A 269652-nucleotide genomic window follows, 5' to 3' on the forward strand; every position below is an offset into this window, starting at 1 on the left:
CCCAGGCAGGTTCCATGGCCCATTGGCCTCAGTCCTGGAAAAACAAAGCCTGGGAAAGAGCACAAAAGAGCCAGGCTGCTCCCATTCGTAATTCAGGAGCAGAAATTCACATTCCCATAACCTTAACATTCAGTTTGGAGAAAAGCAGCTTGAACTGTGATCGGGAGGCTAGTCTGCCCGGCTTCAGGGTCTGTTAAGAATGTCTAGGTGGCCCTGTGTCTTGGCCTGGCCTAGGTCTCCACAGCTGCCCTCCCCAGTCCTGTACTCTATCTCCTAGGGCCTGTGGCCTTCCAGCACGAGGTTCTGGTCTTCCTGGATCAGCTCTTGCCTCTCCCCTGCACTAGCTGACTTGCTCTCCACCTTGCTAGTTTACTGGAGTTGGCTGCAGCTGGACCCCCAGACACCCCGAACAATCGGCAGTTCCCCCACACCTCCTTCCTGAAACCAGAAGAGAGGAAAAGACGGCTGGCAGAGGTCTTCCCTGCAGGTCATACACAAGAGGTGGATATTAAGTCTGACCCTGCTGCTAAGCTCCCTTATGGAGAGCAGGGGTTCGAGGGGAGGACACAGCCTGTGCTCAAAACCCAGGCTGCTGAAGTGGCTCTCAACCTGTGGGTCGAGACCCCTTTGCCAACCCTATCTCCAAAAAGTATATTACAATTCATGACCAGTAATATCACAGTTACAAGGTAGCAACAAAAATGATTTTATGGTTGAGAGCATAGCATGCAGAACTGTATTAAAGAACGGCAGCATTAGGAAGGTTGAGAATGGCTGATTTACTTGGAGGGTGTGGCTTACTGTCCTCCAGAGCCAGCAGGACTCCTGGGAGCAGTGGCTTGGCTGATGTAAGCCTTGTTTAGGATGGGCTGACCCACCTGGAAGCTGAATACTTGGGAATGAGCCCAGATAACCTTGACTCCACCCTGGCAGTTGCCTCCGCAGCCCACAGCCAATGCCCTCATCCCTGGCACCCTGACTGCTCCATCTCCGGCTACCCAGGTTACCTCAGCAAACAACCCCCAGAGGCCCTATGGCGTGAGTCAGAGCCTTGGGTCCCTTACGAGCTTTTGGTTCCCACACCCTGGAATCCAGGGTCCAAAAGCGCAGGTCTAGGTGCATCAAGTGAGCTACTGGCATCTGATGTTTGTCCTAACCACCGGAGTGAACTAGAAGGCAGGCTTTCGGAAGATTCTGAAGAGTCAGGCAAGTATGTTGGGCCAGTGTTTCTAAGGGATCATCCTGAGCTCAGCCTGCTGAAGAGAGCTGTCAACCAAACAGGCCCCCAGACTGAAACCCCACTCCTGGCATCAGAATCCCGGCAGTCTGCCTTGCCTTACCTTCCCGGAAGCTTTTCCAATATTCTGGGTCCACAGGACAATGCCTCCCCCCACCCCCATACCTCCCACCGGGGGCCTACAGCAGACCTGGCTGTGCTCCCGGGGAAGTCTGACAGGCAGAGCTGGGATGGGCCCAAAGAAATGTGTTACATGTCAGAGCCTGTGCCAGGATGAGGGGCCTCCGCCACTCTCCCAGTTGCCTGCCAGCGTGGGTTCCTCAACAGCCCCTCCCAGATAGGCACAATGGGGTGCATCCTCTCAGTCTCCGCCTACACCGGGGCTTGATTGAGCCTACGGCTTCGCCTCTGATGTTGCCCTTTTAAGAGCCCTCCCAATGGGGGCGGGGGACTGCAGGCAGAGTCTTGCAGAAACCTTGCAATGTGCAGCTCCCCCACCAAGGTGCCTGCAAAGACCTAGATCCCGGTTCTCAGGGCTCCCGGTTAGAGGCTGGGGTTCCCGTGGTCCTCGGAGGAGACCCCCTGTTCTGGAGGAATGGATCCTCTGTGGCTGTTCTAGCTGGCTGGTCTGAAAGCCCTGCGTTTCCGAGTCTCGAATCTAAGATTGGCCTCCACCCTCTCCTGCTACAGAAGCCTGCTGTCAGAAATAGTCTGGGAAATTACATTTGTTGAGGTGTAAATTGCTGATAAGAAGGTATGACCCTTAAGGGACACTTGTATTTTAAGTCCTGAAACTGAAGAACTAAGCTCGTTGAGAATAGCGTGCGCCCTTCCATCTTGTGTCAGAGAAAAACAATTTCTTTTACCCTTCCAAACCAGCCTTATTTCCTTGTGCTCAGGGTTTCATGCGCTTGTCTCCTGGGTCTTAACTCCTAAGCTAGCTCTCCTAAATTTCCCCTCTCACCTCTCATCGTCTCCTTTGCCCCCTCCCCAAATATTAGCCTGTTTACACTAACCCCCATATTCAGACAGCAGCCCATCTGGCTCCCTTTTCTCTCATATTATTAGGGGATTCCTGCAATTCTACTGCCTCATCAGTATCCCCAGCCCTCTGGTGTCTACCCAGTTATTGGGAATGCAGAATAGACAGAAGAAAGCTTGAATTGCAAAGGGAAGGGCTGAGTTGAGGCTGAGGAAGTAGCTTGGGAGAAACATGGCACCCAACTCCACGTGCTGTCTCCAGAAGCATCTGGTCTCCCTTGTCTTCCCGTATGTCTGGTCTTCAATAATGTGTGCGGCTCCCAAACATGCAGCCTGGGCCTCCCCGAGGGAGCCCTTACTGACTCCTTATCCCCACAATACATCCGTGCCCCAAACACCAGCTGTCACCCTTGACAGCTTCCTGCTCCATATCCCAGGCCAGTCTGCTTCACAGCCCCGCTGAGTTCTCGACAGGATTGCTGCTTCTCCCTGCCCTGCTGGCCCACAGACCACAGTCCTCCCCCAGGCACAGCCTCCAAGACTCACACGTGGAAGGAGAAGACCAGCTTCTGCAGTTGTCCTCTGACCTCTGAAAGCACACACCCTTTTCCACTCACATACAAAGTTATCAGCGAACATAGCCTGGCAACGGCAGCTGTCTCAGACTGGTTGGCCGGAATCAGTCTGATCTGTGAATTCTGCCTGTGCACTCCTCTCTATCTTCTCTGACAGCCCTAACAACTAAGTTACTGGAGGCATTGCTTTGGGGAGTTCCGCACAAGCCTCAGCCCCAGGCTGCATCTCATCTCTTCTGTGTACATATGACATCAGCAAATAAACCATCACTAACAAATATCTTTGGCACCATATTTGGAACCAGCCATGCCATCGTTAGTTGAGCCCTGTTGAAATTTGGGGCATCGGGCCTACTACCTCTAGGTGCAGCTGGCACTGAGAATGCAGTTTGTGGCTAAAGTGACACTCAGCTGCCTACCAGATGGACTTGTGCTATCCACCTATTGATTCATTCACTTATTCGTTTGATTCCTGTTTGAGTGTTCCTATGTGTTACATGCTGGTGCTAGGTATTTGGGGCGCATTCTCCCTGGTCCTGTGGATAACAGCTGTCAAGCAAGTAAATTGACAGGTACATGCCCTATGTAATTGCAAATTGCCATACATGAAGGAGGAGACATTTAAGACTCCTGTTCAGTAACTGGGAGGAGGCCCATGTATCCAGAACAGAGTGAGGAGTAGAGAGAGGCTAATCCACTTTAAATGGAGCTTTCCAGGTTAAAGATTTTGGGTTTCATCCCGTATGCAACAGAGCAGGGTTCTCAGCAGGAAAGTAGCATAAGTTCAAAATGCTGCTCTATGAAGGACATCATGATAAATCCTTTAAGGGCATGATGGCACACACCTTTAATCCCAGCACTTGGGAGGCAGAGGCAGATGGAACTCTGTGAGTTCAAGTCCATCTGGTCTACATAGTGAGTTCTGAAACAGCTGGGGCTATGTAGAGGGATCCAGTCTCCAAAACACAAGCAAAATCTAATAAATCTGGAGTGTCGCACCAAAACAAGAAAACTAGCATGGGCCCTTCAGACTATGTCATTAAAAAAAAAAAAGGGTAGGGAGGGGAGGGAACAAAAGGGAAAGTGGCATATGAGCTAGCAAGACGCCTCAGAGGGTAAAAAAGGCCAAGCAAACCTGGAAACCCTAGTTTGAGTTCCAGATCCCATGGTAGATGGAGAGAACCTGTTCCTGAAAGTTGACCTCTGACCTCCACAGGCACATCATGGCAGGCATGCACCCACACTCATGTAATACATTTTACATAACCAAACACACTGTAACAGTAAGTTAAAAGAGCAGCATTTGACTACGTCGCATGCACAAAAGTCTGGCTTGAAAGCAGAAACCTCAAGAGATAGGAGTTTGGCTTGGCTTGCAGATGAGGTCATTCTAGGAATTCTCGTTCATGTTCCTGGTTGTGGCTAGGGCAGAGCCCCTGTAGGTGAGCAGGGGAAGAGGAGAGAGGGCCCAGCCCTCTGGTACAGCCTGCTGAGGGGTCTAGAGTAGAGGTAGATACTCTGAAAGTTGTGAGAGCTAAAATAGTAGCAGCAGTTACTGTACCTAGGGAGAGAGTGTTTAGAGCATTTATAGCATCCTTTTTTCTTTGTTTGTTTGTGTTTGTTTTTGAGACATGACTCTTATGTACCCCAAGCTGGCTTTAAACTCCCTTTGCAGCGAAGGATGATCTTGAATTTTGGATCTTCCAAGGATGCTCTTGAACTTCTGAGTGATCTCCTCTCTCCTGAGCGCTGGGCCTGCAGGCTTGCACCACTGAGCCCAGTTCATGCAGTACTTGTGGATTGAGCCAGTGCTTAGGTATGCCAGGCAAGCATGCTACCAACTGAGCTACATTCCCAACTTTTTGGTGCATGTTTTGTTTGGTTTGTTTGTTTTAGAGACAGGGCCTCACTGTGTAGCCCTGGCTACCCTGGAACTTGCTGTGTAGACAGACCATGTTGACCTTGAACACAGTACTGTCATTAAAGGTAGGTGCCACCATACACATCGCCCCAACCTCTGGCCCTTACATTCTTTCCACCCTCTTTTCCGTAATGTTCCCCGAGCCTTGGGTGGTGGCAGGACCATATAGATGTCCCATTTAGGGCTCAACAGTTATTAATTCTTAGCAGTTTGGCCAGCTATGAGCCTCTGGAAGTTTCTCAAGAAACTTCTCTAGCCAAGGTTGAGAGCAGCACTACCCTACTGATATGAACACAAAAATTTAGAAAGCAGCTTGCCGGTGTGACCATGCCGAAAAACAACAGCTCTAGGTGCCCCCCTAGGGCCCGTGTCCTTCACAACCATGGGCTTTTGACCAGGTTTACAATACCTGCTACGAATTCCCTTGAGTGGAAGAGGCCTCAAATCCAATCAGAAACTGGTTGGTTACGCCTATAACTTCCATGCCACCCTTGTACCAGTGGGTATATCTTGCCTGGCTGGTCAGTGTTGTAGCCTTCGGGATTTATCCCCGAGTACGACCTCTGATGACTTTTCTCCCCCAGCGGCCTGTACAGCTCCGCATGGCACTATGAAAGCTAGCCAGCCGGGAAGACATTTCCAGCTCAGTTCCAGCTAGAATCCATCCTCTATGTCCTACAATTCAAGTGTGTTATGTCCTCAGCAGCAGGGCCTTTTTATTTGTTTGCTTTTTGTTTTGAGACAGATCTGACTATATAGGCTTGGCTGGCCCGGAACTCACAATGTAGACCAGGTTAGCCTCATAAAGACCTACCCGGGGGCTGGAGAGATGGCTCAGAGGTTAAGAACACTGCCTGTCCTTCCAAAGGTCCTGAGTTCATTCCCAGCAACCACATGGTGGATCATAACCATCTATAGTGAGATCTGGAGTGCTATATAAATAATAAACAAATCTTAAAAAAAACAAAAGAAGAAGATCTACCTGTCTCTGTCTCCCTCCTGTTAAAGGCGTGCACCAGCTGCAATAGAGTCTTACCATCTACTTCTGGTGGGCAGTCAAGAGCGATGGCCATCACTTGTGCTGTCTAGGCCTCCCTGTGGCCTTCCTGACCGACACTCCAAAGGGAGAGGTATAGCACACTGGCGCTGAAATTGTCATTTGCTAACACGTCTCTGAGTAGAAGCGTTGTCCACCCACGCACAGCAGTGTGTTCAAACTCCCCCGTAAAGCACACATACACATTTTCCTAATTAACTGACAGAGCAGCAGGTGTTCGTAAGGGTCTTCATAAGTCCTTTGTTTTGGTTAGCCCATGCCACTCCCTCTCCTCTCTTTTGTCCCCTCCCCATCTTCACTTAACCTTTTAACCCCAATATTCACCGACACCATTTTCATATACCAGATCGTTCTCAAGAACCTACATTTAATTTTTTTTTTTTATTATTTGCCTGGCGTGGTGGTGCATGTCTTTAATCCTAGCACTCAGGGAGGCAGAGACAGGCAGATCACTGTGAGTTCAAGGCCAGCCTGGTCTACAAAGCAAGTCCAGGACAGCTAAGGTTACAGAAAATCAATGTCTCAAAAAACAAACAAACAAAAAACAAAAAATATTATTTGTGTGTGTGTCTGTGTGTGTTGGGGTAGATTTGCCACAACACTTGTGAGGAGGCCAAAGAATTAATTTTGTAGAATTGGCCCTCTCTCCTACTTTTGTGTGTGTTCTAGGCATCAAACTTGGGTCTGCAGGCTTTCTCTGCAGTGAGCCAAACTGTCTCACCCTCCCCAGCTATTTGTTTGTTTGTTTGTCAGTTCATTTGTTTTTGAGGCAGAATTTCTTTTAGAGTTTTGGCTGTCCTGGAATTTACTCTGTAGACCAGGCTGGCCTCGAACCCAGAGATCAGCCTGCTTCATGTGCTGGGGTTAAAGCAGTGTGCCACCTGGCTTCTTTATTTCAGTGTGTAAATTAGTTACTTTTCTATTCCTGTGATAAAACACCATGGCCAAGGCAACTCCTAGAAGAAAAGGGTTTATTTGGGCTGATGTTTTCCGAGGGATAGAGTCTCTCACTATCAGCATGGCAGCAGGCTGCTGGAGCAGCAAGCTGAGAGCTCACTTTTTTTTTTTTTTTTTTTTTTTTTTTAAAACTGGGTCTGTCTATGGTTCTGGCTGTCCTGGCTCTTGATGTGTAGAACATGCTGGGCTTGAACTCCCAGAGGTTCTCCTGCCTCTGCCTCCTGAGTGCTAGGATTAAAGGTGTGCGCCATGCCCAGGCCAGGAAGCTTAAAACTCAAGCAGGGAACAGAGAGGATGAGAGCTCAAAATGACTGTAAGGTCTTAGAGCCCACCTCCAGTCACAAATTTCCTCCAACAAAGCTGAGCCTCCTAACGTCCCCAATAGTGCTGTCGATGGGAGCCAAGTACTCAAGTGCCAGCGAGGACATGCCATTCACATGCCACAAAGTGTGTGAGTGCGTGTGTGTGTGTGTGCGTGTTTAGCTTCCATTCCACGGGTTCCAGCTTTTCTAGTTACTGATTAGACCTGCCAGTTTCCACCTCCCCAGTGTTGTGGTTATAAGATAAACAGATGGACACTGAGTTGTGTCTTATGTGGGTCCTGGGGATGGAACTAAGGTCTTCATGCTTGCGATGCAAGCATTTTACCTACCTATCTTCATGTCCCGGTTGCTCCAGAAACATTCTGCCTAAGCCACACTTGAGCCACCTTAGCTCAGTGTACTTGACATAGGCCTGGAGACTAGTTTCCAATATAGTAACAATTTCCCAACACACCTCCTCCCTTTTGAATTAGGGTTTAGCTATCATGGGACTCTGATTCTCCCGCCTCAGCATCCTACTTGAGTCGACTATCCACAGTCGCTGGGATTGCAGGCATACAGTATATTCTCTTCGAAGTTTTACAGACTTCGACGGACCTGGGTAGGAGCAGGTGGGAGACCCAAAGTTTCTCATAGTGGAAGAGCGCCACCACGGAGCAGGCAGTCCTGCTAGATGGCTCAACACCAGGGCCATTCCTTTTTGAATCTCCCACAGATGCATGTAAGACTTGGAAATTTCCCTCCTGTTCTGGGAGGACAGAAAGAGCTGAGGAGGTGCGGGAAGAAGCAGCTGTCTGTCCCCCTAAGGGGTTGAGGCTAGGAGATGATTAAGAACTATTTGCCAAGTGTGTGGAGATGAAAGTGGGGTTCCTTACCCCCCCCCCAGCCTGTCTGGGGAGAAAGGCCACTTACTTGGAGGAAGATCTGGAGGCCTGAGCCTTCCCTGGCTGGTTTTTAGAACCATGGCCACATTCCAGAGTCGAAGTTGCTCTTTCCTCTACCCAGAAAGCTCATTTCAGTTGCACGGGGAGCCAGATGAATGACAGTTTCTCCATGCACTAGCTTGGGCCTTCATCAAAAAACGAGCCTCATTACCCAACCCCAATTCAAAGGATAATTAACAGACAGTATAATTTCCAGGCATCTGCACCACGTGGCTATTAAAGGAAGAGCAAAATGCCCACACAGTCTCTGGATCCTCCCAAACCGCAGAGTCTGAGGAAATCAGGAAAGGCAGAGCTCTGTGGAGACCCACTTATGCCACCCCTCTATGGAAAGTCCCTTTGTCCAGAGGAAGGAAGTTCATCTTGGGTCAGATTGTAGGTCATCCCAGCAGCAAGGAGTCCTTCTCCAACGCTGCCCACCCACCACTACCAGGAAAACAGTCTAACATGATCCTTCTGCCCAGCTTCTCTTACATTCCCCCGCAAAGAAAGAAAATCTGCCTTGTCATCTTTGGCATAACTGAGAGGCCACACGGGTGGTTCTCTGGTCTGGGGCAAAGGTGGGGAGTCCTTTACTGTAGCTAACTGCAAGTGACATTGTTGTGACCTGAGGGCAACATAGGGAGGGAGCTGCTGACCCAGTGCTCCTTAAAAGAGATTCCTCAGGACCCCGGAGTTCCACAGAATAGCCCAAGGATTCTTGGTTGGAGAGACAGGAGAATGGGCAAGACATACTTCATCCACTTTGTAGCTAAAGCCTTGGGTCAGAGAGCTAAGTCAACAGGCAAAAGCATTTTCTGTGTAAGCCTGACAATCCCTGAAACCCTCAGTGGAAGAAAAGAAGCAATTCTTGAAAGCTGTATCTGGTTATGGCACTCGCCTTTAATCCTCGGGGAGCAGAGGAAGGCTGATCTCTGCGAGTTCAAGGCCAGCCTGCTCTATATAACAAGTTCCAGGCCAGCCGAGGCTACACAGGGAGATTCTTCAAAAGAAAGAAAGAAGAAAGAAAACAAAAAAATGTAGACATCACTCACATATATAAAACAAATAATTGTAAGAAATTGAAAAACATTGTATGTACGTGGAATAAAAGAAGAAATTAATTAATTAATTAATTTTGAGACAGTGTCTCACTAGGCAGCCTTGGATGACCTTAAACTCACAGAAATCTACCTGCCTCTTCCTCCCCTGTGAGTGCTGTGATTAAAAATGTGTGCTACCATGGCCGGCTTTTTTTTTTTTTTTTTAATTTTTTGTGTGTAGGTGTATTTTGCCTGCATGTGTGTCTGTGCACTGTGACTGCAGCCCAGACCAGAGTTACAGCTGGCAATGAGCTGCCATGTGGCTGCTCCAAGCCACTAAGCCATCCCTCCAGCCCCTAAAAATTCTACTAACTAACCCAGCCCATCTGCTTAGCCCAGGACTAGAGACCGAATCTAGAGCCTGTAAAGCTAGGCAAACGCTGAGCTGTATCCCTACCCTGCCAAGCACACTGTTGTTTTGAGACAGGATCCCACACAGCTTCAAGCTGTAGCTAAGGATGCATTTTTCATTCCTGATCCACCTGCCTCTGCTTCCCAAGTCTTGTCTCACCAGATCCTTTTATGGTGTGTGTGTGTGTGTGTGTGTGTGTGTGTGTGTGTGTGCTCATGCGGGTGTCCACAAGAATTTGGGCCCAAATTCTTGTGTGAACCCTTCTCATAGGTAGCCTCATGGGTTCTTCATACTCCTTCCAAAAGAAGGTCCTGTGGTCCTGTTTCATTAAAGTTCAGTAGTTCTGTGCAATGGACAGGGCCGTTTGCTAGTCACAAAGCTGTGGGTTGAAGGAGGACAGCAGATCTGGGAGGGAGGAGGGTTAAGAAAAAGGCCACAGGCTGGAGAGATGGCTCAGAGGTTAAGAGCACTGTCTGCTCTTCCAGAGGTCCTGAGTTCAATTCCCAGCAACCACATGGTGGCTCACAACCATCTATAATAGGATCTGATGCCCTCCTCTGTAATTCAGGGATACATGCAAATAGAGTGCTCATATGTATAAATAAATACGTTTTAAAAAAAGAAAGAAAAAGGCCATAACACTCAGAGAGGTAGAGGCAGGCAGATCTCTGTGAGTTCAAGGCCAGCCTAGGCTACAAAGTGAGTCCAGAACAGCAAGGAAGGAAGGAAGGAAGGAAGGAAGGAAGGAAAAAAGAAAGAAAGAAAGGAAGGAAGGAAGGAAGGAAAAAAGAAAGAAAGAAAGGAAGGAAGGAAGAAAGAAAGAAAGGAAGAAAGAAAGAAAGGAAGAAAGAAAGAAAGAAAGAAAGAAAGAAGGAAAGAAAGAAAGAAGGAAAGAAAAAGAAGGCAGGCCAATTCTTCAGCCTAACTAGAAGTTGGTGGAGCCACAAGCCCTAAGGCCCAGGAAGCCTGGGTCCTCTGGAACCAGCTCACCCTGGCCCTAGGAATCTGGGGGTGTTAGCACATTTTCTGCTTTGGACCTTCTAGTTCACCCCCACTCCCCAACTGCCTAAGTGGTACCGAAGATGCATTCACGCTAAGTTTTAGGGGGTCGTTTTTGGTTTTCTTTTTCTTTTTCTTTCTTTCTTTCTTTTTTTTTTTTTTTTTGTCCAAAGCATCCAGTGAGATCCCAACTTCTGGCACCTGGCGGGGACTTTGTAGTGTTGAACAAAGTCCTTTTAGTTCTGTCTGACCCGGGACCTGTAGAACGAGGCAGCAGCGAGGGCTCTCAGGGACGGCAAGACTGGAAAGTTGCCTGTGTGTGTCCATCCTCCCCTGCAGGCGTTCAGAACAGTCTTGAAAGCAAGCGCACTAGCCATAGAACGCTACATGCTTACCCTTCCCTGTGTGGCTTCTGACTGTTCATTCCTCTTTAAACTGCGGTAGGGATCCAGTACTGGCCCAGACCGTGTCTGATGGATTGGGAAGAAAAATGCTACCAAGAGGCGGGAATCTTAAGAGTATCCGTGCAGAAGAGGGCGCCGGGTGGGACCCACCTCCTTCCGCGCTTTGGGCGTCGCCGCTTTAAGAGCGCGGCGGCGCGAGCAGGTCTATGGTAATGAGCTGCCGCCGCCACCGCGGCCGCTCTGCAGAGCTCGGCCGCCCGCCGGGGAGGCGAGGAGACGAGGCTCTGGGCCCGGGACCGCGGCTACCGGCAGCAGCCGCGGCAGGGACGCGGGGCGTGAGCGGGTGGCGCAGGGCGGGCATTGGCAGCCGGGCCCGGGCCGGAGCGCGCGGCCCCGCACACGCAGGTGGGCGTAGGGGGACATCGCGGGGCTCGGGGAGCGGGGACCCCGCCGAGCCGAGAGGTCCCCGCGGCCGCCGGGGGCAGGTGGCGAGCGCCCAGAGCGCAGGTGGAGGCGCGGCGTGAGCCCGCAGTGGTCGCGCTGACCCGGGAGCGGGCGGGCCTTGGAGAGCGGTGGGAGCCCGGCGTAGCGTGGGGCTCGGCGCGCGGCCCCGCGGAGCCAGCTGGGTGCAGGCCCTGCGGGACGTCCAGGTGGCCCCCGGGGACCGGCGCCCCGGCCCGGGCATGAGGCGCGGCGGGGCCGGCAAGAGCCGGAGGAAGAGCCGCCGCGGCTGTTGACCCGGCTGGCCGGGAGCGGGGAGAGATGCGGAGCCGGGCTGCCAGCGCCCCCCTCCCAACGCCGCCGCCGCCGCTGCTACTGCTGTGGCTGCTGCTGCTGCCGCCTTCGCCGCTACTGGGAGACCAAGTGGGGCCCTGTCGTTCCCTCGGGTCCGGGGGACGCGGCTCCTCTGGGGCCTGCGGCCCCGCGGGCTGGCTCTGCCCAGCCTCCGCTTCGAACCTCTGGCTCTACACCAGCCGCTGCAGAGATTCGGGGATTGAGCTGACTGGACACCTAGTGCCCCACCACGATGGCCTGAGGGTTTGGTGTCCGGAATCAGGGGCTCATATCCCTCTTCCGCCATCCTCTGAAGGCTGCCCCTGGAGCTGCCGTCTCCTGGGTATTGGAGGACACCTCTCTCCGCAAGGCAAGCTGACCCTGCCTCAAGAGCACCCTTGCTTAAAGGCCCCACGGCTCAGATGCCAGTCTTGCCAGCTGGCACAGGCCCCGGGGCTCAGGGCTGGGGAAGGCTCACCAGAGGAATCTTTGGGTGGGCGCAGGAAAAGGAATGTGAATACTGCTCCCCAGTTCCAGCCTCCCAGCTACCAGGCCACAGTGCCTGAGAACCAGCCAGCAGGTACCTCTGTTGCATCCCTAAGAGCCATCGATCCAGATGAGGGTGAGGCGGGTCGTCTTGAGTACACCATGGATGCCCTCTTCGACAGCCGCTCCAATCATTTCTTCTCCTTGGACCCGGTCACTGGTACAGTCACCACAGCCGAGGAGCTGGATCGTGAGACCAAGAGCACCCATGTCTTCAGGGTCACCGCACAGGATCACGGGATGCCGCGTCGGAGTGCCTTGGCCACACTTACCATCTTAGTGACTGACACCAACGATCATGACCCTGTGTTTGAGCAGCAAGAATACAAGGAGAGCCTCAGGGAGAACCTGGAGGTTGGCTATGAGGTGCTCACAGTCAGGGCCACCGACGGGGATGCCCCTCCTAACGCCAACATTCTGTACCGCCTGCTGGAGGGGGCTGGAGGCAGCCCCTCTGAAGTCTTTGAGATTGATCCTCGCTCTGGGGTGATCAGGACCCGTGGCCCTGTGGATCGGGAAGAGGTGGAATCCTACAAATTGACGGTGGAGGCCAGTGACCAGGGTCGGGACCCGGGCCCTCGGAGTTCCACGGCTGCTGTCTTCCTGTCGGTGGAAGACGACAATGACAATGCGCCCCAGTTTAGCGAGAAGCGCTACGTGGTTCAGGTGCGGGAGGATGTGACCCCAGGGGCCCCCGTTCTACGAGTCACAGCCTCGGATCGAGACAAGGGCAGCAACGCCCTGGTACACTATAGCATAATGAGTGGCAATGCTCGGGGACAGTTCTATCTGGATGCTCAGACTGGGGCCCTGGATGTGGTGAGCCCACTTGACTATGAGACAACCAAAGAATACACCCTACGGATCCGGGCTCAGGACGGTGGCCGGCCCCCACTTTCCAACGTCTCCGGTCTGGTGACAGTGCAAGTCCTGGACATCAATGATAACGCCCCCATCTTTGTCAGCACCCCTTTCCAGGCCACTGTCCTAGAGAGTGTCCCTTTAGGCTACCTAGTTCTGCACGTCCAGGCAATTGATGCCGATGCTGGGGACAATGCCCGCCTGGAATACAGCCTGGCAGGAGTCGGGCACGACTTCCCCTTCACCATTAACAACGGCACAGGCTGGATCTCCGTGGCCGCCGAGCTGGACCGGGAAGAGGTTGATTTCTACAGCTTCGGTGTAGAAGCCCGGGACCACGGCACCCCAGCCCTCACTGCCTCAGCCAGTGTCAGTGTGACCATCCTGGATGTCAATGACAACAACCCAGCCTTCACCCAACCGGAGTACACCGTGCGGCTGAACGAGGACGCGGCCGTGGGCACCAGCGTGGTGACGGTGTCCGCCGTGGACCGCGACGCTCACAGCGTGATCACCTACCAGATCACCAGCGGCAACACCCGCAACCGCTTCTCCATCACCAGCCAGAGTGGTGGGGGGCTGGTTTCCCTTGCCTTACCGCTGGACTACAAACTTGAGCGGCAATACGTGCTGGCGGTGACGGCCTCAGATGGCACGAGGCAGGACACGGCTCAGGTCGTGGTGAATGTCACGGACGCCAACACCCACCGTCCCGTCTTCCAGAGCTCCCACTACACGGTAAATGTTAACGAAGACCGACCGGCGGGCACCACGGTGGTACTGATCAGCGCCACGGACGAGGACACGGGGGAGAACGCCCGAATCACCTACTTCATGGAGGACAGCATTCCCCAGTTCCGGATTGACGCCGACACCGGGGCTGTCACCACCCAGGCTGAGCTGGACTATGAGGACCAGGTGTCTTACACCCTGGCCATCACTGCTCGGGACAACGGCATCCCCCAGAAGTCTGACACCACCTACCTGGAGATCCTGGTGAATGACGTAAATGACAACGCCCCCCAGTTCCTAAGAGATTCCTACCAGGGGAGCGTCTATGAGGATGTGCCACCGTTCACCAGCGTCCTGCAGATCTCGGCCACTGACCGTGACTCTGGTCTCAACGGCAGGGTTTTCTACACCTTCCAAGGGGGTGATGATGGAGATGGCGACTTCATTGTGGAGTCGACATCAGGCATCGTGCGGACACTGCGGAGGCTGGACCGTGAGAATGTGGCCCAGTACGTGTTGCGGGCATTCGCGGTGGACAAGGGGATGCCTCCAGCCCGCACACCCATGGAAGTGACGGTCACTGTGTTGGATGTGAATGACAATCCCCCCGTCTTTGAGCAGGATGAGTTTGACGTGTTTGTGGAAGAGAACAGCCCCATCGGGCTGGCCGTGGCCCGGGTCACAGCCACTGACCCAGATGAAGGGACCAACGCCCAGATCATGTACCAGATTGTGGAGGGCAATATCCCCGAGGTCTTTCAGCTGGACATCTTCTCGGGGGAGCTGACGGCCCTGGTAGATCTGGACTATGAGGACCGGCCTGAATATGTCCTTGTCATCCAGGCTACGTCTGCTCCCTTGGTGAGTAGGGCTACTGTCCATGTCCGCCTCCTTGACCGCAATGATAACCCACCAGTGCTGGGCAACTTTGAGATTCTTTTCAACAACTATGTCACCAACCGCTCAAGCAGCTTCCCCGGGGGTGCTATAGGCCGTGTGCCTGCCCATGACCCTGATATCTCAGACAGCCTGACATACAGCTTTGAGCGAGGAAACGAACTCAGCCTGGTCCTCCTTAATGCCTCCACCGGAGAGCTGAGGCTGAGCCGGGCACTGGACAACAACCGGCCCCTGGAAGCCATCATGAGTGTGCTGGTGTCAGGTAAGACAGATGCCCAGTGATGGCAGGGTGGGAATAGTCCTTGGGGGAGGCCTGGGCAGCCACTGGAGGTAGAGTGTCACCCAAGGAGGAGCTGGTGACTCAATTCTCTTACCCAGTGGATAGCTAAGAGGCTGAGAGATCAGAAATCGGCCTGAGAAGAAAGCCCAGGAATCCTGGCAGCTGGCACAGGCTCCGCCTGCTGCCCCTGGCTGGGCCGGGCTGCTTTGGTTGGCTGCCCCCTGCCTACCAGACTGTGACGCGGTGGGGGGAGTGTTGTGAGACTGCCCTGACTATGGCTGCCAAGAATTGTGAAAAAAGGGCGCGTGGAAGCCTGGAAGGCCAAAGGAGCTGGGGGAGGGGGAGGGCAGACCTTGGCTGGGAGAGACAGGCATGTTGGCCCCTCAGCACCCCTGTCTCGCCCTCATTAGGATGGCCCTGTGATCTCACACAGCCTTTGGCAGGTCAGAGGGCTACAGGGACACAGGGTTCCACCAAGGGGTCAGGACCCTGCTGTCCCCTTCTCTCTCCCTCCAGCCCTCAGTAGAGCTGCCGAATCGACTGACGAGGACTGTGTCTAGAGCATTCTTTCCCCTCCAGGCAGAAAGAGCCAGCCTTGGCTCCCCCTTCAGAGCTCCAGGCAGGAAGTAAAGCCAGAGCTCATTGTCTCTGTCCAAACAGACCCTACTGTCCTGAGGTCTTGGTTGGGGTCTGGCTTGGGGGAGGGGCTGCAATGAAGTCAGGGCAGATGGACCTTCTGGGCCCCTAGACTCCCTCTAGGCTGTTCTTGGGGCGCTAGGCCTTTCCTGCTGACCATGATGGCACAGTCTTAGGAAAACAGACATGGGGATCAGAGTGCATCAGGACTACTGACTGAGCTTTGAGGGCAGAGACTCGAGGGCCCTGATTTGGTGGGGAGAGAAGAGAATTCTAGGGGCGTGGGAGCCTGGCCAGAACCCAGACTGGGCATTCCTGCTGCTTGGTCAAGCGCTCAGCCTGCAGACTCCCCAGACAGCAGGTCTTGGGGAAGGAAAGAAAGACTGAGTGACAGTATCCCATCTTTTCTATCAGCTATGAGGGTGAGAAAGAAGCAAGGTGTGGGGGAGGCAGACCCAGTAGCCAAACACTTTCCTGAGTCTGGGAGTTGGGACTTGGGGTGAAGGAGGAAGGGACTGTGAATGATTTTTCCAGGGGTGAGCCCAGGCATCCCCCTGCAGGCCACCTTCACACATCAGGGAAGGGAAGATGACCTCAGCCCCTCTCCTGCTCATACTTCTGACTGGACAGATACTTCCTGGTCCCACCCCTTAGGTGGCTGTGAGGACCAGGGAGAATGAGCTCTCAAAGACCATGGGGTCAGGCTTTGAACCACCTGAAGCTTCAGTCTCCTCCTCCAGGAGGAGGAAGCCAGGGGCACCCTCATCTGTGCCTGGCACTAGAGGCAGAAGAAAGGCCTCTTCTTCCTGCCTTCCACCCACAGACCTCAGTATTGAATCTGGCTAGAGACCTAGGACAGCCCCTTTAGCCTGTGCTTCCTCGCCAGGGCACATAGCCTCAACTCTCAACCCTCTAGGGTAGAGGGAAAGGCTGGGGCGGCACCTAGGGCCACTATGGCTGGCCTTTCTCCCCTTGCCTTCCCTCCCCCATCAGCCCTGACCCTTAGAGTCAGTCACCAAGGCAACCCCAAAGTTCAGGAGGCTGGGTGAGGGGGACTGACGCCCACTGCCCCTTTGTCTTCCTTCTCTGGTTCTTTGTCTCTTCCTTCGCTCCCACCCTGCCCATGGGGACCCTCCTGCACTGCCTGTCTGTCACCTTTTCCCAAGCTCCTGTGTCTCTTTCCTTCTCCCCCTTTTCCTTCACTGTTGGCTCTTTTCCTGGGTCTTTGTTTTCCCCTGTTGGTCTCTGCCTTTAGATCTCTCTGTCTTCCCTTCACCCCTCTGGCTGCAGCTGCCCCAGCCTGGGCCTGATGGCTCCTGCAGCCCAAATGGTCCGGCTGGCTCCTTCTTCAGACACAGGAGAACCTGCGCAAGGCCTGCTCACCTCCCAGACAGCAGAGCCTCTGCCAGAAGTGGAAGGCCTGGGAGTCTGATTCTGGCATCTCTCCGGGTACAGCTGGCTGAGGCCTAGACCCAGGTGGTATTTCCTGGTTCAGAGCGTACCCCAGCTCTCTCTACTGACTAAAACAACTCAGGCGACTCCCCAGTCACTCCTCTTTCCAACCTGCCTTTGCACCTGAGGGGTGACCCAGGTCAAGGCAGGGAAGAAGGACAAAGAAGAAGGAGAAAGAGCAATGGGTTGGTTGCTGGGTTGGGGACAATAGTTGAGGGGCAGGTGGCCACAGATGGTGGGCCAGATGGGAAGCAACAGAAACACGAGGGGAGAGGGGCACAGCAGCCTGGGTTGGTGGAGGACAATGTGCAGGAGTGCCGGTTCCCAGGGCCAGGGGATAGTAAAGATTCTCTTGCTCATTGGTCCAGGAGCACTGTGTGTAGAGTCCTGTGTTGCTTTCTGTCTGGAGGAAACATCCCATCCAGAAAACACTGGGCTGGGACATCAGCTCCTGCTCCAGGCCTGGGCCTCTTCCTTCTGAAAGGAGGAGGCAAAGGACTCTGATCACCATGGAGACCTACAGGCAGGCTAGAGCGCTTGGAGGACTGTGGGCTCCTGTCTCAGTACCCCGGGCAGAGCAGGAGGTTCAGAGGTGAGCAGCAGCCATGGCACTAGGCTTGTTAGTAAGAGCAAGCAGATCACAGCAATGAGACCGGAGGGCTGGTAGGCAGGGGGCCCAGGGCACAGCTGAGATGGGTGCCCGCCTTCAGTATGCCCTGGCTCAACTAACCGCCCTAGGCAGCAGCCACCTGAAGTGTGACATATACAAAATACAGTCCCATATTTCTTTTCTACTTCTGCCCCAGCAACACTGCCTCCATACCTATACCACTTGGATGCCATATTTTGCATCTGATTGGAGCATCTGTTGCTGTGTTTCCTTCCTTTCCTTTCCTTCCTTCCTTCCTTCCTTCCTTCCTTCCTTCCTTCCTTCCTTCTTCCCTCCCTCCCTCCCTCCCTCCCTCCCTCCCTCCCTCCCTTCCTCCCTTCCTTCCTTCCTTCCTTCCTTCCTTTTTTCCTTTTCTTTCTTTCTTTTTTACTTTTTCAAAGCAGGGGTTCTCTGTGTAGGCCTGGCTGTCCTGGAACTTGCTCTGTAGACCAGGCTGGCCTCAGACTCAGAGATCTGCCTGCCTCTGCCTCCCAAGGGCTGGGATTAAAAGCGTGCTGGGCATGGTGCTGCACACCCGTAGTCCCAGCACTTGGGGAGGCAGAGGCAGGCAGATCTCTGTGAGTTCGAGGCCAAGCCTGGTCTACAAACCACCACCTGGATTGCTGCCGTGTTTTCAAGACACTTATGTCCAAAGGATTCTCATCAGCATCTTGGTTTTTACTGAGTACCCTCTGTGTGTAAGGCATTGTATTAAACAGGAACACTCCCTATAATCATCCCAACCCACTTCCCTGTCTCTTCGGCCCACTTTCCATTTTCAATCTCAACGAAGTCCATTCCCATGTGTCTACACGTTCAGTCAGGTGTGTGTGGCCTCTGAGCGGGGGTGCGGGGGTGGGGTGAGGCACCCGAGAATGTGTTAGCACTTAGCTGTTTATAAGTGAGTGTGCTGCCTGGGGGGATGGCAGTCAGACCTCTGGGTACAACTTGGTGAGCCAAGTTAGTGATGAGTAACCAAGGGGCCCTAGCGCTGGCAGAAGGACCAGCCCGGCCGGGGGTGGGGGGGGGCGGGGCTCAGTGTGGAAGCTGCCCGGGCTCTCATTTCTGCTCAGATTCCTCCCCCCAAGCTCGCCCTTTCTCCATCTTGGAGCAGTGGGTGGCGAGGCACTGGCTGAGGTGGCTCAGCTGGATTTCCTGGGGTGGGGTCCCCCAGGCTGCCCAGAGTTGGGTGGGAAGAAGGCTTTGTGTGAGGGGTGTTGCCATGGGGACAGCAGGCCTGCACGGAAGCAGTCTGGAGCTGAGCGTGAAGGGGGACTGGTGGCCCACTGACCCAATTCAACTTCCACTCCCAACCTGCTGCAGTATGAGGAGAGGCAGGCTTGTAGTGGGATGGAGATGTACAGAGGAGAAGGTGGGAGTCTCTTATGGTGCTCTGGGCCCTCTGCAAAAGTAAACGAAGCCAAAACACAGTTTTGGGGTATAGGAACCTAGAGACCGGTCTTGGGGGACACGGGGCATAAACATTGGAAGGCAGTTCATGCATCATGCCAAGGATATTGGTCGCTGGTTTTTCATGGCTCCCCTTCTGGTGCTAGCACACAAGGCCCACTCCCTCCTCTGCTCTAAGCCAGGGTCGGTGTCTTGGCCCTTCTGTTGCTTGCCCCATCTGCTGCGCCCACCCCAAGCCTGATGTCGATCCATGTTGCTTCTCTTCAGACGGTGTCCACAGCGTGACGGCCCAGTGCTCACTACGTGTCACCATCATCACAGACGAGATGCTCACACACAGCATCACACTGCGCTTGGAAGACATGTCCCCAGAGCGCTTCCTGTCACCACTGCTGGGACTCTTCATTCAGGCCGTGGCCGCCACATTGGCCACACCCCCAGACCACGTGGTGGTCTTCAATGTGCAGAGGGATACTGATGCCCCTGGCGGCCACATCCTCAACGTGAGCCTGTCAGTGGGCCAGCCCCCAGGGCCCGGGGGTGGGCCGCCTTTTCTGCCTTCAGAGGACCTGCAGGAGCGCCTGTACCTCAACCGCAGCCTGCTTACCGCCATCTCGGCGCAGCGCGTGCTGCCCTTCGACGACAACATCTGCCTTCGAGAGCCCTGCGAGAATTACATGCGCTGCGTGTCCGTGCTGCGCTTCGACTCCTCCGCGCCCTTCATCGCCTCTTCTTCCGTGCTCTTCCGGCCCATCCACCCGGTCGGGGGTCTGCGCTGTCGCTGCCCACCGGGCTTCACAGGCGACTACTGCGAGACCGAGGTGGACCTCTGTTACTCGAGGCCTTGTGGACCCCATGGGCGCTGCCGCAGCCGAGAGGGAGGCTACACCTGCCTGTGTCGCGACGGCTACACGGGTGAGCCTAAGGCAGGGACCGTGGGGGCGGCGCTGCAGGGCTGACGCTCTGGACCGAGCACAAAACAGGCGTAATGATGGGGCTGCCCCCGTTCCTTCTAAGAGCATGGAGGTGCACCGGGCGTTCTTAGATCCTGCTTGCTGTTTGACAGCTGCCTGCTTAGGAAGTCAGAATGAGGAGCCTTCTGCTCACTGTGGGAGCCCGCACACCCACACCCATGCTGGCCCATGCCGCCCGCACACACACCCACTAAGGCTGTGTAATTGAGGTCAGTCCTGCACCGGGGTTTGTGTCCCGGCCTCGCCACTAATAGCTGTGTGAACATGAACGAGTTACCTAGCTTCTCTTCCCACAGTATTTAAGAAGGAGATGACCGATTTATTTAGGTCAAAAGTTGCTTGTGAGGATTCATGTAAGTAATCTGAGGCGCAGAGAAAGCAGCTTGTGTGGTAAGGGCTGGCTTTTGTTTGAGGAAGTTCTGAGATGAGTGGCTTGATCCAGTTAAGAGGTGTTGCTGGCCCAGGACCAGGCATTCATAATGCTGAGTGAATCCGTTCATTAACTTGTAGCCAGACTTTCTCCACCCAGGAACTGGAGGAAGGCACTGAGAAGCTGGAGTTACGGGAGTTCCAGGACACCGTGCCTGGGTAGCCCTGAGCAGAACAGCTCCTTTTCTGCCTCCCTATTGGCCTTTGGCTGCAGGTCTCTTCACACCCTGCCCCACCCTGTAGGCCCTTCTGTGCCTCAGCTCCCTTGCTCTCTCTCCTTCCCAGACTCCCAGGCCTCATGTCCTCCAGCATCAGGCCCACTGGCTCTGCCAGTTAGCGTAGGCAGGCTCAGTGCCTCCTGCATCCTCCTGCTCAGAACTTGCCAGACTTGACTGTTGTGTGCTGCTGCTGGGAGGTGGGGGGAGACGGGAGGGGAGTCTTTGTCCAGGAGGATGGGGAAGGGGCCTTAGAGGAGGCGAACAACAGTTTCCATGGAAACAAGAGCCAGTCACTAGGCACAGGAACTGAGAACCTATCTCTAGCATCAGAATGGGGAGGGAGAGAAGGGAGTGGATTTTCCCATCTGATATCTGAGTTTTCACTCCTCTGATTCCTCATCCGTCCCGAGGCTCAGGGCCCCACTCTCTCAGCATTGTTCCAGCGCATAGGGATCCTCAGTTCACACCCCAAGGTTCTGTTCATAGGGAAGCCCGAGCTTGCTTCACACCATCGGCCCCAACCCATAATTCAAATAGAAGTGGGGACCTGTTCAGATCTCCAGGGAAGAAAGTTGATCCCTGTGCCTGACAGGAACAAAAGCACCGGTGGGAAAGGGGGAGGAAAAGGGCGGGGGCCGGCACAGCCCCTATGCTGTCCTTTAGGTCCTTCCTTTCTTGGCCTTAGCCTCTCCAGGGGCCAGGGCCTTGGGACCAGGGTTCCCAGGTGTGGGGAAGGGCTGAAGAGCGCCAAGCCGCTTGCAACAGCCTGTGTGGAGCTGCAGTGGGATTGGTGCGACGGGCCAATAAGAGCACCTTGAGGGGCTGGTATATTGTGAATTTCAGAGAAGAAAGCCACTCAGGGGGAAGTGAGACCTCACGGGAGAGTCTGGGAGGGGTCCCAGGAGAGATCACCAGGGAAGTGTTAGACTTTTCACCACCGGAGTCACCCAAGAGAAACCACTTAAACAAGGAAGGCTATTTTAGTCTCTTGGTCTCTGTGGTTTCAGTTCTAGTGGCTGGTCCCTTGCTATAAGTGAGTCAGGCAGAACATGGAGGTGCCAGGAGCTCGTGGCAGAGCAAAGCTGCTTGCCTAGGTGAGAAGGGGCCTGGGGCAAGGTGTGGCCGTTTATGGCATCTCCCCCAGTGACCCGCTTGCCCCAGCTAACCTCCTCCTCCTGATGTTTCCAATACATCCTCAAGTAGCTCCCCCAGCCAGGGCCAAGCCTTTACCATGTGAGCTCGGGGTTGGCGGGGAGTCACATGGAAACTATAATCAGGCAGGGGCCTTCAGGGGCTGTCTTCCCAGGGTCTCACCCTGCCCGTCCTTTATCCCCAGGCGAGCATTGCGAAGTCAGCGCCCGCTCGGGCCGTTGTACTCCCGGTGTCTGCAAGAATGGGGGCACCTGCGTCAACCTGCTGGTGGGAGGTTTCAAATGTGACTGCCCATCCGGGGACTTTGAGAAGCCCTTCTGCCAGGTGACCACACGCAGCTTCCCTGCCCGCTCCTTCATCACCTTCCGCGGCCTGCGCCAGCGTTTCCACTTCACCCTGGCCCTCTCGTGAGTGTCCAGGCCCTGGGGTTGCAGGGCCCTGTGAGAGTGTGGGGTGCCGCCTGTCCTGGTTTGTGGGGTAGCAGAACAATGGAAGTACTGGGAGCCGTGGCTGACAGAGCAGTTGGAGTGTGGCCAGCAGGCTGTCCTCACCATTGGGCTCTGCCTGGCGCTCTTCCCCTACCCTTGAGGATGGGGAGCCAAGATGCCAGGGTTCTTGTTTGGGTTCACTATCTGCCTTCTAACTCCGTAGCCTTAGCCAAAGTGTCAGCTTTGGTGTCGCTTAGGTGTCTGGGGTCCTGGCATACAAGCGGGTGCCCCCCATTGGCCCCATGACCAACCCCCCCATACAGGTTTGCTACCAAGGAGCGCAATGGGCTCCTGCTGTACAATGGGCGCTTCAATGAGAAGCATGACTTCGTGGCCCTCGAGGTGATACAGGAGCAGGTCCAGCTCACCTTCTCTGCAGGTGAGCCCAGTGCCTCATGTCCTTGCCCGTCTCCTAAGATCTTACATCTCCCAACCTCTGACTTCAAGCCACACACCACCTCTCCCAGTCAAACCTGGATCTGGCCTCCATCCCCACACATGCCCACTTCTCGGCCACTCCCAGTTCTCACCCTGTGACCCAGCTCGCCTGGTCCTTTCTCTAGGGGAATCCACCACCACTGTGTCTCCATTCGTGCCTGGAGGGGTCAGTGACGGCCAGTGGCACACAGTACAGCTGAAGTATTACAACAAGGTGGGTGTGGGAGAGCAACAGAGGAGGCTCCTCTGTTCTTGGCATCTGTGCTTGCCTAGCCCTGGTTGGTAGCGTGAGTGGTGGGGAAGGCAGGCCATGGCTCTCCCAGTGCCTGGGAAGAGGGAGGGATGTGCCATTTGCAGGCCATTTCCATCCCACTGGATGGTCCCTGATCGTGGGTATAGGCTTGTGGAGGGGTGAAACTTGGCGTCTGTGCTGGGCTCTTTGTCCACTGCCTCCCTTCTCTGATCCACAGCCACTGCTGGGCCAGACAGGGCTTCCTCAAGGCCCTTCTGAGCAGAAGGTTGCTGTGGTGACCGTGGATGGCTGTGACACTGGGGTGGCTCTGCGCTTCGGAGCTATGCTGGGCAACTACTCCTGTGCTGCCCAGGGCACCCAAGGAGGCAGCAAGAAGTAAGCAGGGAGTGAGGGCCAGAAGCTAGAGAGGAGGGTGGTGCAGGTCAAGGGAATGGGGCGCCGGAGCGGGAACCACTCAGATGAACCTCTCCCGTATACTGTTCAGTGTGGGGGACTTAGAGTCAGGCCTCGGTGGGCTGTGAGGGGAAGGGCTGTGAGCTGAGAGCACACCTACCTATATTGGGGTGCCTCTACTGTCTGGGCACTGTCCTACAGGACCTCTTGGCCTCCTTCCAGATACTCCCTTTCTTGGGCCTAGTGGCAGGGTACGGGGCGAGAGAAAAACCATAAACTTAAACTCATGTGTCTTTACATTTCCCTTTCTTCCCCTAGGTCCCTAGACCTGACAGGACCGCTTTTGCTGGGTGGGGTGCCAGATCTGCCTGAGAACTTCCCTGTTCGAATGAGACACTTTGTGGGCTGCATGAGGGACCTCCAGGTGGATAGCCGGCACATAGACATGGCCAACTTCATTGCCAACAACGGCACCGTGCCTGGTACGAGGAGCTGGGGGTAGGGGCAAGGCCGGAAACCAGTGTCAAGAGAAGTGGCTATGCATGGCATGGGAATGCCAGCCTGTGTGGTCTTTCAGTCGCTGCTGTTGGTTTTCAGAGCCCAGCCCAGGTGCCCTTGAGTCCCTCTCTCTCCATTCCAGGCTGCCCCACCAAGAAGAACGTGTGTGACAGCAACAGTTGCCATAACGGTGGCACCTGCGTGAACCAGTGGGATGCATTTAGCTGCGAGTGTCCTCTAGGCTTCGGGGGCAAGAGCTGTGCCCAGGGTAGGAGCGGAAGCTGCCAGAGTCTGGGGCCTGGGTGCTGTCAGTTGTCTGGGATCACTGGCAGGGCTGGGGCAGGCTCTGGGCAGGGCTCTGTGAGCTGGGCTGTGGGTGGAAAAGCGTGTCTGGGCAGAGTTAGGAGTAGGTAGGCAGGAGACAAAGGGCCTAGTCAGAGACAGGCCCTGGGCACAATGTAGGGCGGGCCGGGGACAGGTAACCACTCTGGAGGGCGGGGCAGCGAGGGGATTGGGTATGAGGGGAAGCAAGGCCCCATCTCTCACGGAGCCACCGCACTTCCTACCCCACCGCTCTGCCCTTCAGTCACTTTTCATCTGCCTTCTTAGAAATGGCCAATCCCCAGCGTTTCCTGGGCAGCAGCCTTGTGGCTTGGCATGGCCTCTCTCTGCCCATCTCTCAGCCCTGGCACCTCAGCCTGATGTTCCGCACACGCCAGGCAGACGGCGTCCTGCTGCAGGCCGTCACCAGGGGGCGCAGCACCATTACCCTGCAGGTGATGCAGTAGCACACGTGGGAGTGTGGCAAGCCATTGCTTGGCTGTGGCAGCAGGATCCTTCTGGGGGTTGGACTCAAGCGCTGAGCAGGGTTTTGGGGGAAGAGTTGGCTGGGGCCCTTCGGTAGGTCAGCACTGCCATCTATTGGTTATAAGGGGGAAAGACAGCCTCTCCTCTGGCCACAGCCAGGCAGTAGAATGGATGTGGTACTGAGGAAACAGGAGTGGAAGAAGAGCCCACTGAGGTGGTCTGCTCTTGTTCCCCCGCCTTCTTGTACAGCTTCGGGAAGGCCACGTAGCGCTAAGCGTGGAGGGCACAGGGATCCAGGCCTCATCTCTGCGTCTGGAGCCAGGCCGGGCTAATGACGGTGACTGGCATCATGCGCAGCTGGCACTGGGAGCCAGCGGGGGCCCTGGTCATGCCATCCTGTCCTTTGACTATGGGCAACAGAAGGCAGAGGGTAATCTCGGCCCTCGGCTGCACGGCCTGCACCTGAGCAATATTACAGTTGGGGGAGTGCCGGGGCCAGCCGGCGGTGTGGCCCGTGGCTTCCGGGGCTGTTTGCAGGTGACTCCCCTTCCCTGATCTCCCATCCCATCCCTCCCTGGAGCCCTGCTCCACCGAGGGCCAATGTCACCCTTATCCCTCAACCCCCCCCCCAGGGTGTGAGGGTAAGCGAGACACCCGAGGGCGTTAGCGCTCTGGAGCCCAGCCGTGGGGAGAGCATCAACGTGGAGCCGGGCTGCAGCTGGCCAGATCCCTGTGACTCCAACCCATGCCCTGCCAACAGCTACTGCAGCAATGATTGGGACAGCTACTCTTGCAGCTGTGATCCAGGTATGCTAAAGGATCCTCGGAGGCGGGGCCCCAGCCGGGGGTCACGCTCTGTCGCTGACACGTGACCCGGAGCCGGTCACGTGTCTGAGCCCTCGCCTTTTACACTTCAAGGGTACAGCCCTCCGGCTCGGTGCTCGCAGTGAAAGGAAGCAAATGAAGAGTGATTAGATGGCAGAGCTATGCCATAGAGGATGGGACTGAACCTTTCTGGTCCTTCTCACCCCAGGTTACTATGGTGACAACTGTACAAACGTGTGTGACCTGAACCCGTGTGAGCACCAGTCTGTGTGTACCCGGAAACCCAGTGCACCCCATGGCTACACCTGCGAGTGCTTACCGAACTACCTTGGGCCGTACTGTGAGACCAGGTAGGTAGGTCAGGGCTCACCCCTGGTGTCACTCCGAGCCCTCAGAGCTCAGCTGAGCTGCACCCGAGGCCGAAGGGACCAAGTGACGAGGGGCAGTGGCAGAGAGGGCTCATGCCTGCTTGGGGCTCTCTCCACAGGGTCGACCAACCTTGCCCCCGTGGCTGGTGGGGACACCCCACGTGTGGCCCGTGCAACTGTGATGTCGGCAAAGGCTTTGACCCAGACTGCAACAAGACAAGCGGCGAGTGCCACTGCAAGGTGACAGTCCCAAAGGAGCCCCCCCCCCCCCGCACCCCCGATGCTGTGGCACCCTGTCCCGTAACTTCTGGCCCTGAAGAGAAAGCAGAGGAGACGGGCCTTCCTCCAGAGAGCTTAGGGCCCTGTGCCTTTGCCATCTCACTGGCCATGGCAAGTGGTTGTTTGCACCTCATATCTGGGTGCAGGGGGACCTGAGGCCCCGGGCTGAGTCAGTGAGTCCTGAACTAGCTGTAAGGGCTGTCTGCAGCCTGTCCTGAATGCTTGGCTTCTCACTGATAAGTCCAACAATGAGACGTTACCAGCTGTTGAGAATGTTGGCCCAGGGTAGGGGGAGACTCTCCAGAGAGGCCACGGCTCGAAGGAACCACTCGCACCCAGGAAAGGAACCTTGGTCCGATGCCCCCTCCCCTTCCCTCCTAGGACAATCACTACCGGCCCCCTGGCAGCCCCACCTGCCTCTTGTGTGACTGTTACCCTACCGGTTCTTTGTCCCGAGTCTGTGACCCCGAGGATGGCCAGTGTCCGTGCAAGCCGGGTGTCATTGGGCGTCAGTGTGATCGCTGTGACAATCCTTTCGCTGAGGTCACCACCAATGGCTGTGAAGGTAGGGCTTCTGGGACAGGGAGGTTCCCTCCTGGATCTCTGCCGAGGGCTTGCATTCCAGGAGGCTGAGAGCGAGGCTGGCAGTGGGCTGGGGATGCTGAAGGAAGGTTGGGGGGCCTGGGCAGAGCTGCTCAGGTGACCATGTGCTCTTCTCCACAGTGAATTATGACAGCTGCCCGAGAGCCATAGAGGCTGGGATCTGGTGGCCTCGCACGCGCTTCGGGCTGCCTGCTGCTGCCCCCTGCCCCAAAGGCTCCTTCGGTGGGTTTTAAAGGACCCTCACTGTCAGAGGAATAGAGACGGCGAGCCCCAGTCCCCTCCCTCCCCCGCAGCGTGTAGCTCCAGGGGGGCCTCACGTCCAGGGCTTCTAGCTCCTAGAGACTCCAAGTCTCCACCTTCCTTCCCTCCCTCACCCCTCAACCTAGGCTGACTCAGAGCGCCTATAAGCCGAATGCAACTGTCGACAATCCTGCATGCACGGGGAACGGGGTTGGGGGAGGGGGCAGAGTGCTGGCGGTAGCTGGGCAGAGAGGGGTGGTGATATCTTGGTGGTCGGTGGCGGAGGTTACACAGCTCCCCCCACCCCTTTGTGCTAGTTTTGCAGCCGTTCTTTTGGCTCTAGAGTCCTGCACAGCCGTCTTCTTATTTTCTTACCGGCCGCCGGTCCCTGTGTGGCTCATGAGGCGCTCCGGGTGGATCTCGGGGCTTTTTCCCCTGTCTCCCTAAGCCCAGCCTCGACTTCTTTCCTCCAGGGACCGCTGTGCGCCACTGTGATGAGCACAGGGGATGGCTCCCCCCAAACCTCTTCAACTGCACCTCGGTCACCTTCTCAGAGCTAAAGGGCTTCGTAAGTCAATGCCTCACCTTCTCCTCCTTTTCACACCCCTGTCTTTGGAAATAGAACTTCCAAATCCCGGCTCCTGTCTCCCCTTAGCTCCTACCTGCAGAGGCCACCTCTTCCCCACCAACCTCTTGAGGCCCTTTTACTGCGATCCCCAAACCCCCAGCATCCTGTCTGACCCTCTGCCCTCCTGCCTCTCCATCCAGGCCGAGCGGCTGCAGCGGAATGAATCAGGCCTGGACTCAGGACGCTCCCAGCGGCTAGCCCTGCTCCTGCGCAATGCTACCCAGCACACCTCTGGCTACTTTGGCAGCGATGTCAAGGTGGCCTACCAGCTGGCCACTCGTCTGCTGGCTCATGAGAGCGCCCAGCGGGGCTTTGGGCTGTCCGCCACACAGGATGTGCATTTCACTGAGGTGGGGCTTGAAGTAGGCTTGGTGGGGCCCGGTGAGAGACCTTGCTCCTGGCAATCTTGGGGCACAGAGGGGGATCCCCCTCCGCTGTAAGGAGCCTCGCCCCTGGCACGAGGCCTCCATGACAACCTATAAGCTAGTGGCGCAACACAGGTGATTCAGAGTACCTGCCCCTGCCAGGATCGGGAGTCCAGTGCATGGCACAGGCAACTTGTACTGGGGCGTGGGCTGACCCAAAGCAGAGCCCTGCCTGTTATACCAAGAGCTGAGTTTTCTCAGGGAACCAGAAGGGCATGGGAGGGCACTCAGGATAGCTCTGATTTAGAGTGTAGAGGAAGGGTTAGGGGTAGAGTACCCGTGATGGGCGCGGGCAGTATGATACCAGGGGAGGCAGGGGGGACTGCTGAGGGAGGGACAGAGTGGGTGAGGCCAGGCCAGGCTGGAACTTGGTTCGAGGCTGACCACAAACACATGCCACTGTGACCGTACCCACCTCCAGAATCTGCTGAGGGTGGGCAGCGCCCTCCTGGATGCAGCCAACAAGAGGCACTGGGAGCTGATCCAGCAGACAGAGGGTGGCACCGCCTGGCTGCTGCAGCACTATGAGGCTTACGCCAGCGCCCTCGCCCAGAACATGCGGCACACCTACCTGAGCCCCTTCACCATCGTCACACCCAACATTGGTGAGGTGGCGCTGGGCTAGGGAGAGGTTTGTGGAGAGAGTCCCGCCCCCATTTCCAAAGGGGAGCCGTGCTCAGGGCCGGCCTGCCTCACTTGGTGAGTGACTTGCGACCATATTCCTTTCTAGTCATCTCTGTCGTGCGCCTGGATAAGGGGAACTTTGCCGGGACCAAGCTGCCCCGTTACGAGGCCCTACGTGGGGAGCGCCCCCCAGACCTCGAGACCACAGTCATTTTGCCAGAGTCTGTCTTCAGAGGTCAGCGGGGAACATGGCTGGGATAACGGCTTGGCACGGGGCACCCATACAGATGGCACAGAGGGCAGGGCCAGCTGAGCGAAGCAGCATTTACTTCCAGAGATACCGCCCATGGTGAGGCCTGCAGGCCCCGGCGAAGCCCAGGAGACCGAGGAGCTGGCGCGGCGGCAGCGGCGGCACCCAGAACTGAGTCAGGGAGAGGCAGTGGCCAGCGTCATCATCTACCACACGCTGGCCGGACTACTGCCCCACAACTATGACCCAGATAAGCGTAGCCTGAGGTAAGCGGCTAGGACAAGGCCTGGGAGGTTGGTGTCAGGCAGGTGGACGTGTGTGATATCTCCCGGGGATAAGGCTATCTCGAGGCTGCCTTGGTGACCGTGTACCTTTCTGTCCTCAGGGTCCCCAAGCGCCCCGTCATCAACACACCCGTGGTAAGCATCAGCGTCCATGATGAAGAGGAGCTCCTGCCCCGTGCTCTGGACAAGCCGGTCACAGTGCAGTTCCGGCTGCTGGAGACCGAGGAGCGGACCAAGCCCATCTGTGTCTTCTGGAACCACTCACTCCTGTGAGCTCGTACCGCCCTTCTCCCCGTGGCTTCGGACCCAGAGTCCAGCCTCCTGGCTGCCCACCCTACTGCCTCCCTGACCCTGTCTTCCTCTCGCAGGGTCAGCGGCACGGGCGGCTGGTCTGCCCGAGGCTGCGAAGTTGTCTTCCGTAACGAGAGCCACGTCAGCTGCCAGTGCAACCACATGACGAGCTTCGCAGTGCTTATGGATGTGTCCCGACGAGAGGTTGGGCTCACAGGGGTAGCCCGGCGCTGTGGGTGGGGACCAAGGACAGGGTGCTCAGGCCCCGCTCTCCCTTGACCCCCTGCCGCTCATCCCTCAGAATGGTGAGATCTTGCCACTGAAGACCCTGACATATGTGGCCCTTGGAGTGACCTTAGCTGCCCTGACGATCACCTTCCTCTTCCTCACTCTCCTTCGTGCCCTACGCTCCAACCAGCATGGCATCCGACGCAACCTCACAGCTGCCCTGGGCCTGGCCCAGCTGGTCTTTCTCCTGGGAATCAACCAGGCTGACCTCCCTGTAAGATACTTCCTCTCCCAGAGACCTTCCCAACATCCAGCCCCACCAAGGCTCCCTGGCTGACCCCTCTCTGGCCTGCTTCTATCCCTGCTCCCACAGCCATGAATTGATAAAGGGCCCAGTTCCCGGCCCTGGCCCACAGTTTGCTCTCTAGTTCTTTCCAAATGTCCCAGAATCCCAGATGTTCTTGCATATAGCCTGGGCTTCCTCAGAGGCAGCTCACGACACCAAACTTCTCCACTGCCTCCCTTCCTTCTCCGGGGGCGGGGGGCACTCCTTGTATTGACTATCTGGGCTCCTGATCAGTGTTCTGGCCTTCAGTTTGCTTGCACAGTCATTGCCATCCTGCTGCATTTCCTGTACCTCTGCACCTTCTCCTGGGCACTACTGGAGGCCTTACACCTGTACCGGGCCCTCACAGAGGTGCGAGACGTCAATGCCAGCCCCATGCGTTTCTACTACATGCTGGGCTGGGGCGTTCCTGCTTTCATCACAGGTATTCCTTTCCTCCTGGAGAGTCCCTGTCCCTAGGCCGCACGGGGTCCACCTTCATGCCAGGCACGCCAAACCCATAGCTCAGGCCCTGAGACTCCGTTCCCCCTATACTCACACAACCTGGTATTAGGTGGCAGGGGCTGGGCTTCCTCCTGGAGAGCGGGATGGGCAGACGGCCCTTCCATAGTTTCCATGCCCGGCTCTGGGAACCTTTGACTGAAGCCTTATTGCCCGTACCCTGAGCACCTTGCCCTGCTACTGTCTCTGGGTCCAGGTCTAGCTGTGGGCTTGGATCCTGAAGGCTACGGAAACCCCGACTTCTGCTGGCTCTCTATCTATGACACGCTCATCTGGAGTTTTGCCGGACCAGTGGCCTTTGCTGTTTCGGTAAGTGCTGGGAAGTGATTTGGGGTGAGCAGGGTGAGAGCGCTTTCCAGATCTCCTTTAGGGAGAGCTAAGGCTTTTGGGCCCCCTGGGCAGGGCAGAAACTGTGCTCCCTGGTCCTCTCATGCACCACCTCCCCATTGCACAGATGAGTGTCTTCCTGTACATCCTGGCGGCTCGAGCCTCCTGTACTGCCCAGCGGCAGGGCTTCGAGAAGAAAGGCCCCGTGTGAGTACTGGCAGGCGGTTGGGCACAGGGCAGGCACTGGTATAGAGGGCCTCGAGGCAGAACTCACGTACTGTCACGCCCTCCAGCTCAGGCCTCCGTTGCTCCTTCGCTGTCCTCCTGCTGCTGAGCGGCGCGTGGCTACTGGCACTGCTTTCCGTCAACAGCGACACTCTCCTCTTCCACTACCTCTTTGCTGCCTGCAATTGTGTCCAGGTACCTGGCCCCGCCCTAGTGAGCGGAAGGGAGCATGCCTGGAGCTGAGTGCGTCAACCTGAGCGTGCCAACCGTTGCTGTCTCTGCCTGCCAGGGCCCCTTCATCTTCCTTTCCTATGTGGTGCTCAGCAAGGAGGTCCGGAAAGCACTCAAGTTTGCCTGCAGCCGAAAGCCCAGTCCCGACCCTGCTCTGACCACCAAGTCTACCCTGACCTCGGTGAGGGAGCCTGGGTCTGAGCACAGGCGTGTCTTGATAGAAGGGGAAGCAGGCCCAAGGAACAAGTTTGTTCTCCGCACTTTTTGCCTGGGCACCCTTTTCCCCATCTCTGCACCTCTTCATGTTAGGAGGAAGGGGTGAAGGGGTGTGTGCGTAGCCCTGGGAGGAAATGATACCACAGGCGTGTAAGAGCTTTTGATGTGGGGCGGGAGATCAGTTGTCAGGTGGCACACCCTGTGTCTGAGAATTCCTCGTGAACTTTGATAAATTCCCCATCTCCCAGAAGAGTCTCAGGAGGCAGGTCCAAGTACCACATTTTACCAGCAATCCCTTCTACAAGTCCAGGGCATTTAGAGTGTTCAGCGCTACACAGCTATGGCTTAGCTGGGACCAACCACTGCTAGGCCCTAAGGGGAAGGCAACGTACAAGGGGCCTTCCCCTTGAAGCCCTGGGCAATAGGGGAGGTAGGGCTTGGGGCAAGTTCCTGGGACCCTTTGCTCTCTAGCCTGGGGCCAATCCCTCCCACTCAGCCACTCACTGACCTGTCTGTCTCCGGCCTAGTCCTATAACTGCCCCAGCCCCTACGCAGACGGGAGGCTGTACCAGCCTTACGGAGACTCAGCTGGCTCGTTGCACAGTGCCAGCCGCTCAGGCAAGAGCCAGCCCAGCTACATCCCCTTCTTACTGAGGTGAGCCCTGGAAACGGAAGAGCTGGGAAGGAGGGAAAGACTGTACGCTCGAACCAAGACCAGCCAGCTGCTAGGAACTGAGTGTCTCGGTCTGTGGCGGACAGGTCACACTTCAGATTAGAAGCAGTAGGGACCCAAGACGGGACCTGGGAATCTAACCAGAGAGGCCAGACTGACCCTACAGCCTGGTCTTGTCTTTCTAGGGAGGAGTCCACAATGAACCCTGGCCAGGGCCCCCCCGGCCTAGGGGACCCAGGTGGCCTATTCCTGGAAGGTCAAGAGCAGCAACACGGTGAGGACACAAGGCCCTGGCTGCCCAGCAGGGCAGGGGCCTGGCTTGTGCTGAGGGTGGGCTGGGGCAGGTGGGACAGTTGCGATCCCTCCCTGACCTCCCAGATCCCGACACGGACTCTGACAGTGACCTGTCCCTGGAAGATGACCAGAGTGGTTCCTATGCTTCTACCCACTCATCAGACAGCGAGGAAGAGGAGGAGGAGGCCGCCTTCCCTGGCGAGCAGGGCTGGGACAGCCTGCTGGGTCCTGGAGCTGAGAGACTGCCCCTGCACAGTACCCCCAAGGGTGGGCCAGCATCAGGGCTGCACCCTTTGGGGGGCCATGGAAGCCCAAGAGGCTAGAGCTTCTTGGAAAATAGAACTGGGGTGGTGGCTGTCTTAACTGTCTACCCTCTCTGGGACTCATAGACTCCCCTTTTCTTTTTCTTTTTTCTTTTTTTTCTTTTCTTTTTTTTTTGACAGATGGGGGTCCCGGGTCCGGCAAGGTCCCTTGGCCGGGAGACTTTGGGACCACAGCCAAGGAGAGTTGTGGTAGCGGGCCCCTTGAAGGGCGGCCACGGGAGAACGGAGAAGCCCTGCCTCGGGAAGGCTCTCTAGGACCCCTCCCAGGCCCTTCTACCCACCCCCACAGGGGTGAGTGAGGGGTCTCCCCCATCTGCTTCACTCTCGCTGGGGCTTCTGGGATGCCCGACCTTGCAGCTCATGGCCCCCACCTTCCTGTCTCCAGGCATCCTCAAGAAGAAGGGTCTGCCCACCATCAGCGAAAAGAGCAGCCTCCTAAGGCTGCCCCTGGAGCAGGGCACAGGCTCTTCTCGGGGCTCCTCAGCCAGCGAGGGCAGTCGGAATGGACCCCCTCCCCGCCTGCCACCACGCCAGAGTCTCCAGGAACAGCTAAACGGGGTCATGCCCATCGCCATGAGCATCAAGGCAGGCACGGTGGATGAGGACTCTTCGGGCTCCGAGTGAGTCGGGTTGGGTGGGAGGGACAGGGCATTACCCACAGAGGTCCTGGCTGGGCCCGATGGGCCTCTGAGCTTCACCAGGCCACTCTGGCACGTTGAGAGACAGATGGGCGAAGCGGAGTCCAGCTCCCTCATGTGCTCCGATCCCATGGTGCTCTGTTGGGGGCATACCAGACTTCCCGGGGGCTTCATGTGCGGCAGCCCGACCCGGGCAGCGTGAGAGGGCGGGAGCTGGGGCTGCTTTTCTGTTTCTTTCTCTGGTGAAAGCTGCTCACTGTCCCCTCTGTTGCTCCAGCTAACCCTCTGTCTGCCTTCTCTGCCACTCTCCTCTCCTGCCTCTCCAGATTTCTCTTCTTTAACTTCCTGCATTAACCCTGGGCCGGTGTTCCTTCATCCTGAAGCTCCCTTCCCTCCCCTGCTGCGCTCATGCCCCAATCCTGTCTTCTGCTTTATCCTGCCCTGCTCCCTACTGCCCGCCGCCGCCCCGCCCCGCCTGCCTGCCTGCCGGAAGCAGCAGCGATGAAACGTCCATCTGAGGAGCCTGGGCCTTGCACCTAAGGCCGCCTAGTGCCAAGTCCCTTCCCCACCTCCCCCTCACTGCACTTTGGACCCCTGGGGCCAACATCTCAAAGACAAAGTTTTTCAGAAGAAAAAAAAAAAAAAAGAGGAAAAAAGAATTAAAAAAAAAAAAAAAAAAGAGGAAAAAAAATTAAAAAAAAAAAGGATCTTCACTCTTCATGACTTCAGGGATTAATTTTTTTTTCTACGCTGGAAATGGACTCCCCCTTCCCTTCCCAAAGAGGATAGGGCCTCCCAGGACTTGCCCCAGCCTCTCTTCAGTGTCCCATCTGTTGTGCCTCTGGGAGGAGAGGGACTCTTGGGGGCCTGCCCCTCATTTGCCATCACCAAAAGGAAAGGACAAAGCCACATGAACCAGGGGCATGAGCCCCAGCGAGGCCACACCGGATAGGCCTCAGTTGGTGAGGGGTCAGGACAAAAAAAGGCACTTCCCCCCGGCCAATTCCACCTCTCCCCGGAACTGAAAAGCCCTGTCCGGCCAGGGGCAGAAGGACTCATCGCCCCTGGACCCCCAAATGCTGCATGAACCGTTTTAAGGGGAAGCCTGTGGCCCCATGTGGGGAATGGCTACCCCAGCCCCTCTCCTTTTCCTGGACTCTAGCCATGTGCTACAACCCAGGTGTTTGCTCAGTTTGCTGACCCCAAAGTGCTTCATTTCCCCGGCCCAACCTTCTCCTGGGGAGGGCCTGTCACCGTTGAGTTGCGCTTCTTTGCTGTGTGGGCACCAGGAGGAAGAGCAAGCACAGAGCTGGCTTGGTGGCCCCAAGGGGCCTCCAGCACAGGTTTCAAGTCTGGGTTCTGGTGTCCACTCACCGCCCCTACCCCCACATCAGACAAATGCCATTTTGTCTGACCTGCTGTGGCCTCTGAGACATGTTCTATTTTTAACCCCTTCCTGGAATTGGCTCTCTTCTTCAAAGAACCAGGTCCTGTTCCTCATTGTCCCCCTTACTTGATCCCCGCTCCCTGTGAAGAGAGAGTTAATATATATATTTTTTTATTTATTTGCTTCTTTTGTGTTGGGATGGGTTTGTGTCCGGTCCCGGGGGTTCTGATGTGGCCATCGCAGGCTGGGTGAGTACCTGGCAGCCCTGGATTTGGGGCCCTACCATCCTTCCTCCTGCTCCATTGCTCCCCTCAGTTCTCCCCAGCCGCCATTCATTTGAGTCGCAATTTCCTCTAAGCATGTATACCAGACTTGTCACTGACTTCCCTTCTAGAGCAGGTGGCTAGAACAAAGGCTCTGGGCAGAAAAGATGTTCCTGTCCCTCACTTGGAAGGCTGGCCTCTGGCTTCTCTGCCATGGATTCTCACCTGCCCTCTGTTCCCCCAGCCCTTTCCCTCAGCAATTCCTGTAAAGGGTTAAAAATTTAACTGGAATTTTTTTTTTTTAACTACTGATGACTTGACTTAAAAAAAAATACAAAGATGCTGGATGTTAACTTGATACTAACCATCAGATTGTACAGTTTGATTGTTGCTGTAAATATGGTAGAGTTTTGTTTTTGTTTTTGTTTCCCCCATACTACTGAATAAACTAGCTCTGTGCAGGTCCTGTGTTATTGTCACTGGCTTCTGTATAGTAAACTGGATTTTGGAAAACAGGATAGGTAGAGCCTTGAAGATCCCATGAAGACAGAGAGACTAAAGCCAAATCAGTATAGAGCCCCAAGCCCACCTCTTTGAAGGAAGATAAGGAGGGTGGGTAGCAGGGTATCTTTTTCCCCCTAGGATCTGGGACTAGGATGGCTGAAGAGGCTGCACAGCTCAGACTGGGTCTCAGCCGGAGGCCCAGACAGAAACAAGTTTTCTGGGGCAGGATTCCGTAGATAGGGAGGGACGAGGAATAGCAGATGAGCATTTGTGGGCTTTTGGAGGAGCAGGGGTGGAGACAAGAGCTTTTCTGTTTAGCCCTGGCTATCCTGGAACTCATTCTGTAGACCAGGCTAGCTTCAAACTTGAAGATTTGCCTGCCTCTGCCCCCCTAAATGCTGGGATTAAAGGTGTGTGCCACCACCATTCAACTCTTGTGGGCCATTTTTTTTGTTGTTCTATTGGGGAATGAAGCATATAGTCATTCTGGGAACACACATGCTTGGTAACATAACTTCCAAGCCCACATTTTGGTTTGTTAAAGGCCCATCCAACAAAATAGGACTGACCATGAGGCACAAACCCTGGAACCAGATGAAGGGGCCTCATTTGTCTGAGCCTTAGTTCCTCTGGCTCCAAAAATGAGGACAGCGGTAACAGCATCTGCCTAATTGAGCTTTTAGGAGGATTAAATAACTTAACACATGCAAAGTGCTTAAAACTGTTCACAGTGCATAGCAAGAGGCCAATGAGCACTGGCTCTCTTGCTTCTTGTGGAGTGGAAGCGGGGGTTGGGGGGTGGGGGGTGGACGCAGAGTACAGAGAGAGAGAATTAGAAACCCAGGCCAAGCGGAAGAAGGCAAGCAGGGAGCTGAACAAGAAGGGCGGCTGTGGAGGATAGGCACTACCCAACGGATGCCACTTCAGCAGGTTTGGCCTGTTGGGTGGAGGCAGAAACTCAAGACTGACCCAGTGTGGGACGGGAACGTGCCTTGCCGGCTCCGACCACCAGGTGGCAGCAGCGCAAGGGTGCGTGGCTGGCTTTGCTTTTTTTTCCCACCCACCCGAGCTTGGATCAAACCCACCCCCATTCCCACCCCCACTCCCGCCGGCGCCAAATAAAAACAAAACCCCTGGCATGGCACCTACTGCCCGTGCCGAGGTATGTGCTCTTCGGCTTGTTGCTACTGCAGATGCCAGTCAGAGCAGGAGGTTGTCAGCAACTCCTGTTCCTGAGTTCTGTGCCACCACACAGATGGAGGCCCAGACTGGAAAATAAGACAAGCCTCGAAGACCCCAGGAGATCAAAGGCGCTCAGCTACTGACTGGTTGGTAAGCTTGCCTTCTCCGTAGCCCACCCAGTTGAACACCCCCGTCTCATTAGCACAGAGCACTGGGCCAGGCTGTTTGAAGGAAGACGGGGTAGGCAGGAGGCTGGGAAACACACACCTGAGGCTTTTCTTGCCTCTTGCCAAATTTCCCCGGAACAAAGCACCAGGCATCTGTTCCTCCCTTCAGCACACCAGCTCTTAGGATTCCAGGGGCTGGAGAAGCTGGTGTTCCAGATCCAGGGGAAGGGCAATGTCCCGCTGTGTACAGGCCCTTCGTGCTTCTAAGCTGTGTTAACTGAACCTTAAGGTCAGCTGGGGAAGGGGAAAAGCTATGCAGGGCCCCTGAAGAGTGGATAGGGGAGAAAGAACGAAGGACCCTTCATGGGCATACAGGCACGGAAGGAACGAGTTGCAGGCCGTCTCTTCCTTTTGTTGCCTTCAGGGAAGTTTCTTCTTCATAAGGAATCGATTTAGTTCTCAGTAGGCTACAAAAACCTCAAGATCCTAAGCTGGACCTGTTAGAACCTTATCATGCTTTCAGCAAGTACCACCGTGTGCCCATCCCAAATGAGTTCAGTGGTCCACCACGTAGGCACAGTTGACATTTCTAAATTCTGATGCCAGCCGGGGAGCGGAGAGGGGCGGACAGGCCACCCCTAAGGATGGGAGGTAGGTACTAGCAGGAGTTCTGCCATCTTCTGCCCGAGGCACCCAGGGAAGGTGCAGGCCCCCAAAGGGCCTCTTTAATCCCCTAAGGGGCTCCACTGTCTTGTCAGAGACAATAGTCAAGTTTAAGATATGACTAACAACTCACTTAGCTCCTAGCGTAACAGCCTGGACACTGCGGATGAAACTGCAGTTAACTTTGATCTGGACCATTCAATGAACCTGCAGAAAGGAGGCCTGATCCCAGTTGAATGGCAACACGGGATCCAGCGAGACCCCTGCCTGAGGTCCATCCCAAGGCCTCTCTCGTTAGAATCGCATAGATGTTTACTTCAAATCTGTTAAAGTCTACGTTCAGATATACAGAAAAATACTTTTAAAAATTCATTTTATTTAAAGAAAAAAAAATGTAGTAAGCTTATTAAGTAAGATTGACCTGTGAAGGATTCACAGAATTCACAGGGACTAAGCTCTGCACAGCAGGTGCTCACTTAGCCTCTCCAGACAGGCCAGCATCTAGTGGAGGAAACAATTCAGGAAGACCTGTCCTAGAGGGTTGGGAGGCTGGCTGGTTCCGCAGGCACTCACGTGTAAACAGTCAGTGAACCCCGGTCTGGGCAGAAGGTCAAGCTTTCTAGGGCTGACCACAGGATGGAAGGAGACAGACAAGTCACTCTGCCTGCACTCCTCATTTTGAGAATTTCTCCACTGGCAGGTGACTCTGCTTCTCTCTTCTTCTTTCAGGCAGAGTGGGGGTGGGGGTGGGGTGGGGGTAGGGGTGGGATTTGACTCTCCTCGAGCTCAACCCACCCCATCCTCCATAGTCTCTATCAGAGATCAGCCCTGGAGGCAACTCTTCCTCCCATCTCTGGGCACGAATCTGTTGGAGTCAGGGACAGCTGGCGGAAGAGAGTCCAGTCTCTGATGGCTAAGATGGTAGTGGTTTACTCGTAGATGTTGCTTGCCGTCCTGACCTTACCTGGATTGACAGAAGGGTAACTGCTTTAGAATGCCCTTCCTCTCAGGTCCATCTGGTACCCAGCCAGGGTCACGCCCCTCAGGACAGGGAGGAGCAAGGCCTCTCTCCCCTCCCTTCCCCAGCACACACGGAGCTCTAGGAGGCTGAGCACAGGAGGCTGGATGCCCAGGGGATGAAGGCAGAGGGGCCAGTCTTACCTAGAAGGTCCCTGGACTGCAGCTTTCCTGAGGGGCTGCAGCCTGCCCCGAGCGGCACTGGTGGTTGGAAGATTTGCTCGATGGGAAACAGGAGCTTGGTGGGGATTAAAGAGATGAGTTAGCGCAGAGCTTAGCTGACCTTATCAAAAAGAAAGAGTAGGTGAAGGTATGTGCCTCCGCACCAGGGTAAAAGCAGGAGAAACATGGAAAGCGAGGCATTACCTCCTTGATCAGCTTTCCCACCTGAAAGTACTATTATACCTGTAGGAGGGTAAGATCAAGATGGGCCACGGCAGACATTCTACCTAATGTATTCTGTTTTGTTTTTGTTTCTCTAAGATGGGTCTCTCTATATAGCCAAGGTTGTCCTGGAACTCACTGTGTAGACCAGGCTGGCCTTGAACTCACAGAAATCTGCCTGCCTCTGCCTTCCAAGTGCTGGGCTTAAAGGCATGTGCCACCACGCCCAGCTCTAAATCTTATTTTATTTTTCTTTTGAGACATAGTTTTATATAGCGAAGGCTGGCCTTGAACTTCTGATTCTTCAGCGTCTACCTTCCAAGTGCTGAGACTACAGACAGGTGCCACACCACGCCTAGCCTGACCAAACGTCCACTCCTCCTCACCTCTGTGCCCCGCGGCACTTGGAAGCCCTTTCCGAGCCGAGAGAGAATCCGGAGGTAGTGCACTTTTGCCGGGCGGCGCGCTCCGACTGGCGGGTGGCATCCGGGTGGCAGGCCTGGGGATGGCTGAGGGGACGGGTAGTCGCTTGGAAGACCTGGCCACTGTTCCCTGTAGCCGGGGTGAACACTGAGAGCTGGCAGCTGGGGGCTGTGGAGCGAGGACTGGTCTGATAGGGACTGGTGGGCCTGTGGGGAGGAGGACAGGTGTCCTGGGCTCAGTGCCACGCCCTCTCTTCCCCATACCCGCCTCACCCACACCTTGGCTGCTGGGTCTCACTTGCTGTCGTCCTTGCACTGGGCCCAGCTTTCCGCCGGGATGGGAGGGTCGACTGTGCAAGAGGAGAGAGCCCTGGGCTTTTGGATGCAGCGAACAGATTGCATGTGGGCGATTCCTGAAACAGAGCAAGGAACAAAAAAAGGACCGGAATGGAGACAGTATGTGTTCTGCTGCCTCTAGGCATTAAGGAAAAGAGGTAGGAAGTAGGCCGCTGTCTGGAACCAGTGAGGAAGACATCAGCTACCAGCAAGATCTGTGACAGGTGCTTCCTTTCTTTTCTTTTATTCTTTCCCTTTGAGGCAAGGTTTTTCTGTGTAGCCCTGGCTGTCCTGGAGCTTGCTCTGTAGAGCAGGCTGGCCTCAAACCCAAGAGAGTCGCCAGCCTCCCGAGTGCTAGGATCAAAGGCACGAGCCACCGCCACCCGGCTGCTTTCCTTCTGTCTTTAAAGTCAGCTGATATTTGCTTCTTATGTGTCACAACATGCGTGTGGAAGTCAGAGGACAACTTGTGGGAGTCAGTTCTCAATCGTGTAGGCCACAGGGCTTGAACTCGGGTTCACCAGGCTTGCTGGAAAGTGCCTGTACTCCCTGAGTCATCTTGCCAGCCCATTAGGATGCTTTTGAAACCACGCAGCCCACGCTGGTCTCAGTACATAGCACCCCCTGAGACTGAGCTGAAATTCCTGATCTCCTTGGCTCTGCCTCCAGAGTCGGGGGATGACAAGTATGAATCTGTTCACTTATCTTTACCACATCCATTTATGTGATGCTGGGGATCAACACGAGGGCTCTGTTTACGCTGGGCAAACACTACCCACTGGGCTATACCTCCAACCCAATTTACCTAATCCTGACAATCCCAGGGGTGGAATAACTTCCTCCCTCTGACCAGTGAGCGCAACAACTCTAGTGTGTCTCCTGCACCTGCCCAGGTGCACACAGGAAATTCAGCCTCCCACACTCACCTTTTTTACACTGGAGGGCTTCTTTCCAGCCGGCACCCGAACAGCCCTGGCTGACCCCTTTTTATCACCGCTCCGGAGTCCAGTTAGGCTGCTTGGGGGTGGTGTGCTCCAAGAGCTCACAGTGGGCAGCAGGTCCCGGACAGGGCTGTCCTTCAGGACGAACGTCTCCCGCCGGGGGCTGGGCTTCCCTCTGGGGCTGGGCCTCGCGGGGCCTGCGGCTGCGCTGTCGCGGTCTTGCAGGGCACACTCCTCAAGCTGGGCTGCCAGGCGGTTGGCTTCATCGAGGATCTCCTCCAGCTTCTCTGGGCTGAGCGGGCCCAAGCTGAACCTCACAGCCTGAACAGCGGGAGCTACTGCGTTCGGGTTACTCCTGTGGGAGAGGCCCCTTCGAAGCGGTTTCTCGGGACTCACCGACACTGTGACGTCTTCCTCCTCGTGACTGAGAAAACAAGTATGGCACCATGCCGTGCAAACAGACAGCAGAAGGCATTCCTGGAGTAGAGTCAGGGGCAGTCCTAAACCCTGACTCCATTTTGGCTATGAGAACTGATATTGGTTCTGTGAGACCCAGTAAGCCTCTGGCATCTCCTATTTTCTTTTCAACTCCACTCCCCGTTTTCTGAGACAAGCGCTCAACCCTGCAGACCAGAATGATCTCAATTCAACCCCCAGCCCTTGCTCCACTCTGGTCTATCCTGGGGGGGGGAGGGGCATCTGCAAGGGCATGATTCGACATGCCCAAGCACATTAGGTGCCTTTCATTTCATTTCCCCCCAAATTTCACTCCAGCTGCTCCCTTCTCCTCGCCAGCATCGGGAGAAGCGTACTAAAGGCCTGGTTCCACGGGACTGCCAGCACCAGAGTGCACCAACCCCGGTTCTGGAGGCCAACAAGTTAGCAGTAAAGGCTTACAGCTAAAGAGGTATTGATGGGGGACGAGAAGGGCAAAGAGGCTGGTACCTGTCAGATGGGGACAGCCCTCCAAAGTCCAAGGTCTCATCCACGATGAACTTGACATCTGAAGGAATGAGAAGAAAAAAATACCAGCTATCAGTCCCTGGCAGGCTCTCGGGGCCTCCCTCCTCCCTCCATGGCTTCCTTACCTTCTTTCAGATCCTCCATGGCCAGCCAGAAGAAGCGAGATGCCCAGACCTGAGAGACAACACGCCTACCTCAGTATCTATCATCCCGCCTTTGGCCCCTACCTAGACTCCGGGTGCATTATCTGGGATGGTGGTGGAAAAGCAAGACCCCAGGAACAGCACGGGCCCCTGAAACTAATCCGTTATTTTAGGGAAAGCCTCGGAAAGCTCATGCCCCAACACCTGATGGGCAACAGGCCACTTGCGTCCTGGCCTCTCCTCAGACGGGCAGTCTGCGCCCTCCCTCCTTGTTATTATCCGGGATTTCCCTCCCCGCACCCCACGCCACCTTTCCACTCCCTCCACCCCCGCACCACACCCCCGCCACACCTCCAGCGCACGCTCTGTTTCCACTTCCCACCCCGCCTCACCGTCCACGCAGGATGCTTTTCTTCTGCTGCCTCTCAGTTCCCGGGAATAGGCTCCCGAGGGGCGGGGCTCCGTTCGAATTCCTTAGGCTCCACCCACTCCTGCTAGAGGCGCCCAGCGATTGGTGGGGGCGTGGGGGCGTGGCTGAGGCGGGAGCCGTCGGGGTTGTGCCTTGGTCCGCTGCGCAGTTCCTAAAGACTTAAGTCCCGGGGCTTCGGCAGGGTGGCGGGCGGAGCCGCGAGTGCGCACTCCCGTGCCGAGATCGCCTCCTCTGACTGCCCCCCAGAACCTGTGAGGAGCTGAGACAGGGGGAGAGCCGGCCAATCCATGAGGGCTTGGAGCCCCTCCTCTTCCTCCGCCCCACCTCCTGGATTCCAGACTCCAGACTGGGTTCAGGTCCTTGCTGGCTTGGTGAGGCCACCGAAGACACCATCTTTCCAGCCCTCGAGGCACGAGAATTCTTCATTTAGCACTTCTTGGAATTATCTGATTTTTTTTTTCTCCCTGCTTCGTCTTCCCAAAACGATGAGTTTGAACAGCTTTTTAAGAGTTTAAATAAATGATGAAGAAATTGTACTTCCAGGCACATAGTAAGAAAGACTTTGTTAAGAAAGCATTTCATAAGTGTCAAATTCATTAATAATAATAATAATAAAGGATCTCAAGGCAGCGCTCTTTAAGTGCAGAAAGATTACCTGCCACGAGCGGCCTTGTTCGTGTGAAGATTTCTGTTCCTGGCAAGATGTGTGGACTTGAATGGTTGGCTTGTGCAGTTCAGCAAACAGCAGAGGCTGAGGTCTGACTGATCCTCAGGGCGCAGTCCCTGTGCATATCCCAGCCCCTTCTACCCTAGGCCAGGCGGAAAGAAGCCTCTGCCATTGTGTGTGTTGTGCTCGCTCACACACTCTCACCATCTGTTTCTTTTCCCTTTAATTTTTTGGTTGGTTGTTTTCTGAGAGTCTATGGTAGCTCACGCTGGCCTTGAATTCACCACATAGCCAAGATTGATCTCAAAGTCCTGTTCCTCTCAGGTGCTGGGTTTAAAGGGCCGTGCCACCACACTGTAGAACCAGCTCTGAGCCAGACTGCAATTATCTTCAGGTGCTCCGTTGAGCCTGCTCCGGAAAGACCACCACCACAGCTGGGCTGCGAACTGCTCACCTCCCCTCACAGAAGAAAGAGGTGGGGCCGGAAGGTCATAGGACCCTCACCTGATTAGGCAGCCATCCCTCTCAACCAGTTGTATGCAGTTCTGTCCTAATTGCACGTGGTGGTTGGGTGGATGGGTGGGGTTAGGATTTAAGCAGGAAGAGGGGAGGGGAGGGTGTAGCTTCTAGCAGCCGTGGGGAAGTCGTCCTCTCTGCTGGAGTCAGGCCTTCCAGGGTGGCTGCTGTATAGTCTTCTGTACCTGTGACCCCCTCACCCATGACTCTGTAAGTTACCTATTAAGTTCATTATTTCCACTGGATAAACCTTGGTGGACTCCTGCTGTTGTTTGTCACTGGGACCTTAACAGAAGGGGTGGACATTGTTTATGTCTCCCCCAGAGAAGAAATGTTAGCAACAGCCACCAAGCCTGGCTGTCTCCCACAATCTCAAACAGGTGTTCCATGAGGACATTAGACTTGATAATTGTTTTCTCAGTTTTCCCAAGTCTGGTATGTAAGTAGTTGGGTTAATTTATGACAGGAGGTATCATCACGTGGAAGCTTAATTCTCACAGAACTCCAGTTGGGAAGGGCTGGAATAGACTCAGCCTCAATGTGAAAGTGGATCTCTTTGGTTTGAAGGAAAAAGCCCTTTGGATTCTTCTCAGCCAATGCAAGTCCCCTTTCCTCTCAAAAAAATGTGGCTTAATATCCCTCCACCGGAAGTATTTTCTCTTTTAAGCCCATGTTTCCAACCCAGACTCTCTGGGTGACGTAAATGAGAGAAAATACACGGGGAAGGCCTGCAGTCCAACCATGACTTGGCTTGTGAACTCAACTTTCTCATTTGGTAACATGAAGATTAAAAAAGAGAAATCACTTTGTTCAGTTCCTGATGAAGGCTATTTCTGCTCTCTCCCTTCCTCCCTTTCCCTCCCTCTCCCTCCCCTTCCCTCCCTTTCTCTCCCCTTCTTTCCCCTTCTTTTCCCTAACTCCCTTTTCCTCTCTCCTCCTCCCCTTCTTTTCCCTCCCTCTCTCGCTCCTTTCCTCCCTCTCTCTTATTTTCCTCCCTAACCTACTCCTGCCCTTGCTTTCTCTTGCTCAGTAGAGCTCTCACTAAGTTCTTGGAACCAGGGGCACCACAGGGACGGAAGGCAGCTTCAGGTACCAGTTGGGTCCCCTGAGCTTGTCTTTCTATTGACTTTCTCCAGGGTTCACTCTCGATGCTACTTATGTGCAATCTTAGATCAATGTACTTCTCTAAGGCCTCACAGGAAGGTGCTCACTGCAGCAAAGTTTTAATGCTGGGGGAACCAAGGCAGCTGCTGAAATCCAATGCCCTACCACTGAGCTCCAGTCCTCTGTTATGCAACACAGCAGCCTCAGTTCTCTGTTATGTAATATACCACTTAAGACAAAATGGCTTCGGAGCGGGGCATGGTAGCACATGTGTGCCATCCCAGCACTTAAATCAAGGTAGAAGAATTCTAAATTAAGACTTTCTCTCTTTTTCTGTGTGTGTGTGTAGGGGTGTTTATCGAGACAGGGTTTTTCTGTGTAACAGCCCTGGCTGTACTGGAACTCGCTCCGTAGACAAACTAACCTAGAACTCCCAGAGATCCACCAGCCTCTACCACCCAAGTGCCACCACCACCCTGGCTTGAGTCGAGGCTCTTTAAAAAACTATTTTTTTCGTCTTTATTTTATGTGTATGTGTAATTGCATGTATGTATGTGCACCGTGTGTGTGCCTGTTGCTGCAGAGGCCAGGAGAGGGCATTCGACCACCTGGAACTGTAGTTACTGATGGTTGTGTGCTGTCGTGTGGGTGTTGGGAACTGAACCCAGGCTCTCTGGAAGAGGGGCAAGTGCTCTTGACTGCTGAGCCATCTCTCCAGGCATGAGTTTGTGGCCTGTTAAGACCAAAGGAGCATAAAGGAATGGGAGGGACCATTGTCCTCTTTTACAGACTCCATCACAGAGTAGCTTCAACATATGACTTGTTGCGAGTATGCAAACAAACAGAAGCAAGAGAAACAGCATCCCAGGGCTCAGGTCTTGGGGCTCCGCCTTTAATTGTATGTAGGATTGTGCTGTGCTGCTTTGCAGTAGGTGTGCATCCTGTAATGCCAGCTTACAAAGGAAAGCCTGTGGGGGAGGATGGCAAATCGCCTTCATCATTTTCCAGCACCTCATGCTGTGTAGAATTGAATTCAGTCCTGTCGCAATCTGCCTGGGGTTGGCTGATAACATCAGAAACCTCTGTGGATGGGTTGGCGCTGTGGCTCACTTTGTAGAGTGCTTTCCTAGCTTTCATCTAGTCCTGAGTTCAGGGCCTAAGATCCCAGAAACTGGATAGCACAAGCCTGTAACCCCAGCACTCAGGAAGTGGAGGCAGGAGCAGCGGAAGTTCAAGGACATCCTTGGTTGACATACGGAGTTCAAGACCAGGCTGGAATAATACAGAAACCTGTCTCAAAAAGAAGTCAGTGCGAGGGACAGGGATGAACATGCTTGTCTAAGAGAATGTGCGGGGGTGAACTAGAATAGAAACAAAAGACGAATCTTAGGGTTCTGGAGTCAGCTAGACTTGCTGAAGGACGGCGACCTGCATAAGTTTTTCCTCTTGTAGAAAGGCTCAGAAAGAAGACATCTCAAGAACTGAGGAGCTACACATTTATTTAGTCAAGCCAGCTAATGCTCCTTGAGTACACAGTCTTGTCAGAGTCAGGCTCCCAGGGGGCCCTGAAAAGAGAAGGCGTGTCACAGCTATCGCAGGAGACAGAACACATCCCGCCTCTGGCTCTCTGGGTCCAGTGCTATAAATTCACTGCCCACCATGGTTTGCTTCTGAGCACTTCTTTTTGTGCTGGGAGACAGAAGGAACCAAGGATAAGTAAGATCAACACTGGATTGATAGAGAGGGCGGGGAAGGAGAAGGCTGTCTATAAGCCAGCTGGCAGAGAAAGCTCTCCTGAGGAGAGTTTGTGCAGCCCTTAGGGTTTTCATTTGCTATGTATCATTGATGAGCTTAAATAAATGGTTTGAGGGATCGAATTCGTGCTCAGTTGTCTTCATCAAGGAGCTGAAGGTCAGGGAATGTTGGGACCTAGGTCTCTCATTCTCTCCTTATCCATCAGTTTACACACAGCACTTTCTCCTGTGAACGACAGGGAATTTGAAGCAGCTACCACATTCTAGGTAGCGATCCAAGTGGCCGTTTGCCAGTGATGAGGCGCTTGGGAACCACACACCGAAATGTTAAATTATTGTTGACATTTAACAACAACAAGAAGATTTTCTTCTGTTGAACAGGAAGAAATGCATAAAAATAAAATATACGCAAGCACACACGCACGCACACAAAGAACATGAACAAGCTAATTTGTTTCTTAGCCTGCTTACGATACTGAGGTAGAGAGACTAGCAGACCTGTTTCTACCCACAGTGTGGTTCTGTGGTGGTGGAGACTCTGTTCTCTTTCTCCTACAGCCCCCACCCAGCTCTTCCCACAGAGCCCCCTGAGCAGGTAGAAGCTCAAATTCTCCAAGGATTATTAGGTTTCGTCCCTATCATGGACCTGAGTAGAAACACACAGGACTTGTAGACTTTAGCTACACCAGTTCCCTCTGCAGAGCTGATACTGTTAGGGTTAAAATAAAATAAAATAAAAGTCGGGTGGTGGTGGGATCATGCCTTTAATTCTGGCACTCAGAAGGCAGAGGCAGGTGGATCTCTGTGCATTCTAGGCCAGCTTGGTTTACAGAATTAGTTCCAGGACAGCCAAAGATACACAGTGAAACCCTGTCTCAGGAAGAAAAAGAAAGGAAAGGAAAGAAAGGAAGGAAAGAAAAAGTCCCCAGGGGCACATGATTGAGAGGCTCACATTCATCCCAAACTCAACAGCGTTTGCCACGAACATTAAATAATTCATTAAGGCACCATTTCCCCTCTTCCTTACCTTCCTCGGAGATCCTGTTTCCTTAGGACAGCCTTAATGAGGAGCTGTAAAAATGCAGACATTTCTCAACGTTAACGTTTCATAAATCTCTGGGAGACTGTCTCTTAGAGCATTGGGAACGGATGTCCTGCTTATGCTTTGGGGGTGTCCATAATGCTAGCTGAGGAGTCTACATGTAGAGAATGGGATCTATAAAGGCCACTCATTCCTGACTCATGCAACAAACGTTTGGCTACAGCCTTCTGTGTGTCAGCAACTAGCCTGGACACTGGGGACAAAGCTCTCAGCGAGCGTTGCTTATGGCTTACTTGGAAGACAAATCTATAAATATCTATATAGATAATTATAAAATAATGTGCTGGGATGATGTGATCATATTTATTGTACATAGTTATGAAATCCTGAAGGTTAGAGAAAAATAATAATTAAAAATAAAACAGTTCCCCCCCTAAGAAACCAATAATATTCTAGGTGCAGTGACAGAGATTCCAACAAGGTAGCAAGAAAGGATAAATGAATGGATGCCTTAGAGATGGGAGGGCATGCAGTACTACCTAAGCAAGCCAGTGGGGAAAGTAAAATAAAACCAATAACTTCCTCAGAATTCCTGGACAAAAGATCATGGTGCTAAAAAAAGGTGACTGGGCTCTTTGCCTTTGGAGAAGCATCTCCCCAGTGAGCCAACCCTGGTGAAGCAGTTACCCCCTCATACTTCCCTTAGGTGACAAAAGGGGCTCCTAGTGCATCTTAGGGGTGACAGTTACACTAGGGCCTGGGCAGTTGTGATGGTTAATTGTCATGTTCTCTTGACTAGATTTAGTAACCCAGGAGACACATGTCTAGGCATGTTTGTGACTGTGTTCCTAGAGGGTTTCAACTCGGGAGGGAAGACCCACCATCACCATGAGAGACACCATTCCATAGTTTGGGTGCCTAGGCTGAATAAAAGGGGGCAAACGGAAAGCGCCTGGTGAGCACTAGCGTTTCATTTCTCTCTGCCTCCTGGTGTGTCCAGATGTGAGGAAGCAGTTTCACGTTCCTCCTGCTGCTCCCCAGATCCGTGTCTGCCCTGTTGCCGTCTTCCCTGCCTTGACAGACTGTGCCTTCAAGCCACGAGCCCTTCCTCACGTTGCTTCTTGTTGGGTGTTTGGTCACTGTAACAGGTGACTGACCCAAAGGGAGGATCAGTCCCGGTTGGAGGGAGGAGATGGTCTGCCTAGAGACACTGATTCTCCTATCTTTACCTTTAACATCCACCCGACAGTCCACGGACGCCTCCCCCAGTGCATTGATGGCCTTGCAGGTGTAGATGCCTCCATCAAAGGGACTAGGCTTTCGGATTTCCAGGGAGCAGATCCCCAGGTGACTAAGGGCTCTGTACTTGGGGTTGCCTTGGAGATCCATCTTGTTCTTTAGCCAGACGATCTTGGGCTGGAAGATAAAGGGGGGTGAGGGGCAGCAGAGCAGGCCGCTGCACTCGGTGTCTGGGACTGCCTATAAGGTGTGTAGATGACGGCATTCTGCAAGGTTCCCTGCCCCTGATGTTGTTCCCCTTTCAATACCTGCTTCACCTGCTGGAGCCCCTTCTTGTGTGCCTGAACCCTAGACCACTCCCACAAATGTCCCTGACATGGGAGAAATTGCTCAAGGAGCCATCATCATGAGTTATGACTGGGCATTGAGGTCTACTTAAATTTTTTTTTTTTTTTTAAGAAATATTTTCCTTTTGAGATAGGGTCTGGCTATGTAGCCGTAGCTAACCTCACTGTGCAGACTAGGCTAGGCTGGCCTCAGACTCACAGAGCTCCACCTACCTCTGCATCTACAGTTCTGGGATTAAAGGTATGTGCCAGCACACCTCGCTGTGGGCTCCACATAAAAGATATTTTAAAAATAGTATTTGTGTGGGTGTAGAAATCAGAGGAAGATGTGCAGGTTCTTTCCTCTCGCCATAGAGGTCCCCAAGATGGAACTCAGGCTACTAGGCTTGGGGAGCAAGTGCCTTTACCGACGGAGCCATCTTGCCAGCTCAGGGTCTCTACTTTTTATGTGCACACAGTGATCTGTTCATAGTCTAGCCACACTGTTTGTGGGTGGTTTCTGCCTCCTTCTGTTTGGAAAGTGGCTTCCAAAGTGGCTCTATCACAGTTCTCTCCCAAGGTGTTATTTCCGCACAGCCCGACCTGTACCGGTAACACCCAGATTGCTTGGTAAAGGCAGTCGCTGGCGTGGAGAACAGAGACCGGACTGCAAGCAGAGCTGCGTGCATGTGCAGACCTCTGCGCGGACAAGGCGTGAGGGGTGAATAGAGAGAAGCCAGTGGGCGCCAGACACTTCTGCCAGAAGAACTGGCTGGAAGTGATCAGTCTTTGTACGTGAGGGCCATCTTGCATTCGTCCATCTTGAATTACAGACGCCCTGACAGTTCCTGGTATCAGATGTTCAATCAGAATGCCCTGTGACATAGCTCAGGCTAGGAGGGGATAGTAGCAGGAAGCAGCACAGCACACCCCCACCCCCAAACCCCCCCACTCACCCTGGGAGAGGCACTCACCCTGGGAGAGGCACGCACACAGCAGAAGAGTTGGGTGTCATAGCCGGTGATGGTAGTGCAGTCTGCCAGTGGCTGGGTGAACCTGGGGGCTTCGGAGAGGTCCCGCTGGGCAAACCCCTGGGTCTTGTAAACAGTAGCTGTGGGCACCAAGAGGAACCATGATAGGCTCCTGAGAGCCTCATCCAGCTTCACTTCCGTTTCTTCTAAGTCTTGTCAGCATGTGGTCTCGACTTCCTTACCCGCTTTCTGGATGTGGGCAAGGTCAGCTGTGACAGGGGCCGTTTCACTGAGCCCACACTGGTTCTCCGCAAAGACACGGAAGGCGTAGGAGTTCCCAACGATGAGGTTGGAGACGATGCAGCTGGTGCGGTGAAAATGCTCCAGTACTGTGAACCAGAGCTGTGGGGGGCCCAGGTGATGTCATGTGTGAGACCCCTGGGCTTTCTTTCTTTGTTTTTGTTTTTGTTTTTTTTTTTTTTTTCTTTTTTTTAAATCTCACCCCATGTGGAGCTGCCAGGATGCCTCCCTCCCTTCTTCCCAGCTGGGCCTCACCCCGGATTTTTTGTCGGCCTTCTGCACCGTGTATCCCAGGAGTGCTGTATTGCCCGTGTCTTGTGGAGGTGTCCATTCCAGAGTAGCACTGGAGCCCCAAACATCCACCAGCTTAATACTCTGAGGAGGGCCTGGCTTCTCTGGAAGGGCAAAGCCATGGGCACTGTGCAGCCCACATATGTTGATCTCACTTAGAGCATGACCCCGGCCCCTTTCTCTGTTCAGGTCCCTCCCATCACCTACCGACACGTCTGAGACTCTTAGGATAGCTCCTGTTTAGCCCAGAGATCCTAGAGACTACCTCTCCTATTCCTCAACCTTACCAATCACCAGGATATTGATGGTGGCAGTGGCTTGCAGCCCACCGAGCTGTACACAGAGTTGGTAGCATCCTGAATCGGCACGTTGGGCTTCTCTGATAAAAAGAATGGAGTCCTGCTCCCCATGCCGCACGCTCACACGGCTGTTGTCCAGGGCCGAGCCGTTGTGAGTCCAGGTGGTTTGAGGTTTGGGCTTGCCCTGAGTGGTGGGGGATAAGGCTTGAGCCCCAAGAGGCTCGGAGACACACACACACACACACACACACACACACACACACACACACACACACACCCTCCTGTTGCTGCAGTCAGTCTACACTCAGTTCCACAAGGTACCTTGACATGAGCTGTATACCTTGAGCTAGAGGGTTATTTTGGTAGACTCCTCTGGAGAGCTCCCTCCTTTAGTGCGGTTTCGAGAGTCACAGGGATGGCTTGGAGTCTTTCACCCTCTGAGGGTTTTGGTCATGGATATTCAGGGTAGCTGAGAGTAGCTGCCCAAGCTCCTAAGAACCCTTTAAAGCAGAGGGTTCCCAGACTGCAGGGCCTCCTCTCACGGGACACACCTGTCCTAGCCAAACCCAACCCTGGGAGTGTGGAATGGTGGTGACCTGGCCTCAGACTTCTGGTACTCTGGATCCTCTCGTTCAAGCCCAGAAAGACTGCCCCACTCCTAGTTCTGTTGCCAAGTTAGAAGCTTGAGCTGGTCTCGATGCAGGGCTGGTATGGTCACCTGGAAGGGGATGAGCAGGTTCACTGTCTCGCCAACTTTCCGGATGTAAGGCTGTCTCAGGGCCCGAGGTAGCAAGATCTTGGGATGCTCTGATGGATAGAAAGAGAGAGAACAGGAAAAGGATGCTTAGAAGAAGTGGGAACTGCCTCCGGTAGTATTCTGTGGGCAGCGGCCCAGGAGACCGTCAGTGCCCCTATCATAGGGAATGTTCCTAGGCCCTTCCACTGTGCTGGGGGTCAAACCCAGCTTTTTCAATCACTCTGGTGCTCTGCCATTAACACCACACCCCACCCCCACCCTTCCCACTGTTTGCTGGGATTTGGGGGCCAGTTGGCTGGAGCCACCCCGGGAAAGGTTGAAGTCTCTGGAAAGGACCAGGGGGCTGGGTGTGGTGCTGCCTGCCTACAATCACTCAACTAGGAAGTGAGGCAGGATGAGCTGCACAGTGAGACTTGTCTTAACAACCCTAGCCTCCCCAAGACTGGACTCCGAACTTGATACTTGTTCTGATTTGTAACTCTTGACCACTGGCTTTTCACTCACTTGAGTTTTGTTCCTTTCTGTGCACAGACCAGTTTTCACAGCTTGTCTTTCCAGTGATTTTTTTTTTTTTCTTTTCTTTCTGAGACAGGGTCTTTCCACATAGTCCTGGCTGCCCTGGAACTCACTCTGTTGACCAGGCTGGCCATGAATATGCCTGCTTCTGCCTCCCAAGCGCTAGGATCAAAGGTGTGCGCTACCATCCCCGGCTCTGTGTGACATTCTTTTCATCAGTAGTAGATCAGTTCACACAGGCAAAATCTGGGGAAGATTAGGGCCATTCCTTACTTGCCCTTGACCTCCAGGCACATTCCTGTAAGCACTGGGGGTTTGGATGTCCTTTGCTGCCTCTCAGGATGTAAGGGGAGGTGCTCTGAGCCTGCAGCGTTTGGAGCCTGAGTGTCCTGTTCCGGGAGATGCTGTGGGCTACCTTGGCTGTGGAAGTGTCATCCCACTGGGCACACTGGGGGACCATTTTCCTTCCTACCTTTGCAGGGCTGCTGTTGCTTCCTCTCTCGAAGGCAGTCTCCTGCCACTTTTTTATCTTAAGTAGAATGAGACGGCGCCTCAGTTCCCACCAACAACCCAAGACTTCCTGCCAAAGTGTGTTCCTAGCAGTTGAAGAAACTCCACCCCTGGTAACATTCCTGTGGCAAGCAGCATGAGCGCTTGACAGGACATTCTAAGCCTGCTGATAATACACATTTCCTTCGAGAGTACATTCCTGTGCGTTCACCCCAACACAAGTGTGTGTGCCTATAGACTGAACAGTTTAAATACATACGTTGTATAAAGCAACCCTTTCAATGAGGACAGTTAAGAGAATCTAGACAGAGACCCTCGCGGTGCTCTTCCGATGCCTCGGTTTGTAGCCCACCTCCCATTTTGGCCTCGAACCACTTGTCTCTGGGAGTGAATGTAAATACGCAGCACTTGCCGACCATCTCATTCACCTAGTTTCCTTAGCTCGTTTTTCCCACCTGGGTTGGACCTGGTTTGGTCTGTACCTTTGGAAACCGCACGCTAAGGGGACACGAGTGTTCTCAGTAAGAACTGGGCGCCCAAGCTGCGCATTGACCCCGCTCTGCCTGCCCTGTGCTGACCTTGGTGGGGTGAAAACAACAGAAGTGTTGTATGATACATTCCTTTCCCGTGGCCATTTTGGCAAGCAACCAAGGGCTTGGACACAGGCGGCGGGTGTGAGAATCTTTTTTTTTTTTTTTTTTTTTTTTTTTTTTAAGGAGGGAGGGAAGTAATTGAAAAGGAAGGTCAAAAAACCTCATCCTGTTCGCCTTGGTTGTCCGTTGTAGGGCAAAGGAATAGCCTTTCACACTTGCCAAGGAATGGGCTCCTCTGTCCCTGGGCTGTCTACAGAGTGTTGGAGTTAAAGGATCTTAGTGAGCACCCAGAAAAACAAGCCAGCTGCAGAGGGGGAGTCTCAGAGAGATGCCGATTCACTGATCTCTAGGCAAGGTGTGGAGTTGTGCCTGGCACCCAGGACTCCGGCCTCCCTCACTGGGGTCAGATGTCCAAAGGACCCATTTTCAAAGCATGCCAGAGTCAGGGACTGGTATGACCTCCAGTCACCCAGACGAAGAGGGGAAAGAAGGGACGCAGGAGGATAGGCTCAGGGACCAAGAAGAACCGAGTTGAAGGACAGGAGCCAGGCTTCATGCTGGGAGATGCGTTAACTGAGCCCTACCTCATTTGGGCATCAGCTTGAGAACAGGCCTGGCCTTGTGGTTGATGTCAGCTGATGTCTGTTGCCACCTGGCAGTCCTTACTTCTTACAGATATATCTTGGAAAATGTTAGTTTTCTTTCACCCACACTAGAGAGAAAATCAAAAGGAACCCAAGCTCAGATGCTGAGAAGATCTGAGGTCTCAAGGGAGTCCAATGAGGAGGCATCCAGAGGAGGGAGGCCGAGGTGGGCGGGGGCTCCCTCCCTAAGGAGCTCCCTGCTGCTCTTTCTTTAGAAGAATCCCTTGACAAGATGAAGTCACCAGGGCATCCCTGATTCTCAGAGAGTGAATGGATGAAGAGACTCCCCAGGGGAGAGCCACGAATGGCCGCGAGAGGGACCATATGCTGGTTGGTAGAGTGTCTGGCAGTCGGAGGTGCCCTGTCAGCATTGAGTTCTGTCACCTCCCAAATTCAACCTGGTCAGCAACCTGACCGCTTGCTCAGAATGCTTACGGAGGGGCTCCTGGGAGGCGTCTCTCTTCACACCTCCAGTCAAGGGAAGCGTAAATTGGACTGACCTTGGGGAGGCTTCCCCATCACACCCAAGGGCTTTTCCTCCTCAGATGTCAGGAAGCAACAGTGACTCAGAACCCAGGACTGAGCTTCAGTGGTGTTAGGCCAGGCCTGATGGATGACCACAGCTTTTGAAATTTCCTTTGAGAAGCACTGACTTCTGACCTGGGTGGTTCTTAACCTCCAATAAAATGTTAAGTCTCAAGAATGGCGCTTATTTCTGAGTCCCAAGATCTGGGTTATCCTACTATCTACTCCCGTTTTAATCTGCTGAAGTCCGTGGCCATTTTTTTTTCTATTCTCATAGGAAATAATTGGTCATATCCTCCCATAATTTCCCTCTACATGGCAAGAGAGACTCCAGTGATCTCCTTAGGTTGTATGGTCCGTTCACTGCTACTAACTGTGGCTTGGAGAGAGAGAGAAAAAGGCTGATGCACTGAAGAAAGATATATACAAATATGTGTGTATTCCCTAGAGAAACATTGATGGCTGTAGCCTTAAAGACGTGTTTGGTAGAGTGTGGTTGGAAAAGAGTAGGTAGACCTCAGAAGAACCTGCTTGTAGAGGAAAAAGGTGTCACCTCCCTCAAGACTATGAAAGCAAGAGTAGGAAAAGAAAAACGACATAGACACAGAAAATGGTTCTCTATGTTAGGTCCGCTAATCCCTTGTCTGTCTTGCTGTCGTGGCTAGTGGCTGTGACCTGGGCTCACAGCCTCTGTCTTAAACATTGCTCTACTCATAAGTCATGCTAACTTCAGTGTCTGTCCTTCCAGTCCCTACAGGTCCTTTCACAGCCTGGCTCACTGTATAAAGTGGGGTTTTGGCACCAGATTTTTGAAATGAGGGCATGATGGCTCTAAGTTATGGTTAAGGGAAAAGTCTTTATCATAGAAATGAGGGAGAGTTACAGCCAGAGGCATCCAGAAGAGTCCAAAGCAGGGAGAGAAAGTAGTGGAGTAAACATGACCAGCAAACTGGTCATGAGTGGAGAGAGGAGGACCAAGAGAGAAGGGGCCAAAGGTGAGGGGTCAAGAGAGAGCCAAGACAATGTGTGGCCGAATTGGAATGCTTATATCAAAATGAGAAGCTGGAGGAAGGGAGGCCTGTGAGCTGGTGTTAGGGTAGGGAGCAGAGTAGGAAGAGCTGAGAGGAGCCACAGGTACTGAGTGAGCCTGGAGGCCAGCAGACACTTTGATATGTTAAAAGGAATCACAGTTAGCCATTTGTCCTGAGTTTTCTTTTGGACCTGACACTCACCAATTCAAGGCCTGCTTCGGCCATTGGACCTGTGGGCACGCTCCAGACCCAGAAACGACAAACTTTCCATGATCTGACTTGGAAGTATCATACCCTTTCCACACCTCTGTAACAGAGACAGCTCCTTGACCACCAATTCTGATGTTACGTCTTCACAGTATAGTTATCTCTGAACATCAGCTGCTCCACCTTGAAGAGTTTCCAGTTCCCACTGCTGTAGGCCAGGTACTAACTCTCCCCAATGAAGTGTGAGTAGGAAGGTGGGAATTGCTTAGTGCCAGAGAAGCCAGAAGTTACCTCTCTGTGTCCCTGCCCCCAATTTCTGCTATCCTATGGACAGATGACCACAGGGCTCCTTAGGCTAAGCCCCCATAGGGAAAGCCAGTGTCCCTGAATTGCTTCGGAGGATTATCTACTTAATAGGGACACTTATTTTCAGTTCTATGGTAGTGATAAGAAGCTCAGCTGCTCTCCAGGTTTGCCTGTTTCGTCAGCTTGTACAGACTGTACAGCCTCTTTCTTTGGCCTCTCCTCCTGAATCCTGCCATATTGCAATTCTATCATGCCACTGAGATACGTTCCCCCATTTCTCTCCCTAGCACCCATCTCACGATGCCTACCCCTTTCTTCCCCACCAGCTTAGAGTCCATGGTCACGTGACACCCACTTTCTTGCATAATCGCCCAGATTCTTCATTCCTTCTTCATTTACATCCTCTTGGCAATGCCTAATCCCAGCTAAATAATCCCTCCACCCACACAGAGTCTGTGTGTGCACAGACAAGCATGTAGGGGAAAACAGAAAAACTGCTGACTTGACATCAGAATATGGGTATGAAATCCTTGAGATATGCGTGTATGAAATAAATGATGTATGTATGAGACATGACATCTTAGAAAGGGGACCCCATAGTCCCTCTCTCCCATGAAGTCCCTCAGCCCCTGAAAATCCAAATGTGAAGTGTGACTAGCAATGTGTCGATCATCTATTAAAATGAATTGGTTATTTAAGCAATCAATATGTTGATTTGACTATTATGATATTACTTCCGGATAGACCTTGATAATTTTTTTTTTTTTTTGAGAAAGGGACGCTTATGTAGGCCAGGCTGGTTTTGAACTCACAGAGATTCATCTGGCCCTGCCTACTAAGCACTACGTTAAAGGCATGTGCCCCCACACCCAGCAGGGCGTCCTCCTGGAACTGCCTCCCAGGTTCTGGCATTCAGGCACCACCACTCCCACTCCTGATGATCCTGACGTTTCCATCACACAGGCTGCACTCTCTCTGTCTGCTGTCCTCCTTTTCCACCATCAGAACGTGATCAGCACCCACTGTCTTTTCTTAACTCAGTAACCCCCCCCAAACCCTTAAAACCTACACTTGATCATGTCAGTTCTTATTTAAGATCCTGCACTGGCTGCCTTTCCATCCCAGAATCAATCCATCCTCCACAGGGCTTTGGCCTGGGAGCTCTCTGTTTCTTGGTGCCAGCACTGTCCCCTCCTCCCTTGCTGTGCTATAGCTGTGGTGGCCCAACCCTTCAGAAAGCACCTTCCTGTCTCAGGATCTATCTACAGGGTAAGCGGCCCACTTTCACATCCATTATATTCCTCCCCAAATTGTGCCATATTTGGAAAGCCTTTGCCCATCATCCTGTTGGGAACATGAGGCAACCTGCCTCCTATCCCCGGTACTTCTTCCCTGTGTTACTCTTGGTACTATCAGACCCATGTTGCACTTATTTATCTGTCTCTCTCCTGTTAGCATATACCTTGAAGGCATCATTTTAAGTAACTTTGGTTCTTTTTGTAACTGGCACCTAGGATGCCGTCTGGAATGTCAGAGGGAGGAAAGTAAGTATTTGTAAGGAAATGGAGGAAAGCCTGCCTCTGCCTGGAGATGAGATAAGCTTCTACGCCTAGAAGACAGTCGGAGGGAGGCAAGCGCACTGCCGTTGGGAACAGTTCTGTTGGAATTAGCAGTTGACTTTCTCTTCTCTGTCTCAAGGCTCATCTTCTCTAATTCGGGATTGCATCCCCTTCCCCAGCCTCCCCTTTGGCTCCTTCAGGTTTTGACTCCTGGGCACAGCACCTCTGTGGAGTGCTGAGGACAAATGGTGCCAATGCCAGCTGCGTTGCCCTGCTGATTTGGTCATGTAGTTGGACTGGAAGCCCATCATTGGTCAGTCGCAGATTGTTCTGATTGTGCCAATGAATTTCTGCCTGCTTGGCTTTCTCTGCTGTCTCTGCAGCACCCCTCAGGCCCCGCGCTCTCTGTGAGGAATGGGCGATCTTAGGGGGCAGACAGTCTTTGGAACTCTTAGAGAACTTAGAGGTCATCAGGTCCCATCCAGGCAACCTTCAAGATTTCTGGGTGGGCTTCAGAGGCCCTGTGAACTCCAGGAACGTTTCCTTGCCTTATCTTTCCAGAGCTGAGTGTCCATAGCTTTTATCAGGTTTCCCCAGGGGAGTCACAACCATCAAAGAGCTAGGGCATTGCTCAGGTTCAGCTCTGTCAGTTTACAGGAGAGAAAATGAAGGCTCAAGAAGGTGTCCTGACTCTTCTATGGTGGCAGCCTAGAGCTAAGACCTGAATTCACGTCATCGAGAAGCTAACAGATGCACACAGACTTTGCTCTGTGTCAAAGGATATCCTTATTGCCACCTACCTCTGTGTTGGGCCACTAGCTGTGATCTGAGGCCTGCAAGTACACAGAGTCGTTATACAGGAGGATGGGACTTCTGGCTGGACCTCGGGTCTGGAATTGCCAGAGGGAGCTGCCCGCAGCACCCCCGCCCCACCCCAGGATAGGTAAAACTTGGTTGAGATGGGCGCCACCCCCTTCGGAGTCTTGGAGTTGATGGTTCTGGCTCTCTGTCTCCTCTGCCTGTGATTTCTCTTCTTAGGGGAAGAAACTGGGTTTCTTTTCTCTGACGTTCCATTGTAGTCTGCTCATAATTCTTCTATAAACTCACCAATTCTACCCTTGACATTCAGACAGCTCCTAATAGGACCTTCTTCAGGGTAAGAAGTGGGCAGTTGTGCTTTTGGGTGGGCCCTATTTGGAGGCAGAACTTAGTTGTCATCTCTTTCTTGGAAATGTTCTAGCCCCTTCTAAAGTACATCAGATTACCTCAGCAGTCCTTCTAGCTGACCTTCTTGGGGGATGTTTAAAGTCAGTTTACAGAGAAGAAACTAAAACAGAGCAGTGAAATTGACTTGTTCAAGGTCATTGTGGTGCTAGAAGTCACTTCGGGAAAGGAGCCTGGGACTTTGCCTGCCAGTCTAGAATGTCTTTTTTTCCCTACCCCTTTTCTTCCCAGCTCATGGTTCCTCAGGTGTGGTTTTCAAATGTCCTGCAAATTCGGGGGTGGGGGTGGGGGTGTAATGCTGGAACTTTGTTGAGCTAAATGTTTAGCACAGCAACAGGGCAGTTAGAGACCATTACAAAGAAGGGAAGAGCCATTGTCCTGGGTCTGCAGACCCGCGCTCAGTGAAGACACGTCCATTTGGCCCCCAGCAGTTGCCCAGGTGATCTGGTGGCGGAGGGGTGGCACACTCAGCCAGGACAGTTAGCCCTGGGGTAGGTGACAGGGTGATGGTCCCTTCATGCAGAGAGCAGAAATGGAGTGCTTCTCTCTAAAAGCCTCCACTTCCAAAGAACTCTGAGTCCAGGAGGCCTCGGCCGGGTGAGCTAGCAGAGTGTTACGGTGGGTCCTGATGCTGTGGCATGACCCAGGCACAGGCTGGGTATCATGCCATCCAAGATACTCAAGTCTCCTTATAGCCATGGCTTTGGAACCATTCTTCTCCTACAGATGGCAGCTACCTTACCCCCTACCCCTACCCAACCCCGTTCCCTTTCTGGCTACAGCATACTGTGTCCTCCCAGGACTTGTGACTGTTTTTGGTGGTAAAAACACAGATCCTTGCTAGTCACTGTAATGCCACAAACACCATTCCCTGACTTTTCAGCTGAAGAACAAAATCACCACAGAGGCATTTGAGCAGCAAAGTCGCAATGTGAGAAGGAAGGTGAGGGCTCCCGTGAATATTTCTACATTATCCTAAGCAGCAGTTCCCTAAAGTTATTAAAGCCTGAGCACAGGGGGGTGGGGGGACCCCGGGGGACCCCCTAAGGCATATTCAGGGCAGTAGGAAGCGCTCCCCTCCCACACTACTGAGCATCCCCACCCTTAGGGATCACCACAGGTCACCTTCAATGGAGGGCAGTTGCTGCAGAGAGCGGCTGCCTGCCTCCTGCTGACTCGAAGCCTGGGGTCCTTCAGCCCGCACCGCTGGGTCTGCAGCTGCTTCCGCCTGCCGCTGGGAGCATGGGGCTCCCTCCAGCGCGGTGGCCGCCTCCATGCTAGGCTCCAGCTGAAGCTTTTCTTTGTTGCTAGTGAGGGAGGGGCTGAGCACCCGCTGTCCAGGCTGGTCTCCCTGGGGTCGAGGCCACAGGCTTATGTAAGTGGGCTGGCTTTTCCCCACCCATCTACTCCCACTGAAGAGAGAAGTAGGGGCCAGGGGAAGAGGAGGATCAGAGAGCAGCCCAGAATAGCCACAGGAGGGGGGCTGAGGTGGCCCTGTTATCTTGGGAGTGAGATGACACCCCTACAGCTTTAGGAGGGAGGGGAGGGCCTGAGCACAGTATTTGAGAGGGACTTCTGTCTTTGGTGGGAGGCCTCGGGCATCGCCTCTGCTGCTGACCTCCATTCATTCAACAGGGCCTAAGGTCCCAAGACCACTGAACTCTCAGGAACACCTTTACCTGGTCTCCGTACCTTGGCCCTCATGGGGCCCTCCCTTTGCTGTCTCAGCCCCAAGGACAGGGGAGGGTAGACACTCTGCTGGCTACACTTGAGCTCTGTCATCAGGTAGCTATGTGACTAATGACACCCCATAGTCTGTTCGCCCTTCTGTGTGTCCTGGACTTGTCTCCCCCTTCCCGTGTGTGTGTGCGTGCGTGTGTGTGTGTGTGTGTGGTGTTTGTGGATGTGTATATGGTGCATGTGTATATGTGGGGTGTATGTATATATTGTGTGTGTATATGATTGTGTATATGTGGTTTGTGTGTGTTTGTATATTTGTGGTGTGTGTGTGTGGTATATGTGTGTGCGTGTATATAGTGTGCACGTGCGTGTATACATATGTGTGTGTGTATGTATGTATTGGGGCTTGAACCAGGGCTAGCCAAGCCCTCTACTACAGAGCCCCTGAGTTCCCCACCCCCAGCCTGTCGTAAGTTGCGTTTCATTTGTGAGGTAGAGATAATAATAACCATAGGGTTGTTGTGAGGATTAAAAGAGGTAATCTCTGTAAAGTGCTTAGCAGAGTGGAGCTGACTAAGTGCTGGATAAATGCAAGCTATTTTTAGGTCAGACCGGCATTTCCCCCTTTGAAAGCTGTCAATGGCTCTCTTCCTCTGAGGTACAGCACAAATGAAGTGAGAGGCAGCCTGACAGGGAGGAGAGCTCCGCAGGGACAGGGACTTGTGACATCTGGCTGTACTCTTCAGCCACCAGCTGATGGCTGTGAATCTCAGCTCTCTGTAACTAGGATGCTGATGCCAGGACTGTGCGTGGGATTCAATAAAAATGCAGGTTCATGGCCAGCCCATAGTCAGTGTTAGCCACACCCAAGAGTCCCCAGCTGATTTCCAGGCTCATCCGGCCATTCTGCAGGCAATGTACCCTCTACCCAAATTATTTGGTTTCCTATCACATCCCCCTTTCCTAACTCAGGGGCCAGAAATCCTGTTCAGTTAAAATGTTTTCCCTTTATATTTTTGTGTCAGTGTTTTGCATGTATGTCTTTGTATCAGGTGTATTCCTGGTGCCAGTGAAGGCCAGAAGAGGATCTTCTGAGACTAAGTGAGCTGCCATGTGGGTGCTTGGAATCACATCCAGCTCTCTGAGAGGGCAGTCTGTGCTCTTAACTGCTGAGTCATGGTCAGAGGACAACTTTTTGGGAGTCAATTCTCTCCTTCCACCATGTGGGTCCCAGGGATTGGACTGTTTGCCCAGCTGGGTGCCAGGCACCTTTACACACTGAGCCATCTCATCACCACCATATTGTTTTTTGAGAGGTCTCCTACTGTGACCTGGGTCCCATTGATCAGGTTAGGCAGGCCAGTGAGTTCCAGGGATCTTCCTGTGTGTGCCTCCCGGGCACGGGGATTTTAGCATGGTTTGGAGATTGAACTCAAGTCCCGTCTGTGTGGTAGGCACTTACTGATTGTTTTTCTCCAGCTTAGGGGAACCCCTTTCTTATTCCATACTTAGCCAAGCCTCTAGCGATAGTCCCCCTCAGCCCTCTGCCCATCTAGAAAGTCCAATGCAGAGCCAAGATAGTGGAGCTCACTTGCAGTCCCAGAACTCAGTGGGTATGGTGGTTCATGCCTTTAATCCCAGCACTTGGGAAGGCAGAAGTGGTGAGTTTGAGGCCAGCCTAGTCTACAAATTGAGTTCAAGACAGCCAAGGCTACACAGGGAAACCCTGCCTGGAAAAACAAAACCAACAGACAGACAAGCAATCCTCTGGAGGTGGAGATAGGAGGATTACCCTCAATTTTAGGACAGCCTGGGCTACATAACAAGTATTAGGGCAGTCTGATTCTGGTGCAAAGAGTCTTAGAATATGTTAGAATCTCTTAAACAAGATTAAGTCAATTCTTGGGGTAAAAACTGCTAGAGGTAAAAACTCTTGTCCCCTTCAAAAACCCGGCACCTTCAGACCGAGATGTTGGAACACTGAATGGAAATAATGTTTCAAAACTGTGTCCTAGGGCACAGTGGATGGGGGGGGGGGGGGGAGGCAGGAAGCTCCCTCAGGCAACACTTGTGAGGAGGCTGAGACTGAAGGACTGTGAGAGGAGCAGGGAAGATGAGACATATGGGAAACTGCTACAGCTGACCTGCAAGCTTCATTTGACAAACCAGCTTCAGGGAGCACACAGTTCAGGAGTGTAACCAGAGGCTGCTGGATCCAGGAGCACGGAGACAGACACTGGAGAGAGTGTGTGTTCAGTTGCTACACTTCCAGAAGATGATGAGGGAGATGATCCTACCCACACTGTGGGAAGGGGCTCTTGACACGTGAGCGTAAGGATCAAGAAAATGAGTGAACAAAGAAATCAGAAAACTTAGAGGCCAGCAACCCGTTTCTTTGGGAGTCATTTTCTCATAAGTTGTCTATCATCTTCCCAGCTGGAAATGCCCAGTCTTGACTTTCAAGTTGATGCTTCTCTGGTTTTCTTGGAGTTTTGAGTTTTGAAGGTCAGAAAGGTAGAGACACTCCATTAACAAACTGTAGCTTACTCTTCTTAGTAGGTTAGGTACCAAAGTCCAGGCTGTTTTATTTCTAACCCAAGTATTGCAAATATACAGATTACCAATACAAAGTTAAACACATCCAGATTTATTTACACAATGCTAAAGAAAATTTGCGTTTTCTTTCCATTTTGTGGGATTTCATTATGGGTCTGGCTTTGCTGTGTAGCTGACACAGGTCTTTGAAACTTGATAATCCCACCTCGCATGCAATGCCGTGTCCCAGGTGGGTGGAGATCCGGAGGTTTCAGTGCACATGCAGTGGTGGTTGCAATCCTGCTTCACACTTTCCCAGGAAGGCGGCTGCCCCTCCCAGCCGGGGGAGGGGCCACATGCTCAGAAAAGGGAACAAAGGAGGAGAGGGGAGGACAACAGGCACATGGGGACCCTGAGCATTTCTGTGCATGAGGATAAGGAGAATGCAGCCCAAACCCTCCTCCCTGGAGGCTCAAACACAGGGAAGTGGCAGAACCGCCAGGGGACAGGAAGTCACCTGACCACAGCTGAGGGCATGCGGAGGATGAGGATGGCACTGAAAATTCGGGGCAACCAGTAAGTCATTAACATGTACACTATACAGTCTATACATGTGTATATGTACACACACACATATACATAAAGGTACAGATTAGCTTGTGTTATTCCATATAAACAGATGCGGAGAATGTACCAACGTGGAAAAGTGCACACAGCAAGTCCTTGAAGACAATTTCAAGTTAATGCTCCAGTTCTATTGTTACAACACATAGAACCAAGAAATCAACCTGCACCTGTGGTTTCAGTGACCCCATGGCAGCCTGCACCTGGCGGAGCGCTGGCCAACGAGACAGGAAATCTGGCACCTGCTGGCCGACTCTGGGCTTCCCTGTCACTACATCATATGGCAAATCTTAAACTTTGGTTTTGTTCCAAAAGACATTAAAGTTCATGTTACTTTCCCCCTCTGGTGTGAAGGTGATGGAAAATTGAGAAGCTGCATCCTGCTCTCCCTCAGCAATCCTGTGCATCCCTGCTGAATGTGGAGAGGGCTGTGCAGACAAGTGGCTGGGCCCTCCGCCAGTGTGCATAGGAGCAGGGCTGTTCAGAGCAGTGGAGGAACGAAAGACTCTACCCATCTGGTTTACTTGTAGTGCAATAAAATGAGTGACGCCATGCCAGACCTTCCGCTGGGGGGCCCACTGGAATGGCCCTGCACCCCTCAGGGCATCCTAGTATCCTGGCGAAGGGGTGACTGGCTAGTGTGTGCCCAGCCATGCTTTAAAGGAGCTGAGGGTGGTCAATGAAGAGAGGAGAGGCTAGGGGACCAGGCGTGGGCAGGCAGGGCACTAGAGGGAAGCCCGGGCATGGGTCTGCACGCCAGAATACCAGTTCGGAGGCAGTGAGCTCCAAGGCTCAGTGGTCAGAGCAGCCCTGCAGCTGCTCTCCCTCTGCAAGGGCCTGCGAGCAGTTTTGGGTTTAAAACTCAGGCCACTATGGACTTTCTAATATGTCTGAGCTACCTGGCAATGCTAAATTCTACTGCTCGTGTCTCTAGAATCAATCCCCTCTGCTGTCCCAGTGCTGAGGATAACGGTATGGTCACCAGTAATGATGATGCTCCCAGGCTGAGCAGGGCAAACCAAACCACAATTATTTTTCTTAGAGCTTGAACCTCTGGCTCAGGTTACACATTTGTGAGTATGACTGACTCTGAAAGCTATTGCAGGGGCAGTCCCCAAGCCTACAGAGCCAGCAAGCTAGGGGCAGAGACAAGGACTCACCCGCAGAGACTCAGGCCTGTGCTCCCCACAGTGGCCGTCCACCAAGGGAGAGGCGCGCTCCGGATTACATCGCTTTTTATTTCAGCCATGAAGCAAGAGAACAGAATGTGGTTTTCCAAAACGAAAACAGAAAGGCACCCAAATAACAGCTCTGAAAGATCTGCCACTGAGCCGTCCCTCAAAGCCAGCAAGTCACCTATCAGAAGCTCTGCCGCAAGTGTTCATCACCTTCCTGTGGGCCGCGTTTCAGAGCTCTGGAGACCTGGGCGGCCGACTCGACTTTGGCTCCTGAGCTCTATGGCAAGAACGGCACAGTGCTCCAAACAGAATGCAAGCGAAGTGATCCAAAAACTGCCAAGTTCTACAGAAATCCCAGAAACCGTTAGAGGCAGAGAGCTCTAGTCTTCGATGGTTAGAGATGAGTGTTAGCCACCTAGAGACTAGTGATGGTCACCACATTGGTTTATCTACCCACATCTACCTAGGGATGTGCTGGGAGCGACAGACGGTGGAAATGGGTCTTTCCCCTTTGGTGGGAGGTGAGGGTAGACAGGAACTTTGATAACTCATGAGATGGATATCTTTGGAATTATTTTCAATTTTAGAATCATTACAAAAATGAACAAGCTGAAAGACCAGGGCATTCTGGCTTTGACAGGTATTCATTCTCTTCACAGAGACAACTCCAACTTATTTTTCTAACTGAAGCTCCGTGTCTCAAGCTGCAAGTCAACATCTCTGAAACTCTCTCTCTCCACTTCCTCCCCCTCTTTCCCTGCTGCTGTTTGTTCCTTCTGGGGAGGAGAGGAGGCAGCCATCTGCTCATGCATTCTGACAAAAGTTAGTTTGGCACGTTTACTTTTCACTGACTTTTCTAGCCACAAAATGGAGTAACAGCAAAATGGCATCTACGGAGAAATGTCCCAATGGAAGGAACTGTGATCTGCACAGCAGGGTTAGGGAGACCGGCCACAGCGTCTTCCTGGACAGCCAATATCCAAGCTGTGTTAAACTAAATCAACACAGCTTTCCATTACCAGATGGCTGTCCCCAAATCCACCCATCATAATGTCCTCTCACCTATTTTTAATTTTTAAAAGTATCAGATAGACAAACTGCCTGACCACAAGGCATCATCTAGAAGTGTGCCTTCAGTGGGGTCAGCCAAAGGCTTCAGCTGACAAGTAACTCGGCAAAACTAGGGGAAGGGTGAGGAGGAGGGACTGGTAACCTAACTTTGATTTTCAGAAAGCCCACCAATCTGCAAACATTCCTGGTTCCGGTTCTGTGGACAGGAGCAACCTAGGAGGAAGTAATAAGCAGCCATGGCGACACTGGGCCCCTACCACTGGGGATGGGGGAAATGGAAGGCTGTGACTGTCCTGGAGCTGCACCGTGCACCCAACGAGCTCCAGGCAAGGGACTGTGGTGCCTGGGCGGGCTTCCAGGCCAAGCCTGCACCCTGCCCTAGAGCTGGTCCGCTGGCATACACACAAAGCACAGCGTGGAAGGGCCCAGCATCAGCCAGAGTTCTGGCTCTTGTAGGTGTTAGAGCTAGTCAATTCTGTTGCTCCCTCCTCCTCGCCACAAGTTAAGAATATTGCCCTGTAAGTTTTCCCGATTTAGTGTTTCGGAAGCACGTGGTTAAGTTAGTTGCCAAAGGGCAATTAACAAGGGTATTGCCTAATTAAGTGGGAAAGGAGAGCCACGGTGGCTTGCAGCCATGGCTGGGGGTGGGGTGGGCATGAGGAAGAGCAGCAGGGCTGGCACGCAGTGTTCTTTGAGCAGGGCTGTCCACAGATGGAGAAAAGCTGGCCAGGCGGTGCCAGTCACTTCCTTCTCTGAGGCTGCTTCCCATGACTGGCAGAGCACGGGGCCAGCACCAGGTATGCTGTGAGAGTTGAGCTGATGGAGTGGGCAGATGCCCTGGGCTGGGCAGCGGGCACAGCACACAGGAGTGGGGTCAGTGAAACAATCCCTTTGCATCCCATTTCATTCCCCTCAACAGACAAACAGACCAGCGGAAACCTAAAGCCCAAACGTTTAACAAAATACAGAACGTGAAACAAAAAGTTAAAGAATTGAAAATTTCCCCCCTCTTCTCAGAGCCCACTGTGAGATCAGCCAGGGCTCCCCACCCCCACCCTGCATTCTTTAGTGTAGGTCCTTTGGGCTTGGATGGAAGCAGCAGAAACAGAGCTGGGTCCGACGAAATGGGAAATTTATTTCCCCAAGTCAGAGCCTCAGGGCGTGTAGGAGGTACTGTGGCTCCGTCCACACTCGGTCCCAGCCCCTCTGAAGAGCTATTCCAGGAGGTCCTGCAAAGGAAGACAGGTGAGGCATTACTGACAACTTGAACTAGATTTACTTATTTTCATTTTTTATGTATAGGTGTTTGGCCTGAATGTATGTTCTTGTACCGTGTGCGCGCCTGGTGCCTCGGGAGTCCAGAAGAGGGCACTGGGTCCCCTGGAACCAGAGTTACAGAGAGTTGTGACCCTTTGTGTGTTTGAAGAGAATGGAACCTGGGTTCTCTGGAAGAGCAGCCAGTGCTCTTTTCCTTGAGCCATCTTTCCAGAGACTGTCTTGGTCTCTAGTAGAAAAACAATCCTTCTTAGGATTTAAATTTTTCACCAGGTGGCAGCGGTGGGCGCCTTTAATCCCAGCGCTGGAGAGGGAGAGGCAGGCTAATCTATTAGACCTAGTAGCTAGTTCTAGGAGGACAGCCAAGGCTACACAAACCCTGTCTCAAAAACAAAAACAAAACCAAAACCGGAAGACTTAAAATTTTGGATAGTTTCACAAGAAGAAAGCGTCTCACCTCATCTGAATCGTCGTGATAACCGCTTTTCGCGCGGGAGGCTGTGTCCAAAGCCTCCACTCCGTCAGCCTCTGCGTGCTGCTGGAGCACAGAGTATCTGTGCACCAGGAACCTGGGGGAGGGACCCTGGTTAGTTTCCCCAAGCCGAGAGGGGAGTGTTTCTCATAGCATGACGTCTCCTCAGTTTTCCAAGCTCATGGCCTCTCGGCATGCAGATATAAGATGCAAAATATGGACCTGAATCTTCAGGGTTAGCGCTTTAACTGCCCAGTTTCAGCTGAGAGAATTGGATCACATGGACTTGGGGGTGGCTCTTTGGTTTGCATTCAGAACCTGTGACCCGCTTCCACCTTCTTACCTTCCGCCACAGACATATTTCTTCACGATGAGCACTCCCGCTACAACTGTGACCAGCATCAGTCCCACGATGGCCAGGATAATAGGGACAGAATTCGACTTGGAATTCTTGATAAGTTAAAACACAAACAGAGATGCGGTTAGGCGTGCGTGGTCCGGGAGGCTGTTCATTCCTTTTTCTTTCTGGATTTATTATGTATCTATTGTTCTGGCTGCAGGCCAGAAGAGGGCACCAGACTCTTCTTCTAGGTGGTTGTGAGCCACCACGCGTTCGCTGGGAATTGAACTCAGAGCCTCTGGAAGGGCTCTTAGCCTCTGAGGCTGCTCGTTCCTACAGTGACCTACAGTCAACGCACTTAGCGAGGGTAGGTCTCCCCCTCCCAGATGCCGGGGGGTGGGGGGCAGGAGGATCTGAACGCCAGCTGCCCAGAAGGTGTGCTGCGGGATCTTCCGTGTCAAAGTCGCTGCAGGCGCCTCGGTAGCGGCCTCAAATCAAGGGTGTCCAACCTTTTGTCACTGTGGCATGGGGTGTTGCCATCTACAAAGTTCATGCTCCAGAACTGTTCAACTGAGTTGCCCAAAACAAACATTTGCATAAACAATCCACATTGTAAATAAGTTTACAATCTGTTGTTGGGCCTCCTTCATAGCTAGTCTTGGCTGTATGTAGCCCTGGCCAAGGGCTGGACACGCCTGGAAGATCACTGCAGTCACTGTGACTACTCCATGTCCCCTGTTTACAACTCCTGGAGCATAAGGGAGGAGCAGGCGGGAGGACTGTAAGGACAGGGGGCTGAATGGATCGATGACTAGGCTACCATCTTTGAAGATGTGTGTCAATGTTATTCCAGGCAGGCCTTTATCCACACTAGCGTCTGGCATGTCTCTACAGATAAGCCTTATCAGATGATTGTTTGCGTGTAACCTACCTGCTTCTGGTTAGGAGATAGGAAGTGTGTGTTTTCAGTGTATCCGAGAGGAGGCGGTGCTGGATTCTGGGACAAGCTGTGTCCCTGTGGGCGGGAGTCCTGTGCAATCACACACACACAAACACTCTGAGGACAGCCACCAGCAGTCCAGGGAAAGGGTGCAGAGGAGGAGGACCTGCCCCCCCTTACAAATACACACACCCACACACTCTTCCCTCATTGCCTTGAGTCCCACCCTGGCAGGGGAGAGGGTGCTGGACTGCTGGCCCCTCAGCCTTTCATGTTACGCATTCAGAAGACGGCCCCAGGTCACTGCTGGCTCTGGGCCCGCTACCAGGAGGCCTCCCTAGTTACCTCATCTCCGGGGCTCCCCCACAGACAGAGCAGCACCGCCCTTCCTAAGATCTGATCCGAGGCGGTCCATTATGACCGCACGTCAGATCTTTGTTTAACAACTTGGGATGAGTGGGCACAACAGGCCCTGCCTGCTGCGCAGGGCTCTCCTCCCTATGCCGAATCTCCAGTCCACGGCTTCTGTAGTCTTTTTGTTACTTTTCCCCACAGGCTTGTTTGTTTTTAAATACTTATTTTCATATCTAAGTTGTTTGTGCGTATGTGTGTGCCTCTGACTGTGTCTGAATCCAGAAGAGGGTGCCACATCCCTAGGAGCTGGAGGTACAGGCAGTTGTAAACTGCCTGACATGGGTGCTGGAAAGCAAACTGGGGTCCTCTGCAAGAGCACTGTTGACTGCTGAGCCATCTCTCTGGCCCCATTTGTTTGCTTTGGAGATAGTGTCTCGTGGAGCCCAGGGTTGACCTCAAACCCGATCCTCCTGCCTTAGCTCCCAAATGTTGGGGTCACAGGCATGCATCACCACTTGTGGATGTGTGGCTGGGGACTAAGGTCAGCAAATACTTCACCCGCTGAGCTGTAGTCCCCAGCCCTGTCCTTTCTAGTTTATAACCCCTGACTCACGTGATGAGCACACATGACAGCATGTGTATTCATGTGTAGCCCTCACTCACTGAGCACAACCCTTAAATCTTTTTTTCTGAATGACCCTGGGCCTCAGAAACTGTACAGCTCCATGCTTCTAAGACGTTTATAACTTTACATAATACCGTTTCCTCCCCCAGGCACACACCCACTCTTAGCAGGAGGGGCTTGTCACCCTGACAGCCTCCTGTGTAAAGCTCTGAGGAGCATCGTGGCCATCCATACTGGTTCCAAAGTGTACCTTTGATTTTTCCTGGCAGAATGTTGAAACCCCTCCGGTACCCAGAAACCAGATCTGTCTTCAACATACCTGCTTCTTGGGGTTCAAGAAATTGCTTGTGCATTTCTTTTTCAAGTCTTTTACTTCTCTGGCTGGATTCATTCCCCCCTGGCATCTGTCTCCTGGGATCTTCCGGTACCTGAGGGGCAGAGGAGCTCAGTCAGAGGCTGTGGCTGTGTTGGAGTCTGGGGGGAAGGCATGGAGTGGGTAGCCAGGCCTCCTGGCTGTAGCATGCCCGACCAGGACTGCTTTTCAGGAGTTGCAGCCGTCCTGTCTGGTAGGCTGTGAGGTGTATGGGACCCTGAAGAAGCAAGTTTGTGAAAGTCCTCCAAAATCTGTCCTCAGTGACAGCCGTGACAGAGGTGGGCTTGAACCCAAGCGACAGACAGGAAGTGGTCGTGATCCTAGATGCAGGCAGGCTGCCAGCAATGACCAGGAGCTGTTGTGAGCAAACTGGGCTCTGGGCTCACTTTAGGGAGGAGGACCTCTACAGAGCAGAGAAGAGCTACCCCAAGGGTAAGCTGAGCAACAGAGAGGACATAAGTGTCTGTATAGCGTGAATGTGCAAGAAACATCACGCCACACACACATATCACCACATATAGATGCCACACACCATACACGACATACACACGCCACACATAAACCCCCCACATACACTCACACACCACACATCACCGCATATGTACACCACATACACACAACACAAGACTACACAGACACACCACACACACTACATATATAAACCACACACACCACATACACATATACCATACATCAAACATAGCATGATAATTAGTTAGTGTGCAACAAGTATCACACTTACACTGCAAACACGCATACCTACCACATGTACACACCACCAACATACACAACCCACACATCATAGACACACATCACATACATACACCACACATCTCACACGCACACATGGTAAGTGTATTAGTTACTGTGCAAGAAGCATCACGTGTACCATACATACACCCCACCACACACACAGCACACACGCACGTTTAAACACCATACACACGCATCACATATACGTATCACATACGTGATAAATGTGTTAATGTGTAAGAAGCACCACACACACATGCATACTAAACATGCCATACATACACATACCGTACACACACACACACACACACGCACGCTAAAATAGAGAAGAAAAGGGAGAAAGTGAAGGAGGAGTGAGAAAAAGAGTTGGTTTTTGTTTTGTTTTTTCGTTTGTTTGTTTTAGCAGAGCACAAGGATGTATTCCTAGGCTCTTGCCTCTTTACAGAAAAGATGTGAAAACTGCAGAAAGTTCTTGCCTCCAGGAAACTGAGGAATCTGAGCCTCCAGCTTCCCTTGCTTCTAGCCTGTACCTTTAGCTGACTTTAAAGGCCCCGACTGTGGAGGGCACACAGCTGTTTCTCACCAGTTGAGTTGTCACTTCTGATGACCATCACAGTTGCCTGTGCTCATTTTCAGGGACTCACTATGTAGCTCTGGCTGTCCTAGGAACTCACTAGGTTGACCAGGCTGGCCTTGAACCCACAGAGATATGCCTGCCTCTGCCTCCCTGAGTGCTGGGATTACGGGCATGTGCCACCATATCAGCGTGGCCACTTTTGTTGAAAACATAGCTCAAATGACTTTTGACTGATCCTCCACAATTTAGTGGGCGACCTTTTAACACTAAAGGACCCCAACCCTCCATCTTCAGACTACGGAACACCATTTCTGTGCATGCGTCCGTTTTGTGAGGGGCCACGAAAATAAGCTCTGCCCACCACTGATTATCTCGCCTCTCATCACGTTTACTCATGCCTACTTAAGCCACTTCCGCCTTCTCTCCCCAGACAGGGTTTAGCCTAGCAGGGCTGGCTAGCCTAGAACTAGGTGTGGCCTGTGGAGAGCAGACTAGCGTGGAACTTAAGGTGTCTCTCCCACTTCTGTGGCCCGAGTCCTGGCCACAGGCACTACCACCCCCACCCCCCGTTTCATTCTGTTCTTTATCCCACAAATGTCCCTGAACCCTGACCTTAGGACTTCAGGCTTAAAACTTGTTCTCAGGTTTCAATAAACTTGGCCAACTCACCAGGAAGTCCTGTTTTGCAAATGCATTGTTTTGTTGACTGAAATGCTATGAGGTAGGCGAAATGGGCTTGGGCCCAGGGCCTGGAGGTGGGGGAGGCCACTGTCTGTGGGGATATCCTGTGTAGTTTCAGAGCCTGCACAAATTTAGCCTTTCTGTGTCTTGCTGTCAGCCATTTGTCTATCCCTTCAGACTGCACCCAAAACTGAGACCTGGAGAAAGTTCATTAACAAGTAGCACAAAAATGGGAGAGGGGAGTCCATCATGGAGGAGAGCTGCCTGAGGCTCCTGTGGAAGCCATTTGAAGACAAAAATTAATTAAAATGAAAAACTCAGTTTCCCGAAGTCAACAGCCCCATGAGGCCAATGGCTGCCATTTTGACCTAGCAGATGACAGAATATTAGCATCACAGAAGGTCTACAAGAAGGTGGAATACCATTCCTGTGAGGGGATAAGCTGGTTTGGCTCAGGGCGGTGAGGGGCTTGCCACGGGAGAGGCCACCTTACCCGTTTGTCGTCAGGTGCTCCTCCTTGCCGTACAGACAGAACTCCAATTCGTGCCCCTTCAGTTCCGGCTGCTCCACACACTCGGAGGCATTTTCTGGGCGGTAGTAGCCAAAGTCACTGCAAGAATCAACAAGGACATGTTTGACGTTGCTGCCTGCAAGCCAGCACGTGGCTAGTGGTCAGGTGGACAGCTGACATGCCCGTCGAGGCTGCTCCAACTGAGGTGACAGAGGTTGCTGGGAATGGGTGGGGGAGGGCTAGGCAGCCTTTGCCAGTCTACGCTAGAGTCTTAATTGTCTCCCAAAGGCCCCTGTGGTAAAGGCATGGTCCCAGTGTGCTGCTCTGGAGGCATTTACAGGAGGCATTTACAGTCCTTCTGGTGGAAGGACTGCAGGCACCCAGGGGCCCGGCCTCCTCTTCTGTCACTTTTTGGCCATAGGGTCCAATTTGCTCTGCTTCCCCACAGGCCCAGGGCAGCAGAGCCTGCTCAGGGCTTTTCTGACACAGCCTTTCCCTTTGTAAGTTGGTAATCTTGGGTATTTACTGAAGGGACTGGAAGAAAGCAGTCCCTTAGGACAAGCCACAGAGAAGGCTTTGCTGAGGAAGAAAGATGAACATCCTTAGTCCAGCTGACTTAGGAACAGGTGTATGTGCCCACACCCATGCCTGTGGGTATGAAGGTTAAAGGTCAATGCCAGGTGTCTTCCTCTATGACTCTCCTCCTTGTTTTTTGAGTCAGGTTCTCTCATTGAGCCTGAAGCTGACTACACAGGCATGCCAGAGAACTACAGATCTGCCTGTCTTTCCCTCATCCCTAACAGTGAGGTTACAGATATGTGCCACCAAACCTTGCTCTTTTTTAAAATACTTATTTATTTTTATGTGTATGAGTGCTCTATCTGCATGTACACCTGCAGAAGATGGCATCAGAGCCCATTATAGATGGTTGTTAGCTACCATGTGGTTGCTGGGGATTGAACTCAGGACCTCTGGAAGAGCGGACAGTGCTCTTAACTGCTGAGTCCTCTCTCCAGCTCCAAGCCTTGCTCTCTGGGTGCTGAGGGTCTGAATTCATATTCTCGAACATGTACAGCCAGCACTGAAGCCCCTGCTCCACTCCCTGCCGCGCCCTTCCGTCCCCTCCCACTTTCAGTAGTTCCGCTCATCCACCCTCCTATTTTCTCCCATGAAATTAGGTCCTGCCTCTTCTCCAGGGCTGATGCTCCATACAGCACCCATGTTTTAGTCCTGCTTTTCTGACCACCCTGGTCCTTACACCACGGAGAGGATGAGGAAGGACAGCCAAACTCCCCCACTTCCTCTCCTCAGCCTACACATGTCTGTCCCAGATCTCATTCCTTTATCTTTTTTTTATTGGGCAAATCTTCCCCTCCCTTTCTCCCTTCCCATCTCCCTCTCCTGGGACTGAACCCAGGGCCTGATGAATGCTTGGCAAGTCCTCTAATCCTGAGCTGCAGCCTGTCTCTAGCCGTATTTCTTTATTACTTTATTTGGCTCATTTAGAGCAAATAGCGCTGGGGACGTAACCCAGACCCTCACACATACTAGGCAAACATCTTATCACTAAACTACATCTCTAGCTCCTCATTCATGTTTTATTTCACGTATTTTGGCTTCAATGCTCTCTGTAGCCTTAGAAATGAATGTCTAAGGCCACAAGGCTCACTGGTCATCAAACCAGTATTTTTTCCTCTGTACCAATCCCTTTTTCCCCACCCTCTGAAAGGGAAATCTGGCTTGGATGTCCTCCACCTGGACTCCAACCCATATTTCTCTTTTTTAAAATGTAGCCCAGTAGGCCTGGGACTTGTTGTGCAGATTAGGCAGGCCTGGAGTTCCTGGGGATCTGCCTGTCTCTGTGGTCCAAGCGCTTCTCTCTTTATTGTGACTACCCTGACTTTTCACAGCCTTCTTTGGTGTGCTGCTGGGTGTGTAAGCTCACAGCAGGCCACTGGCTTCTACGAACCCTCCCTTCCTGGACACACATGGGCAAATGCCACCACTCATCAACACTCAGCTTGCTGCCACCTCCTCAACAAGGCCTCCTTCGATCCCTCTCCTTTCAGCCACAGGGGACGTCTCTCTTCCCCTACCACTTACTGTGTGTGTGTGAATCTGGTGAGGGAGAATGAAGGGGCTCTAGTGGTGCTTTCTTAGATGCTAAGGGCCAAGGGGGAGTTTCCCAGGTGAGGGGTCCTGCAGGCAATGAGGACAGACCTTCCTCACACAGGAAACAGTCTTACAACTAAATGCTCTGCAGGACCACAGCACATTAGGGGACAGCAGCAGCTCAGGGAAGAAAGCCACTCTGCCTCTGAGGTCCAGGGCAGGACAACCCTTCAGAGCAACCTCAGGCTTGACTGTCAGCCAAAGGTGAGCAGAGCAAGGACATGCTTCCTGTGGGAATGAAGATGCGGGGGAGCCACAGGGGTCAGACCTGCGTTCCCTTCAGACCTGCAGTTCAGGGGAATATGACTAGGGGCACAAGAGTATCTGTCCTCTTTGTCCAAGTGCTTTGGGATTCACTTTTACTCCTGTATCTGTTCCAAGCAGCAGGTTCTCGCCTGCAATACGAAGCACTTTTTATTTGCTCCAATTTTCCTCACTTAAGTGGCACCAGCCTCGGTTATGTCAACTAACCCCAGACCAATGAAGTAACTAGCTCTCCATCCCTGATGGACCTGAACTCTTGGGAGTCCATCCTGGTGGCCTCTGAGGCTCAGAAGGCATAGGCCCCTGAATGTACTGATGTCACTCTAGCCTCAGGACCAAACCAGCACCTTTCAGTCCTCCGTCTTGCAGATGATCCAAAGCCTAGTGCCTTCCAGGAGGCTGCCTGCAGAGCTTGGTTGCCTCCCTGCCCCAGAACCACTTTTCCTGTTGTTTGGGGCTCCTCGTTTTTGCAGACTGGCTCCCTCAGGCCCTTCCTCATTTAAAAATTTTTCCCAAGACAGGGTCTCATGCATCGCAGGCTATTATTATTCTTCGATGCTGGGGACCAGGCTCAGGGCTTTGTGTATGCTGGGCACATGCTCTACCACCCAAGGGACATGCCCAGACTGTCTTCCCACCATGTCCAAGTCCGTATCTCTGGGGTTGATCAGTGGCTGTGTCCAGTGACTACCTAATATGATAAAATAGTCTGCTAAATGTCAGTAGCGTTTCATCCCCTTTCTCTGCGCTTCACCTTTGTGGACAACAGGCAGGAGCGCTGTTCAATGGCGGAAAGGAATGTCAGTGTTTTTTTAGCTGGCTAAGACAACTATTTTTCACCTCCCCGAGTGCGGGACAGGGGCTGACAGAGGAGTCTGAGGAGTGCTGATACCAGAGGAAGTCCTCCAGGGAGCAGGGACAGACGGACGGCTGCTTGGTCACAACGTAGTCTCGACCATTCTGGCAGACGGATGACTTCCGCAGCCGTAGGAACTGTTCTTTATAGCCCAAAATGCAGCCATCTTTGTAATCCCCGGGGTCTGTGGAGTGTGCCAGCCATGTGGTATAGTCATCCTCGTCACCTAAAGGACAGACAGAATGTTCAGGAGTCGGCACAGCCCACAGCCCACCCACAGCAGAGAGGCAGCTGTCGGGCTAAGGGAAGGAGGAGGGGAGGGAAGGCAGGTGGGGCTGTCTGATTCAATCTATGGCTTCAGTTTGGAGCTGCAGACACAAAGTCACTTTAGTCTATCTAGAACCTGCTCCTCCTTATAGCAAAAGAAGACTCTCTCCACCTTGCCTGCTGTGGGGGGACTAGGAGAAAACCTTTGCTTTAAAGGGAGGCCATATAGGGAGTGCTAGAGTCTCCCCGAACCAAGAGGCTGCTGCCTGCCTTGATGGCCTGGGCCATCCATCCCTGGAGCTGTCAGAGACAGGTTTCCCATTCCGGGGCCCTTTGTTTAGGACAAGGCACTAACAAGAGCCCAGGTCTGATGTTATCACACACAGCTGGCTTAGAGCCGGCTGGTTCTCCAGCTGTGGACATCTGCCTCTGCTTTAGTGTCCCGGTCATCATCCCAGGAACTTACTCACGGGCTGATACCTAGGGTGTTGCCTAGGTTTTTATCTTTTGGGACTTGAAGACCAACATGCTGGGGCGTGGGTGCCTAACAAGTATTTTAATGGCCTTAAGCCTGAGAGCTGATGGAGAACTCCCTGTTGAGAGGTAAATTCACGTGCCAGCTCCTTCCACCGTCTTTACTGCATTTAGAAGACAAGGGCCCTCGGGTTTTAAATCACACTTAACTGTCTTAGAGAAATGTAAGTCCAGGCTGAGAGGCCTGCATCACAGGAGCCATGCATTTTAGCATGGAGCATGGGGCACCTTTCCTCCAGTGTTTTCTTTTAGTTCACATCTTCCTCCCTGAGACACTAGTGACACTTTATTTTTATGTGTTTTTTTTTTTTTTTTTTTTTTTTTTTTTTTTTTTTTTGGTGGGTTTGCTTGTGACACTGTGGGGGCACTATACACTGGCTATTTTCTTCATTTTCTTCTTGAAGTCCTTCACACCTGCCCAGTGACCATTCGAGGGTCTCAGGACTCACGTTTTAACTAAACCCTATGTGAAACTCCTCCCTACAGTGTTCAGAGTGACGGGACCAATGAGAGGTCCTTTCAAACACTTCCCTCCAAAGCTCCATTTCTACAGTCCCTCCGAATCTACAGAGGGGCAACCCCCCCCCAAGAAAAAAATGTCAAACACATACATGTACTTTTCTTACAAGCCAGGAGAATGGCTCGTAAAATGTGCAAAAGGTCCTTCCTGTCGCACAAAGCTACAGTGTCCCATGTGGCTGCTCCCCTAACCCCCTCCGCTCCGTGTCTGAATAGAGACTTGCTAAGGGTGTTAGCTTAGGAAAAAAAAAGCAAACTATCTCAGTAACCTTCTATGGCGCTTACATGTTGATGCAATGTTTTGGACATTTATAAATAATTCTACCATGAAGATGCAGTGCACTTATTTTATAATGTGGCTGATGGAATAATTTAAATTGCACAGTGCTAGCCCCAGGGTTGCGTCTCTGTCCCTTGCTGGACTGCCTGCACAGAGCATCCTCCAGTCCCCTTTCATATGCTTATGTGTGTGATTATCCTGGCTGAAAGGGATTCCTCTGAATGGGCTTCTTAGGAAAAGGAGTTTTCAGACTTCTGGTGGGAAATTCTCAAGGAGACACTCACAGTTCCGTTCGAGGATGTCTTTGAAATCCACTGTGTAGGACACCCACTGGCGGGTGATGAAGGACTCCGTGAAGCCCCAGATGCTGATGTTCATGGACCTGGCCCCAGGCTCCGAGGCGATCCCCGTGAAGTAGATGGGCTCCTGCGTGAATGCATAGCTTTGCCAGCACTGGCCTTCATCTGTGGAGAACCTGAAACCAGAGTTGGAGAAGGAGCATGACAGAGAGCCAGCAGGTACTGGGAGTATCAGGAAAGCAAACCTCAATGTCTGGTCTCCAACCAGAGGAAACCCTGTATTTAGAGGGTGACTTACTGTCTAACAACTACTATAATTTCCAATACCTCTAGTTAACAGGGTACAAGAAAGGGTTCGTTTATAGAACATAGAACACATGGGAGAAATTACCTCGTTCAAAGGAAAAAGAGTAGTGACCTAGGTAAGAATGAGTTTCTAAATTAATAAATTAATTCGAAGTGAATTGGAACTTAGATAGAATGGAAATACTTCACATTATTTTATAAATTTGTATCAGAGTACTTGGGCATTTCTACATTTTGGGGTGGCGATGGAAAAGATCAGTATTTTTCACTAGTAGTGGGGGGGGGTGTGCATGGCACAGAGCATGGAGGTGAGAGGACAATTAGCCAAGGTGGGAGGGGCTTTTTTCTTTCCACCATGTGCATTTTAGGTAATGGATCATCAGGCTTGGCAGCAAACACCTCTACCTGCCTAGTCATCTTGCTGGTCCAAGAAAAATAGTTTAAAATAAAATAAAATAAAACAAAATAAAATAAAATAAAATAAAATAAAATACATAGCTAGGAGGAGTCAGAGGGAAAGCAGTGTCGCCTAATCTGGTTTGATGCAAGCATCTTCCCTGTGAGAGTCTTAGCCAGAGTTCTGCAGAACCCAATAGTGTAAGTCAGGGTCCATGGCTCTCCCTGCAGTAAGCCCAGGGGCCTCCCCGTTGGGGCCCTCTACGAAGATAATGTGTTGGGGAGCTGAGAGCATGCATACTTAATCACATTGATAGGACGGTTGCTGTGCTCAATGGCCACAATGATGCCTCCGGAATCCAGGATGGTATAATAATGTGGTCCTTCCAGCATCTTTGCCCAGGAGTAACCCCCGTCATCAGAGATGTACACGTCTGGGACCATCACTGAGATGGCATCTCCCACACTGCCTGCAAAGTAATTGACCATTAGCAAACATTAGCAATGAAGCAGAGAGGATTTACTGATGAGAGAGAACTTTTGAGTGAATTTACCGTATATTTCACCAGGCCTATTATAGTAAAATGAAGGCCATCAAAGCTTGGGTGTTATTCCTGCCAATGAGAGTCTTAAAAACCCAAAGTGTCATAATCCTGGAAATTGTATCAAAGGACCATGTTCTAGTTATTTTTGGCTGCACATGTGACGTGACCTAGCGTTGTCTGAGGGAATCTCAAACTGAGCGACTGCCCTGGTTAGATTGGCCTATATCCGCATTTGTTGGAGATTGTGTTGTTTAATGATTGAGGCAACCCTTTAGGAAGGTAATTTTTTTTTAATTTATTTATGTACATGAGTGTTCTATCTGCATTTTCACCTGCCAGAAGACGGAATCAGTTCACATTATAGATGGTTGTGAGCCACCATGTGGTTGCTGGGGATTGAACTCATGACCTTTGGAAGAGCAGACAGTGCTCTTAACCACTGAGCCATTTCTCCAGCCCCTAGGAAGGTAATTTTGAGTTGTATAAGAAAAGTTAACTAAGTGTCAGCCTGTGAGAGTGGGAGCCACAGAATAAGCCAACAAACAGGCTCCTCCAACGTCTCTTAATGATGAACTGTGACCTGGAAGTATAAGATGAAATAAACCCTTTCCACCTCAGGTTGCATTTGGTTAGAATGGTTTGTCAGAGCAAAGGAAAAAAACAAAACACAAAAGCCACCTCCAGTGGCTCTTGTGGGGGAGGTGCTCAAAGGCAGCGCTGTCCCCCTGTGCTTGGGAGCTTCTGTCCGTAATGGTGAGATGACTTACCATGAGCGATGACTATGCCCACTGCATTGGGCTCTGACAGCGGGGCCATCGGAACATTTAGCTTCTGGGAGATGCTGTAAGAAGCATGAATATGAAGGCTGCACTGTGAAAAGAAACCAAAGCCCAGATTAAAACCAAAGGCAGGGTGTCCTTACTCATTTCACAGAGCCTCCCAATAAAACTTTGAATTTAACTCGAATCTCAGTGGGATGATGGAAGGAAGGAAGGAAGGAAGGAAGGATTTTACATGTGGTAAAATTCATTTCATAAACTATCCTATGTGGCTTTTTGGTATAGTCTTAAGCATATTCTCACTTAGCTTCTCATCTCGCAAAACTGAAACCATCATTTTAAAGTGACAATTCTCTACTTCTGTCTATTCTAGGGTCTCTCAAAGAAATGAAACCACAAAGAATTATAAAAAAAAAATTATCTTTTTGTAATGGGCTCATTTCACTTACAACAATATCTATCCTCGGGGTTGATCTATATTATATAGCATTTGTCAGAATTTTCTTCTTTATAAGGCTAAATAATATCTCGCTTTGTGTGGGGGTGGGGTAGAGAAGTGTACGTTATATTTTATTAGCCCGTTCAGTTATTGATGGGAGTTGTTTCCATTTCCTTGGCTGTTGTAAATACTGCTGTTCCATACATAGCTGGTACAACTATTTCAGTAAGGCTCTGTTCTCATTTTTTCCCTCCAGCTGGGGACTGAACCAAAAGTTTTACACCTATTAGGCAAGAACTCTATAGCTGAAATACATCCCTAATCCTTATTTAAAATTTTTATTTTATTCTTTTAAAGAAATTATTTTTTTAAGATTTATTTATTATTTATACAACATTCCGCCTGCACACCAGCTCTTCTTACTATAGATGGTTATGAGCCACCATGTGGGTGCCGGGGATTGAACTCAGGACCTTTGGAAGAACAGCTGGTGCTCTTAACCTCTGAGCCATCTCTCCAGCCCTAAAATTTTTATTTTGATATTAGGTCTTACTAAATCGCCTAGGCTGGCTGGCAATCCTCCTGCCTCAACCTCCCTAGAGGCTGGGGTGACAGACATGTGAGCCACACCCACGCTCAGTTCTTTTTGATAAGAACTCAGAAGTGGAAATGATGGACAGGTTAGTGTTCCACAGGGCACGGAAAAATCCTTAACAAAGACTAGCAACTGAACTCCACAGCACAGTGTCATTCCCCACGATCAAGCAGGAGTCCTCACTGGAATGGCAGGCTGGCCCAATGACATGCAAATCAGTTGATATGACACATCACAGAGGAGAATGAAGGATAAAAACATCTATCTCCATAGAAAGGTTTGCTAAGTGCAGACATGTTTGAGAAATAAAATCCAATATTTATTTGTGATGAAAATTCTCAGTGAATTAGGTTGTGAATGTATCTCCATGATAACAAAGGCTACAGGCAACATTATATTAAAACATTAAAAGTTGAATGCATTTCTCATATGACCAGATATAAGGCAAAAGTATCCCTACTTCTGTTCAGTACTGTGGTGGAAGTGTTGGCCAGGACAGTGACAATGACAATAATGTTTTCCCAAAACATAGAAGAAAGGGTTTGAAATGCTTGTCCCATACAGAATGGATGATGTTTAAGGAAAGAGACAGTAATCATGATTTGAACATTATACAATGTTTTGTTTAAATATGCAACATTTTTATGCTTTATGTATATCTTAGGAATAAATACTGATCTGAAAACAAGTTTTAAAAATGAATTGCTTAGCTAAGAATAAGCTCAATCAAGGATGTGAATGACTTGTGTGGAAAAGGACCCGCAGATGCAAACAAACAGGGAGGAATCTTATGTGTACGGAGAAGAAATTAATTCTGCAAAAGTGTCTGTGCTCCCCAAAGTAAGCTACAGACTTCACTATCAAAATCCTGTTGGAATGAGCTGGGGGCTGGGGCTGTAAAACTGGGAGTTTGAATTTCATCTAGACTACCAGAGCAAGACCATGTCTCAAAAAAAAAAAAAAAGACAAAAAATAAAAAATTTGATAGTATCTTTTCCAGGAAATGGTGAAAAAATCCTAAAATTTATCCGGAACCCTAGAAGACTGTGAATACCAAAGCAACTGAATAAAAAAGAATAAAGGTGAAGTAGCTCGCAGGGCCTGGCTTTCCCATATGCTATAAAGCTACAGTCATCCAAACAGCATGGTGTTTGGATGCCAAGGGAACACACAGGCCAAGGGAACAGGACACTCTAGACATAAATCCATGTACGCCCAATTCATATTTAACAAAGGAATCAAGAACACACGAGAAAATAACTCCAACAAATGCTGCTGAGGAAAGTGGCTATCCACATGCAAAAGAAGGACTTGCGTTCTGACTTCATACCATCCACAAAAATTCACTCTAAGTAGTTAGACTTGAATGTAAGCCTATAAGATAAGATACTAGCAGAAAACACAGGGGGAAGCTTGTTGGTATAGTCTGGGCAATAACTTTGGATATGACCCTAAGAACACACACGAAAAGCAAAAACGTACAAATGGAATCAGATTAAACCAAAATGCCTCTGCAAAGGAAACGCCCAGAAGTGTGAAATGACCATCTACAGAACAGACAGTGACCTGCAGACTACACACGGCACAAGGGGCTGTAGAGCAAATAGCAAATATCTAACTTAAAAATGGGTAAAGAACTGTGCAGCCATTCTTCTACGATGGCAAATAGCCAAGACATATTTGAAGAAGTGTTCAGCATCACTAAGCATCAGGGAAATGCACATAAAACCACGACGCATCATCACTACGCCCTTGTTAGAATGACGACTACCCAAAATACAAATAGTAACAAGTTTTGGTTAAAGTCACAGGAAAAGGGCAACCTTGTACTCTGTTGGGGAAATAGAATTGAAACTGTCACCATACAAAACATTGGTGTTCCCCCTAAAATTTAAAGATAGAACTGCCAGCAAGCGTCCTTACTGGTATTTAGCTAAAAGAGATGAAGCTGGAATCTCAAGGAGATATGTATAGTCTACATCCACTGTGGCTCAACCCGAGATACAGAACCAACCTCTGTATCTTTTTATTTCATGATCTGCTTATTTTTATTTTATTTGCATTGGTGTTTTGCCTGCATGTGTATGGGTGTGAGAGTGCTGGGTCCCCTGGAGCTGGAGGTAGAGACAGTTTTGATCTGCTGTATGTGGGTGCTAGGAATTGAAACTGAGTCCTCTGAAAGAGCAGCCAGTGCTCTTACCTGCTGAGACAGCTCTCTAGCCCCCAGTCTGTCTCTTGTGCTGGATGAATAGATAAAACAGTATATGCACAAGGGGATGTTGTTAGTCATTCTTGACAAAGGAGAGCCTGCTGTTTGAAACCACACGGATGAACTTAGGAGACGATATGCTAAATAAAATAAGCCAGGCACAAAAGCCAAATACCACACAATGCCACTTAACATAGAAGTGTTTTGTAGAGTGCTGGTGATCAGGAGGCAGGTGAGCGGGAGAGATGACAGCCAAAAGGTCCTAAGGTTTCAGTTATGTTGACGAGTAAGTTCTGGAGAGCACGTGAGCAGCATGGAGAGCGTCCTGTGAACTGTAACATACTTGAAATCTGCCAGGGGACCGATCTAAATGCTCACATCATACCCAATAAAAAGACAACCGAGTTACCTTGTTTTTTTTTTTTTTTTTTTTTTTGGTCTTTTTGTTATTTTGTCTTTTTTTTTTTTTCCAGAGCTGAGGACCGAACCCAGGGCCTTGCACTTGCTAGGCAAGCGCTCTACCACTGAGCTAAATTCCCAACCCCAAGACAACCGAGTTAACGGATGTGTGCATTAGTTAGCTTGACTGTGGCCACGCATTTTACATTCGCACAGCAAAATGTCATGCCGTGCACTATAAACATGTCATTTTAATTTGTAATTATGCCTCAATAAAGCTTAGGGTAAAAATCCACATATCAGAAAATAGGTGACTGCCTATTGGAGCTGGTGCCCTCCAAGAAGCTCAAGTGAGCCAGTGTGTAATGCCAGCACTTGGGAGGCAGAACTCACAGACATGAGTATCTCTGAGCTCAAGATCAGCCTGGTCTACATAAAGCCAGCCAGAGCTGTATGTAAGATCCTGTTTCAAAGACAACAACAAAACTCTCAAGTGGCCACAATAGTAAACAAAACGCTTGAAAGGCTAAACCAACTGTTAGTGGACTGAAGAATGGCGGATTCTAACTGGATGAGCGCTTAGGAGGCTACGACTACCACAGATTATAGATACCCAGGGTTTGGGGACACAGACATGACCTCTGCAAGGACAGACAGGCCACAGAGGAGGAACACACAGGGTGTGTGGGGAACAGCGAGCAGTGACAGCAAGGGCGAGGAGAGGGTGGAGAGAGCCCAGCAGAATGTCACCTTCATTCACCAGAGGTATAACCTTCACTTGGGCAAAGCAGAACCGAGAGAAGGTTGCCAAGGGAGAGGCAGAAGAACCAGAAGATGCTCTCCTGCCTTGGGTGGTGAGGTGGGCAGGGGCAGGGCAAGCCCAAGGCAGAGGGACAACGAAGGGAGAAGAAGATAGAGGCAGGTGCAGTAAAGCACGTACAAAGGGAGAGTGTGAGGCGGAGGTGTCCTTTAATTCGAGCTGTGTAGGGACCCCACCAAGCCTCCAGGCTAGAGAAGCGGAGCAGTGCAGTGCGGAGCAGGTCTGAGGGGAGCGTGCAGACAACCAGGTCCTGGCTGAACTAAGTTCTCCCAGGCTGTGCTGACCCACGCCTCTGCCGTGTTCTGAGCAGCTGCTCGCTGGCTCCCAAGGGCCTTCTAAAGGCTTCATTCCCGCCACGTAGACCCCCCCGCCAACAACCAGGACATCGGTCCATTCTGACTTCACTCAGAAATTTAATAAAGCAAATGGTTGGTACTTCATCTTGTTTTTCTTTAAAAAGACAAGTAACCAGTAATATCTTGACTTCTCCTTATACTTTCTACTTCACAAATTCTAAGCGACTTCATTATGTTCATTTCCAAGCCTTCTACCTTCCCCTGTGGGCCCTGACAGAGAATGGTATCTTATGTAAAAGCCTAGCACTGGTCAGAGCAGGGCAGACTGGCTGCTTTTCTGCACACACAGACGACGGGCGGCGCCAACAAACCTCGTTCTTGTTCTTTGCGGTAGCATCGCATTTGCTGTTCTCCGGCTTCTGCAGGTGCTCCCACCGTCCTCCCTGGTCAAAAGTGATCATGCTCTGAATAGAGTTATCTGAACAGGAAAAGAGTGACGTAAGGCCATCGCACTGGAGAGAGGGTGACGGAAGCCCAACCCACTGGAGGTCTCAGGCCACCACAATGGAATTCTCTCCTGAGAAACACCTCCGATTCATTTATTTTTCACATAAATGAATCTTCTATGTTCAGCACGTTTCCCTCCCTTTTCTTACCCCCTCCCGCTCCACTTTGTCTCTGGAGTCCCATGAGCTGTTCACGCCTTCCGAGGTGGTTCAGCACAGGCCTGAAAAGGGTGTAGTGCTGGAACAGAAAGCCCTAGCTACCTCCAGAGGCCATCTGGAACTGAATCTACTGAAAGACCCCAAAACTCTCCTCTGTCCTGGAGTTTGGACCTTGACCGCCCTCCTCCTCGCTGCTGCCCAGGCAGTCACAGCTTGGTTGCCAGGCTGAGATGAGGCCGATGAGGGGACGTGAGGTCACTGGGGCGGTGTCCTTGAAGGGCTATCAGGGTCCTAGTCCATTTTCCTCCCTACGTCTGAGGTGGTGTTTATTTCTACCATGATGCAGTGCCATAGACCCCAAAGCAGTGCGATAACCAGCCATGGGTGGATAAACTTTTGCAGCTGGGAGATGATGGTGTACGCCTTTAATCCCAGCACTTGGGAGGCAGAGGCAGGCAGATCTGTGAGTTGGAGTTCTATAGAGTGAGTTCCAGGACAGCCAAGCCAGGGAAACACAAACAAAAATTAAAAAAAAAATTTTTTTTTTGCTCTTTATAAACTGATTGTCTCAGGAATTCTAAATTCTATTTTAGTAAATGAAAGGCAACACATTTGATAAATATGATAAATATGAATAGGCTAAAGTCCATTTTCCTCCAATGTTCGAAAATCTGTCAAAGGCAGGGATCCTGATTTTTACTCAAAGACATGACTCCAAGCCTATTTTAGGGATTCTCAAGATTATTTATGTTTAACCCTGGATTAATGATTTTTTAAATTAATTAATTGATTGATTGATTTTTGGTTTTTTGAGACAGGATTGTTCTGTGTAACAGCCCTAGCTGTCCTGGAACGCTCTTTGTAGACCAAGTTGGCCTCCAACTCACAAAGATTCACCTGCCTCTGCCACCCAAGTGCCGGGATTAAAGGCATGTGCTAACACACCTGGCTGGATTAATAATTAATAATAGTGTTTGTTTTTCATCATCCAGTATCCTATCTGTCCTCGTTAGGGTTATTATTGCTGTAATGGAATGCTATGGCCAAAAGCATTGGTGAGAAAAAGGTTTGTTTGGCTTACACTTCCGCATCACTGTCCATCTCTGAAGACAGTCAGGACAGGAACTCAAACAGGCAGGAACCGGGAGGCGGGAGCTGATGTAGAGGGCATGGAGGGGTACTGCTTACTGGCTTGCTCCCCCTGGCTTTCTCAGTCTGCTTCCTTATTGAACCTAGGACCATATTCCCAGGGGTGGCACCGCCCACAGCGGGCTGCTCCTGCCCCCATCAATCACCAATCAAGAAAATGGCCTACAGGCTTGCCTACAGCCTGACCTTATGTATCAGTTTTTTCTTAATTGAAGTTCCCACTCCTCAGATGACATCACCTTGTATTAAGCTGACATAAAACTAGCTAGTACATAATTCTCTGATGTCCTTTCTTTTTTTAAAAAAAGATTTGATTGCACTCATTTAATTGTGTGTGTGTGTGCACGTGGTTGGAGGACAACTTTCAGGAATCGGTCCTCTCCTACCACGTAGATCGTAGGTATCAAACCTTGGTGGTCAGGCTCAGCAGCAAGCACTTCCACCCTCTGAGCCATCTTCCTGGCCCTCTTTTCTTACTGGCGTGCTCTCCATGGCCTGCCCGGCCACTAGGATGCCTCCTTCCTAAGGTCTGCTCCTTAATGACAGACTCTGTAGGTTTAAGTACAGAGATAATACGCTCTGAGGTTTCAAGGAACGTCAACCAGGAAGCAGATGAAGGGAAATTCAACAAACACTGACTGGGTGGCCAGGATGTAATACCACTGTAGGCCTCAGTGAACACCACCGATAGAAATCCTGTGGAGGGACTGGTGGGGTGACTCATTAGGATAAAGCTCCTGCTGCACATGCCTGAGGACCTGAGTTTGATCTCCAGAACCCACGGTGGAAGGAGAGACCAACTCCTGACAGTCATCCTCTGGTCTCCACCTGGGTACACTGGAATGTGTGTGTGTATGTGTGTGCACACACATATCATCACCAAACACACTCAGACACATCATCATCCATCACCACACATGTACACACACACACACACACACACACCCATCATCATCCATCACCACCGCACACATGCACACGACCGCACACATACACAGACACACACACAATCACTACCACCACCTCATAAGCAGCAAAAGCTTATGAGGTACACATTCCAGTGGGATGAAACGAACATCAGAGATAGTGAACAAGTGAAATTACACAGAATGCAAGTGAATTATACAGAATAAGTGCTGTGGAAAACCTCTGGACGTCTAAGGTGGATTGGAAATGTGTGAGAGGAAGGGAGCAGATCTGAATTTAACACGGGGGAATCTAGCCCATTGTCACTCGGTAAGTAACACAGGACCAAAGACTTGAAGAAGCGTTCAGCCCGGCAGACATCTGAGGAAATGGAGCTGCCTGGCAGATCTGTGATGGGTGAAGGTGTGTACCTGGTACATCTGAAGACTGGCAGGGGGGATAGTATGAGGGCCACAGAGCAAACGAGAGAGAAAGGTGATGAAGGTGAGGTCAGGGAGGGAAAGAAGAGCCAGGGCCACTTAGGACCTCATAGGCCATTGCAAGTTACTTACGGAAGAAAAGCCCTTACTTCCTGCCAAAATGTAGGCACACAGAGATGGTTTAAGGGTCTCTGTCCTTGGAAGTAATGTTTCCTTGGTTAGAGCCTTAGGTAAGGGGAGCCCAAGAGTAGAGCATAAAGTCTCCACAGGAAAACACATTAAGTTCAGGTTCCCTCCTCTAGGCCTACACCTCCAAACGCAGAAGACTCATGCTTTCCTCCCACTGCGGCTGCTCTGCTCTGCCCTACCTCTGGCAGCATAATTTCCTTACACAAGAAGCCACGACGTGAAAGGGTAGGCTTGTTGGCTAAGCAAGCACGTAACTGGGGGGAAGGACTGTCAGGTTCCCCCAAGACCTCACACCGTAGCCCACTCAGCGGAAGGAGCCAGAGCTTCGCCAAGCCTCACCTTCGGAGAGCTTGCTTGTTATGTAGACTCCACGGAGGGAGGTCACGTTGGTAAAGTCGGTCTCGCCACCTGTGGTGGTGTAGAGATGTCGGTCCAGAGACTTCGAGTAGACAATGCCTCGGTCGTCAGACGTGAAGATTGTGCCAAAGCCGGTATCTGACGTGAGCAAACAGACGAAAATACTGAGTCTTGGGAGGAAACAAAGAAACAATAACAATAGTGAAGACTTGACCACCTGGCCCAGCACGCTTGTTAATCGCCCTCAGACCTGGGTGTTAATCACAGTTTCACACTCAGAGTCTTTAAGTTTATCCTTAATTCTAGCACTCAACTTAGAGGCTGGAACACAGGACACATTGCATTTGCTGCCTGACATAATCAGAAAAGCTTTTCCCAAGTACGTATCTGCATTGTCTTTAGGTTCACCTTTCATACTCTTCTAAATCTTTGTACTTTAGAATACCTTTCAAACTGTCCTTGTTGAAGGATCCTTAAAAATATTCCAATATATCACAAACTGGTGGTTTTATATAAAACAAATCATTACTAGAAGAGCAAAATATAACAGAGACAAAATGCCAGCCCTAACTTTCTATCATTATGTTCACTAGGCATAAAATTGTTTTAATAAATGGCTTCAAGAGTCTAAACTGGGCAAAGTGGTATGTACTAGTGATCCCAATATCCAGGAGGTTAAGGAACTGAACACTGTCAGTTTAAAACCATCTGGACTATAAATGAGTCTGTTCCTGTCTCAAGAAAACATCAAACAAAATCATAAACAGTTTCTGACTATTTCCTATACTTACCTGCTCACAGACAGTTTGCAACTCAGTACCACTGAACAGGTGTCCCCCAGCTGCTCTGGGCAGCTGTGTTCTAAAGCAATCAGCCACCCTCACAGACTACTGCAGGCACAGGAACAAGTGCCCTTTTAAAGACACAGCACATTATCTCTAGAAGAGCAATAGACTTCTTGGGGTAAGAGGAAAAGCTCCACAGAAAAGCAAGCTCAGAGCAGTACCCAAACCTCTCCTCGTTCTAGGCTGGGCTAATGACGGCTCTTACCTCCAGGTTCATCTACGTGCATGAATACCATGTCATCGTTGGCTGCCAGGATAGAATAGAACTGCTCCTGTCCCACGGAAGGAAGCTGTGCCATGCTCCATGTGTCCCCTTGGTCTGTTGACACGTGGATCCTTCTTGTTGTATCCTAGAATCAATATGCCAATATCTACGCTGTTAATCTTCTGCCAAGACATCATGTCAAGGAACATGAAACGTTCTTAAAATAGTTATATCGATCATTTCCTCAGTGGGTGTAACTCCAACAGTGAGCTTTCTGCCAATTCTCTAAGCAATTTCTACTCCCCTCCACACAACGGAACAGTCCATTCTCTGCTGCCTTTCCTTCTGGTACGGTCCTCCCAATGGCTAGCATTCTAGCTCCTTCCAAAGAGCTAAGGATGTGACTGGGCGGTCACTAGGTTGGCTTCATACCATTTGCACATGCTTGCTTGAAATTCTCAAAATGATGACAACCACCTAAATGTTCAGTCTCTTTGAGACAGCCCTGGCTTTAGATAGTTAATCCAAAGAATTAGATAACTGATGGGCTAAAAGATGAAGATGATTCATGTTGGGAGACCACAGGAGAGTCAAGATGAGAAATGGGCCTAAGAAATTCTCTCCATAGCCATAATGAAGGAAACATACATGGGCTAGAAAAAGGCCAGAGAGTCCAAAATTCCTACAAGGACATTGGCCAGTGGGTATTTGATGAAAAGGGGGCCTGCTAAGAAGGCAATTAAATCATAGTCTCTGCTAGATTATTTAAAACAGCTACTAGAGATGCATAGGTGCAGCTCAGTGGCCGTGGATGTATATACTTCCCCATCTCCGGGTCCCTGTTTTAACCTCACTAGTCCCATGAAACTGATTCTATCAAGGGCACCAAAAACCCACTCTTCCAGCCCAGCAGATAATTCTGAGTTCAAGTAATGCAACATCTCACTTGAGTTTACCAAACTGACCACTGCTGCCTCTAGAAACACTTTGTTCACTTGAGTTTTTTAACAGCATGGTGTCCTGATTTCCCCTGCCATACCCCTTCCTCAGCCTGATTCTTCTTTTTCTTGCAGCCTTTAGTGGAGAGGTGCTTCAGGGCTTGCTCAGTCTTTTCTATACCTACTCATTCTTTAGGAGAATGCACCCTGTCACATGGCTTTAAATACTGTGTAATTTTGGGAGATTCATATGTATTCGAACACAGACTTGACATTTCCTCTTGGATATATAATAGGCATGTCATATCCAGCACACTGAATTCTTGGTTCTTTTCCCACAAATCTGTTCCTCCTGTAGCCTCTGCTACGGCAGAAAACAGCCATGTATCCAGTTGCTCCGGCCAAACACTTGGAAGTTTCTTGTGGTCTCTCTTTTTTTTTTTTTTTATCTCACAAGCGACATCTATGCCACCAGCTTGTGCAATCAGCAATATATTTAAACACATGCATAACAAGCTCACTGCCTCTCCCGTCAGTCATGTTAACAGCCTGGTTCCACTCCCACCACCTCTGCCCTTGAATACTTGACTTGGCTGTTCTTCTTGCTGCTTCCACCTCTGCCTTCTCTCGAGCACACCTACTCTGCTACAGTGGAAGCTAAACCATCATACAGCCTGTCTGAGGAATAAAAGCCCTTGTTGCTACAGCTTCCCACTGCATTCTGGCCTGCCTCCTCATGCTCCCCTGTGCTATCATCCACATGGCCACTCTCCTTGTCTTCAGGGGTCTGGGGGTCTGTCTCTTTCCTTGCTGATTCCATACTTGCTTTCGTCCCAGATAAGCCACACGGCTATGGCCTCCTCAGGTTCCCTAAGACCCCCAGACCCCTTCCCCCAGCATAAGATCTGGATAGTGCTGCCAGTTCCTGCTGCTCCCCACCCTCCATGCTGCTTGAATTCCTCCTCAACCAGCTTACTTGCTGGCTTTCTGACTTGCTGTGGTGGTTTGAATAGGAATGCCCCCCATAGGCTTTGTGTTTGAATGCCTGGCCTTTAGGGAGTGATGCTACTTGACAGGGATTAGGAGGTGTGGCCTTGCTTGAGGAAGTGTGTCATTGGGGGTGGACTTCGAGGTTTTCGGATGCTCAAGCCAGGCCAAGTGTCTTTCTTTCTTTCTTTCTTCCTGCTGCCAAGCCAGATGGAAAACTCTCAGCTCCTTCTCCAGCATGCCTGTGTGTTGCCACACTTCCCGCCATGATGATAATGGACTAAACTCCTGAACTGTAAGCCAGCCCCAATGAAATGTTTTCTTTAAGAGTTGCCGTGGTCATGGCGTCTCTTCACAGCAATCGAACAGACTAAGACACTTGCTTAGCAGGGGATTCCCTACTTGAATATGAGCTCAGAGAGAGGGATATGTATCTATTTATTCACTGCTTTCTCATGGTATCTAGACTAGTATCCAGCATGCAGTAGGCACTCAACTAGTACTATTTTTTTTTTTATGATTATGGAATAACATGCAAATGAACTGCTTTCTTGGCCCTCCAGATATTCATGTCTGAGTAAAGTTTACACTGGCCTACAAATCCCAAACAAAAACTAGTCACCGTTTTAAAAGGATAAAGCCCACAGTAGGCCCTGAGAGTGAATCTGCCTCTGTAGGCAAAAATCTCTCCAAAGCGTTTACTGTGATATTTAAAACCATAGGGCTGGTAATATGGCTCAGTGGATGAAAAGTGTTTGCCACCAAGCTTGATAGCATGGGTTTGATTCCTTGGCTCTATTTGGTGTATGGAAAGAATGGACTCCTGCAAACTGCCCCCCACATACATTGCGTGTGTGCCCCCACAAGTATATCACACACAGACAAAATAAACAAACGTGAAAATTTAAAACAATCTTCAAGACAAGAAATGCTATCAGGACCACTTAGTGAAAGACATCCACAGAGTATGTATGAGCAGAGACATCAGACCCCAATGAGGTAACTCCTCACCTTATCGGCCATCACAGAGGCAAAAAGGAAACGGCCCCCAAGACCAAACGAGTAGATTTTCACGCCAATGGTTTTGAAGGTTTTCCCCAAGTCGGATGTTCTCCACAATTCCAGGGCACCAAGATCAGCTTCTTAAACAAGACAAAATATCAATTAAAATTTCACTTACTGGTGAGTCTTGTTTACACAGTTCCTCTGGAACTGCTCTTATTACAATACAGGAAAAGCATTTCTAATTCCATGCGTGTTTGGTCAAGTGAGAGCATAGATGCAGCATGGCGTCATATACAGAGAATTTGCATTTGGCTTTCACTTATGTGAGGGTTTCTGGGTGTTTATGGCTCAAATGCAGTGTTGTGTAACCACAGTGACAATTTGTTCGTCCTCTCTTCACAGCACACTCTAACACAATTGCATTCTGTTCTAAATTGTCTTGTTTGAGTTTTTCATTTTTTGTTTCTCATCTAACACACGTTTTGTTCCATGAGGGCAAAAAACCCTAGGGTGTTTTGCTTTAACCTTAGACTAGTGTTTAGCCTACAGCAAGAACTCAGATATTTGTTGCATGACTAAAAGAAAGATTTTGCTTTCTACTTGGAACTTGTAGCGTGCACTGGGAGGACAATAGTTCAGCCAACATGAAAACAATCTGTCTTCTGCAGGACTTACTCTGCATGTCAGCTTCTTTTTGTTGATTTTATCTATACTGTTGTTATGGTTAGATAGGAAATGTCCCCCACATGCTCATGTGTTTAAATTTTTGATGCTGTTTGGGGAGTTGTGGACTCTTTGGGACCTTGCTCAGTGATTCTGATACAAGCTCTCTGCTTTCTGATGTATTAAGACATCAGTGGTTGTGAGCTCCTACCGCCATGCAGGGCTGATCAAGTTGCCATGCTCTCCTGGCCACTGTAGACTGTACCCCAGAAACTGCAAAGGAGAGTAAGCCTTCCTTATCCAAGTCATGCTGCAAACTCCCACTGCCAGGAACAGAGCTGTTTCAGCCAGCATGTCTTCTTCACCATGATGGACTGTAGCTTCTAAACTGTGAGCCAAAGTAATCTCTCTTTTCTTCAGTTGCTCTTGTCAGTGTTTTGTCAGTGTGGTGGTTTGAAAAAGCCCCCATACGCTCACATATTTGAATACACAGTCATCAAGGAAGTGGCACTACTTGAGAAGGATTAGGAGGTGTGGCCTTGTTGGAGGAAGTATGTCACTTAGGGGTGGGCTTTGAGGTTTCAGAAGCTCAAGCCAGGCTCAATGTCACTCTGCCTATGGATCTTGATGCAGAACCCTCAGCTACTTCTCCAGCACCAGAGTGCCTACACACCGCCACGCTCCCTGCCATGATGATAACGGACTGACTAAACCCCTGAAACTGTAAGGAAGCCCAATTAAATGCTTTCTTTTATAAGAGCTTCCATGGTCATGGTGTCTCTTCACAGCAATACAATGGTGACTAAGACAGTAAGTGATGAGAAAAGTACAGAAATTTGTTATCAAAGAGTGCAGTGTAGTGATGGCCTGACCATGTGACTTTCAGAACTGGATAGTCTGAGGAATGGGCAGGAGTTTGGAGCTATGGCATAGATAAGTACCAGAGCACTATAAGCACGGCTCAATGGCTCATTCCAGTAGGAGCTCATGAAGACCAGAATTCTGAGAGAAATGGAAATGTGAAGGCCAGACGTAAGATCTCTATTGGGAACTGGGTTAGCGAGCATTCATATTACATTCTGGTAAAGAATCTAGCTGCCAATTATTTGAAGTTCTGAGTGAGGCTCAGATGAAAACTAATGGACTAATTTATTTTGCGGGGATCTACAGGCAGCTTACTATTCAGATTGTGCAATTGCTGCTCCCTTTGTGTACCGTCAGGTTTATAGTGAGAATTCAAAGGGAACGGTGGAAATGGATGTGAAAAAATATTCAGTTTGCTGAAGAAAGGAACATGAGCACATTTAAAGTTGCAGGAAAGTCAGGCGAGACAAAGTGGTTGTAACTGTTAAAGAGCCTAGTGGTATCACTACAATGAAGCCAAACACTTTGGACAGTAGGAGAGGCGCCATGAGGGCAAGACCCCATCCAACAAAGGCTCTAGGGTCAAACCCACAAAGTCGTTTTCAAACTTTCTTTCAAAACATTAACATGAGCCTCCTGGCCAACCTGGAAAGAAAGCCAGGACCACCTGGTCCAGCTGCAGACAATTAGAGGTCACTGCAGCTGTTGTCCAAGGTGGGAAGGGTGGACACATCTCTAGACAGCTATAGGTTTTCAGCAGAGTCAAGAGTGATGCGTCATCAAGACTTGTTTCATAAGAGAGCCCACGCGGCCAGGCAGCGTGAGCTTGGTTGGAGTCTCTGTGGGAGACCTTTTGGGGCCAGTGCAGGAAGCTGTGAAGGTGAAGCATAAGCTGAAGCTGTAGATCCCGGGACGTTGGAAATGCTGGGAATACAGACATATACGGAAGAAGGCTGTCCCAAGAACGAGGACACACGTGCCACAGGAAACGAGAACGGTAGAGGAAGGGGCCACTCAAGGTCACTGGCACTCCAATGATGCCGCCATGATGCCCAGATACAGGCATGGAGCTACAGGGTCACTTCTCGGATGGGTTTGGTCCTTTGCCCTCGCCTCTCCATGCTGTCCTGCTGTTGCCCCCTTAGGAGTATATGTGCACCCTTGTACATTGGAAACATGCAACTTAAGTTTTGATTTATAAGGACTCACAGTAAAGAGACTGTCTTGGAAGATACGGGGTTTTTAAGCAGCGTTGGGACTGTTAAGGACAATGGTAACTTTTGATGTTGGACTGGATAGATTTTGCATTATACGATGACAGTCTGCCAACAATAGCCAGGGGTGGAATGTTACAGTCTAATCGTGAAGATGCTTGGATAGACTCAGATGCTTGGATACCTGACTGCAGGCGGTGATACTGTTCTGAGAGGTTGGGGAACCTTTAAGACTGTGGCCTGGTTTGCAGAAATGGGTTGCTCAGAGTTGGCCTTGCAGATGATCTGTTTCTCATTCTGACCTGAGCTCCCTCCCTCCTGACACACCAAGATGTGTACAAGTCAGAGGGCAGGAGCCCCTTGCCATGGACAAAGCTGCTGCAGCCACTGTGTCTTCTCTACCACAATGGACTGTGAGACAAAGTAACCTATCTTCCATTAAGTTGTGTTTGAAAGGTATTTGGTTGCAATAATTAGAAAAGTAACACACACAACTGCTAAAATGAACTAAATCATCTCCATATACAGCTATATTTTTATTGACCTGAGCATGATGAGGGAATTTTGCTGTACTTTCAAGATTTTCAAAGTAATTAACAGCTTTGAATTTTCTGTAGCTGCTGAATTTTTCAGGAGGATGAGAAAAATCTTTTGTTTCTATCACACACAACCCAAAATGTTCTAGCCTGAATAGGCAGCAGGACACTCCTTTTCTGGGACTACAATATACTTACTGCAGGAGCCATTCACATAGGTGGTAAAGAAGATGATGTTGTCTGATCCCCTATAAAGAGGCAAAGACAGGGATGAGAAATGGATTAAGGCTACTAAGAGACTATGTTAGCTAGTCACAAAGCCCCTGGCCTGTGTACCAAGCCCCATCTACTGGTGACAGCTGGCACTCTGCTCACTTTGTTTAGTCAGGTTTACAGTGGGAATTCAAAAGGAAAAGTGGAGAAGCCCTGATGGCCGCTGGTGGCGCACGCCTCAGCTGGGGCTCCTTTGTCTCCTGCAGCCGCCTACTTCACTGTGAGGGCTCTCCCAGTCACACGGATGTACTCACACCCCAGATCTGCCTCTGTGGTCACACCATTCCCTGCCAGCGAGATGCTCCTTTCTCGTGTCACTCCCTCACAGTCTTTCAGCACTAGCTTAAAAACGAGCCCTCCCAGGAGGCTATCCTTGTCACTCTAACTGGAGGCCTTTTTCTCCCTACAAAATTCTAGAGCAGTGGATTCTCAACAAGGGAAGTTCTGCCCCCTGGGGAACACTTGGAAGTCTCTGAAGACATTTTTGGTTTGCCACAGCTGGAGTGGAGGGAGGAGAAGGCAGGAGTCCTGGCATCTAGTGGGTGCATCTTGAGGTACGCAGAACAGCTCCTTCAGTCATGACCCGGCCAGCCCAATACGTCGTGGGTAATGAAGGTGAGAATCTCTGTTCCACTGGCCACGTGGCCCAGTGGATAAGACGCCAGCCTGTGAGAAGCCCTGTTCTGGAACACTGCATCCTACTGCACTGCTTGCCATCCATTGGCCACCTGGTCTGTTGCATAGTGTGTGCCTTCTTGCGCCCGCCACGCTGATTGGCATCTTCAGGCTGGTCGTTAGATTCTAGGCTTTCTTATCTCCCATCTGAATTTAGCTCAGTGCTTTTTTTATGACCTAAATAATTCAGTTCTTTCATCTCCAAGAGACAAACTAGGTCAGAGGTTGAATTATTTAAAATGAAACTTGGAAAGGCAGTTTGCGGGGAATGGGATCCAGACCCTGATAGCACCTATATAGATTACATCAGCCAGGGTCTGGGGTTTGGTTATACTTTTTCAGAACTTTGTAAATTCCTTGAGATCAGTGATCTCAAAGGTGAGTTACCTGCATCAGTAGCTTAGCCACCTTGAGTATAAAGCTAAGCAATTAAGTGTCTTACAAAAGTAAAATAACCAGGGCTGGAGGGATGACTTCACAGTTAAGAGCATTTGTTGCTCTTGCGGAGGACCTGGGTTCAATCCCCAGTACCCACATGATGGTTCACAATTATGTGCAACTTCTGTGCCAGAGAGTGTCATGCCTCTTCTGACCTCCATAGGTACCTCACTCACATGGTACACACAGGTAACCATAGGCAAAACTCCCGTGAGGGGAAAAAAAAAATTTAAGTTAAAAAAACCTTGTGTAAAGCTGGCATGATGGCACATACCTTTGATCCCAGCACTCAGAAGGCAGAGGCAGGTGGATCTCTGTGAGTTTGAGGCCGGCCTGGTTCATATAGCAAGTTCTAGGGCTACACTAGAGAGATCTCCTCTCAAAACAAAACACCGTATATACACAACAAAGAAGCCTTGCATAGGCAATGAACTATCATTAAAAAAAGCTTTTTATTATTTTAATGACTAAAACTATCACACCTTAAACATGATCTGCATATTTTAATTCTGTTAGAAGTGATATGTTGTTGGCTGTGGTGGCACATGCCTGTGATCCTAGCACTCGGGAGGCAGAGGCAGAGGCAGGTGGATTTCTGTGAATTCGAGGTCAGCCTGGTATACAGAGCAAGTCCAGGACAGCCAGGGATACACAGAGAAACCCTGTCTCAAAACAAAACAAACAAACAAACAACAAAAAAAACAAACAAAAAAAGTGATTTGTGAACTTAGTAACTATAAAACAAACTTCCTTCCTGTGCAGTCCTATCCAGTACCAACACCCCTGATTAAGACACAAAACATGAAATCAGATGTGGCACGTGCAGAGCTGACTCTAAAATCCTCATTTAATGAGAGCTTCTGGAAGAGGCCCACCTCATTGAAGTAGCACAGCCAGTATTTTAACTCATCTTGGTAGATGTATTTTAAATATGTATGATTTATTTTTTCTGGTTCCCTAAGTGGAATGCATTAAACTTTTAAGATTATGGGTCATCGTCATGAACATTAATCCTATCAAGCCAATGCAGTGTTCTCCCAGATGTTGCTCAAGTAAGTGTCCTTCCTTGATCCAGCACAGTAATTTTGTCCTGAGTTTTATCTGGTTTTGTTTTTTTTCCATGTCTTTCCTGCCTGCTTCCAGCTTTCAGGCTGTAATTCTAAAGCTGTTGTGTGCTTTCGGCTAACAGCACCACAGCTCATGTCAGGCAGCAATCTGCCATACACTGGGAAACCAGACTACTAGACTTGCTTAAATTTGTCACTGGAAAAGAAGAGACTGTGAACACGATTCTTAGCAAGCAGAGTGTGGGAGGGAGGTCTGAGCCCATTGATTCAATTCTTGCTTCGCCACCCTCCATATTCCACAAAAAAAGGCTCCTTTGACCAAGGGGTAACTGGAGCCCAGAGAGGGTGAACCTCTGACTAGTGACAGAGCCAGGCTGGGACAAAAGCAACTTCACTTGAGTCAGAGCTGCCTCTGCATGGTCTTTGGGTGGGCCCTGAGGGGCAGGGCATGCCGCCAACGGAAGAGAGTGTTTTCTTACTGCAAATGGTGGCGCTTGCGCAGTCTGGAAGCACTTTCAGCTCTTCCTGAGTTCGCACTATGTTTTACGCAACTAAATGGAGTGCTAGACGAGGAAGTGTGAGCCCAACTATACAGAAGTACCAAAGACCCCACGTTAAAGCTCCATTTTATGTCCCAATTGATGTCAGCAGCTACAGAGAAAAAGCTTTGTAGGCAGCAGTCATTGAGACAAAATCCTTTTCCAGCACAATTAGAAGCCCTTCCAGGGCCAGCTCTGTGTCCCAGCCCTCTCTCTATCCCCCATGGGACCCCGAAGAGCACTTGGCACATAGCAAGGACTTGCTATTTATTCATGTGACTTTTGGCAGCGCTTAGGTTTAGGGCTCTGCACAGATGGAGTCTCGTGTTACTCACCATTTGGCCAAACATACTGCTTTGTGGATTTCTTCCCATTTTTCCCCAAAATTCTTGGACACCCAGAGGCCATTCTGAAAGATTATAAATGACTTATCAAAATTCCGGCTTCATTCTGTGCAGCTGTTTATATGACCTTTAATAATTCACGTTCAACCAGTCAGTACGGAGGAAACAAACACTGGAGCTGCCTGACCGAAACACACACACACACACACATGCACATGCACCCATGTACACACACATGCATACGCACACACACGCACATGCACGCATACAGATATGCACGTGCTCACACTCACACATAGACATGCAAGCATACACACGTGCACACATACAAACACATGCATGTATGCACACATATTTCTTGGGCTCCTTCTGGTCTCGGATCGTATCAAGCACCCCGAATGCCAGGCACTGCACCAGGCGCTACATTCCCGCCTCTCAAGGATCTCACAGTTTAACAAGGGGCACAAGTGAGAAGAGCGCTCACTACCATATGGTGTTATGGACGTGGTCCAATGTAGAAGAGGGCTGTGGGGGCACACTGCACAGAGACAGTTGACTGAAGAATGCTGCACTGACTGAAATGATGAGTGGTTTCGTCACAAAGAGCCAGGGGGTGGGAGCGAAGCAAGGCAAAGGAAGATAAAGGCGGGAAGGGGACAAACATGGAGGAGTATGAAGATCAAAAAACATCAGTGGTGTGAAATCCCAAGGTGGGAAGATGAGGCGCTGATGTTCAGAGAGGTGAGGTGAGCTCAGGGGAGGCTGCCTTCCTGGCCAGGCCAAGGAACCCAGCTTTCATTGTTCGAGAGCTCTCAGCAGGACGGGGCTCTGAGAGGGGAGGCACAGCTTCACTTTTTTTTTTTTTAAGGTGACAACCATAGATGAGAATGGGAAAGAAGGATGCCAGAGGGTCCCAGCTAGAAGTGGGATGTGACGTGAGTAAGTATGACTTATTTCAGTAAGAGTTAATGATGCCCTTGAGGAATGGATCAGCCAGAAATGAAGCCAGAATAGAACAGATTTTTCTAATAGTTGCGTGTGCGTGTGTGTGTGTGTGTGTGTGTGTGTGTGTGTGTGTGTGTGTGTGAGTGAATAACATCAGGCTGGGGACTGGGGGGTGCACTGTGACATTTATTACTATAAATACTGTAGGAGCATGCCTGAGGCAAGAGCAGAGAAGCTCAGTTGGGACTGGGTTTGAGGCACCTCTGGGACACACACCTGGAGACAGCTGGGGTCAGCCAGACAGGAATCTGCTGGCCTATGGGGGAGCCGGAGCAAGAGGTAAGATTGGAGACTCTTTACATCCTAACTGAAAAGTGGAAAGAAGTGGCTGCTCAATGGAAGATGAACAGAAGGCAGGTAAGAGTAAGAGGGGTTAAGGAAGATACCAAGAAGTACTTTCTAGAAAGGTAGAGTGGCCAAAGAGGATCGGGTCAGAGAGCCAAGCAAAAAGAGGTTCTTAAAGGCGGGACTGGCTACTGCTTTGAAATGCAGCAATTAATAACATGCTGTCTGTCAATGTCAATTATATTGGCAACAGGAGCTCACTGAGCAGCCTCAGTGGGGGCAGGGCAGAGGTATCCTGTCAGCAGAAAGTGGCTGGGGCTCATCTTGGCAGAATGAGTCTTTGAGTCTATCCTCAGCTTTCTCTCCTCTGGTAACCACGGCAATCTTAGGAGGATGACAATTTACACTTGTTCTCTGTAGCGCAAGGGCGGTGACAGCAAACTGTTCTCCAGTTCATTATTCCAGCAGCAGACATTCGTTCATCAAAAAACATATGATGGCAATTACACATCATACATACCTAGAAGAGACGACCTACCCAAGTCACACCCAGACAGGGACGGAGTGTAAAACTACACATTTCATCGCAAGGAGACGTCGGGAAGAAGTCTACCGTGAGTGCACTAGAGGGTCCTTTAAAGTCAGTGTATTCTGACACTGTAAACAGGGACAGGCAAATTCGAGTGGACTTACTTCAGTGCTGAGAGCTAGCAGGTAATCAGAGTTCTGAGGGCTGTACATCATCTGAGTCAGAGGGTGGAAGGGGAGGTCCGTCTGCACGAAGTTTTTGGCGAAGTCTGACGACCTGAATACTCTTCCTCCTCCGCTTCCCCCAGAAACCTCTGCTGTTAGGATCACCTGGCCAGGGAGCGCAAAGGTCAGAGTTAGGGAGTAATACTGTGAAAGCCTGGGAAGAGAGAGAGAGAGAGAGAGAAAGAGAGAGAGAGAGAGGAGAGATAGAGAGTGACAGAGACAGACAGTGACATAGAGAGACAGAGAGAAGCATGCATGTGCATGCATTAGTTAAGGAAATTTTAGATCCAAAAGAAAGAGAAATGATAAAAGTATATCATTTTAGTATTATAAAAAAATCTTGAGTGGAGCCAATGCTTCATGCCTGTGGTGTGACTCTGGTTAGTTCTGAGATGGAGTTTCCCCAAAGATTACAATGTTGTAGGGAGGACATGTTGCAGCTCTAAGCACCACGTAAGTACGAAGGGTTTTGGTGCATCTTGGACATGAGCCATGAAAAAAAAAATCTGTGCTAAATCCTATTCTTTTATGATCAGTATCACTGTGTTTAATTTTACAGTACAGAAATATCAAACTAAAATGCTATCCTAGGTTCATTTCTGTTGCTGTGATAAAACACCCTGACCCAAACAAACAAACAAACAAAAAAACCAAAAACCAAAAACAAAAACAAAAGCAAGCAAACACGGTAGGGGAGAAAGGGCTTATTTGGCTCACAGTTCAGGTTCCAGTCTACCACTGTGTAAAAGTCAAGACAGTGTAGCTGCTCACATCCACAGTCAAGAGCAGAGAGTAAATGCATGTGTCTACGCACGCCTACTTGTGCTTGTTATCCTTTCCACACTTACACAGTGCATGATCCTCTGCCTAGGGAATTGTGCCCCTCACAGTGGGCTTCCCATACCAATGAATGCAATCAAGACAGTCCCCTACAGACATGCCCACAGGACAATCTGATAGAGACAATCTTTCATTGCGGCTCTTCCTGGGTGACAATGAAAACTAATCATCACAAATGCACTATTGTGGGGGGCTGGAAAGATGGCTCAGCAGTTAAGAGCACTGTCTGCTATTCCAGAGGTTCTGAGTTCAATTTCCGGCAACCACATGGTGGCTCACAACCATCTATAATGTGAACTGATTCCCTCTTCTGGCATGCAGGTGTACATGCAGATAGAGCCCTCATCTACATAAAATAAATAAAGCTTAAAAGCAAACAAGCACACATATATACAAACAAAATGCAGTACTGTGAACTGCTGGATCATTCCACACTAAAGTGTTTCAGGAGGCATGGAGTGCCAACTTCATATACAGGAATGAGTCTCACCTTTCCAGAGTTCTCAGGACCAATAGCCATGCCAAATTCCGTCCGAATGAAAGTATTATTGATGAGATTTGTAATGTCCTTAAAGTTCTTTCCATAATCCTCGCTGAGAGGGAGAAGGGGAAAAGAAGCATATTTAGAGTGTGGTGTGGAGACCCACCAGACTTCTGAGACTTTATCCCCCTTTCATGATTTTCGCAGTCAGAGTGGGGTTAGTCTTGGGAACATTTCACTTCCCTTACCAGTGACAAGTTTCAGGACAAGGGAGTGACTAAGGTTGAGCCAAAAAGAGAAGAGGGCCTTCCCTTGAGATTTTCTAGGAAACACATTTCCTCTCAGATGAGCCACTTGCTGAAACCAGTCAGCCTTCTTTTAGGCCGGTGCTTCTCAGTGGGGTGGTTATGCTCCGTGATCCCACTTGTGGAATATTTGGAGATAGTTTTGATGATCACAGTTTAAAAACCGTTTAGGCCAAGAGGTGGCTGACCATGTCACAGTGCACAGGGCAGGCTCACGAATGTTGAAGCACCACTGTTGAGAAGCCCCACAATATGGCATATGAATATAATACAAACAAAACAAAACAAAAAAAAAAACCCTCTTTCTTTTTCCCACAGTGAAAGGGAAACTGAGGTAATTCTGTAATCCCAGAAAATCATACATATAACACAGGATAGAATGGACCCTGAAACATGTTGTTTCCCTGTAGTTATGAGAATCAACAGTTTTCTTGTTACTCAAGCTAGTCTGAACTGGGCCTCTGCCAACTGTAGCCGAAGGGCTCCTAACTAACCCATAAACTTTCACTACTTATGGGAGAGCTGCTGATTAAGGAGTGGTGGTCTTGATGCTTCCTGTGGGGTTAGCATCCCCAGGCAGAAGTTTTCAACTCGTGTAGCATGAAAACCACAACCAGAGGAAGCAAATGACCAACTTCAACTCTTAGTTTCTTGAAGTTTTTCCCCAAATTCCATTCCAACAGAGCCTCTGGGAAGCATCTGAATCCATGTTTAGATTTTTGAGAAATAACGGAATCTTTTGGAGGAATAAGAACACAAACAATTGGTACCATCTGATAGGCCTGATACTATGCATAAACCCTCCTTAGATGACACAGAACACTAAAGATATTTATTAAATTTAAAGGCACTGGATCTGAAGCAGGATCTGGGCCGCTCCCAACCTCTGTCAGAGAAGCTTCTCTATGCAGTGGGCAGCAGTCGAGGCAGAATTACCTAAGTGGCCAAATGGCTGAGAAAAGACTTAGTGCTCAGCCCTAAGTGGGGAATCATTATCAAGTCCCCACCCTCTGCCGAGCTTGGGGAACAGCACAGGAAACATGGAGAGAGTGCAGAGGCTGGGAAGGACTGCTGTGGAATGCTGGCCCTGACATGGCAGTCATGCTCGTGAAGCCATGCCAGCCTAAACAAGATCAAGCTAGCCAAAACCCCGTACAGACGGGGGTGTGTGTGTGTGGTGTGGTGTAGATGGTCTACAGTCCTCGCCCTTCCCTGAGAAGCTACTGGCGGGTGGTCGATGCTGTGGAAGGGAGAAGCCTGTTTCCTTGTTGCTGTGACTACTTGTGAATTTCCCACTATTCCAGTGGACGGCCTCACACTCACAGGCAGCAATCATTGACATCACTGATTTATCAAAAAGCAAAACAGAAAAGGAAAAAGAAAAAGAAAAAGACTAAGTTAGTAGGGGTATGGCATTGGAAGGGATACAGGAGGAGCCGGAGAGAATAAATGGGGTGTGTGTGATCACTGCACGTATGTATGAAATAAGCAAAGAATAATAGATATATACATTTTCTGAATTATCTATCAGTGAAGACATTGCAAGCCAGTTTCCCAGGGCCAGAAGAAATCTGTGGTAATGTTCACATTTATTATATAATAAGAAACTACCCATTTGGGGAGAAACCTCAACAAATAATCACAAATGAAGGAACATGAGAATTGCAAAGAGCTGAGACCATTGTATGTGGCTCCTTTGTCTCACAAGAGGGGGTGCAAGGAGACAAGTTACCAAAAGCCCAGTAGCTAATTACAGCCATCAAAACTACAGTCTAATTCTTTTATTTCTTAGCCCTAAACTAGGGTCAACTTCTCATTATCTGTGAGGAGTCCTTTTTTTCTTACAACTTGGGAATCCTGATTTCTCTTGCCAGAGTCTCTACTTGGCAGTAGAAGCTAGAGGCACGGGGGACATGCCTATGTCTGCTTGCACAGTCTCTGAGGATGATAGGGTAATCCACATGTCTTAGAGTTACTAGGATGACTTCTACACACACACACAGCAATACACACACAGCGACACCCCCCCAACACATACCTACCAACATACACACACCAACACAAACACACACACACACCAACACATACACACACAACAACACAAACATATACACACCAACACATACACACATTCCTCACACACACTAGTACAAACACATACACACACAACCAACACACACACACATGAATACATACACTCTCTCACACACACATATACACACACACACATGCATACATACACACTCTCTCACACACACATATATACACACACACCATGCACAACACATACCCAATTGCTAGACAAATAAAGCAGGGAGTGGGCACCACCCACCAGCTTCCTCTCCTGCCCCAGCTCTGGCCTCGGAGTCCAGGACCTTTACTTATCTGCAGGCAGCCTGCAGGGGATGTGTACAAGCAGCAAGCAGCGCCCAGGCCTGCAGGGTGCTTGATTTATCTCTGGCTTACAAATCTTCCTTCTTTCATGACATCCCCAGGGAACCTTCACAAACCTGTTGGCACAACTGCCTGCTTTTTAAGAACTCAGTACAATGAGCATGCCCCTCCCCGCCAGAAGAAGGAGGCCACGTCAGTGAACAGCAACCACAAACCATCATGACAACCCTCTGCTACTTCAGCTGGCTAAGCTGAGGAAATGGACTACAGCTAACCTCTGGGAGTTAGGTAGGGTTCTGTCAGCATATTACGTGCATCAGCATGAACTGGAAATCAATAAAACATCCTGAAAAAAATCTTATTTTTCAAACTCCATATGACAATATAATTATAAATAGTAATCAAATGCTCGCTAACCGTGAGAACCCAGTAAAACCATCTGCTTTAGAAATGTGTCTTCTTAATAACAAGCTCACATATCAGACACATGTTCTGGTGACCAAAAACAAATGATCATCTTAGTCTATGTCTGTGGTGTGGACATGTGCACAAACTCCAGACATCACCACACACGACTGTGTATAGAACAGAAATTGTCTAAGTCACCTGGCTATTGTAATGGAGCACTGCATTCTGGAGGCCAAAAGCGCAAGATCAGGTCACTGGGAGAGTCCATGTTTGGTGAGGTCTAGTTCCTGCCATCTTTTATTTATTTGTTTTGTTTGTTTGTTTGTTTTTAAATTGGGGTCTTACTATGAAGCCAGGCTTGAACTCACTGTGTAACACATCTTCCTGCCCTAGTCTATCGGGTACTGATATTACAGGTGTAAGCCACATTTGGCTTTGAACCACGACCTTATCATTGTAATTTTGTAGGGCAGAAGGCTAGAGAGATCTCTGGGGTTTCTTTTAAATGACACTAATCCTGTCAGTAAGAGTCTTGCTCTCGTGTTCTAATCAGTTACCAACATAAGGTGCGTCCTCATACAGTTCAGGGGCCCCTGTTTAAGGAATGGTGCCACCCACAGTGGGCTGGAGCTTCTCCCATCAGTTAACCATCAAGAAGATCCTCCACGGGCAAACCTGATCTATACAACTCTGGGCATGATAGTACATGCTTTTAATTCTAGGGCTCAGGAGGCGGAGGAAGGCAAATCCCTGCAAGTTTGAGGCCAGCCTGTTCTACGTAATGAGTTCTAGGCCCGCCAGAGCTACAAAGTGAGACCTTCTCTCAAAATAAGTGAGTAAATAAATAGACTCTTCTCAGGTGCTTTAATTGTAGCAGGTTGACAAATTAAAATTACAGATACCATCTAAATCAGATATGGGTGAGACTCAAGGTCCAGTGAGTCTCAGCAAACTTCTAGTCATGAAATGAAACAAGCCAGGTGATTTCCAAGTATAATGGCTCTGGAGCTTTGCACACACAGCCCAGGCGGAAGGAGGTGGCCACTGAGCCTGTGATACTCTCCCCTCCTAGTTCAACCTGAGGAAGCAGCCTTGGTGGCCTCTGAGCTGTTTCTGAGCACATTCTTTCTGGTCTTGAGGAATGGTACACTTTAGCTGAATAACTCTAGGCCTAGCCTATGAAATTCAAGAGGCCTGGCAGCCCTCCTTTGTCCCTTTCCATCTCCTCCTCAAACTGAAAAGTGGTTTCCTGCTGGTGGTTAATCCTCTTCATCAAACAGCCTCTTGACCATCTCCTTCATGCTTACAATTTCCGGAGTATGGACGGACTGAGGATTTTCAGCTTAATCTTAATCCTTAAATTCTGCTTCTTTTCTTAACAATTCCGTCTTAAGCCATTTCTCTCCCTTTGCATCTTACTGTCCGTTGTTAGGAAGCCAAGCTGCAACGTCAACACCTTGCTTAGAAATGCGTCAGCTGTATTTCCAATTCCATCCTCCCTGGTAACTTCCGTCTTCTATATATCAATACATCATGAATGCAACTCAGCCAAGTTCTTTGCCATTGCATAAGACAGCTTTGTCTTTTCTCCCCTGTCCAGTGACATATGCTCCGTTTCTGTTTGAGACCTAATCATAGTGGCTTTTGCATCCATATTTTAACAATGTTCTGACATGGAATACAGAACATTGTACGGAGTACAGAGAATTCTCAGACATAAGCTCTCCTTATTTTCTTTCTGATTCCTCAATGGATTCATCTATAAAGTTGTACTCACAGCAATCCAGGCTTTCCCAGCATGCACCTCAAATGCTTTCAGGTTATCCAGTGTCTATTTCCTTTACTCATTTTTCTGTGATTAAGTCTACAGATCCTAACATGAAAGATGTAAGGCTGATGATGACTAATTAAAAAATAATTACAGTTTTATAGTTTCCACTAATTGGGAATGTTTATATAGTTGGCCTTCATTTCTCACACATTCTTTATTGCAAGCTGCCTATGAACTTAAACCTATTTGTAATTTCAAATTCAATACTCATGGTGCTTTTGTGCCTATTGGCAGACATTTGCAAGAAAAAAAATCCCAAAGCAAAAAACAGAACATAACAAACAAGAAAGAAAGACAGATAGACAGACAGACAGACAGAGAAAGAAAGAAAGATTTGTTTGCAACAGAAGTTAAACAGGGTGCTGTTTGGACAGAGAATAGAGGTCGTCGTAGAGTTCTTGCCTACATATTAAGTTCTTGCCTTACATATTAAGGCCCCTCCCCACCCCCAAAACCTCCAAACAAGACAATGATCTTCCTATGGTGTCCACGTTCACACTGTAAGATCCTTTCCATGGGGCCGGGGTGGTACAGCTCTGCACTTTTTGCTGGCAGCCTGCTGTTGCCCCCCGCCCCCACCGTGTGCAGCAGTGATGTATCGTTGTTCCTGAACACAGAGAAACTGAGATGTGCCTCCTTCAGGCAGCATGTGTGTTTGGTGAACTTCATCTGAGCAAGTGCTGTGCTACTCCTCAAATTTAATGAAGTGACAACACATATTAAATAAAGTGTTTTAAAATAGAAACACGGTGGAGCAGGGTTACATGTTGATCGGGCGGCAAATACTATGAAGAGAGATTTGCAGGAAACTCGCCATGTATTTCCTGTGGGGACAATAATTCAGCATCTGCTGACTCACCATTTGTTTTTGTTTGGTTTTGGCTCAAACCCACAGAGATCCGCCTGCCTCTGCTGCCTGAGTGGCATCAAAGGTGTGTGCCACCATGCTCAGTTGAGTCAGCATTTGTGACAATTTTATAAAACACAACTGTTACAAATAATCTGAACCAATTACACTGAGATTTTCAGTTTAAATATCAGGAGAATGTAGCTTATTAATATGTGCCAAAGAAATCATGGACCTGAAACTTTGTTTTTATTTTTAATATTTTATTGTGTTTTATAATTATTGGGAAATGTATGTGCTCTATGGAAAACATAAAAATTCGAACGGAAAAATAGTAAGGCACAGAAAACAAAACCATAGAACTGTAAAATAAGAGAAATTTGAGTATTTGAGACCTTTCATTTGCTCTGCTTGACAATTCTTGGGTATATGAAATCGAAGTGTGTTAAAGGCAACATGCCATTATCTAACGAACTTTCCATATTCATGTGTGTACACAGATGCACATATTCGTGCCTGCTGCTTGTCATGGTGTCCCACACCACGTAGCCCAGGCCGGCAATGAGCACACGATCCTTCCGCCTCTCTCTTCCCACCGTGGTGGAAACTAAACAGCCTGTTATTTAAAGGCTAGCACAGAAAACAGTTTCCTTGTCATCCACCACCTCTGACTCTCACGGTCTTTCCACTCCCTCGTCCACAATGATACCTGGACCTTAAGAGGAACACAGCTGTCCCATTTAGGGCTGAGCTCTCCACGGTCTTCTTCCTCGCACCCTGACCACTTTTAGTTCTCTGTATGGGTTGCTATCTACTGCAAAAGAAAGCATCGCGGACGGCTTTGCCATGTTTTGTGACTTAAGTATGTGCTATCTTTAGCAATGAGATCCTGCTGTAGAATTTTGGAGGGTGGCCAAGAATAATGACCAATAGCTGTAATTTTAGGCCTATATAACCTGTATGCTTTAGGACTCTTCTGTGGTAGGAGTTTTTCATGTGATTTTTTTAAAGAATATTTTTAGTGTTAGTTAACTCTTTGTAGTCCCTCTTCCACCTCCCACCCTGTGCCCCATCTCATCCTTCCTGCTCCAACTTTCCCCTTTCTATCACGGTGTTCTAGCCTCTCTCACCATGGCCCCTTACTAATTTCCTGACTTCTCTGGGTATTCCAAATGAAACAAACATCTCTGGAGATTCAAAGCGAACATTCACACATGGGATAAAACATGCAACATTTGTTTTTCTGGGTCCGGATTACCTCACTCAGGATAATTATTTTAGGCTCTAGCCGCCTACCTTCACATTTAATAATTTTATTTTTCTTAGTGGCTGGATACTATTCCTTTATGTAAATGCACCACGCTTTTATAGTCTATTCATCCATTGATGGACATACGGGCTGTTTCCATTTCCTGCCTGCTGTGACTAGAGCAGCAATGAGTGTGGACGAGAATGCCAGTTGTACGTATGAACTCACAGCAGTTGTAACACCATGCACAAGACCTGTGCAAGCCACTGAGAATTCTAGCGTAGGGGTAGAGGTTGTCATGAAGCCCCACACCTAGCTGAAGTAGCTGCTGAAAGAGAGGAAGTTAATTTTCTTTAAGAGTAGGTAGCTGATGCCACACACCCAAAACTAACTAGACGAGATGATTCTGTGTTGTTGGTCTTTTTTAATGAGAACACAAAGCTGGTGGGTATGGGATGTGTCATGATCTGGAAGGAATTGGAGGAGGGGAATGAATATGCTCAAAATACGATGTGTGGAATTCTCAAAGAATTAACAGAACTATTTTTGAAAGACTGGCACATGGGGCTGGAGATGTAAAACAGTGTTCTTCTAACTTATGATCTGCCCATTCCTTCAACAATTCCTTCCCTGGTATCCTTTCTCTCTGGAGGCAGCAGAGACAGTTCCCTTGTGTTCTGGTGTGCCTTCATGCCTAACTCCACCCAGCAGGAGGCACACATTTACCTATCCTATAATTTGCATCCCAAATGAAGCTCTCCTGAACAAAGGCAATTCGATAAACTATGCTCATCAAAGCTGTGAAACACAGAAGAGGCACTGGAGCGGATTCTGCAGGCTTTCATTTTGTGATTGGGCAATGGAAAGGCATTCAGGACCCTTTCTGAGTAGCCGGCCCCTCCCCTTTGCATTTCTGAAGTAACAGGTGCCCTTTGGCTGGCGTGCTAAACAAAGTCCTTTCAGGCCAGGCCAGCCCAGAGGCAACATCGCATATTCACAGTTTTCTCCTGAACTCTGAGAGAGGGGACAGAGTCTGATTTCACTTCACAGTGAGGAGAGAGAACGGATATTCAGAATGACTGGTAAAGACTACGGCAGCAACAGTGATGGGACTTGGAAGAAAAAGAGCCTTGGTAACATGACACCGTAATCACAGGCAAGCTGGGCTGCACTCTAGTAAGGGGTGTGTTAGCAAAGAGGAATTTTTTGGGCACAATCAGGCTTGAATCAGCCTGTGGTCAGTATTTAAACAGTGACTATGCCCCAGTAAGCACATTACTGAAAAGGAAAAGGATGGATGGGGTTCATTGCCACTGTCTGACTCAGGAGCTCATTAGCTCCAATTCCAGCCACATGGTTCACAAACATCGTAGTAAACAAAACAAACATAAACAAAAAAAAAAAAAGAATAGTAAGGCATAAAAGAAAAACTGGCTTGAAGCATTGTGCATGGAAGATATTCCAACATAGAAAGGGAGTAGCTTAATAAAAGTCTTCACAATATGAAACCATCAATAATCAGAGAAGAGCCTTCCATTTGTGACTGGAAATGAGCATCCCTGTGACACAAGCAGGGAGATGCATCCTGGAAACATTAGTTTCAGTCAAAAACTGGCTGCATTCTAACTAATCACCCAACAGTGTAAACCATGTCAGTCTGACAAAAATGAGGGTAACCAGCATAGGAGACCTGCCGCTATTACTGACAGCGGAGCTTCTGCCTTAACAGGAGTAACGGGGGAATCTGGGCACAATCACTTGTTACCAACCATCATGGAAGACTTCTCATTGACTTTGACAACTGAGGCAGTGACGACAGTAGCTGGCTATATGTCACCTGTGGCCACAAGTCAAGGTCACTCCATGCCAAGCATTACAGAGTCCTTACCTCCCAGCAACCCTGAGGTGAGCACTGCTGTTGTCCTCCTTTAACAGCTAATAGAAAGGGGCTTAGGAGGCCATGTGACTTGTCCAAGTTTATTCTATCTGTAAACGGCAGTGCAGAGATTCAACACCCCCAGCCTGCTTGCCAACTAAAACTTGGCAGCCCTTTGCTTTTCTAGGTTGCTTCCCAAGTCAATACAGAGAGATATAACGCTGACAGGGAAAATCAAGATAATGAATTGTAAATAAACTAAGATGACACTCGGCTGTAGTCAGCTGTTCTTCCTTTTAGAGTTTCCAAATGCTTTTACTACGATGATACCTCTAAGACAATGACAGATAACCAGTGAGGAAGGCCGTGCCGGGGAAGACTTCATTATAGCAATGATTGTTAAGTGCTAGAAACAGCTACTATGACCAATATACAAAGTTTTAAATAGAATTTTTCTTGCCCAAGCAGGAGACCCTTGGCCTATCTGTGGTTATTTAACTACTGTTCTAATCGCAGAAACAATGGTGCCTGCTGTGGGCTTTTTTAACAGTGTACTGACAGTCTATAAGAAGAGTATAAAAACTCACAGAAGCCAAAGCATCCATTCATCCATTCATCCATGCACCCGTCCATTCATCCATCCACCCATCCATGCATCCATCCATTCAATTAACAGTTATGCCTGCCTACTATGCTACTATGTGTTAGTAACCTAGCCACCAGCCCAAGCGTCCAGTTGATACAGTGCCCAGCCTTCATGGGGCTTTGGCAATTCTGAGATATGACTTCCTCTTGGCCTACAGGACTATTTGCTTATTTTTTAAAATGTGTTTATTTTTATTTTTTGTACTTTGGTGTTTGACATTGGCATGTATGTCTATGTGAGGGTGTTGGGTCCCCTGGAACAGGAGTTATAGAGAATTGTGAGCTGCCGTGTGGATGCTAGGACTTGAACCCAGGTCCTCTGGAAAAGCAGTCAGTGCTCTTAACTGCTGAGCCATCTCTTCAGCCCCAGTATTTGCTTATGTTAAGCCAACATTGCCATGCTGAATAGAAAGTTCTGGCTCCAGTCGCCTGGGCAGAAGTCAAAGATCACACCTATAGGGAGAGGGAAGTTGGTTGATGCATTTCAGAACCTCAGCATCAGTTCCCTGGCCCTGGGCCGAGACCTGCTGTGGAACAATCAAGTGAAGAATGATTGGGGCTCCCAAAGGCCTTCTGGCGCCTGTGGTGTTTCTGCTGCGGGGATTTTGTGATTCATTCAGGTTCCTTGGGCGGAGATGGGATAGATACACAGAGTGAAGAAGATAATCACTTACTCTACAGTATTAGCTGCTCTTTTTTTTTTTTTTTGTATTAGCTGCTCTTAATCCTCATGAGGAAAAGAGCCTACTATTCAGGCTGCAGAAGACACACGGATGTCATAGACCCGTGTTTCCACCCTTGCCACTAGCGTGAACTGTAGTAATGAGGTAGACTGAGGTAGGGTGATCTAAGAAACGCCTTCTTAAGCAGAAATGACCACCATCTTATATAAAAATTACCAGCTTAGACTCCAAAACATCAGGTACAGATTTGCTTAACAGAGATATTTAACATATAGGTATATATAGAAATAGAATATAGAGAGACAGAAAATCCACACTGCCTTCCTGACAGTAAGAATCCATGAGACTAACATGTGCACACATGCTTGTAGACTCTCCCGTTTGTCTTGTGTTATTCCACCCCTCTGGTAGGTCAAGCTCATCTTCAAGCTAAGCCCTTCCCACTTTTCTTTAGGTTGCTAAACTGTCATCCAAAAGTGGGCCGTGCATCAGTCTGCTGGAATTTTAAGATCAAAATGAACTGTTGAACTACTGTGACCAGAAAAGGTGGAACCTCCGACCCAGTGCATTGCGTAGCCAAATGTCCCTGAGATATGTTATCTCACCTTCTATAAAGCTTGGACTGTCCAAAACTCACAATTACCAGTGGCACTTGGAAAGTAGTCAGGACGAGAATAACCTGGAGGGGGACAAAAGCATTCTGTCGATAAGAAATGAAAGACACAGCAACCACACGCTGATAGATGATGATAATAAACTGTGCTGCAAAGACTGGTGACAGCCCTGCTTTCTAGAAATCTGTAGTGCATCGTATCTGAAAACTAGGAAGAACCAAAGAAGATGGGTTTGCGAGGATCTGACTCGTTGCTCACACTGGAAGCCGTGAGGCAGGGATGCTCAAGTACATAAGAAGGAAAGATGTCTCTAATTTGTATCTAAATAATCATAAAATACTCTCACTTTTTTTTTTTCTGCTCCCAGAGGTTAGCATGCTACCATGTCACATACCATGTCTGGGCATCTTCTCTTCCACGTTGCTAGTTCTGCATGGAATTCATTTTGTAAGTAATTATTTTTCTATGCAAAAACATACATGAGAAGAAGATTCTAGCTGGGTGCAGTGGTGCACGCCTGTAACCCCACCACTAGGGAACGAAGGTAGGAGGATCAGGAGTTAATTGGCCAGCTTAAGCCATGTTGTAAATTTAAGGCTATGCAGGTTACATGAGCCTGTGTCTCTCTGTGTGTAGTTAGAGTTACCAACTATCTTAGCTAAGTGAATAAATCATAGAAATTTAGGGCATTGGTCAAAATTGAGAAAAACTGAGATACAGTAAAGGAAATTCTATTAGAAGTTTAAAGGGTAATTGTAAGAAACAACCTGCTTCTGTGTGTATGTGTGGGGCTTATGTGTTTGCCCATGTTCATGCGTGTGTGCAGGCAACAGGTCAATGTGAGTATCTTCTTCCATTGCTCCTCACCTTGTTTCTTTGAGACAGGTTTTCTCACTGAACTGACAACGGCCTCACTAGATGACATGCCCTGGCCGGTGAGTTCCGATGGTCTTCCTGCCTCTGTCTCACCAGCGGGACATTACAGGCATGCGCTACCACACCCAGCCGTTCGTTTTTAATTTTATTTTAAATCATGTCTGAGTGTGTGCCTGTGGGGGGGTATTTGGACTTACATCCTCAGAGAACAGAGACACTGAACTTCCTGGAGCTGGAGTCACAGGCGGTTGTGAACCTGCTGGCGTGGGTGCTAGAACAGGGAGCAAGAACACTGTGTGTTCCTGACTGCTGGGATGTTCTCCAACCCACATGCCGCTTTTTACATGCGTGCTGGGGATCTGAGCTCACATCCTCATGTTTGCACAAGCACATTACTCACTGAGCATCTCCTCAGCCCTGACAACTTGCTTTCCAGAACCACAGCTGTGCTTGCATAGTTTTCTGGCATTGTTTCATGTACCTCACACTAATGCAGACATTAATGGGATACTATCCACCGAGCCACCACCCAACCCCGTTCCCTGATTAAGAAGGATAACAGCAGTTTCAAGACTGCTTTGGATGGTTCCCAGTTCTAAAGCAAAGCCACACAGACTACAATTTCCTGAAAGTCTGTCCTCAAAATACAGATTTTCTGTGACTACGGTTGCAGAGACTTTCAGAAAATAATGATATTTAGAGTGTAGACCCATCTCAGAGTACGTAATCTTGCTAGACTGAAGGGTTTGGAATATTACTTACCCCAGTGCTGTCTCCAACCCACGACAAGGACACTGAGCCACTGAGGTCATCGAAGACATGCTGTTAGGGAAAAGGAAGTGAAACTCATTTAGAAATGCTACCCACTCCCGCACAGTCCTTGGTTTCCTCAAATAATTCAGACCTTTATTATCTTCTTACATTTATTATTTTGAGGATGTCATTCATGAGGACTGTATTTACATAATTTCCATTTCATACTCCCCTCTCTGACTCCTCCTCACTCTCCCTGGATCCCTCTCAACTTCACGACCTCTTCTTTATCTTTAAATGTATGTGTGTGTGTGTGTATGAGAGAGAGAGAGAGAGAGAGAGAGAGAGAGAGAGAGAGTGTTTCCTACTAAATCCATTTATGTTGCTCAGTAACTGACCATGGAGTGCCCAACCCCAGCTGATGCATCTACAACACAACCCCCAAATCTGAGGCTCATAGAACATCATAGAAGAGGGAGCAGGAAGATGTAAAGAGCCAGAGGACAGGGGTATTTGCTACGAGACAGTATCCTCTATATGTGACAAGGAGCTGCACCATGAAATGCCATGTCCACCTGAACAGGACCTCCACAGTGACAACACTTGTTGAAATCCAAAATGGATAGGAGGTGTCTCACTAGGGCCCATCCCTAGAGGAAGAGCTACAGGCAACGGTGGCTACTAAAAAAGGGAGAATCAGTCTTCCCCAGGGATGAGCTCTCTGGTAGGTTAGCCAATCCTTTGTCACTCAGCTGTGTAATTAAACTCATAATTACAAGGGGCCAGCGATCCCCAGAATAAAATTTGGGAGAGACAGGATTTAGAGACTTCATCCAAATCACAGACGACTAAGAAACTTCCATTCTCTCACACAAAGTAAGCCAAGCAGATGATAATGTCACTGCACCAGATGGGTGATGGGGAAGTCTAATTGCTTTCTCCAACAGAACTAAATATAAAGACATAGCAAAGTATTCTTAAAACAAGAGCTCAGAGCCCACACTGACAGACGTTAATTATAACCCAATCGGCATAACTGAAGTTTCGCTAAGCAGTCTTTGCAGTACGGCTGGATAGTTAGAGGCTGGGTTCCCCTGCTTCCAGGCGGAACTGTTAAAATGATGGGAAGCAGGAGCAGGGAGTGAATGGCTTGGTGTTGTCTGTCTAGTCAACAACGGCAGATTAATAATAAGCCTTATAGCAGCTGCGAGGGGAATCGGGAAATGAAACAGGGGAAGGTATATTATATCTAAAATACAGAAAACATGTAAAAAGAAAGCAACAGTCATCTCCGTGAGATAGTTTTCACTCAAATAGTTCCATCTTCTATCCATGAAATACATTCGTCATAGAAAATGTAAGCTGGACGAGGAAGTAAAGGAAATAAAGTCATTCATAATTCACCACACAGAGATATTCCAGTTAATGTTTAATCTCCTAGCTGTTAATCACTTTTTTTTCTCTGTGTTTTTGAAACAGGATTATTCTGTGTAGCTCTGGCTGTCCTGGAACTAGCTCTGTACAACCAGGCTAGCCTCAATGTTTCAGAGATTATGCCTCCCAAATGATGGCATGTACCACCAAGCCTGGCCCCATCTTTATCACTTATTCAACTAATAAAATAATTCAGCAGAGGCACTACTGTCATTTGAAAAGACCTATAAGTGCACAGAAATTACATGTTATATATGCATAAATATATTTATATATAATATATAACAACATATAATATATAATTAAATAAATATATTTATGTATTATTATATAACAATATATTTATGCACATATATATAAAACATGTATGTATAAACAACAAAAATGAAGGTCCTTTCTTTTTTCCTCTTCTTTTCACATGCCACCACCCTAAGCCCCGCTCCACAGTAGCTCAGTATGTACATCTACAAAGGTTGTCGATTGTGCTTTTTCCTAGGGAGACATTTAGTTCCACTTTAGCACCCTCCGCATATTCAGCCTTCTCAAATGGGAGCCCATTTCCAGCAGGGGGGAGCGTTATATTTCTTGGTGTTCTCTGTGAACACTCAATGAGCATCTGTTGAAAATGATTATAACATATCCTTCCCAAACCACAACCTCCATCTCAAAATAGAGCATGCCTATAAATGGTCCGATGCCAACTACTTGGTCACTCAAGCCACCAATCCCAACAGAGGAGCCAGAAGAGAAAGAACCCTGAACACAAACTGCTTTGCTTATCTCCTAATTTTCTCTGTGGTCCTCCTGACTGGGCTTCTGAGTCTGTGTTATTTCCCTTCTGGATGGAAAGTGCCTTTGAGGTCAAAAGACCCTGCTGAATGCTCTCCATAAATAGTACTGGTGCCGTGCACAGGGCTTGCTCAGTAAATGCTGGTTAACTCTCAGATGCTCAGACTGAGCTAGAAGCCACTGAGGGACAGAAGGGCTATTCATAGACAGACTTGCTGAGCAGCGGAGGCAGGCAGGGCTGCTTGAGGCTCCTGGAACCAGAAGCCTACAGAATGACAACAGTGTGCTTTAGATGTCTCACACAGAGCAAGACCACATGTTCTCTTGGGAGACAAGATAGTGCCTGAAATTACGGCAATGAGTGCCTGGAGGAGGAGCAGGGATAGCCACATGTCCTGGCCATCACCCAAACATGACATTTTTCCCCCCAAGAGAGGGTCTGGTTGCAACAACTGAAAAATGAAAACTCCTATATTAACACACTGGAGCTCTTGGTTGTCTTCATCAGACCGTAGTATTGTTAGGGAGACAATCAGGACCTGCACTTTGCCCTTTTTATACCATTCACTGCACGTGACTCAGTCCATGTGAACACACATTGCCCACATCTTACCGCTCAATCTAGGAACAATGGTTCCTGGACGCCACTGGCAGCCTCAGCTCCCTCTTAAACAACGAAAACGAGAACCGGTCTAGCTTATGGTAAGAGCTCCCTTGAAAATATAGGCCAGACTTATTAGCTGTAATTGTGGTTTTCTGTTACCCTTGACCTCCTGTCCCACCCTTCCCATTAACCATTTAACATTTGCTTTTGAAAATGTACAAGCTCCTTGAGGCACTCGTCTACCTACATAAAATGTGACTCATCTGTTGTAGTTTATGCACAAGCATACTTATTATCTTCTGAAATTAAGAGAGAACATGAAATCTGATCTGACAGTATGACCGGAGCTCAAGCAGGAAAATAAAAAGGTCACACGGGAAGGAGGCAAATCCCGGGGATGGCAAGCTGTGGTGGTTAGTTTTTGTCAACTTAATGTGAACTAGAAACACCTGGGAAGTGGGACCCTTAGTTGGAGAATTGCATGGATCAGATTGGCCAGTGGGGGAGGCGCACCTTCGTGATTGCTGACGGAGGAGGGCTTAGCTCACTGTGGGTGGTGCCGCCCCAGAGCAGACGATCCCCGGCTGTACAAGAAAGGTAGCTGAAGTGGTCTGCTTCCATCCCTGTCTTGAAGCTCCCGCCTCAAGTTCCTGCACTAGTTTCTCTCCATCATGGGCTGTGAGTTGTAAGAGGAGACAAATCCTTCCCTTCCCAGGTTGTTACTGTTGACTGTGGTGGTTATCACAGCAGCAGAAAGCGAACTAGGAGAGGCGCAGGCACCAAGAGTCCTGGCTCAATCCCTTGCCTTCACAGGGAAGGAACACAACGATCAGGAAAGGCTGGACCACCTGGCCCTCGTTAGGGAACAAGTCACTGCTGTCAGCAAAAGGCCATAGATTCTAATCAGTTACCCATGAGTGTACATCTTCATGTGTGTGCATGTGTGGGATCCAGAGGCCAACACTGGGAGTCTCCCCTGAATCATTCTGACTTCTTCCTCTCACTGCATTGTCATCGGTCATCTGATGCCGAGATGGAACCTCTGAATTTTAACGACTGTCATATATAGCATAGGGTGTGGGAAGTTCTCAAAAAATATGAAACCCATTTTCCATCTTCTTTCCCTTCATTAAGAAAGGGTCTCACTGCGTAGCTCTGGCTGGCCTGGAACCTGCTTTGTGAACCAAGCTGGTCTTGGACTCATAGAGACCCACCTGCCCCTGCCTTCCTAGTGTTGGAATTAAAGGTGTGAACCATCATGCCTGGCCAATACATTCTCTTTAAGAACAGTTTGAGAAGCGCTAGAAAGGTGGAGGAAGTGAACACTAAGGCCACATTTATTTAATTTCCCCAAAATAGTAATGAGAAAGGGATATAAGCTCTTGGGGGAGGGGGTGCTTTCTGCTACCAGCCAAGGATGACAGGTGCTTTCACCTTCCCAGGAAAACCTTGAAGACACACAGTCTGTGTGAACCAAGTTTTCTAGCTACCACACACCAGGAGGTGAGGGATAATGATCCCCAAAAGAAGGTGAACAGAGGGTCCTACAGAGCCTGCAGCTTCCTCCCTGGAACTTCCAGCTCACTGTACTAGAAACAGAACCTATGCTGAACCCAGAGAGCTCCCAAATTGAAGAAATGAGACCGGTGGTGTGTGGAAACCAGACGCCATGTTACTGTGGGGAAACCAAAGGTCAGAGTTCGCAGGGTAGAAGACTCGAGAGGGGAGAGGTGCACGGCCAGGGGACTCTAGAGGGGCTGTGGTAGTTTGCCTGCATCGCTGAGAGCTTGTGTAGGATGCAATGAGAGTTGGAAGAGGCCCCGGAATAGCAGGAAGAGCTCCCTGAGAATAGGAGGGACCAGCAAGCCAGTGTGCTCGCTCTCTTTCATCATGCAGTGATCTCTGCATGCTATGAGGCAGCAAGAAGCAACCACCAGATTGCCCCATGCGTCCCAGTATCCACAGCTGTGCGCGGAGAACACGTCTGTTCTTTATGAGTATCCAGGCTGTGGCACTGAATTACGGCAACGGGAAACGGACAGGGCTTTCCCAGTCAGCCAAGTCCGGAGAGCAGGGTATCAGCTGTCAGGTTTGGGGAGGATAGTACCTGGACCCCACACAGAACTGCCAGGTCTTGTTCCCCAGAGTCACAGAGAAAAACTTCGCATGGCAAAGGGATTGGGCACTTAGAAAACTTCACTGTAGCATGTAGAAAAAACTGTGTTCCAGAACAAAGTTCCAGGATATTGACAGGTATCCACAATACTCTGGCCTGGAGAGATGGTGCAGTGCTTGAGGGCTTGTACTGCTCTTCTAGAGGACCTGAGTTTGAGGCCCAGCCCCAATGTCAAATGGTTTGCAACCACCTATAACTTGAACTCAGGGGGGATTTGATGCCTCTGGTGGGAACCTACACTCACATGCAGGTGTGCACACATGTGGGCATACACACACACACACACACACACGGACATAATTAAAAATTATAAAAATAAATCTTAAAAAGTCCCCACAATACCTACGATTCAATTAAAAAAAATTGCCAGATATACAAAGAGCAAGAAACCATCAGTGAAATCACTAATGAAAAGAAAAATCAAAATTACGCAGAAATACAAATAACAGAATTAGTATACATGACATGAAAACAGTTATGATTGTACTGCAGATGCTCAAGAATTAGAGCAGGTTGACTGTGTTAAATAAAGACACACAAAAAAGGGTTTTTTTATTTAACTTTTATTAATTACACTTTATTTATTTTGTATCCCCCCATTGTTTTTTTTTTTAAAAAAAAACAAAAAACAAAAAACACCCAAATCTGTTAGCTGTGCTAGCACTGACCTGTGATGGAGGCAGAAGGATCTCAAGTTTGAAGTCACTCTGAACTAGATAGACTATTTAGACAATGTCTAGCGAAAGGAAAGAGGTGAAGAGAGAGAAAACAAGAGAACAGAATAGAAAAATGCTCAAGCAGACTTGTAGAAATAAGACTTCCCAGGTATATGATAAAAACCAAGCAGGGTTAGAATCAAATGGAGGTTAGATACCACAGGCGAGATTAGAGAACCTGAAGAAATATCAAGGTAATCCAACTGACATGAAGACAGAGAAAAAAGTGAGGTGAAAATGAGCAGAGCAGCAAGCACATCAAGCTGTCTGACGGATACACAGACAGGTGCACAGGTAACTCATCATCTAGAGAAGGCTTGGAGTGCAGAGACCAGTGTGGAGAAAAAAAAAAAAAAAGCCCCCAATTTAATCTCAGCATTCAAGAGGCTGAGACAGGCAGATCGCCACAAGCTCTGGACCAGCCAAGGACACAGCAAGACCCTGTCTTAAAAGCCAACCAAATAAATTCTTTTAGCTTGATTGAAACTAGAGACCAGAGATTACATAAACTCACAAACCCTAAGCACAAGATGATGAAAATCACGTCACAGCTCATCATACTCAAACTGTCTGAGGAAACTGAGGAGAAAAACCTTGAAAATGTTCAGAAGATGGCTGCATACAAAGGAATGAAGAATGGCAGTAGATTTTTTTTTTCTTCTAAAGAACAAGGCAACTCAAAAGCTAGTGGGAGTGCCAGAACAGCAGTCCAAACCTGTGGCGCCAGTCAAAATATTATAGTCAAAATGTTATCTTATAATTTAATATGGATATATTTGAGACAGGGTCTTGCTGTAAGGCCAAGCTGGCCTTGAACTCACAAATCTGCCTTGGCCTCCTGAGTTTACAGGCATGAACCAGCTCGCACAGCTTGGATGTTTCCTTTTGAAGTCACAAGGAAGAAATTGAACCTGTGGAGAGATCTGAAGGTAGCTCTGTGCAATCTTTATGAGAAAACTGGCTGTTCTAGCCCATAACTACCAATGCTCAATGTGGTCTCCTTCTGAGGTTTACTCCCATGGCCCTTACAGTCATTTCTTATATCAATACTATTTACGTATTTGTCCACTTTTCAAATTACTTTTTTTTTTTTTTTTTGTAATCCAGTGCTGGGTACTGGACAAAGGGCCTTGCATATGTGAGGTAAGTACTCTGCTCAGAGCTATACCCCCTCCCCTAATGTCGTGAATTCTTAACGGCAAACATCAGGATGTGGGACAAATGAAGATATACACAGACAGAAAGACCTTACAGACAGAAGTGGGAACAGATGGCGGAAGGCAGCGGCACAGGTGGAGCGCACAGGAACAGAGACGCCAGTCTTCTGAAAACCTTCCAAAGGCAAATGCGTGGGTTAACTTGATGGGATTTAGAATGATCATGGCAACAAAGCTCCTGGTCTTATCTTGGAGACGGCTCTAGGTTAGGTAGAGACAGAGGTGGGACGAACTTTAAGTGTGGGTGCCACGGTTATTTCCTGCTCTTGGGGCTAGGACTGAACGGCAAGGAGAAAGCAGCTGAGCACCAACATCTCTTTCTTTCTGCCTCCTCACTGGTATGGGGCGGGATCAAGTTCCTGCCGCCCACAACTTCCCCGTGATGGGGCTACACTCTCAAACTGTGAGTAAGGTCAACCCCTCCCTCTCTATGTTGCTCCATCAGGTGTTTCGTAAGTGACAAGACAAGTAATTGATACGGAAAACACAAGTAAAATGTTATTAATATCACCAAGCAGAGCTAAGTATACAGTAAGTGTTAATAAATGCTTGTTTTAAAGGTCAGAATAAATCAAGTTAACTTTACAGCAGAAAGAGAATAAAAACACAGAAAAGGAAAAAATGTCTGATGCTTGAGAAATAGTATTTCTTTGTGAAAGACCGGAAGAAGGCTGAGACGAGGGCATATATCATTTATCAGCCTAGAATAATGTTCAGCAGTATAAAGGGCTGAAAATGATCAGCTCATTAACTCATCTAACCAAGAAAGAATAAAAAATGTATATGAGCAGAAAATAAAGCTTGTGGCTAGGAAAAAACTCAAAGGCAGAATAATTATTTTACTAAAACTCAAAAGCGCCAACAGTATTTCTAGTGAGTATTCTAGAAAAGTCAAATCTCAAGCTACATAATAATGTTCAAAAATAGGGAGGCTAGCAGACAGAAAGATGAAAGTCTATCTCAAGCAGTATATAAGAAAAGACATCATGGCCACCTGTGATGGCACATACCTGTGACAGAACTCTGGAAGCTGAGGCAGAAAAAATTAGTTCAAAGCCAGCTTCCGTTATGTAACAAGAACCCGATTTTAAAAAAAAAAAAAAATTAAGTTACATGTTAGTTGTACACAAGTCCCTAAAATGCAGGAAGAGATGAAGTACTCTGTAACCTAGAGTCCTGAGGAGGTAAATAATTCACCACAATGCGAACAGGAGCTGGTCAGCCAAATATGCATGCTCTAGAAATAGGCCAGAATAAAAAAGAAATTAACCTTGTAAATATGCTGTTTCTCTACGAACAGGCCAAAGCCAGGATCCAGAGGAAGCAGAGAGCAATGCCTGAGCTCACTCAGTCATACATCGGCGTAGGAAGCCTAGCAGCCAGAAGTTTCAGCCAGCTAGACAGAGTACCAGCTTCACTCTTTTAGAAGCAAATGAAGATGAAATGATCGCAGCTTCCAGAGAGATTAATTTCCTGTTCCCTGCTACTGGCCTAGGAACAGACAAGACAGATCAATGGACAAAAGTGAGAGCAGGACTAGACAAGGTTTCTTTTAGCAGATGACAAGGTCCGAATTTCCTGTCAGTGGCAAAGGAGTGCGGGGGGGGGGGGGGGGATAAGTAAAGCGCTGACTGCTGACTTCCCTCTCACATTCTAAATGGAGCAAAGGCTTAGGCACGCTAGAACTGAGTGAGTCCATTTATAATCCTCAAGACAACTCTGGCCAACAGTGATACAAAAACCAGAAGCCATGAGGATTTACTTTGACCATTTTTGAAATTACATATTAACATTCCAAAGAGAAAGTTGAAAAGGGCTTGGAAAAAAAAGCTTGGCACTATGACAAAATATTGTTAGATTAAGAGTTTTCAAATCAACAAGAAAAAGCAAGGATGTCATCAGGTATCTAATGAGAAAGGCCTGTAATCCCAGCACTTGCAAGGTAGACACAGCAATATCACAAGATCAAAGCCAGCCTGGGCCTTTCTTCACCTCGGACAGAACCCTAGACCATCCACCTGACTGGAGAAACGGACATTGTGTTATCCATGAAAACCCATCCACACCCCTTCCTTACGGGAAAAAAAAATATTTGGAAGAATTCCATTTAAAATATGAATAGCACAGGTTCGATTGCCAACACTCACAGGGCGGCTTTGAAATGTCTGTAACTCCAGTTCCCAGCACTCTCTTCTGGCCTCTGCAGGCACCAGGCACACATGGCACACAGACATATATACTGGCAAAACATCCATATACATAAAATAATAAGACACGAGCAGCAGAATTTATGGAGACACATTCCTTTTTATTGCTTTCAGCGCTGCATTTCTGGGTGGTTTGTGAGCCGCACAACCTAGTGCTGGGAACTCGACCTGGATGTTCTCTGAGAACAGCAGGTGCTCTTAACCACTGAGCCATTTCTCCATCCAGCCCCCTTATCAGTTTATCCCCATGTATGCTATCCTGGCTAACAGACAGATGCATCAGAAGGCTAAGGACAGGGTCAGAGGGCCCCTGCCACACAGAGCCACGGTAACATAGGTGGCCTCAATGGAAGGCAGATTTTAATTCACTTCCTAACCTTGTCATTCACGGAAGCCCGGCTCTACCTTCTTCGTCACTTTCAGAGCTTGAGCTTTTGAGACTCTGGGAAGTAGGGGAGTTCCGGGCAGCAGGAAGTCACTGGCTGGGTCAATGGTGATTATCATCTGATTGTGGAACAGGTTTTCAGGAAACCTTTCTAACCATGCTAGAAAGGAGAGGACAGCTTGTTACTCCATTCTCTGAAGATGTCTGTCTAAGAGCCAGCAATGTAAGCCTCACCCCACCCACTTCCTATGTCTTAGCCCGGGAGACCCACCACTTTAGAGCATGGGTAACCCAGTGCCCACTTCTGCAGTCATGTGGCTAACCTGTGGTTCTGGCAGAGGTGAAGGAAGGCCCACGAAACACAACATTCTTCACAGAAATAACTTCATCGTCACATCTAATTAAACTGAAAACCTAATTAAGTCATTGTTACTATAAGCTTGGAGAACTTGACACTGGTCCAAAGAGCCACATAGCTTGGCAAAACTCAATCATGAGACATTCCTGCCTATCTAGTTATACTTGATTTGAAAGTCAAATGCTGAGAGATTAACACGAACCCCAGTAAGCAAGAGTACAGCTTACCAGAGTGGGCTGCAGGCTGAGGTACTTGTGGATGGTTCTGCCATCTTACAGTCAGGAGCAGCCTCCCCTGGCAAGCAAAGAGGAGGATGCGACACTGGCACACTGCAAAACTTGCCTTCCTTCCACAAACCATGTCCTCTCAGTATCCGAGGAGGATAGGTTCCTGGACCCCGATGACACTACATCCGTGATGCTAAAATTCCTTAATTCCGATGTCACAGCGTTTACGCCTAACCCTTACATATTCTCTGTACCTTAAATCACCTCTAGGTTACTTATAATGTAAACGCTAAATATAGTAACATCACACTGGATTACTGGGAACATAAGGGCCACAGAAACATTTGTATGTGTTCAATACAGGCAATTTTTTTTTTCTGAAGGTTTTTTGTTTGTTTGTTTGTTTTAATTCAAAATTAGTTGAACCTGCGGGTTCAGAAGGCATAAGTGCAAAGAGTGACTATGTCTGTGTGCCCATCATGCCTCTGCTAGAGCCTCCTACGAGCCCGGGGGAGAAGCAGAGGTTCACGGGCTCTGAGTTTGTGTGCTCGGACTCTGTAAACAGATTTCTCTCCTGCAGAAATGTAAACGCTGGACGGTCTACAGAAGATGCCTGTCAGAGTGCGCGGGAGGGTGGCGCCTCAAAAGCGCACCCAGCCTACCCCAGTAGCCCACTGGTGAGGAAAAGAAGACACGAATCATTCTCTCTCTCGGGAATCCGTTTCCTTCAGGGTGAAAATGAATCATCCCCCTCCGCACACGGGGCTAAGGATCCAGTGGCATCGCTTTCCTGGATGAGCCTACCACGACTGGGAATCCAGGGTTAAGCTTCCAAATTCCAGCGGAGGACGCGGGGACAGGATGTGTGGCTTGCAGGAAAGGTCTGCAACAGAACACAGGCGACGCTTTCGCAGGCAGGAAGACAATCTTTACAAAGTGCCGTTCTGTTAAAAGAGGCACTGCTAGAGTCGGAAAACACGGGCCAAAAATAAGATCACAAATGTTCCAGTTCTCATGGAAGCTATTCTTGGAAATGAAAAAAAAACAAAAAACTAAATATTAAAAAAAAAATACAAGTTTTCAAAATCTATTCAATTATTCAGAGTTCTCCGAGAGGCAGGACGACAGGGAGAACACTGGGCTGTGAGCAGGCGGCCTGGGTTTATTTTCGGCGCTGCCAGAAGCCCTGTGAACTTGGGCGATGCTGCCTGACAGAGCGTGGGGGAGGGCGCTGCGATGGCGATGCCTCTGGTCCCTGAGCGTTGCAGTTCTGTGACTCAGCAATACCTTAGTTTGTTTTCCTACTGCTACGGAGCTGAGGATCTTTGCTTTTAAATCAACAAACCAGCTCCCTGATGCCAACGCCCGTGTTAGAAAAGCACCCCTGCATTATTTAGATACCTGGAGGGGCAGGACACTGGGGGAAAGGAAGCGCTGCAGACCTCTGGGGCAGCCTAATGTGTGTGTTAGGAAACTCTGCCTTAAGAGATGCGTTAGACCTCCGGGGGAAAAACTGCATGCCGTCATCCTGATTCAATTTCCCAAAATCTGTCTTCTCAGATTATGGAGGACACAAATTACATCTGGGGAGTGGTGCACCTAAAGACAGAAACAGCAGTAGAAGAGGCAGGATACTGCAAGGACAATATAGTTTCTGCAGAATAAATAGTCTGATCCAGTCTCCTTCTCTCTCTCTCTCTCTCTCTCTCTCTCTCTCTCTCTTTCTGTTTTGTTTGTTTTGTTTTACTGTTTTTTTTTTTTTCGAGACAGGGTTTCTCTGTGTAGCTTTGTGTGTCCTAGAATTCACTCTGTAGATCAGGCTGACCTCGAACTAACAGAGATCTGCCTGCCTCTGCCTCCCCGAGTACTGATCCAGTCTCTTAATGCTCAAGGGCCATACAATAGACCAAAAAGGCTAGAGAATTTTAGAAAAAAAATTTTTTTATTTAAAAATAACAAAGTCTTTGGCACTTCCAGGAGTAGGCTTGCTTTGTTTTGTTTTTTAATCCAATTTTATGAAACAATTCATTTCTAATCCTACCCAAAAAAAATGAGATACAGTTCACAATGATTACCATCTTGTTTTTTGCATCCAAGTCCTGACTCAGAGGAAGGCCAATGAGAGAGAGCAGCTTGCTAGTTGTGGGCCACAGAGCTGGCTGCTAACCCACTGGGTGTGGAGACTTATTCCCTCTGCTGCACCACCACACTGGCGTCCTTCCAGATCTTGGGCACACTAAGCTCTCCCTCGCCCCAGGCCTTATGAACATGCTGTTCTCTGCCTGGAGTGCTACTCCTGGCAAAAGCCTATTCACCTTCAGTATCAGTTTAAGTAACGTCTCAACAAGACCTTGGTGTCCCAGATAAAAGGACCTCTGCCGGTTACTCTCCTGTGGTTGTTTCTTTCCTCAGATATTTATAACTGCACATTGTTTGCTGGCCCTTTTCTCACTGGTCCATAAGGTACCCAGGTATAAAACATGAATGTAAAGGCAGAGGGCTGTCTGCTTTTTCTACTTCAGCTCCCAGGACCTGGGATCCAGTACAGTGCCTAACACCTGTGTGCTCATTAAACTGTTGATTGATTCAAGAAAAAAAAAAAAAAAAAAACTTTTAAAAACAGGGACCCAATGCTCCAGTCTGGCCTTGAATTAATTCCCTGTGCAGTGGATGATGACCTTGAGCCTGGTCCTCTGGCCCTCCTGCCTGCACCTCTGGAGTGCAGGGATGACAGGTGTGCACCGAGGGTCAAGCCCAGGCCCTGACTCACGCACTCTCCCAGCGGAGCCACATTCCCCGCCCCTGGGAGGAGCGCTCATTACAGCAGTACTGTAAGAATATTATCATCAAGCATCGCTGCTCCTTTATAAAGGAGGAAAGTTGTTCAGAGAAGTTAAATGATCTGCCCAAAGTCACACAGCTGGTAAGGGACAGGACGTGGTTTCAAAGTTTTATCTGTCCAACTCCAGAAGACACATCTAAATATTACTTTTTCTCCAACTCTGTGTGGGACAAAGTAAACTCATGGTACAAGCTGGTCTTTACCTGTGAAGACCTCACAGTCTGGAGAAGAACGCTTTCATAAACCAAACTGCATACAGGACAGAGCACTGCAAATGCTGTGCTGCACAGTAGAACTGGCTGTTACAGGGGGAAACAGGAGAATGCGTCCAGGGCTGGAAGGGCATTCAGACAATTTGAGAGCCACGAGAACAAAGGAGGCGAGCCACCAAGCTTAGGAGGTTGGCGCCCAGAAGCTGTGACAGAGGCAGGTTAAAGAAACATGCATGTAAGAATTCCTTCAGCATTCTGCTCGAACACGCTGCTCCAAGCAAAGGCCCTGAGAAGCAGCCGTCACATCTCATTGCTGTTTCTCTAGTCCTCACTGACACTGGTGAAAAGCTACCGCAGCTGCTGGGCTGATGAAGAGTTAAAACACACAAGGGGTTGCTGTCCACAGCCACTAAGTCTAATAAACTGAAACACACGGGGGAAAAGTCGTTATTAAGCTAAGTGCAGTCTTTCTACATAATTGTAAGTTACTTAAAACTCACTACATACCTGAAACTCTTAACCAAATGAGCATGTGCCTGGTGATTTTTTTTTCCTGATTATTACTTTGATCACTGTTTCCCCTCCATCATCCGTAGCTTCAAGAAAGTCAGTTTGAGGAAGGTGTCCAGGGGTGGGTACGTTGTATATGTGTATGAAATTGCCAAAGAGTAGATAAAAAAATATTTTAAAGGCAGAGAGTTAGTTTGAAAGGGTACTCCCAGATATGGTGGTGACACATGACTTTCCATCTCAGCACTTGTGAGAGGAAGAGCTAGAGAGGGAGAGAATGGGAGTGTGAGAGTGTGTGTGTATGAGAATGTATGAGAGTGAGTGAGTGTATGTGGGTGTGTGTGTGTGAGAGAGTGCTGAGTTTGAGTGTGTGTTATATGTGTATGAATGTGTATGAGAGAGGGGGAGAGATAGAGTGAGGGTGTGTGAGAGAGAGGGGAGAGACAGTATGTGTGTGTGTGTGTGCATGTGATTGGTGCACAGGTTTGTGTGTGCATGGTTGTGTATGTGTGCATGTGAGATGGAAATGTGTGTCCACGTGCATGTGGAGGCCAGAGGTTGATATCCAGTGTCGTCCACAATCACTCTCCACCTTATTTTCCAGTGTCCTCAGTATTCACTCTCCAGCTTATTTCTTGAGACAGGGTTTCTCACTGACCTGGGAGCTTGCTTGTTCAGGTAGGTTGGCTGGCCAGTGAGGCCCAGGGATCCTGTCTTTTGACCATCATACCTGGCTCTCCATGTGGGTTCTGCGGATCAAACTCAGGGCCCTGGGGAATGAACTATTTCCCCAGCCCATAGATACAATTTGAAAAAATATTTTAAATTCTGGACCCCACAGATACTGAAAATCCAATGTACATATTTCTTCATACAGAGTTAGGTTCTGTACTGTGGCTTTAAAAATGTGTAACCAAATACTCAAGCATCTAACTGGTGAGGCATCAGAAGTTTGTAGAGTTAACTATAAGACATCCTCAGTAGGGGATGGGTCCATACTAAAATTCAAATTGTAATTGCACAGTGACCCTAAGAGGTAGATAGTAGATTTCCCCTTTTATCATAAAAAAGCAGGTTAAGAAAGATTAATGTGTTCATGGTCAGCACTGAAGTTCAAATCCTATCTGATTAATATCTGAGATCCTGTACCACACCCACCTTCATGCAGTAACTCAAACAAGTTAAAACCTGATGGCAATCACAAAGGTGAAAAGCAGAACAATTCTACGGATGGTGGTGTAGCACGCCTTTAATCCCAGCACGTGGAGCTAGAAGCAGTCTCTGAGTTCGAAGCCAGCCTTGGTGTACAGACTGAGTTCCAGGATAGCAAGGGCTACATAGAGAAACTGTGTCTCAAAAAACAAAACAAAACACCAAACCAAAACAACAACAAAACAACCAACCAACCAAAAGCCAGAATAACTCATAGCATATGCTTCCGCAGTTCCGCCAACCTTGCCTCACCCCCCTTCATGCCATGCCAGCCCTGCCAAGAGAGAACCAAATGTATGTATGCCTCATGGGTCTCCTTCTATGCATACGGTCCTGGGGAGCTGGCTCAGGGCTGTGTTTATCAGGATCATTTGGCTGACAACTGGGCCCTGTGGAGGCGGAGGCAGTCAACAGGGTTATTAAGAAATCACACCAGTCACACTCACAAGGTACTTGGAGGTTTACAAAACACATCCACTGTGCTTTCTCTTCAAAGACTCCTGGTGACATTACGTTTATACACGGGGCACTGATGGCTTAGAGCAGCTGACTGAGCCCCACCGAGGGCACTGTGACCTCAAGGAGTGGAGAGGAGCTCCAACTACACAACTCAGAGATAGAGTCTATAGCCTTGCCTTGCCACTATGACAAACGCATTGACTTAAAAACCTGTCCGTGAACTTCCAAGCGCAGCATCATGTGGGGACAGCTGGCTTCACTCCCAGCTCTTGGCCAGGGAGCTATCATCTAGCCTCAACAGCGGAACATGCGGCCAGCTAAGGACCCAACGATCTGTGACTCAACAGGTCATCGAGCTTCAACAGGGGACGCAAGGGTGGCGATAAGCTCGCAGGCCTAACAGTCTGCTCAGGCTGCTGGACACATGAGCAGCCGGCAGCCAACCTTGTCCCGCAGCGCATGAATATTCAAGTGGGAAATGTGGTCATGGGCATCCAGGCTTCTCGGCTTTGGTTCCCGTTCGCCTTCAAGAATATCTGGAGTTGGGGTGGTGAGATTGCTCAGCAGGTATAGGGGTGCTTGCTCTCAGACCTCCGTCCTACAAGATGGCAGGAAGGACTCCCAAGAGCCATCCTCCTAGCTTTACATGCTTGCCATGGCATGTGTGTACCTGTTACACACACACACACACACACACACACACACACACACACAGAGTCTGCCTGTGTTCCTTAGAGCCTTCAGTCCTCAAGGCTGCCATCTCCTCCATTCATCTCTCTTGTTGGGCATGTTCCTCCAGTCCACAGAAATGGGCAGCCTCAGAAAGGGATGTTCTTTCAGGTTCTCCGACAAAACCTCTGGGTTCCTCTCCAGCTCTGGCCTCAGGACTAACAGATTTTGTCTAAACATTTTCACTGATGATCTTTCAAAACCATTCCACCCACTCTGCCTGCTACCTCTTTCCTTTTCCCCAAACAGCTATTTTACCAAATTTTACTTCTCAATGGGCTTTCATGGAAATCTTACTTACTCTCATCATTATCTTTCTCCAAAACCAGAACCCATCCCGGAGCCAGTCTCAGATTTTTCTATCTTGGTGCCTCTATGGGTCTGTCCCCATTGCCTTCCTGCTCTGTTGCGGTCCTGCCTCCCTGCAAACTCCTTAGGGAGCCACCTCTGAATACCAAAGTCTGTGAAAAGACACTCTAGCTTTGTTAAGACACACCTGGGTTCCGCTCAGCACATAGCAGGAGGCTCATGAACTATTTAAATAGCTAGCATCTACCTAGTACATTACATTTAACAAGGCACTTTGATAAAACTCCCCTTTGGCCCTCTGAACAACTAGAAAGTCCCAGCACTGGGGGAGCAGAGGCAAGCAGATCTCTGAGTTCCAGGCCAGCCCAGTTTACAGAGGGAGTTCCAGAACAGCCATGGCTGTTACACAGAGAAACCCTGTCTCAAAAGACCAAACCAAACAAAAACCAAACAAAAAATTATGAAGGTCAGAGAAGTAAAATAATTCTCCACAATCACAGAGACATGAACGGAGGAGAGCCACAATTCAAATCTGGGTATGAAGATATTTTTTGGGCATCTTGTATGCAAGAAAAAAAAAAGATGTTCTGGATCCCTTATGACAAAGAGCAAGTGTCGTTAAACATCTGATTAGAGCTACCTTGTCTGAGAAGAGTTAAAGTGAAACTGCCTCTCCTCGTTGAATCTCTTGGTGCTTCAGGGAGTTGAACCAGACTTGCAAACTGGCAGGAGTACAACACCAGAGGTTAACACACACAGAGCAAAACCTTAGCTGAAGCCAGCATAGGAGGGCTGGTAGCCAGAGACCCTGACAACAAGTGAGCAGTTAATCACGAGCCAGGTTTCACACGTGCACGGGCTTAAAGTCAACCTGCTACAGAGTCTCAGATACTTGTGTTGCTGGAAAGAGGACAAACAAACAAACAAAAAAGCTCAGTTTAGGAAAGAGAAAAGACAGACCACAGCAAATCACCACAAACCCCGCATTTTACTGCCACATAGTTATTGGATCTGTATTTGGACTATCCAAACTAGTAGCTTTCATTAGCATTAAGATCCCAGCCAACAAGGGACGATAAAGTATTACTCCCCCTAAAGTAAGAGGCAAAGGTCCTTCATAATTACCTGGAAAACATCCTCCTGCCTTTTGAGAATGCTCACATCTCACCGAAGTGAGCTCTGGAGGTGGCAGAGGACGATCCCAGATGTGAAATCCACACTGTGTGCAAGCTCAATCAGCAAGCTGAGCAGCCAAAATTTGCTTCTAAAGTTGGAATCACCCAATAAACACTTATGATCACAGCCTCTGGCCTTTTCGTCCACATGGATCATAGAATTAAGACAAAACAAAACAAAACAAAAACATTTTTATGCTAATCCAAAGCTTCTAAGGTACTAGATGAGGAACTGAGGGGCAGAGACAGAAACATAAAACAGATTGTGAATTTCGTCACAGGGGGCTTTCTCAGCAGGGCACCAGAGGCTCTGTTTTTATGGTGGTTTCTTCAGACTGGATTAAGGGTTAGGGAAGGAACACCGGCCTCAATATTTAAATATGCCTAGTTTTCACCTAACAGTCTATTGATACAGAGAGTCTTGTGTGAACACTCTCAACCCAACTCAAAGCTACATTTACTAACCCATTTCTGAACGAAGTCACCCAGACGCACAGAGCACTTTGTTCTTCAAGCACCATTATCCCCGAAACCCACCTACACATAGACCTCGAGGCCACAAAATGGGATGAACAAGCTTGTACCAGGGTTCTAAAAGGAGGAGTAAAAGACACAGGAGACGTTCTGGTTGCCAGCGCAGTGAACTGAAAGCTGAAGAAATTGACAAACGCAGTAGCTATTTTATGATATATCTGGGGCCAACAGAATAGGGCTCTTTCTAGAGCTGGCTACACGTCAAATTTGATGGGTTTTCTGCCTCAACATTCATTCCTCCTCATATAAAACAGCTGAGCCTCATTTCTCCTGCCTCAAAAGGAAGTTATACTTTCCCAGATGATGGAGATAGAGGTGGTAGAGATAGGTTAGGTTGTGAGGGAGAGGAGGACAAGTTCTCTCCAGCTGATGCCCACAGGTGGTACTAGACATCACATGCCCTGTGGGAGTCACACGGGATAAGGTATCACCAGTGATGACGGTGGGGAGCACAGACATGGCAGTCACCATGGGGGCTCAACACCTGCTGACAAGAGCTGCTTGCAAAAGACAGAGCTCAGAGGAATCTTGGAGCAGCCTCCATGAGCCCGAGACAGAGGCAGAACAGAACAGCAGAGCAGAGGGCCGGTCAGTCAGTCACAACCATCATTGCAGAAAGAAAAGAGCCTTTAGAAACTGACCAGAATGGGCCGCTTCTGGCTAACCTTTCCCAGCAGAGACAAATCTCAAACTTCTAATTACAATTTGTAATATGTGGAGGCAAATATTTGAGCCAGCCATGGACTGACCTAACGCTTAGACCACAATCCCTTTCAGCCATTTGTCACACCTGGCTAGCCAAAGCTCAGCCCTTGCGGAGAGCAACCTTTCCTGAGGTAGATGAGCATCCATCACAGCTGCTGAGGGTTCCTCCTGGACCCCCGAGCGCATGATGGCATCCCCTCAGACCAGTCGGCATGGGAGAGCGCTCTTCCTGAGAGCATGGCTCACTCAGCTCAACCAGCGCCAAGTGAGCCAGCCTCCTGAGTTCCCATGCCCTGACCCAAACATGAGCGGAAGTAAAGGGCCTCGTAAAAAGTGGGGTGTAGGGGTGTGGCAGGCAGGCAGAACGAAGGCAGGCCGCTGCTGGGAAAAATGAGGCAGCTCAGAAGTTCTGGGATAGTTAAAGGCAACAACCTTCAGATTTCTGGGTGTTACGGAAATCATTAGACTTCCGGGTCTGCTGATTTCCCTACAGGCTGAGAGCAGCAGCTCCCTAAAGCCGCCAACAGACACACTGAGTCCTGTCAGCCTGGACACAGCCCTGCCAGTGGGGCAAACAAACACAGGCATTCTTCTCAGGGCTGAGGCCTTACAGCAGCCTCTCTACAAGGGCCTGTTTACTTAAGAAACCAGATGCTTTGATGTCAGGGTAGGAGTTGGGAAGTTATGTGTAAAGAAGCAGTTAGTGACAGGAGCAGAAGGGAAGGAGAGAGAGTGAGCAACAGCTCCCGGCCCTATTAATCATAAGTTTAAGAACTTTTAAGGAAATTATCCAATGGTCTGTACACAGGAATGAGAAGCAAGGAAGTTATGTCAGCCACCGCTGTTACTCTGGCCAAGGCATTTCTACTGTTTCTTTAAGACAGACTTGCATGCCTACCCTCAAAGGGGTGCTTATGGGGGAATGTTTTGAAGCAACTCAACTTAGCAACCAACATTAATACAATCTTCTGGGCCTGCTCAATTACTCTCATGTACAAAGGTTACATGTGCTGTGCACACTCCGAGTGCATAAAGGCAACAATCGGTTAATACTGGGGCCTGATAAGTTTGGGGTTATGGGCAGAAGAAGGTCGAGTCTAAGAAAGTTTGTGGATGATCCCTAATCGAGACAGCAAACACTGAGCGCTGATTATCAGAGACTTCGAATCTGCTAATACAGAGTGTATTTTTATGCACTCTTGTTTCTTCTCACAAGCCTGCATGCTCAGCTCCATTTTAAAGATTAGGAATGAGATGTAGAAGCTTAAGTAATTTAGTGAAGAAAACATATGACAGTGAAGACCCGAATGCAGACAAAGCTGGCCTCAGAGAGGGGCCCCGCTGGGCCGCAGTGCCTTTCCATGACAAGCCAAAACCTCAGAATGAGATCAGGAAAGGAAGCATAATTTTCTTTTTTTCTTTTTTTTTGTAAGATGTAAGTGGTGACCTTCTGCCTTAATTTTCTTGCCATTCTTTTTGATGTTGCAGTAACAGCCAATATTTTTTTTTAATTTCTACTTTCTTATAAGTCTATTGTACTTATTGATAATACTGGAATTAGGGGAAAAAAAGTATTTTCTCTGCTCATTTCAACGCCATAGAGCACTGAATCATTATGACCTCAATATGAACAACATACACCATCAAAATAAATACAACACACTTAAAACAGACTTCAAACCAAGACTGAAAAGATTGTGAAAGGAAACCTGGGGAGAAGCAGGGAGGCTTGGGGGAAGAGGATTACCTACTTACTAGGTTTCATGAGTGGAGGAGCCCATGTCACAGCACAGGGCGCAGGTCTCCGAAAGCCACATTACAAAGGCACACACTTTATTTTGTAGATTTCTTAAGATTAAATGCTAGGGCAGAAAGTATGGCTGAGTAGGAGAGCAAGCACTTGCCTTGTATGAATAAGGCGTGGGGTTTAATCCCAAGCATCCCCCCCAAATGGTGATAAATTCTTATAAGCTATGGAAGCCAGTCTAGAGACCTGTTCAAACCTTTAGGGGTTGTGCATTGTCACGTCTGAATTAGCTTTGTAACTTGGCAGCCCCTCCCCCCAACCCATCTCCAGGCCTTTGGAAAGCGTTTACATACACTCAGGATAGGACAGGAAAAGAACACCAAGCTGTGAGAAATGAGAACTAAGAACATCTGGTTTTTTTTGGGGTGGGGTGGGGTGGGGGGGAGGCAGGGGATGGGTAGGTTGGATCCTTTCATATTATATAGAAAAAGAATTACTCCAAAGAACACCTTCCTACTGCAGCTGTCTGAAAACATACAGTGTCTCTGACAATAAAAAGGGGAATGAATAAGTTGTTCTGTGAGGCTGATGCTTTTGTTTCCCCCTGTTACAAAGGCTCCCCAAATACCAGACCTCTTCAGTACGGTGTTGCGTGATGAATTATGACATCTGAAAATGTAATCGAAAAAAACCACCACAGATTGCATCACAATTCCTGAGAGGAAACAGAGCCTTTGAAACTACCTCAGTGATTTCTAAGCTGAAGGCTAACAAAAGCTCCACTTTTTTTTTTTTTTTTCAAATTACAAAGAGGATGAGCTCTCTTTTAAGAAGGTATATGGAAGGGTAACAACTAGAGGGGGGGGGAAGACGGCCACTTTAAATAAAGACTGAAGGGGAGAAAAACTAACCAGCTGTAACCAGATAAAATGAGCTAGGGAAACCCCTTTGCATATGAATTTGAGAGGAGGAGGTTTCTGACTCTCTAAGCAGGTTTCTCTGCCTCTTTCTTTGGAACTGTTGCAGATTTAAAGATGGGTCATCCAGCAGGAGAAGACCCTGAAATATGGGGTGAGAATGTTGGGTCTAGCTAGAGAGAGAGGCTGCGGGCCTGGTATAATTCCCACGAAGTATCAGTGTCTTAAGTCCTTTCCACCACCCTAAGAGAGAGAAGTCTGCACAACTTTATTTTCTTCGTTAAATAGGAAGACTTTCCAGCACTCATTCTGCTCTCTGTGCCCAACCAGTCCTTCAACACCCCTTAGCCACCTTCACACAGCTTCCTGCTCGGGCTCATCAGCACTGTCTTCCCTGTGACCCCTGATTCACAAGTAACAAGTGCGGATCTCAAAAGAAAGCCCAAGAGGTCACTGAGATCTGGGAGAAACTGAGATGGAATGTAAACAGAAAAGGAACAGGTACAGAACACCCAGCCACCCACTTCCGCCTCCGTGAACAATTTCTCTCTGAAAAAAAAAAAAAAAAAAAAAAGGAAAAGAGATAACACAGAAAATACTTCGAACTGAAAACGCCTTTCCCATGCGTGGGTTGCAACAATTTTTAATTTTAGAAAAAAGAGAGGAGGAAGATGTCCTAGTTGCGCTGAAACCAAGGCTTTCCTAACAATTTCTCAATGCAGCAGCAATGGGTCAAGGTTCAGATACTTGAGCCCCAAAACAGAAGTACCACAATTTTGAAAGTCTTGACAAGAGCAGGCTTTAGGCAGAATATCTGCAGGACATTTTATCAGAAATCCAAAACTGGAGAGAGAGAGAGGTTCCTGTCAGGGTTCACCAGCAGGGTAGTTTTGAAGGAGTAAGACAGATCGCAGGATCTCAGCTGGCTGTAGGTCACACACAGAAGCCAATACCAGCGCTGGTGCAAAGACAGTCTCATCGCTAGGTCAACTTACAGGAAAACAAGGCACCCTGGAGCCTGTCTCCAGAATGGGTCTGGAGGAATTTAAAGAGCCGGAAGTGCGCCGAACGAGGGGGCCTGACTGCTTACAACCCAGACTCTAGTTCGGGACAGTTGGCAACTCTGCGAAGCCATTAGGTGAAACTTGTGGGTAATTCGGGTCTGTCCCGCAACTGCTCCTAATCTAGGTCCTAGAGGCCCTGTTCTGGTTCTTTGGGTTCTGCACACAGGATTTCGGTTCGGGAAGGCTCTCAAGGTCGTTTTGGGTCAGGTCAGAGGGTTTTTGTTTGTTTGTTTTTTCTTAGGAGCAGGCAAGATGTCATTTCATGGCTAGGTCTCAACGTCATCTTCGTTGCCACGCGTGTCCCCCCTAACTACGGAATGAAATGAAATGCCGCGACCTAACACCCGCCGTGGGATTTCTGGAAGCCAGCCTCACCAGCCTGGAAGTACCGACCCAGGCGGGGCACACCTCTCTCCCGGGCAGCCCAACTTCTCCTGCAAATCACTCCAGGGGTAATTACGCCGCCAGCTTCCTGGTAGGTAAAGCGTTGGTGGACCCGAGGTTCTACATTCGGGGTGGGGGCCGAGGGGGAGACGGGGACGAGCTGGAGATTCTGACAACTCCAGCAGAAGCAGAATGCAGCGGAGTCTCGGATTGCCTCGGCTGTGACGACACACAGCCCCGCGGGCCGCAGCCACCCCGGCCCGCGCCGCCCCCGCGCCCCCCGCGCCCCCCGCGCCCCGCAGCCGGCCTCGTAGAGCGGGGCGGCCACCGGGATCCGCGGGCCGGGGGGGGGGGCGAACCCCCCCCACCGAGGTGGGGTGGGGGATGGGGGTCGGGGGCGTCCGCCCCCCCCACCCCCCGTGCGCTCACCTGGTGCGTGTTGTTGGCCAGCTTGGCCACGAAGTCCGGGAGGCGGCCGCAGCCTTGGTCCTCGGCCGGCGCGCCGCGTCGCCAACGGCCGGAGCGGGGGACGGGGGGCCCCGGCGCGGCGGCGCGCAGTCCCCAGCTCACCCCGACCGGCCCGGCCCAGCGCAGCAGGGGAGGCGCGGGCGGCGGCGGCGCGTCCAGCCTGTCCTGGCCGACGGCGGCCGGCGGCAGCAGCTGCAGGAGCAGGAGGAGGCCGAGGGGCCAGCGCGAGAGGCCGTCCGCAGCTCCCCGGGGCCGCTCCATCGCCGCCGAATGCAGACGCCGCTGACACCTGCCACCCAGCGCGCCCGCCCACCCCCGCCGGCGCTGCGCCACACCCCCGAGCCCGGCCCGGCGCTGCTTGGATACGCGCAGCCGGGCCTCTCCGCCCCCATAGGCTGGCCGCCTGTCTTTCTTCCCCGGCCCACTCCTCATTGGCTCGCGTCGCCTCCGGCCTTCGGGGGTCCTGGATTCGGATGCCAAGATGCGGGACTGATTGGCTGGAACGTGGCAGGGACGGCTGAGGTCATTCCCCACCGCCGTCCGGCGTCTGCGGGCTGGGCTCCTAGAGTTGGCTTAGGGGGCAACCCTCCCCTCCCCCCCTTTCTTGGCGCCTCCCGAGACCCTCGGGTTAGGCTCGGGTCACGTTTCCTTCTCCTCCTCCCAGCCCCCCCAACCCCCACGCTTCTAATAATTCCTTCGGTGGAAACTGTACCTGGTAAAGTCCGGGAATCCCTGAACTACTCTCAGCTGGAAAGGGGGGCTCCGACAGAAACTGGTGCGTCAGGATTTTTAACCCCGGGCTCGCTGGCTCGCCTATTGTCTGCTGAAGGAGCCAAGAAGGTGAATGCGAAAATCCTATGGAGGCGGATGAACATCATTACACCCGTGACTCATGCAAGCCGCAAAAGTCTTTCCAACACGCTTGGCCTCAGTCACCTTCCTCGTCTGCAGAGAGGTAGTCCAGAGGCGGAATTACTTACTGGCTTCCCCGGACTTGGAAATGTAGGCAGTTTTGCCACCAAGTATAGGTATATGGGAAGAGAATTGCCAAAAGTCTACTTTATAGGTGATAAACTCATAGTGCCTTCAGTCACCCGGAATCCTTCACCCTGCACTGAGAGCGAGCATCGCACCAGCTCCTTCTCCGAGTATGATGCCCCTCCTAAATTATCACCCCACCTCCAGTAAATAAACCCTCCACTGTTGCCTACACCGCCAAAGCTGCGCACACAACTTTCAAAACATGAAGTGCTGGTAAAACCAGTTCTAAATCCTTAACCTCACTCCGCCTCTTCCCGATGTTTCAAGTTGTTCAGTAGGAACTCACGAAGCCAGATAAAAAGATACAAAGTATGCAAAATGCTACAGCAGAATGAAAACAACTGGAGTTACTTTTAGCTTTAAAGTAGCAGTAAACAGAAGTGAGCGTTTGGTTCAGCAGCGGTACGCCTGAACCCAGGATGTACATCGAAGTACTGTGTGCATTTGCAAACAAAACTATTTAAATTTTACGGTCCTTTCCTCTCCCAAAACCACAGTACGAAGTGAGATATGAAGCTTTTGGATGCTGAGCAGAATGGCAAATCAAGAGATAAGTTGTAAAAGACAACAAAAAGTCCTCCAGTTTCAACCACTGAACAAAATGAAAACTGATTTTCCAGAAATACAGACGCCACATTATTTTTAATTCGTGCCAACTATGAATTAGATCACAAGGCAGTCAGCTCCAGTAGCATGTGACCAGTTACGGAGGGGAAAAAGAGGGGCTACAAAGGAATATTTCTTTGTTTGGGTGACAGAGATGAATGCTCTATTGTCTTACTATATGGAAACAAGAAAGCTAACTCAACAGTGCCACCTGCTGTAGAAACCACCAGCTACATCTTTTAGCTATTTGGTGCAACTGTTTTTGTTGTTTGTAGTTTTTGTTTTTGTCGCTTTGCTGAAGTCTTTTTCTGTAATCCAGGGTGACTTCAAATCCTTGATTCTCCTTCACCAGACTCCCAAGTTCTGGGGCTACAGGCATGTACTACCACCTCTGGCTCAACCTTCACTTAAAAAACAAAAAAGCTTTTAAAAAAACATTTATAATTTTATGTATATGAGTGCTCTGTCTGCATGTATGCCTGCATGACAGAATAGGGTATCAGATCACATTACAGATGGTTGAGGCATCATGTGGTTGTTGGGAATTGAACTCAGGACCTCTGGAAGAGCAGCCAGTGCTCTAACCTCTGAGCCATCTCTCCAGCCCCTTTTAGTTAGACACTTAACAGTATACTGGATTTTTTTCAAACTGTTGACAGGGGAACTTACTTGTCATCAGTTACTATTATTATTTTTAGAACAAGGGGGATTAAACCCAGGGCCTGAATCACACTGGGCAAGTGCTCTACTTCTAAGGGAGAAAAGTGAAATACTACACATGAAATTTTACTTTACCCCCAGAAGTATGTAAATTTCGCAAACGGGTAAAGTTACTAAAACCTATACTTGCCCCAAATTTCTCTGTAGCAAAAATACTAACAAGGCAATTATCACAAAGCCATACCTTTTTTTTTTAGTTAAGCTCCTATCTTGGACACCAGCAACCTTAACATTCTAAAGATTAAACACTTCTCTGAACAGTGCACGCTGAATTACAGCAGGTATGGATGGCGTTTACTGTCTTCTCAGCTACCAGCTGTAAGCTGGGAGGGTGCACTGACTTTTTCCTTAGTTCTTTTTCCTCTATTTATGAATGACACATCTCACCTCCTCAAAGCAATATAGTCTTTTCCACTTCTGCATTAATCTAGTGTTAAAAAGCAATACTAGAGCTGGCGAGATGGCTCAGCAGTTAAGAGCTCTTGCTGCTCTTGCAGACGACCCCAGGTTTAGACTCCAGTACACACGAGGCAGCTCATAACCACCTGGAACTCCAGTTCCGGGGATCCAGTGGCCTCTTCTGACCCTGTCAGGCTCCTTACATATATTTAGCTGCATGTGAGCACACACACCCCACAAAAATGAAAGGGACTATTGCCCGTTTTTCCAACTAGAATTTCTGTAGGTTGTATGGAGACCACAGATAGCACTTTCACAGCTAGCTCCCCAGTGCATTACTTAACATATAGGAGACAGCGTCTCCCCCCAAATCCTTAAATGACTAAGTTTATACAGATTTTTAATGGTGTCTTTGACAGCGTAGGACAACAGTAGCCAGAAGCTAAATGAATCTCACATAATAATTTTTAACAGCATTAACATCACTAGAAATCTTTGGGATGTTGATAATAAACTCAAGCTCTCTAATTTCATTTTGTGTGTATATATATAGCACAAAGCTTCCTTCCTTCCTGTGCTGAACTGTTTTCAAATGCATACCTGCACAAGCTACTTTCACTACACCATGAATTTTGCATGAATCCAGCTACTCAAGTACTATTTAACATCAGAATGCAACTTACTAATGAAACAGGACACAAAGCCCAGCAAATAATTCCTAAGCTATCAAAAAACCGAAATTGGCTCTTTATCCTCCAGTAAGGACTAGGCAGGCTTTAGACAGTGTGAAGACATCCCAAACTGCCGTGAGACTTGCCTGTTACTCAGGACCTGGTGATCTGAAACCTTGAAAATGTAAGATCAAGTCCCACCAGGTTTTTGTTGTTAATTTAAAACTATTTTTAAAATGTGTATGGATATTTTGTCCACATGTCTGTAAACCATGTGTGTGCCTGGTAGCCAAGGAGGCCAGAGAGGGTGTAGTGTCCATGGAACTGCAGTTATGGATGGTTGTGAGCTGCCACGAGGATGCTAAAAACCAAACCTGGGTCCTTTCTCCAGGACCCCAACAGTTTAGTACCTGTATCCATTGACATAGACGTAGGTTCTTCATCTGTTAATAGTGTTCCTGGGGTCACTTCTGACGCTCAAATGGAATGACTGCTACACCATATGCAAACTGCTCCAGTAGAGGAAGTCCACAGTGCAGTCCAAGGTCTAACAGAAACTACTCAATTTTACAGCCTTCCTCCTCATACAGCTTAAGTCTGTAACTCACTGACTGAGGTCAAGGCCAAGGCCATTACTTTTGTCTTACAGCCCTTAACTTCATAAAAGGGTACTCTTCTCAGACTGTCTAACAAGACACAAAGAGGGATAGCCTTAGGGTGTAGTTATTCTAACTCAATGTTTTGGGGCGGACGCCCACAACAGTCTTTCAATGGTTAATGAGCATCAGAAGCGTATGTTTCCTTAAGAGATACTCAGAGGCTGGGTGGTAGCCGACATGCCTTTACACTCAGAGGCAGAGCTCTGAGTTCAAGGGCAGCCTGGTATACAGAGGTAGTTTCAGGACAGCCAGGGCTACACAGAGAAACCCTGTCTCATAAAATGAAAGACCAAGCTGGACCTGCAGTCGTATTAACATCTACTAACCACTGGGAGGAGCTGGGCTAGTCCGAACTCACCTTCAGCGGGACCAGAGTGGACTATGCTGCAGGGAAGCCCAACAGTTTTAGAACAGACCTGCTCACAGGACGGGCCTACTCAGTCCTTTTGCTGCCAACATAAGCATTTAAATTATAAGGGCACAGACCATTAAATACTTTAAAAGTTTTTATTTCAGAATTGCTGTTATGTACAGACATCATAAAAAAACACACATATACCAGATATTTTCCATGACATAGAGCCGGAAATGAAGTTGAAGGGCAATTAGGAGAACTGAAATTGTCCACAGACGTCTGAGGATGGCTCCTCCTTAAATGTCCTTGATCACCTCCTCCAGTTCCTCCTTTGTGAACATGTGGAAATTCTGACCAGGCTGCACCGTGGCTAGCTGCAGAGACACAGAAGGGGTTAAGAAGCTGGGCTGGGCTCCGTGCTGGTTGCCCTAGCTTGGTCAGAAGTGTTGCTGAGGCAGCTGTTCACTAGGAACTAAGGGATCTGCTGTCCTGGGATATCCCTTACAGGCAGCAGATCCCGAAAATAACTATGACTCCAAAATAAAAATTCTTATTGACCAATTTTTCTATTTTGAGGCTAATCCACCATGTAGCAGTTAGTCAAACTGACATCACTATTAATTCTTAAGTTACTTCAGTAAGCATCACAAAAGCAGCAGCGAAGTACCCGGGGCCAGTACATTTGATTGCAGCTATTCCATTAAGAATATACATATTACACTTAATAGAAAACAAATAATTAATTTTATAAATGATTTAATGTTACATATTTTAAAGATGATATATAACATATTAGGAATATATATATTTAATTTTGTCCTTTTAAAAAAAAGATTTATTATTTATACAACATTCTGCCTGCACACCAGATCTTACTATAGATGAGCCACCATGTGGTTGCTGGGAATTGAACTCAGGACCTTTGGAAGAACAGCTAGTGTTCTTAACCCCTGAGATGTGTCCAGCCTCTAATTTTGTCCTTTTTTAAAGACTTATTTCTGTATCTGAGTGCTCTGTTTGCATGCATGCCTGCACACCAAAAGAGGACATCAGACAGATCCCAGCATAGATGGTTGTGAGCTGACATGTGAGTGTTGGGAATTGAACTCAGAACCTCTGCAAGAACAGCCAGTGCTCTTAACCACTGAGCCATCTCTCCAGTTCATAGGTGAATATTTAAAGTAGGGTCCAGCACACAACATGGTTCAGGAACTGAAGATACCTGTCACCAAGCCTGATGGCCTGAGTGTGGACCCAGATCCCAAGTGGAAGGACAGAACTGACTCTTTAAGGTTTTTCTCTGGCCTCCATAAATGTACCATGGTGTATCTGCCTGCCCTTACATACACCATACATGGAAAATAAATGTATACACACACACATATTTGAACATAGTAATTGAACTGAGGGTCCTACCACTGAAGCGTATTCCTATCCTCAAAGAAATATATTTAAAGCATATTTATAAACTTCCAAAATGAACTTGTGGGACATTACTTGGCCACCTGTGTTTATCTTCTCACCTGTAATATGGGAACACTACCCACAGAGGAGTTGTGAGGATTACATGTTAATTCATGCAAAACGCTTAGGATATTAATAAGAAACGAACAACTGTTAGCTATCACTGTTATTTTTTCTACAGCTTTCTGTGGCAACCTAACAAGAAAAAGTGGTTACTTTGTCTAAGGGGGGTGCAGAGAATCCAGTAGTACTAGCAGTGGGAAATCTGAGTATCGGAAATAACTAGCAGCTGGCATGGCAGTTCAGGTCCACACCTCCTCAAGAGTGAACTGACACCACCATCTCTGCACAGTACAAAACCCCACGTTTGGGGGAAACCCTGACAAATGCATGTCAATTTGCCTCAATGGTTTTGGTGCTTATTCAATTTTTTGTCTGTTTGTTTTTGATACAGGGTTTGCTTTTGTAGACCTGGCTAGCCTTGAACTCACAGTGATTGCATGCCTATTTAATTTTTATTTAAAAGATTTTTAGAATTTATGTTAATGTGTGTGGGCCTGTATGACTTTATGTGCACCGTATGTGTTTAGGAGCCTGTGGAGGTCAGAAGAGGGTGTCAGATGGCCTGAAACCAGAGTTGCAAGCAGTTGAAAGCTGTCATATTGGGTTCTGGGAACCCAGCCTACGTCCTCTGTAAGACCGTAAGTGCTCTAACTGCTGAGCCATCTTTTCAGGCCCCTGTGCTTGCTTTAAATGTCATTTTTTTTTTCATTTTGTCTTATTTAATGTTAAAATTATACACAAGGGTATTCTGTACACGTGAACATGTGTGCTCATGTATGAAGGCATGTGTACATGGAGGCCAGAGGACAACCTTGGCTGTTGCTCCTTGGGTGCTGTCTGCTTTGTTTTTATCCAGATGTAGACTCTACTGACTGGGAACTCACCAAGTAGGCTGTCTGTCTGTGAGCCTCAGGGAGCTACCTACCTCTGCTTCCTAAACACTGGGATTACAAGCACATACCATCATGCCTGGCATTTTTACATGGACTCTGAAGATCAAACTCAGATCCTTATAAGCATTTTACTGACTAAGCTATCTCCCAGCCCCACTCTACAGCATTTAAAAATAGGATTTGAAAGTTAGCAGACAAAATTAGCACAATCTATTTCTACAATTACTATTCTTTTTAAGCAAGTAATCCACTTAAAAACATCTAACAATTTAGTCTGGGAAACATCTAACAATCTGGCCTGGGAAAAGATCTTTTGGGAGAATCCACTAGACAGGCTTTGGGAGGAAATGCTACTAATAGATTCTCTCCAAAAGATCTATCTCATTACATAATGTCTGAAGAATCTCAAATATATTTTACAAATATATATAAACAATGTACTCTAGCCCACACAGCCTATGGGTTCTATTATTAGGGTACTATACATAGCATTGCCACCTCTCTTAAAGTATACCTTTACTTGAGCAATGTCAGCGAGGACAGAGATGCAGTATCAATAAATGGAATCAAGACTACAGGATTGTTCTGTGAGCTCACTTGGCTCTTGATGCTAATCCTCCCAAAAGATTACAGGGGCTAAAAACAGAAACTGGGCAAAATGAATAAAATATCCTACAGAAGCAGAGGTAAATGAATACTAACAGGTTTGAGCCCTGTGCTGCCTTCAGGAAGTTACTCATCACCAGGGAAGTAAAAGTAACCCATATCATCCATATAATGATCTGCGTTTACATAACCAATGACTGCTTTCTATTTGTGATTTCACTTTACTTTTAGAAAACCTCCATGAGGAAGGCACACCGATGCTTTCTCTCCTTCATCAATAATCCATGCGTATACTGGTTACAGGTGCTAGAAAATAGGACCCCAGATAAAGTCCTGCTCTTCACTTACTAAGGATGCCAGATGCCAGATGACCTTAATGTTACTGTTAAAATAATAGTGCTAAGTGTTGGGAAAAGAGAAGCCCAAGGTTTCTGGGAGGAGCTTGGGGAAGGGGGTGGTAATGACATGACACAACTCAGAAGTTGTGTATTAACTGGACAGACAGTGAAGGCGGAGAATATGCAAATGCATATAACCATGAACATGACATTTGTATGACAGCGTAATTCTGTGAGGACAGGGAGAATGGAAGATGAGACAAAGAGGAATGCCGGCTCACGTCTCATGCAGAGAATATTACAGCAGTTTAAAGTCTAGAATCTGAGCTGTGCTAGGACACACTTATGAACGCAAACACTAGCTAGCTGAGTCAGGAGGACAGTGACTGAGACTAACCTCAACTACACAGAGAACTGCAGGACAGCCTGGCCCACCCAGTAAGATCCTATTACACACACACACACACACACACACACACACACACACCAAACCCCCATAAGAGAAAAAAAGAACTCAGGACTTAAATTAGACCTGGGAACAAATCTCAGCCATACACCAGTTGTTAAGTAGGCAAAGTTCTATGCTCTAGGGTGTGGAAGAACCACCAACAGTTATAAGGCAGTAGAAACTAATTTGGTGACAAGGGGCCGAAGTCGTCTAGGTTTCTGTGACTGACAAGTACATGGGTTGTTATCAACTAGGATTAGAAATATTAGCAGAGGAAGTGGTTTTTCGGGAAGGACGGTGGTTTATTTAGGACTGGCACACAGGAGGGACAGGGTTAGGTGGTCAAATGGTCGTTCTGGAGTTGGTCAGGAAACCGTGACAAAGAGTAATGGCAGTCAGAGGCTGTCTCAAGAAATAAACAGTAATGACTACAAAATAAGTAAGGAAACACAAGATACCAAATATAGCTTCTGTTTGGGAAAAAAAGACTTGGCAACACAAGCTAAAAAGTAGGCCACAAGGAATACCCCACATCAGTAAAACAAAAGAGAATCGACACAGGTGAACTTCAAAATGACGCTGAGTCGAAACAAAGACACAGAGGGACACACATTACACAGCCCTGCCTGTACGACTCTAGGTTGCAAAACAGACCTGCGGCTCTAAGAAGAGAGGCCAGTGGCGGGCAAACGACCACGGTAGGGCTGAAGGGAGCTTTGAAGACGAGATAAAAATATTCCTATCCTGACTATGGTGGCAGTTAAAATTATCAAAGTTCACTGAATCGCGTCCGTAAATGGGTTGATGTTACTGTGGATATATTATACATCAAAATCGATTTCTTTAGAAAGACAAGACATACATTAAGTGGAAGATATTTTTGTTATTTCTGGAAACAGGGTCTTAACAATAGTCCTGGCCCACCTGGAACTTGCTATGCACACTGCACTGGTCTAGAGTTTTGCATCATTCTTGTCTCTACCTCCTGTACTGGGATCACAGGTATATGCTACCATGCCCAGTTTATCTGTTTTGCTGCGATAGTCTTGCTACATATATTGCCCAGGTTAGCTGGGAACTCAAGCATCAGTCTCTCCCAGACTGAGAATTTAGGTGTGTGGTACCACTCTTTTCTTTTCTTTTTTTTCTTTCTTTCTGTAGCTCCCACATGGCTGAAATTATAATCACCATCAAAATCGGAAGAGCATTTGAAGCTGTAAGTCTCAGGCCTCCTCTCCAAAGGCTGAGAAGCCTGTAAGAGTGCTGCCACAATGAGGACAGTTACAGTTGTGGAGTTACTGTGCTCAGAGTCCAGACAAGGCGGACTGATGCTCTTTCTGAAACACTCCGGTGGAAGAACTAGGAAGAATATCTGTAGCGAAAGTTGAACCAAACAGGCCTCAGAGCCTTCACTGAGAAACCAAGAGCTACATCTGAATCTGCTCTGCCTAGACTCTCATCCAGGACCAGGGAACGCCAGAAAGGCTCTGATATCTCTCCCAGGGTCAAGATCATCGTTAGTTACCGTGACACATCTCGGGAACTGGCCAGAGGAGGAATTTTAAGTGTTTGTTAAGAAGGTGAAAACCGCCAAGCATCCCCAGCAGTAAAGACACAACTGATACAACCAGGTGCGCTTCAGGTTACGCTGAGCCGCAGACACAGACCACACATCACACAGCCTTGCCTGCACGACATTCTAGAATGCAATTTCCCTGCATTTCCCAACAAGGAACCACGCGAAAGCTCCTTTCCACTTCTGCTCAAAGACAAGCTGGTCCCCTATTTCTAGTACCCAACTCTGTCCTTTTGGGGCAGCCTATAATATCAACAAAATCCGAAGACTCCCATGCTTGTCTTTAACTAATTATTCTCCCATCAGGGATTAATCCTACCACTCAATCCAACAAATACCCTGACTGGTGAGCATTTGGTTTAATTATTGGCTTATGACTACAGCATCGGTTGTAATAGCCAGTGCTTTTGAAACTTTTCTGAAACAGAAATATCCATGTATATTATGTTTCTCAGGGTAACCTACATTCTAGCCAGAGCTAGTATCTAAGTATAGCTCAGTAATCATTTTCCTCATCCTTATCTTCCCTTTTTCCTATCTGTAGTACCTTTTATTTCCCCATTCTCTGTAATTTCATAGTTATTCATCCACTCAGCAAATAACCTAAGAATCCCTAGGCAAATATAAGACTTCTCACCTTGTTTATTTCAAAACCTACACATATACTCATCATTACCTCCTTTTCTCCTATCTACTGTTTAACATCCTAAACGAGAACATCCAGAATTTGACCCAGGCCTTTCCAATTTTTATTACTTGCCACCCCTCCATTCTACAAAAAGGGAAAAGGAAAAAAAAAAAATCTTCTTTGGTTTTTCCAGGGCCTCCTGCTATGCAGGCACTATGCTGTTAACGGCTATCCATGGCCCCAATTCCTTTGCATATGCCAAAAAAAAAAAAAAAAAAAAATACTGTTTTCCCTTTATTCTTAAATTCACTCCTTTCTGGCTCTAATCATCACCACTTCATTAACATCGATTATTACTCAAATGTTATCAATGATCTAAAAGCAGAGCAGGCAAAATACGATTTTTTTGTTTTTGTTTTTGAGGCAGGGTTTCTCTGTGTAGCCTTACTGTCCTGGAACTCACTCTGTTGACCAGGTTGGCCTCAAACTCACAGAGATCTGCCTGCCTGCCTCTGCCCCCTAGCGCTGGGATTAAAGGTTTGTGCCACTACACCTGGCAAAACATGGTTTTTTTGAGCTAGTCAGTCTTTAGCAATGGAAGTTGTAATGTCTGCAAAGTGAGCAAAGCAGGAAACACTACCTCTATGTTAGTCGCATTGAGCTTCTCCTCCATGACTTGCTTGAGGATGATGAGCGAAGACCTGATGGCTTCTTTCAGGGTCATAGACTAGAAACAGAGTGAGACAAGCATTAGTTCACAACCCCTTCCTCAATCCCCTTCCCCGCCTCTAAAACAACTCAGCCAAAATTAACACGCCTTACATCTTAATTTGTATAATACAGTACAGTATATGATGTAAATAATCAAGTACATGGCAAGTAGAATATAGTCTGACTTTGAGCTACTAACTTTCATATAGTAAATGATCTTTGAAAAAGGAAAAGGCTGTACATACCTAGTATATACTTGAATTCCTTCATTTAGAGGACACTATAACCTGGGTAACATTTTAATAACGCCCAACTGACCTAAAAAGGCAATCCAATGATTTTGAAAATCCACTTTTTATTTTATTTACCTGTCTTGGGGTTCGTGTGGCTGTGACAAAAACCATGACCAAAAGCAACTTTGGAAGGAAAGGGTTTATTTCATTTTAGAACTCTCAGGTCACTTCCTCTTTGAGGGAAGTCGAGGCAGAAACTGAAGCAGGAGCTGTGGAGGAGAGCTGCCTGCTGGCTTGCTCCTCTGGCTGGCTCAGTTTGCTTTCTTATATACCCCAGAGCAACCTGCACGGAGATGGCGCCACCTGCAGTGAGCCGGACCCTCACGCACTCATCATTAGTCAAGAAAATGGCCTACAGACTTGCCTACAGGCTGACTTGATGAGGGAGTCTCTCAATTCAAATTCCACTTCCAATACGGCTTTAACTTGTGTCAAGCTGACACACACACAACCAGCCAGGACACCAACTAACACCTAATTTCTTCCACTCAGCAAATAACCTAAGAAAGTGTTTGTTAAGAAGGTGAAAACCGCCAAGATTTTCAAGATCCACATTACAGGCAATGTAATGCAAGTGCATTTCACTGTGCTTTGTTTTGCTGCACTTAGCAAATACTGCAGGCCTGTAGCAACCCTGTGTTGAACAAACTTACTAGGAACATTTTTCTTACAGCATAAACTTATTTTTTGTCTGTGTTATTTCTGGTTAATTTTAACAATAGTTTGAACTTCATTATTATCCTATCTGTTTGGTAACTTTCTTCCCCCTCTCTTTTGTTGTATGTTCATGTATGTGCAGATACATGGTGGGTGGGGTTACATGTGCATGCATGTGGAGGTCAGAGGACATGCTTGGATGTTATTCCTCAGAGACCTTTAAAAATTTTGAAACCACTCTCTCACTGGCCTGGAATTCCCCAACCATGCTGGGCTGCCAAGCAGGTGAGCCCCAGCAAGTCACCTGTCTCTGCCTCCGAGCACTGGGTTACATGCCTTGCTACAATGCCTGGATGGCCCTCCCTTTTATAAGGATTTTTTTTTTTTTTTAAATGATGTGTGTCTCTGTGTGGGCATATACGCATGAGTGCAGGTGCCTGCAGAGGCCAAAAAGCAGTGTCTGACTCCCTGGGCTGGAGTTCTGGCGGCTGTGAGTCCCTGACGTGGTGCTGAGAACCACACTCCTATCCTCAATAACAGCAATGTGTTCTCTTAACCACTGAGGCATCTCTATACCTCTTCTGGCTTTCACTAATGTGGGTTCTGGGGATCATGCTGGTAAGAGAAGCACTTTACTAAGACGAGTCTCCGAAATACAGCACGTCACCTGTGATTACTGCTGCAATTGCTCTGGAGTGCCACAGCCGCAACAGAAGATGCTAACCGTGACAAATGCAGCAGGTACTCTGACTGCTCTACTGCCCCTCTCTTCTGAGGGTTCTCTACATCCCAAGACACAATACGATTGAAATGAGGTCAATTAGTAACTGTAATGACCTCCAAGGATACCACTAAAATGCAGAGTTACATGTCTCTCACTTTATATCAAAAACTAAAAAATGATAAAGCTCAGTCTAGTTTATCAAGATTTGAGTTAGGCTGAAAGTTAGGTCTCTTGTGCCAAACAGTTAAGCAAGCTGTGAAGGAAAAAAGAAAGCCCTTAAAAATAAACATTTTATGTGTGTGTGTAGGCCATGGAAGCCAGAAAAGAGTATCAGATCCCTTGGAGCTGGTTACTGGCATTTGTGAGCCACCAAATGTAGGTCCCAGGCTCTGAACTCAGGTCTTTGATAGAACTGCTGAGCCATCTCTCTAGGCCCAGCAGGAAAACCTCTGATGGAAACGAACGGTAAAGAAGTACAACAGTCTGGCGTGGCAGTGCTCACCCAGGGTGCAGGCGCATGAACGTCTCCAGTACCTGAGGCCAGCCTGGACTACACAGGAAGTCCCGGGCCAGCGGTAACGGTCACACAGGAAAGCCCTGTCTCAAATTAAAAAGAGCCCTGTGGTGGCACATGCCTTTAACCCCAGCACTTGAGAGCCAGAGGCAGGTGGATCTCTGAGTTCAAGGCTAGCCTGGTCTACAAAGTAAGAAAGGGGTCAGGGAGGAGCAGGAGAGAGAGGGGAAAAAAAAGAAAGAAAGAAATTAGGATGAGCTGGAGAGATGCCTCAGTGGTTAAGAGCATTACAGCTCTTGCAAAGACCTGGGTTCATTTTCCAGCACGCACACGGTGGCTTACAACCATGTACAACTCTAGTTCTACGGGATGTGACACCCTCTTCTGGCCTCATGGGCATTGTATGTTCATGATACACATACATGCAGGTAAAACACTGATACAAAAAAAATAAAAATCTTAAAAAAAAAAAAAAAGGCAAAACAGCTCTCTAAAGTGCTGATATGGAGGAAGTTTTAGTGATTCTGAACAGATCAAACCAGTTACATTATTTAAACCAAAGCATAATCCATAACAAAGCCCTAACCGTCTCAACTCAACAAAAGCTGAAAGGCAGGAAGCTGCAGAAGAAAAACTGGAAGCCAGCAAAGGTTGGCTCCTGTGGCTCAAGACAGGGACAGAGCACGCAGCCTCATACATGCTGTGCAAACGTTCTCCAGGGAGTTATAGTGTACCCTCTTTTCCCTTTTTATACTACGTGAGTTTAGCTGATAAAGCACAAAAATAGCCTGAGCACCCATCACATTCTGGAAAATTCTGTGGGCAGATGCTATCAAACACTGTAATACGCTACAGCCAAATCTTGCATGAAAGCAACAGTTAACTGGTGCCATCAACTTTCCATATCCCTTTAAGAAGTTGTCATAGCCACCCCAACCTCAGCAGCCACAAGGCCAAGAAGTTCCACAGCAAAAGAATTACAATTTGCTAAAGGCACAGATGATTATCATCATTTTTAGTAATAAAAAAAAAACTGTAATTACTATGACAATCTTTCAAAGATGATGCTTCTACACACTGGTGGTTTGAATGAGCAATGATCCCCACAGGCCTTGATATCGGAGTACTTGGTCCACAGCTGGCGGCACTATTTGGGGAGCTTTAGTAGGTGCAGCCTTGCTGGGGCAAGTGCTCACTGCGGGCAAGCTTTGTGTGCTTAGAGCCTCATCCTATTTCCAGTTTGCTCTCTCTGCTCTGTGCTTGCATTGAGGACATGAGCGCTCAACTTCCTGCTCCTGCAGCTATGCCTGCTACTTGCTGCTATGCCTCCCCATCACGATGGCCTCTTATCCCTCTGAAACCATAAGAAATAAATTCTTGCCTTGGTCACAATGTTCTATCACAGCAACAGAGAAATAACATAATAGTATTAGTAGATTACAGTATAATGTAAACATAACTTTTGTACAGACTTATATATGCCAAACCCAAAATACCTCTTAAGCATGCCGTGTTGGATGTTGATGTGAACAGATATCCCTATGTGAACCACCTGGGCATGGCGGCCTTCAATCATATTATCTTCCCATTCCAGAAAGTATCAATTGCTCACTTGCCTCAATATCCACACAAGGCATTATCAACTGCTAAGCAAAACTGTGAGGCTGGAGGGCAAACACTGTGCCATAATCATATAACGGCACATTATTCAGCAAAAAAAAAAACAAACAAAAAAAACTATCAGTACAACATGGTATCTGGGCCTGGCGGTGTATGCCTTTAATCCCAGCACTAGGGGGCCAGAGGTAAAGGGATCTCGGCAAGTTTGAGGCCAGTCTGGTCTACTTAGCAAGTCCCAGGACATCTTCGACTACACAGAGAAACCAGTCTCAAAAACTAAAAAAGAGCATGTTAGCGTGGAAAGCCCTGGCTGATTCCAGCATGAACTCACAACAACCAAAACGACAAACTGTAGTAATTTCATTTATGAAAGTACAGAACAAACGACTCTATACTGGTAAATACAGTTGCAAATGAGAAGGATCAGTAAGTAGACCATTTTGGCAGAGAAACAGTGTTCCATGTCTGTTTTTAGGTTGTGACTCCAAGGTGGCACACAACTGTCAAAACTTAAATAAAACCCTTCAGGTCTACAATTTGAGTTACAGAGAAGTTAAAAACCAACTTTAAAAATTATGGTACAAGTTGTGATTACCTTGTGGTAAACTTCTTGCAAGGAGCTCTGGGCACCCTCTGACGCAGAGCCAATTGCTCGAGCATCACACTGTACAAAGGTTCCAGATGGGTCCATGTGGAACCTGAAAAGGACAATAATGCTTAAGAGGGCATCTTACGCCACAAATGCCTCACTGAAAGAAGTCTAAGCATTTTACCGTGCAGCCAGAACATGCCACTGGAATACTGAAGCATAAAGACTTTGTTTTGAAAAAAGTTCTTTTAAAAGGTCCTTACTGAGGACATATACATCTGCTACGCATGGGAATGTTACAATAAACCCATTTTGTGTGCTAACCAAAAAATCCTTATTTAATATGCAAATTCAAATATTAAAATCATAGTAAAAAAAGAAAACGTTAAGAAACTCAGTAACTTCCTTGGGGTACAGGATGAGAAGGACAGAGTGAGCATGCATAACCATGGCACTTACGTATGCCTAAGACATCAACAGGAGAATGACCACGGTATTTATGTACACCTGTGTCACTCTTATCTTTCAGACAGTAATGTGACAATGAGGATCAGACAATAATAGCAATAAGTCAACTTCTAATTCTTCTGAGAAGTAGCACTGGTTGTACAGAGGTTTTTTTCCATGGATCCCAAATTCTGGTACAAACAGCACAGAAACACTAGCTCAGAGCCATATTTTTCCCCTAATTATTTTTTTCCTTTTATTTTTTATCCTATCTATCTATCTATCTATCTATCTATCTATCTACCTACCTACCTACCTACCTACCTACTTTTTATTTGTTTATTAGTTGGTCAGTTGGTTTTTTTGAGACAAGATTTCTCTGTGTAGCCCTGGCTGTCCTGGAACTTGCTCTGTAAATCAGACTGGCCCCAAACTCATGTAGATCTGCCTGCCACTACCTCCCAAGTGCTGGAATTAAAGGCGTGAGCTGCCACTACCTGGCTGTTTCTTTCCTTTTAAAAAAAATTAAACAGAGCGGCTCAGACTGGTCTGGAAGTCACTGCAGCAGAGTACGAGGAGCATAAGGCCTACTCCGCCACATTGGTTTGATGTTGTAGCAAGATGGAACCTAGGGCTTCGTGTATACTAGGCAAGCACCCTACCAAATGAGCTACATCTCTAATCCTTCCCAGCTCTTCAGTAAACTTCTGAGTTGATCTGCACTACTAGACCTCATTTCAAATCACCACTATCCCACCCCCATCGCAGGAGGGTAATGGTACTTACAGTTGGGGTCCTTTCTCATCAACTCCTCCAAACAACAATGCCACTCCAAAGGGACGAGACTAGAATGAAAAGGAATTAATTTAGAAGAGGCTACCACTAATGAGTCCATGCAGACATGTGAGGACAAATGTCCCCAGTCCTACAGAAGAGCAAGCGGCTCAGCACAAGCATCAGGACTAACTCACCATGGCACCTGGGTCTGCATCCTCCTCTCCAAACTGCAAAGCCAGATTGGACACAGCCTGAGTCACACTCTCCACCGTCATTGTCTCATTATAGGTGAACCAGTGGTTCTAGAAAAAGGGCAAAAAATGGTACTGCTTCCTGGTAAGAAGGAAACTCACACCGACCACCTGTCTACCAAGCAAAACCACAGGATCACAATACCTCTTCCGAGACAGGGTCTCGCTATCTACCACAGACCTAGAACTTGCGATCCTCCCACCTCAGGCTGCCAAGAGCTAGCCTAGACAGATCACCTGCCCAGATCACCACGTTCTTAACTGACAGCAGCCACTGAGTGCTTGGGACTGTATCACAAGAGGAACAGCTGAGCGCCAGATGCTATGGCACACGCCTGGGATCCCTGCACTCAGCAAGATGGTGGGTTCAAGGCCAGTCTGTGCAGTTCACAGAAAGACTGTCTCAAGAGAGAGCAGGGAAAATGAAGGGGTGAAGAGGACAGAGAGATAATACACATATGTGGCCCTGGGCACAAGGATAAGTTCTGGAAATAAGGACTTACGAGGCTGCTATCCTTGCAAATTAGGATTAACACCTAAGAGCAAAGCAGCAAGTTGATCTTTTCACAAAGTCAGTGCTGGTAACCAAGTGTCAGTTTTGTTTGTTTGTTTTTTAAGTGTCAGTCTTTTTAAATACTCATCTTACCCAGTTAGTTTGTTAAATTATTCTTATAGAAGTATGGAGGACAAATTTGAAAGTAAGCCATTAATTTTTTCCTACTAGCCTACTGTAGCCAAAACACAGATGCATAAGGATTTGTTTGTGGGTTCTCGTTGTTTTATTAAAGAAAATCGCCATTCCTAGCCAGTACCTGTCACTTGGTGCAAACCACTGCTAACCATATGAGAACAATTTTATCCCCGACAGAAAAGGCAGCTGCCTTTCACTATGACCGCATCCCACCACGATGCTCCCACAGAACGTCCAGCAGGGGATACAGTGCATGCTCTATGTAAGGTAAGCCTGGAAGAAGCAAGAGACTGTAGACTCTACTGACCAGAGCCTGCTTTAAGATGCAATGGCTGGAGAGCTAGATCCTAAGTCCTGAGGGCTTTAGCAGAGGAATGGACCCACAATACTTCCAAGAGCCATGTCTAATATCAGCACAGACACATGCAATGTAACCTGGGTGGCTCTGTCATCACTAAACAAGGAGCACATGCATCACAGTAAAAAGCAGAGAAGATGCTGATTTTACCTGTGTCTCCACTCTGGCTTTATCAATTAAAGTTTTAGCATCAGCAATTAGCCCACTCATGGCACAACCTGCAATGTAAAAGCAACAGTGACCAATTGGCCAAAAACATCTAGAACTTTTCACCCACTGAGTAAATACTGCAAACCTGGCCTGGAACTATAACAACAATCTCATAGCAACAAACCCAACAGAATAAATGGCAAATGGTGACCACTGAATTTAGGTATAATGATGAAACGAACAGAAAACCATCCATGGTGACAGTGAAGTCAGTCAAACACGAATTTCCACATATTACAACCTAAAAATCTCTCCAGTAAATTTTACAGCACGATGCACCTGACGTTTTTATCGTCAGTTTGTCTGTGCGTGTGGTATGTGCAGTGTGTGGGAGCTTGTGTACAGGTCCCAGTATATATGCAATTCCTGTTGACTCAGTTCTCTTTTTCACCTTTTACATGAGTTCCACGGATGGAACCGTGGTCAGCAGGATTATTTGGCAAGTGCCTTTACTCACTGGGCCACCTCGCTGGCCTCATCATGCACTTCTGAGCTAAGCAAACAATACAACCAAACCTGAGAGGAAACTACCTTACTATGGACTGCACAGGAGACCTCAGAATCACACCAAATGCCTTTTCAGCCACCAACACAACAATTAGTTATTTTAGAGAGAAAGTTTGCTGATGGCTCAGTGTGCCAAGGTTATGGCTACGTACTGCTATAATTGCTACTTATATGCTATAATTCAAATCTCAGCCTCAGCCTGGGTTTCTCTCCAAAGTTTCAGACCTATAAAATCTAATGACATCTCCTTGGATACCACTGTCTCAAACAACTTCCCTTCTGGAAACCCTCTTCTTCCTTGGCCTTCACAACCAATCAGATCCCAAGTTCTCTTTTGGCCACTGCCCTGGTTGAAGAATTTCCTCATTTGACTAATGGCTAAATATTTTTGAGCTATTAGAAAATTCTTATTACCTTTTTCTAAGTACAACACTTAATGAATTTGTATGTCATCCTTACACAGGGGCCATATTAATTTTCCTTCTATCATTCAAATTTTAGAATGTATGTTGCCAAAAATCATTAAAAAAAAAAAAATATTTTTTTGCAGCCTTCACTTTGTAGACCAGGCAGACCTTGAACTAGCAGAGGCCCACCAGCCTCTGCATCCCAGAGTGCTGGGATTATAGGCATGCACCATGGTGCCCGGCTTAAAACAATGTTTTAACTGTTGATTCCCTGCCTCCATCCTCAGCCCCCATCAACCTACCTTCGAAAACTGTCATGAGAATGAAATTGCAGTGTCCCACTGTTTAGATCCCCTTCTAGCAATGCAAAAATAAGGTCCATGCCCTTTAGCAGGATTAAGGGAAAAAGACTTTCTACTCTCTGACCCCCAGACTTGCCACACAATGTGCAGCTCCCAGTCACACCGAATTATTTATGCCGCTTCCATTTTATACACACAGCTTTGCTACTGTGCATGTTCCTCCACTGAGCTACATCTACTTCCAGCCCTATTTTTATTTTTTATTCTCTAACATAGTCTTCCCTAAGTTGCCCAGGCTGGCCTTGAACTCATTTTGTAACCCTGACTGACTGCAGTGTTACTGCTCAGCCTCCCAATGGCTGAAATTACAGGCCTGAGCTGCCAGGCTTGGCAAGATCAACCATGCTGGTTAATCTTCACTTTCAACAGGAGTTAGACTCACAGGGGAGATTGAGGCAATGTTTCCTGGTACGTCTGAGGCGCTCCAAAAGACTACATCAGGAAGACCCACTTACAATGTGGGAGGCAGGGCCACAGCCATGGGCGGAATGGGGAGGGGAGCCAGGAGCCACCGCCAGCACTTTCTCTACCCCGGCCTACATGGTGTGCGTGTAGATGTTCACTAATGCGCTCGCCGTGATGGCGGCGGACCCTGTAAAACTGCGGGGCCGAAAGAAAGGTGCCTGTGGTTCAAGCTGCCAGACACACGGTCACAGTGCAGAAAAAGTAACTAATACTCATGACCACTGAATCCATGTTCCTCCTTCACTCCTTATTGAGCGCACACTGTGCAAGACCACAAATAAGACCATCAGTTACTGGAAGACAAGTACCATGTCTCCTTCCTGTGTATACCCATGGAGCCTGGAATAATGTTTCCTGTCTGTTGAACGAAGTGACAGTGGCCTACCTCCACAGACCATTACCTGAGATACAGCAGACATACATTCCAACTGTAAGATCTATTTCTCTGGCTGTGAAAGAGAATACTAAGCCTCCAGTTACCATGGCATTTAGTTCTTATGGCCCTTAAGCAATTAATTACTTTGCAAATGTTATACTAATAGGTTGAGTAGGTAAGGCAAGCAATTTGGACAGTCAACTGCAACACAAAGCTGTCAATGTAAAAGTCTACATCTTTTAATGCTATATTGTCAAGAGCCAAAGCAAGAAAATTATACTAAAGGCCAGAGAAAGAAGGGTAGCAAGGGCCAGGAGGAAAAGAGTTAAGTCTAACATACAGGAATAGGGTTGATCTGGTCAAAATTGCTATGATTCCTCCAACACTCTGAACCTTACAAACTCCAAACATTGAGAATTACTCTTTTTTAGTGGATATCACAACTTTCCACACTATATCAGTTCCAGCTAACTCACTACCACACATCAATGAAGACACAACAATCACAAGAACTAGCCTTAAGATCCAATCATTGTGTATTTCAAAACCACATTTGTCAAAGGTTGGGTTCTAGTTCAGAGGTAGAATGCTTGCCTACCATGTGAGAGTATCTGGGTTCATTTCCAAGCACTACAAAAAGGAAAAGAAAACAAATTTGAAAATGAAAAGAATTTCTGGGGGCTGGAGAGATGGCTCAGAAGTTAAGGGCACTGACTGTTCTTCCCAAGGTCTTAAGTTCAATTCCCAGCAACCACATGGTGGCTCACAACCATCTATAATGAGATCCGGTACCCTCTTCTGGTGTGCAGGTGTACATGCTGGCACAATAATATATACATAATAAATAAGTAAGTCTTAAAAAAGAAAAGAATTTCTGGTAGTAGGCTAAGCATAACTAAGTCCTGAGACTGCTCTCTACTGCATAAATTTATGTACACTGGCCTCCTGCCTTGACAATAAAGAGAAGCCACTTACTGTGTGAACCTCCTTTGGATCACAGATTGATTAACCCACACCAGATCCTATAATAGCTTCCACTTATTACTTACCTATATGAGCATCAATCTCTACAATTTTCTCAATGCTGCTAGGCTCCATTAGTGGGGAGGTAATTCGCTTCTCCACAGCTAGACACACACCTTCTGATGTCTGGATGCCAATGGCTGTAGAACCAAGCTAAAGCAAAACAAACAGACAAACAAAAACCATACCACAGTTATGTACAGCTCAAAGAAATCTCCGCACACCTCCACATACATAAGCTCAGTTATCCATTCCTAGAATACAGGAGGAGCAGAGAGCACCTAGTAAACACTACACTGTTCCCTTGAGTAGCAAAGGCGTTCCAGAATCTTGTACTTAGGAAGAGGAAGTCTGGGGCCTGAGCAAACAGGAAGCTGCATGGCAGAGCGCGTACCTTGAATGAGCAACACTCAAAAATGGGGTAGGATATCCAATCATACCTGAACACATCTGAAAAATGATCTACGTTGGCATTAATACTAGAAGGAAGAATTCTAAAGTTTCTAATCATTGTTTGTTAGTTACTTTTTCTAGAATTGGTGGCTTTTACCTCTGCTATCTATATTAGTCTGTCCAATAGGTTATGCTCCCCAAACCCATGCCATCTCTGTAAAAGAGTTAAAAAGAGTGGGAACAGAAAAGACTACCGTCCTCACTAACCACAGCAAAATATTAATTTAATCTAATGTCACTAGTTCACATTGGAGTAAATCCACCTCTTCATCTCCATGTCACTATTCCCACACACACTTCATCATTTTGTGCCTCAATTTTCTGTCTGCAAAATGAAGACTACCATAGTAACTACATAAAGAAAACAGTGTCTACCACATAATAAACAAGTGTTCCTGTTACAAGCCACTGCCACCCCAAACCACAACCTCTTTTACTCATATAACTCTAACCTGGCTGAAATTTTCTTTTCTTTTTTTTTTTTTTTCTTGTTTGTTTTGTGAGAGAGGGTTTCTCTGTGTAGCCCTGCCTGTCCTGAAACTTGCTCCATACACCAGACTGGCCTCAAACACAGAGATCCATCTGCCTCTGCCCCCCAAGCGCTGGGCTTAAAGGCGTGCACTACCATGCTGAGACACAGACTAGGCTTGCTTCTGCTTCCTAAGGCATGAGCCACACCTAGCACCTTTATCTCCTCGTTAGCCTCTTGTTTTGAATATATCTTTTATTGATACACTGATGGAAAAAATTGCTATTTTTACTGTACCAAGAACTGATACTCTCTGTATTGCCTTTAATTAAAAGCCTGATTAACTTCTTATAATCTAATGCTATCTTTCACCTCCAGCTTTATCACTCAATTGACAAACCCCTTAGGTAGAACTCACCACATATTGTTTGAGGTATATTATCAGCACTCTTCCTAAAGCTGTCTCCTGTGAAATATATTCCTTCTGCCTCTCCAAATTTACCAACCATTCATGTCTCCTATGACCATACTTTATCCCTTAGATTCCCACTGTTTCTACTTATTGCTATACAATGATGACTCAACAACTGTGAGCATTGATTAAACCTTATTATTGTAAAAAGACCCACAGAATTCCATCAATCTTTTTAAAGATTCTTCTGCCTTAGTCTCTCATTACCACCACCACCAAGGATACCTGTAAAACAATAGCAGATTGTCAAAACCTTCTGGAACTAGTGAATGCTCTTACTTCTTACTAAAGCTGCAGAGTGAACACATACATAAGCGCCACTTCTTCCTCAAGTCTGTGGATATAAGATTAAAGGTCCTTCCAAATAAACTGGCATAAGAAAAAGAGAATGGGAGACTGGAAAAAGCAGTAATAAAATTCTAAAGCTCAAAAGAAAGCGAGAACATATTTTACAATTTTATTTATCTTATTTTATGTGTATTAGTTGTTTCTTTTTTTTTTTTTTTTTGCCTTCATATATGCAAAGGTGTCAGATCTTGGAGTTACAGATAGCTATGAGACACCATGTAGGTACTGGTAGTTGAACCAGGGTCCACTGGGAGAGCACTTAGTGCTCCTAACCGCTGGGCCCAGTTAAACTGTTTTTTTTTCTGGGAAGGAGATGTTGGTGACCAGGACCTCTGCGTCTGGACACAAAAGAAGAGCTAAAAGATTCAAGACAATTTAATACCTGCTTTCAACAGACTCCAGCTAAGTTTGGTGGCTTGTGCTTATAATCCGAACTGCTAGGTAGGCCTACTAAGGGGGATCAAAGGGTCTGTCCTAGTGCTCCCTCTGTAGACCAGGCTGGCTTTGAACTCAGAGATCCATTTGCCTCTGCCCCCTGATTGCAGGGATTAAAGGCGTGCACCACCATGCCCAAATTAATTCTGTCTTAAACTCTAAACTAAAACTAAAAGGGAAGTGAGGCTATAAATCTATGGTAGAATATGCACCCTAGACCATGAAAAAAGAAACTAACTCCCAGGCTACCTTCTCTATTTTGAAAGGCTAAATGGCTGCCCCACTCACTGTTCATGTAGAGGACTCTAGGTTTACTCTCTAGAAAAGGTAAAATAGTCTTCGGATCAAGGGGTTCCAAGCACAGCCAAATTATCACATTGAAAACCAATTAAGTAAGAAAAAATATGAACTCAATATTAAGAAATCTCAGCCTATGTCCCTTTTCAGATCTAAGGCCAAGAGCCAGCAGCACCCTATTTACTGGAAATGAGGCACTTTTCTCTAGAGCAGTTCTTATAATCTGGCAAAAATCCACACTAATAAATATATCAGAACCATAACCCACACACAAAAATACCATAATATTTTCAAATAGAAAAAAAAAAAACTTAATGAAAAAGGAAACCCATAGGTCAGTACTATGCAGAGCATCCTGATATCTATTAGTCTATTCTACTTACGAAAGAAATGTTCAAGTCGGGTTTGGTGGTTCCTGCTTCTAACTCTAGCTGTTGGGAAGTGTAGGCAGGAAGATACCAGTTCTAGGCAGCCTGACCTACACAGGCTTTCAAAAGAAAAAAAAAAAAAAAGCTTTTTCAAAAGCTTCTTTTAGCTGAGGATATAGCTCGCTTGCCTAGCATGCATTACAGCTGTGGGTTTGATAGCCAGCACCACAGAAACCAGATATATGGTGGCCCATTCCTACCGTTCTAGCACTCAGGAGGTGGAGACAGGGGGACCAGAAGTTTGAGAGGCACTGAGTTTGAGGATAGCCTGGCAGTTATACGAGCACAACTGCTGATTAATTCTACAAAAGTGAAATTGTTATTGTTATGTGTAAGATATATACTGGAAGGGTTGCATTGACTATTCCCAACCCTCTAGGCAACCGTGGGTGGGCAAAGAACAGGTCATGAGAAATCCACCTCCCATAATGAAAAATGTATAGATGATGCTTAACAATGCTTGTGCTCTAAATATACAGTGAAAGCGGGGCTGGAGAAATGGCTCAGCAGTTAGGAGTACCTGCTGCTCCTACAGAGGCCCTGGGTTCAACAGCCACATGTTGGATGGTTCGTAACATATATAATCACTACTCCAAGGGATCTAGGGTCCTCTTTTGGCCTCTGAAGGCACTGCACACATGGTACAAATATATGCATGTAAAAACACCCATACACATAAAAAATAAAAATTAATCTTAAAAAAATGAGAGTTTAAAGTGCTGCCTCTGGGAAGCTGCAAATAGATGGTACGAGCCTAAAGGACTCTGTTTTTATTACACAATCTAGAGTTATTTTATCTTTGACTCTAAAACTACATTATGTGCATGCACATAATGTAGAAAAAAGAAAAAGAAAAATTGAAACCATTGCCCAGAAAATTAAATCTAAGACTTATGTGTTCTCTAGCTGCCACATCTTTTTTAACCTAGAGCCTCTCATCTGGTGGGCAGGCACTCCACTGCAGCACATCCAGAACTACCCGCTTATGGCGGCTTGCTGAGGATCTTGAGTCCCCAACTGAACGCAACAGAACCAGCTCACACCCACTCTTAATTCCTAGTGAAGCAACTCCCAAGTGGGGGCTCTCTTGACCCCCACCAGCGTTCAACAAAGTCTGCACACATTTTGCTTGTCATCAACGGAAAGTAAGTGCTACCGGCATCTAATGGGTCAAGGCCCACCACAGAAGGACCCAGAGTACAGTTACTCCGTTCAACCATGCAGAAAACCTGCTTTCACAGCACACATACACATTGCCAGTCTACTCAATTTGGATTCCAATTTTATTGTTTGGTTTTTCAAGAATGGGTTTCTCTGGCTGGCCTGAAACTCACTATGTGGACCAGGCTGACCTCTGCCTCCTGAGCGCTGGGACTAAAGGTGTGCACCACCACTTGGCTGAATTTCAATATAATAATAATAATAATGGAAAGCTATTGTTATTATTTCTGAGACAGGCTATTTTATAAAATACATCAAGAGCCAGTAAGATGACTCAGCAGGCAAAAGACCCCAGCACACAAGCCTGACAACCGAGTTCAATTCCTGACTCTAATGGGGAAGAAGAACCAACCCCTGCAAGTTGTCCTGACTTCATACATGCCAGATGGAATGTACATGTGGAAACACACAATGGCATCAACAGACACAAATACAGAACATATCAAAATTAAGAGATTTTTTTTTTCACTTATACTCTCGAACATATCTTTATACTCTACTTCTGCCTAAGTGTCTCTTCCTGCTACCTTTGTAGGTGGGGAGAGGCAGGAAGACAAAGGTAATCTGAAATAAGTCTGTATGATATTCCTTGAATATTATTCAGCAATGCAACCCATGTCAGATGCTTAGGACGATAATTATCACGGGCTTGAGAAATGAATTCTAAAGGCATTCTCTACCAATGCGGGGTGTATCTCAGCCATGCTGTATGTGTAAAGTGCCTCCAAATGATCATTTCTTGCCAAAATCTGAACCCATCCTCAGGACAAGCATGCGCAAAGGGTGTGTACACGTGTAAATGTGCGTGGGAAGGTCAGAGGTCGATGTTGGGAATCTTCCATTGCTTTCCACCTTATTTTTTGAGACAGGATCAATCACTCAGCCTGCACCTCACTGATTTAGCTAGGAGAGCTACCAGCAAATCTGGGGATGCACCTGTTTCTGTCTCCCCAGTGCCGGGATCGAGGACAGGCACCGTTACCCGTGGCCATTCACACAGGTGCTATGGATCCAAGCTCATGTCCTCATGCTCGTGCGGCAAACACTGAGCTGTCTCCACAATCCCCTCAGGCCATTCAAGCCTGACAGCAACTGAACTGTTTTCTTGTTGGCTTCTCACAAGACAGCAAAGCAACAACCAGGTTATTTACACTCCAAAGCACCTGAATAATGGCTAGGTTTTAGCATGATGGGCTACATTACTATCTCTATACCAGCCCAACATGAAATTACAAAGATCAAATACTCTCATTACCACTAGGTAATCTAAAACTCAATAGCCCTAAAGATCTCTTAAAGCGGGGCAGCTCTTGGCTTTGAGCAGAACTGCTGTCTCAGGTGATGCTCAAATTAATACCACAGCTTGAATTCTGGTAGTTTAGCACTTCCTACTACTGAGTTTTCAATACAGAGCAAAGGTGATCAGAAAGACAGTACTGGCAGGGGGCCCACTGTTTTCATCTCTTTATCTACAATGTTTCCATTTTCAATTCCAGGACTTCATCTTGTCAGATTCTTTCCTGCCTTTTCCAGATTCTTACAGAACTACTTCCCCACAGCATACACCTTCCACAAATGATTTAGGAAGGCAACAATGCTCTTAAACCATACGGGGAATTATTCTGTGGATCAGCTGTGAATGATCTACCTGGTTCAAAAGAAAATTAAGCCCAAAAGGAAACTTCAGAAGGCCAGACTTATGATTTAATCATTTTCCAGCAGGAACCTGTTTCCAATAAAATAAGCTACCTCTTAAGAAGTATTCTTAAACATATTTGTCTATACATATATGTGTGTGTGCTAGGGTACTGTAGAAGTCAAAGGCCAACTGAGGGATCTGGTTCCCTGCTTTGGCCATGTGGGACTTGGGGATTAAAATCAGGCCATAAGCTTTTGTGGCAAGTACTTTCACCAGTAATGAGCAGCTTCGTGAGAAAGCATCTTGCCACTAGAACTATATAAACTATATAAACAGAAGTGACTCGGCAGACACTGTTTATAGACAGAGAGGTGACTCAAGAGAGTGGTAAGGAGATAATAAACTACTTAAGCAATCCCCTGTTAGAGTAATTGGACCTACAGTGTGGACTGGACCCCAGAAACCAGAATCAAAACTTCTAATTTGGGACCTGGACATCTTTTTCTTTCTTTCTTCTAAGCATGCCTTTGTCAATACTTCATTCAAGATTATAGATGTGTTTTCTATAATTCCGGTTTTCTGTCAGGCTAGCCACCAAATGAAAAGCTACTTGTATTATTTGTAACTCAACAAATGCAGTTCTAACCTTAGAACTACATATCTGGGATGTGTAAGTGTGTTGGCCGCTCAAGCATGAAGACCTGAGTTTGATTCCCAGAACCAGTGCAGATCCTACAATCCTAGCACAGGGAAGGGAGAAACAGAAAACCTGAGCTTGTCTGTCTAGCCTCTAGAGAGGTCGGAGGGCTCCAGGCTCAGTGAGAGACCTTGTATCAAAAACAAGGCGGAGAACAACTGAGGACACCCAGGATCAACCTTTGCCCCCACATGCCTGCTTCTACACACCCACGAACACAGGCGCTAACTCCGGACTTCTACACTTCTCCTTAAAGTCAAGAGGTCTGAAACAAAAACATGCCCCTCCATTCTCATGGGAGGAGAAAAAAACAAAACACTACTCATATAATTATGAAGCAGTTATCTGTTGAAAAATTCTCAAAACAGACTTCAGAAATATTATTTAAAAATAGTGGTTGGCTAGGGGCACGTAACAATATTTTCTAAAAGAACAGCTAAAACATACTTTCCCCAAATGATGTTCTGGGAGTGTGTGAGGCTGTTAGGAAATATCCAAATCTATACTACGTGCTACTATACCTTGATAGCCTCAATGGCATATTCCACTTGAAATAATCTTCCTTCAGGAGAAAAAGTATTCACACCCCTATAATTTAAAAAAAAAGAAAAAACAAAAACAGTATTAGAAATTGTCAAAGGTATGTACACACTGCAATCAAGTTCCTTGACCGCTGACTCAGATGAATGGAGGATATGTAAGTTCCCGTTATCCTCTGCCCTCAGCAGGCCTTTCAGTCTTCTGGTGTACCAACTGTTTTCAAGGCTCTGAAATCTGTACAAAGTACACCTCTACCCGACCCCCAAGCCTGACCGAAGTTTACCAAACTGAACAAATGAAAGGCGATAACCTGAATCAATCTGAATGAATTGAGTCAACCTACCAATTCCTTTGATAAATTTATGCTCCAAAGCTATTAGACAATTTCCAAGAAAATGGCCTTTCCCCCCCACTTTCTTTCTTCCCATCATGTGCATTTGATATTGCTATTATTTTTATTTTTGTAAGAGTCAATTAGGCAGCCATTGTGGTGTACGTTTGTAATCCCAGCACTCGGGAGGCAGAGATAGGTGGATCTCTGTGAGTTCAAGGCCAGCCTAGTCTACAAAGTGAGTTTTAGGACAGCTGAGGCTACAGAGAGAAACCCTGTCTCCCAAAAAACCAAAACCAAAAAAAAAGTCAGTTAAATGTGTATTTCTCCACCTTATTTGTATGAGACAATATTACTGCATTAACAAAAGACTGAGACAGTTATTAAAGCCTATGCAGTTATGCGAGACAGCTTAGCTCTCTGAAGTATGCTCCCCTCTTGTTTTCACCAGTGTGTTGGTGACCCCTGTGGAGAATAGGCACCAGACATACTGCTGGCTCCATAAGCTTTCAGCACACAATTAAATTTTAAAATGTTTTTGAATGAATACAAAGAAATACAATCCTGAGTTAATTCTAAACTTCACAACAGTATGCATATAGCACTGGGTTTTCAAATTTTGTTTAAACAAACTTTCTTCAAAAGAAATTGTGTGTATAGGAGAGAGAAGGGGAAGAGAGCAAATAAACTGCTCAAAGTTATTCAGCATAAAAGAAGCAGAATCAGAGTTCAAGAAGTCTTAATTAGACCAGGCTCTCAACCATTGTACTACACTGTCTCTGAGAATTACTCTCACTGATATTCTCAAACGAGGGATGGAGAGAATACCACCATCCAGTTCCTCATTTATTCCCCAATCAGTAACACTAAAGCCATTCAGAAGGAAGTTCAAAGAACAATTAAAAAGCTGGATACACATAAAACACACCACCCACCCTGCAGAGAAATGAAAGAACCCTAAACTTATGTGACTAATTTTTTTCTTACCCTTATTTGGAAGCATCATCCTGGTGGGACTAGTGGGGGTCTTATTTCATTCCTCCCCAAAACGGGCTTGTATAGTCTCCCAATTATTATTTTTTTTTTTTGGCGGGAGGGAGGCTTGGTTTTTCAAGACAGGTTTCTCTCTGAATCCCTGGCTGTCCTAGATTTGCTTTGTAGAGCAGGCTGGCCTCAAACTCACAGAGATCCACCTGCTCTATTTCCCAGAGTGCTGGGATGATAGGTCTCGCCACCAAGCCCAGCTCCTCCTCCCAAATTTCATCCATTACTTGGGTTGTTTCATACAAACCAAAAACTATTTTGGTTTTCGTTCCAAATTTCTATTTTCAGTTTGCCTTTTACCTAATTAACCTAACAATCCCCTTGAATTACACCCACATTCAACATTTTCCAATCTGAAATAGTACCTTTTAAATCTAGTCATCCTGTAAAATCAACTCATCTATACCATTCCCACTATTTTAAAGCAACCCCAGTTTCTCAGTTCCCCCAAAACAGAATGCTCTGAATGATTTGACTCACCACTCTCTACCTTCTCCTTTATCACATGCTCAGTAATACCAACTCATACCAACTCCTCCTCCATGGTAACATCACTTTCATCTCAGTGTCCTTGTTACCTTTTACCTAACTATTGTAAAAGCCTCCTAACTGGTGGTGACTTGCTCATCTATCAGTTAATCTTTATAAAAAAAACAAATGTGATGGGGCAACTTCTTAAAGAAAACATTAAAGCCTGACACAGTAGCTCATGAGTATAACTCCAGGACTCAGGACACTGGGGCAGAAGGGATCGCCACAAATTCTAGGCCAGCCTGGGTTCGCCAGTTAACTCTAGGTGAGCCTGGACTACAGATACCCTGTCTTTAAAAGCAATTAAAAAATAAAAAAAAATTAAAAAAAAAAAAGGGAGCTGGAGAGACAGCTTAGCAGTCAAGAACACTGGGGGCTCTCACAGAGGAAGAGGCGGATTTGATTCCCAGCACTCACATAGTGGCTAAAACCCATACCTCAAAGAAACCAGGTATGTAGATGGTACACAGACACCCTCCCCCCCATTGATAGCACACTGTTGCCTTCAGAGTGAGATCCAAATCCTTAATATTCTATTAAAGCCTAAGTATCTAGCACCATCCTGGAGTTTCCCTATCACCTACTAGTCCCATAAAACGCACCAAACATGTGGTAATCAATCAGATTAGACTTTTCTCAAATGTGCAGTATGCCTTTCCACTGGCCCTCCTTTGTTAGTCCTTTATTATCTATCTGACAAAACTGTTGGCTCTCACGGTCTTGGTTTATTCAAATCCTATTTTCTTGGGACCCATTTGAATTATCAGCTTCTTTGTGAAGTTTTCCTCATCTCCTAACAATGAATGCAATCTCTTATCAGAATTTCCAGTGCTGACTTAGATTTCTTTAGCGATGTCAATACACTTCTGTCTCATACTAAGAGTTACTCCTGCTACCAGGAGTAAGGATCTTGATTTTGTTCGTTGAACACTGCCTTGTAAACAATTAGCTAAATAGAGGCCTGTGCTTTACTTAGTCTCAGCAGACGCAGACACACATACACACACAAATTCACAAAGCAGCCAATACATATAAATATATGAACAAAACTTAACAAAGGTGAGGATCATAATAGTCTCAATTTTTTATCACCTAAAGGTGATTCTTTTTAAAACTCTGGAAGCCAAGTGTTAACGCCCATTTCACTTGACAGCAGTAAATAGTTTTAAAAATTCACATATATCTTCTGAGTCAGCAAAAGAATTTTAAAAAGGCTATTCCAGGTGCTACCATTTTGACAGACTTAATATATACTTGCCAAGAAAAGTAATTTCTCATACTACCTGGAAGAAAACGTCTGCTTTCCTTATCTTTTAAAGAAACTCAGTAGATTGCAAAGCTGCTCCAAACAGAAACTGAAAGTTAAAGTGTCTAAAGCGTTAGTTAGCATTTCCAAGACTTGAAAGTTGGGGTGGGGGAGAGTTGTGTTAGTTTTTTAATAAACACAACCACACAGCTTTGACCTTACAAAACATTTGGCCTTCAATACAACACTAAAATAAACTTGCTTTCAACTTTTTCTCCCCTTTGGCCAAATGGAATCGGCATATTAAAACTCTTAAGAGAACCACAGTACATTCTAGTTCCTACAAAACCTGATTGCAGGCAGTATATCCGGGCAGAGCTGAAATTGCAAAGTACAGCACAGCATGCCTTCCTACAAACTCATTCAAAGGTCTCTGGTGACTTTCTATCCAAGGTACCTCATTTCACTATTTTTTTTTCCTAAGGAGTCATACTCAGGTTGAAAAGATGATCGCAGGGATGGTGACTCCCTAACCTTCTCCTGGTTAAAGATCGGAGTCGGGACCCCTCTCCGACACTTGGTTCAAGCACAAGCCCCAGCTTCTCGCTTCCGCAGGGAATCAGAACTAGCGGTGACTCAGCGGTAGCACAAGCGTGCCGGATCCGCTTCGGCCCAGCGTCGAGGGATCCCACCGGGTGCCTCGGGAACCAGATCCTCCGGGTCCCGCCAGACTGGAGTTTCCCCAGGCGCCCCATGACACTGCAGAACCCAGGCCGCGGCCCGGGCCCTCCTACCCAAATCTCAACCCTGCTGCTTCCCGTCGCACGAACCTGTCGTACTCAGAGCGAGTGAGGAACATGGCGAGGACCGAGAGAGGAGGCGGCGGCTACGCGGGGTTTCCAAGGGCCACACGACTCCAAGCAGCACCCTAACCAACCACACCGCCACAGCACCAGGGACCCCGCTCCCGTCTGCGCGTGCGCACGCGACCCCTTTTAGCCCGCCCTCCCGTGCCTCTCTCCTATTGGCTGATGGGGATTCTCGCCGCGGTGATTGGGCCGACACGCTTCCTCGCCGGACCTGGGCTAACTCGGGTAGGGCGGGATCAGAGCGCACTTCCGCTTCTAGTCTCCGGTGGTTGCTAAGGGCGCCGGCGCTCGAGGCTGGTGGTGAGAGTGAACCTCACGAAGAAGGTGTGAGCCCTCGACAGCTGCAAGACTTGGAGCGGTCGCTGGGTTGTCGGGATCGTGACGTGGGCCTCGCCAGCTCGCGTGACTGCAGCCGGGGGACCACGGGCACTTTTTCGCGCTCCCCTGGCCAGCTCTCCCCGGCTCTGTGGCAACCGGAACCGGCTTTGCTGAGGACTTGTGACTTGAGGGATGTGCAGACTCAGTGCAGAGTCCGAGCCAACGCTCCCGGCGCTTCTGCTAGCCGGGCTTGTTGGAAAAGTTGGTAGGTTCTAGTCTGCAAGAAAGGTTTTCAGGTTCCTGCATAGGTAAGGTTATTTTACCAGGCCTTCCCTGGATTCGTACAGGTACCACCACCACCCTAGTTATCCAAGTTTCAGACCCCCCCCCCAAAAAAAAAAAACCCTAGAGCTCAGAACCAGAGATTTAGACTGCTCACTGTTTGTTTTTTTCATGAAGAACCTTCTTGGTGTGTGTGTGTGCGCTTCTCATTTCCTTTTCCTAATAGAAAAGCAACTTGAGAACTCTTTAGAAACATTGTAAATGAATCATGTATCAAAGAAAGGTCGGTGGCAGAGTACTTCCCTAGCGTTCATGAACCGCCCTGTCCTGGCGGGGTTGGCGTGGGGGATGGTCAGAGTACAAAGTTTCGGGTGAAATTAATACCTAGTGAAGATACGTCAGGGTGATTAAAGTTAATATCTCTACCAATAAAGGGAAGGAGGTAGTGAATGCTAGTTTAGCTCAATCATGATATATATATATGTACATTATTATATATACATACACAGCATATCAAAACATTATTCCGGTGGCGGGAGAGCTACCTAGCAGGTAAGAGCAAATGGTACCAGAACACCCAAGTTCAGTCAAGTTCAGTTCTCAGCATTCTTGTCAGGCTACTCATAATCAGCTCTAGGGGATCTACTGCCTTTTCTGGCCTCTGCTGACACCTACACACGTGTCACCACACACACACACACACACACACACACACACAAACCTTTTTTTAAAAAAATACCGTATTTTTTTCGGCCTTTAATCTCAGCACTCAGGCAGCAGAGGTAGAGAGATCTCTGTGAGTTCAAAACCATCCGGGGCTATGTAGAGAGACCCTGTCTCCAAAATTCCAAAATAATTTTCTTTATTATTATGTATGCAATGTTCTGTCTGCATGTACACCTGGATGCCAGAAGAGGGCACCAGATCTCATTATAGATGGCTGTGAGCCACCGTGTGGTTGCTGGGAATTGAACTCAGGACCTCTAGAAGAGCATCCAGTGCTCTTAACCTCTTACTCACCTCTCCAACCCCTCTACCCCCAAAATTTTTTTTAATGTCATTTTGTATTTTGTAAATGTAAGCAACTGCTGTTTGACAGTTCTGCCTTTAAAAATGGGAATTCAGGGTTGGAGAGATGACCTCTTCCAGAGGTCCTGAGTTCAATTCCCAGCAACCACATGGTGGCTCACAACCATCTATAATGAGATCTGGTGCCCTCTTCTAGCCTGCAGGTGTACATGCAGATAGCACTCATATACATAAAAATAAATTTTTTAAAAAATGGGAATGCATAAGAGGAAGAAAAAAGTTGTATAATAGGCCATATTTGTCTGAAAGAAAAATGTACTTCCTTGGTTTCTGTTGTTTTGTACAAGTACTCACTTTTAGCCTTTGCTAGCCCTAAACTATGTAGCTCAGGTTGTCCGAGAACTCAAGGCAATCTTCCTGCCGCAGCCTCTTGAATTCTGGGAACACCAAATGCAATTCTCCTGGTCATACCTATAGTTCTTACGTGGCCCTCCATTAGGATCAAAAGTCAGCAAAGCATTTCAGTAGTAAGGGGGTTGTAGAAATGTCTGTTTTCCTACCTTTTATTTGCCACCCTTAGCCCGCCTGGGAATTTTAGTTTTGTAGTTTTAGACAGTTGGCTATTTGGCATTAATAAAAACTGAGGAGAAAGTCGAAGAAACTGTTCTTGTAGATCACTGAAAAGAAAACCTTTTCTTGTCAGCTTTCAGACAAGATTTCCCTTCATCTTGTCAGTAGCTTTCTATTGAAATGTGCTGGTTCTAAATTGTCCATGCCTGCTGTTTAGAAATATTTTTACTGTAGAGAAAACACTTGGAGATGAAAGGTGCGCCCAACCTCTCCTAATATCCAATGCAGTGATAAATACCTGTCTCACAAATGAACCTCTACAGATAAATATGCTTGTACATATATACCAGAAATGCAGGGGGTTCACAGGTAGGTTGTGTGTAAGAAAGGAAAGCTTATGTTCTTGCAACCTCTGAGTTCAGTGAGAGACCTTGTCTCAATGAAATGGGAAGTAGTGGAGGAGGACACAGGTGCCAGGTGCTCTTAGCTAGTAAGCTGCATGGCTGGTACACACAATCACATCCTTTTTAGTGCAGCACCTCACAGACTATCTTGCCTGTAAATGCTCATTAAATAACAAGACAGGTGTGCCCCACCCCACCCCACCCCCCTATTTTACTTAAATTTTTTTTGTTTGCTTGTTTTTTTTGTTTTTTTTAAGAGACAGGGTTCCTCTGTGTAGCTTTGGCTGTCGTGGACTCACTTTGTAGACCAGGCTGGCCTCAAACTCAGAGATCTGGCTGCCGCTACCTCCCCGAGTGCTGGGATTACAGGCATGTACCACTGTGCCTGGCTAAGGTTCTTATTCTTATTAAGTAACAGAAAAAAATAAGATCAAGTCTGAATCCTTATCCTGAGCCTTGGATCTCCAGGTCTGAATCTCGTATGGTGTGGTGGCATGTGTGCGAATCCAAAGAAGGCCTGGCAAAATAACCTTAACCATGCAGAAGTTTGCTCTGCATTCTTTTTTTTTTTTTTTTTAATAGGTGAAAACCTACAAACTTGGCCTAGTGGTAAAAGGCACCTACCACCAATCCTGACAACCTGAATTTAATTCCCAGGACCCACGTGATTGACGGAGAGAACCAACTCCTGCCAAACTTCCTCTGACCTTACACACACACTGCCAGCTTACTCTTTATTGTCTATCTGACACAACCTACAGTCCCAGGGAAAAGAACCTCCACTGAAGAATTGCGTAGGTCTGACTGGCCTATAGCCATGTCTGCAGAGCATTGCCTCGACTGCTAATTCATGTAGGTCGACCCAACCTTCCACGGGCAGTACCATGGTCCTTGACTGCGTAAGAAAGATAGCTAAGCATAGAGTGAGCAAGCCGGCAAGCAGCATTCCTCCATGATTCTGCTTCCAGTTCCTGCTTAAGTTTCTGTCCTGACGCTTCTCAGTAATAGGTTATGACCTGGACATACAAACCAAATCAACCCTTTCCTTCTCAAGTTGCCTTTGGCGAAGTGTTTATCACTACATCAGAAAGCAAACTAGAACACTTTCCATGGTGTTTTAAATGTGTCCATACACATGCAAAATTAATAAAAATGTAATTAAAAAAATAAACTATACCAACTTTTCTTAACAATAAGTCAGACTGGCTAAAGCGCCCAACACACTGGTTCAGACCCACTGTACTGAACACCTCTCTGCCCCAAAAGAAGCTATTAAGAGTCCTGCTGGGCACTGGTGGCACTGGTCTTTAGTCTCAGCATTTAGAAGACAGAGGCAGGTAGATCTCTGAGCTCGAGGCCAGGCTGGTCTAAAAGTGAGTTCCAGGTCAGCCAGGACTACACAGAGAAAGCTTGTCTTGAGTAAAAAACAAATCCTAGGTTTGAATTCTTTTTAAATATATATATATATATATTTACCCAACTTGCAAATATTTCTTACTAAATGGAAACTAAAAAAATTTTCCTTTGTGTGTGTGTTTGGTTGGTTTTTGTTGTTCTGAGACAGGGTTTCACTCTCTAGACCAGGCTGGCCTCTACCTCCCGTGTCACTGGGATTAAAGGTGACCATCATGCCCGACAAAATTTTCACTTTCAAAAAGCTTCTGGAAAGTTATTACTGTTCTCATAGCTTTTTGTAAGACATATAGTAAAAACGGGATGGGGTATGTTTCTGAAACTTAACCACAAAGAATGCCTCAAACTTTGCATGGTATTAACAAAATCGGAGAATGGGCACCTGGGCAGGTAATGGGAGGATTGAGAGACTGCGTTTTAAAGGTAATTTTAAAACCTTGTAGTGTCTGTTTTTAAAAAACCTGGTGTGGTTACTCAACTGTAATCCCGTCACTAGAAAGGCAAAGGAAGGAATATTACCATAAATTCAAGGCTAGCCTGTTCTATACAGTGAGTTCTAAGCAAATGAGAACTGTGTAGTAAGTCGGTATCAAAAAAATCAACAAAAATTATATAAACTAAATTGAAGACATCATGTGCATATGTACATAGCCTTTAAAAGAAATGAAACTGATATTTGCTACAACTTGAATATTTATGCTGAGGCTGGGCTATTGTTCATTGGTTGAGTACTTGCCTAGTGTATATAAGACCCTGGAGTTTGACCCCCTGAGATTGCACAGATGAGTTGGGGTGGGGGAGATAAGAGAAAAGAAGTGCTAAGTGTAATAAGTGGGACCCAAAAAGCCAATTATGTGATTCTTCTTATATGGGATACCTAGAATAGTCAAGGTCGTAGAAGGAATAGCAGTTACCAAGGGTAGAGAGGAGGAAATGAGTCATAATTTAAAGGGCACAGAGTTTTTTTCTGGAAGAAAAGTTCTAGAGATGGACAGTGGTAATGGTAATCCAGTAACATGAATGCACTTAATGGCACATATGTTTAAGATATGTTACAGCGATAAATTCTATGTTATGTACAGTTTAAAATTAAGAAAAAAAGAAAGTGATTGAAATATGAGTCTTTTGAGGCTCAGTATTCCATGTATCATGCAGTACGTCACAGAGACTCTAGGTAGATTCATTAAGAAAAAAAAACCCAAAAACTTATAAACATAGAGATTAATGTATATTTGGAAAAATAGGGGCTTTGGCTGTGCTGTTTTTGATGATGCTGGTTTCAAGCAGCCTTATGCAAGTTCAGCATGTCCTCTACCACCAAGCTGCACGCCTAGTCCTGACTTGAAGTGAGAAAGTTCAGTATTTTATATTGATACTTTTAAATTTTAAAGCATTTTTAAAATAACGCAGAAGTTTGTTAGTGGGCTGGTTAGGGTTTTTTGTTTTTTCGAACACTAGCTAGGATTATCTGGGAAGAGGAAACCTTGGCTGAGAAAATGCATCCACCACACTGGCCTGCTGGCAAGTGTATGGGGCGTTTTCTTGATTAATGATGGGAGGGCCCAGTCCACTGTGAGCAATGCTATTCCTGGGCCAATGGTCCTGGGGTATATAAAAAAGCAAATTGGGCAAGCCGAAAAGCAGCACCTTATGCTCTCTGCTTCAGTTCCTGTCTCCTAGTTCCTGCCTTGAGTTCTCACCCTGGCTTTCCTTCATTAATAAAACTCTTCCTTCCCAAGTTGCTTTTGGTCATGGTGTTTTAATATTGCAATAGAAGTCTAACCAGGACAGTTAGGCACAGCCTTTCTAAGTGAAATACTGCAAGATGAGAGTGATTTTGCTTCATGAAGAAATGTCATTTGGACATTAATAAAAGTACCACATTCACCCACAGAATGAGAGCTCTTAAACATTGTAGTGCCTTTTTGGACAGTTTTACAAAGAAAGGAAATGGGCTCCTTCATTGAAGGTTGTCATAATTATTTTAGAGTGAGTACAAGATCTAAACTCTGTTATAGTAAAGCATGGTACTTTCCCAAGTATAGATTAGAAGCCTTGTCATTCCATTGGAAGTACACAGTTTTCTCAAGTTGATTGCTCAATAATATAAGGAAAATAGAGCTATTTGTTAATAACATAGGCTCACTTGGTGTCAGACATTCCTGGGCAAATTGCAGGAAATGTGGGGGTTTTAAAAAAGTGATTTCAAATCAGTTGCAGTCTCTTTGCTCTTCCTAAATATTATGTTCTGCAAATCCATCTGTCCACATTTATCTCTAGCAGTTACAATTTGTTATTTACATAAAAAGACATTTTAGATTTGGCTGCTTCCCTATATAAGATTTTTTTAACCTCAATCATTTTGTAGGAATATTTTAAAATAACTTTTTAATGCAAGGATATGTGGAGTTTTATCTAGCTTTGATTCTTGCAAATGTCTCCAAAAATAGTAATTGACACCCCTGGCTGATGACTGAGCATAGCAGGAGAACTCAAACTTGGGGCTTCTTGCCTTTGAGGCCATTGCTTGAGGAAAAACAACTCATATAGATGCTGCCCAGTGTTTTACTTTATCCTTCAAGTCAGACTTGGATCATAGTCTGTAGGCTCATGCATTTTGTGTTCTCTTTCCATTTATCTTGTACAGATTTTTTTACAGTGTATGTCTTAGATATTTTTATCTAAGTCCTCAAAAATTAACCCCAGCCCTCAGTGCCCCAGAATGTGACTGCCATTGGACATAGGGCTTTTGAAACGCCCTTCAAAGGAGCCAGTTAGGGTGGCCCCCATGCACTATGAGGTCCTCATAGAAAGGAAATTTGGACACACACACCAGGAATAGATACTCACAGAGGAATGGCTGTGTGGTGGCTATCTTCAAATCACAAAGAGAAGCTTCAGATGAAACCCAACCCATCAGTACCTTGACCTCAGACTTCTAGCCTCCTCTCTATGAGAAACAAATTTCTGTCCTCTAAGCCACCCACCCTGTACTATTTTGTTTTTGCAGCATTCAAAATTAGCACACAAGTCAAATTCCAATTTGATACTTGCTTCTTGGTGCAACCAGACAGACACAAATGTTAAAAGAGATCTGGGAAACACACAAGTTAAACGTTTAATGACTGTTCTACTCCTGGTAAGTAAAGAGGAGCTAAGTAGTATAGGAAGATGAGTAGTTCCTAGCACAAGGTGGTAGCCTCTTACTAAAGGCTCTATCATTGTTGGCAAACATTCCACTAGAGGGAAAGCCCTTGTAAGTACAATTTCAGGAATCTGAAATACATTGGGCCAGTTGTGGTGTTGCACACCTTTAATCCCAGCACTCAGAGAGGCAGAAACAGGTGGATTGCAGTGAGTTCGAGGCCAGCCTGGTTGACAAAGCGAGTCCAGGATAGCCAAGGCCACACAGAAAAACTCTGTCTCAAAAAAAAAAAAAAAAAAAAAAAGGAAAGAGATATATTGGAAAGTAATACAAGGACAGCAGGGTTGTCTGGTTATTGCTAACCAGACTCTGAAGAGGAATAATGGGAAAGCCAGTCTCCTTTGGTGAATGACCAAGTTCGAAAGACTGAGGGACTCTTGAGTAGCCTACTAAGATATTTCATCCTTATATTGAAGAGCTGACACAGATGAGCCACAGTCTCAGGATAAGATAGTCACAAAGCTCCAGAGACATATAATTTGCATTTAAAGCAGGTTAGAGCCCCTATTTGAAAAAGCCAGAGACCCTGGATAGGACGTCTAGGTGGGCATCCTTATGGACACTTGCCCTGCAGGTCTTTCAAAGACTGCAGACACTGTCTGCCTCTCTTAACACAGCTGTAGTAAGGGTGACTACATAGTCACTTTACCACAAAAAAACCCGCAGGACTTGTTCCTACCTCCTCTCCTGGCTGCCAGACCAATAGCCAAGTAGAAGCAAAACCCAGCTGGGACCTGATAAAAGAGATGTTATATCAAGGAGCTAAATGAGTTAACTAATGTGCAGAAAATAGGGGAATGTTCCAGAATTTAATTCTGAGGTCCTTTGATCAAAAGGGCTGGGAATTAAATTTAGACAATCAAGATTCCTTGGGGGTACTTCTTCAGACATAGGATTTAACATCCTAACAAGGACCGGCGAATGTTAGAGTTGTCATAAAAGCCCAGAGGAATTATGATCAATGCTGAACAAAACAGCAATGGTTTTGAGTTGCTCCAATACCTCACAAAGGAATAAACAAAAATGTAGGAAAATTTGTTATACGGCAATTTTTTTTTTCTTCAGTAAACCAGGCTGGCCTCAAATTCACAGAGATCTGCCTGCCTCCACCTGCCAAAGCACTGGAATTACAGGTGTGCACACCACACCCGGCTAGGAACTGGTGCTTTGTGAGACCAGACCATTGTTTCATGAAGGGGCACAAAAGAAACACCATTTGCCGAGGCCACAAAAAATGCCCTGGTAATAGGGGCATCGGCATCACTAAGTTCTCTGTTGGACTGGGCTGACAACTGGAACCCATGCACAACTCTGGGTGTCACGCCACTGTCCATGTAACAGAGGCCAGACGGTGCTGTTTAAAGATCAGCAAGCACCGGGAAGAGAAACAGAGAAATGTCCAAGTTGCCCTAGTGTGTGTTAGAGGCCATCACCCCCACCTTGGCCATATTTCCCAGTGGTTTCATCTTGAAGGTGTCAGAGATGTGAAAAGATGCACTTTGGAGCTTGTGGTATCTACTGTTTGGTTAATTTGAATGGGCCATTGAGCTCCCAGATAATTGATCAAATGCTTTTCTGGGTATGTCTGTGAGGGTGCTTCTGAATAAGATTATCATTTGAATTGGTAGACTCAGTGAAGCGCCCTGCCTTCCCTCTGTGATGAGCCTCTCCCCACCAATGGAAAACCTGAATAGAACATAAAGATTGTAAGAGGGAGCCCCTGGCTGCTTAAGGTGAAACATTGTCTTTTCTGACCTTTAGGCTTGAACTTTGGCTCTTCTTGGTTCTCAGGATTTCCAGCCTGCAGACTCTGATTTAAGCCTGGTTCTTGCACATTTAGACTGGAATCGATTATACATTGCTTCTCCTGGGTCTCCATCTTGTTGACTACAGATCTAAGGATTTGGCAGCCTCCATAATCACGTGAGGAAATTATTTTCTCAACCTCTGTCTCTCCCTTTCCCTCTCTCTTTTCCTCTTAAGGAGCTAGAAGTCAGACAGATCCTGGGTAGGCACGAAAACAGGGGAAAGAAGCTCTCAATGGATTAACGAATGCTTCCCTTGACACTGAAGATGGCTGACTTCTGGGTTAGCCTCTCTGCTTGCGCATTTGTTACATAATGGAAACTTAGTGAAATTAGAGACCAACCAACTCTGTGCCCTAATATGGCACTTTTGCTCAAGATCACCTGGTCATATTAGTGACAGGTTGACTATATTGGGTTTTTTTATTCTGGAGAGGAGAGTGGTCCCTTCTCACAGTGGTAATTTCCTGTTCTACGTGTTGATTTTCTTTTCTTGCCTGCAGATCTTCAGGTAGAGCTGTTACTACAGCTCTCACTGTCAGGGAGCTCATGGTATTCCCCCTCCACAAGCATAAGATACTGTGAAACAGATTTTTGCTTTAGGATAAAAGAGCTGAGATGCAAGAGTGGGCCCGTGGGATCCACTGGTCACACTAGGTCATGTAAGAGTCTTGCTTCATAGAGAGCTAGGCTGATTTTCTTATGCTGAAAGTGAAGGTCTGCTCAGAAGCAACGCCAAAAGAATGCAGGATACATAATTACCCTGTACAATAGCTACTATGACCCTGGTGAGAAAATGAGACATGCCTACTGACCAAAGACTGGGTGCTGGGACAGGCCCATTTCCGTTTCCTAACAGTCACTCACTGTTTCCAGTATCCCAGATCTGGGGTCGGCAGGGCCAGTCCTCCTTCTAATCAAGAAACACAGCAAGTATCCAGTTGAGCTATAAGCAGTGACCGCTACTGGGGCATTCCAGACTCCTTAAATCCAGAGACCAGTTAGTAAAAAAAGTGTCACTCATGACAGAAGTAACTATGAGCGGTAGGAGGACAGGCCTGCTCAAAGCATTTAGATGTTTCCTATTATTCCTATGGGCCCTTGTAACTGAGGGGACACATGGAGCAAACCTGACTGGAGGAGATAGGAACTGTCACTAGTTAAGATTTGGTTCATATCACCATATACCTTAGCAAGACATGCTAAGGTGATACTAAAGGTGAGAGGAATTTAGAGTGGGTCATAGAGGAGAGAAAACCAGTATCAGCTGTGTCCTCTGAGATCCATTGTTATAATTAATACCGCTGACTTTACTTTAGAAAAAACCCCTATGGGAACCATGGAGAAACTTCTTAGACCCTGCGTGAAGGACATCTGCTGGTAGTGACTGCAGTGCTTATGAAAACAGTCCTTTCAGATTGCCTATTTCGGGTCCAGGGGTAATTGATTAACCCATGCGCTCACTTTCAGGGTCCACCAATGTGTTTACAGTTGAAACCATGCTTCCTATGAGCTTTTTTAGCCAACAACTAAACTTGCTAGAGTATAATGCTGGCTCACTCCCGCTACACTTAGGACCCAACTAACGTTCTGATTTGGTTAGGAACTACACATAAGATTTCAGAGGGGTGTTTGAAGACAGTCATAGCAGTTTCTGTATTTTAATGTAATATTTTACCATTTCTTTGAGAATTTTCTAAAATGTGCTTTAATCACAGTCACCCCTACTCTTCCTTCAACTCCTCCCAGGTCACCCCCCCAACTCCTCCAACCTCATGTTTTGTTTTGTTTTGTTTTTTAATAACCCACCTAGTTTAACTTGTGGTGCTTGTACACTCACAAGTGTGAGGGTGTCAACTGAATCATGGCCAGCCTACCAGAGGTCATGCCCTTAAAGAAAACTGACACTCCCTACCCCAGAAGCATCAACTGTTAATATCTCCTCAGCTAAAGCTGGGGTCTCATGGACCTGGACCCCTCCTCCATCCTAGGAGCAGCAAATTTAGTGCAGATAAAATAAGTAGGACCAGCTAGATGACTTAGTGAGTAAAAGCCAGTGAGTCTGACAACCAGAGTTTGATCCTCAGAACCTACAGTGGAGAGAACCAACTCCCAAAAGTCATTCTCTCACCTCCACACATACTCTGCCCACTCGTAAACACACACAACAACAATAATAAATTAAAGCTTTAAAAGAAAATCAGCAACCAATGAAACAGAAAAAAAAAAACAGAAAAAGCACATAAACATTTATTTACTTATTTATTTATTGAATATGTGAAAGAAAGTCAACAAAGCCAAACTTAATAATCTTCTAAGATAGTAAGGAATAAGACTAAACTATAAAGACTAGTCAAGAGAAAAATGGAAAAAAATACTAGTATTAGCAATAAAAAAGTGACATCACTATAGGTCCTATAGACTTTAAAAAGATAAGAGGATACTATATATAACTTTGTGCCAAATTGACAATTCACATGAAATGGGAAATGCATTATAAAACAAAACTTATCAGAACTGACACCAGAATAAACAGAGAATTTTATATTCTAAAGAAATTGAATTCATAATTTAAACCATCCTACAGAGAAAACTCCAGATGGCTTCACTGGTGAATTCTTTCCAGCACATACTCTGCTTTTAGAAAGGCATAGAAGGCATTCACACTTTCTAATGTTTATCTATTACTCTATCTGTGGCTTCACACGCTCCACCCCTCCCCCCCTGCGCCATTTACTGAGCACATCTATGTTTGGGGCATAATGTTAATTATTTTGAATACAATGGTGAATAAAAGGAATGGGGGGGGGTAGAAGGAGGAAGTCCAGTCTTGTTTGTAGAAGCAGATTCATAAAGTAAATGCAGTGAAGTGCTAATAAAGATATGTATAAAGTGCTATGACAGATGGAGATGAAATCCAGGGAAGGGGAGGCTTTACAGGATGGAGGAGGGACAGAATGGACGACAATATGTCTTGTGGTATGGGCATTAAAAATCTGAAAAATGGATGTTTCTTCCAAATTTTTTTTTCCTCAATCTTTGCCCCTTATTTCCTAACCCTTTAAACAAAGAAGGGGGCTGGAGAGATGGCTCAGAGGTTGAGAGCACTGGATGCTCTTCTATAGAGGTCCTGAGTTCAATCCCAGAAACCACATGGTGGCTCACAACCATCTATAATGAGATCTGGTGCCCTCTTCTGGCATGCAGGCAGAAAATTGTATAAACAATAAGTAAATCTTTAAACAAAGAAAACCTTTCCTCAGAATTCTGTCCTTGGTGCCCATGTTTTATACATTTTCTCTAAATGATTCAATCCTTTCTCACACTTATCCCTGTCACAGGCAAAACCTATGCCTCCAAGCTCCACCCCTCTCTAAAGCTCTCATCTGCTTGAGGACTTGGCCTCCACACTTACCCTCTTCTCAAATCACCAGTATTTCCTGGCTTTTTGACAAAGCCTTCCTTTGGTGGCCTGTGACCTCCGGTTTGTACACTATTTCTGCTTCTGTGCATATAGTGAGGCGCCTCACCTCCTTTCTGATGTGCTCTGCACTACTCCAAAGACTCTTTCACCCCATTTCTCTTCTGAGATTGTTCTCATCCAGGTCGTGCTGTCCACCCCAGTTCTCACGCACTTTACATGAGCAGCAGCTAGCATGATGAGTGATGGCCACTTGTTTCTTGACAGATGTCCTTGGCTTCCACGTCTGTTGACTTTGCTTTTCACCTCATTCGCCACTCCTTCCCAAACTCTTCATTAGATCCCATCCCCTTTTTTTTCTTAACCTTTGAGAATCTGGAGTCTTCCAGTCCTCCACTCTTGAACCAATACTTACTTTTTAAGATTTATGTTTTTGTGTTTATCTGTGTGATGATTTTTGCCTACAGTATGTGTGTGTGCATCACACACATGTTTGGTGCCTGTGGAGGTCAGAAGGGAGCATCAGATCCCCTGGAAATGGAGTTACAGATGACTGTGAGCCTCCAGACAGATGGTGGGAGCTGAACCTGGGTTCTCTGCAAAAGCAGCCAGTGAATATATAAATAAATAAATCTTTAAAGGGAATGAGGGCTGGAGAGATGACTTCTTGGCTAAGAGCACTGGCTGCTCTTCCAGAGGTCCTGAGTTCAATTCCCAGAAACCACATGGTGGCTCATAACCATCTATACTGGGATCTGATGCCCTTTTCTGGCATGTAGGTGTACATGCAGATAGACCACTTATACATAAAATATATGTTTTAAAAAATAGCCAAATAAATAAAAAAGATGAAAAAAAAAGCAGCCAGTGCTTTTAACCACTGAACTATCCATCTTTCCAGCCCAATACTTAACTTTTAAACTTTTTCCCAAAAAAAATATCATTTATAGGTGACTGAAAGATGGTGCAGTAGTTAAGAGAACACCCTGCTCTTGCAGAAGACCAAGTCTGGTTCCAGCACCCATGTTCAGACACTTATATCCTGCAACTCCAGCTCCAGGGGTTCCAGTGCCTTCTTCTTGACTCCTGGGTCACCTGCACCTACATGTACATAGCCACATACATGCATACAAATACACACAATTAAAAATAGCAACAAACCAGGAGTTGTGGTATATGCCTTTAGTTCCAGCACTTGGGAGGCAGAGACAGGTTGAGCACCATGTGTTCAAAGCCAGCCTAAGAGACATAGAAAGTTCCAGACCAGCCAGGGTTACACATCAAAACCCTGTCTCAAAAGCAAATAAACGAAAATAAGGTAGGTGTTATAGCACATAGCTTTAAGAGCAATACCTAGGAGGCAGGGGCAGGCGGATTTCTGTATGAGGCCAGCTTGTCTACATAGTGATTTTTGGGCTATCCAGATGCACAGGGAAACCCTACCTAAAAGAGAATCATTGATATGTCATTGATTCTAAAAGTGTGTCTCCAACCTCAGCCTTTCTCTTGAAAGGCCACTCGTGTTCACTGGCCACTGTGCATAGATGTCCTGAGTATGCCAAACTAAAGACATCCAAGACTGAATTGGGGGTGGGGACCTGGAGGGATGACTTGGCAGTTAAGAGTTCTTGTTGCTTTTGTAGAGGAAAGGCACCCAGCACCTACATTGGGTGGCTCTAACTTCCTGTACTATGAGCTGAATTCATTCATCTCATTCATCAACATTCATCTCATAACCCCAGCTTCAGGGGATCGGATGCTCTTTCCTCTCCCAGGAGGCAGAGACAGATGGACACTAGTGCTGGCTTCCTTGGGCACCTGCAGATGCACCCAGACAAAAATATAGAAATAAACGATGTATTTTTTTAAAGATTTATTTATTATGTGTTCTGTCTGCATGTAACCCTGCACACCAGAAGAGGGCACCAGATCTCATTATAGGTGGTTGTGAGCCACCATGTGGTTGCTGGGAATTGAACCCAGGACCCCTGGAAGAGCAGACAGTGCTCTTAGCCTCTGAGTCATCTCCCCAAACAATATATTCTTAAACCCTGATTTCCTGCTGCCCAAACGTAATCTTTTGTTCTTCTCTTATCTCAGTAATGGTGAAGAGCACTATTCATTATCACAATGACAATGGGTATGGCTACTAGGGCATCTCCACAACTGTTTAAGGAGGAGGTAAGACTCATGGACTGCCATCTTTGACTGGAAAAAAAAAAAGAAGAAGAAGAAGGAGTCCAGCTGCCCACCAACATTCATCTGTCTTTCCTCCCTGACTATGGACACAAAGTGACCAGCCACTCATGCTACCTCCACCAAGCTGCAGCTACTCTTGCCACCATATTTCCTACTATGATGGACAGTGCCCTCGAGCGGCCTAAATAAAATAAATCTTTCCTCTCTGAAGTTGCTTTTTTGGGCATTCTGTTGCAGCAATGAGAAATGTTGTTTTTTTGTTTTGTTTTGTTTTGTTTTGTTTTTCCATCTTGTTATTCAGACCAGAAATCTGGGAGACTATTAATTCCTTCATTTTCATAATATCTTCATTAAATCCTTCAGTACATTTTATCAACCCTGCCTTCTATTGCACATCTATTAATGAATTCATATGACCTTCATCTTGAGTCTCACCAGAGCCATCATCACCTTTCAGTTAGATTCCTCTATTTTTTAAATGTGTGTGTGTGCATGTGTGAACATGTGTGTGAGGACGGGTGCTCTCGCTTGTTTAGGCATGTGTAAAGCCAGAATGTCTTCTTCAATCACTCTCCATATTTTTTTGAGGCAGTGTCTCTCACTGAACCTAAAGCTCACTATTTCTTTTGTACTATCTGGCCAGAATTTTCCTGTCTAACCCCAGCCCTTAGGTCTGCACCCGCCTTATACATGGGTTCTGGGATTCTAAATTAAAGTCTTTGTGCTTTGACAGCAGGCTCTTTACCCACTGAGCCAGCTCCTATATTTTTTTTTCTTTCTAATTGGAAATCTGCTTCTACCAGAACAGAGGCGCCATTCCTCTGTTCAAAATTTTCTAATGATTTGCATCATACTTTGTCTCTGTTAGGTTCCTAGTGCTGTGATAAAACATCACGACTAAAATCAACTTGGCGAGGAAAGGGTTATTTTAGCTTGTAGTGGTAGTTTATCACGTAGGGAAGTCAAGGCAAGAACTAAAGCAGAAGCCTTGCAAAGGAATGCTGCTTCCTGGCTTGCTCTCCAGGGTTTGCTCAGCCTGCTTTCTTATGCCATCAGGACTCCTGCACAGGCATATCACTGCATTTTGCTGGTCTGGGCTCTCCTACATCTATCATTATTTTTTCAGTTGAAGTTCGCTTTTCTCAGATAACCTCAGATTATGTCAAATTGACAAATAGACAAACAAAGACAACCATAAAACTAGGCAGCACACAATTCTTTCCATGACACAAGGCCCTTGTGACCTAGCCTCTAGCTATTTTATGGTTTTCTCTCCTCCTAGTCTTCCCTTTCTTTTCTCTGGGCTTCAGTTACCATGGTTTCATTGTTTCTCAGCCACATGACAGGCTCTTTGCTGGGTCTCTGTACTGACTCTTGACTCTGCCGGAAGCACCCTCTCTCCTGACATCCACAGGGCTCATTTCCCTGCCTCACTGCTCAAGTGTCACCTTCTCTTGGGGAGCCATCCTATCTAAAATCACTGTTCTATATGCTATGATTTTACTTTGCTCTATATATTCTGGTTTGTTCTTGAATGTCTTGTTATGTAGCCCAGAGTGGCCTAGAACTTGCCAAGTAGCTTAGTCTGGCTTTGAACTCATGATCCTCCTTCTTTGCATCCCCACATGTTTTGCTCTATTTTTCCAAGTTCATAAAAATACAGGCATTATCTCTGTGCACTTACTTTTCGGATGCAAGATGTTACTATTAGTTGAGCTACACAGTAATCAAATTCTTATTCTACCTCAAAGATTTCTTTATTTCTTCACTCCATTCCCACAATCTCCACCTCAATTCAATTGTGATCCTTTGCTTGGACTACTTTCGTATTCCACCTTTTTCCCCACACTACTACAATGTAATAGCATGTAGGCTGTTTGTTTTATACACAAAAGCATTTTGTGAGGGACCCTGCTTTTGCATATTAGACAAAAGCAGCCTCTTTCCACAGCATGCGGACCATTTCACTGTCTTAGTCAGGGTTTCTATTGCTGTGAAAAGACACTGTGACCACCGCAGCTCTTATTAAAGAATACATTTATTTGGGGCAGCCTTACAGTTTCAGAGTATCAGCATTTTAGAAAGCATGGAGGCATGCAGGCACACTTGTTGCTGGAGAAGGAGCTGAGAGTTCTACCTCCGGACCCGCAGGCAGCAGGAAGAGAGAATGCCACACTGGGCCTAGCTTGAAACCTCAAAGACAACCCCCTCAGTGACACACTTCCTCCAACAAGGCCACACCTAATCTAACAAGGCCACACCTCCCAATAGTGCCACTCCCTCTGGTGGCCTTTTATTTTTTCAAACCACCACAGCCATTGCTTCCTCCTTCTACTCTCCAAGGCCTATACCTTTTGTTTTCTTGCCTCTATCCTGGGATATGTTCCTGCTTCTAGTTTGGTGCCCTTCCTGGCTCACAGAGATAAATATTCCCTCCACTGGGAATGCTTCTATTGTCTTTTTTTTTTTTTTTTTTGAATCAAAAGCATTGGTTTATTCAATGACTCAATAAGTATTTTGGGGGTGCCTGTTCTGTTGGCTCTAACCTCTAGACCTAAGTAACCCGTTACCAGCAAAGAAGTGGTTGTTTCCACCTCTCCTGGCAAGATCACTCTCTGCTCCTTCTCCATTTGTTTTTGGTTTTGTTGTTGTTTTCATCCTAACCTCCGGTAAGCAGGAAATCTTCCATCTTCTTATTTTAAAATGTTATGAGAGTAGCATTCCATTTGAGTGAAGGAAAGCACATCATGTCCTTGTGTGATGTGCATCTTAATTCTACTACTGAAAAAAGTCTTTAAAAGTGCCGCCTCTGTTCTGCCAGAAAGCCACAATAGCCACAGACCAGAACTTGATTGAATGGACTTGGCATGGAGCAGTGCAAAAAAAATCACGTAGAAGCAACTCAACAGGAACCAAAAGGTGACACAAAAGGAAAAGGTATGCTTCCATCTTATCTTCATTACATTTACATTTGTAATAAACCTGTAGCCACTTCTATTGTCTTTTTCATACTGTGCTTGGTTGTTTCCCCCCCCCACTGGAGAGTTTACAAATAATATGAATTCCTGAAGAGGAGAAGCCTTCCATGTATTCACAGAACAGCTCCTGTCATATAGCAAGTGGAGATAGGAAGATGGTACAGAGTGTTCAAATGAGGAATTTTACATATGGATCCTATGAGGCACAAAGGAGCTTGACAAATTGGGGGAGTAGAGAAATCCATTGTGTCTGCAGCCTGGTAAGCACAGGGAAGACAACAGAATGATCTGGGAAGGCTTGGATGAAATCACAGAAGCCTTGTTGAAAGATTGTAGGTAAGATAATGTCAAGATAAAAATTCCTTTAAAATGATTGGATAACAACAGCAACAACTCATGCGCGAGGATAGAGTGATGGCTCCCAAGTTAAGAACACTGGCTTCTCTTCCAGATGACCTGCGTTGGGTTTTCAGAACATAAGGTAAAGCACAGCCATCTGTAGCCCTAGTTCCAGGAAACCTGATGCCCTCTTCTGGCATGCGTGGTCACCAGGCACACACAATGCACGTGTGCACAGACATACATGGAGGCAAAGCACCCACATGCCTTTTCTTTCCAGTGTCGTGGTTTTGGTACAGTGGTCTGCATCTGTAATCCCTATACTCAGTAAGTAAAAGCAAGAAGATCGGTGGTCAAGGTCATCTTCAGCTACCTATCCGAGTGAGCCATGTGAGACTGTCTCAGACCAACAAAACAGATGGTCATGTTTGGTGACTCACCTCTGGAAACCTCCACAGGTGGGAGGATGAGGATCTGTGAGTTTGAGGCCTGTTTGACATAGCAAGTTCTAGGCCAGCCAGGTAAGGCCCTGTCTCAAAACACACAGTACACAGGACCAGCAAGGTAGCTCAGCAGACAAAGGCACTTGCCAAGAAGCTTGACTACCTGATTTGTGTGCTTGGAATTCATATAGTGGAAGGAGAGAACCAACTCCACAAAGTTCTTATCTGACCTACACACACACACACACACACACACACACACTCACACACACTAATGCACCTTCCTACAACTTAAAAAAAAAGTGTAAAATCCACATCAAATCACAATGACTACTATGTTAAAAAAAAAAAATATGGGTTAAAGGGATATAAAAATGAATGAGAAGCCCAGGAAGCCATTACTGCAGTAGTCCCAATAAGAGGTAATGGCGGGCTAAGTTCAGTTGGGGATGGCAACAAGTAAATGGATTCAAGATAATTTTACAGGGAATAGGATAAAACAGAGTCAATGAGAGGTGAGGGCATTTGCACAACTGAATGACCAGCAGACTCACTTTATGAAATGGATTTGTCAGAGTAAGGCTCAAAAGAGTAACAGCTATAGTTGAGACAAGATACTCAGATATAAGTGTCACGTAAAGAGGGATATCAAAAAGAGGTTGAACATAGGAGTGCCAATTTCAAAATAGATGTCTGTCCTGGGAAAATAATTGTCTGTAAAACTCTAAGAGAGTTAAAGACATGACAAGAGGGCAGGTATTTAAAGAGAGGAGCATGTTTGATGTGGAGAGTTGGGCTGGAGATAATGTGAACTTGAAGCTGGGAGGCCATCAGACTTTGAAATGACCCAGGATAATGACAGAAGATGAGAAAAAAAGTAAGGCTAGATGCTAGGTGCTTGAAGATTGTCAAAGAATGGGGGAAAGCTGCTAATAGTTTGGAAGATAATTACACTGGGAAGGCAGATGAGCTAAAAAGGATAAGTGACAAAAAGCAGAAATTTCACAGACAGAAGAAGCAGTGAGGAGGAACAGCCCAAATTTCTCCCTTAAATATATTCTCAGTTTCAGAAAATGGGGCTTCAACGAATATCTTTAGGTTTTGCAGATTAAATAGACAAAAAAAAAAAAAAAAAAAAGAAAGAAAGAAAGAAAGAAAGAAAGAAAGAAAGATTGGCTTTTTTAAATAAAGCCAATCTCAAGGGGGTTTTAACAAGGCAGGAAATCTGGCAGAGTGAGACCAAGATGGTGAAAGTGTGGCTTGGATACGACAGAAATAAGTGTCTGAGCTGGGTGTGGGGCACATACCTTTGATCTCAGTACTTGGGAGGCAGAGGAAGGTGATCTTTGAGTTCCAGGACAGCCTGAGTTCCAGGACAGCCAAAGCTACACAGAGAAACCCTGTCAGGAAAAACTAAAAAATAAAGTGTGTAAGTTTGTTTAAGTGACGGGTGACTAGAGGTTAAACCAATACAGAAATAGAAGAAGGAAACATAGCTAGAGAGTGAGTCCAACCACCTGGCTGATGAGTTCATTGATTATTCCTTCGTGTGATTCCAGTAAAAACCCCGAGTCTTAAAGGAGCTTCCTTGTTGAAAGTAATGCATCTCAGCACCACAGGGAGGGAGTGGGAACACTGAATTCAAGACCTTCCCAGAGCTCGCCATATGCATCTCTTTTCTGGCCCTGATTAATATCCTTTAGAATCTGTGATCGTGCTTTCCTCAGTTCTGTGCATCATTCTTGCATCTTACTGAAACTGATTCACTCATGGGATCCCCTGGGTTCAGTAAATTAGCTCTCTTTCACATTCAGTTTTTTTTAGGGTTTAAGAGGCTGATGTTGGGCTGGAGAGATGGCTCAGAGGTTAAGAGCACTAGCTGTTCTTCCAAAAGGTCCTGAGTTCAATTCCCAGCAACCACATGGTGGCTCATAACCATCTATATAAGATCTGGTGTACAGGCAGAATGTTGTATTAATTATAAATAAATCTTTAAAAAAAAAAGAGGCTGATATTATCCATAAGTCCTGAGAACTTATGGAGACATAACCAAGATCCAGATAACCCATTGCTCATTGTAATTGATTCTGAGGTGAGCCCATGGCTCAAAGTGGGCACTAGGATCCCTACCCAGAACTTTGCTTAAAGCTTCCATAGACATGTTAGGGATAGATGGTTTGGTTGGCATGTAGAAGGCCCTAGGTTTGATCTATAGCATGCCAGGTATGCAGAGTGTATTCAATGGGGAGGCAACAGGGCTGTGGATGTAGCTCAGCGATAGGTTACCTAGTCCTGGGTTCATCCCTCAACACTGGGGCAAGGACCAGCATGTAAAGATGTAAACCCAGACCTAATATGAGCCACCATGGGGAGGGCATCCTGGGAAATGAGGCCAGCACAGAGAAATGCCAAGCAGAGAAAGAAAAAAATGAAGAGTCAGAGAAACAAGCAGAAAGCCACACAGAAAGATGGAGACTCAGGATCTGATGAGTACAATTTGAGGCCTTAAAGACAGCCATGGTGAAGACTTTTGTATTTTTTGGTTATAGGAGGCAATGAACGGCTTTCTTTGCTGAAGTTCATTTAGGCTGAGAGTCTGCATTGACAGAATTTTGATGAACTCATTTTGTTTTTTGGTTCAGGCAGATCTGAAGCAACAATAGAAGAAATGTTTTGTATGGAGGAATGTGAATCAGCAGTAATTTCACTGATTTTTTTTAAAAAATGTTACAAAATCTGAACATTGAACTAAATAAAACAGTAATTTGCAATTTGGTGCCTACACCAAAAGTAGGCTAAAGAAACCCACGAGGTCTCTCTTTTAAAACAAGAATGAAAAGAGAAGTTTGCTTTATTGGTTATGACACATCTTATAGCATAATATCTTACAGGGCAGGATAATGTTTGATTTTTATTTATTATTTATTGTCATTTTTTTGTGTATATGATGGAGGTGTGTGCACATACCGCAGCATGTATGTGGAGGTCAGAGGACAATTTTGCGGAATCAGTTCTCTCCTTCCACATTTATGTGGGTCCCAGGGATTGAACTCAGGTCATTAGGCTTGCTCAGCAAATGCTTTCTTTCTAGCCCCCAGGATAATGTTTCTGACTCTAATAATATTTTCTATTTTTATAACTGACCTCAACACTCTTTCACACTTAAAAGCCATCTTTGATTTCCTCCCTCACTGAGTAGTTGGACGCTTCTGTTTTAATCTCCTGTAAAACGAAAGCACCGGGCTTTATTCTGATATATTTCACATGTCCAGCATTTGTGTTTCTTCTTCATTAAAAACTAAACATTACTTAACACATTTGAAAGCAAACATTGTGAGCCTGGCATAGTGGTATGTGCCTATAATCCCTGCTCTAAGAGTGACAACAGGACGGGGCTTTGGGAATGCAAGGTGACACTCAGTTACATGAGACCCTGTCCTCTAACACACACACACACACACACACACACACTACAAAACACTAGCAAAAACAAATTTCACAAATACAGTGCAAAATGCCCTGTGGTCACTGCTAGCTCTGGTGCTTTCTGAACAGTCACTCTTTCTCAGGCCAGCTCCCTTCCTCGAACTTCCCACCATGTTCCTCTGTGACATAGTGGCTTGGAAGAGTTCCAGACCTTGCTTCCAAGTGGAGCCCCCTATGGGATTTCAGGAGTACCGTCTCTGCCTGATCTCTCCTGAGTGTAAGGTAGACTGTCTGACTCTTCCCCATCCCCATGGGTAGATTTCTTACTTTGAAGCCTCCTTCATCCTGGACCTTGCTGGCCTTTTTGCCAGGAGAGTGGGATGGAGGAGGGTGAATTTGGGGAGGTTGGGAATTAATAGGACCTGTCATGAAGCTTCTGGTATAGGTGCCCATGAAAAAGAGGGGATGGAAGGGAGAGAGTGTGAGTGAAGGAAGCTGCTGGTTGATGTGTAAAATGACGGCATCACACCGCAGAACACCCAAACCTCAGCACCTAAATATAGCACAGTGTATTGGAACGCTGATGTGAAGAAATGCTGACCTGCGAGCATGACTGCATCCCTGAGCTGCAGGGAGAGTGGCCTCTGAATCTTGCTAATTTCCCTTCAGAGGCATGCCTTCTGCCAAGAGATTCTGCTTTCTGAAATAGTGCTGGCCTCAACCTTGGCAGGCTCTGGCTCCATGTTAGGAAGGAAAGCCACTTGCTTCGCTCACTTTGCACACTGCAGCCAGAGTCACATTGCACACTCACACAGTCACTCTTGGCTGTTACTGGCTAGATTTTAGGCACCAAGCTCCACATATACTGCCATATTTAACCTTCAGTAGCTAGTTGTAGTGGATACTAGAGCATCAGCCACATCCTGTAGATTAGGAAAATGTCTAGAAAAGTTAAATCTCTTGAAAAGGAAACACAGATCATGAACAGCAGAGCATCTACTGGGTAGATTCTAGTCAGAGCACTTCATTCTAGAGCCAGCTCAGAGCCCAGGCCCAAGTTATGTAGCACATACTTACTAGGAGGCCGAGGAGCATGAATTTGAGGCCTATCTGGGCTACAAAGTAAGAGTCTGTCTCAAAACAAACCAATCAACCCTAGCCACGAGTCGTCAGTAAAATCTGGGAGTTTCTCTTTCAGGACCTTTATACCCTCAAGTACCACTAAAATCTTATTTCCTAGGGGTTGACTTTCATACATCGCATTTCCAAGGCAAATGGAAGTATTTGCTCATCTCATGCATCCCCACATCTCATGTTTACATAAGAATGTTTTCTCTGTCTCGTCTCAGAAAATAATGGAAATGTTTAAATCATTGCTTCATACATTGTCATAACTTTCATTACAATAAGGGGGCCCAGGGAGACGGCTCAGGAGGTTAAGGCACTTGTTCAGCCCTGGAGAGAGCCACCCATGCCCTCTCACACCTCCTCTGCCCGCTACAGGCACAGATGATGACTACAGCCCTCAAGGTGTTTATTACATCAAGTGCCACTGATTTCGATTCCCATATAGATAATAAGTTATTTTTTGTTCTGAAGTGTGTATAAAGGTTCAGGGCTTTTAAAATGTTATTAGTTTTTTGTTGTTGGTTTTTGTTTTGTTTTTGCATTAAGTCCAAATCTTATAGGAGTAGGGCTCCAAATAATAAAAGATATTTTGTCCAAAATAAGCTTTCTTTTCCTTATTGTGAGACTCGCTGTGTGTACAATCCAGGCTGATTTTCCTGCCTTAATTTGCCAAATACTAAAATTACAGGCATTTATCACTGTGGTCAGTCCAAGAAGCTTTTATGGTTTTCAAGTTGCCTAAATTTATAAAAAAGAAACTAGTAGGCAGGAAGTTGACAAGGGATTAAGCTTTTTGTAACTGTATGTGCCTCTACTCCTAACAGGCAAGCATCAACTATCTGTTGGGATATCTATTGTGGAGTAATTTCGTAGGTTTACTGAAAAGAAAACCAGCTTGGTGACTTGTGCCTGTACTGCCAGCTCCCGGGGAAGCTGAGATATAAAGATCACTTCAGCCTATAGGTTTGAGACCAGCATTCGCAGCATAAACAGACTCTGTCTCACCAAAGAGACAAAACCACCGAAAGAGTGATGTTTCCTTGAATGTGTAGCTGGTTTGGTCACAGTGTGTGTAATAGTTAGTTTACATGTTGCTGGAACAAAAGTTAAAACCTTTGTTCTTCATACATTGCCTTAAGAGACTGAAAAAGACAAACTAAAGATTGGGAGAAAATATGCACAAATGATGTGTGTGTATGTGTGTGTGTGTGTGTGTGTGTGTGTGTGTGTGTGTGTGATATACATAAAAGACACAGCTATACCTATCTATCTAAACATACTTCAAAAAACTTACGTCTAGAGTATATGAAGAATTCTCATAACTCCATAGTAAGGAAGCACAACCTGTTTTTTGTTTGCTTGTTTGTTTGTTTTGAAAGGTAAAATGAAAAAGCAAACAAATTTACCAAAAAAGATATTCAAATGGAAAAATAAATAAGTTAAAAGATACTGCCATCATTAGCTACTAGGGAAATGCAAACGAAAACCACAACTAGCTAGGCACGTGCATTTCAGAACGGTTAAAACCTAGAGTAATGAATCCTACCAAGTTTTGGAGCAGACGAAGCAACAGGCGGGCATTGCCAGCAGTGTGGGTTGATGCAGCCACCGTGCCAAGGGTTTGGTTGTTTAACCAAGTTAAACTTACATCTACTTATGACCTAGAAAGTCCGGTCTTAAGTATTTGTCTTAGACCTAGAGATTCGCAGTCAAACAAGAATGCATGAATGTCTATAGAGCTTCTAAAAATAAAGAAAACAGAAGCAACCAAATGTGCTCTCTGAAGGTGAAAGGATAAACAAACCACGATGCCCCACATTAAATATCAGGGAATACTGTTCAGCAACAAAAAGGATCAAACTACCGATACATTTGAAAGTGTGAATGAATAACAAAAACACTATGCTGAATGAAAGAAGCAAGATACAAAAGGGTCATACTATATAGTTCTATTTGAAATTTATTTCAGCAGTTCATTTCAATAAGACTAATACCATATAATTGCAAATTCTAGGAAAAGCAAATTTCTTTCTTTGGGGCAAAGTCTTTATAATAAACATATTTTTAAAATACACTTGAGAAATGTGTAATGCTGCCTGCATTAGATGCAATTCTGGGCCACAAGTCTGCACACTCCTTTGCAACTGGACCCGAGGTGGCAGAACCTTTCATCTCGCCTTTATTGTTTACTCTGACCCCTGCACTATCTTCAAACTAAAGACTCATCTTTTCTTCTGTATGACTTGCACTGTTGGATTACCACTGCTGGATGGATGTTTTTGCTTAGCTCTGATTTGCCTTCCTTAACTGTGGCCATTGCCATGTCACCCACAAGCAGCAGGAAGTCTGTCCAGCCGTCCCTCGGTTCCCTTCCACAGAGATGATAGGCAAACTTTTGGCTCTTGCATTGTCAGCACAGTTATCACACCAAGAGACCGGGGAAGTTGCCAGTTTTGCTCCAGAGGATCAACCATGTCCTCACTTCAACACCTTGAGTGCGTGGAAAGAGAAAGGCACAGATTTCATTTTTGATGACAAAAAAAAAAAATCAGAATAGAGACTGCCTGGAGACTGCCTGCAAAACTCTCTGAAATGAATAATGATTATGGTGGTGGACATGGGTGCATTCATTTGTTAAGAGTCAAAGTTGAAAATGTTCACATCTTATTATCTAGCCAGATTTCTTTTTAGTAGATTGCAATGTTTATCAAGTTGCTGCTAGAGACTCACTATGAATGAGCCATCAAAGGACAATAAATCATTATCTTGAAAATAATGAGGCCCAGGCTTTGTACGCAAAGGCTTGATTAATTTTGTATTAATTTAGTGAGCCAGACAGATGGTTCAGAGGGAAAAGGCACTTGCCATCAAACCTGATGACTGAGTTTTATTCCTAGGACCGACGTGGTAAAAAGAGAGCAGTAACTCTCCACAAGCTGACCTCTGACTTCCATACAGTTGATATGGCATAAACACATCCATACAAGAATAACAATAAAAAAAACCTCCAAAAATAACTCTACAGATGTACAATTTAGAAAAAAAATAAGGAGTTTTGCAATAACTCTAGGCTCTATAAAACCGGAATCTGCCTCTAGGTGACCAGAATTTCTTAATGAAGTGGAATAGAAAAATGTGAGTTTTGCAATATCTTCGTTTCAGGTTACTTTTAAAATTGTATTTCTTACTGATCTGTGTGTCTGCTGTTGAGAGTCTGTTGTCTCCTTCAGCTATAGACTCCGGGGGCCGAATGCAGCTCATCATGCTTGCCTGGCAAATAAGTGCTTTTGCCCCCTTGAGCCATCTTGTCAGCCCTGTTTCAGTTTATACAATGGGCTGTAAACACATTTACTTAAAGCTGGGGTCTGTGTTTGGACATACACGCATATGCACACATGGCGCGCACGCACACACACACACACACACACACACACTAAAAACTCAGTGCTGTGTAAGAATCCTATATAAGAAGATAGATGCATACATAACAGCAGGGTGTCGAAGAGCGGACTTTAGGAGCTAACCCAAACACGCATGAACATGAACGTAAGGAATATTCTGCTTTGTGTTTGCGGTGGAATTCGCTACAAGTAAAAAGAAAAAAAAAAAAAAAAACAACAACACAAAACTAAACCTAAGCTACATGTATCGGGTCAGATGATTGTCACAAAGCAAAAGCAAGTCAAAGAACTGTGATATTAATAGGATAAAGTTTAAAAAGATTTGAAAAAAAAAAAGATATAATGTTGATGTACTGTTCCTACAGTGTAGTTGAGGGGGGTGAGGCTGATAAACAGGACTGAAGAGCAATGGAGGCAAATGAGGCTGGTCAGTTGGTAATATGTTCGTTATCGTTATTATTACTATTATTATCAAGACAGGGTTTCTCTGTGTAACCCTGGCTGTCCTGGAACTCACTACGTAAACCTGACTGGCCTCAAACTCAGAGATCTGCCTGCTTCTGCCTCCCAAGTACTGGGATTAAAGGTGTGTGCCACCACCTCCTGGCAGTAATCTGTATTATTTCAGACCTGAGTGGTTTGGGCGTCTACACCTCAGTCTTTATGGCGGCCTGATGAAAATAAATGAAACATAAATGACTGTAGAACAGGAACCTGGGATAGCAGAATGACTGTATGCATATAAGTGTCTGCTGGCTGCATGCATATGATTTGTAGGCCTGGCGCCCAGAGGCCTAGAACCGGAATTGCAGATGGTTGTGAGTTGCGGGAGCCAAGCCCTGGTTCTCTGAGAAAGCAATGTTCCTAACAGTTGAACCATTTCCCCCGTCCATAATTTAAGGGCATATCTGTGGACTCAGCAATTCCTCATTTAGATCAAATTTACATGTATCTCCAAAGGCACGGAACTCTAAAGTAAGAGTTTCTTCAATTCCAGCCTTAGTTGTTTGCCCCACCCACTCGTGCCTAGGTTTGGGAAGGCGCCAATTCAGTGGCTCAGTAATATAAATAACCGCGGGAATGTTTAACCAAAAAAGCGTTGGTTTTGATATGCCGAAACGGAAACGTTGGAAGTAGGAATATAGGTAGATCACCAAAGAATGACTTTGATGGATGGAGTTAAAGAGGTAGCAGGCCGGTTCCCTGCCAGCTCCGCCCGCTGGCTCACCTTTCACTACTTAGATTTCACTTTTTGTGAACCTCATATATAATATTCACGACTGCTCACTTCCGGCTCCCCAGAAGCCACCTTTGTGAAAAACGAGGCCCATTCAAAGCCAATCAAAAATGCAACTTCGCCTAGTTTTCAACACAAACTCCAATCTCTGCGCCCAGAGTTCCGCCGTGACTTCGTTCTCCCTTAAATAGCGTTGGCTAACTGAAAAAGGAGATGGGGCTCTCACTTCTCAAAGTTTGAAAACTTTGAAACTCATTAACACCCAAATGACGTTTGTCGTTGAAAAGTAAAAACGGCGTCTACTGCGAAGGAGAAGTCTGTGGTGCGGACCTCGGTTCTACAACAGCACAAGCGCCCCAGTTATTGCGGTAGCTGAACCCTTGGACAGAACCCCAGAAGCCCGGGCAAGATGCGCCGGGAGCCCAGGCACCGCGGGTGGACGCCTGGCCCCGGCGGTGGGGCTGGAGCGGCTGGGCTGTTTCAGTGAGGACCCGCCCTCGAGGCTTTTGGCAAAGACCCGGAGGCTTCTGGCTGGCCGACGGCTAGGCAGGCTCCACAGGTCCCTTTAAGGCGCCGTCCGCGCGGAAAAAGGGGAGCGCAGGGGGCGGGAGCAGGGTTCGCGATCGCACGCCACGTGACTCGGCGGCCGAGTCCGCCGGGGAGTCTGACCCAAGTTTGAATCGAGCTCGGGGGCTTTCTGCAGCCGGCGTGGCAGCGCGGCGGACGCGGCCTCCGAGAGCGTGAGCAGCAGCGCCCCCACGACCCAGCCCGCCAGCCTGGAGCCCGGCCTTCCCACGGCCGCGAGCCCGCCGCCCCCAGCGCCCCCGCGCGCCCCGCAGCCTCCCGGCCAGGGAGCCGAACCCCTCTGCCGCGCCCCGCCGCTCCAGCATGTCCTCGACGGAGAGCCCCGGCCGCACCTCGGACAAGTCTCCTCGCCCACAGGTACGCCCCGAGCGCCCGGCCCCCGGGCTCTTCGCCAGCCCCTGTCCACCCAGACGTTCTGCTGGAGTCCGATTCCGCCTTCCCCGCTCCCCCCCCCCAGGGTGAGTAGAGGGGGGACCCACGCTTTCCCTCTATTTCGGCAGGTGGACCGCCTGCTCGTGGGACTGCGCTGGCGGCGCCTGGAGGAGCCGCTGGGCTTCATCAAAGTTCTCCAGTGGGTGAGTCGGCCCTAACCCCGGGCTATTTCGGGAGCCTGGGTTGTGACGCCGACCCGGAGCAATGTGGCCCCGGAGGAGGCTGGGGAGATGCAACGGGTAGCAACAGGTGGGAGGGGGGAGGGGAAGACCGGGGCTGCTTCTCCAGCGCTCAGTGGAAGGAGAGAGAGGAGCCAGGCATGCGGAGTCCCGGATTCGGACCTTCTATGTGCAAGGCGCCTTTGCCCAGGGCGCTCACATTTCACTCGGGCGAGAGGACCCGGGTGTAACCTTTCTAGAACTCTGATCCTGCACATACCACTCATCAGCGGCGGGAGGGGTGAGGAGGACAAGGAGGGTAAGGTCCGCTTTGCCGTGAGAGCAAAGAGGGCACCGGAGGGAAGGAAGAGGGCTACAGAAACCATCCTGCCCAGAATCCTCTGGGGCCTGGATGATCCTGGGTGGACTCAGGGGACAGACTCCCAGCTGAGGTCACTGGAGTAATTTGGGTGCCTGTAACCGAGTAAAGAAGAGAATGAATGAATGAACAGTTTTCCACTCCAACGATTAAATAAAACAATTGTGACAGAAGGAAAATCATGGCACGACTGAAATGTGGCAGCTAGCATAACGGAACACTGAGCTGGGAAGGGGAGACAGTAGATTGGAGGCCTACGTCGAGCTTTCTCGGCTCTGTGACCTTGGGCAAGTCGCTTCTCTGGACATCGGTTTCCAAAATTAGTCAAACATGGATCAAACCTGTCAGCATACGAGAGTATAACTGTACATTCAATTTACCCTGTGACCTTGAAACAGCGCCCAGGTCCTCAGTTTCCCCTGCTTTCCTCTACTGGGAATACTGTTCTGTTTCACTGGTCCTTTAAAGCTTTGGTAAGGTAAACCCTCTGTTCTTAGACCTAACACCCACCAAGTTCTCCATAAATTAGGAATGTGGATCAATACAGTCAGTTTTTCAAATCATAAAGACTTGGGGAACATTTCTTGCATTCTTGCAGAAGGGATTTTTTTTTTTTTTTAGACAATCCATATACCAAATGCTAAATGCTGGATTCAGCTAGGGGGAAACTTACTGTTAATACCTGGGAGAACTGAGTTCTAAAGAGCTTTGAATTCACTGGAGAGAGGACTTAGCAAAATGGCACCGAATCCTAAATAATTGTGGTTTGGATGGGAATCATCAAATCTGGAGTGCATTTCGGACTCTCCCTGGTTATCACAGACCCTCAGGGGCTGCAGGCTCCTTAGGGAGTCCCAGGCGTAAATAAACTGTGGGGCTTCCCACTTTTTCTGCTGCCTCAAGAAAGAGTGGGACCAACCCTCACTGAACTCTGTCACCTCTTGCCCTCCCTCGTTCTGACTTGAGTACCAGATGAACAGAAAAGCACATAGGGACCAGTGTGAGAAATAGTCCTCACCAGAGGAGAAACAGAAGGCACAGATCTTGTAGTTATTATAATGGTAATTGAAAACTTTTATTATTATTATTACCCAAAGACAAGGATTTTTACTGGAATCCTTGTAAGAAAGTGATGTAGTTCTTGCATGAGCCAGGATTTAGAATGTCTTTCAGATTCAGATTAAGCTGGCACACCTTTAATCCTAGCAGCCGGAAGAGGCAAGTGGATCTCAGACTGGTCTACCAAACCGAACACACAAACAAAAGACTCAGAAATTAATCTCACCTCAGTCCCAATTCAAGAATTTTACCAGGATTATATCAAGCCAGGCAGGTAACTTTGTCCATCTGTCTTTCTGTCTATCTATCTATCCATCCTACTGTCTCGGTTTTATCGAGTCAGGGTCTTTGTATGTTGCCCTAGTTGTCCTGGAACTCACAGGACTAGGCTGTCCTCCAGATCACGGAGATCTGTTTGCCTCTGCCTCCCAAGTGCAGCCAAATAACGCTTATGTAGACCAGTTCTTGAAATAGGTCTTTTTACTTTATATTATCACTAGGGTGTGTGTGTGTGTGAGAGAGAGAGAGAGAGAGACAGACAGACAGACAGACGAGAGGGAGAGAGAGAATGCATGTTGTGAATGGGATATGTGCACAAGGGCAATCGGACATGTAGACATGTTTGTTTTCTCCTTTCACTTTTGCATAGATTTTTGGGGGTAGAACTCCAGGCCACCAGGGTTCCATGGCAAGTGCCTTTGCCCACTCCTGAGCTATCCCATTGGCCATAAAAATCAGCTTCAAAAAAAAAGAAAGACAAGCTGGGTGAGGTGACACATGCCTATAATGCCAGCACTCAGGGAGGCAGAGGCAGGTGTATCTCTGTGAGTTCGAGGCCAGCCTGGTCTACGGTCTACAAAGTGAGTCCAGGACAGCCAAGGCTACACAGAGAAACCCTGTCTCGAACACTGCCCCTGCCAAAAAAAAAAAGTATGGAAAAAAGAAAAGAAAGATTAGGATTAGATAGACTTTGACTTATAATCAGTCTCTGCTGCTTTTCATCCCTCAAAGCTTGGGTTAGTGATGTAATCTTTATGGGCCTTGTTTTCCTCATCTGAGGCTAAGCCATGTCCTCTAGGGTTCTTGGGAAGAGTAACAGAAGTAATTTTACAATGAATAGAACGTTCCGGAGGGTCACAGTGAACAGATTCCATGAATGTGTTTTCCCTTCTGTCCTATTCCCAAACCTTCCCTAGTTTTCTTCCTTATGCAGACTGCTCCACTAGACTTACCCTTTGGTGACAGTACTCAAACATCACTGCCAACCCTCCAGCTTGAACGTCAGGCACAAAAGAATCCAGGTGACTTGGTCATATGGGATTCCATTTTTCTTACAAATAATAGATCATATTAACTTTACCCAAGTATGCCCTCCTGATGATGGCTGATGAGCTTGTGTTTTTTTTTTTTTTGGGGGGGGGTGAAGGTAGTGATCCATAATACAAAGAAGCCATTTCATTGGTAGGATTTGTTTTTATTTATTTGATTTTTTTTTCTTGCTAGAGATTTTGAATGGACGGTGTCAGGGTCCATAGCACCAACAGATGGTGAAGTAGGACTAGGGGAGAGAACCTGTGTTCTTGCGCGTTGAGCTCCCTGGTGAATAGCGTTCTTTGGGTTGACATGGGATTATAATCAGTAAGCCAGTCAGCAACAGAGTGGGAAGATTATTCTGTCTTTTCAAAGAGACGCAAGGGCAGGAGGAAGGAATGGGGAGGTAGGGGCAAAGAACGACCATCACCATTCCCAGCAGCTCCAGAAATCCCCCTGCTCTCAGGTACTCCGTCTTTGCTCTTTATGACCAGTGTGTTATCTCATAGCAGTGTGTGTGAGAGAAGAGTGGTTTCAAGTTCTTTTCCTCTTGCTCCTGGGGCTTAGATGGTTATGGCAGGAGGTGAATCTGGTACAGAAAAGTAGAGGGTTTGAATTGTGAATGGTTCGGACAGGTATCTCTGCTTGCGTAGCCCAGGGCAGAGCTCCTGCCTCCCACGTGTAGCAGACACCAATAGAGGAGACCTCTGCTTCAGCCTTACAGACCACAGTACAGGGTCTTACTTGGCTCCATATATCTAGCATCAGGGCACAAGGTAGATGCTTAGTTTCGAATGAATGAATGAATGAATGAGTGAAGTAGAGGAGCTCAGAACAGGGACTCTGGAGATGTGAACTTGAAGCCCAGCTCTCACATTAGCTGAACATGACTTTGAGAACATCACTTAATCAGAGGAAGGAAGGCTTCTGCTTCCAGAAGTGGAATGAGACCATTGGTCTTGATAATGTTTGAGGCCTTTTTGATAGCCTTGAGGTTCTCAGGTTTTCCTGTTATCTACTTCCTCTGCTGTCCAGCACCATAGACTATGGTGTTCTGGCTTTGAAGACCTGTGTTTATAATATGGTGCTTGTCTAGCATACTTAAGGACCTATGATCAACACCTGATACCACAAAAATGGATAAATAAACATACATTCTGGCAACTAAAAGAAAAATCTACTACAGATCCTGTTTGATTTTTTCCCGACTTTCAGAGAATCAAGATAGAAAAGAATAAAGTTACAAGTAAGGTGGTTATGAGTATATTTTGCTTTTGGAAGAATCAGTGTAAGGCTCATCATTTTCAGACCTGAGGCTCATTGTTTTGACTTAGAATTTTCATTGATGGTGGAAAAGTTCTGTAATCAGTGCTGGTATGATTGAGCAACTGAATCTTAGCTTTTCTTTCATTTTATTTGAAGTAATTTAAATAGCCATAGTTGTCTGGATGTTACCCATTGAATAGTATAGTCTAAAGAAAGCATAAACTCCATAAGGACAGCATTCCCTCTGTCTCTCTGCCTTTCTGTCTGTCTCTGAATCTCTGTCTCTCTCTATCTCTCTGTTTCTCGCTCTCTCTCTCTCTCACTGCTAATATGCCTGGTACAGGTACATACTGAAGAAATGCCATCTTCTGGCAGATGTTCAGCAGTGCCCAGGGAAGAAGACGTTCCACGCCTGGAACTCAGTGGCCTGAGTTAGGAATCTTTACGTGGTTCTTTATGTTCACTGACTAACAGCCAGTGAATAAAAATATACCCAACTGTGATGTCCTTCCTTAAATGTGACATCCTGATCGTGTCCTGTTCCAGGCACCAGAAACCGAGAGGAGTAAGACTTCTAGGAGGAATCAGAGAGCCACAGATTGGATAAAGATAAGAAAGTACCTCTGATGAAGAGCTAGTGAAGACCCACCGTTTTGCCTGAGAGGCCAGCTTTGCGTATGCTAGGCTATGTAATGATACCTAGACTCGTAGTGACTTCTCTGTGGCCCTGTCAGGAAGGTGATCCAACAGTGCTCCAGGGCAGCTCTCAGAGCTTAGTTCCAGTGTGGAGATTATGGAGGCAATGCAGGCAGGTAACATTGTCTTCTTTCCCGGCTATCTTTACCTAGGTAGATAATTCTCGCTCGTTTGGAACAAGTCTTCTAAAAACAGGGACACACATGACCTTTAGAGAGCAGTCAGTGGCTCCAGCATTGAGCTCTGCCAGGCCAGGCCACGCAAGGCAGGGCGGGAGCCCTGGATACCACCCTGGGGCAGAGCACAGCTGTTGGTAAACCCAGCCAAGAGCATGCTCTGCTGATAGCATTAGCTTCAGAGGGTGGAAGAATTCCAGAGTTGGAAGCAGCCTTTAAATTATCCGCAAGTGTTTCATTTTACAAATGAAGAAACCAAGACTCAGAGAGCCAAGACAACCAGCGAGTAAGTTACAGGGCCGAGACTAGAAGCCGGGTTTCCTGATTCCTAATCTAGATCTCTTTTCACTCCCGTCGGCAGTAGGAAAATAATGCACAATTCTGTTCTTGACTGGATGCAGGCCTGGAGTATAGATTACTGTCTTCTTCTTGCTTTATGTCCAAAACACTGACTGAGTCACAGAGAAACAGATAGAAGCAAACAATTAACAGAGTATATGCACGATTCAATAAGAATACTTGCAGCATGCTAAAGGTAAGCGCATAGGAAATGGGCTAGACGGTCAATGTGGGAGAACGAGAGATTGCAGTTTCTTACATCCTGTTCTAATCAGTGGTATTCCCCCGGAAAGAAATGTGAGAGTCGTAGGATGGGGACATTCCATATCACTCAAGACAGAAGGTGTAGTCAGCTGTGATGAAAGGTGGAAAAGAAAACAGTTCAAGTGGTCTGAAACACCCCTGCTTCTTACCACTGGGAAATGACAGCACCAGCAGATTACAAAGAGGAACAGCATCGGGAAATAGTAGAGGCTGATAAGGCAAGTGGAGAGTACTTTTCTCTGGGCTTGAGCCAGGCCTGTCAACATTCTCCCAGCCAGTGCTGTTGCTGGAAGGGAAGGAAAAGTCAGGCTGGCAGTACTATGCAATGGCTTGGCAGAAGCCTCTCCTCCACCGTACCTCCAATGAGGCAGAAAACTGCTGGACATTAGCGATGGAGTCGATGACTGGTCAAGGAGGAATGAAAATGAAATTAAGTGAAAAACACTCTAGGCACACCTGATAAAAGAGAATTTATTGTCCAGGCTTGGTAGCACACACCTCTAATCCCAGCACTCGGGAAGCAGAATCTCTGAGCTCAAGCCCAGACTATCTAGAGAAATCCTGTCTCGAAAAACCGAGTTAAAGAAAAGTGTGTGTGTGTGTGTGTGTGTGTGTGTGTGTGAGAGAGAGAGAGAGAGAGAGAGAGAGAGAGAGAGAGATTGTGTGTGTTTATTTCAATCTCTTATTTGGAGAAAAAAAATAAGTCTAGCTTTGAAACAGACATTTTCTTTGGTGGGGAAGGCTTTGAGATAACTTTTCTCTGTGAAGCCTTGGCTATCCTGGAGCTCAGTCTGTAGACCAGGCTGGCCTGGAACTCACAGAGATCTGCCTGCCTCTGCCTCCTAAGTGCTGGAATTAAACGTGTGCACCACCACCGCCCAGGGAAACAGACATTTCTAAAGTCAGAATTACAGAGATTTTGTGTTGGTTATTATCTTAAAGGGGTCACGTGTGGTCCCCAGTGCCATGCCCAATAAAGATCCCTGGAAATTCTTTCCTCCCACATCCTCTCCCTCTGAGACATGGCTCAAAGTCTAACTTCTTCACTTGGTTATTTGGCCCACTGCTCTGTTCAGAGAACACAATGTCTGGAATTGAAAGAAGAATGGCAGCAAGGGTTCCTCTCAGAAGAAACTCAATAAAAGGATTGTTACTCTCTTGGCCACTTAAGCACTCATACGTTCTGGAGTCAAAGGGTGGTTTGTTTGTGTTTTGTTGTTGTTTTGTTTTGTTTTGTTGCTGTTTGTTTTTGTTTTGAGAGACCTTCTGACTCTCAAAGCGGCTTCACTTTCTCTCAGCTCTTTGCTATTTTCGCCTTCGGGTCCTGCGGCTCTTACAGCGGGGAGACGGGAGCCATAGTTCGCTGCAACAACGAAGCCAAGGACGTGAGCTCCATCCTTGTTTCGTTCGGCTATCCCTTCAGGTGAGTAGGGTCTGATTCTGATGCGGCGTCCTCCTTTTACTATGGCAGCAGGGCTTTCTTCCTCCTCTGCTCCTCCAACCTCTCCTCATGTGTTTCTGCTCACAGGACACACAACATAAAGACCATTTATTGGGTACTGTTCTAAATCAAAATAGAACGACACCCATATCATTCAGTCTGTTAGCCATTTCAGACACTCTGACCAGAGTGAAACATGGATATATCGTTGCTATGGTGGTCCAGTCCAAACTCAAGCAATGGCAGCTCACCACAGCTCAGAGCGAATCCAGCCATTGGGAGGAAGAGTGGTAGGGGTCTGGGCCAGTTTAGCAGCTCTCTCTGACCCTCTGCAGATTCCTCTGTATCTTGGAGGAAGGAAGCTTGTTAGAGTTTAGTTATTAAACAGTAGATGTCACCCAAATACAAGAAGGTACACCTTGACCAGGAAGTAGAAGAGGGTACGAATCCCTAAGTATTTGGGAGTCTAGGGAGGGGAGAATGACTGCTCAGAAGAGGATGGAGGCAGAGCTCATCTTTTCAGAATGTCTGAAACCACTACACAACAAACTGTATTTCCCGCTCTATTTTGTCCAATGTGGCGAAATCAGGGAGGCCTAAATCAATCTGAATCCTGTGTCTTTCTTTCTTTTTTTTTTTTTTTTTTTTTGGTTTTTTAAGACAAGGTTTCTGTCTCTGACCGTCCTGGAACTCACTCTGTAGAGTAGGTTGGCCTCGAACTCATAGAGATCTACTGGAGAGATGGCTCAGAAGTTAAGAGCACTGGCTGTTCTTACAAAGGTCCTGAGTTCAATTCACAGCAACCACATGCACATGGTGGCTCATAACCATCTATGATGAGATCTGGTGCCCTCTTCTGGTCTGCATGCATACATACAGGCAGAATACTGTATACTTACATACATAAATCTAAAAAGAGACAGAGAGAGAGAGAGAGAGATTGCCTGCCTCTGACTCTGAAGTGCTGGGATCAAAGGCATGTGCCATCACTGCCCAGCTTCTTTTTTTAAGATTTGTTTATACATATGAGCACACTATCTGTATGTATGACTACATGGCACAAGAGAGTATCAGAGCCCATTAGAATGGTTGTGAGACACCATGTGGTTGCTGGGAATTGAACTCAGGACCTCTGGAAGAGCAGCCAGTGGTCTTAACCACTGAGGCGTCTCTCCAGCATCCTGTGTTTTTCTAAGGGCAAAATGAATCTAATTCGTCTAGTGGTTTAGCTCCCAGAAATAGTTGGACTTCATATATGTTATGACTTAAAGGTCCCCGGAGATACTTAAAAATTCTGGCCAGATGGAAGGGTATGGAGTGGCTGCTGAAGGGTACACGGGGCTTGGATGGAATCTTGCACTAGGGCTGTAGCTCAGTGGCTAAAGTACTTACCCAGCATGAGTGAGACTCCAAGTTCAATCTCCAGGACTGCCAGAAAAACAAACAACAACAACAAAAAACCAGAGTAGAATCTTGAGGTAGCTCCTGTCTTGATGACAAGATTTCCTCAGAAGTTCCTACCTTCAAGACTCCTTTCCCAGGGTGGAAACCGACACAGGAGCCCTCCTTGGGCAGGGCGAGAGAGGCTGGCCCTCGCTCAGCATGGCTTCCCTTGCTGCCTGTAGGTTGCACCGGGTCCAGTATGAGATGCCGCTCTGTGATGACGACTCCACCTCCAAAACCATGCATCTCATGGGAGACTTTTCAGCCCCAGCTGAGTTCTTTGTGACCCTTGGCATCTTTTCCTTCTTCTATACAATGGCTGCCCTAGTCCTCTACCTGCGCTTTCACAAACTCTACACAGAGAACAAACGCTTCCCACTGGTGGTGAGTGAGCACAGCCCAGAGAGATGGGACCAAGAAATGGAAGGGACGTTTGTTAGAAGGCTGGAGTCAAAGATAGAGGGGAGCTCAAAAGTAATGGCTTCCCTGAAAGAATGCAACCTTTGTCCTACTCACCTCTCATGGTTTGTTCACAGTCAGAGGAAGCAAAATAGTATCTTTATGAGGAGCCGACCTACCTGTGTTCAAATCCCAGCACTTGCTCCTAGACAAGTTACTCAGCCTCTCTACACTTTAATTTCCTTGGCTATAAAATAAGGATGGGGTATTGAATACTTGTGTCTGTATAAAATGAGTATGCAGCACCACACTTAGCATTCTCTGATTGTTAGGATCATTTCCTTTACTTCCTCTGTATTTTAGGCATCCAAGATGGGAAGTACGCTTTAGAAATATTCATTGTCTCCTGAAGCTGCCTTCTTCATTACTTAGAGTTTGAACAATGGTGATCAAAGAGGGAGGCGAGGGGAAAGAGTGGGGAGCGTAGGTCACTTGGGTTGCAAGGAGGGAGGGTTACCCTGGATCATTGCCTGACCTTAATTCCAAGGGCAGGGATGTGGCAGTGTTGGTGGCAGTATTCCTTTGGTGGCACTGAACCGAGTCCCCAGGTAGGATGAGAAGAGGCATCTGTCTTGGGACCTCAGGATTCCTTGTGTGACAAGAGGAAAGAGAAGTAATTGATGGTCACAGGGCCCGTCTGAATGTCTTTCTCCCTCTGCTCCTCCTAGGATTTCTGTGTGACTGTCTCCTTTACCTTCTTCTGGCTGGTTGCTGCAGCTGCCTGGGGCAAGGGCTTGACTGATGTCAAAGGGGCCACCCGGCCATCCAGCCTGACGGCAGCTATGTCCGTGTGTCACGGGGAGGATGCAGTGTGCAGCGCCGGGGCCACCCCCTCAATGGGCCTGGCTAACATCTCGGTGGTGAGACTTGTACTCCCTGAAGGGGGTCTGAGAAAGGCACACTAGCCCAGCTGTCCCAGATAGCTGCTTCTGAGAGGAACAGGAAAGGTGTCCTCAGAGCCGATGCGCTCTGCACCTAGGCTGGTAACCCCTGCACTGACCTGAGGAGATATTTTTGGACAAGGAGAATCTGAGTCACTTCTTTGCCATTTCTCCTTCCCACTTTTAGCTGCCCTGGGGGTTACCCTTTCTTGCCTGCTTGGCCACATGTCACGTGGGAGCAAGTGCAGAAGGAGCTGAGGTCCATCTGGGCTCAGAGCTGTGAGCAGACCAGTGTGTGAGAGAAACTGCCCCTGTCACTTAGCCCCCCCTGCTGGAACAGGATTGAGGGGGAGCGGTGGGTTCAGCTGGCAGGCAATCCACGTCTTAGCCTTCCAGTTATTACAGTGCCGAGATGCACCTCTAAAAGCTGCTAAACACCCACAGCATTAAACCTCTCAAATGCCCCCGTCATCTCAGCCATACCAGCCATGCCCACCCAGAAAATGCCCCAGAGATCCCCAAGCCTCACAGTTGGAATGTTTAATGGCTAATGCACCAAGGAGCCTTCTGGAATGCTGAACATAGGTTTTTCTTCCAATTTTTTAATTGCAAAAAAAAAAAAAATCATATCCCGAAAAAATGAAAAAAGTTTACAAGGAAAGCCCACATAGTCACCTCCTAAATGATAACATTTCAATGTATCTGCCTTATATGCGTTTATCCATCTTTTGTTATCTATTGTTTCTGTTTTGATTTTTGAGACAGGATCTTCCTACAGTTGTGCTTGAACTCACTCTGTAGCTCAAGTTACCTTTGAAAACATGATTCTTTTGCCTCGGCCGTCTATGTACTGGAATTACTGATTTGTGCCACTACAGTCAGCTTTTCTTTTCATCTGTGTCTTGAGACCCAGACTAGTCTCAAATTTACGTCTTCCTTCCTTAAACTTCTAAATGCTAGTATTGCATAGGTGTAACCCACCATGCCTAGCTTGTCAGTCCTATTACTATACTTTGAGCCAGAATCTTACTACATAGTCCTGGCCGGCCTGAAACTCACTATGCAGAACAGGCTGGCTTCCGACTCATGGGGATCTGCCTGTCTTTGCCTCAGTAGTACTAGGATTAAAGGCGTTCACCACCATGGCTAGCTCAATCCATTTTTAAACACACTTTCCAAAGTGAATTGCAAACATCAGTGCTTTCTCCCTAACTGCTCTTTTGTTAGGGTGTTGTTGTTGTTTTGTGTTTTGTGTTATGTATCTCTGACTGCCCTGGAACTCTCTATGGAAACCAGGATGACTTCAGACTCACAGAGATCCACCTGCTTCTGCCTCTACTGAGATTAGAGGTGCGACACTACACTCCGCTCTGTTGTCAGTTTTTCAAAAATATTTTCAGTGACTATTTGAGTAGAGCTGACGTGGCACACACCTGTAATACCAACAGCCTGTCTGACAGAGTCAGGAGGGTTACAGGTTCTAGAACAGGCTAGGTACGCACAGAAAACAAAGGAACACTAACAAAAACAATAGGAGTTTGAATGAGCCTTCACTTACTCTTTTTACTCTTAGAGGAGTACCTTGGACAGCTCCAACCACGTGAACCTCAAGCAGGCAAGAGGGACTCCCTTGATTGACTGAGCATTCCTGGGGCCTGATTCCGCTAGCTACTAAGCTACCCTGTGGACGAATTCAGGATAGAGTTTAGACACCTTCACTAGAGGATCCCTTACTAGACAACAGCCTTGAACCCTGTCTACACCTAGTTCTCTGTGCTCCTCCTTCCATTCTCATGTGGCTCTTTCTTGACTGTTCTCACAAACTCTCGTTTCTTTTGTAGCTCTTCGGCTTTATCAACTTCTTCCTGTGGGCTGGAAACTGTTGGTTTGTGTTCAAAGAGACTCCGTGGCATGGACAGGGCCAGGACCAGGGCCAGGGCCCCAGCCAGGAGAGTGCAGCAGAGCAGGGAGCAGTGGAGAAGCAGTAAGAAGCCCTCACCTGGCTACTCCCGAACTGGACAGCACCTCTTCATCACCTCCTCCTCCTCTTCTTCCTCCTCCTCCAGCTCCTATCTCCCATCATCCTGGACTTTGAGATTTGAGACAATGGATGAGTAGGCATCAGCTATTGGTAACCTGGGTATCACTCCACTGGCTCCCTTTCCCTCCTCCTGCAAATGGCAGGACCTCAGTGCTTCTTGGCTACTGCCTGGACTCAAGCATCTTACTTGGGGAAGTCAACTGGCAACTTTGCCCTGATTCCTGTGTGGAGGGCCTGGCAGAGGTTTTGTGACATCCCCCAATGGCTGTCATCTAGTCTGTAGCTAATCTCTAGCCCCCCCCCCCACCCTACCTCCAGAGCTCAGTGTACCCCCCAATCTCCTCTCTGGCCTCTTTTTGTCTGTAGCTTCCGCCATGTGTGAAACAGGGAGACCCATATCAAGGGGTCCTCCAAGGCTCCATTATGAGGCCTGGACTCAGAGGGAGCAGACAGAGTTGCAATTGTGTTACAGCTTCCAGGAAAAAAGTCAGGAAAGTTGCTGGCAAAATGTAGTTTCTGCCCCCTCAGTCCTCCCTTTCCCTCAGCTGGAACACTTTCAGTAGCACCCTAAACTCCACCTACTCATGAAACCCCTTATTCCCTTCTCCTTCTTGGCCTTGGTTTTGTCTCACACTTAGGAAACAAGATAGACAGCTAGGAACGTTTTCCCTTCCTTCTCCTACCCCCAAATGCACCTGTCAGTCCATCTCCCTTTCCCAACCTGTTGGAGACGAGGCTTTTAAGAGTTTTTTTTTAAAGTCTGTCCAGGCCTTCCTTTCATTCCCGTGGGCTTTGGGAGGGCCTGAAGGACCATCGTGAGGCTGAGGTGCCCAGGGAGGACGTGGATACATGGGCCCACGTGTCCCTTACTGTCTGCTCAGTTTCTCAAAGCAGCACTTTTTCACACCTTTTCTTCCCCATCTTTACAAAGAGGTGTTCTCTCTCCTCATCTCCCCAAGTCCTCCCTTGCTTCCATACGGTAGCCAGGCTCCATCCTTCCCTGGTCCTGGGCAGCCCGATGCTATTGGTGCTTCTTCACTTCGGGATCCAGTTCCATATTTGTCTTTGATGTGTCTCCTCTTCCTGGCACCTCCTTCCATCATGCCCCAAAGTCTGAGGGTACCAACTGGGTAAATGCCATCTAACTCCTACCCAGATCAAAACCCCCTGATCTACCCTGTCAATAGAGAAAGATGAAGAAGGAAGAAAATCATCCATTTCCCAATTTAGTGCCAATTGGCCCACTGAGCATCCCAAAGATGGAGATGTTCTGTGCCAACCTGTCCTTAAGACATGGTCAACCCTCTCCAACCTCCTTGCCTTCCTCAATACTACCCACATTGAGATGAGTGCCCGGGGCTTAGAACCCTTAACTTTTGGGCCATTCATTTCTTCGGGTTACAATTCTCAGCTTCACAGGAGAAGTATGATATTTATACTCTTCCACATGCCCCCAAGCCCTTCAGGAAAAAAAAAAAAAAGGAATTTTTTGTTTCCTCTCTTAGATTTTAGGGGTAAGCTTTAATGAGGAGGAAGGTTGATGAGAGTGAGAATGTTCCCAAATCTGACACTCTCTATCCTAAGTTGTCCCCATGTTTATTTAAGGACAAGAGGGACAGTTTTTACCTACAGCTCTAGAGATACATTTTTCTTCAAGCAAGCCCCTGTGGGGAGTCTGTGAGCAGCTTCTACTTGAACTGTGTTTGGGATCTGCGTCTATATTTATAATTTATCTGAAATGTGACGGAGAGTGTTCTCCTTTGGAGCCCAAGTTAGCAACTGGCCCATTAACTGCTTTAGGAAGGAGCTGTCCGCTTCCAGTGAGCACTCTCACTCCAGAGAGAGCTCTCTCTAGGGTTGAGAAGGCGCTTCCTCACTAAGTGTCTGGCTACGGCCAGAAGAGCCTTTATAGTCTATGGCCTCTCTTTCCATGATCACCCTAAGAGGAAAGACCAGTTCACCTCATTACCTTCAGAGGACTGGACAGGGCTAAGTGCCAAGCGCAGGGCTGTCCTCATAAGACTCACATCCTCTCCAACCAGGGCTGGCAGCACCACTTTGCCTGGTCAGTCACTTCGCCTGAAGTAGGAGTAGGTGTCTGGTTTCTCTAGCTGTTGCAGGAGGCCAACAAGCAGGGAACTCGCCCTTTGCCCTGGTAGAGTCTGACCATGAGGAGATGCCCATCCAGGACCTTTCTGAGACATGAGTTCCCTTCATCCTGACCATGGGTCTCCTCTTTCTGGGATTGCAGATCAAGGGTGGGGGGAGAATGTTGCATGTTGTTTTCTGGTGCTTGTTAATACACATTTGAATAAACAGTGCTGCGAGTATATGCCATGAAGAAGCCAAGACCAGAGGACTTCTGGGGGTTTCTTTCCCCTTGTTCTATGTTCTTGGACAAAGATCAGCATTTCTACCAACCCACTCTACTCCTACTCACTCTACTCCTCACTCCTCTGTACCCTATAGAGTCTGCTGGCTGAGCAATTGCTCCTGGCAAGCCCCAGTTTGGTGACATAGACTCTTTTAGTGGCACTCAATTAGTCCAAAGAAACTGAGACTCATTAGCAAATTTGGATCAAACTCAAAAGGCAAAAGATAGTGGCTTCTTCAGTGCTGTCTCCATTTGCTCTCCTACCATCTGTGACCCAAAGGAGGAGTTGAGGGCCATATGCTTCCCTCGATTTACTCTAAGGTTCATGCTGCACAAACTTGCACCTCCATCTCCTCCAGACAGTCACGTGTTACATTTACATTCTCTAGAAAAATGTACTTGGGCACAAGTTTTACATTTAATTTTTTCAGGTTCCTGGGCCTTTTTGTCACCTATGGGTGGGTTTCAGGTGTAGAACTTCTCCCTCAGATATTTTTCTTCTTAAACTCTTCTTAAACGGAAAGCAGAAACTCTGCTGTCTTAAAGTCACAGACCTTGACTTATTTGCTCCCAAACTCAATTTCATTTTAGGCAGAAAGATGCAAGATGGCGTGGGGTATGAGGTAGTCAAAGAAAAAGAGGATTAATATTTCATTCCCAATGAGAATAGGGAGGGAGGTGAAGTCAGACTCTTCTGTCTTGTGTAAGGGTGTGAAGAAATTTCAACTGAGAAGAAAGGTGGGTGATTAAGGTACTTTCTGGGCCTTGGGGGGGGGGGAATAAAAAGAAAAAAAAAAACGAGAGAAAAGAAAAGGATAGATGTGTTGAGAATCCTCCCAAGGCTTCAGTAGCAGCTTTTCTAGCGGCGAAAATATTCATTAGAAAAAAAGAAGCCGAAATGATGGATGGAGTCAGGGTCCAGCCAGAATTTTGGAAGAGGCGGTGCAGGTTATCGATCGTAGTTCCCAGGAGAAGAGAGATGGATCAGCAGAGACACTGCAAACACCAGCAGCCTCGGGGCCACCCTAGTTCCGGGGCTGGTTCTGGCTCGGAGATTGCCTTCTGTCATACTGACAGGTGATCTTGGCAAGCTCAGCCAGGTCCTCCCAAACCCAGACAACAGCAAAACCTCCGTTCTGCATCAAGGCATTGTGGGTTTCCCACAGAGGAAGAGCACAGGAGCGGAGGCCCTCCCCCACTCCAAGCCCTGTGTCCTTCAGCACGTCCTGTACACTCCCTCCCCTTGCCCTTCTGATTCACTGCGCCCACCTCCCTGCACCTACCCTATTCGAGCTACAGGGGAGCGGAGTCGCTTCGTGGCCGCCAGCCCAGGAAGGGGCGCCAGCCAGCTGGCGGATGCACGGCTTTAGAGGGGCATCTTGGGCAGAGAGAGGTTTGGGGCTCGGGCGTGTGCCGTAATCTCGGAAGAACGGACTAGTGGCACAAAGGATGTGTGCAGAGGGGTTGGAAGACGATATTCCGAGGCTCCGATCGCTCCTTGCCTGCGAGCGATTGTGCCTTTCGGAGGGGATCCCTCGGCTAGCTCCGTAGGCATCACCACCTCTCCGCAACTACACTTCCCAGAAAGCTGTGCGGGAGCTGAGGCGGTGGTGGTAGGAGGCCCGAGCTGCGCTTGCGCAAAGAGTGAACTGGCAAGGTAGGGGGAGAGGGAGGCGTGCCCCCGGCCGGAGGGTGGGGGGAGGGGGCCGCGCGGCGGCGGCGCCGGGGCGGGCGCGCGTCCGCGGCGGTGATGGCGGTGCGTGAACGCGCGGTGGCAGCAATGGCCGCTCTGGAGCGGCGAGTGCCGAGTCTCGATGACTTCGCGGGACAGAGCTGGAGCTCGTGGGTGGAGCGGGCCGACCTGCCCGCGGCAGACGGTGAGTACAGCCACACTAGAGTCCGGGGACCCCATCATTATCTCCCCTCCCCCCACCGGGGCCCCCTCCAGCTGAGGGGAGCCGCCGACTAGAGCCGCCGTCCGGCTCCCCGGCCCCCCAAACAAAGGACCCGCCGGGTCCTAGTGCCCGCCTGCTTCGGGTACCTTCGCGCCTCCGGGTCCTAGCGCCGGCGCATCGCTTGCAGCCCACCCTGCCCACCTCTGTCTCTGCGGGCGCACAGTACCTGCCCCCACTTTACTTGCCTTTATCTTTCTTCTTGTGTGCTGGCCTTCAGCGTTTATCCGTTCTGCACCTGCCCCGGTTCCACCTATCTCCAACAGTCCTCTCCACGTGTTTCCCACGCACCCCACTTCTGTGCCCCCTCCCCACCCCCTTGATCCTTCGCCTTTTGCCCCGCACCTTAGCTTCTTTCAGTGTTTCCACGCCTGCTGCAGTATTCCTGAGCCCCCGCCCCCTCTGCTTTAGTTCGTCCATCATCCATGCACCCATCCATCCATCCTCCCAACCTTCCTCCATCAGTCCACCCATCCATGCCTCCAAGCCTCCATCCTTTCCTGGGCCTCTTGCCCTGCCCCTTGGCTCTCTCCCTTAACCCCTATTTTCTGTAGGCCCTTGAGTGCCTTTGGTGAGCAGGCCTGCAGCCCCTTCTGATCTTTGTCTCCTGGGCCCCAGGGAGCACCTGGCCTCGTGGCCTTTCGGGGTGACAGCAAGCACCACACCCCTGAAGAAGTTTGCAAGTGAGAAGAGGTGGAGGAGGAGATCCCATGGAGCAGTCTCTAATGACACTTGTTCTCTTTTGAGACATCTGACTTCCAGCTCTGCTCTGTCTATCATTGCCCACACTTGCATTTAAGGCACTTAAAAGAGTGGGAGCTGCCCCTTGTCTTTTGCATGCCTAACCCACTACCACTCATGTCTGGATATTATGATTGCCAATAATCTTCTCATCCTAGAAGGGAGTGTTAAAGAGCCAACCCAGACGGGAGTACAGGCCACTCTTGGGCTGCCCCATGTCAAGTGGGCTAAGATGGGGCCGTGGTCAGGGTCTAGATGCACTGAGAACCGGAAATGGACTCAGACAGATTTGGTGACTCAGAATTGATTCCCCCACCCCCAAGGGACAGGGAGGGGGCTTAGAGGAGGGGGGTGAGGAGTGAGGTAGGGGATGGGGAAAGAGCTGCTTTGCACAGCTAAGATGTTTTTGTTATTAACCCAGAAACTGAGGTACAAGGGCAACCCCTGGACAAAGCCCCCCTAAGAAGGGGAGGGGCTTGCGTAGCTGATCAAGGAGACTTTGAAGATGCCAAAGGGTCCAAAGACAGCAGTTTCTCTACTCTATGGCCATCCTATCAGTGCAGGACCTGAGAAGCTGAGTGTAACTTTGATGATACTATGGTAACTTGGGTGGAGCAAAATGAGTCTATGGGGGTGGGGCTCGGGGAGGGTGTTTGTCCGGGATGCCACAGAGTAGCAGAAAGGACCCTCGTAAGCAGTCTCAGAAGGGACCTGTAGAAAAATGTTAGGGCGGTTTCCCTTTTAAATGGGGAAGCAAGGCCCAGAAAAAAGACATTTACCCACAGTCACCCACCTAGACAGCAGCGGAACTCTGTACTGTACCTGGGAGTGAAGGGTCATTATGACCCTTCTAAATGGGGTCATCTCATCTCAGAGAGGCACACCAAGGAAAAATGGGCTCTTGTGAATGACCCGCTGAATGACCGCTGAAAGTTTCTCCAGGAATTCTGAGTGCTTGTCAGGGACTGTGGGCTTTATACCACTGGGCTGCAGGCCCTGCTGGGTCCTGGGAAGGGAATGGGCCTTCTGAGCTATGCTTCTCCTCCAGGGGCTGAACTGGAGGAAAGTAGCAAAAACATGAAGAAGCCGGACACCATGACCCTCATTAAAGAAGGTGGGAGTCAACAGGGCCGGGACTCGGGGGACGTTGGACCACCTTCCCCTCCTCCAATGGAAGAGGGAGCTTGAAGCAGCAAGACTGCTGGGGAAGCCTCATTTTGATAGGTCGGAGTCAGCCAGTTGCCCTGGCTCCTGTGACCTGTTGTCGGAGATCCTGATCACATGTGGTCGGTACCCACTCACATGAAAGTGTATAAACTTTGGGTCTGGTTAGATTGGACTGTGGAAGCTGGGAGCATCCAGCAGAAGAAGCCTGTCGTATGTTGGAAGGCAGAGTGTCTTCTAAGTGGTGGGGTGAAAGTGCTCCTTGATCTAGGGAAATCCCTGGTCCCCGACCCCAGTGATAAAGGCTTCTGTCATTGCAGACATGTCCATCTTCGGACACTGCCCTGCCCATGATGACTTCTATTTGGTTGTATGTAACCACTGCAGCCAGGTGGTGAAGCCTCAAGCCTTCCAGAAGCATTGCGGTGAGGGGCGCCCCAGGGAGGTGGTAAGGGGGCAGGAAGGCGGAACGTGGAACTCTTAGGACAGTGTCAGTTGGGAGGTCATATGGGGTAAAGGAAGATGGTGCTGGGGGTAGCTTGAGTCTTATAGGTGTCAGGATTGTTGTTTGAATAAGCTTCTAGCATCAAGTAGAGTGAAGAGGTTCAAGAAGTGTGGTCTAGACTCTTGACTCTTAAAGGCTCAATTTTAAATGGAAAGGAGACAAGCTCACAGCCCAAGCTCTAGCAATTCAGGTTCTGTAAAAAGAATTGGTGGGCTGGTTAGGAGACTAGGGGGAGGAGGCAGTCAATACCGCTCACCTCAGTTACTCTCTCCACCTCCTGGTGACAGAAAGAAGACATGGGCCCCTCAGCAAGCTTTATGCCCGGGCCCCACCCCCACCTCCAGCCCCTGCCAGCTCTCAGAAATGCCATGTAGTGAATGGGCAGGGCCCAGCTTGTAGAGCCCCAGGTTCCACCAAAACCTCCTCCAGGGAGAAGGGCCAGGGGTCCCGGAGCCGTGGCCACCAGCCTCCTGAGAAGACCCAGAAGGACAACCTCTGGTAAGAAGAGGCTGGGAACCCCTCAAGACTAGCCCTGACCCTGACCCAAGAAAGCGTTGACCTTCATCCCTGGCTTGCAGGATACTGCTCACAGTGAGAAATAGCTAACCCATCTGCAGCTCCTTTTCCATATATTCCAGGGAACATGGGCTCCCCCTTTTTTTCCACGCCTCTCTTGGAGCCCACCCAAGTTCCAGAACTAGGGAGGAGATGGCTCTGGGATAGAGTCCAGACCCCAGTCCCAGCCTCCCCACCTCCCAGCCCATACCCTCTCTCCACGTGTAGCCTTTTCGTGCCTGTGGTGAATCTGGAGAAGATGTCCGGTCTCCCGAAGCCCGACGGACATGGAGTCAGGGTGGTTCCACCCTCTGCTTTCCTCAGTCAGCCAGGAGGCCTCCCCAAGGACTCCCCTGGAAAAGTCCCCATGGCCCCCTCTCCTAAAGAACCTCCTGGCAGAGAGAACATGGAGTTAATCCCTGGTGAGGGCTCCAGTCACCGGGCCGAAGGCAGCCCCCTGGAGAAGGAGCCCAGCGGAGCCAGGCTGCCTCCTAAAACCCACCGAAAGATGGCTCGTGAGTAGTTATAGACACGGGGCTCAGAAAGGCAGAGTGGAGACCTCATTGGGCTTCTCTATTCTTCAGTCAGGAAGGAGTGGACCTGGCCAGGTCTGGCCATTACAGTACAGTCAGGGTACAGAAGCCCCACCGCCTCCTGTCCTGCTTGTTCCCAGGAAGCTTTGCTGGTCTGGGTCTCGGAGCTAGTCTGAGAGAGCTTGTATCCAAGCCAAGAGAGTCACTCTTTCTTGCCTGGGGACATTGACCGTTATCTCCTTCCTTACATCCCACAGCTGGTTTTCCTGGCATCTTGGATGCCTGTGGCTGCTTTTGCTTCTTGTTACGGGCTGCCCTGCTTTGGGCTTCCAGTAAAGTGCTGGGCCAGGGATGGGGCTGGAATGGTTTACACCTAGCAGGTAGAACTGAAGACTTGAGGATGAGGCTTTTCTGCCTTAGGTTTGCTGCTTCTTGGGCCCTTGGCAGCAAGAGGCCAGATTCTTCCTTGGTCCCCCCAAAAATGGCCTTGAGATTTCATTTGTACCTCTTTCCCCACAGGAAAAGAGTTTGACCTCAATAGGCAGTGTGGGGTCATAAATCCAGAGACAAAGAAGATCTGTACACGTTTATTGACCTGCAAGGTAACCTTGCCCCTCCCCTCTGCATGGGGATGGGGACCAGCATAGACACAGAACATTGGAAAGAATTCAGAAGTCACTGTAGAGTCAGTTCAAGGGATGGGGCTAGGTGTTCATCAGGGAAGGAGAGAAATGGATACTTGTAGTGGGCACAAGTAGGGCACAGTAGGCAGGGAGTGCCTTTCAGATCCCCTTACCCAGAGGAGAGTTTTGGCCCAAAGAGAAAAATGGACGCATAAACACCCCTCACCACACACACATCTTCTCTCTCTGTCAAAGTAGACTGATAACCCCTCACTCCCGCTCAGATTACACCTCCCTACTCCTCTCCTCTGCTGTGTTCTAGATCCACTCAGTGCACCAACGCAGGGAGGTCCCAGGCAGGGCCAAGGACTTTGACGTGCTAGTGGCCGAACTGAAGGCCAACTCCCGCAAAGGAGAGTCTCCCAAGGAGAAGAGCCCAGGACGCAAAGAGCCAGCTCTTGAACGCCCTTCCCAGGAGCTTCCTGCTGCCATGCAAGGTGTGGCGGCGGCAGCCCCCAACACCACCTTCTCTCCTCGGTCTAAGCAGACCTATCCATACTGTGCACTTCCCAGGTATGAGTCTTAGCCCCGCCTAACATAGAGACACTCAGCCCCTAAGGTACCAGGAAGCCCTGGAGACAGGCCCAGGGAATGTCCTGAAGATGCACTCGCTTCCCCTAAGCATGGGAGATAGCTAGAGCCCTGCCAAGTGGTGTGAGGCAGGCGACTGCCCTGTTACTGCACACTGCAGCACTGCAGCCTCTGTGTGTGTGTGTGTGGGGGTGCCAGACACAACATCCCTGCTCCATGGGTTAGCCCTTGTCCTCGGGGAGCTGAATGGGGCGGGGTGGGGCAGGGTCCTGGGTGAAGCGGCACTGCTGTGTAATCATCTACTTTGTGTGCAGAGGCTGCCCTGGACTATGGGAGAGCTTGCTCACGTGCACCCCCACCTATAATACGAGGGGTAGACCTGAAACACAGGCTCAGCTCCCAGACAGGCTTACAGGAGTATGTGCTGAGGAGAGCTGACTAGGCTGACCCATGGTGGGTATAGTCAACTGGGAAGATTTTCTGGAGGAAGCGAGTCTGATTTTCTTCCTGAAGAGACAAGGCCTAGGAAGGGGCTGGGGAGAGAATCCCTAGGAGGCTATGGCCCTCGGTTTTGTCTCTCACTCTGTGTGCTAGACTGTACTTTCCTATCCTTTCCCCCATTCCCCTTCCTCTGAATACCCAGAAGGATTTGTCTGCCCTGGCTATTTGAGCTTGTAAACCCTCACTCTGACCCTGCATCATTCACATGATCCTCATGTCCCCTTTGGCCCTTCTAGGTCTCAGGCCTCTTCTGAAAGTGAAGTGGATGATGAAGGTCCCTGTGGTGGTGATGGGGATCCAGGCCTATTCCCCTTCCCTCTGCCTAGGGGTGGGGCCCAAGCCTCTAGCGAGGAGAGTGAAGAAGAGGGGACTTCTGATGATCTCCACCTTCCCCCTGACTGCCATTATGCAACCCGGCCCCCTAGGCCACAGGCGGTAAGGAGACCCAAGACAGGGAGCTGGGGTGGAGGGTGGCCAAGTCTTGTTCGAAGATGGCCCCCTGTATCTCGGGCCCTCCCAAACTTGTTCCTTCCTTCTGCCTCCAGTTTTGCACCTTTGGAAGCCGGCTGGTGAGCCCAGGATGCTATGTGTTTAGCCGCCGGCTGGACCGGTTTTGCTCAGCACTCAGCTCCATGTTAGAACGGCACCTCAGCTCACACATGTGGAAGTGAGTTTCGTGGACTCAGAGCTTCCTCAGGCTTGAGCATATTTGGGCTTCAGAAGCCCCAGTCTGGTGTGCTTTGGCTTGTTGCTAAGAACCCAAATGGGGTGTGGCATGAAAGGGGTGAGACTTAGTAGCCTGGAGGAGGGCACAGGCAGGTGGTAGGGGTGAGTCCAGATGCTTACCCATCACTTCCAGTACCTTTTAGGAATGTACCATGGAAAAATGCCCAAACTGAGACCAAAAATGAGGTTGTTAATGGGTCTACATGCTAGTCTGAAAGTCTTGCACTGATAGGTTGTTTCTTCTCTTGCACTTTCCTCGGCTTTTAGTTCCAGTGTCTCCCAGCAGGGGGCAGCAGCTCTGGGGCTTTGCTGGCCATTTGAAGGTGCAGAGAGTGGTATTTATTAGGGAGGCCTGGTGTTTTGCTCAGTATCACAGTGGAGCTCTCTGTTTGCTGCAGGAAGATCCCACCAGCGGCTGAACCTCCATCCCATCTTGTCAATCCGTCCTTATCTGATCCCCTGAGTCCATCCTCTATGGGCAGCTGCCCTCGACTTCCAGGCCCATCCCCCCGACCTGCCTGCCCAGTCTCCGTACCCCCCATCAAGGACAGCCTTGTCCCTAGCTACCCTGCAGGCTCCCCCAGTGTAGCAGCTGCCTGCAGCCAGGCAGAGTGCATGGGCGGTAGCCAGGCAATTACCTCACCCCTGCCTGCCAACACTCCATCTCCGTCCTTCAGCAAGCTGCCACCTTCCAAGGCCAGCAAGTCGTCCAAAGGCAAGGAAGGGGCAGAGATGGAGGCCCCTTCTCGAAAGCGGAAGTTGTCCCCTGGCCCTACCACTTTCAAACGGACCTGCATCCTGGAGCCTGCTGGAAAAGGCAAACCCTCTGGCTGTCGGGGTCTCTCAGCCAAAACTAAAACAGCCCTGAGCATGGGGCTTAATGGAACAGTGGGGCCAAGAGTGAAAAGAGCAGGTCCCCCGGACTGTCGGGGTTCCCCTCATTCATCCCCCATACCAGTCAAGGCTTCTCAGCTAGAGAACCGGGGAGTGGCTGGACACCCAGCTAAGGTCCTGCCAACCAACTGCCTCTCTGAGGAGGAGGTAGCCAAGAAGCGGAAAAACCTGGCTACTTACTGCCGGCCAGTCAAGGCCAAGCACTGTCAGGCTGGTGTCCCTCCTGATGGGACCTGCTCTGTCCGTCGCAAGAAGCCAGGTCCAGCCCTGCCCTTTGAGGAGAAGTGCTCTACACTGAAGGTACCAGTCCAGCTTCCGAAACATGGGCAAAAAGGGGTTGGGAAGGCTGAGGCTGGGGAACACAGTAGGTACGTGACATGGAGAAGGTGCTGAGGATGACTCCAGGAAAGGGAATAAAGCGGGGAATGAGAGCACCCCTGGGTGCTCAGCTTTAGGGAGAGGTTGGTCAGCTCTTTCCAAGGTGACCCCAGTTTTTGCCAGAGGGACCTTTCTTTTGCCAGTCTTTGGGCTTCATGCTACCTTCGCTTTTGTTTTAATCCAAGAACCACTTGTTTTTGAACTGGCTGTGACCCTCCCTCCAGGACGTGGAGCTACTTTTCCTTAAGGGAAAGGGACCTTGGGTCCCAGCATGCAGGGTGTCTGGGTGGGTTGGTGGGCTGCTCTAGTGCTTCTGGCATCGGGACGGTGAAAAGCAAGTACCCATCCTAAGGCCCGCATAGTCATTTCAGATCACAGCAGGTTCTCCAGGTTTCTAGTAAAGCTTGCAGCTAGTTTATTTACCTTTTCTGTTGAAGCCTGCTTTGATCTATCCCTGTGATCTCTGTAAGGAGGGACTTCTGGGAGGTGAGACGGGGTAATAGTCTCCTGATGTAAGCATGGCTTAGGTACATGCCAACTCTCCTGGCACCTATAAGGGAAATCTGATAGTTGTTGAAGGGCCTGCCTGTGTGTGTACAGGTGTGTGCATGTGTGTTCTTCAGCTTCACCTCCCAGCTCTGTTAGCTGGCATTCCTTTTCCCCTTGCTTAGTTGTTTTTATTAGGGCAGCTGAAGAAATTCAGGGTTAGTCCAGTGTTCACTGGGAAGGATAACAGGCAGGCCCCTACCCTGACCCTGTTTCTTACCTCTTGTCTTCCTGCAGTCAAAAGCCCATTAACAAGAAAGTGCCTGCCCACTGCAACGGAGCCGTCAGCACCTCCTCCCCTCCAGATCTGGGCCCCAGGCTGCTGCCGCTTTTTATAACTTTATATTATTTTTTTTAAGAAAAAAAAAACTCTTTAAAATACCTCAAGACTGTCTCCCTGTTCTGTTGCTGCTAAGAAAATATAAAAACAGAAACATAGAAAAGGATGAAAAGTGATGTAGCCAAATGAGTGTCCTTCCTCTCCGCAGCCCTGCCCTGAGAGGCTAGGCAGTACACACTCACATACACAGTACACAGAAACCCGGAGCTGGTGTCGCAGGGATCTGCTTCCAGAGAGGCCGATGAGCCCAAGACTCTGAGTGAGCCAGGCACCCCAGAGGCTCAAGAGAGACAACTAGGTTTCCATTGGGAAAAGAAATGAGAAAGGGAGGAGAATCACACTTTTGGCTCTACCCTTGGGCTTTTTGTCCTGAGGGTCTGTGGGAGTTAGCTTATGGCCCTTTTCTGGATTGCTAGTAACTCTGGGCTTCCATCCCTTTACAAATTATTTCGTCAGTCTCTTTGGGTGTTCTTGTCCTTCCCACTTCTTAAAAGCAGCCTTAGTTTCTCAACCACAGAGAGGTTGAGCTTGGTGATCGCTGCTCTAGAAGTGCTGGACAGCTTTTTTTGTTTGTTTGTTTTTTTTTTTGTTTTTTTTTTTAATGTGTCTGTGTGTCTGTGTGTGGGCATGTGCATATGATGCCTGTGGAGGTCAGAAGTGTGGAATCCCCCTGGAGGTAGTTACAGTCAGTTGTGAACTCCCTGATGTGGGTGTTGAGGCCCTGTGCAAGAGATATGCACTCTTAACCACTGAGCCATCTCCTCAGGCCCTGGACAGCTCGTTTTGGTCTCTTCTGTGAATTTACCCCGAAGATTGGGGTACAGCATCTCTTAGATGATCTTCTTTGGGCTGGACCACATCTTTTTGGGGGTAATAGTGTGGTGGAACTTGGGGTTGTGGGAGGCCCTGGATCATCTTGCTCCTCAAGGGTGTGCCGCTGTTGTGGAGGCAGCAAAGGCTGAAAGTGCCCCAAGTCTTTGGAGTATCTTACAGGGAGGACTACACCCGACAGTAGGGATGAGATTACTACTTTTGGTTCTCATACCTGAATTCACCAGGTTTGGGTCACTATGTTTTGGCTTTGTCTTTTCGTTTATGTTAAGGCAGGGAGGAATCTTGGCTCATGAACAAGCCAGAAATGTCTGGAGTGTGAGCAGCCAAGGGAATCCAGTACCTCTGGGAAGCTTCTCAAATACAGGTTTCACGCTCTTGGTCAGCGAACCAAGTGTGTGATTTGGGTTTCGCTGACATCAGTTGCTACGGATGTTACTTTCACAGCCTGCTTGAGATACCCTTGTAGACACAAAGATAGAAATGAAGGTGGGTTGTGAGCTCGGTTAGGTCAATGGAGGTTTCCGGGAGCCGCCCTTTGGGGCGAGGCGCTTCCCCCCCACCCTCCAGAGGGCGCTGTGGGCACCTACGCCGCACGGCCCCGCAGCATCCCCGGGGAGGAGCCTCTCCTGTAGCCGCCGCCGCCTCCGCAATCGCAAACCCGGAAGAAGCCTCTGGTAGCCGTACTGTGCCGGCCGGCCTGTCACCGCCATGCATCTCATGGAGGTAGGTCTGGTTCCCGCTCCAGCGAGGGAGCCGAGACTGACCCGCTGGCTGCGGAGAGGCAGCGGGATCTTGGCGCACCTGATAGCTTTGGGCTTCACCATCTTTCTGACTGTGCTGTCCCGGCCAGGAACCAGTGAGTGTGCGGGGTGGGGCGGGGCCATGGAACGGGGCGGAGCCTAGGTGCTGGAGGGGCTGCTTTGGGAGCGCTGGGAGACGTGAAACCCCGACCCTCAGCCGAGGAGGGGCGGGTCCTGGAGTGGTTGTAAAGGCCTAGTGGGCGGGGTCCCGGAAGTCCTGGGAGGGTGGGGCTTGAAAAGACAGAACTGATTCTTCCTTAGAAGGAGGCCCCATATGGAAAAGCTTGGGTGGGGGTGTCTCGGGGCAAACTAAGGTCTACTCTAGGGACTGAGCTGGCAGCATGTGCGGAACCCAGGCCTAGGTGGTGTAAAGGCCCCTTGGCGTTACCCCTTTGTGATGAGTTCCTGACTCGTGCTTAGGCTTGAGATGGTATGCTGACCTTTCCCTTGTGGCCAGGTCTTTTCGGTTCACAAACCACGGGCAGTACCAGTGGTGGCCAGCCGTCAGCCTGTTCTCTTTGATTCTTACTTAGGTCTTTTCTCCTGGCACCCTGTGTTCATGGCCTTGGCGGTGAGTTTGGATATACTTAGCTTAACCATTGGGGAAGCATTCAGTTTTTCAGCCTTTCTATAGGCCAGAGGGATGGGGGAGGGGGGAGAGGGCTTCATCTTCCCCTAAAACCTATAGGATTAGAAAAAAATTGAGTAAAGTGTCAGGTGGCTGAGAAGGTCGGGGAGGGGGCGTGAAATATATTTTTCCTCTAGGGCCCGAAAGGAAGAAATGAGAGGGATGTTATCGAGGCCTTGCCCTCAGAATTCAAGAGAAAGTCCAATGCTTACTGTTCTATGGTCCAGAAAGGATGTGTGAGAGGCTGAAGTCCTTTGGCTTCTCCATATCTTTTTGGGTGTGTGACAACAGCTCCTTTTTCTCAGGCTCCATACAGACTAGAGGCTCAATAGCCTTCTCCTGTGTTTACAGTTCTGTCTCTGCATGGCTGAAGCTATCTTACTCTTCTCACCTGAGCACTCGCTGTTTTTCTTCTGCTCTCCAAAGACCCGGATTCGACTCCACTGGGCAGGGCAGTCCACGGCCATCCTCTGTGCTGCCCTAGGCTTGGGCTTCATCATTTCTAGCAAGATCCGCAGTGAGCTATCCCATCTGGTGTCCTGGCACAGCTGGATAGGAGTTCTGACACTGTTGGCCACTGGGGCACAGGCACTGTGTGGGCTCGGCCTCCTCTGTCCACGGGCAGCCCGTGTCTCGAGGGTGGCTCGCCTCAAGCTCTACCATCTGACGTGTGGCCTGGTTGTCTACCTGATGGCTACAATGACTGTGCTCTTGGGCATGTACTCAGTGTGGTTTCAGGCACAGATCAAAGGTGCAGCCTGGTACCTGTGCATGATCCTGCCTATGTACCCAGCCCTGGTGATTATGCACCAGATCTCCAGCTCCTACTTGCCAAGGAAGAAAGTGGAAATATGAATGCCTCCGAACTCTGAATCTAAGTGGGATTCCTGCCTTGGATTTCAGCAGTTCCTTGGTGATCTTCATGGGACCCACTTCAGAAGCAGACAAATATCTGTACTTCATGGCCAAGCCACAGGGTGCAGACACCCTAGCTGCTACTGCTAAGGCATGATCCAGTGGGCTTAACTGGGGGAATGTACTACTAGGTGCAAGTGGAAGGTTATGGAGAACCTGGAGCCTCACTCTTGATGAGAGACAGAAGTATTAGGTGGTAGTGGTGGTGGTGATGATGGTGGTGGAAGTAATTTCTTCTGAGGAAGAGTTCTGTGGGTTATGAATGACAGCTGCAGATATGTGGGTCCCTTTTGAGAAAGCAGAACTATGTAGAGCCCATGATCTCTTAGGCTGTGTTGTACAGTCAACTTTAGAAAAGTTCCATATCCCAGGATCTGAGTTTCCTCATCTGAAAGTCCCTTATCTTTAACATTCAGTGTCTGGGAGATTGGTGTCACTGAATATGCTCTTAGCCGCGAACCCTGTGGACAGCTCAGGATGTAATTCTTTCATCCATCCTCCCTTTACTCTCATGGAAGGATATATCTGCACTTGTGCCCTTCAGAAATCATGCTTACTTGGCTTCTGAGCCAAGAAACAAGGACCACAAATGGTGGAGAAAAGGGACCCAGGTGAGGGTTTCCTGGACAGTAAGATAGTAAAGGCACTGAAGTCACTTTAAAGTTCTTTGGAAGAACAGAAGGGCATTGGCCTTAACCAAGCCCTTGACTCTTGAGCTCCTCCTTAGCTCAGCTAAGAGCTTCCTTCAGGCTACCTCTGGGTCTAGACTATCGGTAGAATATGGGTATGTTCCTGACATTCATTCTCAGGGCGGAGTAATCCTGGGCATTTTACACTTTGCCCTTAGGGTGAAGAGTGTTTACTCAGCACATTGCTCCACAGAACTATTATGAAGCTTTTAGAGTAAAATAAAAACCAAGGAGTAGGACCCTCTTGATCCAAAGAAAAGTGTCTCCCTGGCTGCCCTTCTTGTCATTTAAGTTTTCCTTAGTTGTTTCCTGGCAGCTCCTTGGCCTAAGAGTAGGATGATTTTGGTACCAACTGGGCTGTCTTCCCTGCCGAGATACCTCCTTGGTCCAACTGAGTTCCCCAGAGCATCCTTGGTTTTCAGGGCAGGATATCAAACTAGTTAGGTGTGGTGTGGTTCATTCTTGGAGATGAGCCCCCTCTATAGATCCTAGTAAGGACTGGAGACTGCTGGGCCAGGAGAAGTACCCATGGAGCTTTCTAACTGGGAGATACAGCACATCTGAAACTCTGGGAGGCCTGCAGTGTAGGGGTTGGAGCTCCAGTTCCAGAGACATGGGAAAGGTGTCTGTTGCATGACTCAGGTCCTCTGAAGATTTAAGGCCTCGTCTCCACGTGGCTTAGAAACAAGGCAGGTGGCATTCAATAGTGCAGGAATGAGAACTATGGGACAGTATTCTCACTGGACCTCACCATGCTTTTCCTCGGGAAGCTCTAGCATCACTCATAAGCTCTCTAAATACAGCTCACTGAACAGAGGCCCTTGCAGTGCAGAGGGGAACTGTTCTTGTCTTTTTCAATGCCCTCTCTCCCTCTCAAGCTATCCAGTGTACTGTGAACTTGGAAGGAATGGCTAATGGGCCACACCTAGAGATTCTCACTAGGGTGGCTTTGATGTCAGGCTCCCATCTTCTTCCCTCATCAAGGCCAGTGCCGGGAAGTTGCGGGGGGGGAGGGGGCGCACCTCCTCAGGCTGGGCCAGGTAGGGTTCAGCAGCTTGCTCTCAGAGCAGAGAGGCAATGCCGGAATGCCTGAGCCTGTCTGAGGTGTTGCCTCCTCCCAGGTGGTGCGGGGGCTGGTGGGCGGGCAAGCAGGCGTGCTGACAGCCGGCAGTTTGCGTGGGCTGTGCCATCTGATGTCTATTCCCAGCCCCGGGAGGAAGGGAGTCATTTATATTCTGCAGGAAGAAGGGACCCAGCTGTCGCTTTCTCTGACCAGTGGGCCCGGAGGGCATCCATGCACAGCAGAGAGGAGGACAGAGGTAGTGGTGGTCTCCTGCTTAGGGATCTCACCTTAGCATAGGGAGCAGGGCAACAGGAGGAGCCCTTCTTCCTGTTAGACCAGATTGGGGGTGGGGAAGATTTCCTCCCCTCCCGTCTTTCCATTTTTCTATCTGCCACCTGCCCTCACATCCTGGGGCAGCAGCTGGACAACCATTAGACCGCAGTGCCAGGGATTTCTTCCTCCAGCTGGGATCTGTGGCTGCCGGCTGCATCCGCCTCCTGGCTGTGTGCTCCCTCTTCCCCACACCGTCTGCCCCTTCCTTTTGTGTCTTCCAATGTGTGGATACTACCTGGGCTTCTCAGCAGCAAGGCAAGGACCTGAGGGGGAGACACAAATGGCTATCCCATGCCCATGGTTGCTTGACTAGGGAAAGCTGGTAATCAGCCTGTTTTGCTTTTTAAAAGGGAAGGGAACACTCAGGATGCTCAAGATTTAAAAAATCGCCCATAATTTGCACAAATTTCCATATCATGCTAAGTCCTGATTCCATAGTTGATTGTGTTCCAAGCTTGATTATACTCAGACTCAACCTTGAAGGCATTAGATAGTTTTGTATCAAACCCAAATGGTAATGGGCTTAGTGGTTGAAGTCCTCTCAGGAGCCCTTTGTTCCTGTATCCTCCCTTTCCTTTTGGGTCCCATTGGGGTTGGGGGTGGCAGTGAATGACTGACAGGAGCTCAGCATCTGAGAACTCTTGTTTTTCTCTCTGGCTGTCATCCTCATCCAAGATAGGCTGCTATCACTTGCCAGCCTATATTTGCTCTCCCCCTCTCAACGCAGGTGACACTTCTTCCATGACACTGGCCTGCCCTATCTCTCACTGTCCCCACCTTTCCACCCCCATGCATGGCGGCTGTGGGTCTTATTTTTCAAACCTCACTGTGGGAGATCCAGGCATCCTCCCTGAGCCAGCTGGCTGCTGTGCCAAGACCTGTTCAGAGTTAATAATAATCATTAGTTGAATGGTGCTGGGGCCTTTCAGCTCCAGATCTCTAAGCACTTGCAGGCTGAGTCAGCCAGCCTTCACCTTCCCCCTCTGCCTGGGCTTTGGAGTGTAACAGCATGGGAAGGCACTGTGGGAGAAGAGGGAATCAGGATTCTTGTTGCCTGGCTATGTAGCTTTTCTCCTCTGAGAGTAAACAGTGAGGCCAAGAGACACAGAGAATACAGTATACTCAGCTGAGACCACCATGGCTTTGGTAGCCGATAACCCCAAACCTCTAGCGTGCCTGCGTACTTGCCTTAGCTTCTGGAAGGGGCACTCCACCTGAATGCCCTTAAGCAAGTTTGGAGAGCAAGACAGTTTATGGGTTAGTACCTTCACACTGCCCTTGTCTGTGACTGGCACAGAGAACCCGTGTGTCGTGAACGGGAAGGTGTGTTGGCCTGAACACTGGAAAAGCTGCTTTATGAGTGTCTCTGTTCCTAACACTGGGTGGCAGAGGCAAACCACTTGCTTCTCATCCTACCTCACAGGAATGTTGTGAGAACTTGACCAGAGAACAAGGTTCAAAGCATTAAACAAATGGAAAGCAGATGGTATGTTCTGTCCTTTTCTCTCCCTGAACTTGGCTCTGGGTTTTACACTTCTGAGGGAGGCAGTAAACTGTGGGAGATGATGCTTAGGGGACCCAAGTCTCAGAGGGGACTCAGGAGCCATGAAGCAGTCACGTTTCTTACTGCTGGAGGCAGGGTCATCTCTTATCTCTCCCTGCAAGAGATATCACTGAGGTCATGGTCCCTGAGGTTTGTCTAACACACTGCTTACCTCGTGTGGACAAGCCACAGGGCCTATCGCAGACCTGAGTACAGGTCCTCCAAGTCCAATCTGGAGGGTCAGGTCTCAGCCAGGAGTTTTGGTCCTAACGTATCTAAATCTCTCCTCCCTAACTCTGTCCTCCTAAAGGAATAGTGGGACACATAGAAAGGGAGGATCAATATTAGTGACCACTGCACTTCCACCCTGACCCTGTGTTTCCCCTCAGAAGTCTCTTAAGTACTAGGGGTATGGTGCTGTGAAGGGCATGGCTTCTGGCTTCCATGGGTCTACAGCTTAAGGTTTCCTTTCCTGCTTCAGGCTCTTGGAGTAAGAACATAGGTCTCCTTTCCTCCTGAAAATGCTTTACTGGAATTACCACACACAAGCATTCATGTGTGCGCACGCACACACAAAGCAGTTTTGTGTGAACTTTCAGTTAAGAGGAAGGATACTTCCCATTCCATTTGTCTAAGGGCAGGCAGCATTTGGCCCAGACTGAATGAAGGCAAGCAGAACTAACAGCAGCACGCAGGCTCAAACATTTGTCTTTTTTTTTTTTTTTTTATCTTGTTTTTGTTTTGTTTTGTTTTGTTTTGTTTTTTTCTGTCCTGGGATCCAGGAATGAAATGCTAGTCTAGCCTTAGCCATTCGTGCCAGAATGGCACAAAGAAAACTGAAGCTGGAGGTGGGAAGGCAGTGCCCCAGAACTGCCCTGGAGCGGGGCTGGAAGTAGATGGTCAGCACTGAGCAGGACTAAGCACAAATACATTTTCTCTGGTGGGACAACCTTATCCCAGAAAGCTTAGCTAGTCACAGCTATGGTAAGAGAACAGCATTCCATTATTAACCAGCCAGATGTTGTCAGAAGTTCCCAAAGAAATTTTTAACCTGTCTTTGAAGCAGGCTAGTCTCTGTCACCTAGTACCCTATCTTTTAAAAAGGTTCTCAGTTATCTCCCAGTATATCCTGGCAGAGATGACCAGACCCACACCTAAAGTAAACCAAACCAAGTGAGGGAGCAGTAGAACTGAGGGGAAAGAAGTGCAAAGCACTACCTAGCCCCAGTCTTGCCAACCTGTGCACACATCACCTTCCTGTGCTAGTGCAGAAGGGTGCCCAGAAGTTGCCTAGTAGGACTGCATGTCCTGATTCACCAAAGGATGGCCCTCTGTGCTTCAGGGACAGTAATCTGGCTGGCACACACCGGAAGGCAAGGCCTCAGGGCAGTTCTAAGGATCCTGGCCATTCACTATCTTCTGTCAGTGTCTGAGCTTGATGACAGTGCTTGACTGGCAGCCTTGGCCTCCTCTTTTAAGGCCCTGGGAGAGGAAGCCTCCAGCATAGATTCCCTGCGGCCTGACCAAAAAAGCCAACTGTCCTTACTGCAGGGCCTGAGCTTTTTTTGCCATGTGGGTGGGGAGAGTGCAGCATCACCACTGGTTGCCTAGGAGACAAGATAAGTGGTACAAATAAAGAAAGGGGAGGAGTTTAGAGGCCAGGTGGAAGAAAGATGGGGCTAGCCCAGGCACTGGACTCTTACCCTGTCACATGAGCCTCCTCTGCCCCCACTGAAATGCTGCCTGGGAGGAATGATGGAAAGTCTTAAGACCCAGCAGACAAAACTGTGTCTCTCGTCCACGATCCAGGGAGCTTGTGGCTTAGAGTCGGATGAGTAGAAACAGCAGAAGAGATAAAGCTTTGGGAAGACAAGAGAGCTGGGACAACACAAAGGGGAGAACTCCAAGCAGTCTTCCCAGCCTGTGCTCTACCAGCACCATCCTCTCAACCATAGCACCAGCAACTTGGTAAAGATGGAAAAATATACAGATGTGGACTATGGGAGGGATCTGACCTCCCAACGTCTGTTTCACTGACTGAACTGATGTGACTGGTGGTGAAATGGCACCATTCTTCCTCCTCAAGTGAGAAAGACAACTTCCCAGACAGAAGAGGCCTACAGTGGCTCAGTTTCGTACACATAAGAGGTTATGCTAATTACATGTGTTCTCCCTGTTTGGTCTCCTATCCAAGTACACAGCAAGACTGACTAGTTCACTTCTGAGATCAATAGAGATCTGGCACATACAGGGTAGTACAGGCCTAGATCTCACCCGTGTGGGATCAACCAGGACCATCCCTTCTAGAAGCCTCGTCAGAGTTTACAGTCCAGTTTCTGGTAGGGAATGTCTATAAGAAAAAGTAAAGATTCTGGGTTTTTTTTATTGTTTTGCTTTGTTTTGTTTGCTATTCCACAGAACACTTGAAACAGTCATTGAGCATTAGCATACCCATTAGATGAATATGCTTTTAGCTCAAGATGAAAATATCCTGGTAATAATAAAAATTTTATGAAAGTGAGCTGTTTCCCACCATTAAAAAAAAAAAAAAAGCAAACTTCCAACCCAAGCATTTTCCCATTGTACCATTAGAAAGCTTGATCTAGCCTTTTAAGAGAACTCTGCAGGGAGGCAACCCTCCTCCTTAGGGAGCTAGGGAATTGTCATTATACACAGCCCTGGCCCATGGTAGCTAAGCTCTTGCCTGCTAAAGGCACTGGGACACTGCTTTTGAGACTGTCTCAGAGGTTAGAAAACCATTATGGTCTCTTGGGCAGATCAGACCCCTGCCTGATTTTGTGTAGTCTGTAAGAATAGTAGCTTTTACATTTTTTAACTGGTTGGAAAAAAAAAAAAAAAAACAAAAAAAACAAAAACTCAAAAGAAATTAACATTTTCATGCCCATAGGTGACACTGCTTTGATTCCTGTCCTAGAAACCTGGACCTCAGTGTTATAGAGATGAAAGGTGGTGTAACCTTTAAGACACGGGGTCTAGTGACAGACAATTAGGTCATCCTTAGAAGACATTAATGTAGTTCTCCCAGGACCCTGGTTAGTTCTCACAAGAAGTTGTTATTAAAAGGGCAGGCAAGACCCCTGAAATCTAGCTTGCTCCATTTCTCTGTGTGATCTCTTCTGCATGTCCCCCATTACTGTGATGACACACACCAGGAAGCCGTCTCCACATGCACAGTGGGACCCCAGACCTTGGACTTTCATCCTCTGAAACTATAAGCTAAGTAAACCTTTTTTTCCCTCATAAAATACTCTACCTTGAACATTTCATTCTGGCAAACATACTACTACATTGGGACAGAAACACAGTCATTCATCTATAACTGTCTATGAATATTTGTCTGCTACAGCAATGCAGTTGAGGTTTAATAGATGGTGAAGCCTATAAAAAAATATTTACCCAACATATTTACTGTCTGGCTTCAGAGAAAAAGTTTGCCATTCTCTAACCTTAATGCCTGGATGATGCAGATTTTATACTTAGTTTCCTAGATGATGCAGATAACAACACTTAAAGAGGTTCTCTCTTTCGATATGTCACACCCTTTTGAAGTATACTGAACCCACCCACAGGCTAAGATAAATGAACCAACCACAAACTGTGCCAGAGCAGAGACTCAAGCCAGGTTTAATGGTCATTGTCTAGTTATAGAGCCCATTGGCTCTGAGGTTTGCCAGCCTGGTATACACAGTGGGAGGGATTACAGAGGCAAGAACACACACACACACAACTGGAAAATTGGCTTTGTTCTCCCCAGATGGGTCTACCCTCTCCTGGCCTCTTCCAGAGGCCCCATAGATACAGCAAAGAAAAAGATCACAGATAATTACACAGACCATAGAGCCCTGTCACATCCTGACTCCAGAGACACCTGCCTCTCCTTCCTGGGAGATCTAGTTTATGGGTACACGTAGGGTGAAGGTCAGCCTTTCTTAGATCTACACCTGGCAATTTTCTTCCCAAGGTCTAATGGGATTATATATGCAGAATATGGACACACACATACACTCCTCTTACAAGGAGAAAGCTACCACTGGGTTATAAGAACTGAAACCACAATAAGAAACCAACCAGTTAAATGTCCTGGTAGACCAACATGTCCTGCAGGTGTCTCGAACTAGGGCCCAAGTTAATGGATACAGTAGGGAGAGTAAGGGCTGCAGAGTAGGACTTAGAAAGAAAATGGCCCTCCTGGTCCTTAGGAGCTCAGCTAGAATGCTCCAGAAGGCAAACTTCATTCAACCCCCATTTAAAAGCGTTTCATAGCCCTAGATGGTGTCAGGAGAGGACAGTGCCACATAAGAGATTTTCCCATTCACTGATGTCTAGCAACAGAGGTCGGGCTCTTGGACCTCTGGTGACAAGTCCTCAGAAGTCTTTGAACTATAACCCGACAACGTTCCTCTCCAACCCCTGTCTCCTAGGACAGGTAACACAGGAAGGACAACCAAGAGCTGTATAGCCTTCACCAGCATCCTTTGTGGTCCTTCACTGATCTGGTTCTAGCCTCTGGTCTTACAGACATGTAGGCTTTCAGGAGGGTTTGTAAGGAGTCTGCTGAAACAGCTACTGCCTCGCCATCCCTTCTCCCAAAGGCTTCAACGTGGGGTCCTCCTAACTCCAGCCTCTGCAAGAAGTGGATCGGAGCTGTTGGGGGGATGGGTAAAGGTTCAGGGTATTTGACAATTAAAGTGCAAGCGATTGTGCAGTCGAGGAGCCTGGCATGGTCACTGTCTCTCCTACAGTGCAAGAAAATTGTGTGTGAGAAGTTGTGTACGTGGGTGGAGGCCGTTCTAGAGATGGTGGCAGTAGAGGGGGCCACAGATTCACTGTCCTGGTGGAGGTCAGGGTGCTGGTGAGCATGCATACCTACGAGCATGCAACTACTTAAGGGGAATCGCTGCACCTCTCTCTTGACAAAATTAGGTTACTGATAAAGGATGGACAGGAGCCTTGGGATCCCAGGAGCAGACAGAGGACAGTGCTTACTTCAGTTTCTCTTCCCCAGTCCTTACAGGCAGCCTGACAGGCCCTCCTAGCACTAAGCGGCCCTCACCCACGGGTAAACAACACCCTTTAGAACCTCAAAAGCAGGTCAGGAAACTGGAGGACCTGGACAACTTCCAACCACAGGAAACAAGGGAAAGAAAAGACACTGAAAAAGACCAACGCTGGGGAACACTTTTCACCTTTGCCCTCCTCACCCCTCTTCCAGAGCTCAGAACTGCCTCCAGAGCCTGCAGTATGGCAAAGGATGCAGGGGACAGTCATTTCTGTACCCAAAGCATTTTGCAAGCCTGGATGGAAGCTAAGGCTGCTTTGTTTTTCGGTCCCTTTGCTCTGACAGGCATAACTGCACTGACTTCTGACTGAGAGGAACGGTATGACATAAGTTTTCAAAGTTTAGTGCCCTTTAAGCCTCTGTTACAAGACCGCCTGCCCTAGAGCCTGGCGGGGGGAGGCGGAGCTCTACGCCACACTCTGTATCACCATTTTGGGACAGAGACCACTAGGTTCCAACCCCTCAGATGACAAAATCCCACGCTTTGGCTTTGCAGCAGGAGTGAGGCAGCCTTGACAGCAGAGAGAAAATACATGTGGAGTCCTGTCAATCTTCAGACCTAGTCTAATGGAGCAAGGCCAGACTTGACCTCACTCCTCCCTTTGCAGAACAGCATTAGGTGGAAGGCTTAGAACCCCACCTGAACTGACTAGAAGGTTGGCTGAAGAGATGGCATATGCAGAAAATCAGGTAGGTCTGCCTGGCTGATACATCGAAGAGGTTGGTGTTCCTCATCCTTTCAGGGACAGTGGCCCTTGTGCCACATTGGTGGCAAGGCACCCATAATGCCCTGCCTTCAGTGTCCCCTAGTCTGATCCCGACAGATAGATATTGGGAGTCAAATACTAATCAAAGCTTTCCCCCAGCCAGAGAATTAGCCTACCTGGAATTTATGTCCTATCTACAAGTTTTATGCTATGACAGGGACCTCTTAATTCATTCTGTATCCATCTATCCATCTGTGCCACCTGCCCCAGGACAAGCGCAGACACTATGTCCTATATTGCTGCCATAACTAACAGGCAAGAGGCCAGGCTCCTGCAGAGATCCACCCACTCAGGACTCCTGGGGAAAGAAGACAGCTCTAGTGAGAAGTCTCACAGCAGCTTTAGGGAGTGTTATTGATCCAGGTCTCAGTCTTTTCCTGACTCATTTTCCAAAGGTTTCCAGTTCCCTAGCTGTGAATGTGACTTCCTGACCAGAGAGGATACTGCAGCTCCCCAGCATGGCTCCTGTGGAGGCCCCCCAACACACACAACTTCACAGGTGTGGGTGGGCAGAGACAGGAAAAAAAAAATTGTTTTTCAAATGGTTTTCTCTTAAGGAGCTATGGATGACCTCAAAAAAGTTTAGGGAATCTGCTCCTCCCCTCACCCCTTTCCTCATTCCTGTCCAACTCAGACGCATCCCTCCTCCTCTACCACACTGAGAATAGCCAAGGTAGGGGTGTGGCGTCTGCCTGAGGATTAATATATCCGTATACGAAGCTTGCAGCATCCACAGCCTCACTGGGGTCTTGCCTGCTCTTGTGCCCATGACCGATTCCCTGGTGGTCAGGAGGAACCCACTCCCTTGGGCATCCAGCCCTCTCTTCCATCCCCTCGGATCCCCCAGGGGTACACTACCTCTCCTGGGGCAGAACCTCCCCACCAGCCTATGCTGCTCACACCACAATGGGTGTGTCGGAGAAGACCGAGCTGACCGACTCTGGATCTGACATCCTCCGTTGGCCCTTGCCTGTTGCCTCGGGCACTGGCAGAGTGTTGCCTGGCTTGAGTTTGCCATTTTGACCCTGCCCTGGTCCAGCAGGTTCCAGGAAGGCTACCCGACGGTCAAAACCATCATCTTTGTCCCCGCCAGCCATAGGATCATGGTTGGGTGTAGTGCTGAGCATAGAAGAGCTGAGGCTATCTCCTTGATGGCTGGAAGGCTTCTCCACACCCCGGCACCAGCAGCGGCAAGGGGTGAGGTACAAGTATATGAGGACCAGAACCACACTGAGGATACAGCCCACCAGGGTGGTATAGGCCGTGTTGAGGGTGTCATGGTGTCCGTGCAAGGTGAAGTTGTACACTTTCAACTCCACAGACAGTGTCTCATTGAAAGTCTCCCCCATGGCATAGCAGGTGTACACACCCCCATCCTCAACCTGCACCTTCTCAAAATGAAGACTGCCATCCTTGGACACAGTCGCTGTGCCGTTGGCCCCCTGATTTAGCACCTGTTCATTGCTGGGTGTCACCCACACTTTGGTCATCCCTTGCTGTTTGGTATCACACCTGATGTCCAAGGTGTCTCCCAGGTGAGCCTCCAAGGCACTTTCCTTGTACTCGCTGCAATTGAAGAAATCCAGACTGAAGACGTTGTGCAGCTTCTTGGAATGCATGCAGTATAGATCCTCCTGGAAGTCCATCACGGAGCTCAGCTGCCGGTACTGCCAGTGCGAAAAGAGCTGGTAGAGCTTGCAGTCACATTCCAGCGGGTTGTTGTGCAGGTACAGCCCGTTCTTGACCCATGCCGGCAACTTCTGCAAGTCAGTCAGCGGCAACTTCTTCAGCCTGTTGGAGGACAGATCCAAGAGCATCAGCTTGGGTAATTTGTTTCCGTCCTTGATCAGTTCCAGAGGGAAGCGAGAGATGAGATTCTGGCTCAAGTAGAGTTTCTGCAGCTGGGCCATGTCCTCGAAGGCGTACCGGTCCACCACCTCAATGTGGTTATTGTAGAGCAGCAGCACTTCCAGCGCGTGCAGGCCACTGAACAGGAACTCATCCAGCGTGTGAAGATGGTTGGAGGAGAGGTCCAGGTACCGCAGGTTGGGTACCGGGACAAAGGCCTCAGAGGAGATAAAGTTCAGGTGGTTGTGGCTCAACAGCAGAGAGTGCAGGTTGATCAGCCGGGTAGGGGTCCACTCGGCCCTCAGCCGGCTCAAGTTGTTGTGGCTGAGGTCCAGGAGTGCTGTGTAGCTGGGCAGAGACTGGGGCACATTGGGCAGCTGCTGCTTGGAGCAGCTGAGGATGTTGCTGGCGCACAGGCAGTTGGCGGGACAGCTCACCACAGACCGGCCAGCCCTGGCTACCTCGAAAAGGAGCAGGAACAAGGAGAGCAGCAGGAGCCAGGGGCCTCGCAGGTCACGCTGGGGTTGCATAGTGTCACTGGGCAGAGCAAGGAAGGCCACAGGAAGATCTGGGAGAGAGTCACCCCGGCATGTTCTTGTGACGTATGGAAGGGTCAATTTCGCAACAGGCTTGGGAGAAAGAGGATGCGTTTGTAGTCACCCAAGACTCTGGAGGAAGGACCAATACTCCCACTTTCCCCTCCCGCCCCTACCCCCAACCCCTGGTCGAGCAGAAAGAGGATGCAATCCCGGATAGTTCCCAGGCACCGTGCAGGCAGGCTGTGGGCTCGAAACGCTAGGGCATGAGAGGCATTGGCGCAAAGGCCCAGTGGGCTGGGGTGGCGGGTGCTGAGTGAGGGGATGCACGGAGTGTGCCCTGTCGTGGCAGTGGTGGGGTGTCACAGGGATTGCACGCTCGAGGTTTGGAGGCGGGGTCATCAGGGCCTTTCCCCGGGAACCAAGGGAAGGTCAACAGGGTACCGGGCTAGGAAGGGCCGAAGGTTCCCGGGGCCTGTGACGCGGGTTCCCTCCCCACAACCTCCGGTCACTGCACCTGCTCCGCGACGCTGCGTCTCAGCCCATGGCCAGTCCGGGAGCTCCGTCGCGGCCTCCCCCGTCCGCGCCTCCACGGCCGGCCTGTCACGGCGCCCGGCGTATGCAGGGGCCCGCGCCCGGCGACATCCCCTGCGAGGAACTTGCTGGGTTCCGCACCGTCCGCCCGCGCCGCCGCCTCGCCCCGACCGCCGCGCCCGTCCACCGGAGCCCACCTGGCACGACCTGCCGCCCCTGAACCCACGGGCCAGGCGTGGAGCAGGGCGGCGAGAGGGAGACGCCGCGATCCCAGCCGAGGGAGCAGCGTGGGGGCAGCGAGCACCGCGCGCGCGCCCGCCGCCGCCGCCGGAGCCTCGGGGCGCGTGCGCGCGGCGGGGGCGGGGCGCACGTGCGTGTGTTTGTCTCTGGCTCCCGGCAGACAGCCCGGCGGCCGCCTCGAGTCGGGTTGTCATTTCCTCTGCGGACCTGTGCTGGGCCCAAAGCTAGCGACCCCTCCCCTCCCTCTCCTCCCTCTCCTCCTCCTCCTCCTCCCTTTCTCCCTTCTCATGCCCCAGGACGTCTCTTTCTACCCAAACCCACTGGCAGGAAAAGTTAAGGAGTGAGTTCGCTGGAACCAGTGCAATGAACTGACTCGGGGCAAGAAGAGTCTTTTAATTTTCCAAATTAAAGAAATCTGGCCCGACTCCTGCTTGTCAGTGTTGGCGGGAAATTCTTTAGTGACTTTTTTTTTTTACGTTCTTCCTGTTTTTTGTTTTGTTTTGTTTTGTTTTTCTGTGAAGCTGTGAAGTCCTCAAAATTTGGAGGGGAAGAGCTTTATTTTGTTTTTGTTTTTTCCCCGATCTGGTCTTGACTCGACTAGTCCATACACCCTGGAGGACCCCTGAAGAACACAGCTCTGTAGCCTGCAAGCCCGCCAGGCCCAGAGTGGGGTTGGGAGGTGTGCCCTTCCGTTGTACCCTCCCCACTCCAAGCACTTTCTGATTGGGAGATGATCCCTGTAGTATCTTTATTAAACTAATTCTCAAAATGAAGGCCAGCGGTAGGGGCTTGGGGTGTTTTCTGTACGACGGTCCCCCAAACACAAAAAAAGCTGTTAGTCAGTGTTTGATACTGACTGGGGGCAGGACACAGGATGAACCAAGACCATATCATCCAAGATTTCATTCTTGAGACAGTGGACACAGAAGGAAAAATTACCAAGTTTTTCTTTCTAGGCACTTACAGTAGCAAGACCAAGCCTAAAATTAATTGTCTCAACAAGTTAGCTTGCTAAGAGTTTTAAAAGGAAAGAACATATATCTGTCCCATATATTTTACCATGAATTTAAGTGACTGTATTATCTCTTCAGGGGATGTTAGCACATTAACCTTATGCATGATCTAAAAACATTTTTCCCCTTTCCCTGTTTAATCCAGGCATGGTGAAAAGTTAGGGAGGGTGGTGGACCATTTTGGAGGGGAAGGAAGGAGGAATCGTGACATCGGTTGCTGTGAATCACAGTCTCTGTTGGTCAGAAATTCTGGAGAAGCATGCTAGGCAGTCTGGGCCTGGAAGTTTTTCAGGTACATGTTACATGGAAGCTGGTCATCGGAAAACTTGGGACTGGGGCCAGAGGGTCAGCTTTCACAGAGGGTCACATGGATCCCTCAGATGGCTGGCTGTCAGCAAGAAACCTCAAAGTCCAGGAAGGTCAGGTCTCAAGCCTGCTTAACTGCCCTGACAAGACAGCTTCTCTCAGGACAAGAGATCCAAGAGCCTGCAAGACAGAAGTCACAATGACCCAGCTCTCTAAAGGGTTGCTGTCATCTTCACTTAGATCGCGTAGGCAGATCTTGGTGGAGAGAGATCACACAAGGTCACGAACTCCAGTAGAATAGGATTGTTGAGGGCCATCTTGGAGCTGTTATCACACACGTGGTCTCTGAAGTCACATCTATTTCTTTAATTTTGAAAATTTTCAAACATACTAAAAGTATGCAATGAACTTCTATATATCCGCTATCTTATTCGATAAGTGACAAGGAAATACTATCATTTTATTCAAATAGCCCTGGAAAAATGCATGCTCTCCTACCCTGCTTTACCCTCCCCCGGCCTTCCTTTAGACTCCAGCATTCCAGACTCTCTTCTCCTATCCCTCTGCTCTTTTCACTCTGTTTGAGAGATTGGGAAAACAGAGGTAGCAAGAAAAAGGCCCTTTGTGTTGGACATCAGTTTTAAGAGTTGGAATTTAAGCCAGGCAGTGGTGGCACACCTTTTTAATGCCAGTACTTGGGAAGCAGAGGCAGGCAGATCTCTGAGTTCAAAGCCAGCTTAGTCTACAGAGAGAGAGCTTCAAAAGAGCCAGGACTACATAGAGAAACCCTGTCTTGAAAAATAAACAAACAAACTGGCTTATAATCCCAGCACTTTGGGAGGCTGAGGCAGGTGGATCTTTGTGAGTTTGAGGCCAGCCTGGTCTTCAAAGTGAGTACAGGACAACCAAGGCTACACAGAGAAATCCTGTCTCATATAAAACCAAACAAACAAACAAAAAAAGAGAAGAGTTTGTTTCTATAGTATCTATAGTTTGGATAGCTTCTCAGTCTCTTTTAATCTTGAGTACACTTAAAAAAATGTTAAAGTATGCATGCAAAACACTGAGGAAACTTGTTACTAGTAAGATTCTGAGTCCCTAGTCCAAAGAGGGGCCCAGTAATCTGTTTTTCTAACACGTTTGCTATTAATACTTCAGATCCACAGACCATGCATTGAGCCGCAAGGGGCTAGACGTGTGCCATTCAAATAGGTGGCCATTGCTCAGCACATCTAGCTGTTAGAATTAATTACAAATAAATAGCATTAGAAACCATATCTTCAGTTTTTCCTAACCATACCGAAAGTAGTAGTGAGATGTGGCCAGCTGCGGAATGGAACAAGGCATTGTCCCAGAAAGTCCTTTGGGTGGCACTACACAGAGGATTGACTCATAATAACTCTCCCACAGCTGCATTTTAGACCAAACAACTATTAATTCACAACAAAAGACAACCTGTGCAAGATAAATAGCAACAGGTTATTTATAGCGTGTATTTATTTCCTCTTGCTGGAGTAGATCAACCCAGTGTTCCTAAATACGACTTCAAAGGTTATTTGTTTAGCTCAGGACTTGAACAAAAGAGGTTGCATATATCTAATAGCTTATGAGGCCGGGTGAACTGCTTTCCTCCACACTAGAAATATTTTTTCTTTCTGTTGGACTGACGGATATTGACTATTAGAATCAAAGTAGAGAATGGTAGGGGAAGACACCCTATTAAGAAACTAGGCCACAGAGGAAGACCATGCAGCCAGTCCTGATGAGACCTGATAGGCTAGGGTCAGGTGGAAGGGAAGGAGGACCTCCCCTATCAGTGGCCTGGGGGAGAGGCATGCAAGGAGATGAGGGGGGAGGGGGGATTGAGACCAGGGAGGGGGCTACAGCTGGGTACAAAGTGACTAAATTGTAATAAATAAATAAAACTAAATTAAATTTTTAAAGAAAAGAAATAGAAAAACTAACTTTTGGAGCTGAGGAACACAAAAAATTGGGGTTGAAGATGTACTTAGTTGGTGGAATGCTCTCTTGCCTAGCTTTCAAGAGACTCTGCGTTTGATAAAGACCAGCATAGAGTGTTTAATAAGGTCCCACCTTAAAAATTAAAATTAAGCAAGGATCCAAAACAGCCAGCTTTAAAAAAAAAAAAAAGACATGTGTGGGCGGGGAGGGGTGGGGAAGTGGAGGTGGGCTGGGGGTGCCGTGTGTGTAGGTGCCCTTGCAGAGACCAGAAGAGGGCGCTGGATCCTGTGGAGCTGGAGTTACAGGCGTTTCTGAGCTCTGGGTGTGGGTGCTGGGAACTTCTCTGTAGGTGCTCGTGGCTGCCGAGCACCTCTCCAGCCCCCAAACTGGAATATTTTAGGCGTTCTTGCATCTTGTGGAGGACTTCAGGGTGTTAGCAACGGTGGTGATGTTTGCGTTCAGAAACGTCTTATCTCCACCTCTCCAGAAAGAGAGGCTTATCCATTTGAGGATGTCTTGGAGCAGTTAGTACTGAGAACTGCTTAAAGGGATAAAAGTTTAGTGCCCACCAGTGGGTCACACTCTTCCTATGATCACCAGCATTTTTCTTTCTGTTTCATCCCTGATGGCACTTTTTTCTAAGGGAATGTCTGTGGCCACTTCCCACCATGTAAATTATCACTCTTTCCTTGGCTCTTTTACTTGCAAGGTTCTGAGCACGCTCATACGCTGATGGCTTGCTTATCCTAGAGGCAAATAATTCCTTCTTTCTAGACAGCTGGTGCCATGCTCCCCTTTTGCCACTCCTTGCCTTTGTCACTTCAACCATGCAAACTTCCTGAAAGCTCTGGGTGATCTCCAGAAACCACAAGGATGAGTGTGTTAACTAGAGGCTGAAAGTGGATCCATGGTGTGGGTGGGGGGGGGGTACTGTAGACAGTTTCCAGTGCTCTGGACTCTTCGGGTTCATTAAACCTATCTAGTTTGAATCTATAGCTCTCAGTCAGGGCTGCCCCGCCTTTACAGAAAGTAAATTATGAATATTTTCTTGACTTTTGATGCTCACATATGGACATCTCAAAATAGTCCTGAATTGAGTCATTTCATAGACATTTCTTAGAAATATATCTGACAACTTCATGGTTCAAAATGTTAGTTCATCTCTGAAAGACAGGACCAGGCATCCCAGAGATAGAGGCCGGCTTCCCAGGCATGGTTACAAACCAGAATCCTATGGAGCCCCAATATAGTCTTTTAAAGGAGTTTGGTGTTTTGTTTTGTTTAAAGATTTTTGTCATGAACCTGAAAATATTTTCTTTTCCTCTTCATTCGCCCCTCTCTTTTGATTTTTAAAGGCTTGTAAGTCTAAAACTAAATCCTAGCTAACATTGATATTTCTCAGCTAATTTTGTTTCTTTTTAAACTTTTTTAGATTTATCTATTTATTTATTTATTCTTTATACAGAATTCTGCCTGCATATGGGCCTGCAGGCCAGAATAGGGCAGCATCTATCAGTCTAGATGCTTATGAGCCACCATATGGTTGCTGGGATTTGAATTCAGGTTCTTTGGAAGAAAAGTCAGTGTTCTTAACCTCTGAGCCATCTCTCCAGCCTTCAGCTAATTTTCGTATCATACAAATTCTTGACTAGTTTGTGTCTGGAGAGTTTAATATTCCAGTTTAGGAAGTTAGGGCTTTTTGACTTACGGGGAAATAATTGTCAAACAAACAGCTAAGGATTTCTCTTCATGACCTCAGACACATGATTAACTCTGTGTGAATAGTTTTTTCCTCTAACCTCTGTCTCTCTCCCTCACTCATTTTGTTTTGTTTTGTTTTGTTTTGGTTTGGTTCTTGAGACAGGGTTTCTCTATGTAACCCTGGCTATCCTGGAACTCATTTTGTAGACCAGACTGGCCTCAAACTCACAGAAATCCACCTGCCTCTGCCTCCCGAGTGCAGAGATTCAAGGCGTGTGTCACCATGCCCTGCTCTAATCATACTTCCTGAGTTCAGTTCAACTATGTTTGAGGAATTTCAACCATTCATACTGTTCTGAACTGCTTATCTTGTTAATTATAACTTCGGCTGGTCTGGCCCTTACCTGTCATAAGAGAGTGTAAAACTGCCCGTGTTACAGCCGTCAACTCACAGGCTAGCTGGCAGAGTAAGAGCCAGGAGAGAGAAGCGTCACTCTGTGGTTTAGAGAACAGTCTCTGCAGCCAGGCTTCCCGTCTTTGCTCTGCCCCTCACTGTGTTACTTCGTCTGTACCAAGGAGACAATAAGAATGCCTGCCTAATGGGCTAGTGAGACTTTAACAAGCTTATACATCCCAATAGAGTCTCTTGACAGGCAGGAAGCACTCCATACAACAGGAAGTAGGAGGGAGTTGTCTTTGCACCTTTGGTCAGGGTCCTTTCCTTAAATTTGTCTTTATTCTTTCCCAGCCTCATACATGTACATAATGAATTGTAGTCATTTTCACACACCCATTACTCTCTTTTGTCACCACGCCTCCCACTGAAATGCTTCTTCACGGCAAGTGGCATCCTTCTTTCCTCTGTGTGTGTGTGTGTGTGTGTGTGTGTGTGTGTGTTTGCGCATGCTTCTTTGTGTAACTAAGTTTAATCAAGCCTTTCTTACCCAAGTATAGCTGGGAGATTATTTATTGGAGTATGAATGCCAAACCTCCAGCCACAATTAACTGTCAATCGTCCATCAGAGGAGGGTGTGGCCTCATGAGCTCTTTTCCTGCCCATGATGGGATGCTAATGGGCCTAAATTGCAGGTAATCACAGCTTCACTGAGTCTCGATGTACTATGAGACTGTTAGGGGCAATTCCAAACACACAGACTAGTGCGAAAGCTGTGATTTGTGGTATGTGTTCTGCAGGGCCCTATGTTCCAGAGTCCAGTGGAGCTTATGGACAGAACAGAGTTCTATGTGTTGAGGAATGGAAAGCTAGGGGCTGGAGAGAGGGCTCAGGGGTTAAGAGCACTGGCTGCTCTTCCAGGGGACCCAGGTTTGATCCCCAGAACTGACACGGAGGTTGACAACCCTCTGTAACTCCAGACCCAGGGGATCTGATACCTTTTTTTTTTTTTTTTTTTCTGCTTTCACAGACACTGTACACATTTGGTGCACAGGCATAGAGGCAAGGAAAACACACATATACATAAAATAAAAGGAAAAAACCTTAAAGGGTTGGGAAGTCACGAGGAAACCACAGTGGAAGCTGAACAAGCTAAAAGGACCAGGGGTCAGTAGCCAGTCGAGCCAGCTCCTACGAGGGCTCATGTCATCCCAACAGGTCTGGCCACAGCAAAGCCAGCAGTCCCTTTAAGACTGCAGGATCTCTGCTGCACTCAGGTTGGAGCAGACCGTAGCTGCAGTATCCAGATCAGTTCTGGGAAGCTCGTTTACAGCCTGGAGCATGGCCAGAGGTCGCTGATGGAGCTGTGCACAGGCCAGTAATCACATCATATGCATTTGCTCACGAACATCTGTTGAGTCCCTAGGGCAGAGCACTCTGTTACAGGCCTCAGGGTGAGGCTGGGTAAAATGGGATGTAAATATGTTTTGAAAAGAGTTTTTCCCCTGTCCGGGGCCTAGGAAGTAAGATATATGGATTGTATTCAATTTAGTAAGTATCTACCAACTAACTGTTGTGTTCAGGATTCCCTGTAGGTCGTAGGGCTTCTGTGGTCTGGTAGGAAGATCACTAGGTTGATTGACTCCAAGGTAGCAGGACTCAGGTTCCAACCCTGTCAACTCACTGTGAAACTATGAAGACCTTACCCTGAGCCTCAGTTTTCTCACCTAGAAAGTAGAAGCTATAAGAACTTCCTTATTAAGAGTTCAGACTGGGGCTGGAGGGATGGCTCTGTGGTTAAGAGAGCTGACTGCCCTTGCAGAGAATCCGGGGTCCATTTCCAGCACCCACATAAGGCTCATAACCATCTGGAACTGCAGTTCCAGTGCCCTCTTCTGGCCTCCATGGGTAGTGCATACACATGGTGTCCAAACCTGCATTCAGGCAAAACACCCAGACACATAAAATAAAAATAAATCTTTAAAAAGGGCAGATTGCAGAGCCGCAGACCTATTGAATCAGAATCTTCATAATTGAGATCCTGGGAGGAAAATTCAAAATTCCACACAGGTGCCTGCTCTTGAAATCTTGACAGCCGCTTACACATTACCCAATTTTCCTTTCCTTTCTTTCTCTCTCCTCTAGCCCAGCAAGATGTCCAACAGAAAGAAGGCCAAGGGGAAGGAGGTGGCTCTGACCACCAGTCATAAAGAAACAGGAGGCCAAAAAGGTGGTCAGTTCTTTTTCTTTTTCTTTCTTTCTTTTTTATTTTTTTCAAAAAGACCCAAGAAATTCAGTGTTGGGCAGGAAATCCAGTCCAAAAGAATGCTCACTTCTTCAAACAGCCCTGCTACATCAGGCGGCAGCGGCAAAGTACCTCCTCGATAAGCAGCTCAAAGTACCTCCTGCCATTAACCAGTTCACCCAGGCCCTGGACTGGCAAACAGCTACCCAGCAGCTTAAGCTTGCCCACAAGTGCAGGCCAGAGACAAAGCAGGAGGAGAAGCCTATATCAGAATGTAAAAGGGACTTGGTAAAATGATCCCAAAGCCATCTCCAGACTTACCTAACATTCTGGAGTTTGGGGCCTATACATTTGTATTGGATGTGATTTTTAAGTGAGTCTTTATACTCTTAGATTTAAGAGTCAGTATTACAGAATTTGGGTAAGATTAAATGAAGACATTTGGGGAAACTCTGGTAGCTCATGCGCAAAAGGTGACAGGGTTTGGGAAGAAATCATCAGAAGCACTTTCGACAGTGTAGAACAGTGTACTTTATGGAGTCTTCAGAGCTGCAAGGAAGAGTCTTCTGCAGTCTGGATGTAGTGGTGCATGCCTTTATTCCTAGCATTTGGGATGTAGAGGCAGGAGATCTATGTGAATCTGAGGCCAGTCTGGTCTACATAGTGAGCTCCAGGCCAGTCAGACTATCCAGGGATATATAGCAACACCCTGTTTCCTCCTCCTCCTCCTCATAATCATAAAACAATAACAGTAATCTTACATATCAGGCTTTGGGAAGAGAGATTTGCTGCAGGACCCAAAAGGCAGTCAGGGTTCTAGCTGTAGAAACTGTGGGCCCAGAGCCGCCACAATTTAGAGAACTGAAACAGTGTTCTGAAGTGATAGAAAGAGGCTTGCAGGGTCTGGAGAGCTGGCTCAGTGGTTAAGAGTACTTGTTCTTGAAAAGGACCAGGGTTTGATTACCAGCACCCACGTGGAGGGGTGAGCTCAGACACCAGTCATGCATGTGGAACACAGACATGGGTACAGGCAAAGCACTCATATGAATACAAATTTAGAAATCTAAGGAAAAAAATAATCTCAGCACTCAGGGAGGCAGAGGCAGGTGGATCTCTGTGAGTTGGAGGCCAGCCTGGTCTACAAAGGGAGTCCAGGACAGCCAAGGCTACACAGAGAAATCCTGTCTTAGGTGTGTGTGTAGGGGGGGCTTGTAATTCAAGAGTCACTTTTGTTTGTTTGTTTCTACAAGGACATACTTCATCTCAAAAAAAAAAAAAAAAAGGTCTGGAGTAAGTCAAATTGCTACTAGGCAATGTGGAGAACTCTTTTGGGTAGAATTTTTATCAAGGTTTTTATCAAGTGCTTTCCTTTGGCCTACGTGCGCCCCAACCATTCATGTTTAATTTTAGTTTGTTGACCAATCTCAGTCTGATTACAGTGATTAGTGGAACAGAGTTAGTTTTGTTCATAATACCTAGATACATAATATCTGGGGTCTGGTTTCCTCCCAGGAAAGTAAGCATGGAAAATCTTTAAAGCTAAGCATAGAGCCAATAAGTTGGCTCAGCAGTTAAGATCAAATTCTACTCTTTGCAAAGACCCTCCTACACTTCCCAGCATCCACACCAGGTGGCTCACAGCCACCTGTAACTCCAGCTCCAGGGGATCTGATGCCCTCTTCTGGCCTCTATGGACACTGCACTCATGTGCACAATTCCTCCCCACCCCAATACACATAACTAAAAATAAACAATAAAAGGAGGCGGGGGGGACAAGCCCTTTGTTCATCTAGCATAGATGTTTATGAGAAAGAGGGAGGAAAGGAATGGAGCATGTTTCAAAAATTTGGCAATACAGTTCCCTTTGTGAAACTAGCAGGTTCCCTCCCACTAAGCACATGGGCAGACATACATGCAATTTCATATTCATTTTTAAGGGGCATAGACATCATGCATTGCTAGATTGAGAACATCTATTCTTCTGGCCCTTTAAGTGACCACAACTGTACCACTGGGTAGTAAAAGAGTCAGAGGAACAGGTTTCTATTGCATGCTCACAAATACCCTCTGACAGCTCAGCGATGGATCGTCTCCATCTTGAGGTAGTGAGCTTCCCATCATAGGAGGCGATCATTAGCATGACCAGTTTGCACAGATGTCCATTAATTCGTTTCCCATTCATTCCTTCATACACACCCCCATTCACACATGGTGAGAACCCTTGCGTTTACACAAAAGAGAGTGGGATACAAAGATAGACACAAGAGAAACTCTGTTCTCAATGTCAGCACCAAGTAAAGGGAAACCAAGACCCAGGTGGTCATGGGACATGGTGACCGTGAGAACTCATGTGTAAAGGGCTCAGAAAGCCAAAGAAAGAAATGGATCTGCCGATGGGTCCTGCACGGCACCAGGGAGCAACTGGATGACCTCGCGGCTCCTTCCAACTCTGACGTCCAGCGCAGCAACAGGGCCAAAGGTTAACTGGGGTAGGAGAGGGCTTCAGCCATGGAAAACGGCGACAACACACGTTCTGTACATCTTCAGGACAAGTCTCCTAACCCCCACCATCGCCTCCTGCCTTTCTGTTAGCACCCTCTCAGCCTGTCCTGCCGGAAAATTCTGGAACGGCCACGGCCACATCCCGATCCCATCCCAGTGATTAGTACTGGGATGCAGCATGTTCCGTTTGCTGTTGAGGTGGACGCCAGGGACTACCTGCGAGAGAGAATGGGCTGGCGGGGATGCAGAAGTGGACAGAGCACAGATGGGCTATGCCCGAACCCGGGGCCGGCTCCCCGCAATTGTTCCAACAACTCTGAGGTTTGAAAGCGCTTCCTTCCCTTCAGGTTTTCTTCATCTTCTGTGCCTGCTTCCACAGACAGTACACCCGCCCTTCTCCCTCCCACCAAGGTCAGCACTCAGCAGGCTTTGATAAATGTCATCTTTTTTTTTTTTTTTGAGAGTCGCCTTGGAAAAAGGCAATTTGACTGCAGTGAGGCAGAACACGGAGCTGAACACCAGCCGCCCTTTATCGACCAGAGCCCAGCACAAGAACAAAATGAAGAAGAGTGTGGCGTGGCCCTGAGCTCCTGAAGAGGCTCGGACTGGCTCTCCCCAGGAACCCATGCACTGCGCAGAAAGCCTTGCAGAGGAGCCTGGGCCTGGGGTCCAAGGTCTCCTCCTCCTTCTGTCCCTCTCCCCCGCCCTTTTGTCTTCCGTGGCTTGTTTTCTGGCTGGTAACTAGAGGTCCCGGAGAACCCCTGTAGCTCTGGGGGCGGGAGCTCTCTCCACTGTGCAAGCAGTGGGCTGCTGATTAGCGCGGGGAATAAATAACAGCAAGCTAATTATCTCCCTGATTGCGGCTTGCCTCACTAACAAGGCTGGGCTGGCGTGGTGATGCGGCACTTGATACTATTCCAAGCATTGCTTCTGGGCTCGGGGAAATTTCCATGCCTTTCCAGTCTGCTGGTGCTCTCCCTTCCCAGATGCCCGGGAGCTCCAAGTGGAAACGTTCACTCTTCTGCTTCACCTTGGAATTGAGAGACTTACCCCAGGCAGACTGTTTATGTCATTCCCTAGTGGGTGCTGGAGCCGGCTTCTCAAAGAAGCAGGCAAAGGCTTTCAGAGGGAGGCTAGAGGTTGGCCAAGGGCATGGAAGGATGGGTCCTTGGGGACCACATACTCTAGTACTTAGTATCCTAATTACATCTGCTACTCTGACTCCTGAAAATGAGTGGTTTCCATTGGGCTAGCAGATAGGAGAAGAGTGCAAGGAAGAGTGCTGGCCTGGACCCTGGTCAGACCATCGCTACCTCTGTGACCTTAGACATGCTCCATAATCAGGTCCTTTTTAATCACATCCCTCATGATCTGGCCCCTCTTTCCTCTTTAAGAAATGAGGTATGATGACTTTGGAACTTTGTTTCAGTCTAGAAACACAGTTTTGAGACTGTGGGGTGAAGTCTGATTGCAGTGTTGTTTTGGAATTCCATGCTGGAAAAGCTGCTTATGGCCATTTCTAGAAGGAATTCTCGCTTCTGCAATACCACCATCACTTTTTTTTTTAAGGTTTGCTTTTATTATTTTGTAACTATATGTGTGTGTGTCAGGAGTATGTGCACGTGAGCGCAGGTCCCCGAAGAGTCCAGAGGAAAGTGTTGGATACTCTGCAGCTGAAGTTCTGGGTAGTTGTGGACCTCCAGATGTGGATGCTGAGAATGGAGCTGGGCTCCCCTGTGGAAGCAGGACATGCTCTCAACTGCTGGCCCATCCATCCCTTCAGCCCCAGAAGAGTCCCAGCAGCCTACTGTGCCAACTTTGCAGAGCCTGCAGTGGTTACCAGCCTGCAAAAAGACAGATGTGGAGGCACCTTCTACCCAAGCAGAACTACTCTTGGCCTGCTGTGGACGGAGGAAGAAATCCGTTTGCCTGCCAGGCATTTTGGACCATCCCTGGCTGTAGGGCCTCTTTATTAGCACCTTTACACCAATTGCACGACCCACTTGTAGGAAGCTGAAGACCTGTCTGTCCCTTTTCCCCCAACAAAGAGACTGTCTCTATGGAAGGGGTCGGGGAGATGGTGGGGGTCGGTGGATGGGGGCTCTTAAGCCTTCCTCTACTGGAGGGCAGGTGCTACACAAGCCAGATGTTTCTGTCTGCTGAAGACAAACATAGGGAAAGCAAAGCTGGGGAAAGGATGAAGCACGTCCTGGGTCACAAGCCTCTTTCGAAGCGGGGAGGAGAGAGGGAGAGGGCTGCTGGTCTCCTGGACTGATGTTCTGTGTGCTGTTTGGGGATAGTGAACGCTAGGCTTGAGCTGCCCCAGGGACCAAGTCTGTACTACCTACCTTGCCCTGACAGGACTGTTAGACTTTAGCACTTCTAATGCTGTAACTGTATAATCCATTTCTGCACGGGGTAGGCGCAGCGTAGTTTCGAGTGGATTTGCAGTGACTGGCCTACCTGAGGACACTGGGGAAGCAAGCAGCACTCCCTTGAAGGTTCTGCTCGATGTACCCGCTTCAGAAGTCTCTGCTGGGCCTCCTGCATCCAGTTGGCAGTTGCAGGGGAAAAAAATAAAATAAAACAAAACAGGGGGTGTGCCAGTTTTACGAAAGGTTGTCTGTAACCAGCATTCTTCATCTCTGCCATATTCCCCTGACCAAGATTTGGTCATATGAGGACATCTGACTTGCAGGGGACCTTGGGAAATGTAGTCAAGCGATGTACACACGAGGTAAAAAGGAACAGTTTGGTAAACAACTAGTCAATCTCTGATACACATTGCTTGAAATTCTGTTTCCTTGTGGCAGAGAGCCTGCATTTTGTCATCTGAGTGGGCAAGGTATAAAGTAGGACAGGGTGCACAGGCTTCACAAATGCAGAGTGTGTGCTTTTCAGATTAACATGTAATTAACATCTCTAAACCCTGGTCTACATAACAAATGCCAGGCCAGCCAGGGCTGAACCGTGAGACCCAGGCTCGAGATTTTTTTCCTTTAAATTAATCTAGCGTTAACTTTAAAATCGCTGGCTCTGTTCGAACCATTAGAGCTCTCGACAGTTGGAAATAAATGTAGTCAAACTATATGACAAGTGTTGGAATGACGGAGGAACTGATTTCATGGGGCAGTGAAAATGAACTCTTCCGTACAGTCAACCCTTAGGGTTGTAGACCCAGTCCTTCCTCTCCCCTCACCCCTGTTCTGAATGGAGAACTCCACAGAGCTGAGGGTGGCCAGTGTGGCTGGGATTATGATTTGGCTGCCTCGGCTTGCATGCTGGATGAGCCTGGCTCACGGACAGTAGCCTGTTGTGATCAGTAGATTGATTTTTGATCAAAGAGACTGAGCAAACAAATGATGCCCGGAGGATGAGAGCAGTGTTTTCCCCTGGTTAGTGATCTTGGTGCTGTCTGTGTGGACCGGCACATGTACGGATACATTGGTAAGAAGCAGGCAACAGGTCCACCTTCACGCGTGCAGTGCATACCTACAATCGGATCTCTTGTTGTCTGTGGCGTAGGTGGATGTGTTCACATCCATTCGCACGCTTGTGGAGGCCAGAGGCAAGCATCATATGTCTTTTTCAGTTGCTCGCCAACTGAGCGATGACGACTGGGTCCCCACTGGACCTGGAGTTCACTGATTCAGCTAGGCTGTCTGGGCAGAGAGGGTTCATGGATTCTCCAGGCTCTGCCTCCTCAGTTTAGGGATCGCAGGTGTACGTCACCAAGCCTGGCTTTTATGTGGTCGTGGGGGTCCAAACTGAGGTCCTCTTGCTTGTGCAGCAAACTTTATTGGCCAAGCCACCTCCTCAGCTCTTGTACAATTATTTTTCCTATTGTACTCTAAGAACTCATCGGTGTGCCTTGAAAGATATGAAAAACAATAGCAGCAAGTGTCATGATATAAATTTTAAAAAATGCCATGCCCTCAACAGATCTAAATATGAAGAGATTTATTTGAGGTAAGGGGCCCCTGGAAGGGAAACTGAAGCAGAGAGAGAGAGAGCAAGAAGGGGACGAGGTGGCCGGTTGGTTCTTTTCTATCTGGTGCGCAGCTGAACCGTGTCTGCCGCACACCTGGCACCTGGCTGCGACCGTGATGACATCATAGGTTGCTGGGCAACCCAGAAGCAGGCTGCCTATACGTTAACATTAATGCTCCTTTTTGTCCAAGACTAATCGTTGATCGTCTGTCACCTCTCTGGTTCACTGGGGAACAGAGGTACCCCCAATCACAGCCTTCAAGGCTACCGTTAGTTCCTCTCACTGACCCTCATACAGACACCTTCCCTTGGGTGAATAATCTTTTACTACCAGCACAGTTTCCAGCTTCCTTTTCTAGAGTCGAAAATCCTAGTACAATTGAGGCCATGTCTTTGGGCATCTGCCACATGGCCCCTGGCACAGCACGTGATGACCTGCTCTGTCAGCTTGTGCCATCTCGTCTTTGGCTCTCCTGGACTTTGGAGCATGCCCCAAAGCCTGGCAGAACTAATTTACTTTCCTCTCTTCACCCATAGGAATCGCATCTCCCACTGTACCCCCACTGTGCTCTCCTCTTGGGTGTCTCCTAGAGAGTTTCAGATCCCTATGCCTAGCACCTGACTTAATGACTTCCAAGCTTACACGCCTCTGCAACCAAACTTGACCTCAATTTTCCTTAGATGACAGATCCAAAACGAAACCTTTTTAATTACTGCCAGTGACTGGGCAAATGGAGGTTCCCTATGTTCTGGGTTTTTTCTCTTCTTTGCTCCAAACCTTCTGTCTCTGCTCACTCTCCCAACAGTTTCAGTATACCTAAAAGATATTTTTCTCCCTGACCTACTTAACTTTGTCTTCTGCCCATATATATGTTCCAGTATTCTGCCAGGTGTTTCCTGCATCCGTAACGGTGCCAAAGCAGCTACCCACGGAGCTCCAGCCGAACACTGCAGACTGCGTCACGCCGGACCTTCGCCTTCCCTCCCAGCCACAGATGTTCTCAGATCCTAGACAGCCAATACAACAGCCTGCTCTGCCTGAGCTTGGCCAACATTCCAGCCTTTTGGCCTCCCTATGGCCGCCCCAGAGTCAGCAGGAAGTAGCTGACAATGATTGATTTTTTTTTTTTCTCTCATTATCCATTTATTATCAACAAAAGGCTGGAATGCTGTGCTTCAGGCCCAGGACCAACAGCTCCAGGTTCTCCCAGCGTTCCTCAGTCCCTATCTGCTGCTGGGCATGGCTGACATACCCCCCCCCCCACACACACACACACGCACCCTGAACTTTTCAGGACCTGGGCTTCCTCTCGTCCTCAGCATGTAATCAGGACATTTTGGTGCTCTTACTTCTTTTTCTCCCTCTCTCATCCCTTTGCATGACAAGGAGTCCAACGTCCTCATTCCTGCCTCGAAACCCCTCCTTAACGCCTTGTTTTGGTTTTGTTTTTTAATTATCCTATAATTAAATAATAATAATCCTATAAAGGAAGGAATGTTAGCGCATAGGCAGCCTGTCTCTGGGTTGCCCAGCAACATATGATGTCATCACGGGCTGCAGCCAGGTGCCAGGTGTGTGGCAGATACCAAGCTGCTCACCAGATACAGAAGGACCAACCGGCCACCTAGTCGCTCTCTCCAGCTCTCTCTCTCTCTGCTTTGGTTTATCCCTTTCCTTGTGTCTGGGATGCGCCCCCTCTCCCCCTCTCCTTTTCTCTCTGTCTGTCTCTTTGCCCTCATGGCTCATTCAGGCCCTAACTCTGTTCCCCCACATAAATCTCTCCATTCCAGATCTGTTGGCTTCATGGTTATTACAGCAAGTAGCCCAGCCACTCCGATCTTGGCTTCTATCATTTTACACTCGCGGGCACACACACACACACACACACACACGCACACACGCACACGCACACACACACATACATTACAAGTAAACCTGGAATACCTTACTTTAGAAAGGAAAGAGTATCAAAGAATGACGTAAACTTCCCCAAACTAGAGAAAATTCAGCTGAAAGGGATACTCACAGGTCGGATCTGAGACCAGTTACCATCAAGATAAACCAATTTTGTTTAGGTTAGGTTATAACCCATTGAGTAAAACATGAATGGGTTGGTCTGTGCATTGATAAATAAAGGGAAAAGTGAAGTTTTTAATCTTACAATAGAATGCCAATTGATAAATATATATATATATATATTAAAAAAAAAGAGTCAGAAAAATCAGCACTGGGCAGCGACCATCATAGTAATACATAACTTAGGCAAGATTCATCCGGGGATGTTAAAATCACTGGGTGAAATTTTGATGAGGAATTAGATGTTTACACAACCTCAAAATGTCTCCCCACAAATACTTGCCCATTGATAGGTACACAATACTTATTGACTTTATAGTGGAAAAACCTGGTTCGCCTCAACCCAAACAAGTGACAAAAGCTAACATCCCAGACAAAAGGACAGGTCAGCATGGCGCACCTCTGGGTGAAATGAACTGAGAGCAATCACTGACACCACTGCTTCTGTACTGCTCCTGTCAGGGCTGAAGCCTGAATCCACTTGCTAAGGCTACATTGGTCAAGCCCAAATAGAGAGACATTCCACAAGGCAACCAGGAGAGGTATTCCTAAGAAAAAAGAATGTACGTGTAAGACTAAAAGACAATTCTAAACCCATCGCACGTGCTTCTGGATCTGAATCAAAACCTAGCTCTGTAGGCGATGCCATTATATAATCAATGAAATTTGAATTGAACATCATTCTGTATCAAAGTTAGTTGCCCAACTGCAATGTTGTACTGTGATTAGGTATTATGTCTTTGTTTTTTTATTACTTATATATGGAAATATTAAGTGGTAAAAGGACATTATGTCTGCAATTTACTGTCCACCATATCAGAAATTGTGTGTATTCACATACACACACATACATACACACAAAAGGAAGAGAGAGACAGAGGTACAGAAAAACAGAAAAACTGAAATGTAAAACAGACTGAGGAAGCTGAATGAAAGGTACGCAGGAGTTCTTTGAAACCTTTCTATAAATTCAAAACTATTTCAGACTAAGAAGTCGGGGCTGGAGAGCTGGCTCAGCAGTTAAGAGAGTTGTAGCTTCTCCAGAGGGCCCAGGTTCAGTTTCTAGAGCCTATACAGTGGCTAACAACTTTTTGTAAGTCCAGTTTCGCAGGATTCCATGTCCTCTTCCGGCCTCCTGGGTCCTGGATGCAGACATACACGCAGGCAAAACCCTCATACACATAAAATTAAAATAAACAAAATTGTAAAGTAATACAAAATAAATATTTTTATTTAAAACAAGAAACATATACAGTGAACAGCATGCTTTTGGACTCTGGCGGGAGACGCATCAGAGGTACAATTAACAGCAATGAGAAGGAGGTAGTCTTGTCAGAGAGTGAACAGATTTGGGATCCATAATCTAGATCAGGTTCCGATCTTATCTTCTGCCAGTCAGAGGATCTGGAAGAAGCCATTTCACCTCACTGAGCCTCAGCTGACAGGACTGATAGGAGACCATGTACCCCATGGCTTTAAATATTCACACAATAACACATGCGACAGACCTTGGTAAGCCATGAATTGTAACAGTAGATATGTCACAGTAGTTCTCTCTTTCTCTCTCTTTCTCTCTCTCTCTGTCTCTCTCTCTCTGGAAACTACAGCCAGCCAGTGAATGCTAAGCTGCCCCCTTGGCCCCCAGGTCTCTCAGCTTTTCATTTAGGTATCACCTCAATGTTGGTCACTCTCATAGAGATGACCTCTCTTATGACTGAGAACTAAAGACATCCTGCTCCCAGAAAGAGGTGCCCTTGACAAAGCCACCAGGGCTGGCAACGGTGTGTGTGTGCTCACGTGTGTGAGTGGACAGGTCTCGGAAGCCTTGGTTCCTGGAGCTCTCTGTGAGAACTGACACACGTTGTTACAGATTCCTAAACATCTGCTTGAATGGCCTGGGTAGCGCTTTCTAGAAGGAAAGCCCTCTGCTTTTGTCATGAGTGACAGAAATACTCGTGCACACAGTGTTATGATGCAACTGACTCTGACCGCTGAGGAAGCGGGGTCCTAATGCTGCCCACCCGTTGGTGGACAGCAGCATGGGCAAATGGAAATTATTGCCGAGGTCTGAACACTTCCCAAAGCCTTTCACCCACATTCCTGCATGTAAGCCTCCAAGCCGCAGCAGCCTGGGCGGCAAGAATGGGCTGGCTGTGTTTCTTACAGATCAGAACTTGCCTAGATCAGGTCTGGGATTTGCCAGAGGTCACCACGGAGCTAAGAAATGTCACCCAAGGGAACGAAGTTGGGACTTTAGCAATGTTCCTTACAAAAGACGTTTTCATCTCCTGTTCCCTTTCCTGAGCCCCTTTCCCCGACTGGAGAGGGAGTTCTCTTTCTGGTGTCCTTACTCCTCAGTGCTCTCCTTTCCGGTCACAAGATCTTCACTGCTGGATCTCGGGCCCTGAAACATCCTGCTCTGGGGCTCCCACTCTAGCTGTCCCAGCCACCCCTTTCCCCAGCTCCTACATTCCAGCTGGAACCACAGGGGTTCAGCATCTTTGTCACTCCCTGATGCTGTCACTCCCTGTTCTGGAGCCAAGAGAAGAAAAGGCACCTGCTGAGGGCTCCCGGAAACTGGCCCAGAACTCACTGACATGCCCTCCCTGCTTCCTGACCCTGTTGCTATGTCACCTTCCGGCTCCCGTGGGCATCCCCTTCCCTCCCAATGTCAGAAGCAAGAGCAACCCTGGTTTCTGGCTCATTCCTGTGTAGCTGTCTGAAGGAAGTTCAGCCAAGGCCAAGAGATCATTAGGCTCTGTCTGCCCTGAGCACTGCTTGGCTGCAGACAGACAGATAGTCCCCCATCAGACAGAGCAGAGCCCAGTGGTCTCTGCTAAGCCTCCTTACTTTACTGAAGCTCATCTGATAGACAACTCTGGCAATGGTGGTGTGACTGCCTGTGACAGTTCTAGGTGTTCTAAGAGCCCTGAGCAGGGTGATGGTAGGGGTGTGGAGTGGGGACAGTGAGGGAGAGCATGAGAGGTAAGGGTGTTTACTGTTTTGTTGGAGAAGCCCTCAGAGCTAGGCCGACCCAGTTGAGGTTGGGTAATCTGATCCCAGATCAGCCTGTGGATGTCCTTGAGCAAAGCCACTTCACTGGGACACAGCCTCCTCACCTGTAACCCAAATTCCGAGTGCCCTTTTCCCCTCATGAGCTTCTACTTAGAGCCAAATGCTGGTTTCCAAGGGCTGGAGCTGGGCCCGGATGGAGGTCAAGTCTAGAATTCAGACCAGTGTCTTAGGCTTCATTCAGTGCTGATCCTGCAGGGGCTTTCACAGGAGTCTAGAAAGCAGATGATGCTGTGCACAGCCTGGCCTCTGGTCAGCAGGGGTGCGGTCACTGTTTGGCAGGGCAGCCACTGGGGCCGTGAGAGGTCTGGAGACTGCTGTCAGGAACTCAAGGCCACGCGCTGGGGAGACCTTGGGGCTACATGAAATCTCAATATGGGGTGCTTGTAAGAGGGAAGGGTCCTCAAGAAAGACGGAAAAGGAGCACCCGGTGGAAGAACCAGTCAGGCGTAGTAGAGCTCAAAGCTCAGTCTATCCACCTCTCTCACTCAACCAGTGAGGGAGAGGCCAATGATATTTTGGAGGTTCCTTCCAGGTTTGACACTTTAAAGCTCTCAAAGTAAAGAGCCAGCGTACTAAGCAATGCTGGGCTCTCTTAGACTCCTGGGGTCAGGAGACAACCCAGCTGAGCCTCAGGCCAGGGATGGGAACTAAAGAGAACTGTCACCTCTTCCCTCCCTCCTTCCCTTACCCCTGCTCACCAAGGGTCGGAAGATCTGCCATTTCCCCATCCCACAGGAAACCAAACCCAGCTGAGCCCAGGGGCACACTGAAGTGGCCAAGGGCCAAGAGAAACAGCTGTCTTGGGTGTCATCTTGCGGCAGGAGTGGAGAGGACCTGGACTTTTAAGGTCCCCTTTGAGACTGGAGAGGTAATACGAGCCTTTCCCCTCCCATTACCCTGGGAGACAAGGTTGGAAAGGTCCCCAGAACTGGGCCAGCTCTGGTCCCAAAGCGAGTCTGCTTCTCCAGGCTGGGTAGGGCTGAGTTTCCCACTTGTGAACCCAAAGCTTGTGAGCAGGAGGCAGCCTTTGAGAGAAACACAGCCCAGAGTGCCAGGGGACGCAGCCACCAAGCTGCTTCCCCCACACACAGACAGGGTATTGATCCTGCTTGCCCACCCCCGCCTTTTCTCCACTTCACGGCGCAGCTAATGGCCTGGAAAAGACTGGCCAGCTGTTCCCCAGCTGTGACATAATGAGCTCAGGGACGATCAATGCCGTTCCGGTCTCTAATTAGGCCGGGAACTGGCTGGGGTGAAAGTGTGGCCTGTTTCCTGAGGGCGCAGCTTCCACTCCAGTCCCCAGCTGCATTCTGCTGGCAGCCACCTGGGCCCTTGCATCTGCGCCCCGAGGAACAGGCAGGGCCCTCCAGTGGCCGTTGGGAGGGTTTCTGGCTCAGACTTCCTTCTCCAGAGGCAGAAGTTGGGGCTACAGAATCATGCTCGCTCTCTCTCTCTTCCCCCCTCTTTCTCCCCCTCTCCCTCTCTCTCTCTCTCTCTCTCTCTCTCTCTCTCTCTCTCTCCCCCACCCCTGCTTGCTGTCAGATCCTGTTCCCAGCTTGCAGTCAACCCTGAACTGCTCCAGCTCCTTAGGTCTGCTGCCCTGTCCGGGATGCTCCCTGACATAGGTCCCAGATGCCCAAGCCAGGGGCTAAAGGCAAGTCTGGCTGCCAGCCCAGGCTCCCCCTGCTATTTATACCCTTGTCCAGGGAGGCACGGATCAGCTTCTCAGTGTACTTCGCTGCAGAGGAGGAGAGCGAAAGGTGTGCATTCAGGCAAAGACACGAGTAGAGTCGGAAGCTGAGGCCCAGGGCCCAGAGCTTGGAGAGACAACAGAATACAAAGAGCAAAGGTGGGGGAGGGGAGAGAGAAAGAGAGAGAGACAGAGACAGAGAATACGTCAAAGTAGGGAAACAAAAACAAACAAACGAGAGGCAGAAAAGGTGAGAAAGTGAGACACCTCGGAAGAACCAGGAGCTTGCAGAATAGAACCAGCTCACCTTGTGTTGGGACAGTCAAACCCCAGGTGCCGGATCGGGTGCCTCACCAGGGAAGCTGAGGTGCCGCAGAGACTATCCAGGGCCCTGGTGTGTAATTTCAGGACCAGGGAGAGAATGGTTGGGGTCAGAAGGGCACAGGCAAGAACCATGGGGGTGTGGGAGGGGCTGGCTTGAGGGACGGGCAGGCCAAGGAGCTGGACTCTACTGTAGCATGAGGGTTTAGAAGGGAGCAGAAGTTAGAAGGACAGGGGCATTATTGGAGGGATCTTCCGGAAGGCTGTGGTGGGGGTGGGTCTATGGTTTCTGTGGCCTCTAATTCAGAGAGGCCCAATATGAACCCCACGGGTTTGAGGAATAGCCTGGGTTGAAGAGGATACATTCCCAGCCCTTGTACCATTTGAACCTTCAAGTGCAAACCAATTAGACACAATTGAATATGGCTCTCCCTTTCTTGGCCCATCCCCAGTTCCTGGGCACGGCTTCCGCCTGGCTGTGATTCCAAGAAGAACGACCCATTTGGAGAAATCAGAACTGCCTGCCCTCATTTATTTATTTATTTATTTATTTATTATTATTATTATTATTATTATTAAATCCCATCTGCCCAGGCAGTGGGCCTCTGAAGTTGTCAGGGCCACGGAGACAAGAGCTACCTTGGAGACAAGGACTACAGCTGCTGCCTCAGACTCAAAATACACACAGGAAAGGACCTTCGCGGTCAGCAGTCCTAGGTCTGAGGCGTGGAGAAGCTAGGAGAGGGTCTCCAAGTGCAGTGGATCCTCGCTCTGTTCATCAAATACACCTCACAGCCTTTTTCCTTGGGAGCTCAGTCCCTCCTGTCCAGCCTTCACAGCCGAGCCTGCAGCAGTGTGAAAGGGTGCCCGCAGGACCCAAAGTCCCCAGGATAAAGAAAGCAGGTGTGGGCTTGGCAAAGAGAAAAGGTGTATGGAGAGAGACTGCAGTTACTCTTCAGAGTTCTGTGGCCAACACTGCCCTCTCGTGGCTAAAATCTACCAGCGCCGGTTAAGGACCCTGAAGTACCGCAGCTGGGTTCCCTTTTCCCATCTTGACCGGTCTCAGCCAGGGCCGCCCCCCGCCCCGCCCCCCGCCTCAGTGTGAAGCGGATTTGGACTTTTTCTTCAGATTATTCCGCTGGTCAGTCTTTAAGACATTCCACAGCCACTTTTCAGTCATTATCACCCAACTCTGAGGGGGCTTTCACAAGCCATCTCCCCATCCTTAAAGGAGCCTTTGAGAGTTCTACTGTGGTCAGACTGGCGTGAGAGTGAGGTGTGGCTCTGTCAGGCAGTCCGGAAGCACCTCAAGAGAACTAGAAGGCGTGGAGAGTTGCTGGGAAACGGACCACGAGCTGGTGGCTGAGCTGGTGGCCGGAGTAGACAGGGAAGACTTAGGTTCACCTGGGGCCCATTAGGGCCTGTTGGATTTAGCTAATCATTAGACACTGGGACAGCTGCCCCAGAGACATAGAGAATTGGGCACCCCAAGCTGGAATGACCATGTGAGGGGCCTAGGGTCCCACAACCCTGCAGATCAGTCTGGGCAGCTTCTTATGACATCGGGAACCTATCTAGATGCACCCTTTCCAACCCCTCCCCAAAGAGAGGCCTGCGGCTTGCACGCAGTCGCCTGGGCCAAAGTTCTAAAAGCCACACTGGAAACCCGAGGATCGCTGATCACTCCTCCCCTCTGACCTACCCTTTTCTCTGTGTTCACCCTGACCTTCCTTTTCCGTCAATTCTCAGGTCCTAGCTCCTTCAGGAGCTTTATGCCCCTCTCTCTGGTCCCAGGACACAAGGAAAATCCCAAGTCTCCAGGTTAGCCGCCCTCTTCTCTGGAACTTGTAGGTCCAACAATACTTACCCATTGATTCACAAAACTCAGCGTTGACAGGCCCATGTCCCGCTGCTTACAACATTTTGCTGTATTGATTTCCAAGTCAGCCAGGCTCACTCCAGCCCCTGCAACCTGCAGAGCCGCCTGTCTGTTCTCACTGCTTTCCTACGTGCAAATTATTTTCCCGTCAAATGAACAACTCAAGTCGGGTGTCCTTTTTTATTTTCATCTGCCTTTCTGCTTTCTTCTTCCTCCCCTGTGTATGTGTGTGTGTTTGTGTGTGTGTGTGTGTGTGTGTGCTTGAGCGTCTCTGTATGTGTGAGTGGTCATGTGTGATGAATGCCTGCATACATGTATGTGCATACATGTGGAGGCGAAGGAGAAACCTTGGGTGTCATTCTCAGAAATGCCTTACGTCTCTTTTGAGGCAGAGCTCACCCTTGAGGAGAGGCTGGCTGTTCCGGGGATCTTCCTGACCAGTGTTGGGGCTATGCACCTGCTATGACCCTTGCTAGTTTTACGTGAGTTCTGGGGATCAGACCCCTCATGCTTGCAACACAGCTGCTTTAACATCCGGGTCATATTATCAGATCTTTTCTTTCTTTTGAGACAGTCTCACTATGTAGCTTATGCTAACCTTGAATTCATGATCCTCCTGCCTCAGCCTCCTGAGAACTAGGATTACAAGGGTATGCCTCTATTGAGGGCTCCTGATACATTTCTTTTCTTTTATTAAAAGTAGTTTTTTTTCCATACAATACATCCTGAGTACAACTTTTTTTCACCTCTGATCCCCACAGTTCATCTCCACCTCCCCCTATCTAGTACCATCCCCTTTCTGTCTTTCATTAGAAAACAAATATATTATAGTACAATATAATAATATAATAATATAATATAAACACATCAGAATAGAATAAAACAAACAAACTAAGGGAAAAGATGCCAAGAAAACTCATAAGAAACATACATACACGCAGAGACCCACTAGTCTGCACACTTAGGAATCCCATGAAGGCACAAAAAAGCTATAATATATACAGAAAGCACCTGTAGGGTGAGAAAGAGACAGACAGACAGACAGAGAGAGAAACAGAGAGAGAGAAAGAGCTTTAAAAAAGAAAAAGTTATATATATAACTTTATATAGAGAGAGCTCTGACTAGACAAGGAACTTCCAAACTATTGCTAAATCTATTTTCTGCTGGCCAGTACTGCTGGTCATGCAGCCTACCCTTAAAAGTAGTTTTTTTTCCCCAGTGAGACTCCCTTGGAGAAAACTAAATTTTCATTTGCAAGTGATTATCAATTGGAGATAGCTAAGCTATGAGATTAGATAACCCAGGAGTCTAGGGTAAAACCAACTACTACTGTTGTTTTCTGTTTGTTTCTCAAGGCAGGATTTCTCTGTGTAGCCTGGGCTGTCCTGGACTTGCTTTAATAGACCAGGCTGGCCTCTAACTCACAGAGATCTTCCTGCCTCTGCTTCCCTGAGTGCTGGGATTAAAGGTGTGCTCCATCATGCCTGGCTGCCCACACCTGATTTCAATAATTTATTTTGTGTGAATGTATCAAACTCCCTAAAACTGGAGTCACAGGCAGTTGTGAGCTGCCATGTGGATGCTAGGAATTGAACCTGGATCCTTTGGAATAACAGACAGTACTCTTAACCACTAAGCCATCCCTCCAGCCCCCTACTAAAAGAATGTAGCAGTAAAATGACTGCTAATGACATTCTGCTGTACTCATAGACCAGTGCCTTGCTCAGCCATCTTTGGAGAAGCTGATGGGAATGAATACAGAGACGGGCGGCCAGACAATATGCAGAGAGTGAGAGCCTTTGAAATACTCAGACCTAAACAGGATGTCTCCATCAAATCCCTCCTCTCAGGGCTCAGGGAACCCTGGAGAAGAGGAGGCAGAAGGAATGTAAGAGCCAGAGGGGATGGAGGACACCAAGGAATCAAGATCTTCTAGACATAACAGGATAGAAGCACATGAACTGAAGGCAAAGAATGAAGCAGCATGTATAGCTCCTGTTCATTTGTTTGTTTGTCCTGAGACAGGGTTTCTCTTTGTAAGCCCTGGCTGTTGTGGAACTTGCTCCGTAGATCAGGCTAGCTTTGAACTCACAGAGTTTCACCTGCCTCTGCCTCCAGAGTGCTGGGATTAATGGTGTGTGCCACCACTGCCCAGCCCTGATATACTTCTCTCCCAGAAGTAGCTTCTAATCCACAACACAGCACGGTAACCGTGGTCGACGAATTAATAGACTCTTTCAAAATAGCTTCTAGAATTGGGCATGGAGGCATACGGTGGCAAGCCCAGCACTTGAGAAGCTGAGGTATGAGGATTGGAAGTTCAGAGTTAGCCTGAGCTACATAACGACCTGTCTCAAATACGAAACAAAACATACACAAAATAGCTCCTAGAGAGGGGCTTGAATGTTTCAGCATAAATAAACGATACAGGGGATGGGTGTGTTGGAGAGATGGCTCGGAGGTTGAAAGCATGAGCTGCTCTTCCACCTGGGTTCAATTCCCAGAACCCACGTGGTGGCTCACAACAGTCTGTATTCTGGTCCCCGTGGATTTGATGCCTTCTTCGTGCCTCTGAAAGCACTGCATGCACAGTCAGGGCCTGGAGTGATAGCTCATTGGTTAAGAGCACTTACTGTTCTTGCCAAGGACCTGGGTTCAGCTCCCAGCATCCACATGGTTGCCCACAGCTGTCCTCAACTCCAGTTCTAGGGGATCAGACGCTCTCTTCTGGTCTTCACAGGCTCCAGGTATGCATGTGGTACACATATACAAACACAGGCAAAACCCTCATATACAGCAGGACAGCGGTGGTGCATGCCTGTAACCCCAGCACTTGGGAGGTGGAGGTAGGTGGATCTATGAGTCTGAGGCCAGCCTGATCTAAAAGAGTGAGTTCCAAATCAGCCAGGGCTACACAAAGAAACCCTGTCTTGAAAAAAAACAAAACAAACAAACAAACAAAAAAAACTCCACTCATATGCATAAAATAAAAATAAGTAAATTTAAAAGAAAGAAATGATAAATGTCTGTAGTGTTGTTAATTACTGCGATCTAACTATTAAGGCATTGTACAATATTGTCAAAATGTCACACTGTGCCTTGTGAAAACATACATTTACTATGTGTGACTGAGGAGATAGCTCAGGTGAGAAACAGTTTGCTGTGCATGAGGGACTGAGTTTGAGTCCTAGAATCTTTTTTTATCTTTTTTTTTTTTTAAAGCCAAGCTAAGCCAGACTGATCGTGCACACTTTTAATCACAGCACTTGGTAGGCAGAGGCTGGTGAATCTCTGTGAGTTCAAGGCCAGCCTGGTGTACACAATGAGTTCCAGGATAGGCAGATCTACATAAGCGAGACGCTGTTTCAGAAAACAAAAGCAAGTAAACAAAAGTATCCAGGTTTGTCTTATGTGCTTGTAATCACAGCACCTGAGAGGCAGAGACAGGAGAATCCCTGGTGATTTACTGTCCAGGCCAGCCAGTAGCAAGCTACAGCTCCCAGTGACAGACTACTCTCAAAACAAACAAATAAACAATAACAAAACAAACAAACCAAACCAAACTGGGATTGAACTCAGGCCAATCCTTGGGATCCACAGAGTGGAATGAGAGACCCATTCAAAGGTTGTTCTCTGATCTCTCCCTCCCTCCCTTTCTCTCTCTCCCCTTTCTCACAAATACAAACACAAAGTGAATAAATTAAGTGTTGAAAAAAATCAAAACAAAATGGGGCCAGTCAGATGGCTCAGTGAGTAAAGCTCTCAGCACACACACGACAACTTCAGTTTGATCCCTGGAACCACGTAAAGGCAGAAGGAGAGAGCTGACTCCTCAGATTGTCTTCGAGTCTCAACATGTGCTGTGAGTGCCCATACATAAAAATCACACGTGTGCATGCGCGTGCGTGTGCACGCACACACACACACACACACACACACACACACACACACAGGCTGACCTCTGGCCTTACACACATGTGCACACATACCTGCAAACACACACACAAAAGATACGTAAATTAATAATGATTTAAAAATTAGACTGGCCTAGACCTTGTTATGTAGTCAAGGATGACCTTGAACTTCTGTGTCTCCTGCCTCCATCTCTGCCGTGCTGGAATTGCAGCCCTGTGTTACTGTTCTCAGGGTATGCAGTCTCTGTAGCAGGGATTGAATCCAGGCCTTTGAGCATGAGAAGCAAGAGCTCTTTCCTGCCAACTGAGCCTCATCTCCAGCCCAATAACAATAATTTGTCAATTCTTAGGAAAAAAATTCAATCCAATGCTACCCCTGCTTCAGAGCTCAAGCCACCTCATGAAATCCTTCTTGGCTTCCTCATGGAGTAGCGGTTTTGTTTGTTTGTTTGTTTGTTTGTTTGTTTTCTTTGTGCCACAGGTTGACTTACCCGTGTGGTTTATAACCTGCCCTTTGCGCAGCAAGGGGCAAGCTCTGGTTCGTCTTTGTCTACCACTCCTTGTGGAGGAGGGGTGTGATCCATACTTATTGAGTGTTGGAGCCTGCAGTTTGGGCTGTCGGGAGCAGAAGAGGGTTAGGGAGGGGGTGCTGAGACTTCAGGAGATGGTAGGGGTGTGTAGAATAGGAGAGCCAGGGCCTGTACAGTGAAGAAGGGTGCCAGGGTGCTGGAAAGGACTCCAGGTTGCCCCGAGCCAAGTCTACTCATCTTTAGTGCTAGACCAAAAGAGGGAGAGTGGGGATAGAACCTAGAAGCTTGGGGTCAAGTTGACCCGCCTTCAGTCTCCAGCTGTGCAGCCTCGGACAAATAGCTCTCTCTGGGCCTATTCAGCTGTAGGACTAGAGCTGGACTCCCAGACCCCCAGGACTTTCGGCTTTGGTACTCTCACTCAGTGAGCTTTCTCCCCCAAAGGTCCAGGGCCTGTGGCCGCAGGGGCGGGGGCAGGTGGGGCTCGGAGTGTCATGTGTGTCCTGGATAAGTTGTGATGTCACTGGGAGGAGGCAGAAGTGGTGCAGGTAGAGCCATCACCCTGACTCTGAGCAAGTAGGGGTACCTGGACAGGCCCCGGGGAGGAGGTTTGAGCAGCCCTCTTCTTTTCCCCCTACGATGATTCCTGTCCTCTTCCACACCCCGTTCCCCAACAGAGTGACGCCGAGTCCTCATAACTCGACTGTGTGGCCGTGCAGAAAGTCACTGAGCCTTTCCGAGCCTGTTTCTTCGTTTCGAGATGCTGAAACTGATCCAGAAGACTGGGTGAGGGATGAAAGGACCAGCGCTGTGCCTGCTTTCTGTCTGGAAAAGAGCAACTGGTCCTCATTGCCCCCAGGGTCCCCTTTGCATGGGACTCTGGCACGGGGTGAGGCCTTTTGGAGGGACAGGCTGATGAGGGTATTGGATGGGAGCTCCTGATACAGAACTGTGGCTCGAGCTGTTCCCGATCGCCACTGAGATGGCCACTCACCACAAACCTGTTTATTGTATTGTTATAGAGCCAGAAGCTCACTGCAGTTTAGGGGTCCAGGGATGAGACCAGCTGCTGGATAGGAGCAGCCGGCATGGTCAGGCCTGTTCATTCACTGTGGATGTTTCTGCCACTCTTTTGAGCCTGGTTCATCCGAGGCCCCCAGTTTCTAATCTGGTTGGGAAGGATTTATTTTTGGGTCCCCGTAACCTAGCAATGGGGCTCACATGACCAGTGGCAGCTGCAGGCTGAATATACTGTTGGATCTCGGCTCCTGGCAGGGGGTGTGGGCCAGACTGTGGGGGAACAGAAAGAACGGAAAGGCTCTCACCTCTGCCTTCCTCGCCTTTCTTCCAGCCCCTCAGCCCAGCCCTCTCAGATGGGGGCAGGGGAGGAGGATGGATGCCTCAGGAGCAGATAGCCCTGGTACTGATGCTCCAAGTGCCTGGACAGCTAGGGCCTGAGCCACAATGAAGAGGCCCCAGCCAAGAGCCTGTTCTTTGGGTGTCTTGGTGGGAGTGGAATGGTTGGGTGTCCAGTGGCTAGAGATGGGTACAGAAAGGATACAATGCTGGCGTGCTGGGGTGAGGTCAGACAGAAGTGTAGGTGGCTTAACAGGCACTCTGTATATAATACAGGGATCTCAGGGACACTCCCGGGCCTTGCTGTGGCCCTAATATTTCCTCCTTCCCCTTGTTTCCTGTTCAGTTGTTAGTATTCCTCAGAGAGAGGGAGAATATGCAGCTGTTCTCAGGGTAAACGTATTGATGAAGCTCTTTTCTGAGGTCAGGTTTTGACAGAAAGCAGAGGGGCAGGGAAGGAAGATGTGGACACCACCAGAGAAGACACTCCAGGGAGGCATGGGGGGAGGGGCATCCAGAGAGAGAGCCCCTCAACATTTACCGAGTGAAGGGTGCACAGAGGAAAGGTAGATCTGCTCGGCTCCAAGGTTTCATCCTGGGCAGAAAAGGGTGGATGGGATGGAAAAAGCCTATCAAGGGTAGGCAAAGGTGGGGTGGGGCTCTTGAGGAGTTTAGGACAGAGCAATCCATTATCAGGGTTCCGACTGACCCTAAGAAGAGACATGGCTATGGGCAAGGGGAGACATGGCACTGACGGAAGGGGGTCCTTTCCTGCCCTGTGACAGAGCTCGCGGGTGTGCACACCGGGCCAAGGACTGCTGGTGGGCTTTGAGAGACCACGTCCAGTTTCTCTGTCTTGGTTTTCTCACTTCGTCCATTGCGCTGGAGGGACGAGCTGGCTGAGCTGGGTATGGTAGCTCTGACCTGTGATCTCAACATCTAGAAGGCTGAGGCAGGACGATCACACACACACCGTTAGCCTAGGCTATACTGCCAGATACCTTCTCAAAAAAAAAAAAAATCCTAAATAAATAAGTGGATTAGAGTTGGGCTGTGCTATCAACAGCTCCTCTGAACCCTCCCTGCAGAGACCCTTTGCTGTTACCAGCATTGCTGCTGTCAGTGGCTCCAGCCTCAGACAGGCATTATCCTCCCCTGTCCACAGGCCCTTTTCTTTTTTCCCTGAGCCAGGATGGCTTCCAGCATCTGGGAATATGCGCTAGAACCCACTGTCTCCTTCATACCCCTTCCCCCCAC

General features: G+C 48.0%; 9 protein-coding genes, 4 long non-coding RNA genes and 1 other non-coding gene across 26 annotated transcripts; 6 read left to right on the plus strand and 8 right to left on the minus strand.

Annotated features, from left to right (window-relative positions):
- Nucleotides 1-11594: 11594 nt before the first annotated feature.
- On the plus strand, nt 11595-35652 carry Celsr2 (cadherin EGF LAG seven-pass G-type receptor 2). Of its 3 annotated transcripts, none has more exons than XM_021631689.2 (34): nt 11595-14907; nt 19340-19987; nt 22030-22252; nt 22597-22712; nt 22897-22985; nt 23242-23399; nt 23736-23899; nt 24058-24183; nt 24525-24691; nt 24972-25259; nt 25355-25529; nt 25756-25897; nt 26035-26155; nt 26576-26759; nt 26918-27019; nt 27511-27605; nt 27806-28015; nt 28512-28695; nt 28821-28949; nt 29050-29230; nt 29350-29517; nt 29617-29743; nt 29841-30041; nt 30363-30537; nt 30811-30923; nt 31069-31148; nt 31235-31361; nt 31456-31578; nt 32141-32268; nt 32472-32560; nt 32665-32847; nt 33024-33194; nt 33289-33523; nt 33868-35652. In XM_021631689.2, exons 1-34 carry the CDS (start codon nt 11595-11597, stop codon nt 33893-33895), a joined length of 8763 nt encoding a protein of 2920 aa, XP_021487364.1. In that variant the 3' UTR covers nt 33896-35652. The 3 variants fall into 3 exon arrangements, with proteins under 3 accessions (XP_021487364.1, XP_021487365.1, XP_060248873.1); XM_021631690.2 differs by having other exon boundaries at nt 34038-35652; XM_060392890.1 differs by lacking the exon at nt 32665-32847.
- A 2434-nt stretch (nt 35653-38086) lies between these two features.
- On the minus strand, nt 38087-42398 carry Psrc1 (proline and serine rich coiled-coil 1). Of its 4 annotated transcripts, none has more exons than XM_021631728.2 (8): nt 42306-42398; nt 41896-41944; nt 41753-41810; nt 40793-41231; nt 39829-39943; nt 39495-39737; nt 38869-38962; nt 38087-38671 (listed from the first exon to the last, which is right to left on the minus strand). In XM_021631728.2, the coding sequence occupies exons 2-8, from the start codon at nt 41912-41914 to the stop codon at nt 38668-38670; spliced, it is 972 nt and encodes a 323-aa protein (XP_021487403.1). In that variant the 5' UTR covers nt 41915-41944; nt 42306-42398; the 3' UTR covers nt 38087-38667. The 4 variants fall into 4 exon arrangements, with proteins under 4 accessions (XP_021487403.1, XP_060248875.1, XP_060248874.1 ...); XM_060392892.1 differs by lacking the exon at nt 42306-42398 and adding an exon at nt 42265-42299; XM_060392891.1 differs by lacking the exon at nt 42306-42398 and having other exon boundaries at nt 41896-42026.
- Nucleotides 41342-42729, plus strand: LOC132656929 (uncharacterized). The gene is made up of 3 exons (XR_009594748.1): nt 41342-41714; nt 41906-41968; nt 42590-42729. It is a non-coding gene; the product is annotated as an uncharacterized LOC132656929 (long non-coding RNA).
- A 3383-nt stretch (nt 42730-46112) lies between these two features.
- On the minus strand, nt 46113-60083 carry Mybphl (myosin binding protein H like). Of its 2 annotated transcripts, none has more exons than XM_021631720.2 (9): nt 59850-60083; nt 51571-51659; nt 50841-51036; nt 50518-50657; nt 50205-50364; nt 49966-50102; nt 48656-48842; nt 47412-47455; nt 46113-46195 (listed from the first exon to the last, which is right to left on the minus strand). In XM_021631720.2, the coding sequence occupies exons 1-8, from the start codon at nt 59998-60000 to the stop codon at nt 47445-47447; spliced, it is 1071 nt and encodes a 356-aa protein (XP_021487395.1). In that variant the 5' UTR covers nt 60001-60083; the 3' UTR covers nt 46113-46195; nt 47412-47444. The 2 variants fall into 2 exon arrangements, with proteins under 2 accessions (XP_021487395.1, XP_060248876.1); XM_060392893.1 differs by having other exon boundaries at nt 46113-46610; nt 59850-60073.
- A 2947-nt stretch (nt 60084-63030) lies between these two features.
- Nucleotides 63031-138473, minus strand: Sort1 (sortilin 1). 4 transcript variants are annotated; one of them, XM_021631686.2, is made up of 21 exons: nt 138174-138473; nt 114842-114901; nt 113195-113268; nt 102361-102463; nt 100971-101135; nt 98979-99052; nt 95850-95899; nt 92381-92508; nt 89445-89589; nt 88377-88532; nt 85060-85166; nt 79919-80021; nt 78908-79076; nt 77890-78080; nt 76042-76231; nt 72696-72812; nt 70138-70246; nt 68831-68929; nt 67903-68009; nt 67545-67656; nt 63031-67041 (listed from the first exon to the last, which is right to left on the minus strand). In XM_021631686.2, exons 1-21 carry the CDS (start codon nt 138471-138473, stop codon nt 67027-67029), a joined length of 2574 nt encoding a protein of 857 aa, XP_021487361.1. In that variant the 3' UTR covers nt 63031-67026. The 4 variants fall into 4 exon arrangements, with proteins under 4 accessions (XP_021487361.1, XP_021487360.1, XP_021487363.1 ...); XM_021631685.2 differs by having other exon boundaries at nt 92381-92511; XM_021631688.2 differs by lacking the exon at nt 68831-68929.
- Nucleotides 138474-142801: 4328 nt separating this feature from the next.
- On the minus strand, nt 142802-170991 carry Psma5 (proteasome 20S subunit alpha 5). Its single transcript, XM_021631717.1, has 9 exons — nt 170643-170991; nt 166642-166708; nt 159688-159814; nt 156462-156529; nt 155206-155313; nt 155021-155079; nt 153794-153896; nt 149320-149406; nt 142802-143037 (listed from the first exon to the last, which is right to left on the minus strand). Exons 1-9 carry the CDS (start codon nt 170669-170671, stop codon nt 142960-142962), a joined length of 726 nt encoding a protein of 241 aa, XP_021487392.1. The 5' UTR covers nt 170672-170991; the 3' UTR covers nt 142802-142959.
- Nucleotides 157447-157551, minus strand: LOC132646147 (U6 spliceosomal RNA). Its single transcript, XR_009584270.1, has one exon. It is a non-coding gene; the product is annotated as a U6 spliceosomal RNA (small nuclear RNA).
- A 27888-nt stretch (nt 170992-198879) lies between the features above and the next one.
- On the plus strand, nt 198880-211172 carry Sypl2 (synaptophysin like 2). Its single transcript, XM_021631640.2, has 6 exons — nt 198880-199221; nt 199365-199439; nt 206243-206367; nt 208011-208212; nt 208956-209147; nt 211010-211172. Exons 1-6 carry the CDS (start codon nt 199168-199170, stop codon nt 211154-211156), a joined length of 795 nt encoding a protein of 264 aa, XP_021487315.1. The 5' UTR covers nt 198880-199167; the 3' UTR covers nt 211157-211172.
- Nucleotides 207047-215105, minus strand: LOC132656930 (uncharacterized). Of its 2 annotated transcripts, none has more exons than XR_009594750.1 (3): nt 214867-215105; nt 208763-208876; nt 207047-208004 (listed from the first exon to the last, which is right to left on the minus strand). It is a non-coding gene; the product is annotated as an uncharacterized LOC132656930 (long non-coding RNA). The 2 variants fall into 2 exon arrangements; XR_009594749.1 differs by lacking the exon at nt 214867-215105 and adding an exon at nt 211168-211254.
- Atxn7l2 (ataxin 7 like 2) lies at nt 215083-223667 on the plus strand. Of its 2 annotated transcripts, XM_021631715.2 has the most exons (12): nt 215327-215460; nt 216698-216876; nt 217325-217390; nt 217761-217865; nt 218233-218443; nt 218729-219015; nt 219553-219635; nt 219979-220229; nt 220985-221183; nt 221294-221415; nt 221873-222668; nt 223530-223667. In XM_021631715.2, exons 3-12 carry the CDS (start codon nt 217354-217356, stop codon nt 223542-223544), a joined length of 2106 nt encoding a protein of 701 aa, XP_021487390.1. In that variant the 5' UTR covers nt 215327-215460; nt 216698-216876; nt 217325-217353; the 3' UTR covers nt 223545-223667. The 2 variants fall into 2 exon arrangements, with proteins under 2 accessions (XP_021487389.1, XP_021487390.1); XM_021631714.2 differs by lacking the exon at nt 216698-216876 and having other exon boundaries at nt 215083-215460.
- A 1507-nt stretch (nt 223668-225174) lies between these two features.
- Nucleotides 225175-230376, plus strand: LOC110545519 (probable transmembrane reductase CYB561D1). The gene is made up of 3 exons (XM_021631684.2): nt 225175-225322; nt 225800-225837; nt 226246-230376. The coding sequence occupies exons 1-3, from the start codon at nt 225175-225177 to the stop codon at nt 226747-226749; spliced, it is 690 nt and encodes a 229-aa protein (XP_021487359.1). The 3' UTR covers nt 226750-230376.
- Nucleotides 230377-234054: 3678 nt separating this feature from the next.
- Nucleotides 234055-239651, minus strand: Amigo1 (adhesion molecule with Ig like domain 1). Its single transcript, XM_021631691.2, is given in 3 exon segments — nt 234055-238761; nt 239186-239425; nt 239427-239651. Coding segments are annotated over 3 exon segments (2031 nt in total). The 5' UTR covers nt 239637-239651; the 3' UTR covers nt 234055-237180.
- Nucleotides 239652-248730: 9079 nt separating this feature from the next.
- LOC132656932 (uncharacterized) lies at nt 248731-252182 on the plus strand. Its single transcript, XR_009594753.1, has 2 exons — nt 248731-249886; nt 250028-252182. It is a non-coding gene; the product is annotated as an uncharacterized LOC132656932 (long non-coding RNA).
- On the minus strand, nt 251165-260805 carry LOC132656931 (uncharacterized). 2 transcript variants are annotated; one of them, XR_009594752.1, is made up of 3 exons: nt 260705-260805; nt 252029-253435; nt 251165-251299 (listed from the first exon to the last, which is right to left on the minus strand). It is a non-coding gene; the product is annotated as an uncharacterized LOC132656931 (long non-coding RNA). The 2 variants fall into 2 exon arrangements; XR_009594751.1 differs by lacking the exon at nt 260705-260805 and adding an exon at nt 256033-256150.
- Nucleotides 260806-269652: the final 8847 nt, after the last annotated feature.

The sequence above is a fragment of the Meriones unguiculatus genome, chromosome 10, assembly GCF_030254825.1.
Source record: "Meriones unguiculatus strain TT.TT164.6M chromosome 10, Bangor_MerUng_6.1, whole genome shotgun sequence".
Taxonomy (NCBI): domain Eukaryota; kingdom Metazoa; phylum Chordata; class Mammalia; order Rodentia; family Muridae; genus Meriones; species Meriones unguiculatus.

Excerpts from the sequence above, each read along its gene's own strand:
- Celsr2 (XM_021631689.2), top strand. The coding sequence starts at position 11,595 with ATGCGGAGCCGGGCTGCCAGCGCCCCCCTCCCAACGCCGCCGCCGCCG. Across the intron at positions 24,692-24,971 it reads GCAGCACCATTACCCTGCAG|CTTCGGGAAGGCCACGTAGC; the intron begins GTGATGCAGTAG and ends CTTCTTGTACAG. Across the intron at positions 27,606-27,805 it reads TCTCAGAGCTAAAGGGCTTC|GCCGAGCGGCTGCAGCGGAA; the intron begins GTAAGTCAATGC and ends CTCTCCATCCAG.
- Psrc1 (XM_021631728.2), bottom strand. Across the intron at positions 41,232-41,752 it reads GGGCTGTCCCCATCTGACAG|TCACGAGGAGGAAGACGTCA; the intron begins GTACCAGCCTCT and ends TTGTTTTCTCAG. Across the intron at positions 38,963-39,494 it reads AAGTGCCGCGGGGCACAGAG|CTCCTGTTTCCCATCGAGCA; the intron begins GTGAGGAGGAGT and ends ATCCCCACCAAG.
- Mybphl (XM_021631720.2), bottom strand. The coding sequence starts at position 60,000 with ATGGAGGCGGCCACCGCGCTGGAGGGAGCCCCATGCTCCCAGCGGCAG. Across the intron at positions 51,660-59,849 it reads GCAACTGCCCTCCATTGAAG|AGCATCCCAAGATCTTGCTA; the intron begins GTGACCTGTGGT and ends TCTATCCATCAG. Across the intron at positions 50,658-50,840 it reads CATCAATATCCTGGTGATTG|AGAAGCCAGGCCCTCCTCAG; the intron begins GTAAGGTTGAGG and ends TTGCCCTTCCAG.
- Sort1 (XM_021631685.2), bottom strand. The coding sequence starts at position 138,473 with ATGGAGCGGCCCCGGGGAGCTGCGGACGGCCTCTCGCGCTGGCCCCTC. Across the intron at positions 70,247-72,695 it reads GAGCACCTGACGACAAACGG|GTACCGGAAGATCCCAGGAG; the intron begins GTAAGGTGGCCT and ends TCTGCCCCTCAG. Across the intron at positions 68,930-70,137 it reads TCTTGAACCCCAAGAAGCAG|GACTCCCGCCCACAGGGACA; the intron begins GTATGTTGAAGA and ends GTGATTGCACAG.
- Psma5 (XM_021631717.1), bottom strand. The coding sequence starts at position 170,671 with ATGTTCCTCACTCGCTCTGAGTACGACAG. Across the intron at positions 155,080-155,205 it reads ATGCAGACCCAGGTGCCATG|TCTCGTCCCTTTGGAGTGGC; the intron begins GTGAGTTAGTCC and ends TTTTCATTCTAG. Across the intron at positions 149,407-153,793 it reads TGCAAGAAGTTTACCACAAG|TCTATGACCCTGAAAGAAGC; the intron begins GTAATCACAACT and ends CTCTGTTTCTAG.
- Sypl2 (XM_021631640.2), top strand. The coding sequence starts at position 199,168 with ATGTCCTCGACGGAGAGCCCCGGCCGCACCTCGGACAAGTCTCCTCGC. Across the intron at positions 199,440-206,242 it reads TCATCAAAGTTCTCCAGTGG|CTCTTTGCTATTTTCGCCTT; the intron begins GTGAGTCGGCCC and ends ACTTTCTCTCAG. Across the intron at positions 206,368-208,010 it reads TCGTTCGGCTATCCCTTCAG|GTTGCACCGGGTCCAGTATG; the intron begins GTGAGTAGGGTC and ends TGCTGCCTGTAG.
- Atxn7l2 (XM_021631714.2), top strand. The coding sequence starts at position 215,334 with ATGGCGGTGCGTGAACGCGCGGTGGCAGCAATGGCCGCTCTGGAGCGG. Across the intron at positions 217,866-218,232 it reads AGCCTTCCAGAAGCATTGCG|AAAGAAGACATGGGCCCCTC; the intron begins GTGAGGGGCGCC and ends TCCTGGTGACAG. Across the intron at positions 219,636-219,978 it reads CACGTTTATTGACCTGCAAG|ATCCACTCAGTGCACCAACG; the intron begins GTAACCTTGCCC and ends GCTGTGTTCTAG.
- LOC110545519 (XM_021631684.2), top strand. The coding sequence starts at position 225,175 with ATGCATCTCATGGAGGTAGGTCTGGTTCCCGCTCCAGCGAGGGAGCCG. Across the intron at positions 225,323-225,799 it reads GCTGTCCCGGCCAGGAACCA|GTCTTTTCTCCTGGCACCCT; the intron begins GTGAGTGTGCGG and ends ATTCTTACTTAG. Across the intron at positions 225,838-226,245 it reads CTGTGTTCATGGCCTTGGCG|TTCTGTCTCTGCATGGCTGA; the intron begins GTGAGTTTGGAT and ends CTGTGTTTACAG.